The sequence below is a fragment of the Spea bombifrons genome, chromosome 7 (assembly GCF_027358695.1).
Source record: "Spea bombifrons isolate aSpeBom1 chromosome 7, aSpeBom1.2.pri, whole genome shotgun sequence".
Taxonomy (NCBI): Eukaryota; Metazoa; Chordata; class Amphibia; order Anura; family Pelobatidae; genus Spea; species Spea bombifrons.
Genome location: NC_071093.1, coordinates 4,102,363 through 4,390,720, shown reverse-complemented (window position 1 = coordinate 4,390,720; position 288,358 = coordinate 4,102,363). Strand labels below are relative to the sequence as shown.

General features: G+C 42.6%; 11 protein-coding genes and 1 long non-coding RNA gene across 18 annotated transcripts; 6 read left to right on the top strand and 6 right to left on the bottom strand.

The window, feature by feature from the left end:
* The first annotated feature begins 21,485 nt into the window (after positions 1-21,485).
* CXCR4 (C-X-C motif chemokine receptor 4) lies at positions 21,486-25,189 on the top strand. The gene is made up of 2 exons (XM_053470834.1): positions 21,486-21,589; positions 23,885-25,189. Exons 1-2 carry the CDS (start codon positions 21,581-21,583, stop codon positions 24,953-24,955), a joined length of 1,080 nt encoding a protein of 359 aa, XP_053326809.1. The 5' UTR covers positions 21,486-21,580; the 3' UTR covers positions 24,956-25,189.
* Positions 25,190-52,077: 26,888 nt separating this feature from the next.
* On the top strand, positions 52,078-79,004 carry DARS1 (aspartyl-tRNA synthetase 1). Its single transcript, XM_053470830.1, has 18 exons — positions 52,078-52,236; positions 59,595-59,691; positions 60,610-60,639; positions 60,795-60,852; positions 61,674-61,766; positions 62,942-63,044; positions 68,666-68,768; positions 69,291-69,371; positions 69,812-69,871; positions 73,348-73,459; positions 73,642-73,776; positions 74,233-74,380; positions 76,186-76,332; positions 76,715-76,757; positions 76,891-76,971; positions 77,269-77,380; positions 78,229-78,300; positions 78,642-79,004. The coding sequence occupies exons 1-18, from the start codon at positions 52,214-52,216 to the stop codon at positions 78,731-78,733; spliced, it is 1,590 nt and encodes a 529-aa protein (XP_053326805.1). The 5' UTR covers positions 52,078-52,213; the 3' UTR covers positions 78,734-79,004.
* A 1,766-nt stretch (positions 79,005-80,770) lies between these two features.
* Positions 80,771-87,188, top strand: MCM6 (minichromosome maintenance complex component 6). The gene is made up of 17 exons (XM_053470829.1): positions 80,771-80,930; positions 81,451-81,597; positions 81,970-82,080; positions 82,299-82,548; positions 83,037-83,202; positions 83,482-83,627; positions 83,784-83,934; positions 84,052-84,193; positions 84,346-84,487; positions 84,695-84,802; positions 84,896-85,051; positions 85,176-85,304; positions 85,386-85,547; positions 85,803-85,935; positions 86,066-86,230; positions 86,533-86,672; positions 86,767-87,188. The coding sequence occupies exons 1-17, from the start codon at positions 80,833-80,835 to the stop codon at positions 86,884-86,886; spliced, it is 2,466 nt and encodes an 821-aa protein (XP_053326804.1). The 5' UTR covers positions 80,771-80,832; the 3' UTR covers positions 86,887-87,188.
* A 183-nt stretch (positions 87,189-87,371) lies between these two features.
* LCT (lactase) lies at positions 87,372-114,719 on the top strand. The gene is made up of 17 exons (XM_053471199.1): positions 87,372-87,936; positions 104,717-104,787; positions 104,920-104,994; positions 105,655-105,769; positions 105,970-106,048; positions 107,089-107,764; positions 107,917-108,562; positions 108,705-110,255; positions 110,905-111,173; positions 111,325-111,615; positions 111,823-112,021; positions 112,372-112,574; positions 112,838-112,947; positions 113,229-113,363; positions 113,508-113,728; positions 113,917-114,153; positions 114,405-114,719. Exons 1-17 carry the CDS (start codon positions 87,372-87,374, stop codon positions 114,635-114,637), a joined length of 5,676 nt encoding a protein of 1,891 aa, XP_053327174.1. The 3' UTR covers positions 114,638-114,719.
* A 4-nt stretch (positions 114,720-114,723) lies between these two features.
* UBXN4 (UBX domain protein 4) lies at positions 114,724-121,820 on the bottom strand. The gene is made up of 13 exons (XM_053470831.1): positions 121,663-121,820; positions 119,973-120,075; positions 119,769-119,797; positions 119,305-119,423; positions 118,761-118,902; positions 118,550-118,652; positions 118,157-118,211; positions 117,750-117,914; positions 117,452-117,579; positions 117,245-117,347; positions 116,700-116,831; positions 116,047-116,258; positions 114,724-115,672 (listed from the first exon to the last, which is right to left on the bottom strand). Exons 1-13 carry the CDS (start codon positions 121,742-121,744, stop codon positions 115,537-115,539), a joined length of 1,509 nt encoding a protein of 502 aa, XP_053326806.1. The 5' UTR covers positions 121,745-121,820; the 3' UTR covers positions 114,724-115,536.
* A 2,843-nt stretch (positions 121,821-124,663) lies between these two features.
* R3HDM1 (R3H domain containing 1) lies at positions 124,664-162,244 on the bottom strand. 6 transcript variants are annotated; one of them, XM_053470824.1, is made up of 27 exons: positions 161,970-162,240; positions 146,147-146,355; positions 144,147-144,333; positions 142,202-142,243; positions 141,431-141,517; positions 139,015-139,129; positions 138,553-138,631; positions 137,059-137,118; positions 136,808-136,948; positions 136,031-136,139; positions 135,854-135,949; positions 135,049-135,086; positions 134,887-134,937; positions 134,584-134,810; positions 133,974-134,228; positions 133,326-133,474; positions 132,491-132,592; positions 130,212-130,487; positions 129,841-129,973; positions 128,760-128,908; positions 128,060-128,211; positions 127,870-127,973; positions 127,528-127,700; positions 127,133-127,277; positions 126,728-126,810; positions 125,990-126,074; positions 124,664-125,347 (listed from the first exon to the last, which is right to left on the bottom strand). In XM_053470824.1, exons 3-27 carry the CDS (start codon positions 144,294-144,296, stop codon positions 124,986-124,988), a joined length of 3,363 nt encoding a protein of 1,120 aa, XP_053326799.1. In that variant the 5' UTR covers positions 144,297-144,333; positions 146,147-146,355; positions 161,970-162,240; the 3' UTR covers positions 124,664-124,985. The 6 variants fall into 6 exon arrangements, 5 of the variants coding, with proteins under 5 accessions (XP_053326799.1, XP_053326800.1, XP_053326801.1 ...); XM_053470825.1 differs by lacking the exon at positions 161,970-162,240 and adding an exon at positions 147,950-148,088; XM_053470826.1 differs by lacking the exon at positions 161,970-162,240 and adding an exon at positions 147,961-148,074.
* A 6,167-nt stretch (positions 162,245-168,411) lies between these two features.
* ZRANB3 (zinc finger RANBP2-type containing 3) lies at positions 168,412-210,530 on the top strand. The gene is made up of 20 exons (XM_053471425.1): positions 168,412-168,552; positions 173,495-173,513; positions 180,241-180,419; positions 180,871-181,102; positions 181,464-181,549; positions 182,421-182,592; positions 183,578-183,712; positions 187,055-187,174; positions 187,427-187,546; positions 188,140-188,319; positions 189,430-189,582; positions 196,199-196,679; positions 199,238-199,444; positions 199,948-200,024; positions 201,283-201,384; positions 205,287-205,429; positions 206,320-206,463; positions 208,136-208,520; positions 209,319-209,450; positions 210,251-210,530. Exons 1-20 carry the CDS (start codon positions 168,413-168,415, stop codon positions 210,347-210,349), a joined length of 3,306 nt encoding a protein of 1,101 aa, XP_053327400.1. The 5' UTR covers position 168,412; the 3' UTR covers positions 210,350-210,530.
* Positions 210,531-215,650: 5,120 nt separating this feature from the next.
* RAB3GAP1 (RAB3 GTPase activating protein catalytic subunit 1) lies at positions 215,651-233,647 on the bottom strand. The gene is made up of 24 exons (XM_053471508.1): positions 233,613-233,647; positions 233,455-233,510; positions 232,494-232,569; positions 232,146-232,278; positions 231,801-231,879; positions 231,028-231,144; positions 229,153-229,318; positions 228,360-228,459; positions 228,199-228,280; positions 227,993-228,061; positions 227,717-227,790; positions 227,232-227,324; positions 226,881-227,050; positions 225,671-225,766; positions 224,917-225,089; positions 224,471-224,525; positions 223,525-223,878; positions 218,853-218,990; positions 218,464-218,691; positions 218,033-218,129; positions 217,848-217,951; positions 217,641-217,756; positions 217,169-217,271; positions 215,651-216,101 (listed from the first exon to the last, which is right to left on the bottom strand). Exons 1-24 carry the CDS (start codon positions 233,628-233,630, stop codon positions 215,868-215,870), a joined length of 2,931 nt encoding a protein of 976 aa, XP_053327483.1. The 5' UTR covers positions 233,631-233,647; the 3' UTR covers positions 215,651-215,867.
* A 3,462-nt stretch (positions 233,648-237,109) lies between these two features.
* MAP3K19 (mitogen-activated protein kinase kinase kinase 19) lies at positions 237,110-253,783 on the top strand. Its single transcript, XM_053471198.1, has 15 exons — positions 237,110-237,261; positions 238,615-238,793; positions 239,228-239,419; positions 240,498-240,646; positions 241,518-241,633; positions 241,796-241,917; positions 243,875-243,959; positions 244,252-244,327; positions 245,004-245,257; positions 245,954-245,988; positions 246,167-246,175; positions 246,372-248,387; positions 250,284-250,427; positions 251,055-251,752; positions 253,600-253,783. The coding sequence occupies exons 2-15, from the start codon at positions 238,623-238,625 to the stop codon at positions 253,664-253,666; spliced, it is 4,134 nt and encodes a 1,377-aa protein (XP_053327173.1). The 5' UTR covers positions 237,110-237,261; positions 238,615-238,622; the 3' UTR covers positions 253,667-253,783.
* Positions 253,784-258,787: 5,004 nt separating this feature from the next.
* CCNT2 (cyclin T2) lies at positions 258,788-267,722 on the bottom strand. 2 transcript variants are annotated; one of them, XM_053470709.1, is made up of 10 exons: positions 267,528-267,722; positions 266,441-266,522; positions 265,020-265,148; positions 264,774-264,834; positions 264,574-264,636; positions 264,211-264,256; positions 262,900-263,063; positions 262,413-262,483; positions 260,708-261,854; positions 258,788-260,609 (listed from the first exon to the last, which is right to left on the bottom strand). In XM_053470709.1, exons 1-10 carry the CDS (start codon positions 267,683-267,685, stop codon positions 260,542-260,544), a joined length of 1,989 nt encoding a protein of 662 aa, XP_053326684.1. In that variant the 5' UTR covers positions 267,686-267,722; the 3' UTR covers positions 258,788-260,541. The 2 variants fall into 2 exon arrangements, with proteins under 2 accessions (XP_053326684.1, XP_053326683.1); XM_053470708.1 differs by having other exon boundaries at positions 258,788-261,854.
* Positions 267,723-269,866: 2,144 nt separating this feature from the next.
* Positions 269,867-280,530, bottom strand: ACMSD (aminocarboxymuconate semialdehyde decarboxylase). Its single transcript, XM_053471705.1, has 10 exons — positions 280,374-280,530; positions 278,697-278,741; positions 276,791-276,887; positions 276,399-276,448; positions 275,891-276,127; positions 274,374-274,467; positions 273,352-273,447; positions 271,593-271,765; positions 270,331-270,429; positions 269,867-270,031 (listed from the first exon to the last, which is right to left on the bottom strand). Exons 1-10 carry the CDS (start codon positions 280,428-280,430, stop codon positions 269,969-269,971), a joined length of 1,011 nt encoding a protein of 336 aa, XP_053327680.1. The 5' UTR covers positions 280,431-280,530; the 3' UTR covers positions 269,867-269,968.
* Positions 277,942-278,268, bottom strand: LOC128502017 (uncharacterized). The gene is made up of 2 exons (XR_008355079.1): positions 278,094-278,268; positions 277,942-278,057 (listed from the first exon to the last, which is right to left on the bottom strand). It is a non-coding gene; the product is annotated as an uncharacterized LOC128502017 (long non-coding RNA).
* Positions 280,531-288,358: the final 7,828 nt, after the last annotated feature.

Sequence of the window (288,358 nt, the reverse complement as noted above, 5' to 3'; positions counted from 1 at the left end):
GAACACAGGAGTGATGGGAGTGATAAAGGGCCTCTGTACACCTATGAAGAGATTCCATTAAAAATCAGCCGTTTCCAGCTACAACAATTATTTACAACATTAACCCCGTCCTGTGCTGGAATTCTGATCCATTTTATGTTATTTTAATGGACAAAATTGTTTTTGTTTCAAAATCTAGGATGTTTCTAAGTGACCCCAAACTTTTGAACGGCAGTGTATGTTGTATATTTATTTATTAAATACAATGGCATGTATAAAAGGAGGGAGTACATTTCTGGACATCGCTGAGTTCTGGTATTCGGATCATTCTAGGCTTCTACGCGCTGAACTGTAACAGCAGGGATGCCAAATGTTAAACGCCTTCGCCAAGTTCCCACTGCAGACAAACAGGCAATTAGGCGAAGGCCAAATTATGAGGCAATATAGTTGACAAAGGAGTTGACTGGTTGAAGATTAATTACATCCCGAAATTCAGGAGGAAGTAACAGAGGAAATAGGACATGGTTTGTAATAGATCTCCAAGACAGGGGGGGGGGGGCTGCAATAAAAGGCTTCCCAAAAGTCATTATCAGATGAGGCCGAAAAGGGTTCTGTCCACCTTTTGTGTCTAATATCCCATTATCTACAGTCTGAAACAGAGTCCTGGTACATTGCGCTCCATACCTGTAAGGTATAACATGCCTCCCAACTGCCCCACTTTGCGTGGGACAGTCCCGATTTTGCCACACTATCCCGCTGTCCCATTGAGCTCTACCTCTGCCCCGCTTTTCGGAACAGAGGTAGAGCTCAGCGAGACAGCGAGATTCGGGGGCCGCAGTCCTGAGATCCCAGTTTCATACGCATTGTCAGGGACCCAGGATAACGCTTACTGCACATGCCCAGAATTGTGCACACGCGCAACAGCACTGCCAGTTTGAGTGACGCTTAACCTACCAAGCTCCGCCCCCGATGTCCTGATTCGTCGAAGTAGAAGGTGGGAGGTATGATATAATGTTAAACGATTTGTCGGTTTATCATCAGCCGGAAGCTGGGTCCTTAAAGCCACTCAACCCCTATGTATTACATCATAGGTGACACTAAGATGTAAAGATTTTATGAAGAAGTCAGTTATTTATTACCCTTATCAACTAACGGGTCTAAAACGTTCTTATCTGCCCTCAAATTCTTTGTATAAAGATAGAGGTTAAAGATATATGGTGAGGTTATACATTAAAACTTTAGGGTGCTGTTCCACTTAGACAAGCATTAATTGCATTCTATAGCACTGTAAGCAACTAGCACCGTAAGCAAGATCCTTGGCAAATCTGTCATTTTATTTGCAGCTCTGAAAGTTTCATCTCATAAAAATATCACAGAACTTTTTTTAAAGATACATTTTTTTTTTTGTTTTATTGAAGCACCCAATCAGTGCCTGCTTTTAATCTGGACAAATAGCTATCCCAGAGAGAGTTCAAACAAAGTCCGTCGTGACTTCAAACATTTGATTGTGATGTCATATACTTTCCATGAAGTCATAGCTAAGTGTCAATCATATTTTATTCTACATGTACACAAGCACTCTAAACTTAAATATACACGTGGTATTTTAGTTACACTGGTCTCCATATGCTGGATCGGAATATACATTTGTTGGCACCTTTTGGTTTATTCACCAAATCTCCACTTAGAATGTGCAGGATCAAAAGAAAACTGTTTCAGGTTTGCAGCCGCTTCAACCTTTGTGACCTCATCATATGGCGCCCCCAAAAAAATTCTAAAAAAGATGCCTAATTGGTGTGGATATGGTATCGCACGTTATACAAACGTAACATTCTACTTTAGAATGTTCGTATAATTTTACATACAGATAATCATCAATGATTGGGTTGAGGGTGGATACTCAGATACTGACCACGTCAAGTTTTTTTTTATTACTTTTAGGCCTTTTGGGTGATTTCGGACTGGTCTTCTCTATGCACAAAAGGACTGTTTTTTTTTTTTGGCTCACCAATAGGCAACTTTTATTGACTCTACAACTGGGGCAATTAAATCTCACTCTTCAAGTTCCATTCAATCAGTAGAATACCTAACAGACGCCGCAGCTGTTGGAATTGTCACCATCCACAGCCTTCTCCAGTGTCACACCAGTCTAGGACTTCTAAATATTTCTGTAATATACCCTTATGGAATGCCGGAGCTGCCAAAGCTGATCTATGGCGCTCGCCAAAAGGTTATGACATTTATATTATAATGAGGACATTGCTTTGAAGCAACCATCCCATGTGTTGAAAGATCCCATCGTCATCTGTGCTTATTAATTATGGTTTAGCCGCTCCAGAGATATTTATTTACGATCGTTAGATATTTCACCATGGGCTTTAATGAGGAGAATTAAAGGGACAATAACCCACCCAAAAATATTGGCGCTTTACATAGTTTTACCATAAATATTCATCAACTTTCCAGGAACCGGTCAGCATTTGGATTCACAAACATCAAAAGCCCTCTGTAGGCAACACTTCATCCACTCTACAATCTACTCAAATAATAGAAAATCGAACTTCTCTCTACAAAGCATCTTTGACTATTGTTCCACGTTCCAGAATTCTGTGTCCTTTTGTGTGTCTTTGAGACACTTAGACTTGTTCATCTTCCTTAAAAGAGCTTTTCTTATTGCAGCAAATCTTTTGTGTCCTGATTCCAAGCGCGACCGACACTCTGTTGATGGATGAAGGACTACATCTGCCAGTTCGACTGTTGTCCAGCTCTTAATTCTTCAACGGTTGGTTGAGAAAAGAAAAAAACAAAGTTCCCTGATTTACAGTTTGTTTTTTGGACTTTTTTTGAGTCTCATTTTGATACACTTTGAAATGAAGGTGACTTTTTTTTTCCGGGTTTTAGGAAAGGTCTTTTGATTTCTGGTGATCATAGTTTATATTCCTGAAGCCTTGTAACATCTGATGGGGTTCTGTCGTTAAGAAGTTCTGGTCCAGAAGAAGAAGGCTTTGATCTTGTGAGCTTACAATCTATTCTCAACTTTAACTCTTGTTTTCTGGTTAGAATATAATAAAATAGCCCCCTGCCACTGAAATGTAAGGTCCATGAAGGCTGAAACGTACTGTAGGTCCGGGGCCTCGGATTTCGGTTCTGGTCTGTTCTTGTGGCAGATCAGACTGGTGCCTCCATGGAGTTCTTTCCTCTTGGTCCGAGAGCCAAAACTTGGGATGCTCCTGAGGAGGAACGCACCGTAGGACTGGCTATTAAGTGTCTCTCTGTCCTCACTGAGTTCACGTCAATTCTAGTTTCGTCATGAATGTAAGAATGTATATTATACAAGATAATAATAATAATAATAACAATAATAATGATAATAATAATAATAATAATAATAACTGGCATTATTTTTTTTTTTAAACGCTGTTTTTAAAACCGTTTAATCAGCATATAAATATTTTTAAACATTTTAATAATGAATGAAGAGAGTTTTTTATGGGTAATTATTTGAAAAAGTTGAATATTGCTATAAAAGGTGCTTGGGTTACTTGGGAATCCCCACAAATCACAATTACATGCGTTACAAAGGAAATTAAGCCTTTTTCTAAACAGTGATGGTTTGCCCCGCGGAATACAATCGATCGATTCATAGAATGAAAGGTTATTGTATCGGGTAAACTGGCAGAACGAACTCGGGGACTCCGGTTACCGGCTGCAAAGGTTTCATGAAATGGAAAGTTGTTTCTTTGTATTAAGGAAGTCCCGCACCTCGCCAATCCATTAACTAACTTTGTAGCCTACAGGGATAGACATTCTAATAGACAATTTACCCCCCGCGGAGCAAGCCGGTCTTAACCCTTTCAAGGAGAGGCAACAAAGCAATGGCTTTCCTTTTGTGCCCAATGCTAGCACAAGGCTGGTGGTAGCTATTGCTTTCACAAAAGGATGTGTGGGAGATTATGGTATATATATATATATATATATATATATATATATATATATATACAGTATAAATAGAAGACATATGGAAAACCAAAGTATTGTAGGTGTTATTATATATATATATATATATATATATATATATATATATATATATATATATATAAATATAATACACCTATATATGTAATACACATATATATCTAGCACACACATATACTCTATATATATATTTATATATATATATATATATATATATATATATATACATATATATAATATGCATATATATCTAGTACACACAGACACACATATACTATACATATATATATATATATATATAATACAAATATATATCTAGCACACACATATACACACACATATACTGTATATATATATATATATATATATATATATACGCTTATATACTATATATATATATATACACATATTGCGTACTTTTGTACATTTTACTGGCTCTCGTTAATATATCATCACTGCAATAAAGGCATATATTAAACTTTTATCCGCAATAGTTATGGACGTTTCACTTGTTAAAGCTGCATTGTATTACGGCTGCCAAAATGTGAAGTACCAGAACAAGAATTTCTTCATAACGCATTTCTCTGGCCACTGAAGCTTCTAATACAAAATATATTTGGTGGTTTATTAGCCAGAAAGATTTCCCTGTTGGGCTTCGCTATCAATAAAAAAAAAAAAAAAAAGAAGAAGACAATGTAATATTTAAAGGTTTCACTTGGATTTCATTGCTTGTTGCTAGGCAACACATTCAGATGGAATCTCTTTACATCTCCGACTGCGCCCCTCGGCTCCGCTTATTAAATAGAGATAGAAAGAACCCAATCCAGTATTTCAGACTTGCCAACAATCTCTTCATACAATAAGTCACTTTTAAATATACCCTAAAATTATTTTCATTATTTTAAGTGTGGCATTGCACGGAACTTTCACTTTTATTTCTTTTGGCCCGAGATAGAAGAATCTAACCTTTTGTTTGGGGATTTAAAGACAAAATATCAATATTCATTCTTACTTTCATATCGAAGTAGGAATTTAAGAATTATTGGGTGACATTTCTGTCACGTTCTCATCTTTCAACATCTATAAAATATATTTTTTTTAAATTTCCGCTACAAAAATAAGCGATTCTTTACTTAAAATTAACATTTATTACACTAGACGGGAAGGGTTCGGTTTGGAAAGACAAATGTTTGGTTTATTCTAAGAATATGGAAATAGGTGTTTTGTTCATGAAATTAAACAGAACTATGTGACTGCCAGAAAGAAGTATAGAGACCACCCAAAAAAAAAATGTTCTTTTCCCAAGAAATTGAATAACAAATGAAGACGTTAATGTACAGGCGTGAATTAAACGTATGATTAAATTACCATTTGCGTATAGAAGGAGATGAGACCTTGGAGTGAAGGTCAACTTTCTCCTCCAACCGTTATTCCCATTTTTGTCTCCTAAACAAAGATCCTCCAGCGTTTTCTGGACGGTAATGGAAGTCATTGTGGGTCCATTAAGGGTTGAATTAGTATGCCGTCCACCTACTTGTTAAGAATACTTTAGCACACCGGATTCCAGACTCTTTTTTGACTTTCCCATCACCAAGGAGACCCGCGGACAAAAGATCTTCTGTTCCTTATAAAGTTTACATCATCAGGGCCATTATTCCAAGGACTGCCTCGGTCGTATTGTGAAACACTTGAAAGGACAGCTCAAACCCAGCTTGCCTTCTTAACAGCCAACAATACAACGTTCTTTCTCCTCATTCTAAACGAGAATCCGAGTAAAGGTCCGGCGAGACTTCTCGGTGTTGGCTTTACTAATATGTTTTATTTGTATCTTTAACCAACTAAGATGATCCTCGCTGTTCTGAGTGTTCACTCAGAGCTTTGAAGTTGTATCTTTGAAGCATGAATAGAATATCCCCTTAACTCTTCTAACTGTAAGGTTCCACCAGCAGAACCTTTGACTTTTTCTAATTCCGAGTCTTCGATGCAAGTGCCAATTGCGGCCGTGTGACTGGTTTATACATAATTCAATTTTATTTCAATTTGCACCAATATCCTCGTTTCTACCATTGACATATTAGGAAGGGGTGGGAAAACACCTTTGTTGTAAAAATGATTTTTTTGGGGGTGGAAGTTGGGAAAATGGATTTCATTCTAATTATCTGTTAAAAAAAAAACAAACAAACAAAAAAACATAATAACTAGAACCGAAGAGTCTCCATTGTCTAAAATTGATGAGTTTCCATTCTCTCTCCATTCTCAGTCCTTTTGTTGGCTCTTGAGAATGCCCTCTTTGGGTGCCGTTAACGAGGCAGGCATGTGATGTGAAGGGTGCTAAAACCAGAGTTCTGGTGATAACCTCATTATATGTATCAAGAAATACAGAATGGAAAACACACCGCCTAGCAAACATGTAAATACAGATTTTGTGGTGTTGCTGAAATGACCAAATAAAGCTGGAAATCACCGAATGCCCAGCCGATACAGGCACAATTTTACCTCTTGTCATTTTTTGGGTTCGGGTGCGGAACCTTCTCGTTAATACAGTTAACTTCAAATCTATGATGCCGTATCCATTCCTGATGGAAATATTTTCTTCCTGGTCTAAGGATCCATCAATCTTTTGGTATGAGTATGTGTATGGGTGTGTGCATGGGTGTGTGCATGGGTGTGTGTATGGGGGTGTGTATGGGGGGTGTATGGGGGTGTGTATGGGTGTATGTATGGGTGTGTATGGGTGTGTGTATGGGGGGGGTGTATGGGTGTGTGCATGGGTGTGTGCATGGGTGTGTGTATGGGGGGGGTGTATGGGTGTGTGCATGGGTGTGTGCATGGGTGTGTGTATGGGGGTGTGTATGGGGGGGTGCATGGGGGTGTGTATGGGGGGTGTATGGGGTGTGTATGGGTGTATGTATGGGGGTGTGCATGGGGGGTGTATGGGGGGTGTATGGGGGTGTGTATGGATGTATGTATGGGTGTGTTTATGGGTATACATGTTTGCACATCTAATTATTACACCTGTTTTGTGATTTTCTTCCTGAGATTTAGATTTAATGTTCTAAAGAATATCTAGATTTATTCTAAAATTATTTTGCAGATTCAGTTGAGTAGCAGAAATATGACCTATGCCTATATCATATTACACCCCCCCCAGAGTTTAACCTTATTTACTAGGAACAGATTATTATTATTATTATTATTATTATTATTATTATTATCTTTTATTTATATAGCACCAACAATTTACAATAACTGTTCTTTCTTTTGTTATTGGATTATAACACCTATCACCCTCAGTCAGCTTAAATCCAACCTCACAAATGGTTCATTTATCCATGTGTCCATTTCTGACTAAATTAGGACTAATTACATAATACAAGCTCACACAATAAAAAAGCAACTTTTTAGAAAAGGCAGCGAAAGGGTTAAAATCTTGCATAAAAATAGTCATATTTATTTTAAAACATTACCTTATGCTGATCATTATTATAACAGTTTATTTTCTGTGGTTGCCAAATTGCATAAAATTCAGCGCCTATGACTTTTTTCTGGAAACCATTCTGTTTACGCTTTCCCCGCCGCTGCCAAAAATTGTTCAGCTTCGTGAAATTTAAATTGGACCATCGCGAAAAAAAAACAACAAAAAAAAAAAACATTTTATTAATCAACCGAGAAAAACATTTCTATTTCTGATTAAGGTTTGAGTTTTTACAGCAGGAGAACCGGGCAGTCCAGATGGGGCCGGATGGGGCCGATCGGCCGGCAGGTTTTATGGTTCTAAGTCAATAAAAACATGTTTGGTTTGTAAGTTGTGTTACGTATGATGACGATGATGATGAAATAGTCTCTTTCACCATCACACCTGATTGCTCAGTCTACCCTAAAGTGTGATGGCATATTCTGCATTTGCATATTGATAGCTGCATGGTGCCCTTGTAAATGCATGGGGGGGAGTTCTGTAGAATCCCCCCATATACATTTGCCCCCCACCCCCAGCTATTTTCCGCACAGTAGACATGTTCTGCTGAACACATCTCCCGGCACATGATATACTCGCGACCAATCAGCTGCAGCTCTGGTTTGACAAAGCAGCCAATCAGTGGTGTGCAAAGTCAGTACACGGAGAGGGCAGGAAGCTGCAGCTTCAGCTGAGTACGTTTTTTCCTTCTTTTAAACAAAGCATATGAAAGTTGATTATTCAGTAAGTGGGGTCCGCACGGAGATTGTGGCGGCAGAATCTCACAGAAATATAGAAATCAAGAAGACTTTATTGGACGTGAATTGACCAGCTCTGTGAATAAGAGCCGAGCCTTCTCTCGCTCTCTAACGGCTAATCTCTTCTATAAAATCACCAAATCACAGTAAACGAACCCATAAAATGTTTCGCTGATACTGTGGTTGGGATTTGACACCAAAACAAAAAATTCAACTAGTTTTTTTTTTTTCTCCTCTCCAGCTGTACAAAAGTGAAATACACAGCTCCTTCCCCAATGACTTCACGTAACTGTTTCATTTTGCTTTTATTTGCATCAAAAAATATTTCCCCATATCTTCTAAAAAAAAAACCACAAAGAAAAATCCGTTAAAATGTAACCACAGGTGGACGTGTTTTCAACTTGAACTCACGAAGGAAAACAGCTTCTGTTCCGTAGCTTTTAACTTCACGAAAGTTGCTTAATCGCTGTGTGGTTAGACGATGGAGCCGCGTTGCAACTGGGACCAGGCGTGTCTCGGACGGCAAAACTCAATTGCCTGGATTAAAAGACCGCCAATGCACCAATTCAGCCACCAGAATCTGTCCGCCGGGAGGAGAACCCTCGTCTGGGCCCGCGTGTCTGTTTCGTGATTAACCGATACTGTTACATTAATTGTTGCAAATTCTGATGTCGAAACAAACGACTCAGGGCTGTATTGAAGAAATCACCATTATTATAACCGTTATTATACAACAGATACTATCAAGAGCCAAACTGATGTTGTAACTACGGACATAGAAAGGGTAGAAAATCCATGGTCTACAAATCGAGGTTCTCTATGTTGGTGGCATGCACCAGGATTCCAATTCTTCAATCTTGTGGAACGGCCACCACCAGATCCTGTAATGCACGTCCCCAAATGTACCCCTTGCTACAGGGGTAAAGCCCTCAATCCTTACTTCAAAATATGCTTTGCCCATTTTGGGGGCAAGCGATGGTCACCCAGGGGTGGTGTTGTCAGGAGACCCAAGAATCTGGTTTTAAAGTTTGAAAAGCCAGGCTCTGGCTTCATGGTTCCCTGTAAAACCTCTGAGGATCCATCACTTTTCCAAAATCCTATATTTTTCACTCTACGTTAACCCATGTAGTTGTGTTAACAGAATAAAATAAGCATTCTCATTGGGAAGGGTATCTTTCCTTTCTGTTCTCAGGATCTGTATGGTTATTCCTTCCCATGAAGTTATCTCTCCCCTATTATTAATTACGTTTCTGATTGATATTGATTGGTTCAGGCAGACCTTCACTAGATGGTGGATGAGAAGAGGAGAGGACTTCAGGACTGATATCCTGATAAAATCTCTACATTTTTCCCAATGGTTTCCAATCAAATCAATGATGATTTTTTTTTTATCTCTAATCCCCTAATACTTCACACTTTTCATGCACACTAAACCTGGATGAAGCTTTTAACATTAGAGGAGTGCAGCTTTCGCCTTGCCACTCATTGGGGCCCTCAGGCCATCGCTGGAGTAAAGAGAAACCACTTAGCTATGTAACGCTCTTCTGTTCCGTGACTGAAAGCCTAGTAAAGAGATATGCAATAATGATAAGGGTGCTGGCTAATTGGTAGGGCTGGAATAAAGTCATTTACCTTTGGGTGTGAGGGGCCTATTGTGACCTCTCCCACCCCCAACTTAACGTGTACGATCATTCTCATCGCTCTATAAACCATAGCAGCATAACCTCAATTTGCTATTTTATTTCAATGGATATAAGGCACAAGATGGGGGGGAATGGCAGCCAGAAAGCCATAAGGCTCAAGAAATGAGATGGAGATAATATAATATTGAGTAATTAACCTTGCTAGATGATTAAGTAGACACCTTTGGTGTGGAAGACCCAAAGAGATCAGCATTATGAGCAAAGAATACTTGAGTACCTGGAAAGGGGATCACAAAGGAGGTATAATGCAAGGCAACAGAGATGGGTCAAGATGGGTCAGCATGGGAAGAAGGTGGCTCCGAGAGATGGAATGGGAAGAATTACGCGGGTCAAAATCTTTTTCCTCTCCTATTCTAATTCCCCATACACTTCATTCCTGGGGCAGATTAAGAGTGTTATCCAGGATCGGTCATATAACCTTCATAGCTCCTTCAAGTGATCCACCGTCCTCTACAAGGTGACCACAGACTCTCAAAGATCAATGAGTGAGCCACTTGTCTCTGCGCCTTTATCTGAAGGCTCCTTCCTGATCATCTCGCCCTGTCTACGTGTACGAGTCTCCGGCAGTAAAGGGAGAGGAGACATCTCTTGAGAGAACGATATTAAAATCAAAGCCTGGGATATCTTAAGGTGCGAGAGCATGAGATGGGGATCTGGCGAAACAGAGACTTTTCAGCCCTAGAGGGATAGTGGCAGCACTTAAAACGTAGACGGGCCATAAACACTTAATTACAGGTTCATCCAGCCAGTGAAAGCAGACAGCCTTCTTCAAACGGAGAGATTAGAAGCCCTCCTGGCAAAGTCTTCATTTTTATCACTTTTGTAGGTCATACCTTTCATGTAAAAGTAACTTCGGATCAAGATTAAAGAACCCTGTAAAGCAAATGTATACTCATGTGACAAGCTGCACAGTCTCCTACGTAAATGTATATATTTGGGATAACAAAAGTCACTTTTGGGGTTTTTTATTATTAAAAAAGTAGCATAACTTTAGGTTACATCAGTCTGGGCTGTCAGATAGTTTGTGTGGGTTCCTTTTCTGTTTTATTTTTGTCTTATGTAATAAGGTGTGCCCAAATATGGTGCCCATGAATAGACAATGATGTCCTTCACAGCTCCCTCTACAAACCTGGGGGTTATACTACTGTATACAGCGCTGGGGGTTATATTACTGTATACAGCGCTGGGGGTTATTACTGTATACAGCGCTGGGGGTTATTACTGTATACAGCGCTGGGGGGTTATATTACTGTATACAGTGCTGGGGGGTTATATTACTGTATACAGCGCTGGGGGTTATATTACTGTATATAGCGCTGGGGGTTATTACTGTATACAGCGCTGGGGGTTATATTACTGTACACAGCACTGGGGGTTGTTACTGTATACCGCACTGGGGGGGTTGTTACTGTATACAGCTCTGGGGGGGTTATATTACTGTATACAGCGCTGGGGGTTATATTACTGTATACAGCGCTGGGGGTTATATTACTGTATACAGCACGGGGGTTATATTACTGTATACAGCGCTGGGGGGATTATATTACTGTATACAGCGCTGGGGGGTTATATTACTGTATACAGCGCTGGGGGGTTATATTACTGTATACAGCGCTGGGGGTTATATTACTGTATACAGCTCTGGGGGGGTTATATTACTGTATACAGCGCTGGGGGTTATTACTGTATACAGCGCTGGGGGTTGTTACTGTATACAGCGCTGGGTGTATATTACTGTATACAGCGCTGGGGGGTTATATTACTGTATACAGTGCGGGGGGTTATATTACTGTATACAGCGCTGGGGGTTATATTACTGTATACAGCGCTGGGGGTTATATTACTGTATACAGCGCTGGGGGTTATATTACTGTATACAGTGCTGGGGGTTATATTACTGTATACAGCACTGTGGGGTTTTTATTACTGTATACAGCGCTGGGGGTTATATTACTGTATACAGCGCTGGGGGGTTATATTACTGTATACAGCGCTGGGGGTTATATTACTGTATACAGCGCTGGGGGTTATATTACTGTATACAGCGCTGGGGGTTATATTACTGTATACAGCGCTGGGGGGTTATATTACTGTATAGAGCGCTGGGGGTTATATTACTGTATACAGCGCTGGGGGTTATATTACTGTATACAGCGCTGGGGGTTATATTACTGTATACAGCGCTGGGGCGTTATATTACAGTATACAGCGCTGGGGGTTATATTACTGTATACAGCGCTGGGGGGGGTTATCACTGTACACAGCTCAAATAAAAATAGTTGTTTTTCCACAGGACTTCCCCTTTAAGCTTTTAACTCTTATTATGCTCGGCCTGTTCTAGAAACCACCTGCCTATCCCATCCCTTGGGGGGCCAACAAACATCAGCTTTCACGCTTTATTAAATGTAATTTAGAAATCCCTGGGCTGATTCCATGTACTCAACTCACTAATTTACTACGTTAGAATCCTGCCAAGTCTGCCAGATGATGCTGAAAATGTTTATGTGGAGGGGAAACACAAAAAAAGGATTTTTGCAACGAAAAGATTAGTTTTATCTATGGATAACATGCGCATGCAAAGACACCCGTCCATGGCAATGTATGGGGAAAGCCGTGGGGGGTGCGGCCAATAATTCGGAGAAGAACCCACCATGTAGCTTCCATATGTATCAAAATTACATTATGGAACGTATTGATTTCTGAGACAAACAAAATGACTATGCTAATAATGTCATGAGCGGGGTACACAATGTGCAACCAATGCCATCTCTGACGTAGAAAATTCAATTGTTTGGATTTATTTTTCTAAATATTTTGTATTCAATTTTTTGTCAAATTTGAAAAACTAAAAGGAAAAAAAAGTGGACAGGTATTTTCTAAAATAAAAAAAAAAATATTGGCATCTAATTTGGTCCATTAAATAAATGTTGTTGTTTTTTTAAAAAAAGAGATGAAAAATTGGATGTAAAACCAAATATTTATATTTCAAATAATTATTTCTTCTTCACTGAACCTGACATAAAAGGGAAGAATTTTAAATGTATATCAAAAAAACACGAGTGTATAAATATTAGCAATATGATAATAAATATTTCACATGGATTATGTCCGGATAAAAATGGTAATTTAATTTACACTGGCATAATTCAGCCAAAATCCTTACATTTTCAAGTAATTTAGAAATTCCAAATCAGACAGCCAATCCATGAACGGATTTATCAAAACTAAAAAAAATACCTATTAATTAATTAATATGGCGCATTGTTAATTCCGCTCTAAAACACATACAAGCAAGATTTAACCCCTGGATTTCTTTGCACAATTTTCAAATTCAATCTCTGTCTCATTCCCTCTCAACCTCCCAATAGATTGTAAGCTCTCAGGGCCAGGGACCTCTTCTCCTTCTGTACTATTACGTCACGTGTCCTCGTGGTTTCGGCAATTTGGTAAACTGTTAATTTTAACGTTGTTGTTCGTTTCGTGTTCTCCCTCATTATTAAAGTCTACGGAATCGGCTATCGCTCTATAAATAACGAATTATTGTTGATCCTCCATAAGAGTCGCCGAAGCTTATTCCGTATTTATGAACAAAGAGAAGAAAGGGCCTTTTATTTGTGACAAGGGTGGGCTAATGAGATGGGATGGGGGCAGCCAGCAGAGATTGCTAGACGTATCTGGATTAAAACCACCGCCGTACACCTGATCCCAAGCAAGGGACGCTTACTGCTATCTATCCCGCAGCAGACCATCTGCCCGCGGACGTCATATCAATTCCATCAGCTCGTGTTTAGTCTTGTGCTGGATCTCCCTGTTGCTCGTCCCGTCAGATACCGGCAGCACGTATGAGATCCTTCGCGTTGTAACAAAAGAGGGCGAAGCGTCTAAAATTTTCTGAACGTAGAATGATCAGAATTACTCCTGAATGTCTGAAAAATCTGCATCTATTATACATGACGCATAAATTACTTTTTCCAACACCTTTATAAACCACCCTCCAGTGGCATAAAAATTGTACATAAATATATTTTTTCCAATAAAAGTTATTATTTATTTGATTAAAAAAATAAAAAAGGTTTTCTTTGGCCAAACACTATATTTTTTAACATAAGGATTATTATTTAAAATTATATCATTTTGCAATAATCTTTAGATTTTATTTTGGTTTTTTTGGGGGGTTCTTTGGCGCATAAATTAGTTTTTCCAACACTTTTATATATAAACTACTCCCTATGGTATAAAAACTGTATGTATATATTTTTTTTAAAAAAAAAAAAGCATTTTTTTATTTGATTTAAAATAATAAAAGGTATTTTTTTTCCAAACACCATATTTTTTTATTTTTTTTTTACGACTATTATTTTAAATGATATCATTTTGCTTTAATCTTTCGATTTTATTTTGTTTTTTGGGAGGGATTTTTTTTTGAGGGGGAGGGTTTCTTTGTGCAGTCCGGCTGTAAAATTTAAAAGCAAAGCGAAAATAAAAATTTGAAAAATTAAAAAAAATAATATAACTTCTCTTGACTCAAAATAACCCTGGTTTGCGCTTTTTTATTATTCGGTTAACGGAAGTGCTAGTTTTTGGGGGAATTTTTTGGTTTTATTATTATTTACTAAATTTTCTTCTGTTTTGTTGAATTATTTTACACGTATCGCAGTAAACATGGCTGCGCCAGCGTCTCTACAGCAGCAAAGCATCGCTGTGATGTTGTAATCTTATTAAAGAGACAAAAGCATATTAGCATAAGTGGCCACGTGTGTAAACTTCATGGAGCTTATCCAGGAAAGATACACTTTAGGTGTTGTGTTTAACGCACAATTTACCAATAAAGCATAAATTATTTATAGAAAGTCAGACTTTTTATTTATTTATTTATTTATTTATTATATTGATTGGTTAAAAACAGCATTCTAAAAAGAACTCAACGTATTCCGCGGCCATTAGTGTTCCAAGCCTTGTAATGTTTACATCAGATGACCTCCTATGACCTCACTACAAAACAATGTTCCAGGATATACCCCTAGAGGGGCAACCATTGCTGCCTTCGTCGCCCCCCCCAGCCAGTAAATGCTGTCGTCTCCATCTTTTCTTCATACCTATGTTTTTCCATTGGTTCCTGATTAATTGTCCATATTTTAACTCCTTAATGACAAAGACTGTGCATGTACGGGCTCCAAATGCATTGTTTTCAATGGGTTTAAGGGCCTCCTCCCATTGTCTGATAGAGGACCAATCAATGTCTTCATGAAAAGAGGTTGTGATAAATACTCTGCCTGGTGGCGGGTACCGGTCTAAGATCGTTAGTTGGGTTGGGTATTGATAAATATTTTTTTTAACACCACCCGTTACCCAACATCTGACCTGCCCCATTAACCCGGATTACTACATAAATCTCACCTCCCCCCCCCCATCCCTCTACAGGCGCACCATGATACAATGAACGGACCCAAATGAGGGTCTTCTCAGCTACCCCCTTTGAGTAAATCCCAACGAACCCACGGGGATGCTTTTTCATGAAAGTAGAACAATGCCTGTTTTCTTCACTTTGTTTGAGAGGCTTTGGTTTCCCAATTTCCCAATTATTTCACTCAAACAGATGGAAGGTCGCCCTTTCGGTTGGAATTATCATTGTGATTCTGTAACGAACGGAACGGTACGAAAAGCCATTTGGATCAGATGAGTGCTTTGTAAGCGGCATAAGCTACTCGCATGTTTGATAAATATAAAGCCAGTCTGTATTTAAAGGAGCCCTATCCTCTTTAAATAACAGATTTACATTTTAAAGGAGCATAGGGATAGGGATTTGCCCCTTTTCTTCAACAACCCCCCTCCCCATGGAGGACGTATATTTAGCTGTGGGGTACGTCGTCGATTAGATTTAAAAATATTCACTATGAGCCCTGTCAGTGATCACAGGAGATGCCCAGGAGTTTGTGAAGTCAGCTATGATGTCATAGCTGCAAAAACATAAACAAACCAGTATTAAATGGAAATAATAAGAGCGTTAGTGATGGTTATCAGCGCAGAATTGATGTATGTAAACGCAATAAACGCGTATAATCGATGGTAACGCATATAATGGTAATATTTGTTTGTTTTTCGGGTTCTTTTTGTATATCCAGCCGCTAGAAGGAGACCCGGAGTCTGGAAATAGGGTATTGCACTCAATGAATGCTAATTTGCAAGTGTCCAGATGTACTTTCCTATCTGTCTGTGATGAGAAAGCCTTAATCAGCCCATCACTCACCTTAATGACTTCTACAAACAGCTTCACCCCTTAGAAACGCTGCACTTAAAAGCAGCTTTTCCTTTAAGTGTTTTGCCTTTTTTTTTTGCTCCATTATTAAAGCCGGCCATCAATCAGAACCCCCCCCCCAAATGTTATTGGCAGAATATGGAGGCCATAGGTATGAGGGGTAATGGTGATTACTGTTTAACTCTTTGAGTGCCATGCAGCCTTGTCTTGTACGATTATAATGTTAAAGAGAGATTTCCGCCATTGCATGATATACTTATCACCAGTCAGCTCCAGTTCTGTGTTGGGGGTCTCTTGAGACCCCCAGGCACAGAACGCACTCCCATTGATGTCAATTGGACCACTTTCCTGCCACTGATTGGCTGCTTCAAGCCAAGTACATTTTAATTATTGAGCAATGCATATAAAAGTAGTTACAGAGTAAGTGATTGTTTAGGGGGCTCCCTGGGACCCTGGGTCCCTTTAAGCGCACCGGGAAGGTTCTGGCCCTCGGAGGCTGATTTGGACACCCCAGATATAGACGCTGTTTACCACTGGTATCAATCATCCCCGTTATCTAATAGCTGGGTGATCAGTCCACACTCCACACCTTCGCAAGGGGCATCGACAACAGATGTTTCCTGCGGGACGCTGATTATTTTGAAGTATAATCGCCCCAATTAAGTTCCTGATAGGGTCCCCGTAAACACGTGACAAATAAAACTGATTCTAACGTGCCTGATCGGAATAATTAAAGGGGGGCTTTCGCGGGGGGTAGGGGGGGCTTCACACTTCACATATTTTCCATAATGTTATCAGGGATTTTTTTTTTCTGTTCTTGTCTGGTATCAGTGAACCGCAAACAATAAAATCTCATTTGCATCCGTCCAGAAGGGCCGCAGCCCGGCATTCACTTTATGCAATGAGTTTCACTGCTTTGCGCTATGCAGCTGAGAGGTTCCCCGCGGTTATTCTGTATTCTCCCAGCTCATTACAAGTGACATGTTTTTTTTGTTAAAAGGGTCAGTGAAGGCTATATGTACTGCTGCCAATAAACTGGATTCCTAACATGGTATAGATATTTTTACTTTACTGAGAGGGTGGTAGATGAGTGGAATGGCCTCCCAGGAGATGTGGTAGAGGCCGATACAGTGAGGGAATGTAAACATGCATGGGATAGACATACGGCTCCTGAATATAACGTGAGACCGACGACTGATTAAGGTTTGAGTCTTTACAGCAGGAAAACCGGGCGACTAGACGGGCCGATGGGGCCGATCTGCCAGCAAATTCTGTGTCTACATAAAAAAAAAAATCACCAGAAGACATGAAGTTAGCCAAATATACGTCCTAACGTGTGATCTAGTTTTCCAGAGTAGGGCACACAAATTTTGGTACAGCGCTACAGTATCTGCTGGCGCTATATAAATAAATGTAATGTAATCTACGCTGTATGGAATAAAGTAGTTAAAGGTTTGAGCATAAAACATCTTACTGTTGGAAAAAGAGGTGAATTACATTATATCACAGATGTATTAAAGCACACCCATGTATCAATATAAAGTTTCTTTATTTCTAAAGTAATAATAAGAATAACCAGTAATAGTACTCATTTAGTGATACTGTCCCTTTAAGATGAGTTGGGGGGTTTTTGTGTGAATGAAAGCACACTCATGTACCAACATTGCATGTAATTAAAGTTTTTTTTGTTATGAGTGAAACCATTCCCTTAAATGAGTTGTTATTTTTGTTAAAGCATGCCTGTGTGTCAACATTAGCTTTAATATGAAGTCTCTTTGTTATGGGTGATACTTTCCCTTTAAGATAAGCTGCACTTTTTTAATGAAAGCACGCTTACAATATAAGGTTTATTTGTTGTGACTGATACTGTAGAAGCTGTGTCTTCTGTGAATTAAAGCACCCCTATGTATCCACTTTGCTTATAATATAATATTTATTTGTTATGAGTGATACTGTCCCTTTAAGATGAGCGGTGATGTCTTTGTTGATGAAAGCGCATCTATGTATCAATACTACCCATAATATAATAAGTGATGCTGTCCCTTTAAGAGATGCTGCTCTGCATTACAAAGAATTCTAGTAGAGTTTATCTTAGCTAACTTGTTAAAAATACGTAAATATAACAAAATATATATATATTCTATTTAATATAATGATTCAGATCTTACCTGCAAATTACATGCGACATTTAAGGGGAAATTAAAATAATAATAATAATTATATAATATAATAATAATAATTATAGATATTAAAAATTAGTATTAATATATTAGTATTAATAGAAAAATGCATATTTTCTTTCCTTGACCGTTCCGTAATTTTAAGGTATATTATCAAAACTTCACTAAAATGAATGAAAACTTAAATAGTTATTCCCAAATAATGTACGGGCTAACCATTAGCTATGCGGAGAATAAACTTCGTTAGATACGTTATCTGCTGCCTATTAGAGGAAATTAACTTCAGGAGGCATGAGTTCAGTAAACCAGTGACTCCAGAAAGACCCCCGGAGGGGTAATATCCCTCCAGAAAACGGAGTTAATGGCTGGTGACCTGATTAGCGGAGCAGTAAGCTCCATTCAGCATACAATAGGCGGTGTTAGCACGACTTATGGCGTCTTACCTCTTTATAGCTATGAGAAGGAATAAACTGATCATCAATTATACGATCCTAACGAATCCAGAGCTAAAATTCTTAACATTATTACATTCTTCGATAACTTCTTATTCGGTTTTTACAATAAATTTGGGAAATTCAATTAGATCCCAAGACCTCTGTAGTTATAGAATTCAAAAGTTTGTTTGTTTATGTCCTTTTTGTTTGTTTGTTTTTCTTTGTAGCCATAAAAGAAAAACTAAACATGCGAAGAAACATTGTATCAAAGCTTTCAAACGTCGTTATTTGAGGAGCATTTTCACAGCTGACATTTTTTTTAGGTTTCACCCAGAAGTTTCAGGTTTGTAGACCCGTTGGCCATAGGTTGGCCAACGCAATTGACTTCTGTTGCATACGGGGTTGGGGGGGTGAGGCAGAGCTGGATTACCAACCCATAGGGTCCAATCTGGGACCCCCTAAAACCTTTACATATGGGGCAGATTGTCCATGCACAACGGGGTCCCTCAAGAACGTCGGGTCAAAGGGGTGAGGTAGAGCTGGATTGCCACCCCATAGAGTCTAGGGCAAGGTACCAATCTGGGGCCCCCTAAAACCTTTACATATGGGGCAGATTGGTCCTTGTAGATGATCTGGCTCTGGGTTGAGGGACAGCCTACAACTCAATTGTTTGGTCCCCAAACGATCTCATTCTAGGAACTATGGCCAGGATTTGAGTAAAACCGGTATAGTTATTGAGTAGAACCGGTAGAAGGAACCGGTTACCGTCGGGGCCACAGCCCAGCAGAGCGGATTCGTGGATTCGCCGTAAATGCCCCGATCAATGAGTGTGGTTGCTTTTCGTATGTTAATGTTCCTTAAAGTAGATTTTTGGGGGAAAGGACGCTGCTTTCTCTGACAGCTTGAGGCAGCACGCATTAATTAGTCAGTCTGGGGAGTCACAGAAAGTAGTCCACAATCTCAACAAATTAGTCAAATGATAAGGATTTCAAAGCCTAGGTTTTTGGACGAATCAGCGCTTTCTACAAAACACACCTAGCCAGCTTCGGTAAATAAAAAAACAATAAAATTAAAGAGGAAACACAGGCTGGAAAAACTGATTTTATTCCAAAACCCGACTGATCCCAGAGTCCTTAAATCATTTTTTAGGGTTTTTTCCCCCATATATTTGTTTTAAATTGGTACAGGAATAAAGGTCTGTTAAATAAAATAAATAACTCTGGCATACACAATTTTAAAAAACAATTACATTTTAACAAATGTCCCAGGGAACTCTGGACCCCTATTAATGGTTTGACTTAAACGCCCTCTCCTGTTCCTTTTTTGGGTGCATTCGGGGGGCTTTGTAAGCTGGTCGGGGGTCCATCTTGGCTCATGTGCCTCTAAGGTAGCTCCGCAGGCACCAAAGTATCAAATTCCATAGCCCATCGTAAATGCTGACCACTGACCATTACACCTGTTTAATGAACGGGAGCCGACGCTCGATGCCAAGCCATTTACGATGGAAATGTAAACTTGGCTATACTTATGCCACTGGCTGCCATGGCGATTGCACCAAAGGTAGCAAGTTGCTTCAGTCTTACCTTTATAAATATGGCCCCGTGTATTACCTTTTATTAAATACGGATCCAAATGACGCGTCCAGCCTGAGCAGGAGACCCAACGTCAGCAGCCGCGCTCCCATCCTCACAACTCTCTATACAGAGAGACGATTCCAGAGACTGTTCTATGGAAGGAAACGGCTCCCAGTCCCTGTTATGTCTGCGGAGACACAATATATGTCTATATATATATATAACAACAGTGAAACGCGCAAAGATAGATAGATAGATAGATAGATAGATAGATAGATAGATAGATAGATAGATAGATAGATAGATAGATAGATAGATAGATAGATAGATAATGGATGGATGGATAGATAGATAGATAGATAGATAGATAGATAGATAGATAGATAGATAGATAGATAGATAATGGATGGATGGATAGATAGATAGATAGATAGATAGATAGATAGATAGATAGATAGATAATGGATGGATGGATAGATAGATAGATAGATAGATAAATATAATAGATAGATGATAGCTAGATAGATAGATAGATAGATAGATAGATAGATAGATAGATAGATAGATAGATAGATATAGTAGATAGATAGATAGATAGATAGATAGATAGATAGATAGATAGATAGATAGATAGATAGATAGATAGATAGAAAGAGATAGATAGATAGATAGATAGATAGATAGATAGATAGATAGATAGATAGATGATAGATAGATAGATAATGGATGGATGGATAGATAGATAGATATAATAGATAGATGATAGATAGATAGATAGATAGATAGATAGATAGATAGATAGATAGATAGATAGATAGATATAATAGATAGATATAGTCTATCTCTGCTGGCTGTTCTGTACAGTTTTATATAAACCGGCCAAGATCCTCTGCAATCCCGTGTCAGTATTTGTGATAAAATAAAAGCCCCTCCAGATGCCCCCAGCAGGGGTATTTAAAGGCACAGGCTGGGGTGCCCCTGTAAATGATGTTTTTTACAGATGCTTATCTTAAAGAAAGAGCCCAGAGCCAGCTGCAGAGGAACAACAGGAGGTGGGAGGCAGTGAAATTAGCGGCTATTGTATGCAGGATGGGACTGGTGAGTGGGGGGCGGACTGGGCGGGTGACTGGGTATACTGGGCGGGTGCCGGTGTGTATACTGGGCAGCCTCCTCTATATATACTGGGCTGCCTCCTGCCTGCACAGATCGCAACTCACACTAAGCGCTCCCAGCATCAGCCCCGCTCTGGATTCGGAGATCTGCCGCAATGGACGTGGTAAGGAACCCGAGACAAGAGACCAGACTTGCCTATACCCTTTAACCCTTTAGTGCAGGGAAGGTGTTACTGGGATATAGTGAGGGTTACGGGATGTTCCCAGTTTGGGGGGTTGTTGGGATTTGATCTCTGTGGTAGCGCTTTGTCCTGATACACCGAGACAGTCCGGGGTGTAGCTTGTGTATAGGTGAGTGAATGAGTCTAGCCTGGGGATAAGTGAGTGACACTGATTAAGCCTGGGTACAAGTGAGTGGCACTGACTGCTGGCAGAGTGTAGCTTGTGTATAGGTGAGTAAATGTGTGTATGCTCGGTAAAGGTGAGTGAATGGGTGTAGCTTGTGTATAGGTGAGTGGGTGTAGGCTGGGTATAGGTAAATGGCACTGACTACACTGCAGGTTGTATATAAACTGGGAGCAGATACTGGTACTCGCTGGATCAAGTCACAGTGTACTGGGCTTAGCTGGTGAGAATGGAGTTATGTACTAAGGGTGATCGGTGCTGTGCCCGGCAGTGTGCAGGATCTGCTGGGTAACCGGGCACCGTACCCACTGGGTGTATTTGGGTGAGAAGCTGAAAAGTCCCTCTCTGGCTTGTGGTTATGGTTCTGATATCAGATAGTAATGCTGGCAAAGACCTCTCTACCTGGGCAGCCTGGGTGATACCAGCCAAAAGCTCTGTTTAAATTGTCATCATTAATGAATATTAATTTCATTATTTTTGTTAATAATAATAATCCTTTATTTTATTTATTTTTTGAGCTCCATGTTACTGATATTGGGTCCATTTCACCTTATTCTATTAAAAAAAGAGTTATTTGTATGAAAGTTCTCTGGAATAGACCTGGCATGTATCAGCTGCATGACACATTGTATCAAAGCCTTTAATTGGGGTCTTTTAAGTAGATGTGGGGTCTCACAGTCTCATCTCATGTGGACTTGTGATTTTTTTTTAATGGTGGGCTTGCTACTCTTTATTAATTAAACAGTTAATATAGTTAAGACACACAGCAAGAATATTTCTGGAAATATCTGTATCTGTAAAAAAAATCCATTCCTGTTTATTGGAGGTGTTAATACAAAAACAAAACAAAACACAAATAATATATATATATATATAATGCAAAGTAACAAAACTGAAACTATGAGCAGATTATTCCTTGCATTGCACACCATACCCCTGGAAGATTTTGGAAATTCTGAGAATTGAAAAAAGCGCCTTTTTTTCCCCTTTTTTTGTTTTGAAATCCCCTCTAACCCTAAACCACTGGCAGTTGATCTGTTCACTTCCTTTTTATACAAGAACATTATAAGAAATGTCCCGTCAAACCCCAGCAACAAAAAAAAACAGAAAAACTTCAGTGGAGGAAACCGGATTACAACATAATGCAGCAATCCCAGCATATGGGTCTCTATATGTGACAGACAGCAGATCCGTCAGTCTCATTAACGCATCATCATTATGTCATTGTTGATTTGCTTGCACCCCAGCTGTTGGCACAGCTCCCCATTAAACCATGGCCCTTTTTTAATATTCACTCCCATCGGTCTAAGACATCCATATTTTTTTCTCATACTGATTGGAGTTACAGTCCTGCCGCTCGACCACCTCTAAATACCTTCTCTGCTGGCAGTAATACTAAATATTTTAGAAAAGGTTCCCTTTGTTGTTATATAACATTAAAGTATATAATAATAATAATAATAATATATTTATTTATTGTATGTGTGATACTATGTAGTATTAATTAATTTTAATTACACTGTTGTAATACACTGAATTCTCTTTAAATTCAATGCATATCTTCACTCATTCTTTAAATGTTTGCCCTTGGATCAAATTTACTTTCGATCCACAAACAGAAATGTCACTTGAGTCTGTAACTTAATGCCTATCACTCTGCCCCTCCATTTTTTTTCAAATTCAAGGAAAAGTGGAAAAGGGTTGTTTTTTTTGTTTTTTGGTTTTCTTAACGGCTTCTACTTCTGGGGGATTAAAGAGGGAATCCATAACATGGACCATGCGTAACATCTTGAAGTTAAAATTCCAAAGAATGTTACGGAACGCACGCCATCTCCCCCCAGTACGTAACAGCCCAGTTTGTGAAAGGTTGTGTAGATACAGTCACCCCCTTGTCTCTAGGGTTCTGTGGAATTCAGGGATTGAACCCTCTTCCCGAATACATAACCAGGAATCTCATATTGGTCTCTTTTACCACCATGTGGTTTTAGTAAATGATTGCACATCATGGTAACTTTGAACTGAAACTTATAGCTCTTTCTCATTGTTCATTACAGTTTTCCGGTGGCATCGATATAAGCTTTACAGAAGATAACAGCACTGAGATAAATGGTTCGGAAGATTTCGATGATTTCCGAAGCCCATGTTTCTCACAGGAGAACAACGACTTCAACCGAATTTTTCTGCCGACCATTTATTCTTTCATATTCCTGCTGGGAATCATCGGGAACGGACTGGTCGTATTGGTTATGGGCTACCAAAAGAAATCGAGAACCATGACCGATAAGTACCGGCTACACCTGTCGGTCGCCGACCTTCTCTTTGTCTTCACGCTACCGTTTTGGTCAGTAGATGCCGCCATTGGATGGTATTTTAAAGAATTTCTATGCAAGGCCGTCCATGTCATTTACACCGTTAACCTATACAGCAGTGTCTTGATCTTGGCGTTTATAAGTCTTGATCGCTACCTGGCGATCGTCCATGCCACCAACAGCCAAGGATCGCGGAAGCTTTTGGCTGAGAAAGTGGTGTATGCCGGTGTGTGGCTGCCGGCTTTGCTCTTGACCGTCCCTGACTTGGTGTTTGCCAGCGTGAGCGACGAAGATGGCTACTACGTGTGTGACCGCATCTACCCGCTCGACCAACGGGACAATTGGACCATTGGCTTCCGGTTTCTGCATATCACAGTTGGACTCGTCTTGCCTGGACTTATAATTCTGACCTGCTATTGTGTCATTATCTCCAAACTTTCACACTCCAAGGGTCATCAGAAACGCAAAGCCCTGAAGACCACCGTCATCCTCATCCTTGCCTTCTTTGCCTGTTGGCTTCCCTACTACATATGCCTGACCACCGACACGTTCATGCTGCTCGGAATAATCGAGCACGATTGCGTCCTGGAAGCAGTAATACACAAGTGGATATCCATAACTGAAGCTTTAGCTTTCTTCCACTGTTGCCTCAACCCTATATTATACGCCTTCCTTGGGGCCAAGTTCAAGACGTCGGCTCAAAACGCCTTTACGTCAGTCAGTAGAGGTTCAAGCCTCAAAATATTATCCAAAAAACGCGCTGGACTTTCATCGGTTTCAACAGAATCCGAGTCCTCGAGTTTCCACTCCAGCTAACAGTACTTAATTTACAAGGACTCCTTTAGAGGCAAAAGACTGATCACCTATCAGTGTGTAAATATATAAATTTATATAAATCTATAATTTGCTATATGAATTCCTATTGGTTGTTTAACGACGATGATGTATCATTGCCTAATTTATATGAAATATTTTATGTTTTATGTACTTTTCTTTTGTAGGCAGGCCCTGTGGACTATGGACTGGTTCACAATAAATTTATTATGTTAATGCCCTGGTTTCTGATTTTTAATTTGGAATTTATCTTTTTTTAGTGTTTTATCTTCTAGGACAAGCAGAGCGGACCATGCACCCAATCTATGTTCCACACAAATTCCTACCTATGCCTTTCTTTCATATTTTTTTTTTTCAATTTATGACTTATGTTCCGTGGTCAAAAAAGAAACAATTTTAAAAAATGACTACTGTAAATATTTTGGGATTTTACAGCTCAATCTGGTTCTATTACAAAATCTGATTGATGGATAGGTTAGCAAGAGTCCTTTAACATTTGACTTCTAGAATCTAGAATCCCAGACGTGTTCGATGAGTGACATTCATGTATTGTTGAAAGCGTGTTTTAATAGTGGTTGGGGGCTAGGGACAGAAAGCTGAGGTTTCTGGGAAATGTAGTCCACCTAAAGCGTAACCACCAGCATTGACGTATGTGAAAATTACACAATTCATGATTCTCGAAGACTTGCTTGTGCGAATGTAGAGCATAATGATTGAAGATAAGCTCAGATACTTTACGTTTAATAGCAGAAGGAGGTCTCTTGGACATCCCTCTTGACTCTTGACCACACTGCTGGTGGTAACATGAAAGACGTTATGGCTTCCCATAGAGGGGTAACAGTGTAATTGTTAGCCAAGCATTTGCATTAATAATGATAGGATAACCTACAGGGACACTGGGTTTAGATAGTTCAACATTAGAATACTAGAAGCCTTAGGTCGGCTATCACACCACTTTCATTAACTCATGGCCTTATGATCACCTCCTACCCTCCAACCTCATACCAGTACCATGTATGCTCATGTTCTTCCACTGGTTATCACTGTGACTTCCATTTTGGAAAAACAAAAGACATAAGGGCTAGTGAACCAGCTTCCAAATAGATCTCATGCAGAGTCCAAGCTTTGTCCAGTTGGTGGACCTCAAGAGGATCTCCTAGACCATGAGTGGTCATCATTTTGGATGACCCATAGACTTGCAGTAAAACCTTAAACCGTACCTCCTTATATATTTCATATAACTCCATTTAGAACTCTCCGGAACACGTTTTACTAATCAATACATTTGCTCCCTATTAAATAATATTTGGGATTATGGGTTTATTACGGAAATAAACATGGTATGACATCAGATTCAGCCTGAAACCACCACCCTTGTTTTAGTTAAATCCACTGGTATAAAACCCCACGTTATAAAGATATGTTGGAATCTTCTACTGACAATGATCATTTTTTTAGGGATAATGTCACACTATGTATAAATAAATGCACTTATTTCCCAATAATCTTCTATATTGAACACTTCTGCCAGGATTGCAATCATTGCGGCCCTCCTACTCTTTGTACTGAACGTTGTACAAATTTCTTTTTTGTAAATAAAACCGTATAGAATTAAAAAAAAATGCTGCACTGGTGTTTTTATTATTATTATTATTAATTAAATTAATAAAATGTGCCACCATGATGACAGTACACAGGGTCTGGGAACACACTGGAAACAGTGATTCGAAACTACATCTCCCATCATTTTATTACAGCCGATGATGTCATACGTTACCCCACAGAAAAAAAGCTTCTTTAATTGGGTGGGAATTTGTACCCATTCATACAGTGAGGTCAGGGGCTGATGTTGGATGTGAAGGCCCGGCTCCCAATCTCAGTTCCCAGTTCATCCCAAAGGTTTGATGGGGTTGAGGTGAGGGCTCTGTGCGGCCGGTCAAGTTCTTCCACCCCAAACTCATCCAACCGTGTCTTTACGGAGCTTGCTCTCTGCACTGGGGCACGGTCATGCTAGAATAGAAAAGGTTCTTTCCCAAACAGGGGCCAAAAGGTTGGAAGCAGAGCGTTGTCCAAAAACGTCTTTGTACGCTGAAGCATTAAGATTTCTCTTCACTGGAACTACGGAGCCAAACGTTGAGTAACAGCCCAGTCCGTTATTCCTCCTCCGCCAAACCTGGCATCCACCCAACCCAGATTCGTCCATCAGTGCAATTTCACAATCGTTTCAGTTAAAGAAAATCTAATTTTATCTCTGGGAGTAACTGAGCTCCGGTCAAAAATAACATTTTATTTACTTATCTTAAAGAAATGATCCAAATCTGTTGTATTCTTTCCTCTAAAGAGTTAATCATACAAACAGCACAGACACCTTTTTTCCCATGTCTATGAATATTAAGTATTCCCTAAAAAAAATTCTGAAAGAGGAAAAAAAATATTTATTTTATTAAAAAAATATTTTTTAAAATTTTTGTAAATTATATATTTAGTAAAAAAATGTGTTAAATTCAACAGAGGAGGCGTAATAAGATAAATGTATATAGAAATCATAGGGGCAGTTTAAATACATGTAAGAATACAGGCGAGAATAAAGCTGATCGCTATATCTGGACAGAGGAAGATCCTATAAGCTTTAAACAGCTTCTGTTTGCTGGGATTTCTGTAAGAACAAAAGCAAAGAAACTGCGGGAAAAGATTTGTATCTGGATATTCCGCATAAATTGCATTTTGCCTCCCGGATCCTCATTGTTCGGTTACCATGGAGTAATCTCCCCGTTATCGCAATGAATACACTGTAGCGCGTAATAAAGGATTATGGGATCTGATGGAGCCCGCGGGGTGGCATCTTCTGTTATCTTGGCAGGTCGCCACCAGGACTTCAAATTAATTCCTAAATTCCCCTAAAACACTTATTTTTATTATTATTATATATCAGACGGCCACAGGATTTCATAGCTTAGGGCCACAAGCGTGCAAGGTCTCAGAATACCCATAAGTCATTTATAACAAAGGCTTCGGAATCCATCATCTTCATGGACGAGTTATGCTTTCAGGGACAGAGAATTAACGATTTGTTTGCTGGTAACAGAAGTCCAAGGCCAGCGCTCTTCGGCAGCCCAGAGTTCTTTTGGAGATGAATAAGATGAATATTCTCTCTGGGGCTGAACTCGTGGCTTCAAAGCAAATGCCAAAAAGAGAAAATCTTTAAGAATATTTTCCATCTTATTGATTCATTTCATAGATCCACCGTTGGAACTCCCTGCCCCCCTAATGTTGGATGTAAATGATATGCGCAGCCAGGAGCAATGTCTTTACAATTTACTGCGCATGTAACATAAGATATGATGACCACAACGTCTTTAATAAAACAATTTGTGAAACGGGACATGGTAGGGGCACTGCTTAAATGGTGCCAGGAGAGCTGTATATATATATATATACTAAGCTAACCCCCTATATCTGTAAGGTACATTGACCTATCTGCATGCCAGGATACCCCGCTTATGGGGTAAAACCCCTCCAGACAAACACTTTCTTGTTTATAGTCTACATGCCATCTTCTGTGTCTTTCTGGTGTCTTTAAGACACCAGGGTGCCTACAGTAACAGAAAATAATAGGTAGCATTTAGAACATAACCTGATCCTTTCTGTGCTTCATTTATGAGTTATGGACACGTTGCACAGGAATCGGTGGTGCCATTGCTCACTTGTGTTATCTGCTTAAGGTTTGGTTTGTGTTGCTCCCCCACCAACTCCAAATTCTCAGCCCCCCCCCTTGCCTATGTTTATGTGCAGAATGCAGGTTAGGGCACTCATTCATGCGCAGCGCTTCAATTATCTCCCATCCTTACAATATTCCAGGAAATCTGGACATATCCAGGGTTGTGAGATTGTTTTAAACTGCAGTAGTATTGACCAGTCTGGGGCAATTATGGGCAGTCTGTCTCTGGACTGGGGGATGACACTCGTATCTTTAGGCAGTGTTTGCTCTCTAACTGGTTCCGTCTTCTTTTCCTCCTTTAGCCTTTCTGCAAACACTGTCCGGTTAGGGGTTTTGTAGGCTGCACGGGTCTGAAAAGCAAACTACGCATTAAGCTTTTTGGCCAAATGTGTTAGGTGGAACGCCATACTTTAGATCCATTTGCTTGGCTTGTCCTCCAGGCTAAAGGTTGCCACCTTGCACCATGTGGGTGCTTCAGATCCTGGAAGCATCTGCTGTAAAAACAAAAGTATGCCGTGTGACTTCATAAACATGAATAAAGCCAGCAGAATAAAATATAAAAAGAAAGGAAGAAAAACAAAAAGAAGAAAAGGTCCCTTCAACCATCTTCTAAAACGGATTAATGTCTAATCCAGTATTTTTCAATTCCCCATCCCCCATAACCAAACCCTCCAGCTTAATAGGTTCCTTTGTCTCACCTCTCCTGAGAATCTATTCCATCCGTCTACTACGCTCCCTATTACATCGCCTCTACCGTTTCTGTATCCGTTAACAAAAGATCATACTTTCATCGCATCACTTCTCCCAGGCTTACAGCCTCCAAAAAATGATATAGACCCCAAGAGGGGCAACAGTCTAAGGCTAAAACCAGGGCAAGGTGTTTATGGAGGAGGTCCATAGACAAAAAACTACCGTGCCAGGAAAAAAAAAGGATTTTAAAAATGAATCTTCTGTGCCTTCGTGAACCTCCATGAAAAGTGTGATGGAAGGTCCATGCAGGCTTGTGCTGTTGGAAGGTCCATGCAGGCTTGTGATGTTTGCTGGACACAATGTTGCAAGCGTGTTCTACTGGTGGAACCCATGAGCTGTCATGATCTGTCTTTCCTTATCTGCCTAACTTGTTGTTCCCCAGTGGATACCATTGATTAAATTAAGATGACCCGTACAAATGGTCAGTGTGGGCATCCATTTGCTTGAGGGAACAGCTTGAAAGGTTTCTTTGTCCTGAGTTGGCCTTCATTAAATTCAAAGAAAAGTAAACATCATAAACGCAGCAAACCTGATAAAGCTGTTATTTTTTCCCATTCCAAAAGTCCTCAGTTTAACTCCTGCCTCTGCGTTGCGTTAATTTCATTTCTATCAATGAATGCTGTTATTTCTATCACAACTCAAGTGCGTGAAGTGTAAAAAATCATCTTCTTCTCCTCCCTCCTCCGGCAATGAAAGGGAAAGGGAATTTTTGCACCACGTGGTTCCTTTAAATTCTGGCGGTGCCTCCTTTGAAAACGCATGGGGGGATTTTGCTTCTGCGTTTGCCCCTTTACCCGTCCCAAGCTAACATCTTGACGTTTGTGATATACGAAGCGCTAGTTACCTTCCTAATGCCGTGGACAGGTGTCTATTTAGACCGCCGTGTGCATGCACGGAAAGTCCTCCCATTGATTTCGATAGGAGCGCTTACCTGACTTGCTGCTTCAAACGACCAATCAGCGGCAAGAATTAACAAACCAAGTAGGAGTGCGGAAGCTGCAGCTTTTTGTTTGCAGATTACTGTCCCTGACACTACTACTATATAAGAAGAGTACGTTAGGATGCATTCTTCAGATGAAAAACATCAATTTAAGCTAATTTTATATTTTAAGATGATGGACATGCAGTCAAAATAGCGTCATACAGCCTGAGGACGCCACTCAACAGGAGCATTTCCATCACTGACAGATACTAACGTATAGTGGTCAGGGGGTGATTTATTAAGTAGTTCGTGCCCTAGGCACCAGGTCTGGCCAAAGAGTACCAGGCACCCTAGGCAAACTCTAATTTTAGTAATTTACCCCCTGCCCAACAAACCGTCCTCTAGCAGGATGGCCCCTTCGTGTAAGCGAATTTCTAACCACTTTACACTCGGCACCCCTCCACCCCTGACTGCTTGCTCAATTCATTCAATTGCTGGGGGGCAAATATCTGGTACAGCACCCCCTAGGCCATACCTCCCAACAACAGCGTATCATAAGTGTTAGGGAGGATGAAGCTACTCAGGACACAATCGGTCCCTTTGATGCCAACACTAATGAAACAAGCTGCTAATTACTTAATTAATTATCCATTACAAGGCGTACGGGGGGGGTTCATTTTGTTCAAAATTGGTGTCTGCTTTCCCCCCATAATAAGTAATGATTTCCCGGATTATAACGATACTCTGACACGCAGCCATTTAGACCCAAAGCCCGGAACATATACAAAGAAAAGTAGTGACAGTGCCTCTTTTTGCCCCAAAATCCTCTGTCTGTCTTCTCTCCCCTGATGCCCCTCTTTTCTCTCCTGATACCCCACTTTAATCCCCTGATGCTCCTCTCTCCTCCTCTGATGCCCCCTTTTCCTCCCCGGATGCCCCTCTTTTCTAGGAGGTCAGAATGTTTGCTGGGTATGAGGGTATTGTAGGGTTCTACAGCCCTCAAAGCCCCAATAATGTACAATCAGAAATGTCTTAAAACATCTACTCATGATAATAGATATTAATACCACCAAAGCGGTGAAGATGACCACCTTTCTTCAAGGTAAGTGCTGGTAAGGTGGCACAAACATGCCGCGTGCTTGAAGAATGGGTCCATACCTGGTTATATTACTACTGCTCAGGCCCAGACTGGCTATCTGGCAGACTAGGCAAATGCCCGGTGGGCAACTGGGCGACATCACCACACCCCCGATCTGCCCCTGGAGCGTGCAACCCTTGGTTGAAAACATAAAAAACATTCTTAAAGTATTGGAAATGTTAACAGCACGCCGTATATTTTCTTAACAATAACGCCCTGTAACGAGCATTGTTTCAATCCGTAGAATATGGGAAACCATTCTAAAAGATAATGTTTATTCTGCTCCTTCAAGTGGTTTAAAGTCAGGATAGCGGGCGTTTGAACTCCTTCATTGATATAAATGGCCGTCCTTTGTCTGCTGCTCACTGACTCCCAAGGGCCATTTTATAAGGCATCTCAAATGTTTTCCTGCTTCCGAACTCCTTTGCGTCCTATTAGGGACGGGTTTTTATTCAATTCCGTGGTGGTCGGACCGTGAAAATGTAAAGCAAAGTTGAGCCTTTATCAAAGGCTAATGGGCCACTTCATTACGTTGTCACATTATGCAGCACAAACATTCATGCACACAAAAAAAAAGTGATAAATGGAGGCAAATGGCCGAAACCATGCAGCGAACCCGACAGTGAATCCTTTGTATTACGCGCAGACCCCATATAATGAGCGAGAAGCGATAGATGCCGGTGGAAGGGATTGTATTGGAATGTTCAGAAGTCATTCTAATAGCAGAGAGATAAAAATAATCCACTAGGAGCAATCCACCGCAAACCAACTCATGGACCATTTTTGTGGACGGGAGGAACTGGTGACGCGTACATTTCCACGGTTGGGTATTTAGTGTATGTTGCTGCCAGAAATGGCTTTAAATTGATTTTCAATACGATTTGAGAGATCGCTATGTTGAATGACATCATGCTTCCAAAATATATAAAGCATCGGAGCTGATGTCATAGACATAGTGCGCATCAGGTGACCCAGTTAAATAAATCATTAGTGTTTGAAATAATGGAATGAACAATAGAATATAATGGTCTACCTCTCCGATCTGATCTCATTTATACTTTAATGCACCTGACCACTTCTGCCAGAAAGGGAAAATAAAAGAATGAAAGGGAGAAAGGAATGGAGGAAGATAGGAATGAAGAATGGAAGGAAGGGAGGAATGAAAAAAGGAAAGCAGGAAGAGTAGGAGAGAGGAATGAGGGAAGGGAGGATGGAAGGAAGGAAAAGAGGAAAGGGAAGGTAAATGAGGGAAGGAGGGAAGATAGGAATGAAGAATGGAAGGAAGGGAGGAATGAAAAAAGGAAAGCAGGAAGAGTAGGAGAGAGGAATGAGGGAAGGGAGGATGGAAGGAAAAGAGGAAAGGGAAGGTAAATGAAGGAAGAGAGGAATGAGGGAAGGAGGGAAGATAGGAATGAAGGGTGGAAGGAAGGGAAGAATGAAGCATGAAAAGAAGGGAGGAAAAAAGAATGTAAGGAAGAGAGAAATGAAGGATAGGTAAGAGAAAGAGAGGGAATGAAGGAAGGAACGGAGATAAGATGCTGATCATATCCAATACAGTGAGACAAAGGAGCATCAATCACAGGTCAAACCTTTGGTCTACACAATGACCTTTATCATGTATATACAGAGCTTCTGTTTCCAAATATATTAAAACCCACCCCTGTTGTTTTTGGGGGTTGGCGGGTGATAATATCTATAGCTTCTTTGTGACACAATGTCATTTCATTCTTAACATGAGGACAGAACCTATTGATTAAAAGGCTCACAATGGTTAGCGCACGGATAAGGCTGGATCGTTTTCCTGGAAGAGATGGTTACTGTTCATACGGCATCCCTGCTGGTATTTTAATGAATAAACGCCATATGCCTGCCTTGCCTTTTGGCTACTGTACAACAGCCCTGTGACCGAGAGCCAAAAGCCTGGTAAGAGAGACAAAGGTAGGAGGCAAACGCGCCAGAAACAGTCTGCAGAAAGGAACAATACTGTATCTGGAACAGCTGCCATCATTCATCCACACCGGCCAGCAAATGTATCATGTAGCTTCGTGAGTCTCTAACATTCCGAGACCCCAAAACACAGACGTCAAAAAGCACCAAAGCTTGAAAAGGACCGTATTGCGTATGGATATTTCCGGTAACCCTTTCACTGCTGGATGTGCTTTTGGGCAGCAGATCTCTATTGTTCTCTGGCTGGTGATTCCCAGGGGTTCAGAATGGATTGACTGGGATAAGGTCGCAGTGACCTTCAGCCCAAATCAATGGAGGTTATTTTTTTCAGAGGCTTGGATTAGTGAATGTAGGGACTGGGTATAAGATGGCAAGGCAGGAAGGTATATTGCCCTGGGTTGCTCCAATTTTGCAAATGGGAACCTACACAGGACCACAAGGGGTGTCAGTGTTTCCACATGGCCGGATTCTTTCTGTGCTTTATCTATGGGCTTTGAAACCACTTGTGCCAAGTGCTTGTGCAGGCAGGGTAACCTCCTTGAACATGTCAGGAGCTTATTGTTTGTTAAAAGTGTTCTTGGCCGATTTTACTGAACTCAATGGCCGGGTTTACTCTTAGACTAAATGTTCCCATTGTGCGCTGGATAGGAACGTTTCCGGCAAAAGACATCGGATGGGAAGGCAGGAGTGAATGAGAGCGACAAAGGAAACAAAGGGTTAAAATGACGTTTCTGACGGCTGGGAAAAGTCGGAACGATATACCCATCCCTCTTAATTTGCCACATTGAATAGATCATCATATCCCATACATTATAGTTTTTTTTATTTATGTAGCGCCAACAGATTCAGTAGCGCTGTTACTATAGGGGACCGCCCAAATAATTAACAAGCGATTCTTGCCACTGATTGGCTACATGATGCAACCAATCAGTGGCTCTTGGCACATGCGCAAGGGGGTATGCTGAAAATAGGGAAAATGCATCTGGGGGGATTTTAAAGACCCCATGAAAATTTAAAGGGACCACGCAGTTATCATACGCATTAAGGTGCAGGTGATGTCTGGAGTGTCTGGAATAAAAAGCTTTACAAAAAGAAAATATTAATTGCTGGGAGGACAAAAGACTTCGTGGGTTGGCTCAATCACCACTAGAATATCAAAAAAACAGGAGATATCACATTTCTTGCTGCATGAAACTAAACAAAATCGAACGGCACTAACAAACAAAAGCCATTTTTTTTTACAATACTCCAATTTACAGAGGATTTTCTCCTTTCTGGTAATAGGATAGTCTTAGTGGAGGACTATTTGATGTCTCTTGGGGGATCCCACCTTCTCCGTCTCCATGGAGACTGATAAAAAAAACAAGAAAAGACTATAATTAATAGTTACTGAAGAATTTAACCCTCTCCTGCCCGGCCGGAGCTCACAGTCGATGTTTAAAAAGCTATTTAGTGGTTTATTGCGGAACTGCATGTTTTTAGTTACCCCGATGAAATATTAAATTCTTATTAAAGGCCAGTTGTTCTTAAACCCCACAAAGTAAGTATCGGGAACTGGATCTAGTTGAAGAAGGTAAAATAAATAAAAATGTTTAAAAATAATAACCTAAATTTGCATAAAATTAAACATTTGAAAACAGTAATTTTGTTGCTACCAGTAAAGCTTAATTATTACTCATTTTTCTTGATATCTATAGCGCCATCATTTGCCGCAGAGCTGCACAACAGACAAGCAGGACATAACAAGTAGGTTACTATCAGGGCTGGCCCAGGGGGCTACTTGGTTTTTATTTGCCCCCCCCCGAACAAAAATTGCTAGTTCACCGCTGCTTATAATCTAGAATTAACTATTTTTGTTCTAAACACAGTCAGTGACGTCCGATTGGCTGTTGCCAAGGGATACTTTCAGAACCTACAATCGGAAATTTTGGGGGGAAAAACAAGCTTAAAGTGGAAATCTGATGTTCACCAGCAACGCGTTTTTGTCTAGTCTGGCTAGGCCTGGGGTGGCGGCTCCAGCGGAGGTGGTGGTCCGCCGCAAAACCACAGGACCTCCCTAGGCTGGTTTAGTCATGGAGAGCCGTGATATGACTTTATATCCTGGCGCTCTGCAATAAGGATAGATCGATAGATAGATAGATAGATAGATAGATAGATAGATAGATAGATAGATAGATAGATAGATAGATAATAGATAGATATATAGATAGATAGATGATAGATAGATGGATAGAAAGAGAGATAGATAGATAGATATAGATTTATAGATAGATAGATAGATAGATAGATAGATAGATAGATAGATAGATAGATAGATAGATAGATAGATATAGTAGATAGATAGATAGATAGATAGATAGATAGATGATAGATAGATAGATAGATAGATAGATAGATAGATAGATAGATAGATAGATAGATAGATAGATAGATAGATAGATAGATAGATAGATATAGATAGATAGATAGATAGATAGATAGATAGATAGATAGATAGATAGATCGATAGATAGATAGATAGATAGATAGATAGATAGATAGATAGATAGATAATAGATAGATATAGTAGATAGATAGATAGATAGATAGATAAATAGATAGATAGATAGATAGATCGATAGATAGATAGATAGATAGATAGATAGATAGATAGATAGATAGATAATAGATATAGTAGATAGATAGATAGATAGATAGATAGATAGATAGATAGATAGATAGATACATAGATAGATAGATAGATAGATAGATAGATAGATAGATAGATAGATATAGTAGATAGATAGATAGATGATAGATAGATAGATAGATAGATAGATAGATATAGTAGATAGATAGATAGATAGATAGATAGATAGATAGATAGATAGATATAGATAGATAGATAGATAGATAGATAGATAGATAGATAGATAGATAGATAGATAGATAGATAGAAAGGCCACAGCTGCAAATCATTATCACACTTCAGCGTCATTTCTATTTTTCAGCCAAAACCAACTCAGCACTGGGCCTGCTTTCTGATCTACAAATGGTCCCCGCCGCCTGCCGCGAGTTGATAAATGGGATCCCAAATAAAAGCGTGTTTGTATTCAAGAAAATCTTTGATACTCTCTGGTTTGATCTTTATTTCCAAACTATGCATAAAACCTCTTAAAAGGCTCCTTTCACAGTGTAGCCCGAGGGAGCGGCTGCGAGAACAATGTTCAACAGAGTCCGGGCAGGTTTCCTCCGCGCCGCCGGCTGCCCGAGACTCGTCTTCCTCGCTGGTTTCGTAGCTTAGAGGGAAGCTGAAAGGAAAAAAAATAACAAAATAAAAGGAGTATTTTTAACCTCCATCAAAGGTGGCTTTATTTACCCATCTTCCTCAGAATGTTTTGATGGATCATTACGATGATTTACCCCTTTTCATGGTAAAACCTGATTGTTCTCGTTTTCGGCGATTTAGACAAATAAACATTCTGAAGATGCTGCTTTTTACAGAATTACTCTGAGCTGCATCCATTTATACCCCACAATATTTTAGGGTGAGAAGTAGCGATAATGGGTATTCTTGGGTACCCAATTACATAATCCATGGTCCATTTGATGATACGAAATTACCAGTTTACATCTACAATTCTCTCTTATGGCACTTTTGTCTCGCCAGTAATTCCAGATTGCTGCCGTGTGCGTCCTGACATGTCTGGACTTCCATTTACATAAACAACAAAGAAACAGAACGCGACGGACGATCAGTCCCATTCGGCCCCCATTTAGTCTGCCCGTTTCTCCTGCTGTAAAGACTCAATCAGTCGTTGGTCTTGTTTTAGATTCAGGAGCCGTATGCCCATCCCATGCATGTTTAAATCCCCTCACTGTATTACCCTCTACCACTTCCGCTGGGAGGCTGTTCCCCTTATCTACCACCCTTCCAGTAAAGTAAAGCTTCCCTACATTCCATAGAAGCCCCTAGCCATCTAGTTTTAGATTATGACCTCTTATTCTAACATAATAAACGTCCAACTTGTACAGTTAAAGTATTTAAAGGTTTCTATCTCGTCTCTTCTCTTTTTTCTTTTTTCTCCATATCCTTTATCCTCCCTCTGCTTTCGTATCACTCCATGTGTCGCTCACCCACCTGGCACTTTTATGGTTAATAATACGGTTACGTTGTTAAGTTGGGACAAGCATCTCTCATGGTCCCTGTTCCTTTCATGTCTAAATCCCCCCATCGTCCTTTCGGGTCCCTCCTTAAATTGTGTTTGATTACGCACTCGTCCTATAAACGTCTTATTGTCGTAAGAGGCTCTGACAGCTGCACCAACAATGCGTCCAGGTGCTCTCCCACAATGGCCAGGTAGGTGTGTGGGCATCACCAGCCCCATTGTTACCTCTCAACAGAAAAGCAGGGGCGGCTATAACGATAAAAACGCGCCAGATCCTCAATAACTTCAAAGAGTTTCTTTTCAATCACCGTTCTGGTAAAGTCCCCCGGTTGTGTTTAATGGAGGCTGTGAAAGTTATAAAAACCCACGAAATGCCGCCTTCAAGAACCTCGGATTCTTTTTTGTCTATTAAAGGCCGAGGCTTTATTAAGATTCCGTCGAGGCTCAAGCGAGGTAACAAACTGAATTAAAAAGTATGAAGAACCGGGGGGGTCTGCGCCCCCAAAGATGCGAATAATGGAGAGATGGGATTTAAACCCACCCCTGGCAATCCTTCTCTATCTGTCTAATGCAAATTAGCTTAATTGGCAGGGCCAAATAGATTTCAATGCTGCCAAGACGTGCAGGGAAGGGTCTATTAATGAGCCATGGGGGGATCTCAGACCCTTGGGGAATTTAATAAAGCGTCTCTAAAACTGTGGCATGCGATGATGTCATCGGCAGACAATTCTGCTTCTGCCTTTTTATTTTCCCCTGGGAGGGTCGTCGGCTTTTGTTGTTCCTGCAGACGGTCAGATTGGTGGATTGGTACTGGAAATGAGGGCTACTTGCCAGAGCTGGGCTGAGATGCCCTCGGGCCCTTGGCAGAGCATCTAATTGGGACACCCTGTGTGTCTGATGCTTTCTGCGGCTTCTAAAAGGTCGCCCCCACCACATACTTTATCTGCTGATTGCCATGGGCTTCCGTCGGAGGGGGCACTTGCCACCCCCTGGGAAAATCCCACACAGGGAACGCAGAGAAAGATTATATTAATATAACCCACAGACCGGCTTCCAGCATTCACTGTTGAGAACATATAAGCATATAAAATTCCTGTCGTCCTGGTGAAGATCCGATAGTAAGGGGTGGAAACATAGGCTGGGTCCTAACAATATATTTAGTTATTTTGTCCTTTTTTTTTTTTTTTGCACCCGATATCCAGAGAGAGAAAGAGAGAGAGAGAGAGAGCGAAAGGGAGAAAGAGAGAGAAAGCGAGAGCGAGAAAGAGAGAGAAAGGGAGAAAGAGAAAGAAAGAAATAAAAAGACAGAGCGAGAGAGAAAAGAAAGAGAGAGAGAGAGAGAGAGAAAGGGAGAATAGGAGAAAGGGAGAAAGAGAGAGAAGGTGAGAGAGAGAGAGAGAGAGAGAGAGAGAGAGAGAAAGAAAAAGAAAGAAAGAAAGAAAGAAAGAAAGAAAGAAAGAAAGAAAGAAAGAAAGAAAGAAAGAAAGAAAAGAGAGAGAAAGAGAGAGAAAAGGAGAGAGGAAGAGAGAGAAAGAAAAAGACATAGCGAGAGAGAAAGAAAGAGAGAAAGAGAGAGAGAAAGGGAGAAACGAAGGAAGGGAGAAAGAGAAAGAGAGAGAGAAAGGGCGAAAGAGAGAAAAAAGGAGAGAAAAAGAGAGAAAAAGACAGAGCGAGAGACAGAAAGAGAGATAAAAGGAGAGAGAAAGAGAAAGAAAAAGACAGCGCGAGAGGGAGAAAGAGAGAGAGGAGAGAGAAAGATGAAATGTAAAGGAGTTATTGGCGAGAGTCCTTCTGATAGTGTGATAGTGATAGTGTGAGTGTGTATATGTATGTGATAATTAATGTATATAAGTTCATATTCACATAGTGAAAGAGCTGAAAAAAATGCTAGAAAAACAACAGGTGAGACTTAGTGCTCCATGTAACGCGACCCAGCTAATAAATGGCGCTCTAACGCATAGAGCTGCATGATCGTGTTAAGCGTGAAAGTCTCTGAGGACTCGGATTGAAAGCCTCAGATGTGATCCCCACTGCACGTGCAACTCTAAAGACGTGGCCTGACCCGCCACACGGGGTTAAAGCCATTGATTTTACCCATCCATAGAGACCGCAGTGCCTAACGATCACTGACAGCTCACCCCCGACATCAGCACTAACGTTTCAAAATAAAACAGACGGAAAACCGAGACATTGTAACAAAATATCTGCAGTGTATATATCAGGACATTGTCGAATATAGATAATTACACAAAATCAGAATGATGTGTAATAATCCATGTCCGAGCCATGTTTATCCCGTGAAGTGGCCCATGCAGAATACCTGCGCTAAATGAGCAGCAATTTCACAAAAGGTTTTAAAATGTATTTATTAAGAAATTAAAAAAAGAAAAAGAAATAAAAGAAATTGGAAAGGAGGTTGAAAAAAATCTCAAGGATAGTGTTGGGGTCCATTAACGTCCTTTGCACCTTGTTTTATATAGCTATATATATATATATAAGCAGAACCTCAATATATTCTAAAACTCCCTTGAAACAGGACAGTTGGGAGGTATTGCAGACATCCAGAAAAATTGAGTTGAACAAAAGGATAATGATTTATTATTTTTGATTTGTAGACCATTGAAAAAAGTTTAATTTCCATTTATTTTAATGGAAATTAAGAAAGAATTACGAAGTTTATAAACTGTTATCGGTTATTTTACAGTTTATACTTTCTATTTTTTGTGCGTTCTTTTAAGATTTATCTTGAAAAGTTTTGTGGGTGGCCCAAAAAATGTAATGTGCCGGAAGTAAAAAAGTGGATTTCATGCTGCAGTGTTTTCGAGGCTTTAATTCATATTATTTCTGTGATATATAGACAATAACAAGATAAAAAAGCAAGATATTTGTATTTTGTATTTAAAAATGACACCAGCTCATAGCAAGGCTCAATTTGTGTACATTAAAAATGGTGGAAAAAAAGCTAAAAAAGAAAAAAATATATATATTTTTTGCAAACACAAAAAATAAAACAAATATATTGTTTATAAAATATAACTATTACATTATACAAATACAGTTAAAGCGATTGTAACTGTAACGTATGTTTTAATAATTTCTTAATATCTTTTTAATATCCATTTAAATTATGGTAACATTTTCTCAATGTTTTACAAAAAAAAAAAAAAAAAAAAATCAATATTATTTTGTTCAATTCAATCCAACGGTGTGAAAAAAGAGACCCGGATTAGGTCATCGCTCATATGAGACCACTTCCAATTCTCCAGGGCCCCAGCGAATCTCCTTAATGCAGTGACATCAGTCATTTTTACCACCATATGTGTCAACATATTGAATCATCATTTAATTAGATTCATTCTGAAGATGAGGTCATATGTTTACAGTAGATGCTTCCTCAGTCCTGCACTCACCTGCGTTCACTCCTATATTAGACTGTGATAAATGTAACTCGAACCACTAATATCGCCTTTAAATTTAACGAGCAGTTTATGATGAGTGTGGTAGCTACGTGGAGCAGCCTCTGAACAGAAGTGGTAGAGGGTAATACAGTAAGAGAATTTAAACATGCATGGGATAGGCATACGGCTCCTGAATCTAAGACAAGACCAACGACTGATTAAGGTTTGAGTCTTTACAGCAGAAAAAATGGGCGACTAGACGGGGGCTGAATGGAGAAATATAGAACGGGAAGCACACCATAAAAAGCATTTGTATTCATGTTCCAGGGTGTTGCTAAAATCACCGATATATGCACTAAACAAAACAACAAATCCGCGCAAAACCCATTAAATATTAAAAACACCTATATGAAGGATAAATATTAAGGATTTTGTGTGATGGAATTCCCAATATTTATGCTTCTGATGTTTTTAATATCTGATTTCCCTTATTAGAAGCATTTTGATTGTCCCCACTAGTGATGGCCTATTAAAGGGTTAAAATTCGACAAGTCTCAGACCTATATTGGACCTTGATAAATGAGCGGATTCCGATATTTCTCAAATAAATGTTTTGCAAATTAAAGTTTTGCTGTCATGAAACATTTAGTAGTTGATTGACATTGAACATGAAGACGCAAAGCGTTACGGGACTCGGACCGAGGCTGAGACCACCAATGGATCCTAGTGAAGTCCTTCCAGTGAATGTACTCCAGAAGAAGGAGAAGTCCCATCGGCCAGAGCCTCTACAGCCTCTACAATTTTAAACGTCTTTAAAAAGCTCACATTGGAGGCGTTACAACTTATTCTGAACAGGAACGTACAAGAAAACATGGAATTTATATTTGGGGGGAAGGGGTCCGGGAGACCAGACTCCCAGGCAAGAACATAAGGGTCATAGATACCCTGCTCTTAGCCTAGCACCTTCTGACCCCAACCCACCCTCCAGCATCAATGGACCACATGTAGCACAAAATGTATCACAAAAAACGTACAAGCCAAGAGGTCAGCGCTCCCCAGGCAAATCCACGGCCCCGCACGCTGACTTGTGGGCCATTTCTCCAAGAACCCTTGTTTTACCCAAAATATTTAGATTCTAAAACAAAATGTTCCAGAAATAATTAGAATTCACCAAACTTAGTTTTATTCCCCAAATATAGTCAAAATTACGAGTGCCGGCCATAATCTCTGTCTATTTTCTGGGCATTTCCCCCCAAACATTTAATGTATCGAGAGCTTTTTAAGTCAATAAATATTAATTTCAATTCCTTAATATATTTTTTTCTTCTTCTTTAATGTTTGCAAATATGCAGCCAGATAAGCGTTGCCATATTTCCACCTGGCAATTGTATTCAAAGCATCCACAAGGGGCCTCAGGTCCCAAAACTTGTTCTAGAAACATGGCGGCCCGTTAAAACGTATCACAAAATATTAAAGACTCCACAGTAGCCAATCGGTTCCTCCTAAGACACCGGCTTGGAAAATTAGTATTTTCTTTTAAAAAAATCTAGCTAATCCTACTAACGCTTCGCTAAATGCTGTCTGAGCATGTTGAGAGTTGTAGACCACAGAGCGCGCGGCGACAGCTGTTTCTTCTACTGCCTACGCTTCCACTGGACAGCGCCGGGCATCAGGACCATCTTTTGATCTCCTGATTTGGTATTCTGGCTCAGTAGGATGCATTTGAAAGATGGTCATTTATGGGATTAGAGATCTTTTTCTCGTTCACAAAGAGATATTTATGCCAGGCTGGTTCGATTTTATTGATGAGTCGGTCAAACCCTGAGTTCTTTGTGTTTATTTTAACAAAAATGAGTAGTGTTATTATATAAGCTTTGGGAAATTGTCATCTGCTGGTTATTTACGCGGCGGCTTGGCAGCGTCCCCTCTTTATTATGACAATCTTCGCTCTGTCACCGCTTGTCAGCTGCTGCTGGGGTAATTAATCCTTAGAAACGCAGGACATGGAGATAAGAAATTGTCAAATCCATACCCAGGCATGGAACAACGGGGGAAAAGCCAGGAGGGCCGCTGTTTAATCACACACCCGATCCTCGCCCGATGGGCTGCTCCCGCAGCAGATGTGGAGCTGTTGTACGTGGCCAGTGGCTTAAAATGCCCGGTCGCCACTACGTGAGAATAAAAATGTAGCATGCGGACATACAGCTGTCAGCCTTACCTACGTCATCAGGCCTTAAAGTCATACCTGGGAACTCTCCGGGTTTCGCCCTGAGATTCCTGTTATTTATAAGTTATTTATGGACTTTCTGTACCTAATATTACTCTTAAAATCCTCCATCCCAGGTTCTATACTGTTTCAATGATCCTCATTCTGACAAATTTGCAACATTCTATGTAACAACCCTTTTGTTTAAATGGTTAAACTCTATCGTTTAACTGGTATATGGCAGCTCATTGGGTGGAGTGATGCTGACTCTGCCACAGGCTGCCACCAACCATGGCTTCCAGGAGATGAAGTGGGAAAGTAAATAACCAAAGCTGTAACATTGATTCATTCAATTAATTTATTTATGGCAATAGTTGTGACAACAAATACAAGTTTTGGTCTCGTCTTAAATTCAAAAGCCGTATGCCTATCCCATGTATGTTTAATCCTCTCACTGTGTTACCCTCTACCACTTCCGCTGGGAGGCAGTTACCGCCGGCACACAAAGTAAATAATGATACATTTTCATCCACTTGAAGGGACTTGGGACATATTAACTAGACGGTTAATATATCAGTAAATTGAAGAGCCCTGTGCCGCAGATATAACATGCTTCCTAGCCCGTGACATATTCTCCGTATGGTAAAGGCTGCTTAATGATTCGCGACTAACTACCGAATGAATGCGATTTACCAAGTTCCCGTAAGAGCACCAGTTAGGAACGCATGCACCCGCTTACTCATTCATCATATGAAATCATCATCTATTTTCTGGTTTGAAATGTCTTTTTTACTGAATCCTGAAATCTTCAATTCATACGACAGGAAAACTCTACTTTTTAAAAAAAATAAATATATATAAATGTTTATTTTAAGGAACAAACGAATCATTTTCATCATACACCTTCCCGAGGAAGAGTCCCACAAGTCCTAATCAATTAGTGTCTGGTTTTTGTTGGGCTTTTTTTGGTTGGTAATTTATTCCACCAAATTATATTTAGCCTATAGGAACGAAAGAGGAACAACGGCCTTTTAACATTTCTGGGAATATTTAAGCAGGCGGTGTGGCTTATTCTGGAGGTGTGTGAGCTCATAATACACGCGCAATGAGCTCATTATAAGCGTGTCGGCCCGGCACGCGCTGGGATACATTATATCGCTGGCTTCGGGGGACCCAGGAACCCCATAGAACATCATGTTATGACAGCCAGGAGACACTAGTCCTAAAAATGATGGCTATAAGTGTAATGGGGAAGGTGGCAGGAAGGTTGATACTTTTGATAGATTGTCCTAAAAAAGGGATTAACCCGAAAAATGTTTTAGCTCATAATTCAATATTTTTTTTTTCACTTATGCCACTTAATTTACACACCTTTCCCCACCGACATCTCTTTTGGGTCTACGATGCTGTGTCTCAGAACACGTATGTTCTCGCTTACTGTATGTGCCGTTATATCATGGAGCAAATAACACAACGTGGCAAAAATAAACCGTTGATACAACAGCAAACACCTCGCCTTGGAATAAATAATTACGGAAGTCAGTATTAGCAGCAGGCGTTTAGTTCAAATGTCCCTGGAAAACCTGGAGACCTTCTAAGGCCTAGGAGGTCCATTGCATGGCCCCTGGATATGTTCAATGATCACATATGAAAAACGTTCCCAAAAATAAACATAAATCGACTCAATGAGCCATATTTCTAAGAAATAGAAATTGTGCTGCAGGAGCGTGTGGAGCAATTATTAGGGAATCAAACAGAATGCCCCTGACAACTACCCCATAAATGTGCTTTATGAATCAGGAATATTGTTTCGGTAATAATTTCATCATCTTTATTATTTTTTTGTATTTTAGTACTATTTTGAAAGAAGAAATGTGCCAAATCTCTAATTTTTGCAATGTTAATGTTAAAGGCATTTTAATATATTTGCTACTTCCTGTAACCTTTTAGAAGGGACTTGGGGTTTGTTGATTGGCAGGTCCATAAATTAGGAGGTTGTGAAACATATTACACACATATTAGCCCCAAAATAACCTTTTTTAGTGAAGGGACAGAATATCCTGCGCCAAGAGCATAAATGGAATTTTAGGTCCTCCCAGAACTCCCAAAACGACCTCTACTTGATGGAATGATATGTTCCTGTCAAATATATCGGCCATATGCCTATAGCGTGTCTGATTGCTGGGCTTGGATGATCCGTGAGTCACTGAATACTGAAAAATGATCCAATATAATCTATATGAGCCAAATTTCATGGTTCTTGACATGTTATGGAATATTTCATTGACTGCTGGTTTGGATGTCAAGATCAATAAAAGCTCATAAGACGTAATGTGTGGAAGATATGTAAATAAATCAGCCCTCTGATCTTTACTGTAAGACGTGACGAGGATTTAAAAAGAGATGAAAAGTAGATTTTGACTTTCATTTTTAGCAAATTAATATTTATATATGAACTCAAGAGTGACCATTTAACAAAAAAAAAAAATTTTTTTTTACCATTTGAATAAAACCAAATTAGAATTAGTGTGACCCTTTAATAACAAAATATTTTTTTTTCAATTTTCCATTAAAATATATGAAAATTCAGAGCTGGAATGACGATTTAACAATCACAGAATTTTTTTCTGATTTTTTATTAAAAAAATTCTAAATTAGGAACTAGAGCGACCCTTCAACAATAAAGTAAATTCTTGTTCCGATTTGTATTTTGAGAAAAAAAAATCTAAATTAGAGTGACCCTTTAACAATAAAATATTTTTTTTTCCAATTTGTAGTTTAAAAAAAAATGTTAATTATGAACTAGATTTAACAATAAAATAGTTTTTTTTCTGATTTGTATTTTTTTAATTTAAATTAGAAACTAGAGTGAACCTTTATCCATAAAATAGTTATTTTTCTTATTTTTTTTTTATTTAATTGTTGACCCTTTAATAACATTTTTTTTAATTGTGGAAACAGAACATATAGTTCTTCTTTTCCTTGTTTTCCTGAAAAATCTACAAAAGACCGTTAACATTAATAGCTTTACCCCCAACTCCCCATCAGGATGATAAAATTGTCACTGCCACCTTCACAGCCTCCTGGAACTTTCATCATCTGGACTTTGAACTCCTGGGACTCTCTTTCATTGAAGTCCATGAAATGTATATCACTTCCTGGCGGGGAGCAGCTGCCTCCGCAGATGTGGGTTTTGCTGTTGGATAAAGTGATCTTGCAACATATGGCGGAATGTCACAACATATCAGAGCCCAGGCACCCAATGCTAGGTCTGCGCTGACGTGCGGCATCACAACATTGTGTAAGCCAGCGGTCAACAACACAGGTCAGATAGAAAGGCTATCTTATCAATACACAACGTAAAGCATTTCCTAGGAAAAAGCCACATTTAGGATACCATGTGGTCAGTTACCATCAAAGAAAGTAACGTTTCCCCAGAGCACACCCATTGGGGGCTAACAAAAAAAAAAGCTGACTGAAGGCTCTTGGGATTAAGAAATAAGAAGATTATTTGATATATTCATAAGTGTCTTCATTAAACCAAGAATATGGCGAACCAGTGTGGGAATCATAAGTCGACGTGGACAACTCACTAACTCAATCAGATTTCTTTTAAAATTAATATTGATTCTTTGAAATGAAAGAAGAAATGTGTTACGGACACCTTTTCAATAGACAAATTCTTTATCCATATGTATCCGAGAAGCGGCATTGAAAATGTAGACAGCGTAGTCGTTTTGATCCCCGGTAATTCCCACCGACCATATTAGACGCCTATTTCTGATGATTTAAAATTCAGTTATGCTTCATCAATATGTTTTTCAATATGAAAATAGCTGCTTTAGTTTTTAACATTCTAGCGTTTTAGCCAAAGAACCATGGAGTACAGCATCGAGAAGACTATGAAACGTAGATGCAGGCCATGGCTATGTTGTCTTAGTCAATAAGCTGGGTCTCGAAGTAGAACAACCTGCTCCTCCGGTGAGGGATGTTTGTTTTCCCACCGGGTTGGAACAGAAGATCAAGTGACTATTGGTGACCAGTTTGTTTTGGCAAGTGGACAGAGCCAACTGCCCATAGAAAGCAGCTTGTGCCTCCAAAAGTGCAACATGCTTTACCCAAATTCCTAAGGAATTGTTTATTTCAAGGAGCCAAAAAATCTTTTTTGAGGACTAGAAGAACTTTAAGACCTGAAGACCTGTGGCTTATTGTATAATATATATATATATATATATATATATATATATATATATATATATATATATATATACAAACCAGCCTGTGGCTACATACAATCAAACATACGGTATTTTCAGAGGCATAAGCATTTCTTATAGAACTCTGCGGGTTTTGCTTGTAGTATCCAATAGATCTAATCATCTGGCCTTCCAGTTTATATCATGGCCACTTGTTCTAACATTTCTCCTCTGAAACAAATGTATTTCAGAAGGGTTTTCAACCCCTTGAGCTGTTTTCTAAAGCACATAATGGATAATACATGCATTCCATTTGTTTTGGAACATTTGGAGAGCCGTGTCCTTCTGCATTTAAAACGCATGGTCAGCAGGAGGTAGACCAACTCTTCTGTCCCGTATCAAACAAACTTCCAGGAAAGAGCCATTAAAATGCCTCCCAAGAGTCTCCCCCCAACATAACACTATCAGTTTTCTAAAATATCCTTTTGGGGAAAACGAACTGATCAGCCAACTGATCAAACAAACAAAAAAGATTTTACAGCCTTGGCTTCATGTACAAAATATCTAAACTTTTAATTTTAATAACTTTTATTAAGAATAAACACTCCTGTTTTTCATTTATTATTCATACTTTGATCATTTATTGGTATAAATATTATTAAAACATCAAAATATTAATAAAATATTAAATCAACGTATATATATATACACACATTAAGTAATCACATTTTTTTTGTTGCAAATATTTTTTTCCATTATTAAGGCTTTATACATAAATCAGATAATTGGAAACTTAAAGGTTTTTTTTTATGAAATGTTTTTCTTTTTTTGATTTGGCTTGTATTTCACTGTTTGAGGGACAGTGCATAGGTCAATGGGTTCATGCTTATACTAGAAGGGTCCGTTCTCCTTGTTTGTAGATATTTTTATTGCCTCAATCCGAGTTAGTGAGCTGTGAAGGAGGAAGCCAAAAGCGGACTGGATAATAGCACTTAAAAAACTCATCACCTTTGATGTTATTGTTCTTTTGAAGATCCACCAAAGTTTGTGTTTTTGGGGATGGGAGTAAAGAAAAAACGGTCACTAGAAAACAAGCTCATTTCAAGGATGAGCAACCATTTGACGCGGTTTAAACAATCAACACAGAAGCATGAAGAGCCCTAGCTCTAACCTATGAAACTATGTAAACATTTAGTTCCGACTATATAAACCTGCTACATAGAAACAGAATCTGCCGGCAGATCGGCCCCATTCGGCCCCCGTGTAGTCTGCCGGTTTCTCCTGCTGGAAAGACTCAAACCTTAATCAGTCGTTGGTCTCGTCTTAGATTCAGGAGCCGTATGTCTATCCCATACATGGCTAAATTCCCTCACTGTATTAACCTCTACCGCTTCTGCTGGGAGGCTGTTCCACTCGTCTACCACCCTCTCAGTAACATGAAGGGGTACAACAATGGGATGACCAAGACAGAATAGCATTATGGAAATTATTTTTTTGATTATTCAAATTAATACTTCGAGATGAAGAATGTTTAAAGAGGTATATTTTTATCTTAAAGATATTTAGAAATTGATTCACAAACAATATATAGAATGACATGTAATAATAAAATATATGATATATAATATACACAAGAAACAATATATGTGAATGCAATTTATAAAAGCAAATGCAGAGGCACTTGAGCAGCTGTAACGTTATATATCTATAATTTAATTAATTATGCCCAGGAGAAAATATTGGAGAAGAAAAGGAAAAGATTGAGAGAAAGGAACAAAATAAGAGAATTGTAGGGTGGGGGAGGAGGAACAGATGTTCAAATAAAGATAGGGATGATGCATTAGCTCATACCCATAGGTGACCTGTCACTTATAATTAACCATATAATCATTAAAACAAAGAAAACGGTGTAAATGCTGTGTTAACATTGTCATGGCTGGGTAATTTTAACATTGTGAAAACCACATTTACGCATTTGCACTCATATATCTCATTTGCTTAGAACATGCTTGATACACCTGGCACCCTCCTCCTAATTCATTTCTCAATTTTTATGTTAACATGTTTTATAACCGGTTGTGTGGAAAAAGTACCCAAATCTCCAAAATTTGTATCTCCAATTTTTAAATGTAAAAGTAAAAATGAAAAAGAGAAAAGTGATTTTTAGTTTCTGGCACAGACTATGCATTAAAAATGTAAATGCGAGCCATGTTTTTGCACTAGAATTCACTGAAACCAGGATAATTTGTAACATGTACCAAAAAGTTAAATTGTAATAATAATAATCTATAAGAATAAAAAGTTCCAATTGTGTCTCTCTTTTTATTTTGCCCCAATATATAAAAGGAACGGTAAGACATAAGGGAATTTATTGGCTTTATACTGTACAGACAATAAGTTATGGAATCCATTTTAAATGGAAATAATTGTGATAAATGATCTATTTATTATTTCCATGATATACCCTGCAGGTTTTTTTTACTGACATCACAGGTTGAATCTATAAATTATTGGCAATATAAAATAATGACTTTCATGAGCATGGAAATGCACAGCCTGTTTTTCTTTTTCATTATCCCAGGCCTCCCGTGAGACCAAATCTATGCTGATAATAGTCATTAATCTTCATTCTTACTACCTTAAAATTTCCCAATTATAAAAAAAATCATTAGCTAAAAAAAACAATTTACAAAGGTGACAAGGTGCACATATATAGGCATAAGGGGTTAATGTAAAAAAAAGTGTAGATCACAGAATAACAGCAGAAAATTATTTTCTTTGCTGTTGTGATCTACTTACACCTTAAAGATCAAGAAATCGCTTTAAGGACCAATTTTATATATGGTAATGACCAATATCAACCAATAAAAGATGGCTTCCAAGACCATCCCCAAGGGTCCAAATTAAACCACTTAGAAAAGTCACTTTTTAAGATTTGTTTTTATTGTACGCTTTCTTCTAGATGTCCACTTTCCTTTTCCACAGTAAGGATTCTGTTTGGGCTCTTGATTTGAAGATTTTACAAAGCGTTAATAGGTTTTCCAAAATCCTAAATGATAAAAAACATAACAAGTGTAATATTAAAGTGTTTTAGAAAAGAGGTAAAGACAAGGAGAAGAAAAGATGAGCCAAGGTAGGGAGGACTTAGAAAGGTCCAAGGCATCTCCAGAAACAACCAACGAGAAGTTCATACACATCATTGGATTTTATGTCACGTATTTCATTCTTTTTCTGGCTCCCTCCTAAAATTCCGCGCTGATGGACCGTGTAAATATTGAAACAGTCATGATAACAACTGCCTCGCAAGGACAAAGAAGTGTGTACCTGGATAAATGTAAAATCAACACTAGATAGGTTGGATAAAGGTTGTTGATGTACGCTCAGGAACAAGCAAAGATCGGCGTGTAAGCAAACATGGGGTGAAGGCTTCTTGTCTGATCGCAGCTTGAGGCCTTCTGGGTGCCATGGAGAAGGAATCATTTTGTTCTTCACTTAGTCCCATGTTTATTGTAACACTTTTTTTTTACCAACTTCTGGAGCTGGTGGCCACTCCGCTTCATCTGCACCTTCTTCTCAGGCTTTCACATCTGCCAGAGGAATTTTAATGGTTTCTTCGGATGGCGCAGGCTCTGGTGTTACATTGTAACCAGTAAATCTGTCGAGCAAATTGGTTGGAATTCGTGACGCTCTCGAGTGGCCTCACAAACGATTGCGTGAAATAATATAGAACCATCTCTCTCCTCTTTCCCTTTTTTGATCTCTCTCTCCTTTCTCACCATCATTTTTTTTCTTTTTTTAATCCAGTCACCCTCTCTTTTGTTATTTCCTTAGGAATAGATGTCGGTTTGTTCTACCTCGGCTATGTGGACCTTAATAGCGTATTCCAACACCCAGGGATGCTAAAGCCTGGATGGACATGACAGCAGACGACCACCGGACACCAGCAATCATCACACAGGGATTATACAGCAGCGATTTGCTGAGGGAAATGATTCCAATAATGGTCCTTATAAGAAGCATGACTCGTTGGGGCAGAAAGATATTCTGAATGTGGTCACCTGTATTCAACCAGGGATTTCAGCTGTGATATAGCAGTGAGCACCATGTGGGATGCTCAAATATGATTAAAGTAGAATATAAAGGAGCTAGTGCCTGACTGTATTGACCCCAAAAATGTACATTCACCCCAGGATTGGGACCCATGCCAAACCCTGACACAGGCCCCAATAATATGTTATTTAGAGCACCACTCAGGCCAATAGAATATATTAGTTAAAGTATGATGCTATGGGATCAAAAGCAGTAATAGTATTTTTATAGTAACCCTAACAAGAGTAATTCTTGTGCAATGTTGGGTTTTTTTAAATGTGCTCTTATCATCAAGTATAGGCATCCAATGGAATGCATCGAGTTAATTGGTTGCTATGGTAATGACACCACGCCACTTTTCAAACTTTGCTTCAGAATTTCTCTTTTTATAACGCTGATTTCTATACAGTGTGAATGGTATGGCTAATAAATCTAAATGTAAATTCCATTATATCGCCCAGCGGTATTATATCACGACAATCCCGCCTCTCTCACCTCAGCCATGTGGAGTATAGAAGGAAGTAGATGCGGAACTCAGGAAAGCGTTCCGCGTTCCTGACCGGAGCCTTATTGCCGCGCACCGCTCGTCTGTTCAGTGCGTGTTGCGCCGAATAGCTTCCCCTTCTTCCTCTTCTTTTGCACGTTGCTGACTGCGTGCAGCCGAGGTTGTGCTGCCGACACGGTGACATCTGTCCGTGCTAGAGGTGACCCGTCCATCTCGTTCCGCCATGACAAAGGAGGAGAACAAAGGGTAGGCGAGGAGGGACCGGGGTTAACCCCTTACTGTCTGCACCGCCATGCCTGTCAGGTGCTGCTGGCAGGCAAGGGTTAAATAGGGTAAAGCCCTTAACCTGCCCCTCTGTGGCCATGGTAACTATAATAAACAACCCCCACAGTGATCTGGGTGCACCCTGCCCCCACAAAGAATTAATAAAAACTTCTGGAAACCCAATGTCCAGCTGTTTCTTAAAGGGACAGCACACTCTAATATTATACCTACAGAGTCCATCTTTTAGGGATGTTCGTGCACTTTTGACATTTTAATGCAAACATATTTACAGTTCATTTCAATAATTTGACCTGTGGATTGCCCATGCGCTTTCAGAATTTTCCTTTTACCCCTGATTTATTTCATCCAATCTATGTAGAAAGTCTGCATTAAATCAGACAGGCCTGGAGTGCCCCTCTGAAGCGTCCTTCTGCCATTGAACATGATATTTTAAAAAAGTGCGTTGAGGGCGGTGGTTTTAAATTACACGCTAATGGCTGGTTCCTTAGCATGTTCGCTGTGTCTGCACTATCCCATCTGGGCAGACGTGGGTGATTGCATCATGCCTCACTATGCTAGCCCTGCTGTCATACTACATACTTAGCATGGGTGTGTAAATTAACAGCAAGAAATGTACATGTGCCACTGTAGACATGAACACGGGATGCGTGTTCACTACTTTGCGTGTATTGCATGGGTTTTGTACAGATACAGGTTGAAATCAGAATATGTTGCTCCTTTGTCCTGTTGCTTATATGTTTATTTATTTCCTTGTAACAATGTTGCAGAATATAGTGACATTTTTAAACAGGCAAAATGATACAACCTTTCAAATCAGTGCGTTGCCTGCCATGGGGCATGCCATTTACGAAGATCTTTTCTAAGGGGCAAAGTTCTAAAGGTGCAACAGTCGCCATGGAAACTGGTGAAGTATCCCTGCTGATCGCTCTGCTGCTCCCACCTAACAACAGAACTGCCCTTTCACAGAAAATTAGTTTTTGGTACATTTGTATCTAGTCATAGGGATGTTGTGTATGTGCATGCGCAGATGTCTGACGCAGGGAAACACTGGGTACGTTATTGAACCGCATTACTAATTGAAGCAATACTCGTTTGTCAGGGAGACGGGGTCAGTGAAACAAACATAGCTTTATTTATTAAAACCATTTATTGTATGGCCCGAATAGCTTGACAGCTCTTCTATGAAGCCCCATTAGTTGGGATAGAGCCGCGTGTGTTTGATGAATGGCTGCCTCTCAGACGGTGCTGCATATGGCCTTCGGAGTTGGTGACTTGATTGTGGTCGCATTGAATTGCAGCTGGCCTTTGGTATCGCTCAGAGGCCAGCGCTCTTACCGCAAGGCCACTTCTCGGCAAGTCTTTGTTGTCTTCGAAGATCTGACAGATTATGCGGATTTGACATTGGTCCCCCTCCGCCCTGTACATTCCAGAGCTCGCCCCATGAAGGACAATAAACATTGGGCCAGTCCAATTACTGTTCAAGAGAAGGGCACAGTCTGCCTTTGTGACCCTTGAAAAGAGCAAACTTGTCTGTCTGGGCTATTAACTAAAAAGAGAATAGTGGCTTTGGTGTAGTCACCATCCTGGTCGGATTTCACCAGTCCTGCCAAACCGGCCCGACTTCTGTTGCGGTTAAACTTTGGATCCAATCTCCATTCGATACAGATAGTCTTATTGTGCAAATTAGCATCGGGCCCTTTGCTTTCAGCTTGATAGACGGTGGGGATTCGAATTTAGAATGAAAAGGGCAGTTTAAGTTAAAATTATCAATGAAAACATCCGTACATCACCCAGTTGAATGTGGATCCCAAATTACCTGGCGCTCTGTGCCTAATCTGGATCTATAGATTTTTAATCCCTTCCTTGGTAATAGATATGTACTGTATATATGTATATATAAACAATATATATGTATTTAAACCCGCCTTATGTGTATGCATATGATTATTCCTTATAATCATCTGTGTGGTTGTTTTGGCACAATTTATCAATTATGTTTTTCAGATTTAGTGATTAACATAAAAATCTTTAACAACCAACATACTGGTTTGTTTTAAGTGAATCTAAATTAAAATAGTAAATAATCTTCCCGTTGGCTTGTATAACAATTAACGCAAGATAAAGGTAAATGGACCCGAACCATATGTCCTTTGTCATCCATGCTTTTAATTTGTAGACTGTGCCCAAAATGATTTAATTTATATAGATTTCTTAATATCTAAATAAATGTTTATTAGCAACAAAAGATCATTTGATTTGAATTGAATCCACTCTGAGACAGAAAGATAAAACATTACTTTTATTCAATGAATAAAAGGTGCTTAGACCGGCCAATAGTTAGCATTGTCATTTTATTCTTTCTTCGTAAGGTTTTGATCACAATGAAAGTTTTTAGGAGTCTTCTCGGCTTCTGCGGCAACGGCCTTTGTGCTTCTGTGTCTCGAGGCAATTAAGTATCCTCTGAAAAATGAATGAGACAGAGTTTTACACGATTCCGGGAAGGGTTTGGGCTTTCTAATGCCGCATTTGCTTATAAAGGTATCGGTGGAACTGCCCCTTTAAGATTGCCGCTCCTGCTGGCATACAGATAAGATGGCTTTCTTATGGGGCTTTGCTTATGTTAATCTGTGCTTGTGTTACAGGATACCATGGAAACCTGGTATAATTTGGGGCATTCCTATTGAATTACTGGTATTTTAGCTAATTTGCATAAATACATTTCTCATCGTTGGTAATTTTATGGCTGTATAATCGGTAGGGGAACTATCACCGGTTTAATGCTGTAAACCAGAAAAAAAGCAATGGCAGAGCTAATGAGCTTCTTCTGTGGAATTAATTCAGTCTGCCAGAGAATTGCGATTTGAAGTCCCCAACTTCACTATGCATTATGGGGGGGGCTGATTTGGCAGATCTGAGGTCTGAATAAAAGACGACCTTTTAATCGAGCAAATACAGTATAAAGATGACACATTGTAGCAGTAACGCAGTAATAATGTTTCACCCAGACAGCGATCGCAGCAGTGATTTAGCCGCGTCCAACTTCTTCCACATGCTTTATGTTGTTGACCTTAGGTAGTCCATGTTTTTACAGTTGTCCTCATGCTCTTGGACTTGTCTGCTTTAAGCCTTCTTTGCTGGTAAAGGTCATAAATTGGAGGAGATTATATAGTTTTATATGCCTATAGTGTGCCGGCATTCTACAGGGAATAGAGCGAGCTGTACAGAAGAGCTTACAGTCTGAAAGAAGAATCTTCAGGGATCTCAGCGGCCAAGTTTGCATCTGTCGCTGTCAGTTACAACCTTAGCACTTGGTACACACAACAAAACGTCAGCTGATGTTCTTCTAGAAATAATCTTAACCCCTTTAAAGGGACAGTTAACCCCTAAAAGGACACGGATTGTCCTAATTTGTCATCAGCAGCTCCGGAAAACTGCATTCTCGCGTTATAAATAGGACATTTCATTACTTGTTTTGATGGAATTAATTAAAAATGTACTATTAAATAGACGTGATCAGTTAAAAGCCCCTATACATTATCCACAGACGTGTATATTGCGTGTATAATGTCTCTCGCATTGTTCTCCTGGGAGTTTGGACGATCAGAAGTCAAGTACAGATGGGAACGTTCCCGCTGTACAGATGGCGTTTGGTGACAGCCGAATATTTGACTTGATTCAATTAAGCTGTTTCCTTTATGATCGGGGAACTCAGAAATGGAAGGTTATCCAAGATAAAGCATGGAGACCTTGAAGCCTTTGAATAATAAATGGTCGCTGAGTGACGGGGAAGATGCGGCTCCATTCCACACGCTGGGAAAAGCCAAGTTCCACGCATTTCTGCTGGTCCATTCTCGCCCGCTTCCAGATGTGGCCCTAAATTATATTTTTAATCTCCTAATGGACACTTTCAATCTCCCTGGAGCCAGGAAGACACGGCTATTGTTGGCTCGGCTACCTGAAGGTCATGCATTGGAGAGAAAAGTTTCTGATGATTTAAGGGGCAGCATGTGGCGCAGATCACATCCAAAGCGCTCACCCACGGAACATCATTCCCTTTTGTCCCGAATGCATGTTCCCAGACAGCTTCGATTGACGGAAAGGAATAATGGCCGCCCAGCTTCATTCTTATGCAAATGGCTGACGTCTCGCTGCTGACATTCTGTCAGGGATGTTTTTAGGGCCCCGATTGTTCCCCTCTCGTCTGTTTGCTATTTATGTTAATCTTTCATTTTCTCTGTCATATTCATGAAAAGTTGAGACCTTCTTTTGAATTACCGAAGGATTCCGCGCCGCTGCATCGTCCCCGAATGATTGTATGACCTGGTGGGATACGATTGTCTTGATTTTGACCGTAAAATAGATTGTAAGCTCCCAAGAGCAAGGGCGTCTTCTCTTTCTGTACCCGTTGTTATTAATTTTCAGCCCCCCCCAATTGTCATAGCACTACAGAACCCACTGTCGCTCAGTAAATTAATGGTATGTAATGTGTATAAAGGCACCAGGTCCACAGAATCTGACAGCAGATCGGCCCAATTCGGCCCCCTCTGGTCTGCCCGTTTTGCCTGCTGTTTAAACTTAAATTAGGTTGAGATGCAGATTATAAAGCTGGCAAAATAAAGACGTTACGACTTCATTCTATTTTGAGACAAAACTGATTGTACAATATTTAAGACAAAAAAAATGGCCTTTTAACCCTTTCATTGTAGAACCAGCCTTGAAGTGATCAAGCCAGGGCTGGTGAGCAACTCTTTTATGGGGTGGGGATAAAGATTTAATTTCATGTGCTGCTAGATCCGATCTCATTAAAACAAAGCATAATAAAGCCTATCAAGGTTCCCAGTATTCAGGGGCTATAGAAATGGCACCATCCGGCCTGTAATTGGGCCGCCCTGCCCTTAAACAATAGAATGCCAGAGCGTATTTAGAAACATTCCTATAGCGATACATTGTCCTCGCCGGTCTTCGGGTCGCCGCGAAGGCATTGCATTGAACACCAGACCCCACCAGACACAAAGGTTCCCGTCTTTCCCTTTTTGGCTTTAAAAAGTGTTTTAAACTACCCAAGATTAATAAACCTGTCGAGCTCCAGGGAGATGGATCGCCCCGTGGCATTGTGTGGTCCATTCGTTTATTCATGCGGCATACAGGAGCTGTGAAGGTTGTTTACTGTAGGTACAGATAACGTGATGTCAAATATTCGCTGCATCTGATCTGCCCATTCTGCCTTATTGGCATACCCCGGGCCAAACCCCGAGACTCCAGGTCCGGGTCACCGCGGGGAAACTCCAGGTCCCCAGAGCGGCGTTGCCAAAAATGGCGTGTGTCCCGTGACGTCGGCAGGACCACATGTGACTTCAGCGGGGCTTTGATAACCTTTTAGAAGATCTGTTCTACCATTCAAAAGTTTGGGGTCACTTAGAACTTTCCTTGTTTTGGGGGGGGGAGCAAATGTCCATTAAAATAACGTGAACTGGATCAGAAATCCAGAGCAGACGGGGTTAATGTTGTAACTGACTATTGTAGCTGGTAACGGTTGATTTTTTAATGGAATCTCTTCATAGGTGCACAGAGGCCCTTTATCACTCCCATCACTCCTGTGTTCCAATGGCCCTTTATCACTCCCATCGCCCCTTTGTTCCAATGGCCCTTTATCACTCCCATCACTCCTGTGTTCCAATGGCCCTTTATCACTCCCATCACTCCTGTGTTCCAATGGCCCTTTATCACTCCCATCACTTCTGTGTTCCAATGGCACGTTGGGTTCGCTGATCCAAGTTTAAGTTTAAAAGGCTAATTGATCTTCAGAAAACCCTTTTTGTAATTATGTTACAGTGACCCCAAACTTCTGAACGTTAGCGTAAACATCTGTGCATATATTTAAACTCTACGCGGATGGACCCAATGCCGGAGTTAACAATGTTTATGCCGAGCCAATCGTCCCAAACTCCCAGCATGTTATTGTTCGCTGAAATTTCCTCCATGACGAGCGCGTTTCTTTGTTGTTGTTTTTCTGTTTAATCCTAAAAATACAGCGTGTTTGCCGTCAGCCCCGCGTGCCTGAGGATGAATAAATGGCATTATTTAGTGTGATTCACAGCGTTGCCCGGTCCTCCTGCTCACCAAACTTCAGGCAGGTGCCTGCGTGAGTCAGTCCTTTCATGTTTTGCGAATGACACCTGCTACTGTAATTGTTCTTTTTTTTTTTTTTTTTTTCCCTGAATTATGGGATTTTGTCTCCGCTGCTGTTCTCAGGAGCGTTTCCTCTATAAAGTGCTTTTGTCTGCGTCGTCCTGATCTCGGTGTTCCTGTGTTTGTATCGTCCTGCGGTCCGATTCTTCACTTTTGGGGGGGGGGAGCCTCTCCTCTGGCGTGGGGTATTAGCATGGAGATTTTGGGTGCTGGGGCCACCATAATTAATATTATTTATTATTAATTTATTGATTTATATAGCGCCATCATATTCCTCAGCGCTGTAGTAAACAGAACACAACAAGTAGTACATCACGTATCAATTTGGACTCAGAGAACTAGAAGTTAAGGAGGGCTCTGCGCAAAGGAGCTTACAATCTAGAAATCTTCCTTTCTGCTTTGTAACTGTACATGAATGTGTGCGCTCCTGGGCGTTAAGACCCATAACATGAGCTTTCTCTGTGGATCCGGGATGTTTGCCGTGGTTTTTGAGATGTGCAATTATACGATTCACATTGGGCACCAACGTACGATGACGCGCATGCCTTGCCATGAATGCCTGATTATTGGGATAGATCCTGTATAGCCGTCTCTATAATGGTGCCCTGGAAAACCTTCCATCATGGTGGTGATCATTAAATCATCCACCGTTCGCCTGTGTAAAGCGAAGCGGACATGTTCATGTTCCCATTGCAGGTCATCAAGTGCTTCCCAGGACAATGCTAGGGTCACTAATACCTCTGTCCGGTTCACATTAGCCATTTATTGTCCTCATTGAAAAAAGGATACGTTTCATTTGGTGTTTGATATACGCGTTAAAAGATACATCCCAAACTTGTTATTTCCAACCTCGTTTCCCCAGAAATTTCCTGTTTTTATTTTCTGGACATCGGGGGGGGGGTCTATTCATCGAGTGTTTTGTTGCTTTTAAAAGAGAGCTTATTTTGTAAGACAAAGGGAATAAGCGCACCCCTGATGCTATGAATGGGACCTGCGTTTCCCATTAACTAAAAACTTCCTGTAGGAAGTTTAATAAATAGAAGTGGAAGTGACAAGGTCAACTCTTAAAATCATATTTACTGACGGGGTCTGACTATTCATTCTGGTTTGTTTGTTTTTTGTTCTTCCAGTACGGCCGAGGACCAGGCCCAGTCAAAGAAAGCTCTCAAGAAACAACAGAAGGAAGCCGAGAAAGCCGCTAAGAAGGCAGAGAAGCAGGCCAAGTTGGTCAGTGCTGCGCTCGGCCGTGTTGTTTTAGCCACTGGCATTAGGTTAAAAAAATGGCGCTCAACAAAAAAAACCGCACTTAGGAACCCCAAGCATTGTTTCAAGCTTCACAATGTAACTGATAAGCCCCCTTAAATCAGCGGTAGTGGTGTGTTTTCATTGAGAAGCTCCAGACAATGCATTAGCGGGTTATTCTTTTGGCCCTGTATAAATGGAAGGTGTCCGCTGTACATTATTCATCAACAAACACGTTTCACGCTGCACTATTATTGCAGGGACTCGATAACGGCCGCTGTGTCCCTGCTACAATTAAGTAAACAGACCCAGGGTCACCTGCATCCGAGATCCCTCTCTGTGCAGCCGATCTGATAACGCACTACTTGTCGTTCAACATGTATTGGGACAACGTATAGAGCGTTATGTTTAATGGGAGAGCAGAATGCTCATTGGATGTTAGATGGGACCACAAGACATAAGAACATTATACTTCCAGCTATCACTATGCATTACAAAAGGTCAGTCTTGGTGAGCTTGTCCTGCAAGAAGGGCCCTGTATAATGTATAGTTAAGTTGGTGTGATGGCTTTCAAGGAACCTTTCGTTGGTCATGGACCTTTATAATACGTAGCGGAGTCACCTCTCAGCTTGGTAAATACACATCTTTGTTGGCATCGGTGTAAGTACTGTGCTGAATTCTTTCAGGAACGTGTAACCCGGAAGTTATCCGATGAGTAGATACCTGATGATGATCACCGCTGAATCATTGCAATGGGTCAGGGCAAGATTAGTCTATAATTAAAAAAATATTAAAAAAAAAGGTTCCTTTTGGTAATAATATTTAACTATTTGGGCAATGAAATATGTTGCACTTTTCTACGCGTTATAGGATAACCTTTGTTTTTTTTTGTTTATCTTTTAGGCTGCGGAACAGCAAGGAGAAGAAGAAGAGGCGAGTATCCGCACGTCTTCGTGATTATGATCCTTTGTGCTTTTTAAAATTCCCTAGTACTGTCGTACTAAAATTCAGCTCTAGACTTTTTGGTCTAGCTTGTAGCGTTTAAATGCCGTGTTTAATTGATCATTTGTTTTTGTTTTTTTAACCAGGACTTTGCCAAAGATAGATATGGTGTCTCCACCATGATCCAGTCACAAGATAAACCAGGTAAGATTGGTGTGAGAGTGGGGTACTGATAGTTCTGATTGTATTGTATATTGTATATCACTCGATGCGTGATATCCCCAACTAGCGGCACATAGCTCCATCATCTCCCAGAACTAAAGGTTTGTGCAGTGCTGGACCATGCTGGACCCTAACCTTCAGCCAGGCTGGCTCCCCGGCTATTATATTATTATTTATTTTTAACGCTCCAGCCTTTGTCTCCAAGTCTCAAACAGCGAGAGGGCAGAAACCTCCTCCATTGCGGTGTCTTCTTATAACCTTTTTCCCCATGGAGGCAAAGGCTGTATCTCTGCGTTGGGTATAAGACATGAACGGTATTTCTGCCCCGTTCCAACTGCGTCTACTTCGAAGCTTCTTCATCAGGAGAGGTTCTCTTGACTTTCCGTTTCGTAGTCCTTTAAGTGAAAGTTTCCGTGATCTGTTTGTCGCCCCCAAAGTCCTGTTCTGCAGAAAAACGTGTGGGAAGTTAAAAGTGTGCTAAATAACAGAGAAACCGTTCGACCTAAAACCATGTGACGGGCGCCCTTAAGTGCTGGTGGAGTTTATCACTTCTGCAAACCTCACCTTGCCACCTCCTCACTGTTTTTTATTTTCTTATGTCTATTTTCCATTAAATAAACTAAATAATAAAACAAAGTTCAGCCGCTGCATCTGTAGTAATAACACTGTAAGGGGTTTATTTATTTATTTATTTTTTTAAATGTTAGCCGGTAGTCAGTTTTGTTTCTGCAAGCTATGAAGTGCGTATTCCTTTGTGTTAATTAAATGTTCCTAAAGTGTATTCTTCTCTTCACGCCTTACAGATCGGGTCTTGGTGAAAGTGAAGGACCTGACTGTACAGAAGGCTGATGAGGTTGTGTGGGTCCGAGCCAGGGTTCACACCAGCCGAGCCAAGGGTAAGTCACATGACTGCAGAAATCACAAACAAATAAGGCAATTGGGTACTTGTCGGAAAATACACGGCGGGCTCTATAGCAGTTCTCGACGAACCCGGTGGCCATCGGGACAGGAATACTGTGTGTATACTGTAGTGTCAGAGTCAATGTGTGTAGTGCTACAGTCTGTCTGCTGTGTGTGTATAGTGAGTGTGTATCTTACATGTGTGTTGTGTTGTGGCGAGTATGGCATTGGCATTGGTGTGTATGTGAGCATATAGAATTAGTGCCAGTCTTGGGGCGTGGGGCTAGTTTTCAAAATGTCACGTTATTTTCGGCTTTCAAAATAAACATTGTCTCAGGACAACCCAGGAAACCATTGTCTTACAAATCTGTCTGCCGGAGTCTAAACGCAAGCAACAAACATCTCTGCAGATCTTGCCACTATTAATGGAAAAATGTAATATATATATATATATATATATATATATATATATATATATATATGGGGCAAAACCTCTATTGTTTGGGATATGGGGAAATAATAGGGGAAAGTGTTTACAAGAAGGTATGCACATTGTATGAATGACCCCTCTGGCACTGAAAAGGTTAACAATGGCGTTCCACCTAAAGCCTTTTTAACAAATATCCTGTAGCTTTATTGACCCAAACCTGGCCCAGTAATAATCACCAGAACTCACTTCGGAGTCCACCAGGAGTCGCGCGGCACTAGAAGAGGTTCGTTCTTTCCACATCGGATGCTTTTATTGATTATCATAACGTTTACGACCCTGATTTAAATATGAACGATGTGCACGTTCTAAAAAACCCCCCCCCCCATCAAAATGTTCTAACGGCCTCTCCAGGTGTCGGGGACGGTTCTAAAACGTAACGCTTATTGGGTTATTGCTTCTGATTTGTATAAATCGCTTGGCTGATCCACCAGCCTCATAAAGGTTAACCACACGACGTTGACCTTAATGTGAATGTAATGGAGTATATCGCCCATTGTGTTCCCGGTTTAATGCTCTGCGGCCGAGCGCACACAGCCGCTCCGTCAGTGCCGGTTAAACCCGCGTTATTTACGGCTCTTGTTTTTGTTTGTTAGTACAAGCAGCCATAAAATAATCAGCGACGCAGCACGCCAGGCTGAACAAGTGTATAATGCACCTGCACTTTGTTTCCTCCCCATTCAGGAAAGCAGTGTTTTCTAGTCCTGCGTCAGCAGCAGTTTAACGTCCAGGCGCTCGTGGCTGTGGGAGACCGCGCAAGCAAACAGATGGTTAAGTTCGCTGCCAAGTAAGTAAGCAATTATATCCTGTTGTCAGAGTAAACAATGGTGGGAACCCAGTCTGCAGGGGCTGGGGCTGCTTTCACACATTCTCCTCAATGCTCCGTTTATTTAAGAAGAAGGAGGAAAGAAAAAAAAAAACACGCTTGTTTAAAAATGTCACTTTGCAATCGCCCTGAACGCATTGGGGTTCACAAAAGATTAAAAAAACGGAGGCCAGGCCTGGAAATTCATTGGGACGCGTTGAAGCGACGGGCTCTCCGGCAACCGGTCGCACTGCTTTCAACTGCAGGACAAAAGGCCTGGGGTCCCTGGCAGATTTGGGGGGCTCAAGGGCTTTGTGCGTATGGAAATCTGCCATGTTTTATCCATTCCCTGCAACCTCTAAATATTTTGTAAGGATAGCGTGCGCGGAACGGGTCGGGGGGCTTCCCGATGGGCACCAGAGAAACCGTAAAGCCTGAGGAGCTGCACCAGAGGAGGGAAAACCAGCCGGGTTAAAGGGACACTCCAGGCGTCAAATGATAGAAGTCCCTTTAAGTCTTTGTGCTATCCATTTTGCAAATTATGAATCCCCCATATGCATTTGCCCCTTTCACCACCCCTAGGCGTGCGGGAGATGTGTTCTGCTCCGTCCCATTGGTGGCAAGGCGAATGATGCAGGAGGGGGTCCGTTCAGAAAGCGCTCCCATTGATATTAATAGGAGTGCTTTCTTGCCACTGATTGGCGGCTTATATATTTAGTATACATTCTTCTATGGTGGGGGTGTCCCTTTAATGTTTTTTTTATGACTGGTAATAAGGCACAATACCGTTACCCCTTTGCATCATGTTTTGGGGTGAACAGCACCCCTTGATCCCTTCTGTGCTATTAACACAAAAGCCTGCCAGCCAAGCCAAACAAAAATTGCAGTATTCACTCCATATCCACCATTTCTCTTTGATGCAAATTATCATTTGGACAGAGACTCTTGTTTCAAAGCAGCTTAGCCGTCGATTTCTTAGTAAATATGTGTTTCTGCTATGAAACAATACATTTTATAAACACGCATGTCAGCTTGGACAGAAGATAAGTTTAAGTTGTCACCATAGCTACATTTATTCTACATTCTGCAATATACCTGGGGTGTTACACAATAAGCGATATTGTTGTTGTTATTATTCTCTCCATCCGTAACAATGATTCTATATGTTACATTTCCTGATAGTTTTCCTTTCCTTTATCCCCAAGAGCCTCCGTAGGCTGTTATTCTAAAGCTAGGAGATGAGATGAGGAAGAGACACTAATAGATGTAATAGATGTTTAGTCTCTTGAAGCTCAGGGACGTTCTATCTTTAGAATGACTCGAAATGAGAGATTTAGGATGAGTCACTTCTTATATATTTTTAGTAAGTGAGGCTTCCCTAAAACATCCCTTAGTACCCGGGTGCCCAGCGCGCCCAGCTGTTGAGCAGCATCATGGGAATTGTAGTCCGGCAGCCCTTTGGGACGCTGCAGCTTCATGGAGAGAGGTTAAATTCTGTAGAAATCCAGTGGCTGCGTTCAGTTTTGGTGCAGGAAAGGCAGATATATAACTTTCTGTGGTCTGTCAAGCCCTGGACTACGGTGATCTTCAATATATCCCGAAGAACGTTGATAGCTATGTCACAATCATCAAACAAGTCCCATTCAAGTGGTCATGAATTATAATTAGAAGCCCTGCTTGATGGTCCAAAATGTTTTCAAAAGATCAGTTTAAATGACTCGTTTAGGGCCACAACATCTTAATGACGAAGGACTTGTCTATTTGTAGATTGAATGAAATCCTATTGATTCTATTATTTCATTTATATATTATTTAATTCCACAGCGCTGTACAAAGGGTAGCCAGGACATAAAAATTAGTATGTAACATAAGATGACATACAGAAACAACAGGTGAGGTGGACCCTGCTCAAAGAGCTTACAATCTATTATTATTTAATTATTAAATGTTTGATTTATTTACGATTATGCTCGGTACTGTCAGCGTGCAACAAGTTAAAGTCTAGCTGGGTCCAAATAGAAGGTTTTCAAACTTTTTTTTTTGTTTGGAAACGCTGCCGAGATCTCCTTTTGAGTCATATAGGTCAAGATGTTTCCTCTAATTTAAGACAAAGCTCCCCCCACCACCACACTTAGACTCGTGACGTGTTTGTTTTTCCTTGTCTGTTTTTGGGGTTTTTTTTCTGTTTTTGTCTAAAATCAATGTAGTCAAACGGTTATGTAGAATAATGCTCTCGTTTAAAACACCTTAATGTCATTGTTTTAATTGGAATTCAAATCGGCTTCTTGTCAGTTTGCAGCAATTTCCCAGAAGCCTGAATTTCAGGGGCATTTTTTGGGCTGATTCTATCACAGAATGAGTCACGGGGGGGGGGGATTTCTTCCTTGCCACGTTGCTTTCAACCAGCAATGCCCCACATTTAGCGTTTTTAATTAATAGCTTTGCGCAGATTTCACTTCTTATCCTCTGCGATGACGAGTAAAAAGTTGAAAGTGAAATGGACGCCGTGATCGGTGATGGCAACAGCGGCGGGTTTGTGAAGACAAGCGAGAACAACAATTATCATAATGTCACAAGAGTTCCTTAAACCTCAAAACAGCCGAATGGTAACCGCGGAAAGTTTTCACCCCGGTTACTCATACAGCGTAAAACACATACGTTTAAAAGTACCTAACTTTCCGAGTGTGATACGTTCATATAATGCCACAAGCGGCCTTTAAAGGGAGGCCGTCTCACCAACGGAGAATGCCCATTAAAGTGCTTTTGGTCAGTGCTAGTTTTGTCAGACCCTTTGAATGGAGGGACTGGAAGAAGCGCCGAGGGAATTCTTAAATAAAAGAAAATAACAGCTCAGCAAGATTTCAAAAGATGAATCGGGAGACCGATATAATATTATGGCCTGTGTTCCGCCAAAACCTTATTCCATGCAATCATTTGTTTGACCACGTGATCAGTAAATGAAAAAGTAACAAACTTTTAAGTTTATTTTTTTTTACATTTTTACAAGGATTTTTTTTCTTTTACGTTTGTTATGAATGCGAAGTTGGGTCCCTTTGAGTATCCAAAGGGTTAACGAGGTGCATCTTGCCAAACCCAGTGTAAATGTAAATGATTGTACTGCGATACAGTAAATACTTCTGTGTAGTAATATAAAGTTTTAGGTTACCCTGCCCGTCGCTGCCTATTTCCTGCAGCAGAAACGGCAATTAGTAACTTTTACTTTTATAAACTTTCGTTATTCCGGTGGTCCCAGATCAGAACCCACCCCGTAGGTCTGCGGGGCCCGACCTCCCGCGTCTTCTCAGATACACATCTTCGGTGTTTGTTTTCATTGCTCGTTGGCTCCGAGGCTATTTTGCTGCTCCCGTTCATGGGTTTGGCCAGGGAGATGGAGAGATCTGGAATGTAAAATATATAGTGTTTTAAATACTTGCACACTAGCAAAAAAAAATGTATTTTTTTTTATTTTATTTATTTCTCTCAAATAATTTAATTAAAAAAAAATTTGCAAAACCATCACATTTTAGAACGCAGAACATGCAGCAATGTCTCGTAGCGTTAGTGGAACGGGAGGCTTTACTCGAGCTGCAGCCTTTTAAACCTACTTGGAATTCTGGGTAAGAATAAAGAATCTTTGCAGAATATTTTGCTGCTTTAAGGAGCTTAAGGAACTCTATAAACCCACTATAATAATCAATGGGGCTTGAAAAGTGTTATATATGTTACAGGAAACAAACCATTCTGTCGGTTGCTATGGCGATAAGTCTGCTTTTTAAATTGTATTAGAATCACTTAACTCACAATTGAACACACGCCACAAAAATCACATTAATGAAAGAAAGACACAATGTAGACATTTTTCATGCTTTATGGATTAAAATAAAAATCTGGAGTGAGATCGGAGGAGGCTGGTCAATGAAAATGATAAATGAGGGAGGTGGGATAGAAACATTCATAAAGGGATTTAAAAAAGGGAGGTTTGTTTCAAAGAAGGAGAAATGTTAGAACAAGAGGCCGTAATCTAAAACTAGAGAGGCTTAGATGGAATGTAGGGAAGTTTTACTTGAGAGGGTGGTAGATGGGTAGAACAGCCGCCCAGCGGAGTTGGTGAGGGAAATTAAACATGCATTGGATAGGCATATTGCTCCTGGGCTGAATGCTTCTTATGTTCTTATATTTTATTTCAGTTGTCTCTGTACGATTCTCGCGTTTTGTTACGCTGAGTGTAAATGTTACTTGCCGTCTCGTTGCGCAGAAGCTTCCGCTCTGGTGTTAAGTGAGTTATGATGGTATAGGAAGGTTTGGAGGGAAAGCAGTTGGGGTTCCCTTTAAGTCCTTTATCTGTCCGTTCACTTTCTCACGGATCCGAGCCCACCGCAGTCCTGTCTGTCACGTCTGATTAGACGGGTGTTGTGTCAAACGGCATGAAGAAATCGTCATTGAACAACAAAGGCAGCGCGTACTTCTCGTTTTGCTTGTGAAATATCCTTATCGCTTTCACCTTTATGTCATTATCTGACACTATTGTTTGTGCTGAAGGATCGGGTTAACCCTTTCTATACATCATAAGGGCTGTGGGCACCATGTAGGTTACTGCACCCCTGCCTTGGCAAGCTACCTTTTTGTAAAGGGATTCCCCAGATCTCCTAATGATGCTTAAAATGAGATAGTCTGATAGTCTGGTGAGCCGTCTGTAGCGGCCTGTAGCCGGCCAACATATTGAAGATGTGAGATAATCAGGCGTTAGGAACCTCAGTAGTCAGACGTTCCTTCTTCAGACGGGATCGCCGGGATCTTTTACAACGGAACATCACTGTACATACCTGGGAGGTAGCTCTGGATCTGCCCCGGAGGCTCCTCGCTTGAAAGCTGGTTTCGGGGCAGACGTTTGATCTCACATGGGGCAGTAGGGGTATTAAACCAACATAACGTCTCCTCCACCCATCCCTGGCTCCGGCATGGAAACCGAGCCCTGTGGCCAGCATCTCCGGGAAGTTGCCAGGCATCCCAGCCTGTCTTTGCTTTGTGCCTTAGATCATAATCTGTTATGTTATAAACATATATTACAGCACGTTATGGGAATAGAATTAGGGTGGGCTGCGGGGGTACAGAAATACCATGTTCCTTGCCTCTCCCAAGAGAGGTGACTTCTGCTTCTTGTGTTTATGTCTCCAAACAGGGACCTTTAAATCCTCGGTTTGGGGGCATTTAAGGTACTCCAGCGACTGCAAACAGATTTTTAGAACAAGAGGTCATGTCCGGGAGACTAAAGGGAAATGCGAGGGAGAACCGCATTCCATAAACAGTGATTTTCAGATAGCGCCCCAACGGATAACCCATCAGAACACTGTTTCTCATCCATTATTACTAATTTGTATAGCGCCATCATATTCCATAGTGCTGTACAATGGGTAAACGGGTCATAAGCAGTGGATCACATAACAATGTGGACTTACAAAAGTATTTTTTTAGGATTATGGTCGCTGCTTTTTAGCCTCTAGACCTTGACACCGTCCTGTATGTGGAACGCGAAGCAGATGTATTCCTTTTAATAAATGTTCAATTGTTAATGTTCCTTTTTTTTTTTTTCTCTCTTCTGAAAGCATCACCAAGGAAAGCATTGTCGATGTGGAAGGCATTGTACGCAAGGTGGATCAGAAGATCGAGAGCTGTACCCAGCAAGACGTGGAGCTGCACATTGAGAGGGTGAGAGCGCCCTGCGGACCTTGGCACACAACGCGGCTTATCGGGCTGAGTGTGAACTCACTGTAGCCTCTCGTGAGATTGTAGTCAATATGGAAGGGAAAACGAGAGAGCCCAGTACAGCCGACTTAGCCCTACGTTCAAAAGTTCTGTAGTGGTAGAGAACTCTAATGGGAGACACAAGAGGATTGTCAGTAGAAGCCGCCGTAATGGTTGACTTGTGTATGCCCAACACCAAAGGATTCCCCATCGAGTCCCTCTGGAGCCAGGAGAGCTGGAGGTCTTCTTTAATTGCCCTCCAAGAAGTCTTGCCAATTTTTATTTCATGTTTTTCTAAATACAAAATCTAAAGAAGCTAATTCTGTATCTTAGTTTGTGAAAACATAGCGATTTAAAGGCACTGGTCCTCTATGTCTCGCAGCGCTGTTCTCTCTGACGCGTTTTCAGTTAGTTGCCTCCGCAGACACCTGTTGACGACGACAGTCTGTTTCCGACACATCTATTCCTGTCCCGTCTTTCTTTCAGATCTATGTGATCAGTGCGGCTGAGCCTCGTCTCCCGCTGCAGCTGGAGGACGCCATGCGGCCCGAAACCGAAGGAGAAGAGGTGTGAATATTGTTAACCTAAACGGTTCCCATCCGCCCTGATTACAGAAATGCGCTTTAAATTGTCTGCTAAATGCATTACTTTGGGGTGCCACGCTGGGACTGTCCCTACTAAAGAGGGACACTTCGGAGATATGTGCTGATGGCTTTGAAAAGGGGGTTTGATAAACTCTACACAGGTTGTCCCATATACCTGGATAAATTAAAGGGGCTGTCCCTATATACTTCCTATGGCTTGGGCTGAAACAGTGTATAGACCAAATATTTTGCGCTATACAATGTACCCACGTTGTCTTTGGATGACAGGTGCATTTCACTTGAAGAGTTAATGTCAGACCTCAAACGTTAACATTCAGTTAAAACCATGTCCATGATGTTTATTTGGTGGTTTTGTGGGGTCCTTTGTGATTGTGTATTGTGTTTTTTTTTTTACATTATCAGGATGGAAGGGCAACTGTTAACCAGGATACACGGCTGGACAATAGAGTCATTGATTTACGGGTAAGAATCTCGCCCCGTGCAAAATCCAAGCTTCCTGTGTTGTTTTTGACGGCCGGCAGACAGGAACGTCCAGGTGCATTTTTTTAAAAGTCGAGGAATGGCAGCCGGCTTCGGAACGCTTTCTTGTCCGCTGCAAGATTTTATTTCAGGTTAGCAGGGAATCAGCGTTGCACCTGTACAGAGGAAGCATTATTCTTTTAAATACCCATCAGTAGGGCAAACTATCTAATGGTTCCACAGACTAAATTCTAATTTTACCCTTTAAGTCACTTTCATCTTCTTTATGGACATACTTGGGAACTGTCTGCCCCGGAGGCTCCTTTGTAGCAGATGATTGCAATGCCTCCGGGGGCAGGTAGATGGGTGAGGTTGATGTTTGGCCCCACCTACTCATCTTAGCCCCACCCACTTCCCGCTATGGCTGTGTGCTTCTCCTGCCAGCCTGAAGCAGGCCACGCCCCAGGCATGGTTGACCCTGCTCCGCCCCCTCCCAGCTCCAGTTTACTAATGTGTATACCCCTTAGAGAGGAAAGGGGATGGAGAATCAACCAACTTTATTGGCAAAGCATGTGAGATCAAGTGTTAAAGAAACCAAAACTTATCATCCTCATCTGTAAAGAGTTAAAACCAAGGGAAAGGAAATCATATTGTTCTTTCACCTTAATGCTTGTATTTAGATAAATTATAAAAAAAAAATGGAAACAATAGTAGATTTTTGCACGTCTTTGAAGAATGGACAATGATTTGATCCCACAACTGTGAGAACACTTGCAGGTATCTAAGTAAACAGGAAGAAAGGCCCGCTATTATTTGCACGTGCTAAAAAATAAATGTATATTTTTCCTGAACGCAAGTTCCTTTGAAGCATTGTTATGCTCCGGTGCATTCAACATCTGCCAAGAGGCTCGCTTCCCCAGCGTACGTTTTCACAGCTCCTAACATCGGTGTGAACCAGGGAAGCTCAAGTGTATGAATGTCTCTGGGTCTCGTCTTTAGCTGGTATTTAGAATATGCAAGAAGCATCTCGAGTGCTCCGCGTGCAAATAGAGAGCGTCCCCTCGGTTATTTCCGCCGTTCACGTGGGTCAGGTAACAAACAAGCGCGGACCCCGCTTCCTCTTATTGTACACGGAGGTCAAACGGAGATCCCAAAGTGCTTTGTGTATCCAAGACAGACGTTGGCTTATACACTCGCAAAGGGATGACAGGCGAGCACTAGAACCCTGAAAATGTTTTATTTTGTATGTACAAATCTATTTTAACGAAGAGAAAAACACAATATTGGCTTAATAATAATTTTCTACTGAGATAAGATAATGAGGGGGAATAATCATGCAGATCCTGAGAACAGGACATTGGTACATTTGGTATACACATAAAATCGCTTTTAATATATATACATATGTGTGTGTATATATATATATATATATATATATATTATTTTAACAGTTACATTTATTAATGTATAGAGCTGTAACATAAAGATTGTAAGCTCCCCAGCCAAGGCCCCCTTTCCAAAATGTCTTAGTCCGTCAGTTCCAGTTTTGTCAGCCTCCCTTTGGGATGTCTGGACTGTAAGAAGTGCGTTATATAAATAAGATATTAAAAATGAAATGTACTAGGACAGTGATAAATGTAGTATATGATGAAGCTCTGCTTAAATTTACCCCGTGTCGGTGGTTTTCTTTTTTAATGACCCTCTTGATGGTCGGGTTTATGGAAAGTGGCTTCAGCTGGTGAACCACAACTAACCGCTCTGACCATACGACGAGTTCTTCTTACCGCGCTCTGATTTGCTAGTTTTACACTTTGTGTATTTTTATGACTACAATGTATTTTCTCTGCCCGTATCTGTTCGCTGTCGTTATCTGAGCGTTCTAGAACATCTAAAAATATCTGTTTTTGTTTTGGCTCATTTTTTTTTTTGCCAGTCTAACGCGTTCTGTACTTCTCTGAGATCGGCCGCTTACATCAGTTGTTTTGATGAGATAAAAGTTGATTAATTTGTGGTTAGAAACCCCAGTCACCATTAAAACACCAGATGGGGGGGGGGGGAAGGAGGAAGTTAGTATGTTCTCTGACGCATTTTAAGCCAGGAGGTGAGACCGCCTGCATGACTGTCTGATCACATAGTAAACAAATGTCTCCTACAGATTGCTTAAAGAATAATGCTGTTTAAAGACACAGTGCCACCGACAAACCCATAGTTGTTTCTCTTTGAGTTTATTTCAGATTCTTGCCTTTTACTATTAGACGGCGACCAAAAACGATCCGTGCCAATCGTCCATTTGCATTCGGAAAATAAATTTCCTTTCCTGCCCTTTCGGTTCGGATGTAATTGGGGGGCTTCTTCTATTCTCAAACTCTCTAATGCTCTGTATTTTCATTTTTTTTCGCCGAGGGTTCCTCCTCGTTTTCAGACATTCGTACGAATTAACAAAGTTGGCAAATTTTGTTGTTATAAAAAGTTTACTAACTGTAATCGTTCAATAAAGTTTACGTAGCTGTTAACGCCCCGCGCAGAGAGATTAATACATGGAATGAAATCCAAGGACTATGCTGCAGGTGGAGAGTAACTTCCTAGTTTAATTAACGTATTAGCCAGTTAGCCACAAATATTAGGGATCCCACTGTTTGATCTTTTGGGGGGTTTTGTAGTTTTAGTTTGAAGTCACACCGGTGTTAGAGAATAACATTTGAATAGGAAGAGCTTTCAATACTCAAACCACGTTTCTCGAACATGCCTGGTTTATAGAAACCGAGAATATTTATTTATGTGACATTAATGCCGGTGATATCGGCGGAAGTAAAGTGTTTGAGTTTCATTAGGAGCATCGTATGGCGTTTGCTTCACTCGCCGTTGCGTACGTCATTGGTATGCCAGGTGTGCGCTGGGTTTAGTTTCTTAACCCGGCAATCGGGGTCCATCGAGAACCTATAGTGAAGCAGCTACTGCCATTGACATGCTTGACAGTTCAAAAGTTTGGGGTCACTCAGCTGTTTTCATGGAAAATTCGGGCTGTAACTATAATTGCAAAAGGGTTTCTAATGATCGATTAGCCTTTTAAACTTAAACTTGGATCACCGAACACAACGTGCCATTGGAACACAGGAGGGATGGGAGTGATAAAGGGCCATTGGAACACAGGAGTGATGGGAGTGATAAAGGACCGTTGGAACACAGGAGTGATGGGAGTGATAAAGGGCCATTGGAACACAGGAGTGATGGGAGTGATAAAGGGCCATTGGAACACAGGAGTGATGGGAGTGATAAAGGGCCCTTGGAACACAGGAGTGATGGGAGTGACAAAGGGCCATTGGAACACAGGAGTGATGGGAGTGATAAAGGGCCCTTGGAACACAGGAGTGATGGGAGTGACAAAGGGCCATTGGAACACAGGAGCAACTTTATGACGGGGAGAGATTACTTCCCTCTTTGAGTTTCAGACGTTTAATCCCCTTGTTTTACCTCCGCAGACGTCTACCAGCCAAGCCGTGTTCGGCCTCCAGTCGGGAATCTGTCAGCTTTTCCGAGAAACTCTTGCAAAAAAAGGTTTCGTGGAGATTCAGACCCCCAAAATAATTTCAGGTAGGGGTCCTGTCCCGTTACGCAGGCCCTGGCTGGCCGTAATCTCATTTAAATCAGTGATAAATTCTGCTGGCTTCCGTATCTTTTCTCTACTTGAGGCTCCTGCGTCAAAGATGAGCCCGAGCGGTCGCAGAGCTTCTAGAACACTTGACTATAAATGATTGATGTATGTCTTTCCGCAGCCGCCAGCGAAGGAGGCGCCAACGTGTTCACCGTTTCGTACTTTAAAAGCAGCGCGTATCTGGCGCAGTCCCCGCAGCTGTATAAGCAGATGTGCATCTGTGCCGACTTCGAGAAGGTTTTCTGCATCGGGCCAGGTAAGGAATACGTGTTTATCGGTAACTCCGTATCATGAGCGGGACGGCCAACATCACAATGGCGAAGTCTTTGTAGAGCGATATACTGTATTCACTCGATTATAAGAGGACCACCAAACCGTTGGATCTCATTAAAAGAAAAAAGAAAATGCCGGAATATAAGACGACCCTATGGGGACAAATCAATACCTTTTTGATAATTAGAATTATGGCCCAAAAAAATAGAAAATAGCATTTTGCGTGCACACAAAGTGAAGCAAAACGTTAACTTGATCAGATAAAGGTACGCCATGTAGACATAAGTACTAATTTATTCATTGACAGTTGCAGGCTACAGTATATATACCCCGGTCAGCAATATTTGGGGTAATAATGTGTTCCGGTATCGGAAGGTGGGGCGAGTGTTGCTCCTGTAGATGGCCGTGAGATCTTTAGCACCTTGTTTCTTTTTATTAGTGTTCCGAGCTGAAGACTCCAACACCCACCGGCATCTGACCGAGTTCGTCGGCCTGGATATTGAGATGGCGTTCAATTACCACTACCACGAGGTGGTGGATGAGATCGCAGACACCATGGTTCAGATATTCAAAGGCCTTCAGGAGAGGTAAGGACGGGGTTTTTGCACTGGCTGGGGCAGTCGCTAATGTATTGGCACATAACATAATTCGTTAAAACCATACGGTTACTGGAGTTCCCGTATCTCGCCTCTCTCTCTCTCAAATAGTTTTGTTGCTCTTGGGACCGTCTGTAAATGCAGATAAAATAACGTTATCACCTTTTTAGAAAACTGAATTCCAATTATCGCTGGTGTGACAACATATTAACTGCATGCTCTTGGGATCAGAGTGAAAGATGCTCTGTATTCAGTGTTAATTGTTCTATTCCTTCGGTTCTCTCGTATATAATATGGACATTTTTAATAAAGGTAGATTGTAGTTAATTTGTTTTTATTTATTTATTTATTTTAGATATTTCTGACTCGAAAAATACCAGTTGCCATAAACATCACAAAGACCATTATAAGGCAGTGGAAAATGATTGCATTTTGCACAGTTCTGTCCCTTTCATGAACCCAAACTTCTGAGAGGTTTGAACGTTTTTAAAATCTCCGTTGCCATCTCCAGCCATTTTTAATCTAATACAGCAGCGCCCTCTACTGATCACACTCATGCATTGCTGGCTAAGTTTTAGCTTATCCACAAAAAATCTAAATTTCAGTAAATATAATAACTCTCGTTAAATGAAAGAAACATAATGCAAACTGTTAAAAAACAAAAAAAAATAAAATCTAATATATGGTCAGCTTATCTCGCCTCCTCTCCTCTTGTTATTCTGTCTTCTTTCTGCATCCAATTCTCCCCTCTATCCGCTCCGTCATCCAGGTGCTTCAGCAAAAGGGCGGAGCCTCTGCCCATTCCCTGTCCCCGATTGGATGAATCGGGGAGAGGCTGTTCCCGTGTAGTGTGCCGCTTAGAAGTACTCCAAGAGGACAAAGTACTGCCGCACGGATTCACGGAGAAAGAGACGTCCAGAAACACTTGTTTCTCCACAAATCCGTCTGCAATATTCTGGCCTCTTGGAGTACTTCCGCAAAAGGGCGGAGCCTCGACACACACCACGGGACAGCCCCTTTTCTTTAATTGGGGGAGAGGGTATGCACAGAGTCCCCGCCCTTTGGTGGAAGTACCGGGATACCGGAGCTGATAACGAGGAAAAAGAGGACAGAAGGACAAAAAGAAGGAAAAGAAGAAGAAGCGGGGCTGCGAAAATGGAGACAAAGACACAGAAGCAGTCGGTGGAGAAGCCACAGTGGTGTTGATTTTTTTTTCTAATAGGGTCATCTTATATTCAGGCTTTTTCTTTTTTTTTTCTTTCATTAAGATCTAAAGTTTGGGGGGTTCATCTCGTAACCGAGCAAATACAATAATTGGGGACAATACACTGGGGTAGAGAAGTCTTTAGAACTTGGTCCGGTTTGGGCTGATCGGGAAGATTCCAAAAAGTAATTAAGTTTAGAGCGGCCTCGTCATGATCCAGCCACGTTTCTTCATCAGAACCTGGCTTCTCGTTGTTACACCCGTGACGTTCCGTTGATTTAATACGTGGATTTATATTTTGTAATAAAGTACCGCGTGGTCCTTGTGAAGTGTCAGGATCCCCACATCTTTCTGTTTGATGTTTTCTGATAAGATAATGTCCGGTTTTGCCAGCAGGTATATTGAGCACGGGGCTAAGACGCCGGTTAGATACATTGCCAAATAATTTACTGATATGGTTCTTCCGCTACAAAGTCAGCTCGGTAGTTTTGCGAGTCAGCATCTTTACTCAGATTTGACGTATCAGCAGTTTTACCGAAAAGTAAAATGTTGACTCTCTTTTTTTTCTTTTCTCTTTTTTTCTTCGCTCCAGGTTCCAGACGGAAATTCAGACGGTGGGCAAGCAGTTCCCCAGCGAACCGTTCAAATTCCTGGAGCCCACGCTGCGGCTGGAGTACACGGAAGGAGTGGCGATGCTACGGGAAGCTGGCGTGGAGATGGGCGATGAAGAAGACCTTAGGTTCTTCACCCTCGTTAATCATTATATCTCTCTGCCACATTGGGGTTTAATATGGCTCTGGTGTATATAGCAGCTCTTTTCACCCCGGGCCAGTCTAGATCAGTAGATGTCTCAGTCCATCTAGACAGCTTTTAGAAAGATAACCTAAAGGCGAGGTGATTGCAGGCCGTGCTAAGTCACCAATGGTCACCACTAGGGATGGATAAACTTTATACGATGGAGTAATGGACATCAGATGTTACATGAACCAGTATAGTCTGCGTAGGAACCAAGATTACTGCACTTTACTGTAGATCACCCAGGGTCAGATCTGCTCTTCTTGCAGGGAAACCTTTTAAATGTTTTTAAGTTGACTTCTCCTGCCCTTTGCATTTTTTTCCAGCACTCCTAATGAGAAACTTCTGGGGCGTCTGGTCAAAGAGAAGGTAAATTTCTAAGTGCATGAATGAAGGAGCATAAAGCCGCGCGGCAGCGAAGAAGGAACCATTCATTACATTAATCTGAGATGTATTTATTTTTATACTGAATGTGACACGTTGTTTTCTGCTGTCTTCTCAGTACGATACAGATTTCTACATCCTGGATAAGTACCCTCTGGCCGTGAGACCCTTCTATACAATGCCGGATCCTCAGAACCCGGTGAGTACGGTATATTGTATAAAACACAGAATTCGCCAGCAGAATTGGACCCACCTAGTCGCCCCTTTTCCCTGCTGTAAAGACTCAAATTATAACCAGTCGTTGGCCTCGTCTTATAAACGCCTATATGCCTATCCCATGCATGTTTAAATCCCTTTACTGTGTTAAATCCTACCACTTCTGCTGGGACTCTACCACCAAGTATCTACCACCTTCTTTTAGTTATCCTTTGTTTAATGGAACAGCCATGCTCACTTTTATAAGCGTCGGAATCTAAAATGCGGCGTTTCCGTTTAGAAATACTCCAACTCCTATGACATGTTTATGAGAGGGGAGGAAATCTTGTCCGGGGCTCAGAGAGTTCACGATGCGCAGCTGCTTACGGAAAGAGCGCAGCACCATGGAATCGGTAAGCAAAACAAGCACGTTACTGTACGCCTCGCACGCAAGTAACTTCAAATGGGGGCATCTTAGAGATTAGGGCGATAGAGGGGCTTCGCAGCTCACACGATTCAGCTTTCTGTCTTTCTAACTGGTAATAGCATTGTAAAAATTGTTATTAATGTCTCTTCCTGAAGTTCCTTTTTCCTCCCGCCATCCTTATAAAGGCTGCTGAACCAATCAACAACAATCAGAAACTTAACAACAGGCAAGATACAGCAATGGGGAGGAATAGTTGGGCAGCTCCCACAAAATTCAGTAGCTGCTCCCATAATATACACATAGGGTGGATTTTTAAAATACACTGTGCAGTTCAAAAGTTTGGGGTCACTGAGCTGTTTTCATGGAAAATAAGGGCATTTTGGGCTGTAACATAATTACAAAAGGGTTTTCTAACGATCAATTAGCCTTTTAAACTTGGATGAGCGAACCCAACGTGTCATTGGAACACAGGATTGATGGGAGTGATAAGGGCCATTGGAACACAGGAGTGATGGGAGTGATTAAGGGCCTCTGTACGCCTATGAAGAGATTCCATAAAAAATCAGCCGTTTCCAGCGACAACAGTTATTTACAACATTAACCCCGTCTGCGCTGGATTTCTGATCCATTTCATGTTATTTTAACGGATAAAATGTGCTTTTCTTTCAATAACATGGGCGTTTCTAAGTGACCCCAAACTTTTGAACTCTATGTGCATCTATAAGTATCAGTATATAGAGCTTGTAGCATGTAGGGTTTGGGATAAGTGACAGAATCCGCTTGATTATGACCCAAGAGTGTTGTGCTTTTTAAAATTCCATCATTTTTCCCCAGACCTGGAAAAAATCAAGGCTTACATAGACTCTTTCCGTTTCGGAGCTCCTCCTCATGCTGGCGGCGGGATCGGTGAGTATCTGGCTTCTATCGCCGCTCCTCGGATAGGTGGCCGGGCAGATTATTGAAGATACCATTTTTTTACGCGCATGGAACCGTTGGCCTTGTTTTCATTTACTGTTCGCTTATTCTGAAGGCTTTTGTCACGCGGGGTTATTGGCAGATTGGTAAATACGTTTCTGTATAGGGATTTATTCACAAAGGCTGGTCAGGGCCGATCCCATCAGACCCTGCACATAGAAGTCTGTAAGGTGAAACTGCAGCCCTGCTGCAAACCCTAGCCACAGTGAATAAACCCCTATGGCCAGAGTGGCCCCATTGACCAGTTCCCCATGTTCTTGTCTCTGTTACAGGTCTGGAGCGCGTCACCATGCTGTACCTGGGTCTGCACAATATCCGTCAGACTTCCATGTTCCCGAGAGACCCCAAGAGACTGACCCCGTAACCGACCCTCTCGCTGTGATCTGAAATCACCCGCTAGCGGCCAGTCACCCCAGAATCTGCTGTAATGTTTTGTACGGAAATAACCTCACCCTGTGCAATAGTTTTTAACAGAACGTTAATGTTTGGTAAAGAAGCTTGGAGCGTAACATTGTAACCGTAAATCCTGCCATAAATCGCAATAATAACACGGTAACTACACGAGCCGTAGATAGCGGCGGTGACGGCCGACAGCTTGTCTTAAAAACATTGAATAAAACCTAGTGTTACATTATGTCGTGAGTCATTATTTGGGTACAAGAGACCAGCGCTGCTCGCTTACGGTGACGTCTTATGATCGAGCTGATAGGCGTCCTCACGTAGAAATCACCGGAAGAGCTTTTACGCCTTTAACCCTTTCTTTGCCTGCGACTTTTGTTGGTTGTTTTGGGGTTTCTCGTGGGTGGGGGTGTTTTCGTTTGGATTTCTGAATAAAGAGCCCCCGTGTGCTCGCTCCGGACTGACTGCAAAACCCTGAACATCAGCGAATTATAAGATAATTAACACAGCCTCCCGCGGAGCCAAAAAATGGTTTGTTAACGCGCTGGAAGTCAATTTCCAAAAGAGAGATGCTTGGAAGAAGCTGCCGTCTTTCCAAATAATATGTTTTATAGTTTAGTGAATGAAATCGATCCGTGTGATGTGCTTACAGATTAAAATATGCATCGTGTACGGTGTTTACAGCCATTTTTACTTCCGGTTCCCAGGATCTGCGTGATTATTCCTCTTCGTTAACGATCTCACACTAATAACAAAGTAGCTGTTGGTTAATTGGTTCTTACAGGAGCAGCAATCCTTTGATGACTGCTCCTTTTATTTGTTTTATGTTACCGCCCCCTGGTGGTGGAAGCTAATTGGTTATCGCTGCCTTTTGTAAGGTTTGGGGGGGGGGTGAAGTTGTTATGCTAGTTTGGCTCTTGGCCACCTCACCCTGTGTCTCCATGCATCGTCCCCATGCTGGCTGTTTTATGGCAATGCAGTAAAAGTCTCCTTGTTGACGCCATTCTGCAGAGACCTTGATTAGGCCGGGCAGTGTTTCTTTATTATTATTATTTTGATGGGTTGGGTGCTCGGCGGGGTCGTTCTGGTTTATAGATATCCATCCAAATGCCACCAAAAAAACTGCTGAAAGTCTAAACTCTTATCTCCCAGCACAAGGTGATCGTCCGGGACGTGAAGTGCCATCCATCAGCGAGGCAGCTCTCGGAACGCGCTCATATTTCTGAGCTCCGTAAATAACGCCGCTTTGATATCACGCTGTACCTGCAACCAAAATGTCAAAATCCTTTTACTTAAGAGAGAATCCGTTATTCCCTTTTAACGCGTGCGGGAAGCAGATAGCGCTGATTTATTACAATGTTTCTTTCAGACTCTGGGAAAGTTAAAGGGACGTACAAGTCACTTCACAGGCAGCAATGAGTACGAATTGCACACGCGTGTGACACGTAAAGCTCATACCTGGGAACATCCAAAACTATAACATTATTAATTAGAGAAACAGAATCTGCGGGCAGATCGGCCCCATCCGGCCCCTGCCTAGTCGCCCGTTTCTCCTGCTGTAAAGACTCAAACCTTAATCAGTCGTTGGTCAGGAGCTGTATGTCTATCCCATGTTTTGATTCCCTCACTGTATTACCCTCTACCACTTCTGCTGGGAGGATGTTCCACTTGAAATCGTATTTTTTTCTTAAAAAACATATCATTATTAAAGTTATTATGATAATAAAATAATTCTACATATGTGTATAATGTATCGGAGGCTGCTCCAATCACAGATATAAGTTCCCCCATACAGCGGTGCACAGAGCGCACACGCGTCAATACATTTCAATATCCACCAGATGGCGCTCCTCATACGTAACCGCAGCAAAGCTTTCCGCCAGAGAGTTAAGTAAACCCAAGGCCGGGTCCCGCCCACTGCTGTCACTCAGAACTTTCCATTGGTCGAACAAAAGTTTTCTGAGTTGCCTTGGAGTGGCGCGAAATTGGGCACGTGATCCAAGCGTTTGGCGCGAAAGTGCAGCATTGACGGTGTAGCGGCCTCCATTGTCTGTGCGCCGAAACATGGATGTGACAGAACCCGCAGCGGCCGCGGCTGCCCAGCAGGTCAAGGATGAGGTGGCGGAGAAGTGCCAGAAGCTGTTCCAGGATTTCTTGGAGGAGTGAGTGCCGGGCAGGGGGGAAAAGACAAGCAGTTAGCTGTCGTGTGTCTGGGCCCTTAAGTATGGCGGGGACGTGTATCGTGTGCCACACAGTCCGCTGTTACTGTAAGGTTTTACATGAGTATAGGGCACTGTTGTTACGCCAAGGGTTAATATGTGGCGCTTGGCTACTACTGCGCTCACCTACCCTGTGCCCCAGAGGGTTAATGTGTGTACTCAGATATTATTGCTGCCGCAAGGGTTAACTTGCTTATTCCTGATTGGTACTTAATAAGGATAACTTGTTACCCAGTGTTAGTATGCCCCAAAGGGTTAATATGCCTGGGCTCACTTTTCCCTGGCACCCCAAAGGGTTAATATGGCTGGGCTCACTTTCCCTGGCATCCATGCGCAGCTAAAGATTAATTCTGCTGTTTTTTTTATTGACGTGCAGCATTAAAGTCCTAAAAATACTGTTGTGCGGATTAACCGTTACAATGCCAGGCGATGCTGACGTGCCGCTTTTATATTAAACCCTCAGGTTTCGAGGCGGCGACGGGGAAGTGAAGTACCAGAGCGACGCGGAGGAGTTGGTTCGCCCGGAAAGAAACACCCTGCTGGTCAGCTTTCTGGATCTGGAACAGTTTAATCAGCAGCTGGCGACCACCATCCAGGAGGAGTTCTACAGGTGAAGAACACGTCTCGCGTGACGGCTCACGCACCTCCGTGTCACGCGGGACACGTGTCCCTGTATTAAAGATACAAAGGAACAAAGAATAAATAACGCATCCTTTCCCCAACTACAATGCGTACTCTGGAGTGTATCGGTGTTTCCCAACCTCGATTGCTTGTTGGTCATTAAAGGACTCAGATCCCCACTTTTATAACTTATAAATAAGTCAATTGACTAAAATAAAGGTTTTCTGGTTGGCGGCCCCCCTGATTAGTGTTTCATGATCGGAAACTGTTTATGCAGACGATGCACATCGGTTTATTAGATATAAAATAAATCCCAGCCGGGAATGCGTTGGCGTTAACACACTTTTCTCCCCGTTTTTAGAGTGTATCCCTACTTGTGCAGAGCAGTGAGGGCGTTCGCCAAAGAACACGGAAATGTGCCGCAAAACAAGGAGTTTTATGTTGCTATTCAAGATCTTCCCACCAGACACAAGTAAGGATGGATTGTGTTATCGTGACGCGGCTGCCAATTTATAGCTTTGTTTAAGGAAATCAGAAGAATGGCCCAGAGTGTGGCAGCTGCAGTTTAACGTTGATAACTGTAAAATAATGCACTTGGGACATAAGAATCCCAAGGCAGAATATAGCATTGGGGAGTAATTATTTCTGAGGACTTGTGGAGCCCCTGCTTGACCTGCGTTCCTTTCTCAGGATCAGGGAGCTGACCACCCCGCGCATCGGATCCCTGCTCCGTATCAGCGGTCAGGTCGTGCGGACCCACCCCGTGCACCCGGAGCTCGTCAGCGGCACCTTCATGTGTCTGGACTGCCAGACGCTGGTCAGGGATGTGGAGCAGCAGTTCAAGTACACCCAGCCGAGTATCTGCAGGAACCCGGTGTGCGCCAACAGGAGGCGGTTCATGTTGGACACCAACAAGTCCAGATTTGTTGATTTCCAGAAGGTAATCGCAGAAAGCGCGATCGGGAACAAAGAGCAAAATATCTTTGATAAGATAACGGAACCCTAATCTCTCCGGAGCGTTCTTATGTCGTAATTCTTGAGATAGTTCCCCGTGAGCCGTGCTTTGGATTTGAAAGATCTCAGGCTAGAAATGGATTCCTATTTTGCCATTTTTGGTAAATATCGGGTATTGAGGAGATTTTTCCCCTATTAACACCAGCCCGACTTGTTCAGAGGTTTGTTTCCATTCGCAGAAGAGGTGAAAGTAGATTGGCTTCCTGAGTTCTGATGAAAGGTTTGGAGAGTTAGTGCCCCGAACTAGAACATCATTTAGTAGATAGATCATAAATTGTGATTTTATTAAATCTTAGCTATAAATACACTTTTTGGTTAGTGGTTCCTTCGTAGCCTGGCAGTTATTTTAAAATTCCTGTTTCTGCTCAGTTTTGAGAAGATTTTAAAAAAATTGTTTTCCTCTCTCCCCTACAGGTACGCATCCAAGAGACGCAGGCAGAGCTGCCGCGGGGGAGTATTCCACGCAGCCTTGAGGTTGTCCTGCGAGCGGAGGCCGTGGAATCGTGTCAGGCCGGTGATCGCTGTGACTTCACCGGATCGCTAATAGTTGTGCCTGATATAACACAGCTCGCAACCCCAGGTACAGATAATGGTGGGATTTCCACGCTGCAGAACATGCCGCTCATAGTTTGTGGTAGTTAACGGAACGCTAACTCGTTAAACGGCTTTCTAAACCAGCACTGGTTAGTTAACTTGGCCACTTTAGCTTAGCCGGTACTTTCCTTTCTGCTGTCCTGGTTGTGTTATCTGCATCGAGCCAGACACTACGATAACAGCTCGGTCTCGGACGTTCTGTTTGTCATTGTTACAAAGTATCATTATAAATGTGTAACTCTGAGCCATCACGTCGCCCTTGCAGGTGTTCGCGCGGAAACCAGTTCCCGTGTGGCCGGCGGAGAAGGATACGAAGCGGAGGGAGTGCGCGGCCTGCGTGCCCTCGGAGTCAGGGATCTGACCTACAAGCTGGTCTTCCTTGCGTGTTACGTCTCCCCGACAAATCCAAGGGTATGACATGTGCTGTGACGTCCGTGTTTAGCCCCCAAAGTTCCTGGGCCCCAGCGTAGTTTTTCACCTAGCCTTTATAAGGGCTATAACTCGAACCCTAAATTAAACCGCGTCCGTCGTACGTCCGCAGTCTCTAGATCTGAGTTTTTGTTTCAGTTTGGTGGGAAGGATCTCCACGATGAGGATTTGACCGCAGAGAGCCTGAAGAACCAGATGTCCGTAAAGGAATGGGAGAAGGTGTTTGAGATGAGCCAAGACAAAAATTTGTACCACCACTTGTGCACCAGCCTCTTCCCGACTGTTCATGGTGAGCCGACGGCGTTGAGATCTGTCACGCTCGCTACTCCCGGTCCTGGTTCCCTTTAAGGCTTGGGATACGGGCTCCCCGCAATGTACTGAGCTAACCCAGCGCTCTGCTTGTCAGGTAACGACGAAATAAAGAGAGGTATCTTACTCATGCTGTTTGGGGGTGTCCCGAAGACAACCATGGAAGGCACGTCACTGCGTGGAGACATCAATGTCTGTATCGTCGGGGATCCCAGTACCGCTAAGAGTCAGTTTCTTAAGTAAGTAGAGCCTGATAGTTGAAAAGTCACTTGCCGGATAATTTTTTCCACCTTTAGCGTCGCCATGACCAGGTTCTTCCTTGATGTCTCCAGTTGTGCCGCCCCTGATACAGTAAGTTGTGCTGGTGTGAACGTTGTCTTGTTTTCTTTAGGCACGTGGAGGAGTTCAGCCCTCGCGCGGTGTACACGAGCGGCAAAGCCTCCTCCGCAGCCGGTCTGACCGCTGCGGTTGTGAAGGATGAAGAATCCCACGAGTTTGTGATCGAGGCCGGAGCTCTGATGCTGGCCGATAATGTGAGTATCCCAGCCTCCTCTCTGCTGCCACCTGCTGTCTGGAGGTTAACACCGCAGAGCGTCCAAAGAATTGTCTGAATGCGCCTTGGGATTATCATTTGTATTTATATTAGAACCTTCGGAAACTTCTAGAACACTTTGTGTAAAATTCTTTGTCTTGTTCTCGCCTTCCAGTACTTAGCAGTTAAGTTTCGTTTCACTTTTCAGGGTGTTTGTTGCATCGATGAGTTTGATAAGATGGATCTTAAAGATCAGGTGGCCATCCACGAAGCCATGGAGCAGCAGACCATTTCAATCACCAAAGCGGGCGTCAAGGTAAAGATATTCCCACTTCTCAACGATTTGGGCTTTGAATGCTGTTCCTTTGGCGCTTTTTTTTCCTGATGAGCTGTTTTTTGTACTCTGCAGGCCACGCTTAATGCCCGGACATCCATTCTGGCGGCTGCAAATCCCGTCGGCGGACGTTACGACAGATCGAAGTCTCTGAAACAGAACGTCAACATGTCTGCTCCGATCATGTCCAGATTTGACCTGTTCTTCATTCTGGTGGACGAGTGCAATGAGGTAGGCTTCCTCTTTTTATTTATGTATCTGCCATCTCTATATGTTTGTGGTTTGAAACGGGCTTCGTAGAGAACCGTACGCAATGTTAGCCACGGTTGATGATGTCATCGATACCTTCTTCCAGGTGACGGATTACGCCATCGCTCGGCGTATCGTGGACCTGCATTCCAGAATCGAAGAATCGATAGACAGAATTTATTCCCTGGATGAAGTCCGACGATATCTGCTCTTTGCCAGGCAGTTCAAGCCAAAGGTGCGCCCGCGAGAAGCCCCCGGTAGTCCCGTCTTCCTCCGCCGTCGGGTTCTTTTTGTTTACGGCGTCTTTCTGTTACAGATCTCTAAAGAGTCCGAGGACTTTATAGTGGAGCAGTACAAGCGGCTGCGTCAGCGAGACGGCTCTGGGGTGGCAAAATCCGCCTGGAGGATTACCGTGCGGCAGCTGGAGAGCATGATTCGCTTGTCGGAGTCCATGGCGAGGATGCATTGCAGCGATGAGGTCAGAGGTTAATTCGCTGCGGTACCTGGCGGGGGGGTCTTCAGGCAGACTTTAAAGAATGGGGAACCTTCGAAGCTATTTTAATTGCTCTTAAAGGTACTAAATGTCAAGAGACAAGAAGGGCAGACCCGGCCCTGTACAATGTATTAAGTTCTCATACCATGCATTATGCAGGGGGAAGTCCACTTGGTCCCGGCCCTTCATAATGCATATAGTCGGTGGGATTTGTTTAACCCTTTTAGTCGTGTTCCGTAGGTGCAGCCAAAACACGTAAAGGAAGCCTTCCGGTTATTGAACAAATCAATCATCCGGGTTGAGACGCCTGATGTCAACTTGTACCAAGACGATGAAAACGAAGCGGCAGAGGATGCTCAGACCGGGGTCAACGGTAAGAGAGCGGATATCAAACTCCCCCATTAACTTTATTGGACCCAGAGACGATCTTTCCTTGTGAGATTTAGGATTTTTGTTAATACATAGTAGCCAGTGACGGCTTCTTGTTCTTCTTCTTGTTGTAGGAGATGCCGGAATTCCCAATGGCGTAAACGGTCACGTGGATGGCATTGACGGAAAAGCAGGCGACGAAGCAAAGGATGCCGCCGCCAAGCCCACCCTGCGCCTCAGCTTTGCCGACTACAAGCGCATTTCTAACTTGTTGGTTCTGGAGTTGCGGAAGCTGGAAGGTCAGTGGCCGATAACAACCCCTTCTCTTCTGTACTAATCGTATGGGTCAAAACAGTCCTTACAGCTAATGCTTCTCTGATATTTGGTGCGGATATATTTTGATCTCTTATGAAGGGTATGATCAGTGGGTAATTGTTAGGTCAATTGGTTTTACCACCGGGTGTTGCTGAACTTGAATTCCCAAATGTATAAAAAGTATATAATTCATGAAACCGAAGCCCCAGCTGGTCTTATCGCTGTTTGTGTCGTGGATGCGAAATCTTAAGACTTTGTAGCAAGAAATTGTCCTCTTTTATTCCAGAGGACGACGATTCCTCCCAGAAGAAAAGCGATCTCATCAATTGGTATTTAAAGGAGATTGAAGCTGAGATTGACTCTGAAGAGGAGCTGGTTAAACGGAAGCAGATCATAGAAAAAGTGATACACAGGCTTGTACATTATGTAAGTAAACCTTGAAAAGGGGAATTATACCTTAAATTTAACGTGGAAATAAAAGGACAAACTTATGATTTCGTCATTCGTTTTTTCCCACCAGGACCAAATCTTAATCGAACTTTCGGACACCGGATTGAGAAGTCAGGCTGGCGATGAAGACGTTGCTAAAGATGAAGACCCGTTTTTAGTTGTGAACCCCAACTATATATTGGAAGATTAGAGCGTGCGCGGTCCGCGTGCTTTCAGTGTAAAATGAGACTTTTATTTGCAAGCTTTGCTCGCGGTTTCTCGGGCTCGGTCCAACGCGCGCTGCGGGACCCCAAACCTTCACGGGATACGACCGCTTCATGTTCTTAGAAGCGATGCGTCTCTGGACTTGTTTTATTCAGACTATCTTTCAAGGTCGAGATCCGTGACAAAGCCTGGCAAGCTGGACTTTTATATGTTTGTATTTTTGTACCAAGTATACATGCTGTAGATTTGTTTAAAAATATTAAAATCTTAATGGAATAATTCACATAAGCCCTTCTTTTTAAGTTGTATGAATTGTTTTCCTGTCTTGGTGTCTGTTTATCACCGAATACATTGTATCTCAGCAGTATTCTTATCAGAGCCGTACACAGAGCAGGTCAGATGCTCCTCTTTTATGGCTTTAGTTATAGTATAAATGCCTTCTTCACTGTCCTGGGATACATTGTGTCTACCATGGGGCCGGGGCAGACAGGGATCCTTCTAGTTCTTCTCCCTTATCTGTGCCAAGGATTTAACTTGAAATCGGTTGAAAACCTCCTTGCGGTCGCCGGGCCGTTACCGAGCGATAGCGGGGATGTTTCTAACGAGGTGACGCCGATCGTTGGATGTCATGAAGGCGTCTTGCGTGAATTTGAAGACCAGCTGGCCTTTCTGCAGAGGTTCGGTGTCACCCACTATAAAGTCAATCTAGAACCGAGCGTTCTCCTGAAGGGCGGCCATCGCGAGGCCGACGAGCCGCAGGTCCTTTGCTATCGGAAGCTTCTCCAGCGTCTCGCCGACGCGACCATTAAACCGGTGGGGATCTTACAGGGAGGTCTGTGGCGCGACTGGAGCAGCTCGTCTGATGCTTTCGTAGAATACGCCGATTTCGCCTTTAAGGTTTTCGGGGATTTGGTTCACACTTGGATTACTTTTAATATTTGGTCGGATGACGGAACAAATCCCGAAACCCTGCAGGCTGTGATCGCAGCGCACGAGAGAACGCGCCACCTGTATCGCAGCAAATACGCCACACAAGGTGAGGGCTTCAGGTTTATTGTTGGGCGGCGGGTTGATTTATTTTATGGATTTCATTACATGTGAATCTAGGCAATTGCATGGAATATGTCATTGATGCATCCAGACATGAATGACATAAAAATCTATTAATTTTTGTTCCTGGAAGCTCCTCTTTTGAAAACAAACATCCGCAGAATCTTTTCATGGCGTACGGCGCATGCGCTAATCAAGATTAAACAGATAATGGCGTTCCTGACCCTGCGTTTATTCTTTTAGTGTTTAAACCATTATGGTATTCGTTCATCTCTATATATGTCATTTTCTGGACACTAATACTGAAGGGGTTAAATCCTGGTCCGACTCAAAGGGGCTTGTGGGCTCTATATTCCAGCAGGGGCCGAGTTTAACGGGGAATCCGTGGGCCGCTGCCATGACGAGATGAGCTTAACGAGCCCAACTAAAACCTGGACAAGCGTTACTATAGCCAAGTTCTCGGTGTGGAATAATCTCCAAAATCCCACGCTGTTTAGTGCTTTCCCCCAAAATATATTCTTAAAATTCTTCTTTCTAATAAGTAACGACACATAGACTTCATATATCGTGACATTTTATAAGAAGGGACAGAGTGTCGTTTTAATGAAAGGAGCACGAATACGGTAATTTACGCAATCTGTTACTTCATCGATCCTGATAAAGATTTTGTGGTTGTTACAAAGTGACAGAAGAATGCACCTTGAACTCTGACCGTAGATAAGTTACGTCTGATAAAAGTATCAATAACAGATGGTGATACCTTATGAGTCTGATAAGAAATATATTACCGATGAGCGCGATATCTGGGATCCTTAATTGCTTCGATAAGCCCTTCGCCGGGAATGTTTTCTGACGTGGATCAGGATGGAAGTCAACATGTTTTGGTTGCCGCTTTGGGCTACGACCCCTGAGTTTGTTTGTAGGTTTGTTTTCCTCCTGCCTTCCCTGTCGGCTCGTCCCGGGTCCTTTACATCTTCTTTATGTGGGGCATCCTCAGCGTGACCGGAGTCACACGTGAAGAACACGGATACCAGAAACATGAGAAGCAAAAAAGGAACTCTGGTAGCCCAAGATTCTATCCCCAAAGAGCTTGGGTAGGAGAAAGGTCCAGAGAGAACACCCCGGAAAATATAGGAGATCCTGCTCTCCTAGTTATATGAAGATCCCACACAATAAATATTACAGTCTTGGCACAACAGAGACACACAATCTGCCGGCAGATCGGCCCCATCCGGCCCCCGTCTAGTCACCTGCTTCACCTGCTGTAAACCCAAACCTTAATCAGTCGTTGGTCTCGTCTTAGAATCAGTAACCATTTGTCTATCCCATGCATGTTTAATACCCTCACTGTATTACCCTCTACCACTTCTACTGGGAGGCTCTTCCACTCTTCTACCACCCACTCAGCGTGTTTTGTGCACCATATTATCGTCTATTCATGTAACCGTCAAATATTTGCTTGCCTTTCAGGTAGAAAAGTGTCCTTGGCTCTGGATCCGGCCACGTTGGGCGCCTGCCTGGCCCTTAGGCCCTCATTCCTGGTAAAATAAATGGGTTTTTTTATGAGCTCAGTGCCAGGGGTGGGTGTGCAAAGCATTTTTCTCACTGGTGCTTAAACAGTTAAACATTGTGGGAAATATTAGCCAGTATTTTCGTACTTACTATTATATTAAATTAAAGGAGAATTTTAAAATTGCGGTACAACCACCTACAGCTTGTATTCGTTAATTTATTTTTATTAATTACTGATTACTAGCCAATTTATAATAAAGATAATATGAGAGATATGATCAATATCTCTTGGTTATATATATATATATATATATACATAAGATTTTGCTCTACACACATAAAAAAATTATATTTATATAATTTATATTATTTTATATGAATTATAAATAAATATTTTTATTTAATACAAGAAGATACGATTTTATCCAATAGTTATATCTTAGTTTTTAAAAAATGAAAATTAAAAACACAAACCACCAAAAAAAATATAAAAGAAGTTAATAAACTTTCCTAGAAACAGTCCAGTAAATAACATGTTAATTTTAACTGAAAAGAAGCTTTATGAACACCAAAAAAAACATAATAAGTATGCATTTTGTTTTCTCAATTGTCATGATGTCAGAAAGAGGATATTATATTGTAAGATGATCCTTTCTAAAATAAAACACGGTGTCAATGCATAAAGGGCCAAATTAAAAACCCATGTTTATCGTTTCAGGGGTTGGTTGATTTTGTTGCTTTAAATGTAAATTACGATTGTCGAGATGGCGAGCTGCTACAGGGCTTCAACGAGCAACTGGTAAGACCAACGTCCCCTTAAAGGGCCACATCTCCAAAACCCTATTTGATTCGTCATATAGTCTGGATGGAAAGTCTCCAAGATACAATGTGATGTTGCTCTGCTCTGTGCTCCTCTAGCTGCCCTGTCCCATGCTCCTCCTATTGCTCTGCTCTGTGCTCCTCTAGCTGCCCTGTCCCATGCTCCTCCTATTGCTCTGCTCTGTGCTCCTCCAGCTGCCCTGTCCCTTGCTCCTCCTGTTGCTCTGCTCTGTGCTCCTCTAGCTGCCCTATCCCACACTCCTCCTGTTGTCCTAACTCATGCTCACAAGGCCCCAATTCCTAAAACGATGCTGCAAGTTTCCTGTCCTGTATATTGAGCCACGAGGGCCCACTCCGGTCTAGTCCGGTCCGGTCTCAAAGGCCTTAATGCCATCATCTCGTAGAGGCTTTATTTTCATCAGCCGGACCCTTGTTGCCCCGATTAGATTAGCACCCATAGGCGTGTTTCTGATTCTTAGAACTTCTTTTACTTGGTAGAATCCAGAACGATGCAACACAGAACGTATTTATTGACAAAAAAGTAAATCCCAACAAAAAAAAAGAGATAGACACTGATCGGTAACGTTGCTCTATTCTGCAGAACATTTTGGAGGATCGGGACGTCATGGTTTTCACTTTACGGCTGAGCGACTGTAATACCGGAAACGCAGAAGGAAGATACATCCCGGCTTTTAAGGTTGTTGAAGGTAAGTTGTTTTTTTTCTGTGGAATAAACTCCAGACCATTCTAACAAACGCTGAATCTATATAGGATGAGAACTAACGCGTGTCTTTATTGTTTGCAGCTGTGGTTAAATCTGGGGCAATTTTCAAAGGATATGACGTCAGCGGGTTTTTAGATACTCCACCAGTCAGTCAGGAAAGGTGAGCTATTAACGTCGCACAACGCAGCCCACCCTCCGCATTCTGTGTTTGAAGGACCCCCCCTCAGTTAACATCCCCTCATATTTTACAAGAAAACACGTGATTGGCTGCCGCCTCAATGACTTTACCAGAGTCAGTAGAGGCAGCTGTGGGAGGAGCTAAATGACAATGAAGAATGATAATAAAGCTTAATGAATGTTTGCTACATTGTTATTTTCCTTTGTTTTTTTTTGTAGAGCGGAAAACCCACAAGGGAAGCCATTAGCCGCTCGCTCGTCGTATAATACGGTTTGGGATAAATTCTCCAATCAGACATCAACGGACAGAGACGCCTTTCTGCACGACACCTTTCCCAGTGGCTTTAGGTGGGGGGCATCTACGGCGGCCTTCAAAGTGGAAGGAGGTTGGGCAGAAGAAGGGAAGGGCCAAACTATATGGGACACGTTTGGGCAGCATGGCCACGCCGACAAAAACGCAACCGCCAACGTGGCTAGTGACAGCTACCACAAGATCGACTACGACGTGTACCTTCTGAACGGGCTCCAGACCAAAATGTATCAGTTCTCCATATCTTGGTCTAGGATTTTTCCAGCAGGGATTAAAGAGAAAGAGAATACCAAAGGGGTTAAATACTACAATAAATTAATTGACCGCCTACGGGACTCCGGCATTGAGCCCATGGTCGCTTTGTATCACTGGGATCTGCCCCAGTCTTTGCAGGACCTCGGGGGCTGGCAGAATGACAGTATTGTTGACGCCTTTGCGGATTATGCCGATTACTGCTTTAGAAGCTTTGGCGATCGAGTGAAGTTTTGGATCACTTTCCATGAACCTTGGGTTGTAAGCTATGCTGGCTATGGCACTGGAGAACATGCCCCTGGGATTAAGGATCCGGGGAATGCTTCCTACAAGGTAAAGAGTAATTAAAGAGTTTAAACGTTAAACATAAACCCCCCCCATAGCTAAACATTGACGCCATGATGCAGTCTAAGCAGCCTATTACACATCGGGGTTTGGAATGGGAAGTTATCATATAGGACCATTGTATTATACTCTGATATATTGTATACAAAGCCATACGCCATGCTTCTCCGTGTATCTATACAGATCCTACGATGGATTGACTGTGTTGAGGGCTGGAGACTCCATAGTTGGACGTCTCATCTAGAATTTACAGTCAATTCTTCCCAATGGCCCTTGATGCCTTTTTTTACATTGGCCAGTGAATTGGTCAACATATTGACTTCTGATTGAACTTATGGGTTGCTTTATCGCGTTCTAAATTGTTGACAAAATATTTGTTTCCCTGTTAGGTGTCTCATAACATCTTGAAAGCCCACGCTAAAGCCTGGCATGTCTACAATGATAAATACCGCTCCCAACAGAATGGCCAAGTGGGGGTCTCTCTGAACTCAGACTGGGCAGAACCAGCGTCGCCCAATGACCCTGAGGATGTGAAGGCCGCTGAGCGCTACCTTCAGTTCATGCTTGGCTGGTTTGCCCATCCAATTTTAATCAACGGTGACTACCCCGAGGTTCTTAAAACCCAAATACAACAGAAGCACCAACAATGCCCCAACACAGTTTCCCCGTTGCCCGTATTCACAGAGGAAGAAAGAAGCCAAATCCGTGGCACGGCCGACTTCCTTGGCATCTCCCATTACACCTCCAGGCTGGTCAACGCCTCTCAGAGCGCCAGCTGTGATCCCGAATACCATAATATTGGGGGCTTCACAGCCCACGTGGATCCCTCGTGGCCTGAAACTGCCTCTCCGTGGATCCGGGTGGCCCCCTGGGGCTTCAGGAGGCTGCTGAACTTTGTGAAGGAAGAATATGCAAAAAACAACGTTCCAATATACATAACTGGGAACGGAATGCCGACAACATACGACGGAGAGGTGTTTAATGACGCGGCCAGAATGGACTACTTAACCGCCTACATCAACGAGGTTTTAAAAGGTAAAGCAACCCTTTATGTAACATGATCACTTATTAAAAGTATAAAAGTATTGCAAACACAGTAAAGGAATTAAATAAAGCTTTGGATTATCTTCACGTTGTCTTAAATAATTAATAAGTAAAAATGTAATAAAAAAAAAGATAACATTAGAGGAGCTACTCTTCGGCCGCCGCTATCAATGATTCTACATATGTTACAAGAATTAAGAGGATATGAATTATTCCCCATTTTATATATAATAATCCAAGCTGTATCTCTATACTCCCTCTTATTAACCATATAATGGTGGAATAAATATATAAATGAAGGTTCACCCACAGAACAGAAGTATCTAAACATGTATATAGATATATGACTAAATGTATTAAAAATATAGGTGATTAATTACGATAAGTAAATTAGTATACAGAGGCAGATACAGTATTTATGTTATCTTCTGATATATATATATATAGTTCTTATTTCTTTACAGCTGTCAACGTCGATGGTGTGTCAGTAAATTCATACATCGTCAGGTCCCTCCTGGATGGCTTTGAAGGCTCTGATGGCTACAGCCAGAGGTTTGGGTTACATTACGTGGATTTTGAAAATGCAAACAGGCAAAGAACCCCCAAAGAATCTGCGTATTTGTTCTCCAACATTATTGAGAGTAATGGTTTCCCGCAGACGAAGAAGAAGAAGGCACTGACTCCTGGGGCAGAGTGGCCACATGGAGAGAAGGCAGCACCTCTTCCCGCGTCAGAAGTTCCCTCAAAGGCTAAAGTTGTATGGGAGAAATTTTCAGGTCAGAGTGATTTTGAAAGAGATATGTATTTCCACGCCACGCTGCCGGATGATTTCAAATGGGGAGTTTCCACCTCGGCTTATCAGGTCGAAGGTGGGTGGAATGCCGATGGAAGAGGACCTAGTGTTTGGGACACGTTTTCTCACGTTCCTGGGAATATTGCGGACAATGGTAATGGGGACATTGCCTGTGACAGTTACCACCAACTGGATGCTGATCTATACATGCTGAGGTCCTTAGGGGTAACTAGCTACAGGTTTTCCTTGTCTTGGTCTCGTATCTTTCCAACTGGCCAAGGTACCCCTAATGACGTAGGGGTTGAGTATTACAATAGACTCATTGACGGCCTGTTGGCAAACAACATATCTCCTATGGTAACCCTTTACCACTTCGACCTGCCTCAAGCACTTCAAGACTTGGGCGGTTGGGAGAATGACCTGGTGGCTGATGCATTTCATAGCTACGCCGAATTTTGTTTTAATACCTTTGGCGATCGGGTCAAATTCTGGATGACCTTTAATCAGCCGCAAAGCGTTGTCACAGCTGGATACGGTTTGGGTATTTTCCCGCCCGGAATGAGCGACAACCCAGGTACCGCACCTTACAATGTAGCTCACCGCCTGCTAAAAGCCCACGCCAAGGTGTACCACACCTACGACCAGAAATATCGGCAAAGCCAAGGAGGCGTCATTTCTCTCAGCCTCAACACAGAATGGGTCGAACCCAAAAACTACAAAGACCCGAGAGACATAGAAGCAGCCGACCGCTACCTGCAATTTACATTGGGATGGTTTGCTCACCCGATCTTTAAAAACGGCGACTACCCGGATGTCATGAAGTGGCAAGTGGCAAATAAAAGTGACCTACAGGGACTTCATTCTTCCAGATTACCTGTTTTTACAGAAGAAGAGAAAGCAGAGATCCGAGGAACGGCTGATGTTTTCTGTATAAACATTTATACCACGAAGACAATTACTCACAAAACCGCTAGGCTCAATCCAGCGTCTTTCCAAGATGACATGGATATAGCCGAAGAAATAAACGCTAATTGGCCATCAACGGCAATTAACGGCCACAGAGCGGTGGCCTGGGGACTCCGGAGACTGCTCAACTGGGTAAAAGAAGAATATGGAGATATCTCAGTTTATATCACTGAGAATGGGGTGGCTACAGATAATAACCTTGACCTGGATGACTTCAGTCGGATATTTTACTACAAGACTTACATTGACGAGGCTTTAAAAGGTAAATGATTTTAAGGAAGGGGTGTTGATACGGATGAGATCTGTGCAGGGAAAGAATTTTGAATACATGAGTTAGACCGCCAAGGTGAAAGACGACTGTTCCACAAGGAAGAGACCTCAGTTGAATATATCGTTGGTTGGTGCGTTCCATGGAGGTGTTTGTTGAAGATGGTGAGACAGGTGGAAGAATGGAAAACATGTCAAAGGGGCATTTTTAATGTTTAGGAGAGGGAATATGCATTGGTGGAGTAGGTTATAGAGAAGGGAAATGCAGCACCTAGGACAATTAAGTAGATAAAGCATCAGGGGTGGAGAGGATGCCAATAAGTCAATTTGGCCAACGTTATCCATACTCTTATCTAACCTTCCTATCTGAAACTTCTATCTGCTCAGCTCACAGCATGGACGGGGTGAATCTAAAAGGATACGCAGCCTGGTCCCTCATGGACACCTTTGAGTGGACTCTGGGGTACACCGTGCGGTTTGGATTGTACCACGTAGATTTCCAGGACCCCAACCGCCCCAGGACCCCAAAACGCTCTGCCATTTACTATGCGGAAGTTGTACGAAACAAAGGCATCCCATTGGACGAAGAAGACGAGTTTATCTACGGGGAATTCCGTCCAGACTTCGCTTGGAGCGTTGCGTCTGCAGCTTACCAGGTACGGACTTTGTAGAATGAAACAAGAAGTACGGATAAGAAGGGTGTAGGCGCATTGTAGAAAATCCACTCACTGGGGGAAATTCAGGTAAATGAGGAGCGCTATGGAAACCAATGGAATGTTTTTGGTGCTGGAAAGCACCAAAACTGCTTTCCAGGAATATGACCCAAAATGCATTTTACATAACATTTTAAGAGTCTGATGGTCCCTCTGGATAATTAAGGCTTATGTATCCTATTGTTTATAGCACACCCATACGATAACGACTACCTTGGTCTATTCAGCTGAAAAGGTTTGCATACCCTCGCCTGTAACTCGCAATAAAAGTCTCAGGCATTCGCATGTCCTCACAAACAACTCACAGATTAGTGAATGTGCGAATAGTTTTGCAAGGTCAACGTTAGTGTGGATTTATGAAGCAGATTATTAAGAAAACATGCTTTGTAAGTGTTGTGTCCCTCAGACTCTAAACAATTATCCTTTCCATATGTAAATCACTAGATCGAAGGCTCCTGGAGGGCCGATGGTAAGGGATTGAGCATCTGGGACCAGTTTGCCCATTCTCCGTTCAGAATTGGGAACGATGAAAACGGAGACGTGGCGTGCGATAGCTACAACAGAGTTGAGGACGACGTAGCTTTGCTGAAACATCTCAAGGTCACACACTACCGATTTTCAATCTCTTGGCCGCGAGTTCTCCCAGATGGGACAACAAAGTTTGTGAACGAAAAAGGGCTAAGTTACTACATTAGACTTATCGATGCTCTTCTGGATGCCGGAATCACACCCCAGGTAATTATTCAATTAACGTCCCTCTAAAAATGCACAGATACCACCTTGGACATTTAGAAACAAAACTAAGAGACCCACTACGCCAATATGAGAAGACGTTCATAGAAGCCAAGACAATGGAGATCTCTTAAACCCAGATTTCCAGTTCACAATCCCAGTTTCCAAGATAGAAATCAGATTTTTATTTTCAGGTAACCATTTATCACTGGGATCTCCCCCAAGCGTTACAAGATGTCGGAGGCTGGGAGAACGAAACCATCGTGCAGAGATTTAAGGAGTATTCGGAGCTGCTCTTCCAGAGACTGGGAGACAAAGTGAAGTTCTGGATAACTCTCAACGAACCGTATATCATCGCCAACCTCGGCTATGGGTACGGTTCAGCGGCACCAGGTATGGGCAACCTAGAATCATAGCACCCGATAGCATATAAATTATATGTGATTATGTTTAAAATTAACAAGACTATTTCAATATTGCATATATCAATCAGTTAATTAGTAGCACTGAGGACCTATTAGGCACCATCATCATAAATACAAAATGGCGGAAAAAGGTGGAAAGTTGGACAACCAATGCAATATTGGTTATCTGGGATATTTAAACCTAGATGGTGTTCTACATACTTTTAATCAGAGCACCCCAGATAATTACCACTCCACATATTAAACTTCTGCCAACCCAAACTGGCCAAGTGAATGTGAGACCACCCATGACATCATTGGTAAAGTATGTCTATAGCTAATTAAAAGCCTTTAAATTAACAGCCCAATGGATCACTATCAATGTGATTGCCTGCTGGGCCAAATAACAAGTCTTCATCAATTTATTTTAGCTGATTTTCTATTAATCAAGGCCACACATATTAATTGGACGTTTTAGCTCGTTGTATTGAGGGTATGAGTAACCGGAAAGCAGGGTGTTTCAGTTCTCCATTGGAAATCTCCATAATCCATTGGAATTTACCTTCATTAAAGTATGTGAAGTTACTTGGTGGAGATTTTTACCATTTCTCATTATTTTAAGGAATTTTTTCAAGACCTGGGCGGGCACCCTACGTAGCTGGGCATAACCTAATAAAAGCTCATGCAGAGGCCTGGCATCTGTATAACGATACCTACCGGGCCAAACAAGGGGGCATCATATCCATCACCATCAACTCCGACTGGGCAGAACCTCTGAATCCTTATAAACAGGAAGATATAGATGCAGCTAGGAGGTACATGATGGTACGTCGCCAACATGGGGACAGGCAGTAGATAAAATATGCCTGTGAATAGATGTTAAAAAATTAAACACTTGATTCTCCATTTTATGCCCTAGTTTTATGGAGGTTGGTTTGCGAACCCAATTTTCAAAAACGGTGATTATAATGAAATCATGAAATCCAGAATCAGGGAAAGAAGCCTCGCTCAAGGACTGGCAACATCACGGTACGATGTTCTCAGTAATCTCTCCTGCTCCTCACTGTAACTGAAATACTGACCCTAGAGGTTCTATCTGCAGACCCCAGCGCTGGAGAAACATATCAAGAAGAATGGAACTCCAAAATCCAACATGCGCAGAGCTCTATTCCTTCTTAAAGCTCTTCTCTGATTGTTGACATTGTCCCTCTTTCCAATCACTCATGGCGGTCTTCCTTCCTTACAACATTCTCTAGATCTCCTGATCCAAGCTTCAGTTTTCGCCTTCAATCGCCATTTTTAATGCTAATCTAGTATACATTTATTAAGGAGACATAAGGTCTTTCCAATGGTTTCCAACCACGATCACCGCCACCTCACCTTAACCCGACAGTCCGCCCGTCACTGGATTTGTATCTGTAGCTCTAGATGATGAGATCTTGGCCATTAAAACAAATTTAATTTCATAACAAATGAAAATACGCTATTAATATTTTTACATTTTATTGCACGCTAGGCTCCCGGAATTCACTGAAAGCGAGAAGAAGAGGATTAAAGGAACCTACGATTATTTTGGATTTAATCATTACACCACCATCCTGGCCTCCCCTATTAATTTCCCCCAATCTGTGCAATCATATGATGCAGACAGGTAAGATATGGGACATGGCAATACCCAATCCCCATTGATATCAGTGATGTACTACGGAATTCTGGGGGGAAATGTCCAAATTCTGCAGCAAATTGATCTCAAAGTCAACCACGATCGCATCATTACGCTTTCTAACACTGGCTGTGGTATGAAGGGCATGTTGGTTGCCATTTAATGAGGTTTCTAAAGCAAGTTAATTCAGGGGGTATCTCAAAAATTACCCAACAACCCATAAGGTAAACCACAAACCGGTGCTTGAGGAGCATGAAAACCTAGACGCCGGTCGCAATACGGAAACTAAACTGAATTTATATCTGATACGTCACAGAGGAGTCAACCCCATGACAGACCGAAGCTGGCTCGGCTCAGGGTCCATCTGGCTGAAGGTGACCCCATTTGGCTTTAGAAGGATATTAAACTGGATAAAGGACGAATACAACAACCCCCCCATTTATGTAACGGAAAATGGCATTTCCGAACGTGGAACCAACCTGAACGACAAGTGGAGGGAGCATTACTACAAGAATTACGTGAACGAAGCCCTGAAAGGTAACGGGCGACAGATTACAATTCACGGCCTCCGTAACTAGTATTCCTCGGTAAATGGAAGGATTGCTACTTGGGGATATTTTTAGCTTGCTTAGTTTTGTGCAATTTAATGCATATAAAAGTCTTTCGCAGAGCACTTCAATATCTATTCCTCTTTACGAAAGCTTTTAGAAACAAAAATCAACATTCTTGCTAACCAAGCAGACCACCAGAAAGCAGTATAAGCTGCTGTACACGTATCCCACCATATCCAGTGAGCAACGTGGTCACTATAGCCCAGGGGCATCCAACCTGCGGCCCTCCAGCTGCTACAGGACCACATCTCCCACAATGCTCTTTCAGCTTAGGGGCTGGCTGAGGAGGATGGGAGATGTAGTCCTGCAGCAGCTGGAGGGCCGCAGGTTGGACGCCCCTGCTAAAGCCCATTTGTAAATTCCATATAGCCTGGCATTAAATTATTATTAGGAGCGATGGGACGCTCGATCTCCTCGCAGCTAAAGGTACAGAGTAGACCACAGTTTCTCACGTGGGTTCTGGTGGCGTTGACTCGGTAACAGCGAGTGAAGATGGAGATTTCTCCCGCAGGTTATTTAAGTCATTTTTGGGATATTGTTTTGCATTTGTTTTTGTTCATTTTGATTTTTGGCTCAGGGGTAGAATGTTACAATTACTATGTAACAGTTTAAAAAAACTCATGACTTCATTGTAGCCGCGAAATACGACGGCGTGGACCTGCGGGGCTACACGGCCTGGTGTCTGATGGATAACTTTGAATGGGCGGCAGGGTACTCCGAGCGGTTCGGCTTGTATTACACAAACTATTCGGACCCCTCTCTGCCGCGCATCCCCAAAGAGTCTACAAAGTATTACAGAACCCTGATCCAGTGCAACGGATTCCCGGATCCCGCGGAGGGGCCGCATTCCTGCCTCCAGCCGCAGCCGGACGGTACGTGAAACAGGGGGGTCCGGCTCCAACTCTTCCCGGAGCCGGGCGATGCGCTCCAGTATTTACACCCCACACGTTATTTTATCAGCGTGCAGTCTTTACATTGTTACTTTCTATCATTTAAGATGGACAAAGAGGGGCCCTTGTTTTAGGGGGTGTGGTTGGAGGTGTGGCTAAGGGGGGGCAGGGCTTTACCAAGACTTTAGACGCGATTGCGACCTATCGAGTATTTCAACCATTTTTATTCTTCCAGGGACGTCTGCAGTTCCAACCGGAACCACTAGGGGCCACACAGATCCCATCACGGGGCCCGCAGAAGACGACGGGACCGGAACCGTGGACTTCCTTGGATTAGCGATTTCTACTACGGACGCCATGATCGCTTTATACGTGGAATTCTCTCTTCTAATTACCGCCGTTTCAGGCGTTGTCTTGCTTTCCGTTCTGTACAGCAAGTTAAAAAAGAAATTTAAGAAATCACAGTTATTTTAGACCGTCTTGTTTCCATGACTACATCTAAAATTACAAATAAAGAGTCTCACAATAAATATTAAGCGGTCAATCAGAATCTATATGTTCCTTTTTTTTGTCATTTCGATGCCTGTTGTGTCCGTGGCATTTGTGAACCGATAATCAGGTTTTTCCCTGAATCTCAAAGGTTTTAGCCCAACTTCAGAGCGAATGGGCAGATCTTCAGATCCTCAGAGTCTGGAGTTTGTATTTAATGATATCTGAGAAACCCAATTTATATTCTCGCGGCTGAAACTCCTGCTTGAATACAGGTGACAAGTCAGAATATCTTTACGTTCAAACGGGTCAATGTGGTTTTCATATGGAACGTTCATAGAAGGGTCGCTAGGATGGTGGGTTCCTGGCTTCACCCATCTGAACAATCTAACAATGGGTCTCCCGTGGTGAAAACTATTAACTATTAAGATGTATTTATTGCAAGGATCTTAAGAAGAAGGGGAATTGTCCTTTTTGTCTGGAATATTAGCAAATTTCATTTTTAGGGTCATTTTTTAAATAATAATGGGAATTGGTGATTGGGACGGGGGTTGAATCCCTGACGTAGAATAACTAACAATAAGAGAAGGGGTCCTGATTGTCTGAAGAGCTGACGGCTCCAGGCTTCACTCGATGCTGGGCAGGTACATGTGAAGAGAACGACCTTCTCACCGGAGGATTAGATAATATGTGCTTATTCATTTCCCTTATCAGCGAGAAACCAAATCATTTTATTGCACTGACATAATACACCCGATATAGAATATAAAAGATATTTTTAGGCACAGTTATCGGCATTCAGGGCTCGAGTTCTGCCACAGAAATAACGAACGTGATCCAACGCGTTAGAGAGAACTTCTCGGTTTATTTTCAGACAGATGATTAAAGAAATGAGTGCAGAGCAGCATGGTTATCACTGCAAGATTCACCGAATGCACCAAACAAAAAGATGAGCTTATATAATTGCCAGGGATTTCGGTCTAGGCCGATGGTGGCCCCCATCCATCACAGCCATGTCATATCCCTGAGCTCTGTGCCTCCAAACCACCCAGAAGGCTACAAAATGCTCTTTATGTAAATTTTTATTTAAGGTTTTTATCTGAGAAGAGCTTGGTTCATAGTTTCTTTCTCAAAGCTGAAGGTTTTCAATGTTCTGCCAACGTTTCCATTCAAGTTACTTCCGTGTCCGATCTGATCAAACAAGGAGCTTCTAGCTGGATACAAAGTATCTGTGACACCTTCTATAGCACTTATCACCAAAAAAGTGTTGTCAGTGTACTCAGTTACTGGTGGGGCCCTTGGATTCACCTCACAAGCCTCATCGTTCCTGATCGTTCCATGCATTCAGAATTTAGAAGCCTGCCTAGAACCTGTTTCTTGAGGAGCTTTGCTCTCAGGCCAAGTTCTCCTAAATTCCTCCTGAGAAGTTGTGTTCCCCCCCCCCACAAAACATTAAGGATACTTTATATCTCAATGATATCATTTGGTGATGAAAATCGCTTGCAAATGATTACTATAGTAAAAGTCAAGCAATCACAATGGCACTGACGGGCCTTCTGTGTTTGGTCTCCACATCTTAAAACCACAAAAATATATTTTTTCCCCACAGCTCCAGCTTGTGCGCTCCAGGTGTTTGTCATTTAAGATAAACCGGTGCCCCAATCGCACAAGTTATACGCTTTTATTATAAATTGAAATACTCTTCTTCTGCCTTCTGCGTTTCTCCTCCGGACGTTCCTGTTTATCACCGAATACATTGTATCTCAGCAGTATTCTTATCTGAGCCGTACACAGAGCAGGTCAGATGCTCCTCTTTTATGGCTTTAGTTATAGTATAAATGCCTTCTTCACTGTCCTGGGATACATTGTGTCTACCATGGGGCCGGGACGGACAGGGATCCTTCTAGTTCTTCTCCCTTATCTGTGCCAAGGATTTAACTTGAAATCGGTTGAAAACCTCCTTGCGGTCGCCGGACCGTTACCGAGCGATAGCGGGGATGTTTCTAACGAGGTGACGCCGATCGTTGGATGTCATGAAGGCGTCTTGCGGGAATTTGAAGACCAGCTTGCCTTTCTGCAGAGGTTCGGTGTCACCCACTATAAAGTCAATCTAGAACCGAGCGTTCTCCTGAAGGGCGGCCATCGCGAGGCCGACGAGCCGCAGGTCCTCTGCTATCGGAAGCTTCTCCAGCGTCTCGCCGACGCCAACGTTAAACCGGTGGGGATCTTACAGGGAGGTCCGTGGCGCGACCGGAGCGGCTCGCCTGATGCTTTCGTAGAATACGCCGATTTCGCCTTTAAAGTTTTCGGGGATTTGGTTCACACTTGGATTACTTTTAATATTTGGTCGGATGACGGAACAAATCCCGAAAGCCTGCAGGCTGTGATCGCAGCGCACGAGAGAACTCGCCACCTGTATCGCAGCAAATACGCCACACAAGGTGAGGAACTTGGGGTCTGCTTTGGGGTTCGATGCCTTCCGGCCGTTTGCAGAAACAGTTCTCTGTATTATCATCAAAACTGATCAGGTTTGCCAATAGCATCAAAACTTTTGCAGATTTGTCATTTTATTCCTTTTATAAACACAACACAAAAACTGCTGTTTGCGTCACATGACAATTAAGCATTCCCGGGTAAATTATGAACAAAGCAAAGTTTTATACAGATAAAAAGAAGATTTTTGGGAAAGTGTTTGGCCATTCTGCGGTTTTAGGAATTCGGTTTCTAATGTTCCATTTAGTTTTCCAAGTTTGGAATCTATGGGAGAATTAAATGACTTAGAATCTATCCAAATTCAGCCCACTTTGCACAAATTCCGATTTAAACTAATAAAAATTAACTCCCCCCTCCCCCGACACCACAGTGAAAAGATGACGCTCCAGAGATTTAAACTAATCGAGATTAATAAACACGTGTCTCCCCCACAAACTATTATATAATCTCGTAATAACCAATAAACACAATTTGCCTCTGAACTTTGAGCACAGATAACAGGAATTATATACCGGCATCGATGATAATAGATCATTTATTACGTTTAAAAATGCATTACTTATCAACGTAACGTATGTCCTTACACGGCGACCTTCGGCAGAATACATAACGTGTACGATACGTAACTCAGTAATTTAGGTTATAAAACTACTTAAGGGCTTCAGGTTCATTCCTTCTACATTCCTTCTGTTTTTGATCCAAAAGAAGGTTAAAAGAATACTTAATTAAGCTTTTATTATTTTTTTTATTATTATTATTTTAGTGTTAAAAGTAACAGTATAACTGAGAAATAATACTTGGGCAGAAAGTTTTGAAAGTCGCTTTCATAACTGGGAACTCCCAGGCTGCAGCTTCCCTCTTCAGGCTGGTGGCTTGAGATCCTCCCATGAGAGGACAGGCTATGAAGCGGCTGTCTGTTTTTGGTCAGCATCTCAGTCTTGTTTTGTGATATTTCACCCTTCGGGGATGTCTTGGGACCCCCACCACGTGTCTAGACGTGGACCTCCTCCCCAGTGGGAGCCCAACCTGACTCCGTGGATGAGGCCAAGACATGTGTCTGGGGCTGTTGGGTCCCATCTTCAGGGGGGCATTTGTCTCACGTTTCGACTCTGGACCTCTGGACTTGTTCTGGGATCAGACTGATGTGTAGATGGAGATTCCCCCCCCTGTTGTGGCACAAGAGAGCTAAAGCTTTAGATACTCCTAAGCCAAGCCGCACCGTAGGACAGGCCATGAGCATCTCAAACCTGTTTTGTAAGGTTCTTCGCGTGGAGTTGTTTCCACATGAGGGATGAGGAATTGCTCCAAAAACATTAAAACTGTACAGGGCGGGAGGAAAATGCCTACATGCCGGTCCCTCGCCCCAGAGGACTACCGCCTTCACCCAGAGAACCAAAGAGACAGGGCTTCACCTGGAGTCTTCGCGCAAGACCCAGAGAGTTCCCAGGTATGACCATTATTTAGGAGGGGAACAGAAAGCACCGCTGCGTTCCAGAACCTTTCTTCATCGTGTCAACACAATCACCAAACATCAGGTGGTAAAATATTCTCTCGATTTTCAGGTGGAAAACTGTCTTTGGCTCTGGATCCGTCCGCGCTGAGCGCCTGCCTCGCCTCTGGCCTCACGCTCCTGGTAAATATAATAAGTTCTTTGTAATAAGATAATTAACGGAGATTCCTTTCGCTCTCTCTATTTCCGTTTGCATTTTTATTGCCCTTAAAACCATTGTCCACCTCTCAATTTTCATATTTTCTTAAATTTCAGGAAACTGTTGATTTTGTTGCTTTGAACATAAATTACAACTGCCATGACAACGCCCCGCTGATCGCGGAGGAACAGGTGAGGATTCAATCCTAAAGGGGGGGGGGCGATAATAATTCACAGGCCTGAATCGGTGGGCTTGAGTCGGTGGGCTTGAGTCTTCGCTTGGTGGTGAACAGGCTTGGAGAATAGAGCTTTCGGCTATAAGACATACTTCCCACCCACGAGGGTCTACGAGGGTGAGTGGGAGCCATTACTGATCCTTTGTCAAAGGGTTTAGGTAAATTTGCCCCGTGGAGGCAAAAGTATCAATTCAGCAGAGGAGTACCAGAAAATATAATGGGATAAATGTTCCAAAAAATTATATAATATAAACATTGAAGATCATGTAGGATTATCCACCGGCCCTTTGGCTTGTGGCCCCTAGGCATGTCACTTTTTGTAATGTAAATTTCACCTTATTTTGTTTTTTTTAAAATATTTTTTTAATAAAAATTCTAAAATCAATTCGCAGACTCCATATATGGAATATATTTGTTAGAGTAGAATGTTTGTGTATCAAACATAAGGGGAGTGGCTTTATCATTGCCCCACCCAGTCACACACACGCTATGTGGTCTGAGTGTTCGTCGCAGTTGTCCATGAACCTCCCACCAATTCTTGTTTGCGTTACCCTGAGGGTGCACTTACCTTTTGTATACGGGGCTCACGCTCATTCTAGTTCTTTCCTCTTTGCAGGTTTTGCAGAAAGTTGGGGAGCGTCGGGACGTCTTGGTTTTCAGTTTACGGCTGAGTGGCTGTAATTCCGTCACCGCGGAAAGAAAATATAAATCAGCTTTCAAAGTATTGGAAGGTAAATGGAATGGAACAGCGGGAGGGCATCACCGGAAACCGGGAGAATATCTGATATTTAAACCTTTCTAGCTGATCACAAACATTCTACTGTAAAGGCTCCCCAACGATACATTTGTTAGAATAATGCCCTTATTAAAACCAGTTCATCTGTGTTCAAACACTTCGGACAGGTTTTATTAACATGTTTGATTCTTGCAGCGGTGATGAATTCTGGCGCAGTGCCCATGGGGTATGACATCAGCGCGTTTCAAGGCGAGTCGCCTGACAGCAAGCAGAGGTACGGGAGCTCCTGGTATTTGAGTGAAAGTATATTTACGTCACATTACATGTTATACATCTTTACACAGTAACTAAGCCCGTTCAAGTGTGATTACAGATTAAAAGTCGCAAGAAATCTGTATTTAAACGCGCGCCATGGGGCGAAGCATCTTAACTTCCTGTCCTCAAGACCTGCATGAATATTCCCACCATGGCTGCCATCAGGGGGGTTCAACTATTGCAGTTGTAAGGGGCCCGACTGTCCTGGGGGGCCCGGCTGTCCAGGGGGGCTTGTTTGGGGAGACAAAGTCTCGTGATCCCGGTACTACAGGATCACCAATTAGAGGGGGCCGGTGGGAGCGAGTCTCCGGTCATGTCTCAATGACATCTGCCCGGTGGGACTGGATGACATGTTGAGACTTGATCCAAGAGCGGCGGGAAGGTGGTTGAAAAATGCTGCAAACAAGGTGAGGTATGGTGCGTTCTGGGAACAAAAAATAACAATTACAATTTGTAATGAGACCCCATGGCCATCTTAGCCCTCAAATAGCTTGTCGGTGCCATCTTTGTCGCCAGACAGCTTGTCAGTTCACCAAATAGATTGTCTGTGCCATCTTTGGCATGAAAGAATTGGAAAATCCTGGTTGTGGTGGGGCTCCGGAGCGCCCAGACCCTTTGTTCTGTAAGGGGCTCCAAAATTTCTGATGGCGGCCCTTATTCCCCCCATTAAGTTATCTCCTGCTTTTTGTGAACCTGCTGGCTGTTGTTAATGGGTTCCGGCAGCATTTAAAGTGGATGGGTGGGAAAGAAATTTCAGTACAGGAGATTGCATAGATAATGCTGGTCGTGCCACAAGCTGCCACTGATAGACGCTTCCATTAGGCGAACTTTGAAATTAAATATCTTCCAAACAACACACACGGTATAGGTCGTTTTACTAAAATAATTCACTTATACTAAAAGCTATGACTAGTTGGCTTTCAAAATAAATCATAAGATATGTACCTAGTAAAAAACCCACTTCTCCTGAAATAAATTGTTTCCTTGTGTTTTATGTAGAGCGGAAAACTCACAAGGGAAGCCATCAGCCGCTCGCTCGTCGTATAATACGGTTTGGGATAAATTCTCCAATCAGACGTCACCGGACAGAGACGCCTTTCTGCACGACACCTTTCCCAGTGGCTTCAGGTGGGGGGCATCTACGGCGGCCTTCAAAGTGGAAGGAGGTTGGGCAGAAGAAGGGAAGGGTCAGACTATATGGGACACGCTTGGGCAGCATGGCCACACCGACAAAAACGCAACCGCCAACGTGGCCAGTGACAGCTACCACAAGATCGACTACGACGTGTACCTTCTGAACGGGCTCCAGACCAAAATGTATCAGTTCTCCATATCTTGGTCTAGGATTTTTCCAACAGGGAGTAAAGAGAAAGAGAATACCAAAGGGGTTAAATACTACAATAAATTAATTGACCGCCTACGGGACTCCGGCATTGAGCCCATGGTCGCTTTGTATCACTGGGATCTGCCCCAGTCTTTGCAGGACCTCGGGGGCTGGCAGAATGACAGTATTGTTGACGCCTTTGCGGATTATGCCGATTACTGCTTTCGAAGTTTTGGCGATCGAGTGAAGTTTTGGATCACTTTCCATGAACCTTGGGTTGTAAGCTATGCTGGCTATGGCACTGGAGAACATGCCCCTGGGATTAAGGAACCGGGGAATGCCTCCTACAAGGTATAAATCATCAAAGAATACCGAAGTTTGGGTTTTTCTATATATTGTAATTGTAAATGTCGAAAGCGGTGATTTTTATGGAAGCTGCTGCTGGTGGTTGCTTTATCATAAGGTCACCTCATTGTTTTTATGTGTTTTTGTTTCCCTGTTAGGTGTCTCATAACATCTTGAAAGCCCACGCTAAAGCCTGGCATGTCTACAATGATAAATACCGCTCCCAACAGAATGGCCAAGTGGGGGTCTCTCTGAACTCAGACTGGGCAGAACCAGCGTCGCCCACTGACCCTGAGGATGTGACGGCCGCTGAGCGCTACCTTCAGTTCATGCTTGGCTGGTTTGCCCATCCAATTTTAATCAACGGTGACTACCCCGAGGTTCTTAAAACCCAAATACAACAGAAACACCAACAATGCCCCAACACAGTTTCCCCGTTGCCCGTATTCACAGAGGAGGAAAGAAGCCAAATCCGTGGCACGGCCGACTTCCTTGGCATCTCCCATTACACCTCCAGGCTGGTCAACACCTCCCAGAGCGCCAGCTGTGATCCCGAATACCATAACATTGGGGACTTCACAGCCCACGTGGATCCATCGTGGCCTGAAACTGCCTCTCCGTGGATCCGGGTGGCCCCCTGGGGCTTCAGGAGGCTGCTGAACTTTGTGAAGGAAGAATATGCAAAAGACAACGTTCCAATATACATAACTGGGAACGGAATGCCGACAACATACGACGGAGAGGCGTTTTATGACATGGCCAGAATGGACTACTTAACCGCCTACATCAACGAGGTTTTAAAAGGTAATGTTGGAAAGAACTATTAACTAAAAATACTATTATTATTTATTGGTTCATTTAGCACTATCATATTACTCATAACTGTTATCTCATCTTCTGGAAACATCTTATTATTTCTGATGTTTATCCCCCATTTTGTTTATAGCGGTGAACGTCGATGGTGTGTCAGTAAATTCATACATCGTCAGGTCCCTCCTGGATGGCTTTGAAGGCTCTGATGGCTACAGCCAGAGGTTTGGGTTACATTACGTGGATTTTGAAAATGCAAACAGGCAAAGAACCCCCAAAGAATCTGCGTATTTGTTCTCTAACATTATTGAGAGTAATGGTTTCCCGCAGACCAAGAAGAAGGCACTGACTCCTGGGGCAGAGTGGCCACGTGGAGACAAGGCAGCACCTCTTCCCGCGTCAGAAGTTCCCTCAAAGGCTAAAGTCGTATGGGAGAAATTTTCAGGTCAGAGTGCTTTTGAAAGAGATATGTATTTCCACGCCACGCTGCCGGATGATTTCAAATGGGGAGTTTCCACCTCGGCTTATCAGGTCGAAGGTGGGTGGAATGCCGATGGAAGAGGACCTAGTGTTTGGGACACGTTTTCTCACGTTCCTGGGAATATTGCGGACAATGGTAATGGGGACATTGCCTGTGACAGTTACCACCAACTGGATGCTGATCTATACATGCTGAGGTCCTTAGGGGTAACTAGCTACAGGTTTTCCTTGTCTTGGTCTCGTATCTTTCCAACTGGCCAAGGTACCCCTAATGACGTAGGGGTTGAGTATTACAATAGACTCATTGACGGCCTGTTGGCAAACAACATATCTCCTATGGTAACCCTTTACCACTTCGACCTGCCTCAAGCACTTCAAGACTTGGGCGGTTGGGAGAACGACCTGTTGGCTGATGCATTTCATAGCTACGCTGAATTTTGTTTTAATACCTTTGGCGATCGGGTCAAATTCTGGATAACCATTCATGAGCCCCACAGCGTTGTCACAGCGGGATACGGGTTGGGTATTTTCCCACCTCAAGCCAATGACCCAGGCTATGCACCTTACAGAGTGGCTCGTCGTCTCCTGAAAGCCCACGCCAAGGTGTACCACACCTACGACCAGAAATATCGGCAAAGCCAAGGAGGCGTCATTTCTCTCAGCCTCAACACAGAATGGGTCGAACCCAAAAACTACAAAGACCCGAGAGACATAGAAGCAGCCGACCGCTACCTGCAATTTACATTGGGATGGTTTGCTCACCCGATCTTTAAAAACGGCGACTACCCGGATGTCATGAAGTGGCAAGTGGCAAATAAAAGTGAATTACAGGGACTTCATTCTTCCAGATTACCTGTTTTTACAGAAGAAGAGAAAGCAGAGATCCGAGGAACGGCTGATGTTTTCTGTATAAACATCTATTCCACGAAGACAATTACTCACAAAACTTCTCGTTTTAACCCGGCCTCGGTGAAGGAAGATATGGACGTCCTGGAAGAAGTTGCTCAGGATTGGCCAACAACACACGTTAACGAGCACAGAGCGGTGGCGTGGGGACTCAGAAGGCTTCTTAACTGGATAAGAGAAGAATATGGCGACACCGCAATTTATATCACTGAGAATGGGGTCTCCACAAATAGCGAGCCGGACTTTGACGACACCAGCCGTATATTTTACTTTAAAACGTACATAGATGAAGCTTTAAAAGGTAAATAGTTGTTTGATAATTTATTATATGTCTCATAACAAAATAAGTAATAAAATAGGAGAACTTCCTGGGATTCACTTGTAGTCACTGCTTCCCTGGCTTCCCCCCAGAGCACCACCCACTCCCTGCCCACTCCTGCCAAGTCTCCGCCCATCTCCAGACCGTTTAAAGTCTAACAGGAGCTAGCCACTCCTCCACATGCATCTAGACCCACCCCTATTTTGCAGCTACACCCCCCAGGAGAAAGGGGGAGCTCTGGGCAGCCAACCACGGATTGATTGGCATATGCAGTTTATACAAATATTTATTTATTTGCATATTTAATATGATATTTGGTTACATTTATCTAAAATGAATGAATTGGTGAACACCCAGAAAATAATTGCTCAAATAATCATTTATCTATCAATTAAGGTAGGCACCATATTCTGACCATTGCCAACCAGTCCTAGGGCAGGAGTCCCTTTGCCCCAAAGCTTGGGGGGTATTGCCTCTTAAAATATCAGACCCCCCGGTGCGCCATTGCCAAGGACGCACAGCCTCATTAAGGGGGTAGCTGGGGTGCCGCCTTGGGTCTGGTCTTCAGGTGATGATGTTGGGTCGTGTACTCGTTTGTAACCTTTTTCCATCCAACCTTCTCTCCGTTCAGCTCACAGCATGGACGGGGTGAACCTAAAAGGATACACAGCCTGGTCGCTCATGGACACCTTTGGATGGACCTTCGGTTACACCGCGCGCTTTGGGTTGCACCACGTGGATTTCCAGCACCCCAGCCGCCCCAGGACCCCCAAACGCTCTGCCATTTACTACGCGGACGTTGTTCGCAATAAAGGGATCCCCCTAGACAAAGAAGACAAATTTCTCTACGGGGAATTCCGCTCGGACTTTGCATGGGGCGTAGCATCCTCATCTTACCAGGTCAGACGCTCTACAGAGAAACGCTGGAAGATGTTCCCATTTCATGACATATTAAATAATTCTACTCAATGTCATAAAAGAAATGGCCAAAGGCTGAGGACCCTCGGGCATGAATCCGTAATTAATGCGATCTTTTTTTCACGATCTCTAGATTGAAGGCTCCTGGAGGGCCGATGGTAAAGGGCTGAGCATCTGGGACCAGTTTACACACTCGCCCAACACCATTGATAACGACGATACCGGAGATATCGCCTGCAACAGCTACAACAGGGTGGAGGAGGACATCGAATTAATTAAGAACCTGAAGGTGACACACTACCGGTTTTCTATCTCTTGGCCACGAGTCCTACCAGACGGGACGACAAACTTTGTGAACGAAGCCGGGCTAAGTTATTACGTGAGACTTATCGATGGTCTTTTGGCCGCTAATATCAAGCCACAGGTAAGTGCCGCATTCAGTCCATTCTCGCCATATTTACTACAAACGCAACGGAATTCTATTGAGGCTGTGTGGGGAAATTTGTCGATTTGGGATAGCGAAGGGCAAATGCCGGATAAATGGGGATAAATCCACCAAGTGTGAAGAAGGGTCCCCGATGGCCACATCCCCTCCGCTTACCATTACCATTACCATTGCTTTGTTTTTTAGGTAACCATTTATCACTGGGATCTCCCCCAAGCGTTACAAGACGTCGGAGGCTGGGAGAACGAAACCATCGTGCAGAGATTTAAGGAGTATTCGGAGCTGCTCTTCCAGAGATTGGGAGACAAAGTGAAGTTCTGGATAACCCACAACGAACCGTATATCGTCGCCAATCTTGGATACGGATACGGTTCATTTGCCCCAGGTACAACCGCTGTTTTATACCAGTTACGGGGTTGGGTTTAAAGGGGGAGATTGCGTTGCTGACTTCAGCACTGGACTGTATAGCCAGGGATACGCATGCATGCGCAGATATAATTAGCATGCGTTAAAACATACTAGTACAGAAGGAGAAGTGGGTCCTGCTCTTGTGAGCTTACAATCTACCCTGGAGAGAGAGATTAACGCTTAAAGCGAAACTGCCAGGAATAGTGTCAGCCGGTGTAGAGGGGCAGGTAGCGAGGTAATAAAAACATGTGTTTGAGGGTATTAGTTATGGAAACATAAAGCCTGTCATTATAAAATGCTACAGTGTATGTCTTTTATTTTATTAAGGGATTTCATCAAGACCTGGTGTCGGCCCTTACGTGGCTGGGCACAATCTCATCAAATCCCACGCCGAGGTCTGGCATCTGTACAACGATACCTACCGAGCCAAACAAGGTGGCGTCATATCCATCACCATCAACACCGACTGGGCCGATCCCATAAATCCATATAAACAGGAGGACGTAGAGGCAACAAAGAGATACTTGGCGGTATGTCATCAACGTACCCGAAAGAGGACGTCAGAAAATCTATTGTTTCAATGTTATTATACTAATGCTTAAACGATATTGTTGCAATTTATATATACAGTATATACGCGTGCGTTCAGTCATTGGTTTGCGAGTATCTTCTAAGTCAAGGGTGGTAAGAGGTAGAATTTATTGGACCATAATTGCCAATTTTTACCATTTAAGGGAGATAACATCCAGTAAGTATATATAACTTTTAATTTTTTTTTTATTTCTGTATGTAGTTTTTTGGAGGGTGGTTCGCAAATCCTATTTTCAACAATGGCGACTACCATGAAATCATGAAAACCGCTATACGAGAAAGAAGTCTCCTTCAAGGATTCCCAACATCCCGGTAGGAACGCGCGCCATACGCTCTCTGCGCGTTACTTTGTATCCCTGCTGTAGTTTAAGTCAAATTATTTATACGATTCTCATTCATAAGATAGAGGGCTCGCTAAACGTCACACCGCAAAGGTGCTACTCGATATTGGATTTTCGATGTAGATAATATAATCTACGCAAATCTACGCAAGATCCTTTCGTGAATAATAAGGGATAATAATCCGGGATGCTGAAATTGTATAGAGAACAGAAGCGGTAGAATTAAATCGAGTAAATTGTGTCGCCCGCCAGACTCCCAGAATTCACAGAAAGCGAGAAGAAGAGGATTAAAGGAACCTACGACTTCTTTGGCTTCAATCATTACACCAGCGTTCTGGTGGGCTCCACCAACTACCCCTTAAACGAGGTTTCCTTTGATGCAGACAGGTAAGACGCGGTCAGCACTTGGAGAAAGTGTTTGAAATTAAGAACATTACTATTTGGGGAGGATAATTGAATGCCTGGTCAACGCGCGAATTCATGGACAGATCAAAGAGGTCCTAACGTTTATTTATTTACCTGGCATCACAGAGGAGTGTACCTGCTGTCCGACCGTACCTGGCTGGGTTCCGGCTCTTCTTGGCTGAAAGTGACCCCATTTGGCTTCAGAAAAATATTGAACTGGATAAAGGAAGAATGCAACAACCCCCCGATCTACGTAACGGAAAACGGAATTTCCGAACGCGGAACCAACCTGAACGACAAGTGGAGAGAACATTACTATAAGAGTTACGTGAACGAAGCCCTGAAAGGTGGGTCCGTTAATTATAAAGAAATTATAAATCCTCACTGAAAAGGATAAATCACTAATTATTAGTATATATATATATATATATATATTTTGCTTCTTTGACTGATGTCAAGGATTCTAGAGTAGGTTTAATCAGAGAAGTAAGAAACAATATAAGATTTATAACGGTTTAATCGATCGGTTTTCTAGCTGTGAAATACGACGGCGTGGACCTGCGGGGCTACACGGCCTGGTGTCTGATGGATAACTTTGAATGGGCGGCAGGGTACTCCGAGCGGTTCGGCTTGTATTACACAAACTATTCGGACCCCTCTCTGCCGCGTATCCCAAAAGAGTCTACAAAGTATTACAGAACCCTGATCCAGTGCAACGGATTCCCGGATCCCGCAGAGGGGCCGCATTCCTGCCTCCAGCCGCAGCCGGACGGTACGTGAAACAGGGGGGTCCGGCTCCAACTCTTCCCGGAGCCGGGCGATGCGCTCCAGTATTTACACCCCACACATTAGTAAGACTCTTGGCATGCAGTCTTTATATTGTTACTTTCTATCATTTAAGATGGACAAGGAGGGGCCCTTGTTTTAAGGGGTGTGGTTGGAGGTGTGGCTAAGGGAGGGGGGCAGGGCTTTACCAAGACTTTAGACGCCATTGAGTATATCACCCGTTTTTTATTCTTCCAGGGACGTCTGCAGTTCCAACCGGAACCACTAGGGGCCACACAGATCCCATCACGGGGCCCGCAGAAGACGACAGGACCGGAACCGTGGACTTCCTTGGATTAGCGATTTCTACTACGGACGCCATGATCGCTTTATACGTGGAATTTTCGCTTCTAATTACCGCCGTTTTAGGTGTTGTCTTGCTTTCCGTTCTGTACTCAAAGCTCAAAAAGAAACTGAAGCGCTCGCAATAATTTTAGATTCTACAGACATATGCCGCGTGTTCCGTTATCTCGGGCCGATCTGTACGAATGAATAAATTTGCAGCTAGAAACATATCGAAATTTTATATCTTTATTGTTCGATACTCAATACTTTTCTCCATTAACCCTCTGGCCAGGTAATGAAACCAAACAAACTTCCCATCATTACATGCTGTACGATCCTCAAAATGCCACCAAATTGTTTTCTTAAAGAGAAATAGTTCAAATTATCATTTAAATGTAAAAATGGAAATCAGTCTCAATCAGAATCAACTTTTTGCACCCATAAAATTGGTTCATAAATGTGCCTAAATCATAAATCGGGATAAAAGCCTACGTTTGCATTGTGCCAATCTGTTTCAAGATAAAGAGAAATATTCCTGCAAATTAAGTTTGTTTGTGTTTTTGTTTAAAAAAAAAAAAAAAAAATAAGATTTTATTGGCAACGTCTAAAAAGATGAAAAACTACAAGAAATGGCTGGAAAGAAAAGAAGTCATTATAAATAAGTTTATTTAAGTTTATAATTCTCATAATTCTTAAAAAGACGGCGTTATATTACGGTAAAATCTTTTGTCGGCTTCAAACCAGAGTAAGAGGTTCCAATATTATCATACATAATAATAATAATAAAATCCAAAAGAAAAATCAAAATATTAGAATGGTGGTTTTCGTTTAATAGGATTCTAGTACAGTGCGTTAGAACCATACATTTATCTGCTGTATAAAGAAAGAAAACGTTCATACCTCGGTTAGAACTTATTTTCATGCATCACACAAATAATAAAACGCCTGTATGAATGCGCCTTCAATAACGGAACCCAACTCGTCCCGCAAAAACACGGCTGAAATCAAACAATAAAGGTCATTTACATCGGGCGTCCCGGTCCTCCTACATCTGCTGAGTCGAGTTTCCATTCCAGGTGTTGTTGTCGTCGTCGTCGTCCTGAGTTCTCAGTCTGTAGACCTTGCCTTCTCTTTTGAACTCCTCTGTTCTCTTTTCAAGAACCCTTTTTCGAACAGTTTCTCTAAAAAAGGCAAAACGGGATTTTTAAGATGAATTGTAACGTAACTGGAAGGATTACTAAATAACGCGAGGAGCCAGGAGCCAGGAGCCGTGTGGCTTCTTTTTAAAGAAAAAATACACATTAGTGGAATAGTAAAACTATCTAATGAACAGGAATACATGTATTTTAAGATTTTTGGTGCGGAGAGGAGGGCCTATATTCGGGCAAATATGGTATATATATACACACACACACACACATATATATATATATTAGTTAAAGCAGAAAGGTTCTTGTGTTTGGGTAATGTCACAAATAAAGAAGCATTTTTTTTTATTTTTGCAGCATTATGTGGACGTTTGACATCATTTGCAGTTTTTTTTCTGCACATTCACCTCTTTGGCTCTGCATTGCCGGCCGTCGACGGGTCCGTCCTGTCCTGTTGGGGATGTGCTGATCTGTCGCTGCTTTGTGAAGGAGGAGGGCTGCTGAACAGAAAGCTGCTGAGAAATCTCCACACTGCCAGAAGGGGGTAGAGGATTGTGCCCAACACACCCCAAACGGCACCTTCCGAGGACGGCACCACGGCTCGGGCAGGCTTCCTCGCCTATGGGCAAACACAAAAAAGATGTAGGTAGAAGATCGGCAGCTAGTAACCCACAATGACACCTGGATGAACGCAAACAATCCTTGGCATATTCTAGAACGTTGGCTGTACGCTCAGCAAGCGTTATGCATTCCGGACGCAATGTATGTCTTTAGGCGTCTCACTGCGGGAATCTAATGTTAACTTTTCTGCAGATAATGTAACCGGGAATTTACTTCGGATCCAACGACATAATGGATCCCTAATACTCGACTAAATTGTCTCCAAAGGAGGAATGTCGCATTAAGGCATATAACTGTGACCTTAACCCACTGAAACCCATCCATGGCTTGTAGCACTCTTCTTAAATTGTTTCGTCAATCCTCTGATGATGTCTTGCTTCCGGCTCACTCTGCGAAGCTTGCCAAAGGAACACAAAGTCATTCCCAGTATATAACTTACTGGTAGAAGCACTATGGAGGCACTTGGGGCGAGTTCCAAAGACTGCAGGGATTTCTCGTAGTCTTCCTTGGTAAACTCCCTCCGGGGAAACATAGTCGCTAAGGAGAAATCGCCATAGGCGCTTCCGACCGTCTGTTAGCAGGAGAGAAAAATATTAGGTATTCGCAAAAAAAAAATATTTAGTTTTAATATAAACAAGTAATTGAAACAAAGCAACACCATCAGCACCGGTTAAAGTGTAACTGGTGGATGTTCTGTAGCGCCATCTACAGATGGGAAACGTGTATTGCATAAACAGCAGCCGAGCTGAGCAAACGGCGCGCATTATTATTAGTTATTGTTTTATTTAGCGCCATCAAATTCCGTAGCGCTGTACAATTGGTGGACAGGACTTTACAATATAAAGAGATTCTAAAGATGACATCACGCACAAAAATGTAAACAGACTCAGGACTTGCTCGCGCGTTGCGCATACTCTGTCACAAACGTACGGTCCTAGCTGAAAATACCAGAAGAAAAACACACGGATCTCGGCATCGGCTCACCTGCGCGGCAAAGCGTCTGGCCTCTTCCAGAGACGACTCCGACGGGAACTGGTTCGTGAACGAGGATCCGTCCGGAAGCCTAAACTGGATTCTTGCGACGTGGCTGTGCACAGCGATGAATTGCGTTACACAAAAAATCAAAACAACGTTAGTGCAGATAAACACTCTGCAAGTTACAAAAAGCGAGGGGGACAAAGGCAAGATTACCTCCTCTCCTTCTGCGCCGCTTCCTTCCGCGCTTCCAGCGCCGCCTGCCGGGCCTGCAGCTCCGCTTGCTTCTGGGCTTCCAATTCTTCCTTGGATTTGGCGAAACGGGCAGCTCGATCGGCCCGATCCTGCGGCAGGAAAATATAATTCCCATGTGACGCGAACAATAAAATAGTTCAACTACTGGAAACTACCAGTCTAAGTGGAACGGCAGCTTTAAACGTCATATCATTCATCCGCCCACCAGCACAGGACCCGCAGTCAGAGATGTTCCAGAGTAACGGACTCATTCTCATACCTGCGCGATCTGCTGCTTAACGCGCTCTCTGGCGGCTTTCTCCTCCGCCTTGTCTCGGTTTCTCTCCTCCAAAGCTTTCTTGGCCACTTCGTCTTCGTGTTTCCTTTTAAATTCGATCAATTCTTTACCGGTTTTTCTCCTCTCAATTTCCTTTCTGATCTGACTCTGCGCGAAGAACGTTGGATTATTGCATTTAATACGACGAGCACAAGGTTATAATATACACAGGGGCCGGTCACCCTCCAGCTCCGTTTAGAATGTCCAGCCCTAATGTGAAATCCACTATAGCCGACGGTCCGTGAAACATAAGAAGATGTTAGAGGCGTATCTGAAGAGGTATTAATAGACAGCGAGTTCAGACACGTCGCCGGTCCCTCTGGGGACACAAAGCTGCAGTTTTAACGTACCTGCTCTTCCTCTTTCTTCTTCAGCTCCCGCCGCTCCTCAAGCTTCTGCGTCAGCCTAAAAAACAAATGAAGCTCCGTGAATGCATTACTTTAATAATACATGGAAAAGGTGATGTCCCCCTCTTTATCTTTGTATGCATAAACCCTGAAAGAAATAGGCTAAGATTATAATAATAATAATAATAAAAACATCTGAAAAAGCGAAAAAATAATTTACAAAAATGAAATCAAATCTTGAAACCACTTTTTTTTTTTTTTTTTTTTTTTTTTTTTTTTTTAATATATCGCTCGGCAACTTATGAAGAGGTCACCCAAGAAACGAGGCAGGGAGTCATACAGCCTCTGATCATCGACATAGGATTTAAATACTCGGGTATTGAAAGGCATTCCCACCTTTGGACTTTCTCTTCTTGGCTATCTCCGGACTGCAGGTCCGCGGCTGCCTCGGACTCGCCGCTCTCTTTTGGGGAGTCTGTCGGGGACTCGGTGCTCACGGCTGGAGAATGGAGGTAAAAAAAAAAAAAAAAAAGGATTAGTAAAAGCAAGCGAGGTGTCATTTCCGACACGGATCTTTCGTGACGATCGCTGCCGGCCGCATCCTTACTTGGCGAAGACGCTGGAGATTCTGGTTGGGATTGCGCAGGCTGCACATCATCCGGTGAGCTGTCGGGTTGAGGAGCCGGGGCAAAAGAAGCCGTCGGCATGTTGGCGTTTGGCAACAACCCATCGTTTCTCACTTTGTGCATCTAGCAGATTAGACAGAAGAGACGTTTAGAGGGACGAATCTTTCCTGGTTTCTGTGCGGTGAACACCTAGACTTTTAGAAACTTGGATGATGGAGACGATCAGGTGCAATCTATGTGCGCGGAATTCTCAATATCTGCCGGCTCAGCGCTTTGGGTGGAATTATCGGCGAATGCAAAGCGTGAAGACATTTTTATGACATTATACGGGGTTTGTATAATTCTATAACTCAGCCTCTGACACCAAAGAACAGCAGCCGGTCCGTCACCCGCTATACGCCGGCACCTCACAGGGGAGTCACAGGGGAGTCACAGGGGAGTCACAGGGGAGTCACAGGGGAGTCACAGGGGAGTCACAGGGGAGTCACAGGGGAGTCACAGGGTGCAATGGCCGTAACTCCATACCTCTTTCACTTTGGAGATCCTGGCTTTCAGTTCCTCGGGAGGAAGACTCCCAGCAATGACTTCCAGCGGAATCCCGCTCTCCCCGATGAAGAAGCTGGACGGGACGCACACTACGGGATCTGAGAAACCGCGTGTAAAGGAGAAATTCACACACTTTCTTAACACATCTGCTTATGGACCACAGAGGAGCTCAAGGGCATCCATCCCCCTCCATCCCCGTCCGTTCATAGACAACACAACGATTTGGGATCAATCCGATTCACTCAAGCCTTTCCAAAGTCTAGTTGTTTTTAAATGTATTTTCTCCTACCACACATGATGTCATAGGCAAGGAACGCCTCCATCTTGATGCTATACCTGCGATGTTGTGTTATAGCCCCTCTGTATAATATGCTAATATTACCAACGGGTTTTAAAATATTCCTCCCCATCCCGGAGCACAAATTCTACAGCAAGAAGGATACAGATTTGGGAAAACTGCATACAAGTTTCACTGAAAGAAAAAGAATATTAATTATTAGAAACTGTTACGGAGCCACCACGGCAAATATGTAAACCGTCTCACGGGGGCCGATCTCTGCTTCACCCGAAGTTAATCTCGGGAATAGAGAATATAGAATATATAATATAGAATAGGAAGTCTCCTTTAACGAAGAATAAGCACCAACCTCTTGCTGTCAATTCTGATGGCGACGATACCGTCCGCGGCCACCTGAACCACCTCCTCCTTGCCCCAGCTCTCTGCCATTTGCGTGGACGGCTCGTCATCTCCTGCGAAACATCAAAGGGGTCCGAGAATAAAAAATACAAAATGTACAAAAAATCATTAAAAGATATTCCGGACTGACTTGCCAAGACTGCTGTCCCGGAAGGAACGTTATTCTCGTTTAAGGAGATGATGTCATGTTTGAGCTATATATATTGAGATTATATATTTTTATATCAATTATATCAAATTAAAATAATAAAAAAAAAAAAAATCAATGTTTTGCCTAAACAGAATGTGCTTTTAAATAGAAAAGTCACTAGAGGCTGGCATTAGACGGGTAGAGCGCAGAGGCCGGCATGAGACGGGGTAAATAGCGTGGCCAACATCTTTTAAACCCTGAGGATTTCCTCTGCATGACGCGGCCCCGGACGGCATCTGCTAAAAATATATCATTAAAGCTGACAGATTAGGACAGGAGTTTTATGTCAACAAATGACATCAACGCGTCTTCCCAGGGACCAGCAACCAGTACCAGCGAACGCGATGCAGCGCTCCCCCCAGTGATTACCCCCCCTACCCATATAATGCCAGTGATTACCCCCCTACCCATATAATGCCAGTGATTACCCCCTACCCATATAATGCCAGTGATTACCCCCCTACCCATATAATGCCAGTGATTACCCCCCTACCCATATAATGCCAGTGATTACCCCCTACCCATATAATGCCAGTGATTACCCCCTACCCATATAATGCCAGTGATTACCCCCCTACCCATATAATGCCAGTGATTATTACCCCCTACCCATGTAATGCCAGTGATTATTACCCCCTACCCATGTAATGCCAGTGATTACCCCCTACCCATGTAATGCCAGTGATTATTACCCCCTACCCATATAATGCCAGTGATTACCCCCCTACCCATATAATGCCAGTGATTACCCCCTACCCATATAATGCCAGTGATTATTACCCCCTACCCATGTAATGCCAGTGATTATTACCCCCTACCCATATAATGCCAGTGATTATTACCCCCTACCCATGTAATGCCAGTGATTATTACCCCCTACCCATGTAATGCCAGTGATTATTACCCCCTACCCATGTAATGCCAGTGATTACCCCCTACCCATGTAATGCCAGTGATTATTACCCCCTACCCATATAATGCCAGTGATTACCCCCTACCCATATAATGCCAGTGATTACCCCCCTACCCATATAATGCCAGTGATTATTACCCCCTACCCATATAATGCCAGTGATTACCCCCCTACCCATATAATGCCAGTGATTACCCCCCTACCCATATAATGCCAGTGATTATTACCCCCTACCCATGTAATGCCAGTGATTATTACCCCCTACCCATATAATGCCAGTGATTATTACCCCCTACCCATGTAATGCCAGTGATTATTACCCCCTACCCATGTAATGCCAGTGATTATTACCCCCTACCCATGTAATGCCAGTGATAACTTTTTGTCCCTGCTACGCCATCATTTACCCTCCCCCATGCAATGCCAGGGTTTACCCTTTGCCCCAGCTGTGTCAGTGTTTACTTTCTTCCGCATACACCGACAGGCTTCGCCCTGCCCCCTGGGAATAACCCAGCGGGTGTACGCCCGCTTCCTTACCCGCCACGAACACCACGAAGACGGCGCCGCGCTGCTTGGCCAGGCCGATGGCCTCCGGGATAGAGCCCTGAAACCACAGCATGATCCCGGCTCCTGTCACCGGACATACAGCGATGACGGAGCGCTACACTGCCCCGCGACGCAGCAACGTCATCACGCAGCGCAGTCCGGGCACGCCACGCCCACAGAAGGGAGGGGGGAGCGAATGCAGCACGTGGGTTACAGTCATGTGCAGGGACCGCAAAACAGTGTGATGTCATCACAACAACAGTAACTAATACAGAGCTGCTAATATTAGAGGAATACGTCATCAGAGATCATCTGCTCCCAAAATATATATATTTCTCGTCACTGTCAGAAAAAACATTAAACTGCCTGCGTCCATGTTTACGTCTTCCTGGAAGTATTTTGGTGCCCTCTTGCTCAGTGGGCACTGTGGAGGTCCATGCCCAGCCTGCAAGGCCTCTGTTGCTTCCACAGACTTGGAATGACTGGCACTTTAAGGCCAACAGACGTTAAATGAAGTATGTGCGGTAACACGTTCTGTATTATGCTCATGCAGCATGAAGCCGCGCGGTGGGACCCCAACTCTGGAGGGCTGTCTCCTCCAAAGCATGTTTATAACCGCTGTGCGCATGCTTATGACATTGAGCAGAACCTGTAACCATACTCGATGCGTTTCACACTCACTGCCCAGTTTCCCTGTAAATACAGTTAGCGAGACACCTTGAGCCGTAAAGAGGCCGTGCTAAAGCCATGATTTTCCATGAATTGCAGCCTTTTTGTGGCCCTGGAGGGCCGGAGTGGTTCAGGCGTGTTATAAATGTAACCTCTGAACCGATGCCCTAGGCCTTCTGTTTAGATTTTGTTAATAGAACCGCTGGGTCACGTCATCATTAAACCTGGAAACGCTTTGCCGAAGCCTCGAAGAAGCTTGGGGTAGGTCAGGTTCAACAATTGCTTTGGGAGGGAAGGGCTGCCATCAGAGCTGTATGGGGTCCGGCCGCTGATGTACCCCTCAATCTACCCTGGATGCTGAAACATGGGGCTTTTGGGGAATCTCTGCTGCTTTAATGTGGGAACCCTGGGGAAGGAATGGGTTAAAGTAAGATGAGCGACCCTTGGGAAAGTGGTGCTTTTTCTAGATAGAAAAAAGGGGGCAGCTGGGGATATAAACAAGGTGGGCTATGACAGGTTGGGACCCCAAGTCAATCCTGAGCCCAAAACAGACGGCAGCACAGAGTTACAGTCCGACCCTACTACCTGCAATTATCCCCCTAAACCCGTTATTACAACCCTATCTTCCTTCTCTCCCGCCAGTATCCGCAACCTAAGAGGTCTGGCTTCCTCGTAATTGTATTTTAGTTGGATGCTGCCCGGGGCGCCACGCCAAATAATATTGGAGTCAATCAGACAAAATGTAGCAAAGAAACCAGAATGTATCGATGTTCCATCCTTGCGGATTTATTTATTTTTTACAAGCAGGTGTGCTGCGTTCCTAAATCACGTCCGTGATGACCCTATATCATCAGGTTTAGAGCCCCCCAAAATGGAGTCTGGTATTCACATTTAGCGGGGTGCCAGCTTAACAGCTTAAAATTAATCAGAAACTGTCCTTCCTTTCACAATATCGGGCAATCAATTATTTCTACATCTGCCAACTGATGGCGTGAAACTGGAAGACAATTGTTAAAAGCCCTTTAGAAGGGAAACGAGTAGCGGCGGCAGACGTGCCGGGGAAGCGGTATAAATAACGGCGCTATATCCTAGTCGAAGCAAAACCTCTTAAGTTTCTATCTATGGTTATCAGACCACGACTTCCAGAGTCATTAAGACAGGCGTTCTATTGTTAACCACAAGGCGGTATGATAAGGACTTAAGATCGTAATATATATATATATATAAAGAAAATTAGGTTTTTGGTTTCAAAACAGTAAATGCAATAAAATGAAAAAAAAAAATGACTAAAGAAATGAGGACGTTTCTCCTTCCTTCAAACAAAATGAAACCATGAAAGCAAAACACAAGAAAAATAAGTTACAATCAAAGACTTGTATCTGTAAACATTTATTTTTCTTTTTTTAAACCCAAAAAAAGGCTTACACCAGCACACAATGTACAGCCTCGTAAGTTACACAGGTATTGGAGGAAGGAGGCGGTAGGACACACAAAACGGAAATAAAATGGGGGAAAAAAATGAAAAGAACAGAACGGTCTGTCCCATAAGTGCAATGAATATTTATATCCAGTGATTTCTATAAAAAAAAAAATATGTAAATAAAATGAACAAATAAGTTTGCCCCTTTGGTTTAACCCTCCCACTGCCAGGGAAGTGGACATCTGGTTGTGTAAATATTAAAAATCATTTTTTTTTATTTCTTCTAGGGTTGATCATTTTCAATAATGGCTTTTTTTATTTTACGCTTTGTGAACTAAAATAAGTTATAAATGATAGATACGCTCTTTTAAGCAAAACATTATTTCCTCCCCCCCAAATCATTTATCCTGTTTCAGCAGCACCTGATAAAAACATTAAAATTAACAAAAAAAAAACCAAATATTCATGAGAAAGATAATTTATTTGCAAATTTACTTTCACAAATCCTTAATGTATCTAAGTTACGAAGGACACCGTTAAGGGAATCTTTAGTTCTTTATTGTCAAAGGGCTCATGAAACACATGAAGACTGTATGCTCGGAGCAACCCCTAGGACACGTGGTAAAAAGGAGCGAAGATGATGAGGTCATCGGACTGGATTCAGTGCAAACAGACCATGTACATTGAATGGAGAGAGAAAAAAAATATTGGGCTCGATTCACTAAATGATACAATGTATCACCGTTTTATTTTTTATTTTTCCAGTTTATGGGAGGATTGCTATTCAAATGATAATTATTAAACCGGTATTTCCCCAATCCTTTTGTAGTAAAATGGTAAAGTGCCAAGCGAGGAGGGGGGGGGGGAAGTAGAAAAGAAAAAAAAAAAAATAATAATTTTGCATTTTCTTTTTTTTTCTATCATGGGCATTCATTATGAACAACTTTTTTTTTTCCCTGTACAAGAGAACTTTGGGTCCAGTACAGAAATATAAAACAGACTATAAAAGGTGGGGTGGAAAAAAAATTAAGAAACCTGGTGTTTCTAGGGTTTTTTTTTGCAAATGCAACCATTTAGTTAACCCCTGCCCCACTGGCATGTTCTCTAATGAAATGAAGGCGATAGGAGGGTTTTCAGTGGCGTCTGCAGGTATCGGACAATCAATTAGAATACAAAACAATAATGGAAGTCGAGAAAGGGTCTGCGTCCAACACGACCACGTCTTCTATTGAGAGCTGGCCCTTTCCAGGATATGAAAATCGTAGTGCTTTCTGCTCGTTCTTAGTCTAAACTTGTTCATTAAGTTATTGTTTTGTTTCTTCAAAGCACTTTGAGCAGCAGATACTGTAGGAAAGGTGGCTACTATTGTGTAGGTAGAAGCCAAGTCTTGGGATGGGTTGGAGTGTTCGGAGCCCGCGTGGTTGCCACTGGTGCCACAATAATGTTGATGGGGAATTTGTTGGGAACGGGGGTCCCGGAGCCATCGGATCCTGGCGCCAACTTTAAACAGTTCTCCAAAAAGCGTTTCGGCGTCTTTGCGGCTTATGCCGTCCGGCAGTTCTGTGATTTCCAGGACTTTTCCAATGGCTGAAAGATTAATGAAAAAAAGCCAAATGCTACCAAATTCTAAATACTTAACATACCCCATATCACAAGACATAAGTTTTATTCACCGTCGGCACCCGAATACATGCGTATTATCAGCTCAGTCTAATCGGGTTCATACCTTCATAATCCTTATGGTTTGGGATTTAAGCATTAGGAGTCTTTTACGATATATACTTCGCTTACGATTACTTGTGTGCACCTGGTTAGGCCTTAAAAAAGCCAAAATAGCCGTTTCTTCTACCCCTGATTTAAATACTTAAGTTATACACAGAATGATACCAATCCGACGGGTAGCAGGGTCCTTTCCCAAGCGCCTTAATTGAATAATTGATTTGTTGTTCCGGCTCGGTGCACGCAGAAGTATTAAGTATTAAGCGAAGTTTGGCAATTTTCCTGCGTATTTGTACATTTTGGGATTAATTTATATAGCACACCAGCGAGCGGATTTAAACATGCTTGGGGTAGGCATAATGCTAATCGGAACATAAGACAGGGGCCATGTGAGGGTCGAGGGGTTTTAAAGCAGAATAAAAGAGACTACAAGGGGCATCAAATTCAATGTTCAGTAATGAGTCCATTATTTGGAATCCTTATGTGCTTTTATTAGGCAAATCCACGTACCTGGCTCACCCGCGGAAAGATCTGTCGAGGCTGCTTTTCTCGCCGTCTTTTTACCTCTATTTCCATGTCTGTGACCAGGCTGGCCCTGGAAGCGCAAACAAAAGGCGTTAATTATTATAAGGAGAGAGGAAATTAAGCATTCTGTGACTTGTGTAACATTTTCTTTTATAAGAAGGATCTTTAAGCTGGGATCGTGTAAAGCTGAACTCCTCTGTATCCCGATACAAAGAGCAGACGCAAGTCAATCACCGCGACGCAACGCGCTTCACACCCAGCCGAGCCGAACTTCTACGGGGCTTTAATACGACATCCAGGGGTTTTGTATCCCAGTAACCGGAAGGTTTTATTTAAAACACAGCTAAACTATAACTTAGAGAAGTCTCGTATTAATAGAATAAAAGAATTAGGGCACGCGGTCCTACAAAGTATAGGAAGAATTGCACGGCATTCGGAAAGTAGGTCTGAGAGATACATTTGATTTAGAATTTACTTTGTATCAATGAAAAGGATCTTTTTTGTGTGGCTATTTTTGCAAAAGGGAAGTCGCTGCGATACAAGACCTCTGAATTTATTTCTGGTATCTAATTGTCGCTGTTAACACGCAGATTATATAGAATATCGCGTAAAAATCCTTTAAAATGCCGGCAAGCCGATGATTGCGCGCCCAGTGCTTTAAACCCAAATCCTGCGCTCGCTCCTATACATGAAGGGCAGACTTTAGAATACGCAATTTGAAACCTGTTGACTTGTTATGTGTCCGTGTATAACATGAGGAGGATTGTATTGTAATGGATGACCAAGTAACGGGTATCTTGTATCACCTGCCAGAAACGACAAAAAGAAAAAAAAAAATGAGTCTTGTATCTAAATATTACATGTAAAATAAAAACAACAATCTATATATTATGCATAACATTGTAGCAAGTGAAACTAAATTACCCCCCCCACCCCCCGAATAAATTACTGCGCTATTACAGGTGTTAACAGTAAGTAGAAGGTTTAGGGGGTCTTGAATGTATGTATTGTATCAAGCGCTGCGTAAATTGTTGGCGCTATATAAATAAAAGATAATAATAATATGTAAAGAAATCATTAAGGAGGTGCAATAAATAAATAAAAGGGTTTCGGGGAGAATTCTCTTACCTTGTCCAGGCGGAAATGGTCTGGAAATTTGCGGAATGAGAGGGAGAGGCGCTAGACCCGGGCGGATGTTCTTCATGTTGGTTAGTTGCACGGGGACGGGCGACTGATTGGGAGAAGTGACGGGACTACTCACGTGGGAACTATGCTGGAAAAAAGAGGAATCTATCATCCAGAAGCAACGCACACGCCGGGGGCCGAAACACCACCGTTTTATGACATACTAGTGAAGAACTATACGAGAAAGAGCGAGGAACACACGCTTAGGTGGTTTCCCAGTTACTGGATAAATAAGAAATACTGACAGCCACAGTCCCTAAAAGTACTATTTTCTTGCCTCGTGCCTTTACCTGGGGGGAATAATGATAAGTCACCTGGGGGTCACTTAAAGGACCTACCTGGGTAGAAGGGTCCAGAATGTTGTAGTCCCCGGATTTCTGGATCCTCTGATGATCACAATAATATTTATTTGGCTTCCAATGAGGTGGTGAATGCGTCTGAGGTGGGGGGTTGCTGGGTACATTGAGCTGCATCATTACCATCCCGCCACCAGGGGGAGGCACTGCAACACCTGGCAAATAATCAAAAAGGTTGGTTTAACCCGGATGTATATATATATTCATCAGATATGTTCATGGTTAAGAAGGGACTTTATTTCTCCATGTTAAGGAATGCAGGTCAGTACGGCCACGAGATCTAAGCCAGGGCTGAGGAATACCTGGGCAATACCTGACAGTTACCTGGGCCGTGAGAGCCGAGAAGTGGCTGAGAATTACACGGTGAGGTCGTTCTGGGAAACTGCATTTGGTCGGATCCAGGGGGCTGAATGTAACCCACCGAGGAGCTGCGAATACAACAACGAGCGTTAAACCTGTTAAACAGCGCAGTATGATAGTATGATCATTTTGAGACAATAGAAGATGGCTTTACTTCAAGTTGTTTTGCTGTCCTGGTGAAACGACGCTGTAATACACCGGCATCCCCGCAGCGGGTAATGGCCCCTGACCGGACTGGCCGGATATCAGCACCTGTTGGTGGTATGGCTGTTGAGACACAGGCTGCGACGCCTGCCGAGCAGGGACCTGGAGAAACATTGCAGAGAGATCAAATATGGATTTTGTTAAGCTCTTCTAGAAAGTCAAACATAGGGTAATGCCCAGGATGGGAAGAGAGGTGTTATCCGGGGCCAAGCGGGCCCCCAGGTGACACAGGTAATAGACGGGGCCGCTGTTTGAAACTTAACCCTTCTTATACACACACATCACAGGAACGAGGACTCTCTGGATGCACCAGGAGTTCTACATTCTATGAACCCTTAAGACAAGGGAATGCTGAGATCAAAGCAAACAAAGCTAGCGGAAGGCAAATAAAAGCTTCGCAACGACAGATGGGCCCTCAAAATTACATCAAACTCAAAAAGTAACCTTTTCCAGTAGACATTTTAAATTTTCGCTTCACATTCAGCGCAGCCAAAGATGCCGCCTGACCTTCATACCAGTAACAAGCCGACAGAGGAAAGTCAACCTGGTACGAGTTCCCCCAGCTTCAGAGATCCCCTCTGACATCAAACTCCAGAACACACGCGCCATCACAGATTAATAACCCCTCCAAGGCCCAAAAGGCCCCTAACCTGATAGGAAGGTACGGAGGAGTACTGCACCATGACCCCCTGGATGGGGTTGGCAATGTTCCCGTGTTGCCCTGTTTGATTTGGAGGTTGCTGAACACCGACGATGCCCTGGTAGTTTGCTTGCTGGTTGGGCATCACAGCGGGGTAACCTGTAATATAACGAGAGCACAATCATCATCAACAAGGCAACCATTAAAAGCTCACATATAGAGACGATGGAAAGAACGGGGACAGGAGATCACACGCTGGGTCCCCACCGAGCACCAGCATGGCGAGACAGACATGGAGGACATAAATAACTTATAATAAAAGCATTTTAGCAAAGTTATTTAATGCGCGATGACACAAGTCACTGTGTGATGGCAGATGTTACAAAAAGTGTAGACATCCCAACAGATGAACACGTCATTGGGATACAGATGCAAAAAAAATGTACATTAACCATTCTTTAAGAGAAATGCTAATAACTAATAAAATTAGTGTGGGGGGAGACTCCCAAAACATTTCGCAAATGAAAAACTCATAAATTAAACAATAAAAAAATCTGGGTGAGAATTCAGGTTTGAAGAATGAAGTCTGATGGTGAAATACCAAAGATAAGGGAAATCCAAGAAGAGCAACAAGTAGCTGAAAAAGAGACCGGTTCACTGTGAGAAACATAAACCCTCTCAGACAGCGCCCCGGGCCCGAGTCCAGCTACTCAATAAATCCAGAAAAAAAAAATGGGGTCCGGGAGCCAAGGAGTCAGCTCTGGGAGCCAAGGAGTCAGCTCTGGGAGCCAAGGAGTCAGCTCTGGGAGCAAGGAGTCAGCTCTGGGAGCCAAGGAGTCAGCTCTGGGAGCCAAGGAGTCAGCTCTAGGAGCCAAGGGGGGGGGGAATACAGCTGCAAAGCAAAATATTCTATCGTTCTTTAGGTTGGATGAAACATTTTGTCAATAAAGCCCAAACTAGATGTAAAATCTGCAAGCCCACATCCAAGAGGTGCCATTTGCATGACCTTGATGTAAGGAGGGTTTGTTATTTTACATCTAAGATGAGCTGAAAGCACCAGGTTTTCCCATCAACGTCAGTTAAACACAAACCTGTTGGGTGGGCAGCTTGTGGCAGTGTTTGGTTTGGCTGGGAGTTATACTGGATGGAGGTCACTGGTCGATATTGTTGGTTAGAGTGAGTAGAGTGAGTGTACTGGCTGGGAGCACAATAGCAAGTCGGAACCTGTAAGAGAAATATAATATATAATATAATATATATAATATATAATATTATATATATTATAAGACATGGTCACACTGGCTGCTGCAGCCAGACCCGACACTAGATATTAGAGTCAAGTTCTTCGCTAAACGGCTTGTTACATCTGTATCTCTGGGACTGCTTCCTACTGGCCGCTGAACTATTCAGACAGGCCTCAATGAATTATCCTCCAAATAAATCCACAGGACGGGGCCGGTACCTGCGGAAGAGACTGCTGCATGTATCCCTGCGGCTGCAGCAGCGGCTGGCTTACAGTCTGATTGGAAGCGACGTAGCTGGGAGGGGGGACCGGCTGTCCGAGCGGCGCTGCTGGTGGCGGCGGCGGAGGTGGCGGCGCAGCCATAATGTAGCCGGATTGCGGAGATGGATGAAGCACCACGGTTGACTGGAACATCGTCGAGTGGGCATCGGACGCATCCGCAGAAGACTGCCTGGCGAGGCTCATATGGCTGAACTGGGATCCCAGGTTATCTTGCTACATAAAAGAAAAGATAGTGAATATAAGGCAGAGATCTACAGAGTAGAGGCTCATAGACCAGCATCGTGTGAATAAGCTCTAAATTCTATTATTTTTTTTTTATAAACCTATAACAATTATTGGTTTTCTCTATAAGGAAGTATTATAGCAATAGTGCCAAGAGACATCCCGCGGTAATACGTATAGAAAATGTATAGAGCAGGGCTCCAAAACAAAAATTAATTACTGCTGACCCTCATGTTTCACTTTTCATGAGCATCAGGAGTTAAAATAAGGTGAGGCTGATCTGGGTTAAAAAGGTATTCCTTGCATCAACAACTCAATATCATAAAAGAAGCAACCAATAAATTACTATTTTTTATTTTACTTTTTAAAGAATTTTAGAAAACTTTTTTTTTTATTATTAATTTAAACGTAAAGAGATAAGCGACCACATAAAAAAATGTATTGAAATTAACTTAAATGTGCTATAGTTGTAAAAAATAAAAATTGAAAGTAAAATTTTAAAGGCAGTTATTTGGAATATCCTTTTAGAGGAGGCCAGATGGAGATTTTAAAATTAATTACAGACAAAATCATTGTAATGATTAACGTTATAATCATACAAAGTTGCTTTAGCATCGTTTTTATTATTGATCCCCATTGTACTCGCGTACGCACAAAAAAAAAAGCTTAGCAAGCATGTTTCGTATGGAGAAACAAAGACGTGCGTTTGCCCTTAGCTGGGGAATAATTACGGAAATACATAACATTGTCAAAAACAGTTTGGACGGCGTTAGCAAAAGCTGGCCAACCTCCGCCAGCGACAAAACCCCCCGAAAATCCTTTCATTATTGGCAGCCCTGGGGTATAATTACGGCCTTTTAGGTAATTGCCGTAATTGTAACGAGGGGAAATAAACTTGATTATATAAATCACACCCGGTTCTGCGAATCCTTACGTAATCCCCTTTGCATTTTTTTTTTTATTATTTCGCTGATATTACAGGGGATATTTTGGGACAGCATAATTACCAAGTTACCTGACATTACCAAGAAGGCGCCAGCGAAAATGATTAATTCTGCAACGGTTTGCTTTGCCGCAATTAAATGGAATTATTCATTTGAGAAGATGATGCGGACCTCCTACCAGCTTTTTCCCCAAAACAAGCAAGTCTTTAAATGGCTTTTACTTTAATCTCTTTTAATTAACATGGCTTTAACAAAAAAAAAATAAAAAAAAATAATGTAAATAAAAAAAAAAAAAACGGCACAAAAGGTGCACTTCGGGGCAAAATCTACAAATATTGGAGAATATTCAGAGATGATCTTCACAAATTGATTACAGATATGAAGTCTGAGCGCTCAGAGTCAATAGATTCCCCTGCAAACCTAAAGGGCATTTAACCTATAAATATAAAAAAAAAGAAAAATAGAGAAAACCAAAGTTGGTCTTCGGTTTATTTGAGCCTAGATTATTTGATTTTCTTTCTTTATTCACACTTTGATGTTTTTTTTTAACCCTTGTTTAATATGTTCTAGAAAACTGGATAGTTCAATTGATCTAAGGACAATTTATATGACCATTCGAGATCACTCGCCATGTATTTTCCTATTCGGGTTACTTTACCTTTGCTAATATCCTTTATCTTATTATTTTTCTTTTAGCAAGTCTGAGAGTTTATAAAATGCATTAAAAAATAGAACAAAACAGACAGCTAGATTAACACGAATATGGTAAATAAACCATAGCGCTGATTCCTAAATTTGTTCTATAGGTGATACAACGGGAGAACAAAAATGTCTATACATTTAATGTACGTAGCCTTTAGGCACAGGGCAATGTCATAATGGGGGCGTTCACATTGTTGGCCAAGAATCCCATATATATGGACACCCTGCAAACCCCCCCCCAAAAAAAAACATAAGTGATATATGTTGCATGGCATACTGAAACTCAAAGGCTTAAAGTTTTCAGAAATGTTTTTAAGCAGACAGAAGAAACAGAGAGGAATACAGTACCACGGCGTACTGCTGGGTGGGAGAGACGGGCAGGAGCGCGGGCGGATAAGAGACCGCGGAGTACTGAACAGGCTGCGAAGAAGACGGCAGAGATCGAATAGGCTGAAGGAGCAACAGGTGGACAAATCTGGTTAATAACAGGAAGGAAATGGACTTGAAAACACACAAGAGAAATCCGTTCTACACAAGGTTAAACACGCACACACGCACACGCAGACAGACACGTCTAAGGATTTATTTAAAGTATCCTGCAAAATATCCACCATCGTTCAAAGGTTTAGGGTCACAGGAGTGATGGGAGTGATAAAGGGCCATTGGAACGCAGGAGTGATGGGAGTGATAAAGGGCCATTGGAACGCAGGAGTGATGGGAGTGATAAAGGGCCATTGGAACACAGGAGTGATGGGAGTGATAAAGGGCCATTGGAACACAGGAGTGATGGGAGTGATAAAGGGCCATTGGAACACAGGAGTGATGGGAGTGATAAAGGGCCATTGGAACACAGGAGTGATGGGAGTGATAAAGGGCCATTGGAACACAGGAGTGATGGGAGTGATAAAGGGCCTCTGTGCACCTATGAAGAGATTCCAGCTACAATAGTCATTCACAACATTAACCCCGTTTGCGCTGGATTTCTGATCCATTTCATGTTATTTTAATGGATAAAACTTGCTTTCTTTCAACAACAAGGACATTTCTAAGTGGCCCCAAACTTTTGGACGGTAGCGCACGTAACGGTTTATAGGGAGCCTTTAGCCACCGGCTCGGGATAGTAGTCGGTGGCCTGGGCTGTAATGCGAGCTGCCCAGGCGACGATCGCGGCTGCCGTACCTACCTGCGATATGATATGGTTGGCGGCCTGCTGCGGAGGCGCTGGGGGTGGAGGGGGTGCGGCGGGCGCAGGCACTTGGGTCCTAACCGGTTGCTGAGTAACGGGGGGGTTATACACAACTGGAGTGCCATCAGGGTTTATAAAGGGTTGACCTGGGGAAACGGATCATCAGCCGTCAGAAACAGATAAATACATTTAGAAAAAGAAAAAATGCAGACACCTGTTGCGTGTGTTAGTAAATAACCCCCTAGAAGGGGCAGGAGCAGCCCGGCAATGCTTAGCGATATGTTTAATTTGTATTATTTAGGAAGGGTAAAGACATGCCCCGGAACAGAGAGAATAGATTAGGGTTCATGGAATCTGGTGGGTCAGTGCAGTTAAAAAGAGAAGGCATAATTTCAACTAAAGAATCAAAGTCTGTGACCTCAAATACATCTATGTCGTAGGTAGGTGTGCGTGTGTGTGCGTGTGCGTGTGCGTGTGTAGGTGTAGGTACATTTCTCCTTCTTTGAAATAAACCAAAACACAACAGTTTCTTAATGAAATAAATCTGTCTCATTCGATAAACAGTAACAAATTGCAAAACAAAACCAAACACACAATAAACAGAACGTTAAACACACTTTATAGCATTCTCCACGGGGTACAAACCTGTTTGCGGGTTGATGAGAATACTGCCAGGCGGAATGCCTGTGGCTTCCAGGGGTAGTAAAAAGAAGCTAGTACTAGAAGGAGCCACTTGTCCGCTTATTCCCCCATCATAGGTAACAGAATTACTAGTACTGATCGCTGGAAGGACAGCCGGCGTGCCGTGGGAAGGCTGACTTATAGCGGTTACTGGAAGCGGCTGCTGGGTGTGAGAGAGGGAACCAGTGGATGACCCTACGCTACTAGAAGACTCGGAACCTACGGAAAGGAGCAACGGAAAGAAATGTGTTCTTACCTACAGGTCACCAAAAAATAGAAGATACAAAAACATGCACATTTATATAGGAAAGCTCCTCAGCCATCAGCATCTCAGATAAGAGAGGCGGTATAGCCATGAAGCCTTCTGGAAAAAAGCGAATGCAGAGCTTTCAAAGGGGGTTGAAACCGGGCAGAGACTTTTTTTTGGATGCCTTGGCTTGAAGACCACCACAGTCAACCACATGAGCCGCATCTTCTGAGGACCACAGCATGCAGTTGGTCTTTGAGACAGAATATTAGCAGAAAGCGACCCACAGGCACAGGTTCTGGAGGTTCTCGGACGCAGAGGCGATACCTGTTTTGGAAAGCCTGCCCGTGCTTTTGCTGCTCCCGGAGCTATCGCCTCTCGTCAGCACGGATATCCCGCTGAAGCTGCTGGCCTTGGTGACGGCGGGCTTCAGATTGCGGATGGAGCTGTCGGAGTCCGTGCTGCTCCACGGCCGGGGCTCGTTGTATTTCAGGTCGTTTTCCGTACTGCTGTAGAGGCTGTTGGCCGATCTCCCCGACGCATCCTTATTAATCCTGTCAACGACACCGGTCCGTAAAGACGCGGAAAAACTCAAACAAGACGGCAAAAGGTAGAGGAGCGCCTAAATACCTAAATATTTGACGTCTTTGTTGGGTCATGTTGGCTTCTTCTTCTTGAATTCTGTTGGATTAAAGAAAGAAACAAAGAAAGAAAGAAAGAAAACAAAAACACCTTAATATATAAAATCCATTATAATCTTATGAATGATGGCTGGTGCGAAATGTCGCTCACCTTTTATCCATAAGGTAATTCTCCTGAGAACACAAGGACTGGCGAGAAAAAAGAAAGAACATTTAAAAAGTGTTATCATTTGTTACATTGTTACAGAATAAGGTGATTCTTGAGCATTTGATCGTTCCCGCAATATTTCCAGAGCGAAAGGGAAAACTCTTAAGATTGCTACATTCCCAGAATTCCTAAATAAAGGACACTTGGGAGATTTATTGTAACGAGAGGATGAACGAAGTGTCGCGGTTTACAAACACGTATGGATAACCCATTAAAAGCCTGCTATGTTTCCACGAAAAGATTCTTAAAAATTGATCTTGGTACGATATTAAGTGGCTGGGTATAAATGACAAACACTGACAGCCATTCAAGCAACAGCGCACAAAATTGTGTTAATTTGGGTAATTTCGAATGATGTGAAAGTGTTACAATTATGGCCATTTTTTAGCCTCCGCTGAGAGAAGAAAAAAATTAGCTTTTTACATAAATAGCAAAAAAACGCTTCTTGAAATTGTCCCTCGTGGAAGAAAAGAAGAAAAAAAAAAACAAGCAGACGATATTAAGAGTATCTAAAAGTGAATGACACAATGAAAGGATGATTACACGTTACACTAAACTGAATAATCAACAAGCGCTGCGAATGGAAGGAGCTGCATGAAATTGAAGGGTATCTCGTCGTTGCTAAGAGTCCATGTCTAAGAAGATATGTTTTATCCTCAATCCTACGGGGAAGGACACGCACTTCAAACCTCGAGCCAGAAATTCAGCAGCAGATATAGAAAAAGGAGAATTCCTTTCAAATCCTCACCTCTTGGGCAAATATTCTCTCCCGCGCTCTCTGATATTCCTCTTCTCTTTCTTCAATCGATTTACTCCTTCGGTCATCTTTTAATCTCATCCTCATCTGCGGCAGAGACAATGTTTGGTGATACGGCCGTTGACCACTCTTGGTCCGACTCCCGGTAGCGAAACACAAGAGGCTTACCTGGTTATCATCTTTGTCGAGGCTTGAGTTGTCTCTCTTGAGGATGTATCGTTTCTGGAAGTCTACATTCTTCTCATCTTTAATGTGTTCTTCAAACCTCTGATCGGGTCTAGATGGCATGATGGTGGAAGAACAAGAACATTTCTGATTTAAGAAAACCCAGGTTCTTTTGTGCTATATACACTGTGGTTCAAAGGTTTGGGGTCAAGCAAATTTTGCCCATTAAAATAACATGAAATGGATCAGAAATCCAGCGCAGACAGGGTTTATGTTGTAAATGACTATTGTAGCTGGAAACAGTTGATTTTTAACTGTACAGAGGCCCTTTATCACTCCCATCACTCCTGTGTTCCAATGGCCCTTTATCACTCCCATCACTCCTGGGTTCCAATTGCCCTTTATCACTCCCATCACTCCTGTGTTCCAATGGCTCTTTATCACTCCCATCACTCCTGTGTTCCAATGGCCCTTTATCACTCCCATCACTCCTATGCTTCAATGACACGTTGTGTTCGCTGACCCAAGTTTAAGTTTAAAAGGCTAATTGATAGTTAGATCGTTGTAATTATGTTACAGCCAGAAATGTCCTTGTTTCCATGAAAACAGCTGAGTGACCCCAAATCCTTGAACGGTAGATTATATACATATATATATATATATATATATATATTATTTTGTTTATTATTTTTTTTGGGGGGGGGCATAATAAAACGGGAACAAAACCTTATACTGTAAAAAAAAAAAAAAAAAAAAAAATCCGTAAAGGGAACTACTTACATTCGGGTAGTGCTTGTTTTGTTCACAATGACCGATTTACCACTTTGGTCCACGTTGTGATCCAGTCCAAAATACGCAGCGACCCGGTGTAACAGCATTCTATGGTAGGAGGTCATCGGAGGAAACTTTTTACGTTGCATTCTATGGAAAGAAAAAAAAATAAAAAAAATAAAAAAATATATATATATATAAATTTGTCTTTAAATATATGTTAAATAAAAAGGAGAATAATAGAATACAAACACACATACTCATTGGTGCCAATAAAATCTAATATATCTTGTTCCAATTTCAGCAGCATCATTCGGTCTCTGTGGGAGAAAAGAAAAAATGGTCTTAATAATCAAAGAATATAATAAAACCCTAAAACTATGCAAATCCTTGCATATTTAACGGCAATAGAAGGTCCCAAAAACAACACGACGCCAATTTCACCCTTAAATTATTAATCTAGTAAAAGTGAGTTTGTATCTGGGAATCATAGCGTATAATATCACTTTACTGTAGATCGATATCTCTGAATGGATCTCTAAGGATTAGAAAAGACAGCGTATCTGCCAGATAATACAGATAACGAGCATTCGATAACACGGATAAAGGGACGTAACATTAATAGGTGGTTTGTGCCTTAAGCGCGATGTTCGCAGCAACGCACCCAAACTGCACGTTCGACACCGGTACACGATATAAAAATAAGTGGATTTTATAACAAATCAGATACTTTATAGTTCAGCGAACTTAATAAACCTAAGTAATGGTGTTTACATTGATGGAGAATTGATAAAATATGCATGAAGATGGGATGAACTACCTGGAAGCCTTACAAATCTCCAACATAAAACCGTACGCTTATAGCAATTTGTTCTGTGGCAATAATTATACGTTTCCGATAAAAGCATCCCTTTCAGCCGTTATTCATTTCTCCTTTCACGTTAGATCTATCTCTCTGACGTTCTCCCCTCCCTTGGTCATTTTTGCCCCGTGTTGCTCCCCAGGTCAGTCTTCCCTTTACAAAGGAGAAGAGAAAACAGGAGCGCAAGAAATGATAATCCATAAAAAAAGAAATAAAAGTAATAATGATGTCTCCCTTTCTCCTCGATTTGCCGCAATGGCTTATACGTCATATCTTGGTAAGAGTACAAGAAAGATGTTGGGGGTCTAGCTGTTCTGCAGCCGGTTCTCAGTATGGGGGGTCCTGTAGGAAGGGTCTGACGCACTCTCGTACCCAGATGTACCGTAGGCTTCGGATTCTAGAAGAAATAGTTCTCCGAACGCTGCCAAAAAGCTGCTAGAAGACCGCGGATAAGCTCGTCGCCCGTAAAGCAGGGTACGAACGTGATGGGCAGCGACTGAACGATGCTTTAAAAGGACAGTTTAATGTCCTTGACAGCCCCGCTAGAGAAGAACACATATGAGAGTACTGCAAGTGACCCTCCATCAGTACTTTAATGGGTATTCTTCCAAAATATCCTCCTATTGTTCAAAAATTAAATTAGCCAATCAGGAAAGCACTCGGCATTGTGTCGCTCGGACAGCTACAGAAAGTTTCTTGTTTCTTGGTAGTGCATGAAAAATAACTTTGGCTTCTGTCATAGAAAGGTTTTCTGCTGCTTTAATGACTTAATTGCCCTGAGTTGCCAACAATGCGTTCGTATACGGTGCATTATTCCACCCCTAAAGGCAAGTCAGATTAAAGTGAAATAGAAGCGTTTAGCAAACGTTCCCACAGAATCGTTATATCCTACCTGGGGTTACTCTTCAGAGTGTTGACTAAAAATTCATGCAGATCAATGCCTGTCGAGTCCGTGTACTCCTGGCTGGAATCTGGAGGAAAGGGAAACAAACAATTCCGTTTTTTTTAAGGATATCAGCTTGCTAAAATATCAGAGAGATCAAAAGACATTTCGGAGGAAATTCGCCCGCCTTGGGCACTGGCATCATGACCACGCAACAAAACCGGGTACACAAGAAATGATTAAAGATATTAAAGGTTACAACCCTGAGGTCGTGAATCAAAGAAAAAAAAACTAAAAAAAACTCTCTCTCATATTTTATATATCATATATATATATATATATATATATATATATATATATATATAAAACATATAATTGAATTATATGTATTATAATATATATAAATAATAGATTATAACATATATATAATATAATATTATATATACACACACATATATGTGAATGACAAACCTCTGGAGAGCATCTTGCGAGAAGACTTTTCGCTTCCCTTTTCTTTTTCCGTTTCATCTTTCGAAGGCTTTTCTTCTTTCCCAAACGAAGGCGTAAGCTGGACTTGTACATTTTCCTAAGGATTTGAAACGAACAATGAGACCGGCGGCAGTGTTTGTGTCGCGCACAAACGTACGAGCGGACAATAATAAGAGCTGCGAAACTACTGACTGATGGAGAGTATTTGGGTTTTAATTCTTTATCAATAAACCAAAAACATGCATACTGTATACGGACGCACAATTTCCTTAACTTAAAAAGGTGCTGCGGACCAACAATTCCGCAAACGTGATTTATCGACCTTTAAAAGTTGCTATGCGGTACTTCAAGGTTAAATCGTTAGAAGGAGCGACATCACACACGCAGTCTAGAAGGAAATTCTGACATAATGCGCCAACATATGTATCCGTCCAACGAGGCCGCGCTGCTTTATAATTAAATCAGACGCCTACTGTGCAGCTGATATCAGGAAAGACGCGCTGAGACAACGCGAATAGCGAGAGCCCTTTGTGACGAACGCTGCATTCCTCTACAGCTCGGAGGAGACAAAGACGGCGTTACGAGGAGCTTTCGTGTCATTTCTCAGTAACTTATTCCACATCCTAACCATCGGAATATTCGGCTTTGTTGGTCAAAAAAAAACAAACAAACAAACAAAAAAAAACGTTTATTTACACATTTTACCCCAAAAATGGAAATAAAAAATAAATAAATTGTAAAACCTAGGAATTGTTAGGTTGATTTATAGGTAAAAAATAAACGTTTTTAATACAGGGTAGAGATAGTAGGGCGGCTGATGCAAACCCTACTTTAAAGCGGAACCCAAATCACACGTTCTACAGATCTATACAGTATACGGAATGGTGTTTATGGGTTAATTATATATAATTTTAAACCCCCCTATAAATATACCCAAACGTCTTTTTCGCTGGATCTGCGTTATATTTCTCCGCATTAAAATGATCTCCCCCCCTGTTGTTAAATTGCTGATTGTTGTTAACTGGTTCAGGCAGCCTTTGTAAGGGTTGGGGGAGGGGAGAAATATATCAGATAATGCTGACCCTGCCATAGGCTGCCATCTATCTCAGTTTTCATTAAATGTTCACCGATCTCCGAGATAATAAACCCCGATTGACAAACGACAAAGCCCAAGCTGTCATTAATTTACCCATTATAAAAAGGTTGTCATGGCAACAGTTCCACGTTCACGTTAAGCGTCTTACTTTCAGAGCCATCCACAGCAGATGAGAACCAACGGAAGAAAAAAATAGCGCAAGATGAGCCGAATCGAGTCCCGGTTCACCTTGGAACCGTGGGTTGGACGCGGATGTCCCGCGAGCGCCACGCTCTGATGCGCAATAAGGAACACTCATGGATCTCTACCAACTCCCCCTGTGACCCAGCTCATGTCCTTCATCTGCAACCCGTGCCAGATTGGCCCAGATGGAACCAGGTTGCAATCTTGGCACGTTCCTTTCAGAAGATCTGTGCAGCGCATGTTGCATATAACACAATTTTATTTTTTTTTTTATCATGAAATGGACATGGTCTGCACTGCATAAATTACACTTTTTTACCCCAAAATGGTTAAATTTTTTTTTTTTTTTGTACATGATTCAAATGTAACACTTTGTATGCTTGTGAACAGCGCTTCCAACCCATCGTCAACTAAAAAGGGCCGGGACTTTTGCTTTCAAGTCAATGTTTCGTTGTCCATCTCCAACCAGACAATTTAATCTTTGGAGGAGCCGTGAATACACATTTCCCCAAGATGCGGAGGCTGCCGTTGTTAAATAATGAGTTTAATAACGCTGTGAGAGTGCGGCACCATTAACAACATTAATACCAATTCCTTCACCATTGATGCCCAGCGCCACGGGTACATATTTTAATATATTTTTTTTTTTTTTTAAATATATGTTTGTTATCCAATCACATTCCATTAAACATAACCCTTGAACAAATACGTTTCATTTATTCCAACGCAACTCATGCTTAACCAGACCTGGAATCCCACCCTGCCTTCCTGATTGGAGGGCTGTGACCCGGTGGGCTCCTTTGGCGACCAATCATGACGTGCGCGCCCCTACAACCAAACAACAACCGATCCAATAAACGGCACCTGAAAGCGTGGGGGTAATTCATTCGCATGCACCTGGCGGCACGATGATCACCACCGGCGTACGGATACAATAACTGATAGACAGAGAATGCATTGATTTCTCCGGAGGGCGATTTACAGTCATTTGATCAGATTTACGGAACCCACCGATTCTGAGATAATACAATAAGCTAGTTTTATTAACAATAATGCACAGGTCAGCAGAAATAAGCGTGGAAGCAGAAAAGCAGAGGCTTATCATTCATAGTCTATTACCTGTATGTCCGAGGGAATATCGGCTGTGGAAGGAGGAGACTCTTCGCACACAGCAAGGCTCCGAACGAGCTTTAACTTTGAATTTGACTAAAGAGAATGATTTACAATAGAACTATACGTCAAAACAGTACAGAGCTGCAGCACAATGCAAAGAACTTTAAATCAGGGATGCACCACATTTTCAAGGCTGCCCAAGAACAGGAGATTAAAAAAAAAAAAAAAATCTGTTGATTTGTTTCTTTTTTTATTTTTTTTTTTTTTACGTGACATTAAATGGTAATTGTATCATAAATACCGACTGCATCTGCCGCCATTTTTTTTTTAACCATTTTCTTAATTTAAAGAAGTTTCACACCTAGTAGCAGTTTATTTTTGCGTAAAAAAAAAAAAAATTAAGAAAATGCCTAAATAAAAGCCTCTTAACAAAAAAATATTTTAATGGTATTATTATGGCTAGAAAAAAAAGGAAAATTAATAATCCTGAATCCAGTGCATCTCTATTTAAATAAATGATATTTTCTCTTTCATTGAAGCATGTAAAGAATTTAAAAAAAATTTTTACGCAGAACGGCACACGGATTAAACAACAAAAACTCCATTAAAAAAAACAAAAAACGCAACAAAATATATTGCAGGTATAGAAAAAATTATAGATGCAATGGGGGGGGATGAAAAGTATTGCGTTTTACACTAAAACAGCACACCGAAAACAAAAATCCAAGCACAAAGAGATCACTACAAGCATGCCAACAAGCCAGTCCGTTACCGTACCTTTGACCTCTTTCCACTTTGACCCAAAGGTTGAACTTGCCGCTAAAGAGTGGGCACAATAAAAGGTTCTCGTTAAACGTATGGACGAGACGTACGAAAACGCTTCGAGCCAATTCGTTCTCAGTCCAGAAAATATGCGACATTGCAGATGAAAGATTTTAACAGAAACCCACAAAATTGTAAAAAAAAAAAACGAATACGCAAACCACATTAACTCCGGCTTGTTAAGTCGTTTACACAATTGAAAAGCTCTTTAAATTATTTCAATAAATTAATAATAGCATTAATCCAGTAATTATGTAGGAAACCCATGGTTGACTGGTCTATCATTTGCGTGAGAAATGATATAGAATATGTATGGAACAAGAGGAAAATAATATAAAAACGGTGTAAGATTCTTGGATTTGATATATAATAATAATAATGATGATGATAAAGTAAAAATTTAAGTAACGTTCATAGTTCACATCCAATTGGGGAATAGAAAACAGGCAAGAAGAGCGATTACAATAGTTTGCGTGTCCTCCCAGCTTGCTTGCTTCAAGCAGTGGATCAATGGACGCCAATAAAACGGCCCCTGACATCACAATCCTATATACTATATACGTCATGCACCAGCAGTGTCTAAACCCCCCAAAATGGGAAAACTGGAGGGGTTTCAAAGGCTTTGATGTCATGTCGTAAGTAAAGATCGGAAGAGGGAACAAGAGGCGGTCTGAATGGCGGTGGTCGGGAGCCACGTAGGAGGCTATTTTAACTAGAAAACAGCGTCCATTCCCTGCCACGAGTTGTCTTTGTTGATTGATGGGCAGCTTGAAGATTCAATTGATCTTCGTTTACATTACAGAACCACTAGTGTATTGTTACTTTATTGAGAGAGTAGTAGATAAGTGGAACAGCCTTCCAGCAGAAGTTTTAGAAGCTTAAACGTGCATAGGACGGGCACATGGCTCCTGAATCTAAGATGATGCCAAGAACTGATTGAGGCTCGGATGCTTACAAGACGAGACAAGTCGGGGCCAAACGGCTCTTATCTGCTGTCAAACTCTGTGTTTCTAATCCGGAAGAATCGCTTCATGAATAAGAAAAGATCTGCAGCGCCGAAGGGCCCTTCCAGCCCCCTGATATACAGAGCAGAATATCCGGGTCATTCCAAGCGACCGGTGCATTTATGTGCCCCTAAGCGTGAACTTTCTCAAATAACGGTGACCTGGCGCTGCCCCCTCCTCCCGCCATGCCCCCTATATTATGGGGGGGGGCAGATCCGGGCTCCATACTCACCTGCGCAGAACCGACACACACAGGTGTCATCGGTGCGTAAAAATAAAAACCCAACAACCGACTAGTCACCGACTAAAACATTCTGAACACAGTATTCCACGTCACTCTGGAGCCAGCACACGTGACAAAACACACATTTTTATTTAAGTTATCGGCAGGTGATCTGGTAAGCGTGTGGATCAGCGTTCGTTTCACGCAGTCACATTTGTAGTGCATTAAAAACTCCGGGAGAAGAGCAGAAAACAGCTCGTTGCACCTCGATATATTGAAAATTAATAAAATATTGATGCAGCTCATTTAACCTCTCGCTGTCTGCGTGGTATTAAAAAGGGTTTAGAATAATGTATCTACCAACCTACAAATAACTAATGAGGTAGTAATATATAATCTCACACTCACACGTAAGAGTTGTGGTGTATGCAAAGGGTGCTCTTATTTAACCATTGTGGCAATAAAAAGGTATATGTTTTACTATTAACAGGAATTTCCTGTTATATATCCCTGTTACATCTATAAAACTACATATTTCATTTAAAATAGATTTTTTTTAATAAAAATATATATATATTTTTTTTTCATAAAAAAAAAAAATGTTAATTATTTTTTCTAGAGACATTTGGGTACTATTTGAAGTTTTTGCGTTATTTTCGGGGGAATGGCTCACCGCGGCATCCTGCTTGTTATCGAGGCAGGCGTCCTCCTTCTCGTGTCCCTCAGACTTCGTGAGGTTTTCTAACGAGGTGGAGCGTCTCACGTCCGTCTCCGAACCCTTCATGGCTTCCGCGTCGTCTTTTACAGCACCGGACATCCTCATTGGAAAAGGTCACTTTAAAACTTTAAATATGTAGAACCTTTAAATACATAAAAAAAAAAAACAGAGCGATTATGAGCAAAAAAAACACTACAGAATCGATATATAATTCCCACGGCAACGGCTACAGACCCAAACCATCTAGGATTTGGATTAAACGTCTAACCCGTCCTCTTACTCGCTGCTTTTAGAACCTCGGCTATCTGACGCCTGGAGATATTTACAACCACAAGCAAGGTTTGTAGTGTTTAATAAGTCTCGAATCGCGTTGAGTAGGTGTTAAGTGGTTAATCAAAAAGCAGACCTAGCAAAGGTTGAGAATTCTTATTGATTTCTATAGCGCCGTCCTATTCCGCAGCGCTGTACAGAAACAAAAAAAGGCGAGGAGGGCCATACTCAGAGGAGCTTACAATCTAGAGGAAGAATTGTAATTTGCTCACAGAGCAAGAGAAATATTTCTTTAATAATGTCTAAGGCAGCGCCTTATTACGGGACGGAAATAACAACAATAATAATAAAAAAAATAAAAATTAAAAAAAAAAAAGCTGCAGCTCTTATTTTTATACTAAGAAAATACCCCAAACTAATTGGAATTCCTTTGGATACTCGAGTCAGGAAACTATATAATTAATGATATCGGCGAGAGCTGCGATTCACCAACTTTGCATATTTCTGACAGTCCAGTTGAAAAGGCGTTGAATGGAAACGATTTTATATGTTTTATTGAATTTTCTTTAAAACAAGAAAGTTCGGCGCGACGTGTCAGCGCGTTTGCTGCTAATGCAGTAATGTCCTCATTTGCATGTTTAATGGCAACGATTGTGTCTGTACGGCACCAACACCAAATTAAATGCAAATTTGATTTTTTTTTCTATTTTTTTTTTTATTTTAATTTTTATTTGCCGTGTTTGAGGGGCTATAATTCGGGAAAATAGAATGGCGATGGTTTTAATCGTTTCGCACGAAGTGTCAGCCAGGATTCTAAACATAGACTGAACAATGGAATGATGCCTGTTACCATGGGAACCGGAGAGAAGAACCATTTGCTGCAGCTTTAAAAAAAAAAAAAAAAAAAAAAAAAAAAAGTGCTGAACAGGTAACAGGAACAAAAGGCAGGTTCCCGGCGTATGCAGAAATATACGATCGCTGGAATTTACTCTCAGACAGACAATGGCATGGACATCGTTCGCAGCGTTCTCAGACCGATGAAACGCAAGCTTTTTACCAAAATAATGACCAAAGTGTTCATCAGAGACCTCGAATCTTGATTTAATCAATACGCGTCTTATTTGTCACGTTTCCCAACATTCCGGCATCGGAGACATTGTGACACATGCTATAGGTAGATGTTCAGCCTTCACAGACAAGGACTTATCCTTTGAAAAAGCCTCCACGGGCTCAAAAGTCAATATTTTTCACCAAACTTGCTGGGGGGGGTCAAGGATCAGCAAGCACGTGCATTGGGAACGACGGACTATATAATGTGTTTGATTAAATCTATATGTATATTAAAATAGAGACCACATGTGAGGAACACAATATTATATATATATATATATATATATATATATATATATATATATATATATATATATATATATATATATATATATATATATATATATATATATATTATATATATCCCCCTTCTTGTTACTGGGTCATAAACCCCAAAAAGATAAATTTACAAAGAAAAATAAAGAGTAAACTCAATTGGAAAGCAGCAAATGAAAGGCAGAATATGCGCCGCTCTCCGCTCTGCGGCAAACCAGACACCCTGCCGCGTTCCTCCGCTAATTAAAGCCCCAAAACCTCATCTTCTGGTTACTGTATGACGGCGGAGTGACATTTACCTGACGTCTCCTACCGTTGCGAGGCTCTGGCACCCCACGGCTAGAGAGAGAAAGAGTCTCTGGTCCCTTCCCACCGAGGTTAAGCTGGATGTCAGTCGTAAAGAACCATCTGGAAGGCAGGAGGAATCGTCCCATGTCCTTGTCACCACCGCAATGTCCTGGAAGGAACGGCACCGCTCAGGGTCAAGTGCAGCATTCCTCGTACCAACCTGAAGAAGGAAAAAGGGGTGAAAACATAAGAATCCGGCGTAAACAAGAATGGATAGATTTATACCACTTTAAGGGTCTCGATTTGGGGAACGCTGTAGGACAATACTTAGATGATGAAACTACCCCCCTCTATAAAGCCCCCAACATGGCATATATGACTGTCGGGAGAGTCTGCCAAAGGATCCAGGAACAGAAGAGAAAAACAAGTGCGGGATTCGGCAATAAACACCAAGACTTGGACATCGCAAAGAAAACGGATTACGAATTTCGTCGCATTAAGGAAGAGCACAGGAATAAAGGAGGAAATAAACATTTTGGGGAGGAATAACGTGAATCCGGGTAAATCAGGACCAGGTCGTTATCTGGGGGGAATTCACACCTAATGTACAAGGACACCTGAAACGTAAGCCATGGTAGACCTCTCAAGGTGTTTTTACCCTTAAATTATGGCTGCCGACAACTTGAGAAATTATTAATATTATTATTACTAATAATAATAATGTATTGATGATGATATTTGACATGTTAAAAGGAGGCAAGTAATCCATATGCATGACATTTTTATACTAATAAAGACTGTACACCAAGCAGACCATTTTTAATATATTATTATAAATATAAAAAAAGGGTTTCAATGAACATTACCAGCCTGATTTGTGTGTCAAGAAAAAAAATTAATAGCAAAATTCCTATTTACGACAAGATAATTAGGGACTCGTCCACAATGACCGAGAAAGCCTGTAATTAAAAGGCACCTTGGGGTGGAGAAGGTCCTGAAAATGAAAGAGTCTAGAACGAATATCCGTGCGGACAGGAAAGCAGAACTTTCAGAACGCCGATGATTAGCAAATTATTATTATTTTTATAAAAAGGACGGAACGCGAGAAGCGATAAACCTTCGGTAAATTCCGGCACAAAAGCGTTAATACGCTGCCATGTGAACTACCTATAAAAACTCTCATCCCTAAACTGTGCCAAAAATTCCTGAAATAAACAAAACCAAGAACAGGTCATACATAAAAAAAATCAAAAGGCGAACAACATGCTTTTAACAGAGACCGTATGACCGTTCCAAGAGAAATACACGCAAAGAGACCCAAACGCTGTGTACCTGCGCAGGTACCGCTTCGGCATGTCGCACGGGTAAGCATGTTTAAAATCCACAGAACCTCCAATATGTTAAACATTCTGCCCAAGAATGTGCAATTTCGGTGCAATCGCACCCACTGTTCTCTGCATAGAGATACCAACAGCTAGAGAGAAGCGACCCTTTCCAAAACACAACTAAATCACACGCCAAAAATACCAAATACTAAACATCTCGTACAAGCAAAACCATAACAGAGCTATACGAGGCAGGCAGTGTTATTTTTCATGGTTAACCCTACGTGCCATATTAATACTAGAAAGAAAAAAAAAATCCTGGATGATTGTCCTAAAAATAAAAAAATTAAATATTTTTTCACTTAATATTCCAAACATATCTAAAATAAAATATAATATATATAAAAATAAATTAAAAATCTCTATAAATAATAAAATAAAAAAAAAATAAAAAAAACTACAATAAAAATTCAGTTCATTATCACATACCCGTACCATACCGGCATCTAGCTTCATTGCACCAAATTACAGAAGATGTGCTTTCCATGGCATCGACACAAAGACGCCAAATTGCTCCTTGGGAGAGAGAGATTATTACAAGCCTGCACTTCAGCAACGTCTGAGGCACCTGGCAAGCAGTCTGCTTACTGTACTTGTGAGCAGGGAAGCAAACAGCTGTGCACAGTGATGTCAGCGCGAGAGCAGCCAGTAACGGAGCAGCGCTGCCGGCATACGTCTCGTGCTAAATTCAGCTCCTCATTAGCAATTCAGCAGCAGATGAAGAAAAAAAAAAAAAAAAAAAGTGTGAACGCACCAAGGAAAAAAAAATAAAATAAAAAAAATTTACCAGGCAAATTGCTATTTTTTTTTTGGGGGGGGATATAAACCATCATTTTCCCTTATAAATATCATACACTGATAATTAACTTATAAAACGAATATAAATGTAGTCAGATGGTATTTTAGGAACTTTTCGTTTTATAATAGATTATAGAAGAGCTTTAGGGGGAAATTATGCCATTTAAAGAGCTTCATTTGCGGAGGTCACTTTAAAATTATCCGACTTCTGCCGTTCCCAAAAACATATATGTTTGCATGTCAAAGGTCCCTTCTCAACTCCTCTTACTCTAGGAATATCGGATCACCAAAAGGTCCCGTATAGAAAGTATAGAGGATCTGATGGCCGATCAGGAGCCCATCTGGTCTGCCTGTTATTTAAAGGCTCAGATCCTCATCGGTCTCGGGTCTCACGTTAGATTTGGGATTGCTTTATGCCCATTCAACGCATCCCTGATGGCGAGGGGCGTCTTGATCGACAGGGGGAAAATATTTTTTAAAAATTAATAAAATTAGCTAATTAATAGGATTAAAATTAATGGAGATAAATTTTTTAAAGGTCCAAAAGGCATGGGATTCACATAAGTGGCTTCCAAGGAACGGGTCTAAACTTCCAATTGGAGATAACGAGCCCGCTGTACGGGTCACCTGGCTCTTATCCCATTGCTGATGTCTCTATAGGTTATTAGGGAACAGCCTGCGCTCTCGCAGCCTCGCTCGTTATAGACAGACATACTCAGCGCAGACTTCTACTTAATTTCATGATCCTCCACATAAGTAGGAGTTTAGCTGAGCAATAAGATGTGATGGCCAGGCACCGGCACTCCGTGACTCGCTGTATTCCCCGAGGTGCCGCTCTCTTCCGCTGAACTTCTTTTATTAACATTCCTTTGCTGGTTCTGTACATCGTAGCACTTGCTTTGCAACCTCCTAAATTAGCTTTAAGCCCAAGAGAGATCCGCAGAGCCCTAGGTCTGAGGTCACACGCTGACAGCGAAAGGTGACAACAAGCCCGGGTTTCCGAGAGAATACTGTCAGCGTTGGTGTTTGTGTATTTTTTTTTTTTGTAATGACATTTTTAATACTAGCCCTGTCCAAGGCTTGCAGAAAAACACGGCACGTCCCTCTAAGTCCCGTTTTAGCCCCACAATAAATTCCCCGCAGCACCCACCGATGTCGGCCGCTTGGAACGGAAGGAGATCTCTCGAGAGGCCATCTGTTCTCATTCACGAGCAGCCAAGAGATCATGTTTTCAAAAACAACCTGTTCAAGGAAATTAAACGATGCTGTAGGATCTTGGAACTGGAAATGTTGATGACCCAAGTGGCTGACATGTATTTTTATTTAATTATTTTTTTTTACCGAGGGCCCTCTTGTTAACAGCCAAGATGGCGTATTGCGTTCGGTGGGTCAAGAGCAAGAAGCCGCCTTCTGGTTGTACATTTTACTAGGCTCACAAATGCATATTAAACTATTCTGTCACCAACCCTCTGCAAGTTCATTAATATGCATTTTTCAGCAAAAAAAAAAAAAAAAAGTGGCCGGAAAGTGCTCCCATTGAGATTAGTAGGAACGCTTTCCACACGCGGGCACAATGTTTGAACCGCTTCCCGTCCGCAGCCCTGGAGCTGACTGGAGGGAGCAGATCACATGAATGGGGGTGCAGATGCATTTTGGGGGATTCTGCAGAACCCCCCTCTGCATTTGTAAACATTATGAAGATATAAAGGGGCCACAGAGCTATCCTACGCGTTAAAAAGGGCTGATGACGGCTGGCACGTCCTTTTAATTGCTCGGGTGATTCATATTACCCGACCCCTTCGATTAAACTACCTTCCATCCTTTTTTGGATCCGTGAGCGTTAGGGTTAACAGAATCTCCCCTTTTGCGCAGGAGAAACTAGATTGTAAGCTCTTTTGATCAGGGCCCCCCTCACCTGCTCTGTACGGCAACTTGTTATGTTATATACTACTTGTTATGGCCGGTCTACCCTTTGTACAGCGCTACGGAATTCGATGGCGCTGTATAAACCAATAATAATAATAACGATACAGACAGTATTGAGAAAGGTAGACGGTATATCACAGCACAAGAATCTGGTTAACGTCACGGATAAGGAATACAAGATGTCTATTAAATTCCATTTCCCTTCACTTTATGTATAAATTGCAGTAACCCCGCTAGAGATCTCTCGGCGCGGCGTGAACGAGGAGCTTCAGCCTCCGATCGCCGCGCGGAAACATAATGGAGTTAACCTTTTCTGTTCCCCGAGCCGCGTCTCGCTCGTTCCGCCGTAACGGCCAAGCCATCATCGCGAGGTTTTAATTGAACTAATGACAGCATTATCCTTTTCTAGCTGCATTAGGCGGTATTGATTTACATGAATCACAACAAGATTCCCATTATTTCACACAACCTGCCAGGGAAACGAGGGCCAGAAAAACAGCCAGAACTCGAAGGTGAATATAGAAATCCGCAATTAGCGATGAAAAGGAGGGGGAAAGCATCACTTCACCAACCCAGATGACGAGACGGCGCTCATCTTCCAAAACCATCCCAGCACACGGGGGCCGAGGCTATATTACACATAACTTTTTTATTATTATTATTTTTTTTTATATTGAGCGGTTTTCATTTTTTTAAGACAATTCTAGTTTTTGCCCCATAATTTTTTCAGCCATTTGTATGAGGTTCTCGCTCTGTTATCTGAGCCCTGATCTACTAAACACCCCGACTCCTTATCATACTGCCTGCGGGAAACAATAGAATGGCTCAGTCTTAATCACCCAGCCAGACACTCTGACTAATTAAAGTCAATGGCGGAAGGGACTTTATTAGCATTGCCATAAAGCATCAGCTCAGTGTGGTGTTTAAGCCGGGAAAGTCATCTGAAATATCACAGGACTGACAGCGATGGTGCCTCCCAATAAAGGGAGATTATTGGAACAAAATAAGATAATGCCAGGTTTTCTTTCTTTTTAAAATGCCGACCTACATTACCGCGTGCAGGTTTTATGCGAAGGAGATTTTTTTTTCTTTCTCTTTCTTTCTTACATGGGGCTTCTCGTTTAAGTAGAAACTATGGGTATTTGCATTGGCCTAACGACTAGTAGCCGTCACACTTCAAACATGTCCCGAGGGCTAGTCAACTACAATCAGAGAAACAGCCCGGAGAGGTAACCTGGGAAAAGGATGCCGATCATTAAATCATTCCTAAGCTGCAAGTGAATTCCTGAAGACCCGTTCAGAACGTGCCGCAAGATACCCTTTAAAGATGCAGTGCCACCTAGTCTACCAAATGCCACACTTTTACAACGAGATGCACCATTAGAAACCCTGCTTTTAATACAGTCGACACAAAAGCAGACACTGATCTTTTGTTGCCAGAGCAACATCTATTTTTTTTAACATTAAATCCGATCCATACAATGTTACCGATAGCAAACTTATATCTCAAGAGATATTTTTACACCCTGTTTTTATTACATCCCTGCACTGCTGACACAGACTACAGAGCCGCCAAGTGATCGCGCAAACACAAAATCCCCCGTGGACGTTTGCGTCTACCCCAAAGAAACTGAAGCCACGCGGCTATATCCCAGGTAATTAGGTTTCGCAAGACCGTTCTTAGTGCAATCCCCATTGTGTTTTAAAGAAATCCCCCTCGGAGTACAGGTAAGTCAGCGATTCGCACAATCGCTCTGATTGAGCTGGTTTTATGGGACTAAACCCTTTAAATCCGGCGTGATTGCAAGATTTCCAGAAATGGCTTTGGACAAAACAACAAAACCGGTAATTACCTGGATATCAATCGTTAAAAGGGTCAGGCTAGCAACCTCAAAAGAAGAAGAAAAAACAGACTGCTTGGTGGAGCCAGTCCTGGCCATTATAAGCCAGCCCTGACCATTATAAGCCAGGACCATGCCTTCAGATCAAAGTCGACACGCAAGTCTCCAAAGTCACCCACATTCAAAATACAGTCCCAAACAGCTCCAAAAGTGTCCATACATATCAGCCTGAAAAGGGTTTCACTGTTACTCTACTAGGGTCCTTTAAACCATCATCAGAACCATGAGGAACCAATGGAGGAGGACTGCAGGTCTCGGGGTCCCTCTAGTTTACCAAAACACCTGGGTGCTCCTCAAGATTTCCCGTTCTACATTCCATCATAGACTGGTTTTCTACGTTCTACATTTAGAACCACATGCCAATGGTCTAGCATACCGGACCTGGGTACCTTGCCATCATAAAAAAAAAGGTACCATGAATCCTACAGGAGAATGTCAGGCGAATCTATCCATAAGGCAATGACCCAAAATACACAAGCCAACCCACATTAGGATGGTTAAAATTATGAATGAAAAAAGTCAAAGTTCAGCCCATTATATTGTGGCAAGAGCCGAATCGCAGATCGTGTTCGAAAAACCATCCAAATATATGCAGTTTTCCATGGACTGAAATTCCTCTGCCGAGCAGCGAGACCGATAAGTAACTGCAGAATGCGTTTGCAGCTTGAAGGGGGCAATTCTTTTTTTTTACATGGGGTATTAGGCGCTGCATAAACGTCCATCAAATTAAGTATGAAAACAGCGTTCCTCCACGCAGGTTCAATATGTCATATCAGGCTTTGGTTAAAGATCCAATAAAATATGCGATGACGCAGAAAGTCATAAAGGGGCAGATATTTTATAGTTATGTGTAAAAGTAATTTTTAGACACATTCAGAAGGCATTTTGCTTGCTTTAGAAGCAGGGAATCGGTGCTGAATGATATTAGACAGGTGGGCTGTGGCGGGATACATTGTATCATTAAGCAGTGTTGTCTGCTGAGTGTTTCACGGTTCCTATAAATAATTTTAAGTGTCGAACGCGCTAAAGCTACCCGTCGGAAGCGTGAAACTCGCGCCACACGCGGAGAGGTGATGGTGCACGTGATTCTGGAGGTGAGCTTAAACCCGAGCCAGGAAACCGGCAACGTTTGGACTGGAAGTCACTCCTGATCTCTGCCAAGTATACTTTGCTCTGACAGCGCAAGAAAAACAGCATGTTTTTTGGGGGGTACAATCCCGGTTTAGAAGCGGGACCCCCTTGAAAGCAATTTTAGGAATAAATAGAAAAAAGTAATGGTTTAGACAGATTTTTAGATTAGCTCTCAAAATAAATAAATAACCAGAGTTTCTTTCATTTCCATAAAATAATCATTATAAGATCCATTACCCCTCCACTCAACTAAATGATTGGGGTCAATCTGGATAATTTGAACAAAATCTCACCTATGTCCCTGCATGGTAATCTCTATATATAAAAAGCGTTGGTAATATGGGATTTATTGCCAATATTGAGGGGGCTTAAAGCGAAATGTGCTATTATTGGACCTCTGCTGCATGCCAAGCATGCCAGACATTAAGCCAAGGATAGGGCAGGGTGCGGTAGGTAGAAAGGGGCTGCCAGATAGTGTTGTGTGCATGTGTATATTATGAGGTATATTATAATATATATATGTATATTATGAGGTCTCCTAAAATAATAGCAAAGAAAGGAGTTCAAGAGAATGGGTGAGAAGAAAGACAATGCACAAAGAGAAGAGAGCGAGAGATATAGGTCCAAGAACGGCTTTCCATACATTGATGTCCACCTTCCAGGCCATATTTTCCCCAGGGACTGAGCTGGTTGTGTGTAGCACAGAAGCAAATTAGCATTAAAAGCCCTCTTCACTCCGTATTCCACAGGGCCAAGCATTAAAAGTTTCATCTCACCTTAAATTACCTGCACAATAAGCCCAAAGGGAGGCGAGGAAGCCGTAGCCAACGTATCGCGAGCACTCAGATTTTTATTTTTACTTGCTCAGCTGAAGCAAGAATCTTAAAGTGAAGTTGAGAGCTTGCATCGGGCCGACACAGAAAAACATGTAAACTCACAGAGCTTCTTCAGATAAAACCAAATAAATGAACAGGAGATAAGAACTATTCAGCCCATTCACCTGCTGTAAAGACTCAGACCTTAATCAGTCGTTGGTCTCGTCTTAGATTCAGGAGCCGTATCTCTATCCCATGCATGTTTAATCCCCTCACTGTATTACCCTCTACCGCTTCTGCTGGGAGGACGTCCCACTTATCTACGACCCTCACAGTAAAGTAAAACTTCCTTACATTACATCTAAGCCTCTGACCTACTTGCCCCAACATCTTCCTCCTTTTTAAATAAGCTTCTCTCCAGTACTTTGTTAAATCTCTTTATGTATTTAAAATGTTTCTCTCACATCTCCTCCCGCTCTTCTTTCTTCTAAGCCGTCCATATCCAACGGATCATCCATGTAATGGGGGGGCCGTAAAATAATTCACAGGTATTTAACCTCAAGGTTACACAATTAGTATGCGGTATCTCTGGAGGCACACATTTCTTTCTAGCTAACTATGCTTTTTTTAAATTATATACTTTATTGTTATTTTTATTTATTTTACACAGGTTTAACGCAATAATGCGTTTCCATCTCCCATGGGATTAGATGCCCCCATGCAGGACCACCCCAACCCTTTGTAACACTTACGCAACAACACAATTCCACTTTTTTAGAAGCGAAAAAAAAAAACAATTTTCAGCGAGTGGATCTTCACGCATCCGGTAAATGCTGCAAATGAACAGCATAAACCACATTTTCACTCGCTGCTTCCAATAACGTCTAATACAGAAGCTAACCCGGTCTACACGACGAAAACCATTCCCACGTAGCTGGGAAATAAAACGTTTCCGTTCCTAACAGCTTGACCTTGAATTTGACCGGCTGGCGAGCGTGAGATGCGCCAAACTCATTCAGCGCAGGCAACCTTTCGTACATATCTCTGCTCTGCTCAGCCTGTTCTCCGTACCAGGAAATCTCGGAGCTGTTCATGGAACTGGTTCTCAAAGATCTCCCCGGGGGCCGGAGAGAGCGAGACAAGGTTTCTGAGGCAACAACGGAACATTCTGTTAATATCCAAGTTCTTAGCAATAATGGTTTCTCAACCACACTGGGTTATCCTCACCGGTATCATCAGGGGCTGTAAGGAGACGTTGGGGTCACGCGTGTCCCGTCTGTCTTAACGATTTTATTTCTGAGAATCGAAAACATCCAATATTCTGCTTGGTCCCATTAAAATTGTTACGCAGCATATCCGCAGCTCGCCAAACAGCGTAGCAACACATGGCGAGCGAAAGCTCTGGGGACGACGCAGCGTATCGGCAGCGACTGATACAGAAGCCATTGAAAAGATCACAGGCTTTAAATCCTTGTTCTAAAACCATTTCAGGTTTTTATTCCAGAGCTTACATGAAGTGTTCTAGTAATGATAGCCGAGGAACCGCAGCTGAGCCGCCTGAGAAAAGGCGATACGTTCGTCAAATGATCTACGGATAGCAGAGGAACGGACTGGGGTTTAACGTGGCTAAATGTAAAGTAACGCATTAGGGAGGCAAAAATCTAAAGGCAGAGGAAGGGTTAAATGCTGGGAGAAAGGGGCTTGGGAGTTATAAGACTGGACAGCAGCGTGGCGAGGCAGGGTTAATTAACAAGATGCTAGGTTATATGGCAAGTGATAATAGTAGGAGGAAAAAATTTATTAATGGCGCTCACCTGGATCACAGGTGAGACCTTATTTAGAATATTATGTCCGGTTCTGGAGATGATGGCTTGGGAAAGAAAGAAAACGGGAAGAAGGGCCACTAAAATATGGTCTTATTACTACCAAAGAATACGAGGCAACACTCGGAAAGCTAAATATGTAGACTCTAGAATGGAGACCGTAACATAGTAAATTAGGTCGAAAAAGACCCAGGTCTACTAAGGTCGTTTCTTCCACCTATCCGTCCTCCTTTGGATCCAAAAAAATGCAAAAAAAAACCCAATTAAGCTAATTTTTTTAGAAGCTATTTTTCTTGACTTCAGAAGGCAATTCGATTTATCCTTGGATTAATAGGCTGGATAATCATTCAAATAGAGGAATAAAATAAAAAGTTTAATTAAAAAAATAATTTTAAATAATGAAATTTTAAAGGAAAATTCTGATGGATCTTTGACGATAATTTGAATGTAAAACCCGGTCTTGGAAATATCCAAAAAAAAAAAAAAAAGATGTCCTAAATTGTGCAGGAGGCGCACTTTGTAGCAGCTGCTTCCATGCTTTACCTTGGAAACAGAGGAGGGAAGATTAATGGAAGGCGGCGAGCCCATCCGTTCTGCGGTGAGTAATTGTCACCGGTGATACATGAACCCGATCGCCTTACGAAGTCGCAGCGAAAACAAGCCGTGTCCTTATAGTCAAGAAAGAGATACGAGTTTATCCGGGGGCCGCGTCAGGAGGCTTGGGTGACAAGCAAATCGTGGTTACATTTCGGTGAAAGGGGGCAGAAAGGAGGGGGGGGGACAACAAAAAAAAACCCACAAGACCATCCCCTTTTTGAGTAATTAGAAAAAGTGTTTCATTCCGATACATACAGATTAACCCTTTCATGTCATACATTGAACCGACCCCATTCGGCCTCCCCGTTCTTCCTGTTGTAAGTCCTCAAAACGTAATCAGTCGTTGGTCTCGTCTAAGACTCAGGAGCCGTACGTCTATCTCATGCATGTTTAATACCCTCACTGTATTAGCCTACCACTTCTGCTGGGAGGCTGTTTCATTATCTGCCACCCTCTTAGTAAAACGTCCTTACATTCCATTGAATGCAAGGTTATGACCTCTCGTTTTAACATTTCTCCTCTGAAATAAACGTCCCTCCTCTACGTTGATAAATCCCTTTAAATGTTTTTATCACATATCCCTTTTCTCCTCCAAGCCATACTTATTCAGATCCTTGGTATTGGTTGGGGTGACAACTAGAGACTTACCCCAGAACGAGGGTCCGCGACTGGATGAGGCAGAAACGGTATATAAAGTATTTCTATGAAGGGTACTGGGAATGATAAAAGGCCCCTGGCCATAACGACGAGGGCCCTGCTCATATGAGCTTACAATCTATTGTAAAAATATCAGCTGGAGGACAATCTTACTTGCCTCAAGAACCCCCCCCCAAAAAAAGCTATATTGGATGCATAATTTAATCGACTATTTCCGCTGCTATGGCAACAACGCCCTTCAGTCAGTGCCTCACACCAGTTAATGTAAAATGGAACTAGAAACATAATTGGACATTCTATGTTTACAAAATTATTAACAAAGGACTATATCAGAAAGAAGAGGTATGTCCCGTATATATATATTATATAATTTCCTATATTATGAAAGAGACACGGTGGCAGCCCAAATAAATAATTTTTTTTATTTTTAATTGAAGCCGTTGAGTATTTTTATTGTTAAAAACACTTGACAAGCTTGTCCATTTATTTTTTTTCTGGACGCACCAAATAAAAACATTGGGTTTTTTTTTTTTGACAAAAGCTATTTAGGTGGCATGGCCCCTTTTTAGGGTTTAAAACCAACCTTTCTTTACAGTTTGCTAGAGACGGGGGCATCAGGCAGACCAAGTTCTTGTGCATGGATTTGCGGCACAAGCATCGTACATTGTTACACGGCAGCAGCATTTTTAAATAAAAAAACACAGATATATCCGCGGGACATTTACCTTCCGAACAATTCCTTCCGCTATCAATCATAAAGTCTCCGGACCTGTCAGAAGAGACAGAAATTGTGCAACAATACGGATTACAGATGAGACCTCTGCAGAATAATGCAATATTCTGGGTCAAACATCAACTTTTTTTATTAGATCACACAAACTCCTAACTACTTTAGTGATGCGGGGACCTGCCTGGCAAACACGACGAGGGAGAATCGGCCGCGGTAGCGGAGAGAAGGAAGAGTAGAAGAGGTTACGGCCAGAAGACAGCGGGGGGGGGGGTAAAAGGTATTAAAGTCTTCCACAGAAGGGGATTTGGGAAGGATCTTCGGATATATCATTTATAGAACACGTTCCCACTCAAAAATCTAAATATCCGTCTATTTAATATCTAGATTTAAATTAAAAAAAATATAAAAAAATATATTTTATATACAGAAGTAGTCTGTCTGGCCCTACGCTGCTAGCAGAGCTGGGGTTAGATCCATGCGCAGAAAACGCTCCCCTTGATATTAAAGGAACTGCCACTCACAGAGCACAGTAATGTGTATTCGTCCTGAGTGGGGCTGTCCGGGACGACAAACTACTTTAACTACTTGACAGACCGGCATGATAGCCCCTCCCCTTACGCTGAAGCTGATTGGTTAATAAGGAGAAGAAAGTAATTATGTCAATTTTGCTTCATACTTAAAGCTGTTTTTATACACAAAAAATTTAAGGAAAAAAAGGGCTTTATTGTTACGTTATATATATATATATATTATTTTTTGGCCTACAAACCTGTGAAACGGGTTCAATGAGGAGAAAATCCTTAAGAAAATAAAAGCCGCGAGACACAATCTGGTGCCAGGATGACCTGGAAATACTTGGGGACGGCGCTGAGCGGTGCTCAGGTGGCAGCGAGCTGCTGGCTTGTTATGGAGGGACAAGTCATTTGTTAATAGTGGCCCCCGGGGTTATTTGTGGACTTGCACACAATAGGCAAAGCATTTCACTTAACCAGTCTCCCCACCACAACATGCGCGACACAGAACCTACAGCCCAGCTAATGAGGCTCGCCGCTCCACCGCGCTATTTAAACAATGAAAAAAAACAATGGTTTATACAAAGTAACAACGCAAGCCTGGCACCAATAATCATTTTTATACGGATATTATGAAGCCAAAGTGTCATCCGTATGGGCTGTCATAAAAGTATCAACTTTTTACCTTTTTTTAAATCTCATCCTTTTCAAAAGTTCCATTTCGCTATGCAACTAAAAAAAATACATATACATTTTTTTTTTTTTAAATCCCTAATTCTTGGTAGTTTTAACACTTCCCATGTGGCCCATTGAGAATTCTGTTGGGGATACTTAACAGTCATGTGACAAACGCAAGACCTTTTGGATTGTTGTCATTGAATCTCAAAAGTGTCGTAAGAGCTCTGTGCCGTCCGCAGGTTCCAAGAGTCAGCACGCCTGACAACGCGATGTGGCCCCGCACCTTTAATGACATCCCACGGGCCCTCTTTTTTTTTTTGCTATGGCTCCTAACATTTTGCCCCATTTTATGTTGATCTCCGTGAGTGTACCGGATTCTGTACACTAATAAATGATTCTGTCTCACAAAAAGATATATATATAGTTATTTTTTTGGAGACAATCATATTTCTTTTATATAATATATATATATATAGATATATATAGATAGATATAAATAATAAAATAAAATATATATGATTCTGTCTCCAAAAAAATAATAATAATAATATACGGAATATATGAATAATAATAAAAAAATATATATACAGTATATGTGTATGTGTATACATCACAAGTGGGTCCCTAACCTGTATACAAGCTTTTTAGCCCCCTCAAATTACGCTATTTTGTTAATATACAATATTGAATTATTCAAACCCTAAGCAGCACAATTTAAGCTTCCAGCCTTGCGTAACCCGGCGTTCGATGCGAGTGGTGGGTGCCGGAGTACTTTTACCGCATACCCGTTCATAAATACCCCCTAACATTCCCATAAAGGTGGGGTCTGCCCCGCATACTTTGGCCCCCCATTTTCCGCAGTAACCCAACGCACCCTGGCTGGAAGAACATGAAGTAAATATTGAATGAATGTAACCTCCAGCACACTGCGGACTACAACTCCCATGATGCCCAGCGGACAGGGTGCTGGGAATATAAAGGGAACATTTACTTCTGTAACAGCTGGAAAAGTTATAGCGCCGACGTCCTTGCCTTAACTCGGTAAATACTGCGCCTCCTGTGGCCCTTCCTGCATTAAAAGGGCTCGCTGCCAGCGCCAAGTCTTTAGATCGTAAGCTGTGCGGTGCGGGGTTGTCTTTTTTCAAACAATCATAACTACACGATAAAAATCTAAATATACATTTTATGTGGAGATCTAAGAATTTGCTCGCTCCAGGATCACAGAGTCCACGATTGAGATGATGAGGATTTATTTAAAACACAGAGAAACACATGGGGAGGAAAAAGACCCGGTTGTTTTTAGCTTCCATTTTTAAAATAAACTATGAATGACTAGAAACCGGTTCAGCTGCACAGCTCACCGCAGCAACTTACAGCCCAGTCCTAGTTACCCCTGCAATACACAGACTATAACTCCCATCATCCTTACACCCTTATAACTCCCATCATCCTTACACCCTGCCTTCATGTAGATAGGAAAAATATATATTGTTTTGGAATTTTTTAATCCTGCTAGATCCAGCAGATCGGCCCCCATTTGGCCCCCGTCTAGTCGCCAGTTTCTCCTGCTGTAAAGACTCAAACCTTAAACAGTCGTTGGTCTCATCGGCAGCCATATGCCTAACCCACGCATGTTTAAAATCCCCCACTGCATTGACCTCTACCACTTCTGCGGGGAGGCTGTTTCACTTATCTACCACCCTATTACTAAAGTAAAACATCTTTACATTACATCTAAACCTCAGATGTTCCTCTCTCATCCACCCCCCGGGTCGGAGAGAGACCCCTTAGCCGACACTTGCGAGATAAGGAGTTACGATGTATTCCGGGGCAGCGTTCATCACGATCCCCTGCATTGGTTTACGCCTAGAGAGAGAGAGCGCTAATCTACAGAGAAGACATTAGAAGGTGATATCACTCCACAGCGCTCACTTGGTCCAGGGAAGCGTTGGCTGCGCACGCAATAGCTGTCACACACACACACAACATACGCAACATATACACACAACATACGCAACATATACACATGCAACATATACACACACACACAACATACGCAACATATACACACACACAACATACGCTACATATACACACGCAACATACGCAACATATACACACACACACACAACATACGCAACATATACACACACACACAACATACGCAACATATACACACACAAACGCAAAATATACACACACAAACATATACACACACAACATACGCAACATATACACACACGCAACACACGCAACACACGCAACACACACACACACACACCTAGGCATTAGGGTTCGGTAGAGCCGCTGCTCACGATTTCAAGACTTTGAGCCGTAAGGACCAAGAAGACAAAGGGGCCACCCCGGGCCCCCAACACCACCGAGCACACGCTACACCTGACCTCCTCCGAGAGGGGTAAAGACAAGTGACGGACTCATTCAAGGCTACGCACGCCAAATCCACAGCAAAAGGGGCATTACTACATCCCCATCACACCTCAATATGCCCCCCCCCAAATAGAAGGGTGGTACTGCCCAGGGGACCCCCATCCAGCAACCATCTGCCCCTCACCCACCACCAATATAAATGAGCCCCTAATGACATCCAAACACAAGAGTCCCCAAAAGTCAGCACCACACCCCGTACACCAACCTCCACTGCAGGCTGCCATCTTTAAAAGACACCCCTGTCCCCTGGCAGCCCTGCACCGGGCACACACCAGGGCCTCCTGCAGCAGCAATGCGTGAGGGACAGGGCAGATAAAGCCAATGGGAGCATGACAGCCCAGGGGCCCTCACTGCCCAGGTACCCCCCTAACCCCTCCCCACCTACATGAACAGCAATACATTGAAATAAATACCCCCACCCCCCTCCTCTTACCGGCTCACAGGCTGTCACATATGTGGGAGCCCACAGGAGGCAGGATTTATTTCCCTGCGTGGGGAGAGGCCGTGGACAGAGAGAGAAGGGGAAGACAGGGGAGAGAAGCAGCTAACGCCTCATTAAAAATAGGTAATTACAAATAAATAAATAAAAATAGATGTACAGTGGGAGAGAGGCTAGGACAGAAATGGAGGGGGGAGGAGAGTGTGCAGGGGCGCGCAGCGCAGTCCCGGAGGGGAGAGAGGCGGGGGCGCGCGCTGGTGAAAACCAGGACAAGTGCGCGCGCACGTTCTAGTCCCGCACCTCCGCGAGCGTTTGCTTAGTGACGGAGAAAAGGACCAATAACGATAAGAGTGGGTGGAAACAAGAGGCAGCGTTGGCCAATAGGAAAAGAAAAAATACCATGGGCCGTAGCTGAGGGCGGATATGGACCGAGTGGTGCGAAATAAACGACCAATAAGAGGTACAGAAGCGATGAGCCAATCAGAGACGAACAAAGCTGGCCAGTCATAGCAATGGAAAGCCGAGTGCTAGCGAATGGCAGCAGGCGGAAGGTAGAAGCCAACCAATCATGTAATAGATGGGCAGGGCGTGTTGCTTGTTACCCTGATACCGGGAAGGAGGTGTTGAGATTTATTTATAGTCAGGGATGAAAGGTATTAATGACATTTGCAATAAAAGAAATAACAGGGAGCTAGCTGAGGCTTTAGAGGATAAGGAGAAAAAAAGTGACTTTTATTCCTCTTAAGTGCCCCTTTTTCCTCCCCAATGCCCCTCTTTTCTAAGGGCGCAGAACGTTTGCTGGGTATGAGGGTATCGCAGGGTTCTACAGCCCTAAAAGCCCCGATAATGTGTATAGAAACAGCAGGAAATGTCTTTATAAATTAAACGTGTAAATAAAACTCATCACTTCTAAACACTGCACTATCTAGAGGTCACATGGTCATATAAGAAGTACTGGTTAAGCCACACCCACTAAACGCAGGCGTCCCGTCTCTGGCATTTGGACTGTTGGGAGGTATGATGTGGTCGCGATGACCTCATCATTACACGCCGAAGGGTTTAAAACGTTTTCACCTGCATACGCTGTGACCTTTTATGCGTTTGCTTACGTCTAAAGTATTAAAGCCGCGATCCGAGCGAAGCCAAAGTCAACGTCGGTTTAGGAATAATCCTACTAGAGCACAGGTGTAAGCCGTCGGCCCGAGGCTTTTTTTATTATGCCAGTTGTTCCGGATAGTAATGGCATTGCAGCGCCGGCCTTCGAAGAATGCTCTTTGGGAGCCCTGTCTCGTTCCAAGTGGCAGGAGACCAGCGAGCACACTGTCAGAGTATACTGCGTTTCTACATAGTCCTGTGATAAGTCACTTGCATTATTGCATCATCTCCGGTTCAAAAAGACAAAATGCTGGCAGATCATCTAATGTTTTTTCTAAGTAACATAATAAGAAGATCGGGCCCCATTCGGCCCCCGTCTAGTCGCCCGTTTCTCCGGCTGTAAAGACTCAAACCTTATTCAGTCGTTGGTCTCGTCTTAGATTCAGGAGCCGTATGCCTATCCCATGAATGTTTAATACCCTCACTATTACCCTCTACCACTTCTGCTGGGAGGCTGTTCCACTTATCCACCACCCTCTCAGTAAATACCCTCACTGTATTAAGGATCCATTAATAGGGACCGAAAAAAGCACCAAGCAGGGTATTTTAAAGCATCATTTTTTTACACAGTTAAAGCAGTACCATCCGTAAACGCTAATAAAAGTCACCTGAATGTTCAACTCACTTCTTATAGAAATAACAATTTTTCCACATTAGGATAAAACAAACATAAACATTTTTTTACAATGTACCTAATAACCTGTTCAGGTGGGAGCAGCGTATAAATGGTGGCTTCTGCCGCAGTAAACCCCCCTTGGAGCCCTTAGTAATTTTTAGGTGACGAGTTTCCCAAACGCCAGCAGGCCGGTGACGATGGGATCAGTGATGTCATAAATTATACTTCACGTTCTGTAAAATGACAAAAGAGTCATGGAAGGGATAGGGCTTTATTCATTAAACGATGCAAATGCAGGTGAGTGCGAACACTTAAGCATTATGAGCGTCCGGCCCCGGAATCTCACGCACAGCGCCGAGTACGATGCACGCTAGAATTTATTATTCGGATATGGACTGCGTACCCCCGGCTCAGTGCTTCTAAGAGGAGGAAGTCCCGGGTTATCCCCGAGGGTCGATGACGTGACCTCCTGCAAACTCGTGGTTTAGTGAATAAGGCTGAGGTTAGTTTTAAAGTGTAAAAGCCATAAAAGGACTCATTTTAAGTCACGTCCGGATCCCCAGAATCCCTTGAAGTTATTAAGGGTCCTTTTACCAGGGGGCGAAAGCAGGGTTGCGTTTTGGGTCCAAAGGCATGAGAGGCAGGCAAGGGTGTGGGCACCAAGGGGTTAAAGCTGGGCAAGGGTGTGGGCATCAAAGGGTGAGAGGGAGGTAGGGACGGGGCATGAGGGGGTGAGAGGCAGGTAGGGGTTTGGACACCAAGGGGTTAAAGCAGGGCAGGGGTGGCCATCTGGGATGAGAGTGGGCAGAACCATTACCATTCTCCTGGGGCAGGCACAGCGTGGCACCCGGGTAATTACAATGGCGAGTGCATTACAAACTGCCCCCAAACGGCAGGACACTCACTTGCCATACTGGATGCGGCCTCCTGCAACTGACGTCGTTTCCGCTCACCCGACTCGACCTTTGCCTGAGTGACATCACCGTGTCGAGGTTCTGACGTAGACTGGAGGAAACGGGAAGTTGGCGCCAAATTGGAACAAGGATAGAAAACTGTGAGTGAGGAGACTGAGCGATAACGTGTCCGTGGGAGGCCGAGGCGAGCGGGAGAGACCCCCGGGTGATGGGAGCGAGGGCGGTCAGGGGGTGAAGGCAGCAGGGTTATTTAGCGCTATTACAGGGGGCGGCGAAAATTCACATGTAAAAGAACATTAACGCGCGTTCAGACCTGTGGAGAAGGGGGAGAGGGCTGAAGGCTCTGCTTTTGCGAGCTTACAGTCTATCGGTTGGAGGGCACTGACAGCTGGGGAAAAGTGACTGAAAGTCAATCTGAACAGAGAGCTGGAGATTTTGTGTGAAAAAAACAGAAAATTAACACTAAAATTTACACTATATAAAAAAAAAAATCCCGATAAGAAATAAACATGGGACCCACCAGGGTTAAGACAGCTGCCAGTGTACTGGTAGCGCTGCCATCTTGGTTGTGGCGACATTGGTGGCTTCATTTAAGTCGTTACCGCTGCCACCATCTTAAGGCTGGTACAAACACAACATACCCTTGCAAAAGGGGTATATTTAAAAAAAATAAATATATATATTCCAGATTCAGCTTTGACCGTCAGGACTGGTAATTGTTAATATCAAATTCTAATTATGCATCAGCCAAAAATGACAATTTCAAAAAAATATTTTTGAAGCAACCCTTCATTTTTTAATCTCGCTATAAATTTCCATTATTATTTATACGACGCCAACAATGCCGTGGCGCATTTTACGGTCCATACATTCCAAGCGTCTGACAAAACTAGACGACGGGTTAAGACAATCTGATACGTTCATTGAGGAGGGCTCGGCTTGTGAGCTGACGATCTTAAGATTCAAAACATTTGTATTTCCGACTGATAATTTCTGGGTGGACTAGGTGTTTTCGAAGCATTTGGGTTAAAATCTAGAATTAGATTTGGGAGATTCGGGTGTCTCCTCGCACCTCCCGGAGAGTTCCTGGGTCTTATACGCTGGTCCCTTGGTGGATGGTATGGAAACTCCCCAGAGCGTACACGATTATGTTCCCCATTGTCTTATCTCTGAACTCTTGTTAAGCTGATGGCTGTTGTTAAGAAGTTTGGGGATACTCTTCCTATCCACAAAAGCCAACCGTAAACATGGCAGCCGTCGGCTTACGCATCGCAAGCTAAAGAAAAGACGTTAATGCGTTTTTATTAGATATGGATAAAACGACGTGCTGGCGGACCGGTCGGACTTCATACCTGACCGCAGCTCTGTTGATCGGCGTAAACCTGTTTTCTTGGGGGGGGGGTAATGCAGTTAATGCACCTTTATAGGGTTAATGCGCGGAGTCATGTATGAAGCAGAAAGCTTTGGGATCTATTAACACGATTACGCAGCTAAAAGCCGAAACCTATTTGCCGCACTCTGCCGGGATGTCGCCGGGCCCCTGGTACTTGCTCCAGCTGACTCTTGCAGCCGCGGAAAGGTTAATGGAATTGCTAACTTAAATGTCATTTTAAATCTGCCATCATCTCTCAGTAACACGCGCGTGGAGTACGTTCACCCCGATTCCATCGCCAAGTCCCGTCGAGTATTTTTAGGTCCCTATTAAACTCCACCGGGGGTTCGGAGCTATTAAATGCGTCTTTCTACCTATGATAATGAGCCGCTTTTGATTATAATGTCCATTATAAAATTCATCTTTTTATTCCTTGCTGAATTTCGTTTGGGGAAAAGAATATGGAAAAAAGATAGATTCATCTTTCAAATACGAATCCTCAAGAGGCCAATTTATTTTCCTAAAGCGGAAATATATTCACTCCTGACGTTTGGGCTAAAAAAACCAAAAAAGCAGCGGGAATTCCACTTTCTGGAAGGGCTGTTTGGAAATGACATTTACGCCTTTGGTTGTTTTCGGTGTAACTGTGGTCACTAATCTCTTTGGGGTTAAAATGACGCAGCTTTTTGTCATTTAACTAAACGGCGTTCATCAAAAGCGGAGCTTAATAGAGCGTCTGTGAGTGTTTGGCTCGCAAAGCCTTTTTTCACAACATAGGATTTAAATTATTTATGTAGAACAAGCCGTGTGCTGTATGTTTTACAGAAGTCGTACCCTTACAAATTCCCTCGACGCGGCAGGTTATAAAACCCGCATAAATTAACTCGCAGGGATAGGAATAGAAAGCATCCCCCATCGCGAACATAGAATGGGGGGTCGTTACCGTGCGTTCTCCCTATAAACCGCGCGGCACGTTCTGTAGCGCTATTAGAGTAATAATTATCAATGGCAGCGGTACAAACTTAACAAGAACATTCACACACGCTAAGTTTGGGGTCACTCAGCTGTTTTCATGGAAAACAAGGACGTTTCTGGCTGTAACATAATTACAAAAAGGGTTTCTAACAATCAATTACCCTTTTAAACGTAAACTTGGATCAGCGAACACAAAGTGCCATTGGAACACAGGAGTGATGGGAGTGATAAAGGGCCATTGGAACACAGGAGTGATGGGAGTGATAAAGGGCCATTGGAACACAGGAGTGATGGGAGTGATAAAGGGCCACTGGAACACAGGAGTGATGGGAGTGATAAAGGGCCGTTGGAACACAGGAGTGATGGGAGTGATAAAGGGCCATTGGAACACAGGAGTGATGGGAGTGATAAAGGGCCATTGGAACACAGGAGTGATGGGAGTGATAAAGGGCCATTGGAACACAGGAGTGATGGGAGTGATAAAGGGCCTCTGTGCGCCTATAAAGAGATTCCAGCTACAATAGTCATTTACAGCATTAACCCTGTCTGCGCTGGATTTCTGATCCATTTCATGTTATTGAAATGGACAAAATGTACACACTATCAGCTTGTCCATAAATCAAGAAATTCAGAGTGTAAGCTCTTTGGAGTAAAAACAGCGCACCTACTGTTGGGTTGTGCCATTTACCCTTGTTGTTCGTGTTTTGTCTGGCACAGAGTGGACTCTAAATGCCCCCACTGTTTGTAATTTACCTTCTCGTGCCTGGGAGGGTCAAATCGTGTTCCTCTATATTTGCGAAGTGACTGAGGGGGGTTTAAAGTGTGCTTCAGGCAGATAGGATTATGAATGTAATAGACCTGGCTTTTTGTGTCGCCTGCGCCGAAGTGTACATTTGGGAGCTTTGGGGATTAATTGTCTCAAAAAAATAAGTGTCTTGGTACAGTTTCCTAGTAACGAGGTCTGCTTCCAAAAGCTAAGGTGTGCGAGACAAACACGAAGAAACGAGCGCAGCTCTAAGGAAAGGAATGGACGTGGTGTGAGTGTAGGAATGAGAGAGACTGCACCTCTTACTGGATCCCTGAGCCCCTCTTTGTGGTGTTAATAAGGGGTAACAGGGGGTAGATCTCGCTTCTGTGCAGAATATAAAACCAGTTATTGGCTGGGGTGACTGGAAAATGGGTGCCGGGGGAAATGAGAACGTCAAGCATGTTTCATGGCGGCTGCCAAACACAAACCCCGTGTGTGAAGGAGATAACTAGCAAATTGCCAAAATTCAGTGGCGTATGTGCCCCTGGGGGGCAATTCTAACTGGAGCTTCATATACTGTTTCACTGTATAGCCTTTGTGTTTGGTTATACATGTTACATGGTGTCATTTATATCTCTTTTCTCCTTTAGGAGGAGAATGGCAAGAATGGGGAATAAAGGGAAGGACGGCAGTTCGGTGTCCGACGACCATTTATTGCACCTTCCCGAAAGACTGAGAGACCGGCTGCTGCCTTTCCAAAGAGAGGGTGTTAAGTTTGCGCTGCAGAGAGAAGGAAGGTAAAGCCGTAGAGCACTCATCCATTTGTGTGTTAACATAGAATCTGCCAGCCGATCGGCCCCATCCGGCCCCCGTCAAACCTTAATCAGTCGTTGGTCTCGTCTTAGATTCAGGAGCCATATACCTATCACGTGCATGTTTAAATCCCCTCGTTGTATTAGCCTCTACCGCTTCTGCTGGGAGGCTGTTCCACTTGTTTACCACTCTCTGAATAGCGTTGTGTAGAAAACTATAAACACAATTTAATGACTTCAAGAATAAAAAAAGAAACTCTCTCTCCCTTGCTTCATAGTCGTTAAGTGAGTTAAGTAGAAGGTCTCTTAATGCATTTTTTTTATTTTTACCTTTTTCGATCCACTTATTATATCTCTTGTTTTATTTGACATGTTCCCGGAGAAGCGCGGTATTATCGTAGTAAATAGGCAGCGTTTTCTAAGCTTGTTATCCGCATGGTAATCAGCGTGTTTATTTTCTTTGTGTGCCTCCCCCGCCCCCCCCCCCAGTCCATTTGTCTAAAACTAATTTTCATTTTTATGGTTTTTAATATTCTGTCTTTGTGACTAGCTTTGCGTTTCCGCTCGCCCCCTTCCTGTCCCCGAGCTTTATTATGCTAATGTTTGTAATATTGTTATTTTTTTTCTTCTCATAGAATTTATCTTCACAACTTTTTGATCATTAATTAGAGATGCGGGTTCTCGTTAAATTTCCCATTATAATTAATAACATGCAAGGAGAGAGTGAACAATTATGGAATGATTATTTTACGATAGCTTTAAGGTATTGTGATGATTAACCTTATCTGTAACAACGACAAAAAAAAGAAAAAAAACGACAGATTTTTATTAAAGGGACACTCTGGACATAATAGAAACTTTAATGCGTGTGATAACTTGGTGCTATCGGACATTTAAATGCCTGGAGATTCTGCAGAATAATCTCCATGCATTTAGCCCCCCGACACTCCATGCTTAGGATGCTCAATGCCAGTCAGCTCCAGCAATGGCTCATATGCGAGAGTTCCAGGAGGTCTAAAGAGACCCCTCACATGCATGTACAGAAAGTACTTCTCTGCCACTGATTTGCTGAGTACAATGGAAGGGAGAGGGGGCATTTACCCAAGTAATTTGCCCCCCCCCACACCCGCTCACCAAAGTGCTGTGCAGGTGATCTTGGGCTGAACACATCTCCGCTGCGGGTGAGGGACCGTTTCGGCCCCCGTGCGTCTCCCCTGTTTAAAGCAAATACATTCCTTTTGCCGTTTCCGTTTAAAGCTGCTGTTCTACTTACTCTGCTAAATTCAACACTCTCAGGACCTAACGCAGCATCAACACCATCATTCTCATGTAAAAGTTTGCACCTTTCATTGTAACACTTCATTGTCATGTTTCACAAAAGCAGAAACCCTCAGAGGAAAGAATGCAATGACAGACGTGCTCAGGTTTATTTGTGTAACATAGCAGAGAGCGCAAATAACGGTACGTCTACTGAACAGCTGACCGCTAGATATCCTGACTTATTATTAGCTTGTGACGAGCCTCGGCCACAGAAACCTGTGTAGCCGGCTTCATATTATCCTGTCGCTCCCCTCAGCTGCTGTCCGGTTCCGATCATCAGTTCTGTGCACCAAACCTTGATTTCTTGTCCTGCTTACATGTCTTAGCGATGCACCAACCGTGGCACCGCAGCACGCTGACAATCAAAATGCGACGTGTATTACATACATGTCCAGAATACTTGGGAACTCCTCAGGTTTGACCAGGAGTCTCTGGCTGCTTCTTTGGGTCTCCTGGTCACTCTCTTCTTTCTCTGGCACTGTTTAGCCAGGTCCATTCCTGGACCATTTAATGCTACCTGCCCTTTTCTATAGCTAGCTCCACCCATCGCATGGCTAACCACACCCATTGTATTACTGACTCCAACCCGGAGTATGGCTAGCCTCGCTAGGGTGACAACGTCGGCCATGTTTTCCAGGGCACACATCATTTTTACATATTCCTGACCAGCCCAGATAAAGTGCTGCCCCTCAGTATGTGGGATGTATAGGGAACCAATTAGTCAGTTATACATACTGCGGGGCTGCGTTTTACCTGGGCTGGCCAGCAATAAGTATCACCCTCTCCGGACACCACACCAGAAGAGCGAGCGCTCCGGGTAGCCTGCCCTGAGAAGTTCCCGGGTACGCACGTTAACGTTAACTAATTAATTTATAGAAGAAGAAAAAAAAAACTTTCTCAACTTCTTGTTAGTGGTTACTTAAAAAAAAGAATGCCACGTTCTGCCACCCAGCATTGATCACTTTTGTCCCCTTGTGTGACCACAAAACAAATCCTGCCTCAGCATTTTCCTTCCCGAGAGGTAGAAGATAATCGTGATTTAAATCTGTTTGTACAGTGAGAAGTATTTTTCTCTCTCTCTCGCTGGCTTTAGGCGGCTAACGATTTATATTCCTCCTTTCTGAGAAGTAGAAATGCAGATAAGGCGCTCTAACGGGCTACGAGAACCTTCGCCATTGTTCCAGCTGCCCGTAGATTCCGAACGGAAAGCAATATCGCCGGCGACACAATTACTTCTCAAAAGAAAAAAGGGACAGACCGAAAAAAAGCTTGACGAGGTCCGCAAATCAGCCGGAGCACGAGCATAAAAAGATGATTAATGTACAAAACCAAATTGCTGTAATGAAGCCAAGCCGCTCCGGAATCTGTAGCCAAAATGGCTACATCGCGCTCCAATAATTAACAGTCGCCGTGACACGGAGTCCATTAATCATCGCTTGTCACGCGGGGATACCGGCCATTTGGAATTATAAACCTCAACTCTACAAAAAAAAAAAAAAAGTCCTGTAGAATGTTGGAATCGTACAAAACGTTTCATCGCTTATTTTTTTTTTATTGCTTTTATATTTAGGAGGACATATCTTCTTACCGCAGGAATTAAAGCTTTTTACGTTTAATTGTCCGCTTTTTTTTTTTCTTTTTCGCGTCGCTTCAGTTTTATATTGCGTTGTCATTCGTTAAACGCGGAATAACTTGACTATTCCGTCCAAAATACAGCCCACTGTCATCTCTCAAAGTATCAGAGAGGTTTGAAGTATTACCTCCTTCATTGTTCTCTGCCTGCGCGTAATTAATTCCTCGAGGAATTGGCCTTTAGCGTATTGTCACGGAGTCATCAAAGCGAGGGGTGTAAGTGACTGCTTGCTTCGGAGGACAGACGTGGTGGGGGGGGGTAGAAGAAGCAGGCAAGTTGAAATAAGAATAAATGTTTGAACAAATGGCTTTACAACCAATAACCTGATTCGTGGCCCTAAGATAGGTGGGTTAAAGAAACGGTCATGTATTTATATCAGTTCCTTCCAGCGGCTCGTGTCCTGCGGAGTGTTTCTTCATTTATCAATGTGCGTAACGTACGGCAAGGCATCCAACCCCTACACCTTCACTTATATGGTCCATTGGCTCGTGGTACGTCAGTGCGACTGCACCTTTAAAAGTAATATAATATCCCATACAATGGGCCTGAGTGACGCATGTACCCCGCCGGTTAACCCCTTAACTCTTGTCGTGTCTACAGCTCATATTCTAACGTTTTCTGTACATTGTCCCCTAATTCTTAATTTTAATTCCAATCTTAGACTGAAACCTACGGTACTTTTCCCCCAAAACGTTCTGCTGTTGCTATTCAATCAGAAAAAAACTTGTAAAAAAAAAACATGGGCCCCATTTATTTCACGATCCACTGAACAGAGGTTTTGTTTAATTTTGAGGAAAAAAAATTAATCTTTAGTGATTTGGTTCATTTGGTTTTTCCTCCTTTGCATTCTCCCACCCTCCACAAAAAAATCAAACGTCGCTTGATCCGTTATTTATTCTTTTATACGTTGCCCAATATTTGCTCCCCAAAAGCTAAACGTTCCCCAGAAAAGGTGCTTTCTTGTTCTTTACTTCTAGCGCTTCAGCTACAAAGTTTATTTAGTTCTTTTATCTACCAAATGCGAGGGGTGAGGGAAAAAAAGCATTGCTGTGATGCCTCTGAATCTGTTGACAGTTTTGACACACAAAAAGTTAGCTTGAAATTTTTTAACTTTAACTTTTTTTTAAATCTTTCTTGTTACCACTTTGTCAAAGGGAACCTGAAATGATTTCACAATCAGTGAACGTTCTGTTGTATGAAACGTTTTGAATATTTGGATTAAAGACCGATTACTGTCCCTGACAGCGCCACTAAAGAAGAATGCATAATAAAGCACGCTGTGAGCGACCCTAACCCTCTGTGAATACGTTAACCTTCATTAAACTATAGTATATACAGGTATATCCGCAAGATTACCTTTAGGACGTACCTGTACGTCAAGTGTCTTTCACAGCCACAGGGACATCTCTCTATAACTCTATGGGAGATCTGGCTGTCTATTCAAGGCTATGGAGCCCTGCTTGCTGATCACAGTGTGATCAGCGAAGGGGAGAGACCAAGAAAAAGTGTTTTTGTAATGAAATATAAATAAAAAATAAAAAAAGATACAGTGAGCTGAGTGATGTCATTACAGAGTTCACGTTCCTTTCTTAATCAGTGGAATTGTTATAAGACATATCATTAAAAAAAAAAAGGGCTTTTGTGCTTCTGCAAAGCTAAGTTCACTGACGAAAAACCCAAAACAATAATGTCCACAAAAACACAAATTCTACTGATTTACATGAAAAGAAGGCGACCTAGTGACCGGGGGTCCTACACATCGATTAATGGTAATTATTTCTCATATGCTGTATAGATGAGCTACGCAGCTTTTGTTAATATGTTGATTGGTTTAGGCTTCCGTTGCTAATATGTAATATTTCCAAGAAAAAAAACGTAATTTTTTTGTACTGAGGACCAATGTTTGTGGGGGTTTTGTTTAAGTGTTTTTCTATATTTAATACTAACTGTATTCTTGTGTCTTTTCTCCCCTAGGTGTATGATAGCTGATGAGGCAAGTAATCCAACTTTTTTTTTGTTTTCCCTTTTCGTCTGACGCTGAAATGTCAATCTTTTCTTCGCGGTTAACAGAAATCTGCTTTTGACTGAATACCCGTTTCTATTAAAAAATAGAGCTGCATTAAGCGTAGCAGATGTGTTGATTTCGTATATGTGTCCAAACGCCATCTTCAGTATCTTATTTTAGAAACCATATGGGAAAACGACATCTCAATATGGGGAGAATTAAAGCGACTGACGTGACATTTAAAGAGACAGTACAGCATTTCCGTGAACCTTTTCTTTGAGGCAACGTCGGTTTATCTATATAATACTATATAATACATATATATATAATCTATATAATACCAGATAGATACATACTTTTAATGTATAGTGTCCCTTTTCCATCTGGACCGTTCACGCCGTCTGGTATTTTACTAAATAGAAACATATGGAATTTTGGCCAAAGGTATATATTTTTTTAATTGGTACTATTGCCATGAAAATATATTGCCTCCTCTGTAGCTAAATGTATCTGCTAACAGCCCATCAAGGATTTTAATCTTCCCAGTAGCCACACCAGCTAGTAAACGTTAAGACCCTCTTTAGGTTATAGACCCCCGGCTGCTTCCTTATTATTATTAGTTACTTTATAACGCCATCGTATTCCGCAGCGCTGTACAATGGCTGGTTAATCAGGGCTAAATTAAGGGTGAAAAAAAACATCGAAGGGATCTATCAATGGCTGGATTCTATCACAATCCAACAGAAGCTCGTTAGGTTGGATGAAACCATCAAACATAATTAAATCCCAACATTCCATGTGCTGACTTTTACGGCATTCAGAACCTCTTAATTCATAAAGTAGAATTTTCACGACTTAGCCTTTTTATGGGCTCCTCAAAAAAAAACATTATTTACTTATCCACTATTATTGGATGCTATTTGGTAAATAAACCTACTGAGATTTTATCTTGCTGCATATTGTGAAGAAATACTGCCCTGACCCTAAATAAATCACCAGGCCGGGGGGGGGGGTTATCAATGACATATTGACACCATATACAACATGGTGATAGCTAAAACTCGGCAATATGCAGTTGCCATGGGCTGTGAGTGATGGGGGTCTGGAAACTTTATATTCATATTTTTTATTCAGTATGAGAAATCAGATTCTGGTTAAAACAAACGTAAGATGTGTAAACCTGTTCATTTACTGTCCTGTAGAGACATTAAATCCAGGTGTTTTCATTTAAATTGAAAAAGTTTCATACAGCGCCCTACTTCATATAAACAGCGGGTCGTACAGAATCTAGCGGGTAGTCTGCGAATCCGCCTTAACGCCTGCGCGTTAACGTGTAGCCTCGGCGTTATGTTTTATATACCTGCGGTTTGATTTACGATAAACATTATTTTAGGGATTCCGCAAATACTCGTAACCTGCGGTTTCCGTTACGGCGACGGTGGAGAATTCATAACCAAAATGGGCCAGGCGTGCCGAGCAGACCTTCTTCTTCTTCTGTAACAAAAAAATAAGATGAGAGGACCTCTTGCTGCGATAAAGCATCTTTTCTCCTCGCCTGCACGTGCTGCGCTCTTTTGTACCGCGTATCAGCACATTTCCATCCTTCTCTTGTGTACGATGGTGATGCTTCGGCTCATCCGCAGTGACCCATTTAAACCCCCTTGGGGACTCTCGCAAGATGTAACGTGAGCACAAACTACCACTTTGGAAAGCTCTCTTATACTGTGTCAGCTCCGGTGAAACATAAAGCCCACCAGCCTTTGTTTGCGTCTAAAGACGGTGATTAAATACAATGAAAGAAAAAGGCTATTTATAATGAGTTGCATATTATAACAATTTACGGTAAAAAAAAAAATCACAGTATTTAAGCATGATGCCGACTGAAACATTACTTCCCGTTACTGAACGGTTCATTCTGTATCGTTATTCTCCATGTTACGTCTGTAATAAACACAGATACCCCTGCGGCAAACCGGGAGCCCAGCTTGGCTCTTAAACACGTTCTATCCTCTAGCTAGTTTGAGTTAAAGGGGAAGTCCCTATGAAACTAATATTTATAAATGATGTTGTCGAAAACCTAATTTTATCTAATTTTGCGCCAAAAATGTGTCTGCAGACCTGGTGACTTTCCCGGCCCGCACACTACACTGAGCTGATGCTTTATGGCAATGCTAATGAAGTCCGTTCCTCTATAAACTTCCATCAGTCAGCGTGTCTAACTGGGTAATTAAGACTGAGCCATTCTATTATCTTGGAAGATAACATTTAGTCATTTGTAGAATATCCTTGGAGGGGACAAACAGTCTAGTCCAATGGGTGGAACTGTGTCACTATATAAACTTTAAATGATGGCTATGGAAATCTAATCCTCATCATCTTCACCCAATAATCCCCAAATAAATCCTACAAACGTCAAAAATAAATCTTTTATGTTTCATGCCTGTAGTAATATTCCCTGATTTTCCAAGTATCTCTTCTATTAGTTAAAAATCCTGAAGAAGTCCCCCTGTATTTTGGAGATTACTGAAGAGGGGCTTCCCTGACACTAAAGGGTTAAGTACCCTCCAAGACCGTATTAAATTAGTCCCGTACGATTGTTGTTTGGTTCTTTAGGGGATCCATCGAGATTCCGCGTGCGTTTTCTTTAAGAACCTTTGCGAGGCACTGTCTGCAGCGGGTCGTTCCATTGATCGTCCTCCCAAGGGCGCTTCGGCGATTGAAAGCCGCGCCGCTCTTCAAACTAAAGCTTTGTCGTTGCTAAGAAAAACAAATTGATTGATAAATGGAAAATTGCTTTATTTCCTATTAAATTGCAGTAACCTTTTGACTTCAGCCCCGGCACCTCCCTCGGATTAATCGATAAATATTACCTGCCATCGCTTTCTTGTTTCCTACATACGGCTCCTCGCTTGACCCGAGTGCGGCTGGAGACTGCTGTTCATCTTGATGCGGAATTATTAATTTTTAATTTTTTTTAAAAAAAATATGAAATTTTGTCTTTTAATTTCTTTTCACCGACACAAGAAAATTGGGTTCAAAGAAATAAAAAAAAAAAACTTGCAATTTTTATTTTTATTTTTTTGCTGGTCTTATTGGGCTAGAAGGGGTTTAACAAACTAATTGGCTTTTTCGTGTTTTTTTTTTTTTTTGCACAAGATACTCGGCTTGTAAGTTATGTGGTTGCCGGGGTCTGCCGCACAGTTGGTGCCCTTTTCACAGAGTTGATGTAAGGTCGGAAAATAACAGCTGGAAATAAATAGATTTATAGTTGGAATCCGACATAAAGCATAGCACTAATTGCCCCATTAAGCGCTGACTTTAGCGACGACAGCCCACATTTATGCTTTGTTAGAAATAGAAAAAAAAAGGAGAAAAGAAAAAAAAAAAAAAAAAACGCAAATGCCAAATGCAAACGTAAATTGACATTTTATTTGTGCCAGAGCCGCTGCAGAAAAGTTAATGTATCATCTTCTGGCGTCTAATGGAAAGAGTTGAACTTCACGCCCCTTTCTAGATTTTAATATTTCGTTCCGTGAGCAGCGTATTCCCAAGTCCCCCCTTCGTTATAAAGGCCACCATGTGTCGCGGAAATGTAAATCCTCGGCAGGCTTGTCTGTTTCTCGCGCTTTGAAAGCCTGGAATGGCGGCTGCGTAATCCCCGGCACGCTTGGCGACGGCGTCGATTCCGGCGTTCCTTTTTTCTGCTCGCTCGTTTTGGAGGAAGAGTTTGGCTGGCCCTGTATAATGCATAGTTAAATCAGTGCGATCTCTTTAGCATCTCCTAAGCCATTGAGTTATGCATTATACAGGGCTCGGGCCCTTCTTGCTGGAGAAATGTGATCGTTCATAATGAATAGTTAAAACATCGAATCGCCTGCCGACTCTCCCTTTAGTGAATAAGCCCCACGGCCGTGGAACTCGTGTTGCAGCGACACAGCTACTGGCTGTAGATGCTGATGTTAACCATTTGAAACGCCCTCGTAGGTTAAAGATCTGCCACATTCCGTCGCTATTTGCCATTGGAATGGATTCATTCATCACCTCTTCTATTCGGAGATGTGCGAGTTAAGAAGGATAGAAAAGAATAACACCAGCGATTGGGACATTGCCAACATGGCCGGGCTCATATATATCAGATATATCTTTGGTGGTGGGTATAAGAGCCGAGGCTGACCTTAACGAGTATGGAAGGCACCCAAACAGGCACTGGGCATTCTCATGGGGGCTACCTGGTCGTCCACCCCTTCCACCACAGAGCTTTAAAAAGTTAAATAATGAAACGTTTGCAAAATTCCACGCTCCTTCAACAGAGGTAATATATAAATTCCCATTTTCCTATTTTTCCCCCCAGTCCATTATTCTATGTTTCGGAATTTAAGGTTCTCATAGTAATTAGAAAATAAGCCTCGTGCCGACCTCCTCTGTGGTTTGGGAGACATCACGTTAGTCTGCTGAAGTTACTTCAACTCGGCAGCATTTCTATTTATCGGGAGAATAATTCATTTTATTTTTTTATTTAAGTTTTTGTGTTGCTTTTTTTGTTGTTTTTTTTAACAAAGTTTAGCAGAGACACAAGCGCTTCTCCCATTGTTTTTTTTTTCTTTAAGACTCCGCTCCGCGCTGATTGCTCCGTTAAGAGGAGAGGTGACTATTCAGCCCTGGGAAATGAATACGAAATCACCCGAGCGGCGTCGCCGATTGGTCGCCGGGGCGGAATATTTTGTTCGCCGTTTGCTATATTTGGATTCATCCTGTCACTTCAGATGGGAAGATAATTATTGGCATTCAGTTGTTGCTGACAAAATTTCCTCCAGGTTTAGGTGCTAAATGTAGGTATTTGAGTGACAGAAGGAGGTTTTCAGCACACTTCTGGGGAAGAGAAAAATGTGTATGTAGATTGCAGGAGTATAATTTACCTGAATTATGCCAAATAGCGGAATATATTTAAAGCGTTCTCCCAATTCATACATTCTGATTTTCCCTCTGCGGCGGAATGTACAGCGATACTAATGAATTAAGAAATCTATCGACGTTTTGAACGTTCTGTCACGTAGCCTCCGGGTTTGCGGTGTGCTCTTTGTGACGGACCCTTAAGAATGTGTGATAATTGGTCCCCATAGCAACAATTTGGGGGGGGGGGTTCAGGAAATTATGGGTTCTGGTCGTAACTATGACCCCTCTTTTTTGTTAAAAAAATAAATAAAAATATTTGGGATTTAGCCTAAATGATTTACCCGGGTAACGTGCTGTTATACATTATTTACCCTCTGTGTTCCAACGTCTAACTACATCCATGGATTATAGTTGCTTAGTTGATCTGCCCCTATTCTTCCTCTTCGACTGAACTACTAAACAAGCCTTGGCAGGACCGTGGGAGCCTTTTTAATGGAGGGACATTTCAAGAAAAACTGCGGCCTCATCCATGAAATACTCATTTAACAGCCAAATGATTGTTCTATAAACCATAGAAGATAAAAATATTGCATTTATTAGTTACTTAAAACAGTGTAAACTCTTTTCTGTGCTTCCGCTTCTTGCATCGTATGGAGTCGGAGGTCCTGAGCTAATTCACGCCAGGGAATACTCTATAGACGCAACGTCAATGCAGTCCTGACACTTTTATATTAGGCATCTGCACGGCCACCGATCGGAAATAGATGCATACAATGGGGTTTACCTGCTGAATCTAGCAGCAGGTACCAACACAACAGGTAAGTATTAAAGAGGGCAGAATAAGCGATCCGTTGTAGCGACCGACCATTCACGCTGATGTATAATGTATTACATAGTGTACTGTGTAAATTATTAATATGTTTCCTTATCTGTTATTTCTTTCTATGTTCTCTAATAGGAATGATATTGTTCCTGGAGGACCTATACCCATAAATTATTGAACATGTACTTTATATATCTGTATATGTCTTCATCATAATATATTCATCATTATTGCTTGTTAAAGGGAAAGCCCCTCTGTAGCTCCGTAGAAGGAACCGTCTGATAGAGGGAAACTCCTATCATTTTTTTTATTACTAGTATCAGATTTTTAAAAACAATCCTCAATAATATAATGTTTTCAGGCAGCCGTTTGTATGATTCTCACTCTGTTATCTGAGCCCCGATCTACTAAACAAACACCCCGACTCCTTATGACGGGACTTCATCAGCATTGCCATAAAGCACCAGCTCAGTGTGGTGTGTGAGCAGGGAAAGTCATCCAAAATATCACATGACTGACAGCAATGGCCGCCTCCGGGTCTGCCGATTCATTTTTTGGTGCAAAATAATGAAATGAATGAACTGTTCAGTAACGGGAAGTAATGTTTTTAATCCTTATCATAAGGCTTGCTGGAAACCATAGAATGGCTCAGTGTTAATCACCCAGCCGGACGCTCTGACTAATGAAAGTCTGTGCGGCGTCCAGGAGCATCATGGGATTTTAAGTGGCGTATTCATGGAACTGTCTGTCCCTGCTTTCGCTCGTTAGGTACAAGCGTTAGCATCAATTAAGCTCAGAAATTCTCTAAGGATCCTATAATGAGTGGATAAAGTATTGCCGTTCTATGCATTGTTTAAAAAAACAAAAAGCCAGATGGATAAATTGTTTTCACTTATCTCTTCAAGAATAATTATAGTTTCGTTGTCGGCTGTGTTTTTCCCTCTTTTCATGCACTCTAATTGTTTGTAATTGAAGTTTCCCTTTTATTTTTTTGTTTAGATGGGGCTGGGAAAGACGATCCAAGCTATTGCGATAGCGTACTATTACCGAGATGAGTGGCCCTTGTTGGTCGTGGTCCCGTCCTCTCTGAAATACCCGTGGATCGAGGAGATGGAGAAATGGATTCCAGAGCTGTGCCCCGAGGATATCACCGTCATCGAGAGCAAGACGGATGTGGGGTGAGTGCCAAGTACATTTTGGAGACCACCTGACCAACCAGCGATATTTACACCGTCAACTTTCCCGGAAATATAGACTTTGATCCTTAAACATCCTTAGCTGGATTGCATAGATCTCTACTCATCAAAATGTGGCCAATATACACTAGTGTTCAAAAGTTTGGGGTCACTTAACAATGTCCTTGTTTTTGAATAAAATAATGCATTTTGTCCATTAAAATAACATGAAATGTGAAAGACGTTTGTCAACTCCTTTTATGTTTTTTCACTCCTACTTACAGCAGAGTTTCAATCGTCAGCTCTTTGTCACATTGTTGCAGTTTAACACAACCAAGTTTAATGAACCTATTTGAGCTTCTCGTTATATTCCGTGTCGGCCGTCGTTGGGCGATTTTGCGATGCTGCTGCCGAGAAATCATTGCGTTCGAAGATTTTCTTTCCTCTTTTTCAGGAGGATAGCGACTTGTAAGGTGACGGTCTTGGGGTACGGCTTACTAACGGCCGATGCCAGGTTGCTGATTGATGCCTTGAACAAACAGCACTTCAGAGTGGTTTTGGTGGATGAATCTCACTACATGAAGTCGAGAAATGCTTCTCGTAGCAAACTACTCTCGCCGATCGTTCAGAAAGCGACAAGGGCTCTTCTACTCACCGGGACGCCGGCTCTTGGAAGACCTGAAGAGGTAGCTGGTCCTAGAAAGCCAACTTATTCTTATGACTTTTGTCCCCTTAGAAAACACTGAGATTTGTTCTCTCCTTAAAGGGAGACTAAACATTGTAATAAATTACCCCTAAACCTTAAATACGAGTGGTTAATGTAGCCAGGGGGGCAAGTCCGAAGCAGCCAATCGGTGGCATAGAATATAATAGCTGGAGTGTCTCTTTAGGGATATACTTGTGCCAAAGCTGCTTGTAACAGGATTTTTTGTGTTTTCCGTCCCTTTAAGCAGACGTAGAGCGCCGTAAGTTAATTATTGCCAAAAAGCGTCAAATAAACTAATGCTTACTACCTAAACTGTGTTTTTTCTTTCTTTTCTCATCTAGCTTTACATGCAAATTGATGCTTTGTTTCCCAAGAAATTTGGAACCTGGACAGAATATGCAAAGAAATACTGTAACGCGCATGTCCGGTATGCATTGTCATTAGCTCTCCATTTTTGGTTTTAATGAAGTGAAAGGATAATTACTTCTGTGCTAATCAATATATATATATATATATATATATATATATATATATATATATATATATATATATATATATATATATAGAGATATAGATAGATAGATAGATAGATAGATATAGATAGATAGATATAGATATGTATATATACATATATTGTTAAAATGACCTTATATGATTAACTGTGTAATTAATACTCATTAATGCTCTTACACTTACTGTGAATATTTATGTATATAAAGTGTGTGTATGTGTATATATATGTGTGTGTGTGTGTGTATATATATATATATATATATATATATATATATATGTATTTATATACTCTGTGTGTGTGTAAATATATATATATATATATATATATAATACACACCTTGTATTTGCAGTTGTGAGAAAGAATGGTAGAAGCGCCTGAGGACATGAGCCTGTAGCTCCTACTAATGTATGTAACTGGGGCTCTGCATTAAGTAGACGCTAATGCCTTGTGTTGAATATCCGAGTCACCGGTTCTCACCAGACCCTGACTTAACTATCAAGCTATAAAACTGTAATTGAATTCCACCGGTATGCAGATGATACCCCGTCTTTCTGAGCTTTGCAAAAGGAGATCAAAGGGCCCTTTTTGAACTTATGCGTATGTTCGACATGGATATGGAACGGTGCTTATGAAATGTATCGTGAAAGCGGGCAAACAATAGGAATTCCCCCGGTGTCAGTGGGACTTGGCGTGTTGCTCTTTTGTGCAACGAGAGACCCCACAGAGTGTTTAATGCAGCCTTTGAGAGAGTATTTTCAAGCTTTTTTTTGTATTTCCCCCCAAGGTACTTTGGCAATAGGACTCAATGGGATTACAGAGGAGCATCCAATTTAGATGAATTACACCAGCGTTTAAGCGGCATCATGATCAGGAGATTAAAAGACGAAGTTCTAACTCAGCTCCCACCTAAAATCAGACAGAGGATTTCATTTGATCTTCCAAAAGATGTGGCCAAGGTAGGCTGCCCAATACAGATGATCCGCGTCCTTCAGATGACTTTCAGGTGGATGCGTCCTGCGTTTCGGGGGTGTTTGCTCTCCTAGATCCCGCTTAATAAGAGGCATTCCCCCCACATCCCTAAAGTAACAATACAGTGAATTGCAACATTTATGTCCCTAACACACCAGGATCAGCCTCGCGTACATCTTACATCATAGGCTATGGCTGGTGATATCGCACGGTTGTGATGGCGGAACCTGTGTCTTGTTTGACTTTAGTTCCTCCTTATAATGCATTTAAAAGTATTGCAAATGGCTTCATTGGGAAAGGGCAGTAATGCCCAGTTTATTTTCCAGACGCTTTACAAGCGTTTACCGAGCAGAACAGGGGGAGTCAACATGGCAGCTCTCTTTAAAAGCTCCTATTTCCAACTAAACATATTCAGATTTATCTTTCTCTTTAACGTGAGTCTGATCTTTTTAATTTCTGAAAATGATACCCGTATGTTGTGCGTTTTGATTAAGGGTCTATCAGTGATACATAATCGTCTTTTCTTTACCGGCCTCTTTGCCCCGCGGGTATAAAACAAGTTACCCAAAGAACATACCCAGTGTCCCTATTCCCGTTAAACTAAAATCCACACAAAATCTGCTGCAGATATTTTAAAAATGAGTTTATTTTTCCATGTTCTGTGTAATCCCTTTAAATTACACATTTTCTTTTACCGAGACTCTGTTTCTCCCTATTCATTTACTATGTTGGACCCCCCCATTCCCACCTGTGTTCAGACATCGTTACTTGGTTGGATCGTGTGTCTGATCCACCTCTGCGTTTTGAACCCTTTCCACGTTACGTGCAGTTGATAAATATTTGTATTATTATTATTATTTTTGTCTTTGTGCTTTGTATGCGTGTTTGGTTTTCCTCTGTTGCTGGTAGCGGTTGGCAGTTGCGTTGATCGTCATCTCTGTGCCCTAAACGTCGCTCTTTCTCTCCACGCAGGAAATGAACACCAGCTTCGAGGAATGGGAGAAACTGATGAGGTTCCCAGATTCGGCAGCCTCCGACTCCGGCAGCCCGTTTATTCAGGTCATGGGCCTGATAACGCGCATGTTTAAGCAAACTGCACTCGCTAAGGTATGCGTGTTTCATGGCAGCGTCAAAATTACGGCTGTGGGGGCAATTAGTGGGAACATTTCATTGGCTGCTATGTCTACTGCACCACTTTTAGAATGTTGGCCCAGATTTGCCCTTGTTAAGTAAGCCACGTTAAGGGTTAACAAGTCTCTGTGCAGCATATGGCTGCCCCTAACTTTACAATTTTAAACTGAATATCCCCAAAACAGTGTGTGAAGCACAAAATACACAAATTACATTAAAAATAATGTCACAAACTCCTCGTGGGCGGGGCTTATGTTAAACACTGAGGTTTCACATATTACTTTTACGTTTGATTATAAATGAAAATTTTGACTCTGATTAAATTTTTCATGGCCAGAATAACCTCTCACCGTAATAACCTCGACCACTTCTACTGGGCGGCTGTTCCTTATATCTACCACCCTCTCATTCAAGTAAAACTTTCTTCCATTATATGGCAGAAGAGTGCCAGAAGAAAACTCGTTTTTAAAGCCTTTAAATGGTTAAAATACTTTATTAAAGCTTTATTTTTCATCAGAGGGTGGAATACTTTGTATGTTACATATGTTTTACTCCGTGTCTCTCTTTTTTTTTGGTTTTCTTCTCAAAACAAGTTTTTTTTTCAGCCAAGCCAGATGCTGTTTCTCGAGGCAAATAGTCCCAAACACCCACCACTGGTTTATGACTCAAGGTTGCCATAGAAACAGGGCTCCTTCTAATAACGGCATGTTTTAGATTAGTAGACAACAATGTATCTATATGAGATGTCAGCGCGCAGGCACCGCGGGGAGTAACTTCTTCCCCTTTACCTGGAGACAAATCATTCATAACCATCGCATTTACTATTAATATACTCGGCGCTGCAGAACGCGAACATAAATTGATTATATCGCTCTTTGGATCTGGATGCCATCGCCAAGCTAATTTCTTTTTTTCTCTATAAAACCGTACAGATAAAAAGACACGGAACTATAGAGATTCCTGTGGAAAAAGGGAAAAAAACCACCTTTTTTTTTTCTTTTCTTTAATTTCTGTTAAGCTATTGTTTCCTGAATTGCCTTCTCCCACCTTTGCTGGAAGACTATTCCGCAAAGCTAGTACTATTTCAGGAAACCCTAAGATTCAGAGAATCCCCACCATAATCATTTATGTTAACCAGTTAATGATATTTGATGAAATGTGTCATTTGTATATTATACACGACCTTTCAAAAGTTTGGGGTCACTGAGCCGTTTTTGGGGAAAACAAGGACATTTCTGGATGTAACGTAATTGCAAAAAGGGTTTCTAACGATCAATTAGCCTTTTAAACGTAAACTTGGATCAACGAACGTAACGTGCCATTGGAACACAGGAGTGATGGGAGTGATAAAGGGCCATTGGAGCACATGAGTGATGGGAGTGATAAAGGGCCATTGGAACACAGGAGTGATGGGAGTGATAAAGGGCCATTGGAACACAGGAGTGATGGGAGTGATAAAGGGCCATTGGAACACAGGAGTGATGGGAGTGATAAAGGGCCATTGGAGCACAGGAGTGATGGGAGTGATAAAGGGCCATTGGAACATGGGAGTGATGGGAGTGATAAAGGGCATATATATGCGTATGAAGAGATTCCATTAAAAATGAGCTGTGTCCAGCTACAATAATCATTTACAGCATTAACCCCGTCTCGCTGATCTATTTCATGTTATTTTAATGGCCAAAATTTGTTTTTCTTTCAAAAACAATGAACTTTCTAAGTGATTTCAAACTTTTGGACGGTAGGGTATTTATTTAGAACGCAGACACTTCCATGAACCATTTTATTCATCCTACTATTACGGCGCGCAGCTCGCGCTTCATAACCTGTTTTACGGAGCCCATATATTACTGTTGTCTGTAAAACAGAGACCTAAGTGTGGCTCGAATCCTTTGTAGAATAAAGACCTCCCCGGGGTATAATAACCCAGACATATTTAATAATACAGAAACTAATAATCAGAGCCGCTAGTAAACATGAATCCCACAGAGCGACCGTTACGCACCAAACAGGGAGTTTAATTTAGCCGTCATTAAATCAGAGATATGGAGGAGGACTCAGGTGAACGCGATGCCGGCCAACCGGGAGCCGCATCTGGAGATGGGAAAAATATGTGAGAACAAAAGGCCGGAATCCAAATCAAGCAGGTCAGAGGCTTGGACGGAATGTAAGGAAATGTAACTTTACCGAGAGGGTGGTAGATAAATTGAACAGCTTCCCAGCAGAAGTGGTAGAGGGTAATACAGTGGGGGGATTAAACATGCATGGGATAGACATACGGCTCCTGAATCTAAGACGAGGCCAACGACTGACTAAGGCTTGAGTCTTTACAGCAGGAGAAACGGGCAACTAGACGGGGGCCGAATGGGGCCGATCTGCCGGCAGATTCTATGTTTCTTTGTCGCAAAAATTATATTTAAAATGTACGTCCAATATTGATGAATTGATGTGTATTTAGTGATTAAAGAGCGCATGGGATTCATGTCCCGTTACAGAAATGTCACCAATACCCAGACGGAAATCGCCAACCGATTACCGAGGTAATGATTCTGGCGAACGAACGGATTTATATAAACGTATCTTTCAAATCCAAAAACCGGCGCGATCCTCAGACTTCTTCCACCGCCCGCCGGAGTCGGTTATGCGACTGCTTCAGACGCTTGCTTTATATATTTAATCATCTGAATTCTTAATGAAATCCCAAATTTTACCTATTTGTATTATTTATAAGTGACGCGTTGTTGTTGTTGGTAACATTATCGTTACAGTAAGAGACGCTCATAAATAGTAAAGGGACAGCCGTCTGAGCATGCGATATTTCAGGCGCGTTCTTTAATGAGAGCGTAAAGATAAATATTTTATTAATACGTTTGTTCTTTTCGTCTAATATCCTTTCCGCAGGGGGCGGGCTTAACCCTGCGGGTGCCGGGGATATTTTTTCTTATAGTATAGTTCAGCGGTGGCGCATGTTGCCGAAGATTAACCTCTGTTTGAAACTTAACCCCTTCAGTGGTCTTCGGAGACGCCTCTTTGCCGAATTGCTTACGGGCTGAATAGATCAGAAGTAAATGAATAAAATCCATAGCGCTGGTTGGGGTCACGCAGCGAAGAAGGGTGTTCGTGGTGTATCGAGTTATTTATTCCGCGGCTCATTGGATCAAATACGTGATATATTGGCACGTAATGCGATGATTCGGGTCACCACAATCGCCTGCAACTCACCATTTAGTGACCGACCCCCTCATGCCAAATGCTTTTGATATTCTGCCCTCTTTGTGATTGAGGTCGGGGGAATCGCTAACGTCCCGTTTATTTTAGGCGGGCGCGGTGAAGGATTATATTAAGATGATGCTGGAGAACGAGAAGCTGAAGTTCCTGGTGTTCGCTCATCACCTCTCCATGCTGCAGGCCGGCACCGAGGCCGTCATAGAAAGCAAGGTATTTAAATCCAACGGGGTTAAAGAGCAACAGAAGGGCAAATAATGGCGAGGATTTATCTCTCTCTCTATTACTCACTCTCTCTCTCTGTTACTCACTCACTCTCTCTATTACTCTCTCTCTCCCCCCATTACTCATTCTCTCTCCCCCATTACTCACTCTCTTTCTCTCTCTCCCCATTACTCACTCTCCCCATTACTCACTCTCTATATATCACTATATTATTTAATATAATTATTACTCTGTCCGTAGGTCCGGTATATCCGCATAGATGGGAGCGTCCCCTCGGCAGAAAGAATCCACCTCGTCCATCAGTTCCAGAATGACCCGGATGTGCGCGTTGCGATTCTCAGTATCCAGGCGGCTGGACAGGTACGTGAGGGATCAGAGGAGCTCATGTAAAAACATATCTGTCACGTTTCCATAATTTTACAGCAAAAGCGATATTTATCTGTTAGAAACGCCCCTAATGCGTATACCATGGCAGCTTCCATCTTATCTTCCTGATCTGCATGATTATTCCTCCTCAATAAGTCATCCTCCTTCACCAACGATTAAGTTGCTGATTGGCGTTGATCGGCTCAGGTAGATAATGCAGGACACAGGTGTGTAGCCAACCTCAAACTAAACAACTACGGGACGATCACACAAAAACACAAACTAACAATTACATTTAATTATGTTAAAAACAGGAACAGCCATAGTTCCTGCTAATGAAATCACCGCGTCCTCGTGAAGATCATCATCATTATTTATGTTGTAGATCTCCAGTCCCATCTTGAAATAGAACCTTCCTAGACCATTTCTAGCCTCATCACGATAGTGACTTCTCGTTCCAGCAAAGCATAATAATAATAATAATAATAATGTTTTGTAGCTGGTTGTCACATTGTAACCATGCCATCGCTAACCACACGCTCTGCTGAACACGTTTGCTAACAATACATCATTTGTGCCCTGAGTAGGGATTAACGTTCACAGCAGCGACTCACGTCGTCTTCGCTGAGCTCTACTGGGATCCGGGCCACATAAAGCAAGCGGAGGATCGAGCCCATCGCATCGGACAGAACAGCTCGGTGCACATCCACTACCTCATCGCCAAAGGAACCCTGGACACGCTCATGTGGGGGATGTTGAATCGAAAGGTGACTTATTGCATCACACCGCATCGTAACCTATTACATGAAACAATGTATCCTCCCTCTGTATGCCTCGTTCTTCCACGATCTGTCCAAGCTGGTACAATTTGCTTTAAGTAATCCTCACCGTTCTGCTTTGTCCCATTAAATAGACCAATCTGTTCAAAGGAAATCACAACTTGGTTTTAATGAAGACGTACTCGCCCCGTGGGTCACCTTTTCCTTGTTACCCACCTTTCTTAGCAGCTGCCCACCCGCTCCTCGCGCTTGAATTAATTTACTGATTGTCATTCGCTATGATAAAGTCGAGATTGCAGGGACGTTCGCAAGGAGGGCAGGATACATCATAGTAACAAAATCCCGACTGTCTTCAAATAAAGTATAACAAATGCCAAGCGTGATCGTGTCTTCTGTGGGGATATAGAATCCTTTCCAAGGAGAAATGGAACGTCCGCAGTTTGCTCGGTGAAAGAATCTTTCATTTATACACCAAATCTGTAGCATTTTTTTTTTTTAAGTTTGTTAGACTATAAAGAATTACAAACTTTTTCTCTGAAACTTTCACAGAGAGAGTGGCCTTTTTTGTGCCATTTATTGGTACCACTTTACAGTTTTAATACTGCTTATTTGAGGAAAATGAAACTTTTTTTTATTGTTGATTCTATGATTGCCTTTTTTTTATCTCATTTTGCTAAATAAAACTTCCAAAAATATAGAATTCCTTGGTTTTGAGCCCCAGAGAGCCTCCCAAACTGCTATAAAAATTTCATGGCAGATCAGACCCGTTTGGCCCCGTCCAGTCTGTGAGTTTTTCAGCCGTTGGTCTTGTTTTATGTAAAGTGAAACTTCTTTACATCCCATCTAAACTTCTGACCCTCTAATTGTAAATCATGGCTTCTTGCTGTAACATTTCTCCTTCTTTGAAAATATCTTCCCTCCAGTACTTTGTTAAATCCCTTTTAAGTATTTAAATGTTTCTATCATATCCCCTCTGTCTCTATCTTTCTCTGTCGCTCTCTCTCTCGATTTTTCTCTTGCTCTTTTTCTGTCTCTCACGCGCTCTCTCTTTTTGTCTCTCACGTTCTCAACGTTCTTTACATGGTTTTGTGCTTTCAGGCCAAAGTTACCGGAAGCACCTTGAATGGCAAGAAGGAGAAGATCCAGGCCGAAGAAGACGACAAAGAAAAGTGGGACTTCTTGAGCTTTGCTAAATCTTGGACTCCAAATGAAGGGCTGGAGGAATTGAAAGAGGATCTCCTTTTCACTCATGTGAGTTGCCTTTTCTTATTCACTTTACTCTTTTATCGTTTCTTATTGTTTTCCAACGTCAAAGTTCAACAAAGGGCTGGTCTCCCTATCTATTTACTGGAGATGCACATTTCCGGTCCGCAAGCGCCGGCGAAAGGCTTCCCCGACAGCCTTTTTATAAATATCCATTTGTCATTCTCAACCACAATGCTTAAAGGCAGCGTATAATGTATAATGTGTCGATAATATGATACAGATTGCATATGCGTTCATTTTAACCCAATTCCCGGAATGTTGCTATGGCAACTGCATCCGCTATGACCACAGCAACTGGATAAAGTCGCAGGAGAGAGGAATTTGCTGAGGCTAAAAATATACATAACAGAAGTGTGATATCCAGGCTTATATTTTATTTTGAGAGGTTGTGTCCCCCTCCAAACGCTTGTGGGAATTGCTTACGGGGGGATGTATGGATATCAGGACTAACCGGAGCCTCCACCCGGGGGATTCTGCTGCAGTGCGGCAGTTATTACGGTAATAGCCCTAACAAATGTATCAGACTGGGTCATTTAAACGGTAATGGCAAATTATCACAAAAACACAAGTAAGGAATAATTATTTCCTCAATACGGAAGAATCGACGTGTCGCTCCCCTGAGAACGCTGTGCGGCGGAATATCACTCGCCGACCTTAAAGAATCTTTCACAATTATCGCTCTTTTACCAAATAATTGGATGTTTTAAGACAAATTATGAATTTAATAGTTTTTAAGGCGAATTTGCTAAAAACAAAAAATTACAGTTTTTAAATTCGATGCACCCCCCTCCTTCCCTTTGTGACATCATGTTGCGGCCCGGTATGCAAATTAATAACTTAATTCGCTCGTTGGGGTTTATAGAATGTTAGGTTTCGTAATGTTGCCTCGTGATACGTATTTATGGATTTAGGAAGGACGGACCCTTCTGCTTCTCTTTCCTCCCCTGAACCCCTTCTTTTTTAAGAGCTCAGAATGTTTGCTGGGTATGAGGGTATCTACAGCCCCAATAATGTGTATAAAATATAAAAATATAATAAATATAAAAATAAATATAGGGTATCATTATTTATTATTATTATTATTATTTATGTGGCACCAACAATTTGCTTTTTACATTCTATACATTCAAAGAGTAGAACTGACGGACTAAGACGAACCGACACATTAGGTAAAGATAGCTTGTGAGCTTACAATCTAGAGTATATCCTTGTTACCGTCTCTGTGATACTTTTAACTCAAGAGGAAGCCTCGGCAGTTCCTGGTCGCAGACTTTATAGCCACAGGGTCTGGAAGTGATCCTCCCTTCCGTTATCCAGGTCACAGGACCCGTGCCATGAATACAGGTAATCTGAACAGATTAGTATAAGGCAACGCTACACAAACCACTGAGAAACAGGCAGAATCGGGATCATTCCGAGAGAAGAGAAAAAAAAAAAGACATTTATTTTAGGGATTCACAGATAATTTAAGTTTTAATGACCCATCCAATGTATAAGATAGATGTCACCCAGGAGTGATAGAAGTAATAACCCAAGTAATTAACTCAATAGAGCGGCTGCCAGCACGGTGCAAGAATGAAGCAAACAGTAACCATGACAACGTGTCCGAGCAGCGTGGTGTAAAGCGTATCTATATATGTCCCATGTCTACAGAGAGCTTGTATAAAAATTGTCTAGTGCACGATCGCTTAATTGTTTTACAATGCAGTATTTCAACCGAGGCTTGTTTATCACGCTATTTATCATTGCTTAACAATGCCGGGTTTAGTAAGGACAAGTCCCTCTTTGATACCCAAATCCTTTTTTTTTCCTCCCCAGGCGATCCTCTTTTCTAGTGTATCGCAGTAGTGTACAGCAATAACGTGAACAGAAATATAATTTTAGATTAAATGATGTAAGGAAAATTCATTATTCTTCTACAAGTGCCTTGTAGTTTCATAAATAGCTCTAAAAGTCCTTAAAAAGTCTTGGGAACGTCCCACCCACAGCCACGCCCCTAACCACGCCCCCTAAGCAAAAAACAACCCCCCTCTTTGGCCAAAAAATCCGTTTGGGACGTAACAAATAAATGCATTTGTTATGAAAGTTAATGATGATGTCAATAGGTTTATGTCAACTCTTATACAACAAGACAAACATCGATATAAATCAATAGTATGTAAAAAAAAAATAGATAAAATGAATAAATTACTTTAAAACAAAAAAAAAATTAATATTATACTGCACTGCGGCAGTAACTTTTTTTTTATTTTGTTACTTCCAGGTGATATGATAATAAAATAGTTTACTGTAATACATTGTATTTAATAAACAATAAAGCAAGCAGTAATAAATAAATACCTTTTAAACAGAGAAGGCTGGTTTAAGAAGATATTCACAGATATCAGCCTAGAAAGCATGACCGCTCTGTGAGCCGAACGCCATCTGCCCACCTTGCACCCTCTGCACGGGGGTCTCGTCATGGGATGTGGCCTCTTGTGACCTCATACTTAATAAAACTTAATATATCAATGACCAGAAAGTGAACTGCGGCTAAAATATTACCCTGTTTGAACCAAAATGATGGCCCTGATTTAGCAGGAAAAAAATATATATTAAAAAGTCATGTTTCCGGCAAACAGAGCTAATTTGGGATTTTTTTTTCTAATATGTGAATTAAAACAAGAAAAGTGGCATGAAAGAGACACCACGGCACTGCTTCACACACGAGAAGCAAATAAAATAACAGCTGAAACACCCCAGAATACGGCTCGCCGTCGTATCGAGCCGTTTAACGGTTTTCTCTTCCCTGGGTATTCTCTATCCAGACGTTTTAAAGACACAAATTTGATTGTCCCCAAACTCCCTCGCTTCCAGGAGACGCTGGGGCAGGGATCCGAGTTCTTTTTTTTTTTTTTTTTTTTTAGCCGATGAGCTGAGATATAAAAATAACAAAGTTTGTTGTGAAGCTTGGAATCTTTGCTGCTTATTGAATCCTATTATAATGGGTGGGAAAAAACATATATTTTTTCCAGCATGTAGTGTGGTTATTTTAATGTGTAGTGACCACAGCCTTGGGACGGTGTGGATTTGCTCTGGGTGTAGTGGGGACTATTTTAGGGATACATTAAAGTACTCCTGTGAGTAAGCCTTAACCACCTGTGAGTACTTTAATATCCATTCTTCTGAAAAAGAAAACAAGTAAAGTAGAAGCTGCAGCGCTTCAGCTGCTCTCCTCCTCTGCGGTGCTTGCCACCGATTGGCTAGCATGATCGCGGGGTCTGAGACCCCCGCAGTGCTCACTGAGCCGGTGCTGGAGGTCCGTATATGTATATATATATAACATATCTCCTGCACGGAAGATAGCTGGACGGTGGGGAAAGGGGCAAATGCACAATGGGGGGGGGATTCTGCAGAATCCTCCATGCATTTCCTAAGAGGGCGAACGAGGGGCCGCGCAGCATGCATATGATGACTGGAGTGTCCCTTTTAATTCTCCTGGAGGAACCAGTTGGCTCCACTCTGTTTATAATCATATTTTCCCGGGGAACGGCTTCATTTGGTTAACTTGATACATTTTCTTCTATCCTCACCGTTTGTAAAACCCCCGATTCCTTTGCAATTAACGACATATTATAAAAATCAGAAATAGCTGTTCTCCGGCAGCGGACGGTTCCGGGGCCGTAGAAATAGGCCGTACGTCTTCACGCATCCTTCTTTGTTTGAAAGGCCGCACGGCGTCAAACGGCAAAGAATGTCTGACGCGGATATTTGAAGGTCGTTTTTTATTCCGTTGATTTATTCAGTCGTCGTCTCTCTCTCTCTCCTGTAATCGCGGGTTTGAAGGTTTTCTGATGCCCGCTTTGGTATGCTACACACCCGTTTGCGGGCCTTATTTGGAATGAATTTATTTTGATCCGACGGCTCGGAGTTACAGGAGTGATAACAGGCCGCTAGCAGAGAGATCAGTTTTGACACAGAAAGATGCATCTTGGGCGGAATTCTTCACGGTTCTGATATCTCTCTGCTTTGTGTTTTTCTTTGCTTAATCCTAATTTGACATCCCTACAGCTCGAGAATCGGCAATTTGATGCCAAATATTCACATTCAAGATACATATGACTTTCACAGTTCACTCATAGCTGAAAAATGATTAAAGGGACAGCGAAAGTCCCGCTAACGCCGGCGGAACTCTTTTAATTAAAAGTCTCTAATGTGTTAACAGGGATGTATGCATTTTACAAATCCTACAGTTCTTCGCAGATAAAAGTGAGTGTTATACAGTATAGGTATTATGTGTATGCCATGGTAGCGGCCATCTTCCTGCTCTCAGGATTTCCACGATCGTGGCTCCTCGTTATTATTTCTCCCCAGTTGTTTGGTGGGAGATGATGTTCTACCCGGCTACAGCCTATTAATTGTCGTGCTATTATTGTCACAAATCTCAGCTTATCAAGGTAGAAATCAGGGGAGGGCTGCACCTTCTGGCCCAAGAAGCAAGTAAAGCCAAGTGGCCTCTTGTCCCCCCCATTCGCGCTGGGACACATATCTACACACTTACACACTCACGCTGACATACACATACTTACACTAACGTACACTTACTCATACTCACTAGCACACCCTCATGCTAACAAACACTCCCTGTCACACCACTTACACATACACACTCATGCCAACACACAAACACTTACACATACACCCTCATAATCACATACATATACACACTCATGCTCACATACTTACACATACACCCTCATAATCACATACACACACACACTCATGCTCACATACACTTACACATACACCCTCATGCTCACATACACAAACACACTCATGCTCACATACTTACACATACACCCTCATGCTCACATACACACACTTATGCTCACATACACATACACACATACACATGCTCACATGTTAACACTTATGCATCCATTCTTTCTCGCTAAAAGATGCAAGGGTGACAGCGCCCCTCTATTTTTTCCATTGACTTTTGATGAAGACTTTATAAGAATACTACTAGAGACGGTATTAATACTCACCTCTCCTACTTCCCACCCCTATGCCTAATTTTCACTTTTGTGTCTTAATTTACTGCTAGTAGTGAAAAGTGGAGCCTGTAAACATTGCTTGTTACCGTTTTAGACCATTTCTTTTCTTTTTCAGCTGTTATTCCTCTGCTGAATACGTCATGTATTTGTGAATAGGCCAGAACACAGCTCCCTGTCGTATGACCCGCGTGATAGCATGGTGGGGCTTTATCAGCAGCCAAGAGTGGGAGAGACTAATTGCCCCGCGCCGTGCTGTGTGTAAAACACTGTTCTCCGGAGCTGCCCCAATTAAATCTCCTGTCTGCCTCTGGTACGCGGCCGTCAAGAGCAACAGACCTCGGCGTGGGAAGCCCACCGGCCTTAGAATACCGTCCCACCTAAAAAGCGTTCCGTGCGAGTGACTTCTAGAACCGAAGGGTCGCTGCTGTTTGTCCCCGGCCTCCCCTGCGATAAAATGATTACGTCTCCCGCAGTAACTCAAATCATTTGCAGACGCCCTGACGGTCCTGCTGGTGATCTGCGATTTGCTGTCCAAGGTCCTGTAGCCAAGATATACGCAGCGGCAGCGTTCATCGTAACAAAAAGCTAAGCCAGCAGCTCCTTTTACCACTGCCTGCCTGTTGAGCGCTTTAATAGCCGGCTCGCTAGCAATTAGGAAAAAATCTATGCTACATATTTTAAGCGGGGTGGTGTTAATTGACTAAAACAACTAGCGCAGCGGCTATGCACGTGCCAAGTCTTATGGTAATAAAGCGAACGCTTCGGCTGCACGCCGGGACTCGCATCCCTATCCGAACGGTGCCTGCGCAGTAAGGTCTCAGCATTGACCGGTGTTTGGGTACCTGGCGCTTGTAAATAAACATGTATCGCTGTCCAACAAGCCATCTGCCAAACACTTTGAGCCAGATGTGGATAATTAATAAATAAGGTAATTGTTCTGTAATGCTTTTTTGGGGGGTTAATTAGTTTAATTATTTATGATAAATTTGCAGTTGTCTGCTAAGAAATGTGTGCATTTTATACTATAGATTTCCAACCAGGGCCCTGTTGCTTTACTAGGAAAAGTGTAGACGTCTTTTACGCATGTGTCAGAATTCCATGTGGTCAGCAGCTTTAAATAATGCTCATAGAATCAACGGGGTTCTACCGAAAATAAGCGTATTTCCAAGTGTTCTGCAACATATACGTTTTTGGTAAAACATATGGAATTCTGGCCAGATGGACCAGGTAAGGACTAAAAGCAGAGCAGTAAGTAGGGATCTTGGCGAGGTCAGAAGTCGCACCACGTGCTGATGTTTCATCCGCTTCCAGAAGCAATGGGAAGCACAAGGAGACGCTGGGACTTTGCCCTTCTTGCCCCATGGTAGTTATGGCCCAGGCTGATCAGAAGGCTGTATGGGGTAAGGAGTTGGACCTCACTACCTGTTGGCCAGAATAAGAGTATTAAATATATCCAGAACTAGTAGCACCTCTTAAACCGGTTGCCTTTAATGATAGCTTTTCGTGTACATATCAGCCCAGCTCTGTTCTTTATCTAAGACGTTTGTTTCTTTTTCCTCCCTCAGTTTGAAAAAGAAAAACAGCATGATATCCGTTCCTTCTTTTCACCCAAACCCGACGGAGAGAAGAAACGCAAAAGAGTTGAGAACCATGAAGAGACAACATGTGTCGAGGAAGAAGAGCAGACGGAAGGAGCAGCCCAAGAAGTGGTCACGTTGGACAAGGATGGCTCTGCGGGGGACAACGAGGTCATAGACGTCGACGCGCTTTTCACAGATGACAACTTTGAGCAACAAACCAAGCGCTTCCGTCCCACAGCGGCGCAGACCCCCAAAAACGTCAACTCGCGTAAGAGGAAGTCTTGGAGCGGAAAACCGTCTGCCTTGTTCTCCACGCCAAAGGCTCGCGGTCTTTCTGAAGGTACTTCGCTCACTCCCCAAAGACCTCCCCGGGTGGAAAAGCAATGGGACTGCGCGTCGTGCACGTACACCAACAATTCCCTGCTTCCTTACTGCGAGATCTGCGAGAGCCCCAGAGACAACACATGTAAGTAGAGCGGGATTTCTTAAAGGTAAAATGATCTTTAAAATAGTTATTGAATAATGCATGGTGGAGGGTGGGTCTGCTTTGGTTACATTGTATGTTACATTTCTGCTTTGGTTACATTGTATGTTACGTTTCTACTTTGGTTACATTGTATGTTACATTTCTGCTTTGCTTACATTGTGTATTATGTTTCTTTAGTGGTTACAATCCTGGAAACATGATTGTATGTGACTAAAGACTTCTATCCCTTACTAGATTGGAAATTGTTCCAGCCTTTTAAACCCGGGTCGCAAATAAAGATAAGACGAGATAAAATAGAAGTAGAACACCACACACTGATCCTAAAACTCTACTTCTTTCTCTACGCTGTGTTCCTAACGGACCTGTTCTTTTATACAGCGATATAGTTGGACCATGCGTTACGGCGCACGTTCCCCAATCGATGTAATATTATCTCATGAGATTAAACTAATGTGCTGTTCTAAACGCCCCCTTCGAGGGATCTGCAGGGTTATTGCTCCCCTTTGTAGGCAATTTTGTAATTGCAGCCGATTCAGACATCATTTGCAAAGAGCTGGAGAGCGATCAGGAAAGCAAAGTATTAAGCTAGTTCTGCCACCTTTTGCCACTCAGCTGGGGTTAAAATAGATTATTTTAATTTAAATATCAAAATAATGACTTATGGTGAACAAAATGTATAGGTTTCATTAATTTAAGAGATACGTTGACGCCCCCTTTGTATTCTTTTAAAGATCTCACGCAATAATTAAGGAGAAAAAGCAAGACCTGGGGCAATTCTCAAAGCTTTGAATTTTAATGCGACCTGATTTACCCTTGGCTCCTACCGGCTTTACGTCCCCTATATGTGAATTGAGTTATAGGGGAAATACATTGTCCGCCCCAACGCCGTTGTGGGTTATAGGAAAACCTTGATAAAATGCGATTGCATTCCATGCGCATCCGCAGATGTTTTTTTTTTTTTCTACAGTACATTATGCAGAACAAAATACCCCTGCTTTCCTATATCTGCACTAATGATACCCTGAGCTTTAGCAAACCATAATTCTAGGGGTTTATTGTTGCTAATTATATAGCTTCAGGGAGCTGATACAATTACATCTGTACAGCGATCAGATTCTGGTACATTTCATTCAATAAAAATATTTCATAATATCTTTAACAGTGAATGCATTTAAAAAAAAAAAACAACAAAAAAAAATAAAACCGAAATGAAGGAACGCGAATGAGGTTATGCATATTTAAAATGCCTACACGGGGCGACAGAAACACCACCTGATCGTGAGTCTGTGAATGTGTCTCCTGCGAAAGTGAAAGGTGCCAATTTCTGTCAAAAACGTATGTTCCAAGCTCATATGGCATGGCATTAAGCTGGCACAAATGGACATTTCTGATTAATGTCAGCAGGATCCGAATTCGTTGGGCAGAAACGCATGTCCTGTTTCCATGGCAGCAAATAAGCCTAACGCTCATAGCCCCGCTGGTTTCTTTCCCGTTCTGGAGATTTCTGATCAAAAGGGCAATGAAATTATAGATTTTTAGTTCTTTCACAGGCTAATGATGCTGCGTGTGCATTACATGCTCGCTACCTGCCAGGTATCACGGATCATGAGCTGAAGTTTTTGCTGAATATCACGAAAGTTTAAATGTCTCCTAAAGTTGAGATATTTTCTCGGCGGAAGTTACATTTAAAAAAAAAAAAAAGAAAACTCATAATTTTGTTACCGGTGGGCGAGAAGCCGTAAGTTGGATGAGATGTGGTTTGAGGTTTTAGATACGGCTAAATGGGCCATGCGATATGTTGGGTCGCTTTCTCTGCTCAAGCCCCGCACCGAGTTCACACTTTATGGCAGAGCTGATTAAGTCCTTTCCCCCATAGACTTTCATTAGTCACGGAGTCCCTTTTGGTCATTAAGACCGAGGCATTCTGCTGTTCACCTCAGGGCAGTACAACATGGCGTCCACTTGGTTAATAATGAGTTTGGGTATTTTACTAGCACATCCGTTACCCCACTGCCCATACTGTGACAGAGGATTCTGGGAGTTGTACTTAACCCCTCTAGGACCATGATTGGACGGCACTAATAAGGTGTCTGAATAATTTGTACGGTAAGTAATAATAGAGTGTAAGCTCCCAGGAGCAAGACTCTCTTCTCCTTCTGTAAATTGATATATGAGCAAATATAATGCAATACTTTATATATAGGAGATGCCAAAAACACATAATTTGTATATTTTCATTTTAATTTCGCTCCCTAGTAATAGCGCTACGGAGTCTGCGGGCGCTCCATTAATAAACGTTGTGTAATAATGCTTCTTCCGGACAGTTTAATGACTCCGGGTTTTAAGCCCCCCGTATCTCTTTATAGTCGCTGTTCCTTTTTGAATATTCTGGTGGGGGTTAGAATTGTAATATTTACATGCAAATAGGTTTTCTCCCAACAAAACGCTGCTTACTGTGTTTTCTTGACATGGCTTAAAATTTCCCATTTCCCTTTTTGCTGACGGTTTTCTTCACCCCCTGCTTTCTGCGCGGACAGGCTCCGAGAACAGGAACGCTGGAGACGCCATTCAGGATGAGAAAGAAAATCAAAAGAAGAATGATGTGGATAATGAGCTCGTTGAGAGCCCTCAGCGGGGGGCCGCCACGTCTCCTGCTTGCAGTTTACGGGGGGACCATTCAGTAAATGCTGAAAACAAAAGCGTAGAAGCCCACCCAACGCAGAGCTCAGGTGCTGATGGACCAGGTAATGGGCGACGCTCGCGTCCTTTCTGACCGCCGTGAATAACCTTTCCATTGGTCAATCGCTGACTCTTTATCTCGATTGGCTAGAGATTTGCTTTACAATATTCAGCTTAATTAACCTTTTTATTACTTTTTTCTCACAACACGATGCCTTTTTTTTTTTCGAATTGGCAACTTCTGCTTTGATTATTATTTATTCTTTTTCCAGAAATTCCTTCCCTTCCATCCCTCCGCAAGAATTCTCTGTAAAAAGGGGCTAAGCTGGCCCTGTATAATGGATAGTTAAATTCACATCACCATCTTACCTGTGCATTATTTGCCCATTTTGCAGGGAAAGTTAATGGTTAATTAATGGCCCTGCACAGTGCATAATTAAAACAGCAAGAGTAGATGTTTACACTTGTATGCAAAGACTCCGTCCCGCCATCGTATCTCCTCTCCGTTTTAATCCCTCTCCCCCATAGCAGAGTTTTATACTCCGTGTCCTCGTTCCTGTGTTTGCAGATCATTGTTCCCCGGCGTGTGATGGATTGCTGTTCTGTGCCAGCAGACATACCGATAGAATCTATTTATATGGCAAGGTATGTGCAAAATGAGTATACTGTCACATATTAAGGACCGGAAGAAAACCTGCAGAATACGAACGCTTATTCTATCCCTTATACTATTTATGTGCCATAAAAAAAAATAAAAGGCTGAAATTTAAAAAGTGCCTGTAATTAAGGCTAAAATTGCCACGACAGCTTCTTTTATCCCGGGTGTATCTTAAAAAGAAACCATTTTTTTTTTGTAATTGCTGAAATTTGGAGATTTTGTCTCGTTTTCCGCATCCTAGATGGGTTTTTTTTTTTTTTACAATCCATTTTCTGCCAGCGTATAGTTCGAGAAATGAACCTAGCGGCCCCCCGTAGTGCCTTTGGCACAGAAAACCGCTACGCAGGTGCATGTCGGGGCAGAGGAGAGGCAGAGTGCCGGCTTGTAGAAACCCTCCGTAAGGCACCGTAACGCTTTCGGGTTTTATTCCATAAATAAAATCATGGAAGCCGTTTAGGCAGCCGTTGCTTTTAATCTGCTGAAGCGCGTACGAAGCGTGGGGTTCGTTGGCGGAAGCATGCGTTGTGCCCACGATACTGTTACGCTGGGGAGGCAGCGGTTGCCCCTTAATAGGACTTTGTTATCTGTACTGTTTTGGTCGTAGAATCTCAAAGGGACAGTTTAATGTCTCCGGCAGCCTCACCATAGCAGAATGTGTATTGAGGTACTCTGTGAGTAGTTTAATGCATATTCTTTAAAATGTTTTTTAAAAAGTCATAACAAACGTAATAAAATAACGTATAGGAAAAGCTGCTGCGGAACGCCAACATCGATTGGCTGCTTGGAAAACGGGCAAATGCGTATAGAGGGATTCTGCAGAACACCCCCCCCCCATTGGGCATGCTGGGAAAAGTTAAAGGGACCACTTAGCTATCTCAGTACACGGAGGCTGGAGTGTCTCTTTAAAGAGACGGTGGTCCGACGTGTCTGATGTAAAGCTGACTGGTTTTACGGTCTCTAGGGTTCTCTCTCCGGGTGGCATCAAGATTATAGCAACAGCCCAGTTTATAACACGGGCAAAGCGCAGGACAATTAACCGTCCGGCTGTCGTTCAATAATCTTAAAAGGACCTTGTATTTTTTCAGTGGTACTTAAGCGCGAATGGATGATCTGGTGCGTAGATCAAGACAATGTATTTATTTATTTAAATAATAATATTAAATTAAATCGGCACAGAAGAGGTCTTCGTACTCCTGAACCGATTATAATCCGCGTCGCGTTCTGAACTCGGCTTTTTCCTTCTAGGACGGGGAGCCGCTGAACCGTAATTTCATTCCTTTGGATATCGTATTGGGAAACTGGGATGATTTACCCGAAGCGATGCAGCAGAAACCAAACAGGTTATTGGTAAGAAAACTCATTTCTGGAGGAGCTCGATGAGCAGCGCCGTGCGTTTTATCTGCTTCCGTGTAAATTGGAAATGCCTTCTGACACCTGCAGCCGAATTACGGGGGGTTTTAATTGACTTGCAAACCTATTACTTCCCTCGTGTTAAAATCGTTCTAAACATCGATGTGTTTTAAGGGATTGGGTTGCACCAAATATTTCAGTAAATCCCAGCAGCCCGGGTGTTACGGGGCCCATAGGTCTTTTTTTGTCACAAGTCAGATATTCATTCGTTTTCTGCAACTCCGCTTCTTCTCTCGCCTCATCTTGTTCTTCTTACTTCATCCGCTCCTCGGGGGTATCGGCTCCGTTAACCACGCCTCCCGGAGCACTTCTGCAAAAAGGGCGGAGCCTCCACGCGCACCCTGTCCCCTGATAGGCGGAACGGGGAGAGGATGTTCCGGGGGGGGCACGCAGTGGCTCCGACCTTTTGATGAATTACTCTGAGAGCCCAGAATTATGCAGACGGATTTGGGGAGAAAAAGAGGGGCTGGACCTGGTCACCCGGGCCTAGGTAACAGAGGTCAGGACGGTTTAAGAAGGTCACCTTGGGCTGAATTCTTCCATTCGGATAAATCTTTATTAGAATCTGATCACAGAAGCGACTCTTTATAATACCCCCAAGTTCCACGGGTTGCTGCCCCCTCCTCCGTTTTTTTGTAAAACGTTTCCATTTTTTCTATTACCATCAAAACACTTTTTACCTCCTAAAATTTAAACAACATTTTTGATGGAATTGCAGAAAATGATAATTTCTTTCTCTGTTGCTTTTAAAATAAATGTCAGCGTTCCGTTAATAGCCGTTCTCGGTGTCCTTTAGCCGGTTTTCTGGGAAATATAAGGTTTTTCTCGCTTAGTACATGAGGCGTCCTCCCGTGTATCATCATATCACATCAGAGGCTATTGCAGTGGCCCGGCTTCATGTAAAGCGAGTGAATGAGATTGACGTGATCCGTCCTTCATAAATCCGCCTCGGCCCCCGGTAATAATAATAATGTCGCCCCGAGCGTATCCCAGGATGTTATTCCTTAATAGCCCGTCCAGTAACTTCCCCGCTGCATATGTCAGCCTTCCCGGGCTATAATTATACTTCGCTATCTGCAATCCCTGCTGTGTCTTACTGCGGAGATACGGAAAGCAACTCCTTGGAGCTTATGAAACGGCCGCCTATCACCGAATGCTACGGAGATACTTCTACTATCTCTATATAGAACTATATATATAGCGCATGTTCCGTTTATTTTCTGATCTGTAAGCGAGTGCTATGATGTCCTGCTTTGTTTCTATGCAGTTAGAGGCAAGTACAGTCAGGGAATTTACCGAGAGGGTGGTAATCAGTGGAACAGCCTCCCAGCAGAAGTGGTAGAGATTAACACAGTGAGGGAATGTAAACATGCGATAGATGGGGCAGAACGGGTCCAATTTGTAAGGGGGACAGTCTGCTTCACGTAGCTTGTGTACTGCGTAGAATGTATTTTGGGGGTAATTAATGGGGTCACCCTACCAATACCCCCCCAGATGATTAGACCTTAGAATTGCAGCCGTGGGCTGGAGCAGAGACGGAATATATAACCACGCGCGCCAATCACCCTATATATAGACGAAGTGTTGGATATATATATTTTTACGCGGCGTGCGATTGCAGCGAATTCAGACAAGTGCTGCTAACGTCTGCTTCGCCCAAAATAACCGTGATATTCTGACACCTTCACGTTCCTGTGGAAGCGAACGCCGCCCGGCGCCTTATTACTTCTCTTCCTCATTTACAGGATTACCGACTGTGATAATTCATTAATATGCCTTTCAGCTTAACCCTTCGCCAGCCGGCTCGGTGCATATCAGCGGCGGCCGCAGAAAACGAATACGTTGCGAAATCTATTAACCCCTTTCATGCCAGAAAGTCAACGGTCCGGGCTTTTTGTCTTCTACCACATCTCTAATTCGTGGCAGATTTTTAAACACCCCCCCATGGCATTTTAAGGGTTAAAGCAGGATTGTGATGGCGTCCTTGCACCTCTCAGTGTTGTGTATGTTTTATATCTATATATATATATTTAGGTTTATATGTTTTATGTAGTTTTTTTCTGTTGAATGTTATAGGTGAACAGGTTATACCTGAGCTGGGAAGTTAAACCAGTTCCAGTAATGAGGGCGTCAGCTCTTCGGACAAATCACCGCCCCGCGTAACAGCGATTATGGTCGTTTAAACAAATCCTACAAATGGCTCAGATGTGTTTTTATAAAATGAATAAATTAACGCAAACTAGAGTCGCCAGCGTGGATCCTGGATGTACCCCTCGTAATGTATAGGGTTATTAACATCAGATATCCGGCCCCCGAAACGCTTCACCCCCATCCCGCAGTTATTGACCGGCTAATACCCCTACCCCTGGTTTGCCAGTGGATATCACTTGGGGTTGGCACAACCTTTTGGGGTTAAAGTTTATGTAAATTTACACCTTTTTTCCATGTTGGTCCAATAAAAAAGCACCAACGTCATCCAAAGATTTAGCTTTCCGTGGGGCTGATACCGGTATATCCATTTATATAATAATAATATAATTATTATAATAATATTATATACATGGATATTATATATAATTAATAATGGACATTATATACCAATAATAATATTATATACATGGATATTATATATAATTAATAATGGACATTATATAACAATAATATTATATACATAGTTATTGTTATATATTTTTAATAATATTAATAATAATATAATAATATTGTTATATAATAATTAATATTATAGACATTTGGTGCGTTGTTCGGATTGTATGTAGCAGGCGTGTGTGATTAGCCGTGTAACATGATAACAGAGCACATATAAGCGAGTACCGCGTGGAATGGGGTAATAGCAGCGGGGCGCCGGGTATTAAAAAAAGGAATAAAAGCAAAGAGAGAGAAATGTGTTAAAATGCAAAACCGACACATAGAAAACTCATATTCTTAGCCCGTGTTAATTGGCCGCACGTCGAGGCGTCTGAAAGGAATGGGTCTCCGATATATATCCCCGAAATTAACGACTTAAACGCAGGTTTATCTCATCTGGTATCGTTTCTTGTCCCCGCTGAATGCCAGGAGATTCTATTTTAGATTTCCGTGTTCATGGTAACGAGGCGGTCTTCAGGCTGCAGCTTCCATTCCGATTTCTTCAGCCCTCCCTGCCGTCCTCGGGGTTATTTGAACATTTAAAGACACAGATCACGTGCCTATGATAGATTGCCGATTATATTAATGTTTAATGAAGGAGGCAGAATTTTATGTGGACGTCACCAATGTTTGATACAGTAACGGGGTCGGCCGGCAGACAGGCGGAGATATTCCGTTTGGCTCTCCCTGCCGAAGCACCGCACTGAGCCGACGCTTTATGGCTATGCTTATGAGCTCGTGCATCTATAATAAAGTCCTTTCTTCCTTAGACATTCATGAGTCACAGGGTCCCTCTGAGTGATTAAGACTGAGTCATTCTATGTCTTTAGTGTGTCTACTAGAATGGGTTTAGGCAACGGCTAAAACACGTACGAGACCAGCGTGCAGCCCTGTAACAATATATAAAAACCACAATATTCTTTAAAAGGTATTTGGGATGAGCCACAATTTTTCCTTTTAATTGAAGTTTGTTTTGTTACCCAAAGTCCTGAACTTCTTCCTTAAAAGCTAAAAAGGCATTTGGAGAAAGTGTTCTTATTTCCAGTAGTTTGTTAAAATGCATTTCTTTTGATATGGATTAGATTGTCCCTAAAGGGGGCATCTAAAACCCATCAGTCTGTATGGGGGGGAGTGGGGGGTGCCTGTTTTTTTCCGGCGGGGGTATTCTAACCCTTTTCGCTCTTTTCCGCTAGATTTTACGGTTTGTGAGAGAGTGGAACAGCCTGACGGCCATGAAGCAGAGGATTATCCGGAAAAGCGGTCTAATATTCAGAAGCCCCGTCCTGGCCCTGGAAAACCTCTCAAAGCAGCAACCGGCGCACAGCAGCACTAAGAGGTCCGATTATATCCCCCCCCCCGTCTCACCTGGGAAAGCAGAACATGCGCTGCGAGCCGCTGTAATCAGCACCCCACGCGCTTCCACGCGCAGACAAAATGAACCTTATTGTGCGGCCCGGATTAAGCCAACTGCCGAAGAACAAATTGCCTGCCTCGCGGGAGCATGTTCTTTATATACATATATTTTATTATTATTATTATTCTTTTTTAAATACCCGCGAGTTCCAGTTCTGCTGGATGTTTTATTCCTTTTATCCGTACGGATCTAGCGTTTGGATCGGTGCCCCCTCTTCTGGCACATGGCGTGGAACCCCGCTATATATATATATATCCTATATATTCCATAGTAGGGATCAGCCCGGGCCTGGGCAACCCTGAGAATTGTGCCAAGACTCCGAGGCTCAGGGCAAACCCTTGGGGGGGATCCTGGTCAATTTTCATTCCTGATTTATCTATATTTATTCGTCTATAGAATGGTCCAGGTAAAGGTCCGAACTCGGGTCCAAAGTTCTGGATCTCACAATAAGTGTCACTGGGACCTAATTGCCTGCGCCACGCATGGTTTACACGCCAAACGGTCCGCAATGTCTCTATATGCCCCTCGGCCCCCCTATTATCAAAGGCAGGGTATGTTATTGAACGTGTTTTCTATAACAGTTTGGATTACTTGGCTTAGTCTGAGCTCTCTGGTTTTGCCCTCGTCGGCCCCCCACACGGCCCTCAACCCTCCCTTCAGGCGATAACCTAAAAAGATTCTCCAATAACAGGTAAATAGAGTTAAATAGAGCGGCTCCTCCGAGCGGTGATGGAGCGGATATCGGAGCGCGGCTCACTTTAATGACTTGCGTGATATATACATATAATTGTTTGATCGAATTGGCTTCCCAGGTACCTGACCAAAGAAGATGTGGCGGTCGCTTCATTAAGCAAAGTTCAGAGCGGCGGGGGAAGCGTGCGGATAATCAGCAGGGAATCCACGTCGTCCGTCAAGGAAAAGGTGTCGTTAAGTAGAGTGTCGGGAACCCCTGCCATGTAAGTGCCGCGGACCGTCACGATTGCAGTGATTTACCGCCACGGCGACGCTTTTCATCCTTTTCCGTGTAAAAAATGTATTTACGAGAAATAGGAACACTCAAGCCTTTTTTGGAAAAAATATTTATTTATTTATTTTAAATACACAAACGGCATCGACGTTACGCTGGATGTTTATTACAAATTTTTTAAAGTTTATATATATATATAGAATATATTCTAATATCCGGGCCATGAAATGATTACACAGGTTGTGTCGGCTCAACATGTGGCTCCTGTTTAAAGGGACAGTAACACGTCATAAAAACCACACACACGCCTTATTAATGTGGAATTAATGCCGCCTCGGGTATAGCAGGCAAAAGGAGGTTCACAGAAACCATTATTCGCAGAAGTTTCAAACTAAATCGCAGCCACCGCCTCTCTCTGTTAACCACCCCCTTTCTAAGCATGAAGCCCCCCGCGTTACAGGGCTGTGAAGGGTACGCCGGGCGCCGTTCTGTTTGGCCGAGCGGGAGGGATGACTTCACCTCCTTTAAATAAATAATATTGCTCCCCCCGGGGCTGTTAGCTGCAGCGTTATTAGTGACCAGCAAATGTCAGCGGGAATTCAGCGTCCCCAAACATCATCTCTCCGCTGCCGCCGCAGACTAGAAGCAGAAGACGCGCGTTTAAAGGGACCGGACGGGCAAATCTGTGTCATTATATCCCCAAATATTATACCCGGCGGCTGGCGGGTTGCACGGCGTTTCTCAGAGGAGCCAACTTTACAAACATTGTTGTGAAAATAGTCGTAATTACATGTCCCCCCGCTGTCGTGTATCCGTGTATGTCGTGTATCACGTATATGTGGCTATAACGTTGTATATTGGGGGAAACTGAGCGGGTTTCGGCGTCACAGACATCCTTTAACAATATGGCAAAGGTTCGTCCTTCTCGGAGTTTAATCCCTGATTGCCGAGCGATTTAAAAGCCGGGAGCCGCAGGGCGAGCATCTTACGCCTATTCTTCTCCCAGCTTTAGACGTCTCTCTGGGAGGTCCGGCTGCCCCTAGGTTAGGGTTAGAGTGTGTAATAGGAGCTTGCGCTCCTTCCGCAGAGACCCCCGCGGCGCGTAAACCATTTGCCGCCTGTCACATTTTCCGTTTAGCCCTGGTGGTGGAATCTAAAGCCTCACGCTGGTTTCATCGCCGCCTGAAAGAAGCCGATATATTCCGAGGTTACGGCTTTTATAGATCGGCCGTCACCCCTGCGAAGAAGCTGCTCTCTTCTATCATTGTTGCCTAGCAACAGTCTCCCGGCTCCACCCATATCCATCTCGCTACCCGGGGATGACTATATTATAAATATAAATACATCGCTAGCCGCCCGGTCACTCCATGAGCGAAGGCTCCTTAATAAAAAAAATAAAAATGTTCATATTCAACGGGGCAAAACATAAAAGACGCAGGTCTTCTAAACTGGTTACCTCCCTGGCTTCAGTTCTGTATGTAAAATCAAGGGGTTAAAGATGCTTGCGTAATGTCTTATAGATGTCCGTGTAACCCCTTGTCTGCCAGATCCTTCACAAGGTTCCCCAAGACCCAAAACGTACACGATTTGGTAACGGATTGAATAAAGTAACGTTGTTTGCCTCTGTCCTTTCTAAGATGACTTTTTGTCTTTCCGTTTAGTCCTGAAGAAGGAGGCGATCCGCAGCCGGCGGGCCTCTCGGCGACTGGGCTCGACGGCTCCGCGTTGAAAGGTTACCTGCAGGCGGTAGACGGCGCCGGGAACCCTCTCTGCCTTCACTGCCAGCAGTCGTGCAGCCACCGCGCCGCCACGGCCCTCACCGCAGACTGGGATACCAGGTTTTGTTCGCAAAAATGCCAGGACGAGTTCTTAATTCGCTCGAGCCAAAGCTACATGAGGGCGAAGGTCTTCGAGACGGAGCACGGGGTCTGCCAGCAATGCTGTCTCAACGCTCACGAGCTTTACTTGAGTGTGAGAGATGCCCCCGCGGCCAGGAGGAAAACTCTTTTGGAGAGCACCTGGCTGGCGCAGCTTCCGGTGGACCAGGTAGGCGACTGCTAACTGCCAACCGTTTGCGTATCGTGCCCTAATTTACATTTACGAGTCGGCTGTCTCATGCCTTCAGTGCCACTGAAGGGCGATACCGGCGGGGTACGAGGGGGCAGGGAATAAACCGAACGAGCGAAAACTGGGTCACTCCGAGCGATACCTGACGTTCACGAGGCTAATAAATCCCAGAGCGATCCCAGGGGGGGTAGATCGTTTCGGTGGGGGCTTCGCACAATATACATTAAATACGTAAACTTCAGCAGAAGCTGCAGGAAAAGCCGCATCGCAGCCCCCGAGAGACCGCATTACTGGTAATAATGCAGCGAATACACAATACATTTAAATTGGGCGCAGGAGGGAGACGTTTTTGGGGCTGCAGCTGTACGTTAGGAACGTGTTATTTATCATCTCACAGTTTTTGGGATTTCCACTGATACTGGGATCAATCTGTTATTTTTGAGATTACGTAGGAATTGTAAAAACGACACTTTTATTATTATTATATAGATAGCTGGCCTGGTGCGTTATACGGTGCAGATGTAACCAACCCCTTCGCTATAAGACTTAACAAAGTGAATCATTTAAGGGTTTTTTTAGCGTGCGTTTGGGTGCCAGCAGTAACATTCGAGAAGCCGTGAATACGCTAGTCCTGTCTCAGCGTTACGGCTCTCGGTGGCTTTATTTCCATTCTATATGACGTTTGGAGACATAAAGCACGGGACCGGCGTGTTATAGAGCTGCCTTATAACTGATAATCTGGACGCCCCGGCACATTTTGTGGCTTCTTTCTCCTAGTTGAACGAGCTGATAAAGAACCCCACGGAGGGCCAGTTCTGGCAGGTGGATCATATCAGACCCGTGTACGGCGGGGGAGGGCAGTGCTCGCTGGACAACCTGCAGACTCTGTGCACCGTCTGTCATAAAGAGGTAGGAATGATGTCATTTGTCATTTTTTTGGGATCACATTATTTAGAGAAAAAATAATTAGAATACAACACAACCTCTAATTGCATTATCTGATATCAAACCACATTGCTACTTTTCACGTTTCTATGTCGTTGTCACACGCGTTATTTTTAACGTCTGGACGGTTTTGTGGGTGAATTCCGTGTTGGGAACATCTGGCAGAGGGCGACCCATAAGTTTCCGGCAGCACGTAGACGCCTCGTAGCCGGGCCCGTGTCACAGCCGTGCCTCAGCTAATGTTAAAAGGACCTGAAGCGTTTGATACACGATTCCGACGCTGGCGTTGGGAAGGCTGATGACGTTTTTAATAGTCCGTTGTGATTGATATCGGACCCCCGATAATACAGCTTCTCGTCTCCGGAGCGGTCACCGTAGACTCTGACTTTGTACAAGCAGAGCAGCGGCGTCTATTTCTGATCCCATGACTGAATAGACGAGCGCCTTCCTGCTGATTGCTCTACCTTTACCGCTTTGCGCCTCGCTTACACTCTCGGTAACCCCATAGAGATGAGTTCAGAGCATCGCCAGGTTCCTTGTTGAACCCAGCAGAGAGAGGAGAACTAAACAAGCGAATATGCAAGATGGCACATTAACCCTACACGCTACAGCTTCACGCGTGTATCAAGAGGAGGCACTCGGATCCACCCCACGCGGGTATCACTCAGAATAGACGGCACAGTAGTCACCTCCGGGTCTTTGTGCTGTTCTTTTGCTCCCTGCACAGCTTGACCCTTCAACCTGCCTTTATTTCTGCTTTCCAGAGGACAGCCAAACAAGCTAAAGAAAGAAATCGAACAAAGAAGCTTTCCATGGCCTCGAAGTACGGCTCGGACATCACGAAATTCTTTTCCAAAGCCTAGAAGATCCCGGTTCCGGATTGAGTTCGCTGCCTGGGGACTGTTACCCTTGTAAATTCCAAATCAAATAATATTTTAGGCGATGCCCGCTATCCCCGCTGTTTTGCACTCAGGGCTGATTAGATTTTTGGATGTTTTTTGTATACAGTAACAATGTCACAAATAAAATACATTTCTTGTTGAATGATTGGAAAACGCGCCGCCTTAACCGGACCCCGCTTTATTTAAGCAAAGCTCTAAAGTAATTGGTATAATGCATTAACCCCTCGCTCACTATATTTTGGGTTTAACTGACCCTCCATTGCCGTACTCCTGGTGAACACGGGACCAGCAGGATTTAAACTCTCCCCACGGGAATTAATCGTTCTCGGAGACCCAGACTGTACCCTGATTGTGGCCGTTTCCAGGCTGCAATGAGAAGAAAACGAGCAAATTGCAATTTCTTTACTTCATTTTATTTCAGTAAAAGCCCCCGGCCCGCTTCCCCTGGCATTATATGTACTGCGGACACAGAAGGTACATTTTAAGAATAAATAGCCATAATGGTACCTCGTTTTGTTCTGTGTCCAACGCCTATACAGGCAGCTCGAGGCCTACTGGACAGGGGTTTCGTAGGCATTTAGTTAGCTGAATGATTAAACAATTATACCAAACACGTTCTAATGATCATCAATTTAATACGTAGCTGGAAATAAAATCTGGGTAAAATAAAACTGGGTGAGAACAGCCAAGCTCCCTAACGGTGAGGTTACTGAAGACAGTTTAATGTAAAAAGTCATTCACTGCAGCAAGACCGAGCACGGCAACAACACACAAGGTAGTTACACCGCGTCAGTGACGCCTCTCCCAGGCAGAAGTTTCAGGGTGAGAGCGCTGGGCTCGACCTTAAGAGGAAAACTTTGTCGCAAACATCTGGTTTATGCCTCTAAGACCTGGAAGATTGAGGGCCCACAGATAATCGTTTGGAATATAAGGTAGCCTATCTTTTGCTCGGTGTCTTTGGAATAAATTCCTAAATTATTACCAAGACCTGCAAGCGCCCCTTTTTCTTTTTATTATTTCTTTAGTAAAACGCGTAGAATATATTAAAGAACTGGTAGAAAAAAAATGTCTTTGGGGATCTTAGGACAAACACAGCAATTTATACCGTTTTTATTGAATAAACAGATTGATGACACAAAAAAGCTTTGTTAATAAATCCCATCAGTAGCAGAGGAAGCCGTCTTAGGCTTCTGACATCAAACGCGGACTGACCATTCGAACAGGCGGATTCCTTCTGAGACGCCCCGACGTTTCCAGCGCGAGGAGTGATTAATTCCACGAAGCGGCCCGGGGTTCTGAGCCGAGATACAGCCGACCTTCCCAATTAAAGCTGACACTCTGTATAAATCGCATGCAACGGTTCACACCCCTGCTCGGCAATCACCTGTTTCTGGCATCGTTTTCCACGTCTCCGTCTCTGATATACAAGGTGTTGAGTTTTGTGAACTGGAACGTGATGTGACGCTGCTTTATCAACTCGATACATTTAACACTTTTTTCTTATTCTGCTATGCGCTGCAGTTATTTTTTTTAACACCCTCCCTGCTGTAGTGAGCATATTTACAGACAGGGCTGTTTTTTTACCATGGGGCAAAAGATGCAACTACCTAGGAATCGCTTCCCTCCCACCATCTCCAGGGTCTGCGAGAACCTCAAGACTACAATACCTTTCCCTTTTAAACTGTACATAGGTGAGTTTTTCCTTTACTTTACAGAGAGGGTGGTGGATAAGTGGAACTGTCTCCCAGCAGAAGTGGTAGAGGCTAATACAGTGAGGGTATTAAACATGCATGGGATAGACATACGGCTCCTGAATCTAAGACGAGACCAACGACTGATTAAGGTTTGAGTCTTTACAGCAGGAGAAACGGGCAGACTTGACGGGATCTGTCGGGAGATTATTTGTGTCTATGTTAAAATGGGTTGGGCTTGAGCAAAAAGGAGATGGGCTTGCCTGAAAATGGGTAGGGCTATTATTAAGCCCCTCCTACTTCACCTAGAATGGAATCCTTATAACACCAACATTCTAGCCAACAAAAAATCAGATTGTTTATTGCAGATCTGAGTAACGTAGTTTGCCATCTGATTCATTGGGTTTTACTATATCATAAATTAAATTTCACGCTGTTAACCCTGCATGACCCAGGGGCGATTCAGCCGTTAAATAGTTGACCTGAAAGCTTCCATCTCGACTTGCCTACAACATACTTGTTAATGAATGACCCAAATGGTCTCTAAATAGCTATAATTCACGTTTCTGCTCTAAAATCTTGCAATTTCTGTAAATCACCACAATCTTCTTCTCTTACAAACAATTTAGATCCTAACTTTATCCCAAAGAGCTTACAATCCGCCAACCCTTAATAGCCCCATTTACCCTTTGTAACAAAGTCTTTATAGAATAATTAGAGCTATTTTAAAGCACACTGTATGCGCCGCTCTTCCTGGCAGTAAAGGTGTTAAAGATAAAAATTATGATTTTAAACACCATTCCAGGCTTTAAAGTCTATATTTCCGAGCTGTTTCCATGGCAGCAAACACGGTAAGGTTATATCTGTCACCAGCACTGAAATAACATCACTGAAGTTCACCGGGGAGGAGGGTCGAGTTATTAGTCCATCTAATATCGTACATCAATAACCACGTGCATCGTTACTCGTCCGTCCATTGGGGAGACGTACGGACATATCCGCGGCGGATAGGATGATATTTCTAGCTCATGCTGCCATCAGCTGAATCGCGGATACGGGCAGATTGTGTACAACGTAGTCACTTGGGAGATGATATACCCTCATTTCTACTCTATCTGGGGGCTGTAAGTAGGTCTCTGGTCCAAAAACCCACAATTAAAGCCCGAATATGAAGTCAATTGACCTGAGGCTTCCCTCCAAGAAGTGACCTTGATGGTGGAGAGATGGCTCTGGGTGATTAAGGAAGAGACCCCAACCAGGCCAACTGCTCAAAGGGCAATAAAAATGACAATTATAAAATACTAAAAGCCCATTAAACTCTAATTATATATATATATATCTGGAACGTGGACCCGGTGACCTGCTAAACAGCGGTGGATCCCCAAAGCCCCGGGGCAAACCCAGTGAGCTTCAGGTAAATATATCTTATTTCTCACAAAATTGGTTAATAAAAAGGTTTTAACCAAAAGGTGTACACATCAAACAGCCAGGCATTCTTACTGTGCCACGTATAGCGAGAATTAAGGTGTAAGCGTGACGAGCTGTAAGAAGTTGGTACCCAACCCTTTAAAAGGTGGGATTTTAAAGGGAGTTCAGCCTATTAAATGCTCTCTTCTCCTCTTTCCTCTCCTTTCTTTCCTCGGTTTTCTCTCTTTCCTCTTTTTTTTTTTCCTTGCACCATTGGGAAAGCTTCTCCATGCGCATATATCCAGTACCAAAACCTACCTGTCTGCAAGCAGCCGGTGCCACTGGTTGGGGTTATTTGAAGCAGCTTGTAGAAGGACTTTTCCTTTTCTAATTTAAGAGGAATAGTCAATGAATACAATGAAAAATAAGTTGCTTTACTCCAAATAAAAACCTTACTTTATTGAGCATGGTTTTTTTTTTCCACATTTTATTTTAGCGTTGTTCTGTCCCATAAGCATTTTAAGCTCTTATTCTGAAACTTGTACAATTACAAAGATACCTTTTTACTCCACTTTATACTTAATATACGTCAAGAAAAAAGAGCTTTTATGATACACTTTTAATAAACCACAAAAATACTCCATAAAATGCCAGCTTCCCCATCTAAGTAAAGTGCGTTGTAAATAGTTTGGGTAACATTTAATTCTTGCATATATGTATAAGGAAGGAAAAGAATACATACCCGGCCAGAACATATAGCGGTCTCTAGAAACAAGAATTCAGTGGAACAATATAAGAATATTTAAGAAAAAACAACTAATTCGAAGCAGCCGGTTTAGCCTTTAGCCATGGCTTGAAAGCGACAGATATTTGCAATTACACTTTAACCGTTTCCAACATATTTTCTGTGTTTTGTTATTCATTGGGATTGGAAAACCCGTCCCAGAAAACGAAAAAGTAAAAACCGTCCCCACGAGCAATTAATGCACAGAACCTGAGTTTTTGGGGGGTTTTTTTTAAATGCAGTTTTGACAACCATATGCAATCCATACGCAATCCGCGCATGCGGTACAAAAATGCCTTCAGATTGTAAATTGCCACTAACGAGCAGAGATGAATATTGATATTTTTTCTGTTCCCATTGATATTCTCGGATAACCCCAGAGGGGTCACTGTTAATGCTGGAGCTTTCCAGGGCCTGAGATGATATACGATGCCTACTCCACGCTGGATTTACATGCGTGTGTGTGAATGTGTGCATATGTGTATGAATGTGTGTATGTGTGTGTGTATTACACACACACACACACACACACACACACACACACACACACACACACACACACATATAGAGCACAAAACGGTATAACCATCTGCAAGCGCTTTAATAAAAACATTGAGATTTTTTGTGGCATTAAAATAATTACACGAAGTATTCTGTGCTGGACTGAAAATTGATTTAAATGTAGCATTATCTGGATTAAGCCGATAAGAAGCTAGATTTGGTCTAAACATGCAAAGTATTGATAAAGGAAAAATAGTCATATTTCTATTATGATTAGAGTCAATATATTTGTTCAGTGAAGTGTTGTTGCTGTAGGGTCCACAGCGATGATGAATTCCGCTGTTTCTTGCAGCCCCGCAGCAGTTTTATACCGAAGCATCAGAATTATCACCCCTGTTACACCTCAATGTCGCAGAATCTTTTCAAGGACTGACTGGTTTTACCCCTTTGTTACTAAAAAGGTTCTGATGGGCTGTAAGTCTGTTCCCTTAACAAGCTTGCATTGTTGGTTTAAGGATTAATATATTGCAACGGGAATCCAATTATTATTTTTTTATTTCTTCTTTCGGTACCAGATCGTTCGAAGTGGGACAGCCCCTTTAAAATACCTTTAACAGAAGGTCTGTTGAGTATTTTCTCTGAAGCTTTTGGGCAGTTTCCAGGCCACTTTCCTCGCATATCAAGAAACATTAAATACCGTGACAAATAAATAATAATAATTTAAGGTACATCACGATAAACCCTTAAACCAACCCTGATCCCTGCAGAAGCTCCGAGTAGCCTGCCAGGGGCTAGCGGTTAAATCATAAGCGGGTCACGGGGCATCACGCATGCTATCATTTTACAGGCATGTGAAATAACACGGGGTTTACAGGGATGTAAAGAAACACGCATTTACATTTATTCGCTTAAAACTTTCTTACTTTACAAACGGTTTCCGATATCGGTTATTCAGCTCCCCGGTTTGAGGCTAGGAACTGCCGTTTGAGTGTCGGCTATCGAGCTATAATTTAACGGTTGCCGGGGGCACATGGATGGCGATCCGTTGAAAGCTGAGGGTGATACTCCTAAGTCGATGACACTTTGGAGTGCGGCGTTAGAAGAAGGACGTGTCAGAGGAAAAAGCGCCGGCGAGCCGGAAATCGTCCTTGGTCAGGACGCTGTACATTCTCTGGGGCAGGACTTTGGAGTACGGCGCCGGCCTGGGGACGCTGGTACACAGGATGACTTCACGGCCTGCGGGGGCAGGAAAGTCCGACCCAGAAAGTCTACGATCGTCAGAGGAGCCGGGCCTCTTGGGTTCCTCCTCCACAGGCGCCATTGTTGCAGCCTTAAATAAAAAAATATCGGTTAGCACAAAATGAAGAAGCTTGGCGTTATGAAAAATCTACAATTTTATTGCTGCCAGAGTTATACCCAAAGGACTTCCGATGGTGAAACTATTTGGCGTAACAACACAATCAAACACAGAAGAGTAATACGGTTAACCCCTTAAGGACAATGGGTTGTCCTTAAACCCATTAAAAACAATGCATTGTCACGAAGGGGTTAAAGATATAACAAATCCCGACATTGGGGTGAACCCGAGCACTGCATTAGACATTTACTCGCTGGGGCATTATGAATAAAAGGGTATCTAATCAATGATGGGGTGTAAATGCTCTTCTGATTCACCGTCAAGGAGAATGAAAATGGTTTCAGGAAGTCCGACGACGTACTCTTACTCGATTCTTAGCCGTTCGCGTCTCATGAATAAATTAGTGGGTGGTAAATGTTAGCAAAACGAAAAAAAGAATTTAAAAAAATTGTGTTTTCAGGGTTAGTAGAAATGCTCGTGCATGTAAGTATTTGGGCAAACTTCAGCAGATCAGCGTCAAGGTTACTGAATGAGAGGGAATGAGGTGGAAATTCTAGTCGTTACCTCATCAGTAGATTCAGTCAGCTTGAGAAAAGGTGAGAAAAGGAAACGGAGATAAAGACAGAAACAAAATCAAGTCTAGGATGGGCAGGAAAGGGTTAGACAGGTTTTAGTACGTGCAACATGCCGTGGACTCACTAAGAATGACAGAATTACCCCATAAATGAGCTCTCAGTGTGGTTAGCTAGGCATAGGCTCCCGCGTGGAGCTTGGGGTCTTCGTCGGTGGTCAGTGGAGACCCTCCATGAGGATAAAATATCTTCTCGCAGACACAATGTCCACTAACCTTAGGAGTACAACCTCCACCGGCACCGAACCAGCTATGGATGCGCGGCTTTTGCCGATCCATACGGAAATATATCGGCGGTAGGTTTACCAATGGATGAAAATATGGAAAATATGGGTTTCTACTCGCTTTACTGGGATTTGTAGCCCCGACCGCATCGGAATTCCAGCCGCATTCTTCTGCCAGATCTTACCCTCTGCGCATTTACAAACATCTTGTGAATGATGGTTCCGGCGTGTCCTCTCCCTGCCCCGATGATCGGCACCTCCGGCTGCTCCAGCAGACAGCTCACAAACCTGTCAGAGGGGAGAAATCAAGAGATTCCTGACAAGAAGAGACGTTCTGAGCAGCGCAGCCAGATATCGATCCGGAGAGAGAGAAAAATGTATGGAAACGGATAATCTGGCACCTGGGAAGCTGTTTGGAGCGGCAGACGGAGAGCGCGAGACGACGAGCCCTACATATTTACAACGCGCTGATGTGGCGACGGAAACGGATCTTCTTGGGGTTCATCGGACCTCCAAGTTTGCAGGAGGAGGATAAGGGTTGCTAATGTGACTTAATGAGAGAACCGGGTGAAACCTCTAGCGCGCATGTACAGCTACACTAATATTTATTAAGAGGCAGAATAAGCGTCGCCGCACGCAGCATGTATGTCGCCGTACTTTTCAAGATCCTCCTTTTCTTCTGGATTGTCACATCGGTCGGTTCCAAACTTGGCCTTTAGCGATCGGGCTCTCGCGATGTTGGCTTCCGCGTTCAGGATCTGGCCGATGATATCCTAAAGACGACAAACGTTTTACACCAAGCCGCCGGCCGGCGATCCCGAAACCCCCCCCCCCATGACACACGGCAAGCGGCGAGATACTCACTTCCAGCTTCTTGTCGTCCGGCCCGGGAAAGCGCAGGACTTTACTGGCATGCGAGATGATTTGCTTTATCGTCCTTTTAACGGACGGAATCTCCTCGTCGGATTCTGCAGACGGCACGGGAGAGACGCGTGAGAAGACGCAGCTTTATTACAGTTTTATTACTATACCGCGGGAAAGCCGCTCACCTTCTTCTTTTAACTTGAGGAGAGCAGCATGAATGACGCTCGGCAGAAGGTGTCTGGTCAGATCTGCCGGCTTCTGGACTGCAAGATAGTGCAGGACCTACAACGAAGAACCCGTCAAGCATCGCCTCCTCCGGTCATATCACAATCACACAACTTAAAGGTCGTAGGACTTCGTGACCCCCACGGAAGAATTCAGAGCAGGACCCCCTTCTGTCCCAGTACATCGTCACATGTGCTGTTATTAACTTTATATATAACTTTATATATCGACAAACGGAATCTTATTGTTACTTTGTATTCTTCTCTACCGAGTCATTAATATAATGTAACAAAGTACAAGAACTGGCCAATCAGGAAGCTGCGTGATATAATCCACGGGTTTTGGTTACTTATTGATACAGAAATACCGATATATATATCATCCTCCGCACCTTTTCTGCCTCTTTGGTGTCGTCGAATAAGCGCCGCTGCCTGCGCGCCGGGGTGGCTCTGGCCGTCTCCCACGCTTCCACCCACATGTTATTTGGGATTTTCATTCGGGCGCTAAGTTCTCCTTTCATCGCCGCGTTGCCTTTCTCGTCGACTACTTCCTCCTCGACGTAATCGCGCGGGGAATACCACCGGACAAAGTCCTCCAAACCACAGCCAGGGTTAGCGGCCTGTTTAAAAATAAAAAATACATTTTTAAAAAGGGAGAAAAGGGCAAAAAAATTTAAAATGAACGATTCCGGTATTTTATACTTTTTTTTAAACTGCTATGTTTAGGACAAAAAAAATAGAAGATAATTATTGCTTTTCCACTTAAACGCAGATTTCTTACCTTAAAAGACTCCATGTCAGACAGCAGGCAGGCGCTCTGCATGCGCGCCCGGAGGTGAGCACCTTCAGCAGAGGTCCCCAATTTAGCCAGAACTTCCGACTGCTCCTCCAGCAAATCCTCGGTCATGGGGGCCGGCTCCTGGAAAAGAAGTCGAGCCGTGTGAGCGGGATCCCAAAACGTATCCCCGGAGGACGTCGTTAGCGCTTCGTTAAGCTACAAACTTTAACCCTTTCAAGCTCTATACTGTTTGGAACAACAAGGGCAGCTCCGCTCTCCCAATCTGCGACGAGATTTACTTTTTAATTTAAGTTAAAAACAAGAATTCCAGGTCTGATAAGCGGAGATTATTTTTTTATTCCTTTTATTTGACTCGTTACGGAGCGCTCGTCGCGCTGGTTCTGTTTTTAGAGCCGTTTTACCCCGACGCAAATCTGCTCATTTTGTGGGGTCGCGTTTGACACGGAGACAGTTTGACACTCAGGGGGGGGGTTGTAGCCAAAGCAGGCAGCGGTGACAGCGATTTTACTCTGAATACTGAAAGTCTGGGTTACCGAGCCGCGTGAGCTTTCAATTAGTTGAACGTCGCACACAAGGCTTCAAGCCGTATTCCGGGTCGCTGCAGCCAGGGTGAGGACCTCCAGATAGAAACGGTGGCCTTGGCGCTACCTGTGGGTCGGTTGGGGGGACCGCGTGAAAATTTAAAGGGACGTCTCAGCTGAGATAATGGCGGGAGCGTCCCTTTAACACGCTATGTGAATGGTTTTAACCCTTTCCGTTACGGGAACTAGTGAAAAGCTCTCTTTCGGGGGGGGGCAGAATCTGCTTTAAAAGCTCAGAAAGGCATAAAAGCAAAATTATCTGAACCTTCTGAGTGACAAAGAGCGAGGAAAGCCTTCTGAAGCCACAAGTCCCCGACCCCAGATACAAAACAAAAAAACTGAATTCTTTTTGATGTTAAACGAGCCAAAAGAAAAATAAAGTAAAAAAAGCAGCATGAAAAATAATCTGACGGCTGATCCATAATTGTATTTAAAGCCTCCCGGGGTAAAGGTCAAGCCGAGCATGAAACGAAACATACCCCCCTTACGCCATTTCAACCAGCAGGGGGCGAAGCTGCACAAAGGTGCTTTTTTCCTGAAACCGCAGGCCCGCTGATGCTAAACGTGGGGGGAGGGGAGGGATCCATACGCTCTGCTTACTATGGAAAAGAATAATGCGCCGGTAAAAGTCAATGGCCTTACGTCATCATAATAATAAAAAATATATATAATAACCACAGAGGCCGGAGCGGATATCGGCTGCAGAGACCCCCCGGGGACATTCGCGGGTACAAGAGAGCCTCGGCACGCTAAGCAGCTAGAAGACCCCCACGCGGTTCATTTAAAAAAAGAAGATTTATATATATATTGGGAATTTAATTACATTTATTTTACAGAATAGCCACAGTATGGCCAATACTTGGGTTTGCTGCACTCAGAACTCTGATACCGAGAGCTCTGAATTTAAACCCCCGATACAACTGGAACTATTACGGTTTATTATAAAAATAAAAGGTTTCACTCCGGAAATAGGGCGACAGCTTTGGCTACACGACTAGGAAGAGGATATTAACCCTCAAAACCACAGAGGACCCCGACAACCGCCTGGCAACCAAAGGGTTTTGGGAAGCGCGAGGTCAGGGCTTTAAATAGGACGATTGATCTAGGTTGTTAGAAGAACAAATGGGGCGGAGGAGCTATTGCTCCAGATTAATAGGATAAAAGACAAACAATACGGGGGCTTTCAGGGGACAGCTCCGGTGGGAGTCATTAGCGCCAGGAAATACATGACATTTCAGGCTTAGAAGCTGCCAGAGGCAGGGCGCAGCGGGGCAGTCGGCGCGTATGCCACTCTGGGGTACAGTGAGACGTGCGGGTCCTGTCTGCAGACGGAGTTTTATTAGATTGCATCAAGCCGGGGAACGGAAGGCCTGGAGACAGCGGCTGAGTTACTTTTATATACAGAGACCATGGACTATTTCACAGACGTGTTATCAGCACACGTTTAATTCGGGAACAGTCTCTGCTGCAGTTATGGCTTCCCTGGGTCTCCTGGTTACTTTCTATGGACAGCGGACCACCTACTCCCCACCCATTTCCTTTCACACGTCTGGCGCTAGCTCCACCCCTACGACCACCCAGCAGTACCTCCACGGATCGTTATCCCCGCCCCTCACGAAGATCCCAGGTACATGTATGAGTTACTCAGATGCAACACTGCAGGGTAACATACATAGGCGGAGCTTTCTGTCTATAGAGGTAGGGCCAGCCGTGGATACCTTTCAACCAGCATGGGGTGGGAGGGGAACAGGGCGTGGAGCGGGCGTGGCTAAATACTACTCCCATAACCCAGAGACCCGGAGAACAGGAGAAGCAGTAGAACATAAAATATTTTATCCTCCTTTTTTATACGTCTATAAATAAATACCAATAGGCCACAACATCACATAAAACCTTGGTGAAGCCCCGCCCCCTCGCCAGGAACCTATCACTCCCCCAGAAACAGCAGCGTCCCTCCATGGCCTGTAAAGAATACAGTCCCGTAAAAGAGACAATACAGGGACTCTCCATCGCCACCTCCTGGCCAGACACGGATCTGCATTCAGCCACAATCATCTCGGGCAGAACGTCACCGACGATATACGAGGACAATGAACGGAGGACAAAAGTTGGTGACTTTTCTTGTCCTTTACGATTGGATGGAGTCCCAGTTTAGCTGATTTTTAACCCCTATGGGCTTCAGCTCAAGCGCAGGTACATTTATAAACGGCAAGCGCGTCTAATGAAAGGTTTACTCGCAAATTGGTTTTCCTATAGCGTCTAAGGTTTGTGTCGGCTAATTATCCGCATTGTTTCTCTCTCTCCGGAGGAAGGTAATTTATAACTGTCACAACACCCCCTGACAATGTCACTTACAGAGGGGGCTGCCTTATGAATTACATATAATTGGGTTGTTGACGGCTTTGTGAATTAAATAAAGCAGAAAATTTCACATAACGGCGTAATCCTCCTGCAGCTTCATCCGAAAATGTGATGCAATCTCGAAAAACACAAGTAAACCCCCCAAAACCGCTACACATCTTTAATTATAGTTTAGCGAATTAGGGGTTATGGAAATGCCGGTGATCATCGAGAAACCATTTCACCCAAATTAATAGCCATTGACCAAAACTGGGATCCCCTCTGTTGTCCTTATAATTGCCACAAGCGGCACAAATGCCCCCCATTCCAAGAAACAAAAAGTTTGGGGTCAATTTATCACTCCCATCACTCCTGTGTTGCAATGGCCCGTGGTGTTCGCCGATCCAAGTTTAAGGCTTATTGATCGTTGGAAACCCTTTTGCAATTACGTTACAGACAGACATTTCCTGGTTTTCCATGAAAAGGACTCAGTGATCCCAAACTTTTGAATGGTAGTGTACATATACTTCAAAATGGGGGTTTTACAGAAAAACACCAAGAAAAGCCATCCCGATCTTAGATGTACCTAACACGGCTTTACCGACGGCTGAGAGGACAGTCGGGTAACGTTTACTTGTTACGAGGTCACCCCCAGGCTTGTTATGTCAGAACAGCAATATAGCTCATTACACACAAAGCGCTTCAAACAAGTTCTATAGCGTGTAATCCTCCCAAAAAGCGGAAATCGGGCGGTTCTGTGGTTCCATCACAAACGTCCCAAATTTATGTTAAAATCGGAGTAAGCTTCATATCTCCATATATCTACACATGTACAGATATGATCATATTAACGTAACCAGCAAAGCTGAATCTAATGAGTGCTGAACGCAGGCGGCGGAGGCTGCAGTAATGGCAGAACGAAAGGGTTCGCGAGGCTCAATGAGTTTTAAATACGGACTATCGATTATATCTTGTAACGACCGCCTGCGATGATCAGAGAACCCGGAATAGACACGTTCTACCTATGCGACTGCTCAGCCACCAGGGAATGTCAGAATATTTCATTTAAAATGAGGAAAATTGTCATAAATTGTGGTTCTAGACTCCCCTTGTGGACAGGATTAGTTTGAAATGCTGATGGGTATTTCATGGGTCGGGGGATTTAATTGCTGTCTCTTTCATAGGGTGGGATCTCTTGGGGTTTTTTTTCCCCAACAGTAAAGGTGAGTCTCGAGGTGGACCTCCTCGTTTACTATACCAAAAAGGACTGCGGCCCAGGAGGGCCAAATCATTTGCCTCTTTTTCGTGGTTGGGAGCAGTCTGATATGATGGAGATTCTTCCTCTGTAATGCCAAGTCAGCTGAAATGTGCTGGGATTTGCAGCAGGCTCGGTGATTTAAGTGCCGTCCGCTCTTAGCTGAACCAGGTTCACCCTTTTGTGAATGTGATAAATATATATTGCCCCAAATATTTCAAAGTGACTTCTAAAGATGGGACTGCTGAGATCTTAAAAGCGTGGGCATCTACACCTTATTCTAATAATGTTGGCACATTTAAAATGATCACAAACTTCTTTATGATGGATTCAAAAATAACACTTTTTTCGGTAAGCTGTGGGGCATATTGGTCATAATAAATGAGAAAGGGAAAAAATTAACTACTAGCATAAAAATGACAAAAGTACCGGGCCACTGCATTTGTTTTGCGTTTACAACAAGTAAAGGAGGCACTACCTGTGTTACCGGGACATAGAGCGGTTCCCCTGTGCTTAACAACTTCAGGTTCCCAGACTGATACAAACGCCCTTCTGGTTTCAGCATCGCAGTCTCCTTTGAGTCGTCTTTGGCTGATGTCTTCCTCACGACCTCCTGTCCACTCTCTCTTAGTTCCTCTGTGTCGCTGTGACACTCAAAGAACTCATCCTCACTGTCACTCCAGGAATCCCAGGACTTTCCCACTTCGTACTTGGTTTTCTCTGTTTCCCCTGGATCCCTTGCGCTGGATGAAGGGTCGCTGGAGCTGTCTGCACCTATCCCCTTTTTACCATAATCACGTGCCTTCTTTCTTTCAATGCAGCAGTTCAACATCTGGGGAACAAAAAGAGAATCAGATGGAGGTTTGGTGGAGAGGCTGCTGGATCGTGTTATGTGCAGGGTGGAGAGGCTGCTGGATAGTGTTATGTGCAGGGTGGAGAGGCTGCTGGATAGTGTTATGTGCTGGGTGGAGAGGCTGCTGGATAGTGTTATGTGCAGGGTGGGGAGGCTGCTGTATAGTGTTTTGTGCTGGGTGGAGAGGCTGCTGGATAACGTTATGTGCAGGGTGGGGAGGCTGCTGGATAGTGTTATGTGCCTGGTGGGGAGGCTGCTGGATAGTGTTATGTGCAGGGTGGGGAGGCTGCTGGATAGTGTTATGTGCAGGGTGGGGAGGCTGCTGGATAGGGTTATGTGCCTGGTGGGGAGGCTGCTGGATAGTGTTATGTGCCGGGTGGGGAGGCTGCTGTATAGTGTTATGTGCAGGGTGGGGAGGCTGCTGTATAGTGTTATGTGCAGGGGAGGGGGAAACTGCTGGATAGTGTTATGTGCAGGGTGGGGAGGCTGCTGGATAGTGTTAAGTGCAGGGTGGGGAGGCTCTGCTGGATAATAATATGATACAAGTATGCACAGCAAATGAATAACTTACCTGGAGCTTCTGATGCAGCAAACAACACTTGAGATCTGGGGGTCCGCCTGCTAGCCTAGACGATACATTCAATTTAATAAATTCAGTAAATGCTATGACTAAAATGCTGAAGATTTTTGCATCAAGACAAGCACTAAATTGAGCTCAAACTGTTAGACAAGCAATCAATTGTTGTTTAGACAAAGACAGAATCAATAAGCTCCGATGTAACCCCCCAGGTGAACACACAATCAGCTCAGGGAAATTCACCCAACTGACAAAAATGGCAGCCTTGAGGCTGCAGATATAAGAAATGTATTCGGACGTTAACCTGCACAGATTTATACGGCACTGGATTTAAGGCTCCAAGAAAAATATTGCTCGATGGGACTTCCCCTTCGAATAAATGGACGTGAAACGCGTGATTATGATTCTAGAATTAAAGGACGTGTTTGAAAGATGCTCACCCTGGGACCAGAACGTTGTTCTCCCACCTATACCGCATCTCCAGCACAAACTCCTGCCACAGATGGGCAACCCCTCTCATCCCTCCGTGGTAGAAGTTGACCATACAGAGACACAGGGCCAGCTTGTACGTCAGGCTGTCCGGAGGGGCCGACTTCAGCTGGCTGTAAAGGTTCTGTGAGCACAAAGCAACAATCAGAATGCGCATCTATAATCTCGACATATTAATGGGCTAAAAATATGTCAGGATGAACTGAAGCATTGGAATTAGTAAGTCAAATAGCCAAAAACAGATGGCGTATATTAAACAAGATCTGAACGGAACGTCTGGGGAATAAAACAATTGTCATTTAAATGAGATGATTGTATTACATTATTCATTTATAGTATATATGTATAATATATTTATAATATATTGAACTAAATTCAATTTTTTTTTTGGTCTAAGTCACAGACATCTAAACGCTGATCTTCGGCGGCTTATTAAGCGCCGTTCAACCAGGTCCAAAAACCATGGCATTTGAACTTAACCCTTTAAGGAATTAACCATATGAAGGGACAACAGAAGGACAGCTAACTAGAAATAACCGCAGAGCTGTTAGATTAAACCCCATGGAGGAAAAAGCTGGCAGGAGTCTCGCATCAGCTAACCGGAGTTTTATCCGCCGATAAAGCAATAACTATAGACCCAGAGTGCAAGAAATAACAATGGCATCTCTTTAATGTCTTTCACCCCCTTTATCGGTAAAAACGTACATAGTCTTCACTCTCGGGCTGAGATGAGATGTTTCCAGCGAAGGTGCTCTGCTTCGCTTCTGATCCATCAAGCAATTTAGCATCGGGGAAGAGGAACTGGTTGTGAAAGAAAAAAGTACATTGTGAGGTCCACCGACAACATAAACCACTATTAAATCTAAGGAAATTGTCTCAAAATGCATACAATTATAACACAAAAGGCATTTGAAATAAAAACGGCACAGAACTGTGCGGATTTTGCAAAACTAAATTGCAAATAATTCCTTTAATGTTTTTTTTAATGTAACCACAAGGAAAATTAACAAGGAAATGGATCTTTTTGTAGGAATTTAGCATTGTGCGAAAACCAATTAGTCCGATCAACAAAACACTTCTTAAAAAGGGTGTTTATGCTACGATAATGTTACTGGTTCTGACGTTTCTACCTTTTTTTATGCCAGGATCATTTGTCGGACATACTCTCTCTCTCTACATGCACTCTGTAGAGATCCCAAAGTATGGCGACGCGCTATCTGTGCCATTGTCTCCATGTCTCACGGACTATTGTTATGGAGGGCACGGTCCCAAGATGAGGTTATGAGGACTGGACCCTAAATTCCCATCTAACTGAGATATTTTGCTATTTTGAGGGTTGCTGCAAAATATTACGATTCCCCCCAACAGAAACTTCAAATTATCTGTCAGAGATGAAGATGAGAAAGATGACATAGGGGTCTATTCACTAAAGAGAAGCTTCACGGAGCAGAAGACTTCAATGCCCCAATATCACTATGCATTATCAAAGGGCAACCCCCAGCATGATTCTCCTGCAAGAAGGAATAAGCAGGCCCTGTATAATGCATAGTTAAATTGTCATTAAGAATTATATGTATGATTATTTAAGTATCACACAAGGCGCCAGCTCGTCTCCTGTTGCAGGAAAAGCTCTCTGGTATTTACCCTTCATAACGCAGATTGATATCCGGGAGTTAAAAACTCCCTTTTTAGTGAACAGGCCCCGAAAAGGTTGTCAGATTTCACTCATCCATTAGATAGGCTGTTAACAAGGTAAACAACAGATATGATTAATTCGCACTCAGGCGACGCTACGACACCTGCTAATTAACACATGAATTACTTGCTAAGCTGCATTTCTTAAAATAAGGGTCACAATAAAAATACACAGAAAATGGAAAAGAGAGAAAAAAAAAAGTTCTGTTTGGGAACCTACAAATAAGATGGCGTTCAGGACGTCATTACTGAGAGGCGACTCGTCTGCTCCGCGGTGCTTACGGATTTTTTTCTTAGCGCTGTGGACCATGCTGGTAACCGACAGCTTGTGAATGGGGACCGGAGCTGGCTCGGTCAGTTTGGATAGCGCTTGGCTTATATCAGCCGTCTCTGTGTGAAGAAAACGTTAACATTTATTTTACAGGAACAGATTTTAATTCAGTTTACAGAACAATGTCTATAATATACATTTCACCATTTTGCTGGGCGTAGTTGTGCCCATCAGGCATTCTAGGCGCACCTTTAACTCTTACGAGCTGCTATCAACGTACTTCGACACAAACTCTGTTACCTTTTCCATTGTCGTCAAAGGCAGATCTTCCGAGGAGCTCATCCGTGGACTCTTTCCGCCGACAAAGTTTAAAGAACTCAGAAACAAAATCACCTGTCAGATCAAAATGTACTTATTTAGTTAGTAAGTCACTTTCCGGCTCTTTAAACTCCAAACTCATTAATCTAAAACACGGTGGGGACCACAAGAAGGCGTTTCATACAACACCATCTGATGTGTGCCCACAGAAATGTTTCAGACGGGTGCAAAGATTAAAAACATCCTGGAATCGCATTGTTGGCGTCCGTAGGAACATGTAATACAGGGGCGTCCAACCTGCGGCCCTCCAGCTGTTACAGGACTACATCTCCCATCCTCCCCAGCTACTTAACTGAAAGAGCATTATGGGAAATGTAGTCAAGGAGCAGCTGGAGGGCCGCAGGTTGGACGCCCCTGATGTAATATATATATTTTCTATTAAGAAGTTCAAAAACATGGTCACTTACCCAGCAAACACTGAGGATTATCGGCTTTCCTAACTCGGACAGACCATTGGGGAGCCTGGAGTGGATCAAGGTCTCTATGAAAATGATAAATGGTTAATTACAAGCAAACAAAAGTTGAAAATACATGTTTTTGACAGCATGGACAGGATAACCCTTGGTCAAGAGGAGACATTTCCATTTTTAGCTGCGCCAGCGATCAGACGGGGCAGACCTGACTGTCTGTACCTCATCATATTGAAGGTGTTATCAGAGTTCTACAAATGCTCTACAACTTACGAGTACACATCGTTGTCCACAATGATCCCTTCCGTCAGACAAGGCCAGGTTGTTGCTAAATGAAGTTCACTAAGAAAAAAAAAAACCCAAACATATGGCGTTATCAGTAAAACAAGCCGCAGAACCATGATATTATTTTAAGTTTCAGAACAGGATTTACTTCCAATGCTATAGGTGACTTTATATACGTTTTATGAGGTCCTCACCTTATTGGGTCTTCGCAGGCACCAAAGGGAAGCTTCCCAAACTCCAGCCCTCCGACCTCTCCTCCAACTAACGCATCTATATCTAAAAAAATAATAAATAATACATTTAATAAAATGCCAGACGCGACGAGCATCAAGTGATGTAGTCCAAAATACCCCACCTGGAGGCTGCTGGGGCCAGAAATACTGCTGCCAGTCTTGTAAGATGTAAGTGAATCGGATGGAGATATTCACAGGGGGGAGCGAGGTCAGAGGACATCCCTGCGGATCGGAAAATGACATGAATGAAACGGAAAGCCTGGAGTAACGCATCATGATACACATAATGATATTATCCACCCATTGTACAGCGCTACGGAATTTGATGGCGCTATATATAAAAACAATAAATAATAATAATAATATACATGTCAGACATTTAAAGTGACACTTTTTATAAGGTTTGCAAAAAAATGTCCTTTCTTTACACCAGGTAATAGAGTAGAGAAATTTGTTACATTATTCCAGGTCCAAAAGTGACCCCCCCATCCAGGTAAGTAAAGCGAGTCTTGCTTCGCCTAGAAATAAAGCTTCTTTATGCCTACACCATATGCCTCCTGTCTTCAAGCACCGCTGCGGCGCATGTGCATGTGCACATACATTCTTCCTGAACAGCTGCACGCGTCAGATCCTGGAAGGGGGTTATTGAGTGATTCTGCAGTGTTTCTATATGACCTCAAATAGCAAGAACGTCCCTTAAAAATACCACGACTATTTAATGAGTACAGGCGCAGGGAGAAAGACTGTGGGGGCAGAACTGCTAAACACCACTTACAAGCCTTATAACTCGAAGGCAGCAAAAAAGGCTTATTTCTGCTTGGCTTTGCCTTCGTCTGCTCTCTGTACACATTTTTCATCTTCTCCTACTCGAGGATTTTTTTTTTTAGGAAAAACAAGCTCGTTATAGTTACGTACAATTTTGGCTTTGAAGATGTCGAGGAGTCCTGATAAATGCGTGTACTGATTGGGAACTTTCCGCAGGTGAACCATCTCAAAGTCCGTGCGAACCCCGGGTCCTTGGCATTCTCCCACATACAGCTTCCTCCATTTCTGATGAATTTGCACAAAAAGTGGAACCTGGCTGAAAAACAACAAGCAACAAATACATTCTTACAATGACGTAAACACACTTAATTCAGCGCCCGGACTTTTAAACCGAGCGAATTAATGATTTGTTGGTTTTTTAAGTATTTTTATTTCTTGGAATACATGGGCAGTGTCACAAATCACAGCGTTCTACCTCAAAGCAGAAAAAGAAAATGTTAAAAAATGTCATTTTGAAAACACATTACGTATAAATCACAACCAGTCTAACGATATCAGTTACTCTTCCTTAATTAAAAAGAAAATGAATCTACTAGTTCAGCAGTTTTAAAAATCAGAATCTAAAGGTCAAATAGAATAAGGCAATCGCAAGGCACGTGTTCGCACTCGTGGAAACATAGGGGGACTTTTAATTAAACCCTTTCAGTGCCAGAAGCAAATGTGTATACCTACTATTCCTGCAGACCCCCGTTATACTGAGCAAATAGATATCACAGAAATGTTTTTTTCCCTTTTAAATTATTAACTCATCAAGACCTTATAATTAATTGATCCAGTATTAATAAGCAAAGCAATGACACCCCCATGGGACACAGAGGGTTAAGCGCCCTCTGTGAAGAACTCACGTTTTTAGCATATTTTAGGTTACTATCCCAGCACTTTTTATAAATTAAATTATGTGCATATTTAACTAGGAGAGGAGAGCAGCCCTGAAGCAAAAGCCATCCACGTTATTCCCTTGGGTTCTGATGTGGCAGCTGTAATAAAATATAATGCATCCTTGTTATTTATAGATCCTGTGACAAAAATATGATTCATTAAGCGAGAGAAATAATAGCCAGGGGTCTCGGGAAGAGAGGTAAGAGATACTCGGCAATCAAGACTAAAAACTCCAGAGGATAACCCGGCGTATTTACCCCTGAGCCAGCTGATGAAAAGCCCTGGGGGGGTTTCAAACATCTCATGGGCTAAAAGTTTGCAGAAAAAATTGCGATTCAAACCTATGGATTCTCTCTATTTCTGCCTTAAATAATATATAAAACTAACTTTTAATTGCAAAAACTTTATGGCCGGGATATAATAGTATAAAGACCATCAATTGGCTCTTCAACTGTTTTGGAACTCCTACTCCCATGATGCCCAGTAAACATTCACATTTAAAAGGAGGGAGTCTATGGCTAGCTAAGCATCATAGAGCTGCAGCTCCTTTCAGGCTGCCCCCCGATTTAATCCAACAGCTGAAACAAACGTGTTTTTTCAGGTGCCAGATAGCAGCATTTCGATTCAGCCCATCTTATCCATAAGGCTTAACGTAAATGTTCTGATTTCCAGTAGCATTTGGTATTCGAGAGAAGGTTTTGCAAGGGAAGGAAGAACCTGTTGGACGCCATCAGAGGGAAGCAAACGATGAGCCAGCCGGGCAGTAACATTGTCTTCCCAATAGAAAGTTATGCCTGATGATGTACTTTGAGATCCCTGCAATTCCATCAGTATGGCAGTACACCCTGTCCTACAGTAGAGGGCGCCATTGCGCAGTTAAAGAATTCCTGCCCTTCGATATAGATGGTAGAACTGCTTGACCACAGGTTTGTCAACCTGTGCAAGCCTTTTACTTGTAACCATGTAGTCAAGTAAAGGCATCTTGGAAGGACCCCGGCCTTGAGAGGTAGCATTGTGAGTCAGTGTAAGCTGTGGGGCAGAAAGCCGAGGATGATAGACATGGATGCGTTACTGTACACAACTCACCATCCTGTGTTTCCTAAAGCAATGGAAATCGAACTCAGCAGAAGGTTGCACTTGGATTCACTGATGATGGCATCGTTAGCAGCCGGAGTGATCACCACAAACTCACGCAGCCCGTACCTGTTGGTCAAAAATGAATGTGTCCTCACATCAGAAACATAGAATCTGCCGGCGGATCGGCCCTATTCAGATTCAGGAGCCATATGCCTATCCCATGCTTGTTTAAATCCTCTCAGTGTATTAGCTTCTACCACTTCTGCTGGGAGGCTGAAGGACCCTTGCAACTCTAGCCCCCTGATATGCCACTGCATCCCCAGACTTGCCCCCATGCTCCATACTCCCTGGTGTCTAGCGGGGGCAGCTGGTGAACATCTGCATGATGCGCGTAGATAACCTCTGTTGCTGCCCGGCACTTCTGCTGGGGCTTCTATGATGGTGTGCTGGAAGGTCATGTCATGCTGGGGCTCAGTCATAGAAGCCCCAGCACCTAATGGAGTTTGCAAGAGAGGAGGATTCAGGTCCCCTGCAGCGCTGCGGTGGATCTGGATCTTAGTCTTATAGTCAGACCTCTATTTGAGGTCGGCCTTGAATAGAAGACCGTTTTTTTTCCCCAGGGTATTTGCTCTTATATTCGAGGAAATACAGTATAATGTTTTTATGTTTGGTCTTCATGGCTCCTTTCAAAGGGGATTCTAATAAAGGACTCGTCACGCTCTGCAGCGAGCATTTCATTGCAAGAAAGACTGGTCCATCCGGGATAGAATGTATATACGTACCATCGGACCAGGCAGTGAGCGACTGGCGGAAAGTCGTTGTTTGTGGAGAGCAGATCTTGCATGCAGACAGGGAGGGATTCTGGAAAACATAATGTATCTGTGTCTTTATAGAGGTCTAGAAAGTTACCCGATTCTCACCAAATACCACCATCAGAACAATAGAACATCATTAAAAAAGTGAAGAAACGCACTTTTAAGGAGTTAACACCGCAGCGCCATAACACAGCAGATAACAAATGCTTATAAAAGTACGACGCGACCCCAGAACCCCAGAAATTCTTCTCATCTGCAAGTTTCCTTTTATTTGGCTCTTTTTCTGAGATATTTTTTTTTTATAATACTCACCTTCCCCCGAGTCTTCCAGCTCTTCCTTCTCGCACGTTTCCTGAACCAGATAATGATGTCGGACGCTGAACTTAAAGTCTGCAAATGAAACTTCATCTCCTTTCTCTTCCCAAACGCCGGTGGTATATTCACCCTGAAACGATTACCTTGTAGTTACTGCGATGCAGAACATGGAGATTAAAACACGATTCCGTATGGGGCCGGCGGTGAAACATTACAATACCCCATTGATATATATATATATATATATATGTATATATATATATATATGTATATATATAGTAAATGGGGTCATGTGACTTGAGAGGCGACCGTTAAATCTCTAATAAAACGAGTAGTGAGACGCACCTTCTCTGGTGGCTTCCTTGACGTTTGCCCAATTAATTTCCAGTCATTCAGAACCTCTTCGACTTTGGAAACAAACCTGCAAACAGAAAATCGAGATAACGTTTCCAGGAGCCCCGGAGAGACTTCTCCGAGAGGGGCCGCGCTGGCCCTCGGCTAACACGGCAATTAAACGCTGACCAGTAACTTGGTCTATTCCTTCCGCAATTCAAATCCCACAATGCTGTGGCAGATACGGCGCGCCACGTCTCAGTATCCGAAGAACAGGAAGAGACGGGAAATATTATAAGAAACATTATTATCCACCAGATATTTCTCACTGACTGTTTATGTGTATTTTTTCTGAATTCTCCATTCCCTCAAACGGCCAGGCTGGTAATGGGGGGTATTATTGATTAGGCTGGTGATGGGGGGGTATTAATGATTAGGCTGGTGATGGGGGTATTAAAGATTAGGTTGGTGGTGGGGGTATTAATGATTAGGCTGGTGACGGGGGTATTAACGATTAGGCTGGTGATGGGGGGGTATTAATGATTAGGCTGGTGATGGGGGGTATTAATGATTAGGTTGGTGATAGGGGTATTAATTATTAGGTTGGTGATGGGGGTATTAATGATTAAGATGGTGATGGGGGTATTAATGATTTGGTTGGTGGTGGGGGTATTAATGATTAGGCTGGTGATGGGGGTATTAATGATTAGGTTGGTGATGGGGGGTATTAATGATTAGGTTGGTATTGGGGGTATTAATGATTAGGTTGGTGTTGGGGGTATTAATGATTAGGTTGGTGTTGGGGGTATTAATGATTAGGCTGGTGATGGGGGGTATTAATGATTAGGCTGGTGATGGGGGTATTAATGATTAGGCTGGTGACGGGGGTATTAATGATTAGGTTGGTATTGGGGTACTGATGCCCCAGCTGGTGATGCCCCCGGGTGTGCTGCCAGGGCAGGGTCTCACCTACCTCTCCCATTCGGAGGCTGTGGTAAAGTCTGTGATCTCAAACACCTCGGACTCGGGCTGTCGGGGCAGAACACAAACAAACAGGGGTTAGTGGCAATAACGGCGGGCACAGGGCGGGCAAGAGGGCTGCTGACGTGCCAGTCACAGCTGGAAACTCACATCACTGTCAGCCGCCATCTTGGGAGAATGGTGACGTCAGCGCGGGGCATGTCGGGAAACCGGAACTAGAAGAAAACATTGCGGATTGAGCAGGGAAAACGCAGCACGGAGATACCCGACAGGGGCAACAACAGCACTGGGGCTGTGGACAGGGGCAACAACAGCACTGGGGCTGTGGACAGGGGCAACAACAGCACTGGGGCTGTGGACAGGGGCAACAACAGCACTGGGGCGGTGGACAGGGGCAACAACAGCACTGGGGTGGTGGACAGGGGCAACAACAGCACTGGGGCGGTGGACAGGGGCAACAACAGCACTGGGGCGGTGGACAGGGGCAACAACAGCACTGGGGTGGTGGACAGGGGCAACAACAGCACTGGGGTGGTGGACAGGGGCAACAACAGCACTGGGGCGGTGGACAGGGGCAACATCAGCACTGGGGCTGTGGACAGGGGCAATAACAAGCATGATGAGATTGTATAGTGGCAATAACATGACGATGGGCAGAGTCAGTAATATGAAGTGGAACAGTAGGAATAATTACATGGTGTAAGGGGAGAACCCATCAAGTACTCCAATTAAGGTGCACCGTCTCTTTTTCCTCCCCTGATGCCCCCTAAAAGCCCCGATAATGTGTATAGAAACAGCAAGAAACGGCTTTATAAATGAAACGTGTAAATCAAACCTGTTTTTCTAGATTTTCATGATTGCTGTTTATTTTTGTTTATTTTATATTAAAAACAATCTACATAATTTGATCCCTTATTACAGGTTTAAGAGGTGCTATTAACCCTCTCGCTCCCAGGCTGGCAGCTCCCGTCTGTAACTAAATAAATGCAGAAAATGTATTTTATATTAAAGAATATTTCCTCTAAAGTGTTTCACCTGAGACCTAAGATGTATTCCTGCCCCGGGGTTCCTTATCACGCGGTCGGTGCAGGGAAAGTTCGCTCCTCGGCTCGGTGGATGAGAGAGATGGGAGTGATGTCATAGCGATTAATGGGATCTTTGGCGCTGTAGAAGATCTTACGGCATTTGCTTCGTGGCACAAAATAACCAAACCTTCCGTACGGCTGGAGAATGTCCAATCCAGTGCCTCTACCCTACGCCAAGGCCAGAGAGCCAGGGATTATGGGTAATGGGTGACCAAATTAAAGAAATTCAACAAGCAGGAACCCCGGCGCTGTATACAGTAATAACCCCCCCAGCACTGTATACAGTAATATAACCCAGCACTGTATACAGTAATATACCCCCCAGCACTGTATACAGTAATAATACCCCAGCGCTGTATACAGTAATATAACCCCCCAGCGCTGTATACAGTAATATAACCCCCAGCGCTGTATACAGTAATATAACCCCCAGTGCTGTATACAGTAATATAACCCCCAGTGCTGTATACAGTAATATAACCCCCCAGCGCTGTATACAGTAATATAACCCCCAGCGCTGTATACAGTAATATAACCCCCCAGCGCTGTATACAGTAATATACCCCCCCAGCGCTGTATACAGTAATATAACCCCCAGCACTGTATACAGTAATATAACCCCCAGCGCTGTATACAGTAATATAACCCCCAGCACTGTATACAGTAATATAACCCCCCAGCGCTGTATACAGTAATATAACCCCCCAGCGCTGTATACAGTAATATACCCCCCCAGCGCTGTATACAGTAATATAAGCCCCCAGCGCTGTATACAGTAAAATACCCCCCAGCGCTGTATACAGTAATAACCCCCAGCGCTGTATACAATAATATAAGCCCCCAGCGCTGTATACAGTAATATAAGCCCCCAGCGCTGTATACAGTAATGTCCAGTATCCATTGACGCCTCAGTATAGTATAACTAGCCGTTCTTCTCCGCTTCTGTGTGTTTCTTTCCTTTGTTTGTGGGGCAGAAGCTCGATCTACCTGTTTGGGCTGCTTTTACACCAAAAAAGTCCAGCAGAAGCAGAGCGAGGACATGCGGAAACCACAGACTGCTCCAGCCATTATATATCTATATCTATACATGCGTTTATATTTATTATGTGCTCCGTGTTTCGTTGATACGCTGTATTTAGTGACCGTTGTTTTCAGATGTTTGTTTCTGATCCAAGGCGTGAAATAATAAACATGAGCGTCTGGGATCAGATCATCACGATGTTTCCAGAGATGTAGGAGAGAAAGGTTAGTGTGAATGCGTGTGAGAGCGTGTGATTGCGTGTGTGAGTGCGTGCGTGTCCATACGTTACTGCCACAGCCTGGAAATCCCAAGCAGGATCTGAGTACACATATATATATATATTTATTGTGTGCGAATGAGGAAGGGGTTATCCCCTCTTACGCTGTTTATCTTCCTGGAACGTGCGCGTCTTGGAAACCGCTTTGTCACTTTTGCTATTGAGACAAAAGGTGATAAAAATACGAGAACCTGTCAACATTGGTAACGAGAAAACACCAAAATCTATACAAATATAGAATTATAGAATAACCATTTCACTGCTTACACTATATGAACATACCCCCCAACAGTCCTGCTTTCCAGGTACAGTCCTGCTTTCCAGGTATAGCTCTGCTTTCCAGGCACACTCCCGCTGTCCCATGTAGCTAAGCATGACCTCACTTTTGAGGTCATAGGGGATCATGGGTCAGTCGGGTGGGATCCTCTGATCTCAAGAGGCTGTAAAATGAATAGAAGACTTGTCGCGGCCCCCGCATGGCCCCCTCGTCGCTCTGTGGAGCCGAGAGCCACGTATAACATGTGTGGTATAAATGGTAAGTGCTCCATTTAACCAGTGAGTCTGACCCTAAAATCTCGTGCTTTTGGGCAGCTTGGGGATAGCACTTATTGGCCGGGGAGCGATCACATGATTATTTATTGATTTATATAGCGCCATCATATTCCGCAGCGCTGTACAATTGGGATCCTCAGAACGTTACTCCAGAATTCTGCCGGCTGAACGATCCTCCGAAACGGGGGTTCAGGGGCCGCTCTTGTGTCCTGAAGGCGCCCGTTAAACATTTGGAGTGGCTTCTCTAACAAGTAAAGGTTTAAATACTATATACAACTAAAGGGTTAACAAGATTTCTCCCCCTCCTTTCCTGCCCTTGATACATCCAAGAATATGACTTTTCGCCCGTTTCTGCGTTTAGATAATCAGCTCTTTTTGCTCCGAGGCTTTAGCTCGCCGAGCGGATCCAGTCTTTTGATATAAAGAATGGCGAGCGTTCCCATCTCCCCTTTATGCTAATGAAGGGGTTATTGGTTGCACGTTTATTACGTGACATGGATTTGGGGATCCCCCACCCACGAGTCCAGCTTTGTAAATAAGGGTCAGCGGCGTACTTCCAGTCTCTGCAATCTGTGTATACGAGTTACTAATACTAAGTGTCTGGGCGAGTCCTGCCCTCCCCGGAGTGCTTTCAGACACTCAGCTGACTGCCTGTTGCCTTAACAACCCTCCGTAAACTAAAAGAATCCTGCGTTTGCCCTGGAGGCCGGTGGAGACGCTCGGCGTGGTGCAGTCTACGGCTCTCCGGACTCAGACCGATCGAGACGCTTCACTTGGGCTGACATGGTCACCGACAGCTCATCAGCTTTAGGACCTCCTGACCTCTTCTGACCTCCCGACGGCTGACCGGCTTGTAGGGTCCAGGTGAGGTCTATTCTATCTGGGGGTTTTCTTGTTCCTCCTTGAATTTTTATCGGAAAGCGATGGTTTTTTGTTTTAGATTTAACTCATTTGGCAAAATTAACTGCAATAAGTCTAGAGTCTAGTTACATGGATCATTCATCAAGGTCCATCGGGGACTCGGCTCGGTGTCGTCTGTCCAAGCAGATCTTTATTTCACCGACAAACTAACGGATCTGAAGAAGAATCTTTGATTCCCCGCTTTGTAAATAAACGTTGGTCGTATGTCATGGAAGACGCTTACGCTGCCGGTCGGAGGAAGCTCCTCTCGGGTCACCGGACTATGATTCGGAGAAGCATCCAGGGGTTTGCGATTATATTAGCGATGACCAAACTCATTTGCTGGGTTTGTGGAATCTGTTAAATGGGATCTTAAACTTTTTTTTTTACTGGTATCGGGTTAATAATATATTTTCAAAAATATTGGGCTGTTTCCTTTTTTTAAACCAGTTGTAGTTTTTGCCCCGTAATATAATGTTCTCGCTCTGTTATCTGATCCCCAATCTACTAACCCCCCCGACTCCTTATCATACTGCCTGTGGGAGGGAATAGAATGGCTCAGTCTTAATCACCCAGCCAGACACTCTGACTAATAAAAGTCTATGGAGGAACGGACTTCATTAGCATTGCCATAAATAGGGGGTATATTACTGTATACAGTGCTGGGGGGTTATATTACTGTATACAGCGCTGGGGGTTATATTACTGTATACAGCGCTGGGGGGTTATATTACTGTATACAGCGCTGGGGGTTATATTACTGTATACAGTGCTGGGGGTTATATTACTGTATACAGCGCTGGGGGTTATTACTGTATACAGCGCTGGGGTTATATTACTTTATACAGCGCTGGAGGGATATTACTGTATACAGCGCTGGAGGGATATTACTGTATACAGCGCTGGAGGGATATTACTGTATACAGCGCTGGGGGGTTATATTACTGTATACAGTGCTGGGGGTTATATTACTGTATACAGCGCTGGGGGGTTATATTACTGTATACAGCACTGGGGGGTTATATTACTGTATACAGCGCCGGGGGGGATATTACTGTATACAGCACTGGGGGGTTATATTACTGTATACAGCGCTGGGGGGATATTACTGTATACAGCGCTGGGGGGTTATATTACTGTATACAGCACTAGGGGGATATTAGTGTATACAGCGCTGGATTTTATGCTCAAAGAGAAACATATTTTTCCCGTATATTTGTTGTATTTTGTAGAGCTTTATTTTTTAAACCATGAATCTGACATCTCTTCTAAATGACCCATAATCTATATTTACTTTCCTTGCTCCCTGGCTGGCAGTGGTGGGAATGGATGAGGAAGCCCCCGCCATGTTTTTGGAGGCCGCTGCCGGCGGCGACTTGGACCAGATCATGAGCATCATCTCTGCATCCGAGGCAAACCTGGGACTCGTAAACGTTCATCATCCGCAGACTGGGAACACGGCCCTGATACTGGCCACGGAAGGACGCTTTCCACAGGTACTCCCCGAACGTTATATACCCCAGGAACCCACGGGGCAAATTACTGGCCCTATATAAATAGATAATAATAATAACTCCCATCACTCAGGCAAATCCCTATAAGGTCTCCTTTAGGTGTCTATCGTTCATGTTGATGGAGAACGCGTTGGCTGGCCAGGCATGGCAGGAGCTGCAGCTTCTACTGGACTTTGTCTTCTTTTCTTGGCTCCTCGTAATTTATTTTTGGTGTAAAAACAGCCCAAACAGGTAGATCGAGCTGCTGCCCCGCGAACAAAAGAAAGAAACGGACGGAAAGGGTCCACGAGGGAGCGGAGAGGAACGGCTGGTTTTACGCGGACGCTGGGCACTGCCCCTGAAAGTGACGGACCCCCATGTCCGGTGCGGACCAGAACCCCTCAGCGATTATTTCTTTCTTTCTCGTTTCCACGCAGGTCGTCGACTTCTTGCTGGAGCGCGGAGCAGACGTCACGTTGCGCAACTTCAGCCACCGGACAGCCGTGCACGTGGCCACCGAGCCCGTCCGCGGGCAGCTTCTCTCTGCCCTCAGAAGAGCCTCCTTTCCCCGGCTGGGTCTGGCACAGGCTGCATGGCAAGGAGACCTGGAAGCCGTGCGGCACCTGTTGGTCAGTGGAATGATCCGTCTCCTCCGTGACTGCTCTGCTTGCTAGAGGTCTCAATCTGGCCGTAATTTTAGGGAACAGTCAATAAATCAATTAATGGAATAGAGGGATGTAACATTGTGCCTAACAGCCCACCTAAGCCACTGGTCACTTGGTTCCCAGTTGGGCCCGTGTGCCATGATGGCGGATGGATGCCGGCATAAATCAATCCTTGACCCCACCGCTAGGGTAGAATGAAGCGCCGACGTACACGCACTGTTTACTGCCCCTTTAAATGATTGTTTTTCCTATTATTATATATATATTATTATATATTATTCTATCCGGACCCTCTAGTGGAAGCTATTATTTCTATAATAAGATAGACTTGGGTAACTCAGGGAGTAGCGTTTTATGTCATCGCATTGTTTTCAAATGGAAGAGCTCAGGAACGGCTTTTTAAGGCTAAATTAACGAGAAGCCGCCTAAGTACCCCCAAAGTAAAATACTCTGTTAAATATAATTGATCAATAACCAGCGTCGCGCCCCCTAGAGGCAGTTTTTTCTGGCATTTTGCCCTTACCTGCCCGTTTTACTGGCAGTATACCGCGATTAACCCTTTTAGGCTAAGAAAGGCGTGTGGATGGAAGTGTATACCGTGCATTGTTGCAAACGTCAGGTAATGATACAGAACCGGTGGTCCGGTAGTATTGATATCGTGTCGATTTAACCCCTCGCTGACTTTCCTTTCATTTTGAAACAAAAGCTATTTTTTTAGTATGTTTTTTGCAATAAAGCAAAAGTCAGGGTCAGACTTGCAGTCAGGTTGGAATATATCTGCCCCGACCCGTTATTTACTCCAAGAGACAATCGTAGGTCTGCGGCTGAAGAGGCGTTCAAGGTGAACATTCTTCAAACTCTCGCTCAGGGTCGCTCGGCCCCCTCGAGTTAAACACTTTCTAGCCCAAAATGTTATTTACAAAGAGATTTTTTATCACCGTGTCCTCGGGCTTTACTATCTAATAACTTCATCAGAAGGGCCGAGAAGAAGCGAGTTCAGTGATGATGTCATCAACCATCACGTAACTTTGTTCGTTCTCAGTCCGCAGAGCCGGCGCCGGACGTAAACCTCCCAAACGAGCAGGGCTTCACCCCGCTGATGTTAGCCATGCGCGACACAGAGCTGTTTGATCAATTGCTCGTTGACTACAGACCCCTGGATGTTGTGCAGGAACTTCTAAAACATAACGCGTGAGTAACGGAACTATTATTAACCCCTGTAGGAAAATGTGATGCCGAATAAAGCAAACTCCCACCGGGGCCGGGAGATCCTAACACGTCACCGATCTGCGAACCGGCCTTTTACAAATTACCATTTAATAACATTGAAAAGAATAAAAAAATAAAAATAAAAAAAAAATATATATATATATATCTACAAAAATATAAAATAAATAATAATAATAATAATGAAAATATGTGATTTGACCAAAGGGGCCTCAACATTTGTGCAAAACTGTAAAATAGTCAAAATAATTTCCATATTTATATGTACACTACAGTTTAAGACAATTTTGTCCATTAAAATGTTTCCTTTTTTTATTGATTTTTGAATGGAATCTCTTCATAGGTGCACAGAGGCCCTTTATCACTCCCATCACTCCTGTGTTCCAATGGCCCTTTATCACTCCCATCACTCCTGTGTCCCAATGGCCCTTTATCACTCCCATCACTCCTGTGTCCCAATGGCCCTTTATCACTCCCATCACTCCTGTGTTCCAATGGCCCTTTATCACTCCCATCACTCCTGTGTTCCAATGGCCCTTTATCACTCCCATCACTCCTGTGTTCCAATGGCCCTTTATCACTCCCATCACTCCTGGGTTCCAATGGCCCTTTATCACTCCCATCACTCCTGTGTCCCAATGGCCCTTTATCACTCCCATCACTCCTGGGTTCCAATGGCCCTTTATCACTCCCATCACTCCTGGGTTCCAATGGCCCTTTATCACTCCCATCACTCCTGGGTTCCAATGGCGCGTTCTGTTTTAGTAACTTGGAGAAATTGTGTTGAAAGCACCTGTTTTGGGGTTTTTTTGTTTTAATGTGATTTATATTCCAGGAATCCCCGGCTTTGTGATTCGAGTGGGAAGTCAGTAAGTTTCTATGCGTCAGAGGTTACCGGCTCCATGAGACAACAGCTGATAGACGTCCTGAACGAGTCCTTATCTAGTCCAGGTACATAAACCTTATTGTAGACCCTAGGGAGGTGGGGAAGCAGATGGGGGATATTCCGTGTCCTGCGGATGACACCTGGGGCAGTTTTCTTACCCCATAATAATGCGCTGAATGCTGTCTGCTTATGAAGTATTCATACAGTGACGCGGTTTCGCTTTGCAGGGATCGACACTCAGAATGAAGCCGGTGCCTTTTGTCCTGAAACAAAGCCTCCTTTATTAAACTCGCCTACAAGTACAGACGAGACCGGCTCAGCAGCCCAGATCTGCAGCCCGGGACCCCAGGTAAGACCCTCCGCTACAACATAACATTAACCGGCATCCCTGCGCATGACCGATCCGTCTGACTGCGCGTATGACAGGTGATCTCATATAAAAATATCCACTAATATTCAAAGGTTTGGGGTCAATCAGCGGTTTTCATGGAAAACAAGGACATTACTGGCTGTAACATAATTGCACAGGAGTGATGGGAGTGATAAAGGGCCATGGGAACACAGGAGTGATGGGAGTGATAAAGGGCCATTGGAACACAGGAGTGATGGGAGTGATAAAGGGCCATTGGAACACAAGAGTGATGGGAGCGATGGGAGTGATAAAGGAGTGATTCAGGAGCCGTATGTCTATCCCATGCATGTTTAAATCCCCTCACTGTATTACCCTCAACCACCTCTGCTGGAAGGCTGTTCCACTTGTCTACCACCCTCTCTGCGAAGTAGACACTGCTTTCGAAGTAATTTTGCGGCAGCTGAACACACACGTTCCTGAAATAATGCAGATTTTAATGAATGATCTCTATATATAGTGGGGCCGTCAGTGAAGGTTGATATCCGTCGTTCTTGGCCCTTGTGACGCTGTTTTTAAACATATTCCTTATATTTCGGAGTATTTGGATTATCGGTGATTCAGGGTCGGCGTCTCCTCTTGGAACCGAATGTTATTGTTAGCAGCTGCCACCGAAACTTGGCTAATAATTACTCATGCATATCTTATAACGGCAGATGGTTGGCACGACGTCGCTTTACAATAGAAAGTCAGTGACTAACGGCCGAACGAGACGTATTAAATGGAACTGTCATCACGGAGGAGACAGTAATCCCGCAGCGCGTTCTGGCTGCACAATAAAACGTAGATATATCCTGAGCAGGGGCAGAACAATCACGGTCAGCTGACACTGTAGGGGTCCCGGGCCACCCCTGCGACCGCTCCTTTAAAAGCCCCTCGGTGTGGGTAACACCTGCAGTTAGTGGCACGGAGAGTGTAGAGATCGGATGATGTCACACTCCCTGCACGCTGCCTGATGTGACATCACGTCCATTTCCTTCATGCTGCATCAGCATAGGGGGGTACTTTCTGGGCGCCACCTTGTGGGATGCGGGTAGGAGGTCCAGCTGGCGTCCTGGTGATGTTGGGGGGAGGGCCGGCTGAGTTTCACCGCAGTGACCCGGAGACCTGGAGGAGCGGCACTTCACCCAGGGTCTCCAAGTGAAACCCGGAGAGTTCCCAGGTATGTGGATCGGTCCATATGGAGGAAGAGAGACATAGTAAAGCTGTTTGGGGGCTAAGATGGCACAGAAAAGCTGTTTGGGGGCTAAGACGGCACAGGCAAGCTGTTTGGGGGCTAAGACGGCACAGGCAAGCTGTGAGACATGTTGCTTGGTGAAGTCGAGGGGGTTGGGGCAATGTTTGCACCGGGGCCCTGTGCTTTCTAGTTACGTCCCTGATCCTCAGCCCCCTGTTCCACCAGGGAATTGCCCTGTGCAGAAATGCAACAGATAAGGGGGCTTCAACGTCATTAATTAAAGGAAGACCGAGGATCGAGCGGCAAAACCTTCCTGCAGACAAGATACTGCGCATGGGAACGGGATCAGGTGACAATGAAAGGGACAGTGACGGGAACGGATCTATTCTTTATTTAATAACCTGCCAAACGGCTGCATATACAATATATATAGAACGCTATACAATGTATGTAGAGTGTAAGCGTGCGTTCAGGACCCTCTTTAACCAATATATCTGCATGTCTTAGTTTGTTTGATCAGTCCCTTTCAATGCATGGTCTGTAAGCAGCGCTGCAGCAATTGTTGGCGCTACATAAAAATAATAATTTTTGGGTAAAACTGACGCCGTGCGTCGCTCGTTCCGTAATATATCGCGAACGCCGGTTTCACACTTTAAAGTCTATGATATGTCGAATTCTTGCGCATGCTGGAATGATCCTGGGTCTTCTGTCCCTTTATAGGTTTGCAGCGAGAGAATTTCCACTGAAAGCATCAAACGGAAAGAAAATTGTGATCGGGAAACCGAGACGGAGAACCCTGAAGCAGGTAAATATCCCATGACTTCCCCCGACTCGTCTGAATGTATATATATATATACTGTATATTATGTATGCATATAGAATGTAATCATATATATTCTTATCAGACTGATATTATCCAGAACTGACATCTTTAAGAATATTAAAGCAAATATTAAAGCGTGCATACATCTCGTATACATATAAGTATCTGACATTAATAAAGAGAGAGGGTTTCCCTAACACTGCATATTTATCCACGATCTATACGTAATGCTAAATTAAATATATTATTCCAACCCTCGTGCGCCGTATTCCAGTCCCCAGGATCATGAGCGGACTTCAAAGGAGAACTTTCCTTCTACAAGATATAGACGGGATCAAGAGAAATGGGATGTGAGTATTATTATTACTATTATTATTATTATTATTATTGTCACACACACAGGAAGATACACACACTACCGTTCAAAGGTTTGGGGTCACAGGGGTGATGGGAGTGATAAAGGGCCGTTGGAACACAGGAGTGATGGGAGTGATAAAGGGCCATTGGAACACAGGAGTGATGGGAGTGATAAAGGGCCATTGGAACACAGGAGTGATGGGAGTGATAAAGGGCCGTTGGAACACAGGAGTGATGGGAGTGATAAAGGGCCATTGCAACACAGGAGTGATGGGAGTGATAAAGGGCCATTGGAACACAGGAGTGATGGGAGTGATAAAGGGCCGTTGGAACACAGGAGTGATGGGAGTGATAAAGGGCCATTGGAACACAGGAGTGATGGGAGTGATAAAGGGCCATTGGAACACAGGAGTGATGGGAGTGATAAAGGGCCATTGGAACACAGGAGTGATGGGAGTGATAAAGGGCCATTGGAACACAGGAGTGATGGGAGTGATAAAGGGCCGTTGGAACACAGGAGTGATGGGAGTGATAAAGGGCCTCTGTATGCCTATGGAGAGATTCCATTAAAAAAAAGTGAATTGGGGGGGGGTGGCAAGACTATGGACACAACATTTGCAGAATAATGTGTATAGAATTGCATTTTAAATGAGAATTTCTGTATTTTAGGCAGAAGACCTCATTACCCAGACTATGGCACACCGAACCTTTACCGCGTGAGCTCACAAGCTCAAAGCTCACCAATGATCACTTCCCGCCGATGCGTCCTTCCCACCGCAAGAAAGACGAGGGTCCTGAACAGAGGAAGAGTTTGGGGCTCGCTTACCTGCTGTATGGATCGAGATCCGAACCCAACATAACAGAGACCCTCAGAGCAAACCCGCTCACCGATATAGCAGACATCAAGCAACACATTTCACAAAGTAATTATTTTCTTTGATTTTATAGAGAAGGTGGTAGATGAGTGGACCTACCTTCCAGCAGGAGCGGTAGAGGCTAATACAGTAAGGGAATTTATAGGACAGATAGATAGATTGATCTTATTTGTAGTTTATAGTTTTGAACAGAAAAAAAGAAAGACGGACAAACTACTTTCATGAAAATGTAAATTTATTTTTTGGTGTTCTAGAATTTTTAATCATCTGATGGCTTAATCACGTAAAAACAACACAGAAGGTTTTTGTGTCTACAACAGCCTTTGTCTGATTTTTGTGTCACATGACAATTAAGCATTCCCTGAAATATTAAGAATAAGGCAACATTGTGCAAAATTAAATGATTATTTCTGGGAGGGGCTGGAGCTTTCAGCAGTAATAATGAGAATAATGTAGCATTTAGTTGTTAAAGTGTTAAATTTAGCAGGTAGCACAACGCCATGCCACCTTTTTGGACTTTGTGTCCCACATGGGGGCGGGGCTCACCCCAAGAGTTCCTCGTGGGAGGGAATGTAGGTAGGGACCAGTGGAAGGTGGGCGGGGACTACACAGAACATGGGCAGGGAAGCATACGGATACATTTGTGTTTTGTTCCACAGTGTATGAGGGGTGCATCATTTAATCTGTAACTACGGGAGTTCTTAATTATCAAAGTTATATTAAAGCTCTTTTTTTTCCTTCAAGGACTCGGCCCGACCGGATCCACCAGGAGCAACGAGGTAAGCCGACGTTATACTTTATACCGATGCTTAAGCTGGCATAGAACGCCATCAAACGTTACAAATAATTATATGATGCGCTTTACTTTCCGCTGTAGATAGACGCAGGCGCTGTCAGCATGCGCAGAGAGGACGCAGCGAGCAATTTTCTCTCATTGCTATTGCCGCTTGTTTTCAGATGAAACTGGTAAAGGTGGTCTAGTTAAAGGACGCCCATGCAAAGTCCTTCTGCTCTACTGCGTTAAATAAATGCCCACCCCCTTTAACCCACCTGTATTATTTTAGGCTAGCCTAGACTCTGGGACCCCGTGATGAAGAAAAAAGTACATTGAGCTGGATGTCCACCAACTGCTTACATTAACCGGCGCGTCTTTGTGTTTTAGCACGTCCCTGCGTCGTGTCATTCTCCGAGGTCAGTCCGACTACCGCCACTGATAAGAAACCGGTCCAGGACAAAAGATGAAATCGACCTCTCTGCCGTCGTTCTGTCTCTGGTTAAACCCGCAGACGAAATGCCCGAATCACCGACCCCGGCTCAGCGCAGCCCCGAGGGCTTTCCACAAGAAAGAAGTTCTTTCCAACTGCGCCACTGGGATTTCAGTACAGGCCGTGTTACCGTTTCCGCCGAAAATCTGGAACCATCTCACCTAGAGGAAGCCAAGCTTTTTCAAGACGTGGACCAGGAAGAAGTAAATGAAACTGATAGACGTATCCAAAATGTATCGGAAAGCGCCAGTCAGACGGGGAGAGAGCTTGAGGTCCAAGACGTTGTTTTGGTAAATGAATCAACGTCTAATATCAATGTCAATGAATCAAAAACCGACAAACATCTTATGGACGGCAGTGAATTAAAAGACGCCGAAGGTCTTCATCCTTTCAGAACCTCAACGCCAGAACCCGTGTCTTTTGTACTTATTACTTTCTCTGAGCAAAAACCTCAATGTTCTTCTAACGTCAGACCCACAAGACGAAAGGGCAACATCTGCGGTGTGCCTCATAATGTCAACCACAGCTTTAATATTAACGCTCAAAAGGAGAACGAGAAGCCCAAGAAGAATAAAAGACTTAGAAATAAATCAGCTCCGGAGTCTTCTTTAAAGAACCACCCAAGACCTCTTTCTAACAGCAAGAAAATAAACATAAAAAGCGTTCCGGTCCCTACTTTGGGATTACTGGTTCCTCGGACTATTCCAAAAACGTCCAAGAAGGTCCAACGCTTAGAAGAAAGCAGTTTCGATAAATCAAGCCAAAAATCTCACGCGCGGTTACCGCACTTCAAGAAAAAAAGTAACCCGCTAACGAAATCACCAAGCCCTTTAAGCGGTAGATCAAGGACAGCGATAGGAATGTTGACCTACGATGACATGTACAAGGAGATGACGCCACAAAAGGGAGGTCCGGGTATGTTTGAAATGTTCCCTACGGATTTATACGGCGTTGGGACTTGTAAAGAGGGTGACGAGCCTGGCAGAACATCCATTTCATCAAATAAGCGTTTTGCTTCAGCAAGTGCCAAGTCGCTGAGTGCCAACGATACCAAAGGAAGGACGCAGAAAAGACCCAATTCTAAAACTAGAAAGAGCTCGTCTGCGTTAAGCCAAAAGCACAGAAGCTCATTGAAAACAGAGAAAGCTACCAAAGACGATCAAACTAATACACGAGATAACGTGGTCATCATTTCCGGAATGGACTGGCAGATCAAAGCAATAAAACAAGAGGACTTCAACAAAAATAAGAAAGCGCTCGGAGTGTCGGAAGCCATAGGTGCGGGTCAGCAAAATGGTCATTATTCCGAATTATCCATAATTAAAGAGGCTACGTTAGAAAAGTCACTTAGTATGAGTGGGCGCTTCAGAGGGACCTTCCACCAGATGATCTTGGAAATGGGACAAAGTCCAGGTAAAGAGATTGATCAACGTGGAATATCAGAACAGTCTAAAGAAGAGTTGTCAGAAGATGATGATGATGATGACGATGGTCAACGAGGAATCAACCATGAAGAGGACGTTCAGAATGTTCCAACACCAGAAACGAGAGATTTATTGGAAAGAGGTGCTCATGAGAAACAATTGGCTGAGGGTTCCTTTGGAAATTCTAAAAGCACCGGCGGTAATTTCTATTTTGAAAACCACGGGAAGAAAAGCTGTAGTGAAGACGAAGGAGATGCAGAAAGCGCCTGTACGATTGCTAAACTTTTCGAGGATATTTGTACCGACCCAGACAGCGAATCGACCGATGAGCTGATTCGGCATCTGATGCAACAAATTTCATCCATCGACGAAAAGGAAAGCAGTCTTTCCAAGACGCTGCCGAGTACGAAGACGGAGTCTGAAACGCAAAAATCCCAGGAGCAACACGAGAACCTAGAAAAAGGAGGGAAAACGCCCGATAGCAAAGAGGTAACAAACATTACAGAAATGATAAGACGCTGTGTTAGTATATCTACCATAGAGACTGTAAAGATTATGGGAATATATATATATATATATATTTTTTTTTTAAACAGTCTACACTCAGAATGTCTGAGAGGTAGGACCATCTTTTCTAATGGGGCAGCTTTCTCATGGCCCCATTCAGAGCTGACCCTTTCCCCACTGACCCCTGCTTGTCAGGGGCAGAAAAGCAGCAATACATGCTAAGTAAAACTTAGAGGAATAGGGTCCCTCAAATGGTTTGTTCCATGGGCACTTCCTGTCTAGAATGTAGGCAGGGAGTGCTTCCTGCTCAGTCTCATGCCCCTCCCCGTGTGTTCAGATGCAGGTAAGTGATTGATGGTTCATACATTAATAGGTTGTGATCTCAGAGATAACGGCTGTTGCGTTGACACAAATGTACAGGTATTCATTTATACTAAAAACTCAATTTTCTCTCGGGCCGATATGGCTTTATCCGTGATAAAAATTTCTTGTTTGAGGAGGCATAAAAACACAACTTTCATTTAACCTCCAAGAATCTATCAGTATAGGTTTTTCGCTGGAGAATGGGTCAGAAAATGTTCGTTTTGGTATAAAAAACACAGTTTATGGTTTCATAGCAAGCGTAAGCCGCTCCCCATATCACTTTGAATCAGATGGGTTTGCCATCTTAACTACAACTCCCATGAGCGCCCAAGGCACAGAGCAAGAACGCTATCAGAAGTGGCATTCTCCATCATGGGGTCCGTATATAATTATTCCTAGATCTTCCGATAAAAGGTCTAATTGGTGAGGAAAAAAAGAAAAAAAAAAAAGAAAAGTAAAATAAAAAGACAAAACATTCATCCCCCTTTATTATTAGGAAGATTCATTTGCAAAGTGCAGAGTATGTGGAAAGCACAGGATTCATCAGAACATTATTATACATAATGCTATGATTTTAAATACATGAAATCCTATCATTGGGGAGGAAAAAATAAATCTATTAATCAGTTACCAGCTGATAAAATCAGGGATTGCAAACATCTCCATACAGAAGTTGGTCCATCGCTACGATAAAAGAAAGTCCCCGGGGAGGGCGGCAGCGTTAGAAACGGGAAATACTTAGATTTCCTAGGAAAACCAGACCTTTGGTACCTCTTTTTTTTTTATTGCCGTTAAAAGGAAATTAGACCTCAAAATTAAATCGGGTTTCTGTACCGTTATAGAACGTGCAGTTTGGGGCTGCCCTGTGTGCAATGACAGCATTAAAGACCGAAAAACAAAATAGGGTTTTGGGGGGGCAATTATCTTGCCCCCCCTATTCCCCATAACGGGTTAATGAACGCTTCCGCCAACAGCGTAAGAAGTCGGATAGGGAAGCAAAATGAACGTAGCCTAGTTTCGCCTTCAACAATCCGAAAAGCAGGAGGAAACGCAAGCGGTTTTAAAGGGACCTTCTTTAGCCGGCTCTATTTTTCCATTTAAAGGCAGTAACACATACGACAAAAAATCCTCTCTTTTTTTCTTACATAAAGCACTTGTGCAGAATTCAAAAATCCAAAGAAATACATAAAAATAAATAGCTAAATATAATTTGTTTGTTTTTTTTTTAGACTATTTGGTCAGTTTATAAAATGCAAATTAAAAATCCAAAGTGATGGTCGAATTAATCAAAAAGAGACATCGACTTCACAGCCAATTCTTCCGTCCTGAAAATCCCCTTTTCTTTGTAAGAAATAAATTCTCCGTTTTTTCCATCGTACAGATCATGACCCAGTGATCCCTTCTCCTTCGGACTCGCCGGAACTGGAGAAAAAAAAAAAAAAAGAAATTTAAACAAATTCCAGGTTGTTTGTAATTATGCTGTAAAGATAACATTGTATCTCTTTCTTTAAACAGCGTAACAAAAGTGAGAGTCTTAACACCGATAATAATTCGAACAATCTGAACCTCGATGAAGGCATCTGTGAATTCAACCACAAAACCGACGGTGCCATCTCATGGATCAAGGGCGAAATGTTAGGAAGAGGAGCCTACGGAACGGTAATTAAAACTCAACATCAGATTAATTCTTTATTATAAATTATATTTCATTCTTTCAAAGCAGGGAGTTTTAGTTCCAACTCTGCTTCACGGTTTGCCCCATAATGGGACTAAACGTACGAAAGCAACATGGAGCTCTGAATCAACACAAGTGGTACAAACTTGAATATTTGGCAGAAGGTTCCTTGGTTTTAGCCAAATTCTTAGCCACCCGACATATCTTTTTCTGCATTGGACAAAGGTCCAGTCTCTATTACATCCAACGTTCCACAACAGTTTCTATCCCTACGTTACTGCCTCAGGGGGCACCTTGGCCAGCGTAACTGGTTGCTCTCAGTCAATGTCGAGGGCCACCAAGCAGGAGATGAGGACTCTGACAGTCAAGCGACTGATATTATGGTCCTTCACACATGGCCACCAGGTGCAACTTTGAAGCGAACCTCAAAGTTGGCCCTCCATTCCAACCAGTACTACTGAACAGTGATCTTCAGGTACAGGGCAAATGTCCTCAATAGGACAGTAAGTTTTATTAAAAGGACAAGTAGTAAATTTTTACTTTTAACGGGCTAAATAATGCATATTACTAGGAGTCCGCAATGACCAGTTTCTCTATTAAATCCCTTACAGGTGTACTGCGGTCTTACTAGTCAGGGCGAGCTGATAGCTGCTAAACAGGTTGCTTTGGACGCCTCTGACCCAGCGACGGCCAAGAAGGAATATAATAAACTCCAAGAAGAAGTGGATCTTCTGAAAACACTGAAGCACGAAAATATAGTTGGCTATCTGGGAACAAGTCTACAAGACAACGTGGTGACCATCTTCATGGAATTTGTCCCGGGAGGATCGATCTCCAGTATCTTGAAACAGTTTGGGCCTCTACATGAAATTGTTATCAGTAGGTACACAAAGCATATCCTGCGAGGCATTGCGTATCTTCACAACAACAGAGTCATCCATAGGGACGTCAAGGGAAATAACGTCATGCTCATGCCAAACGGGATTCTAAAACTGATAGACTTTGGATGTGCCAAACGACTGACGAGGTTAAGTATGAGCGGGACGCACAACGAGGTGCTGAAGTCCATGCACGGGACGCCTTATTGGATGGCACCAGAAGTCATTACGGAGTCCGGACACGGAGCCAAATCGGATATTTGGAGTATCGGATGCACTGTGTTTGAAATGGCAACGGGAAAGCCGCCTCTGGCCTACATGAACAAGATGGCTGCCATGTATTACATAGCCACCGGGAAGGGATTCATGCCAACACTTCCTGACCATTTCTCCATTAAAGCAAGAAACTTTGTGAATTTGTGTTTGACTAGGTAGGTGTGTGGTTTTTGTTTAATCAAATATGCAGAATATACACTGAAAATATTGCAGAACCTGTCAAGCTATGATGTATCAGACCCACCGTCTAGTCAAAGGCTAAATAGGTAACGTGTAAGTGGGAGCACTACCTACGGGCTACACCTTGGAGGGCCCTGCTTGCAAAAACAAAACGGAAGTTATAATTATAGAATTTTCCCCAGGCCAAGACAGAAAACACCATTTGGTACAGAGCTCCATGCGGCCCCTATGCAACCTCCCGAGTTTTGGAACAGGCAAAGGAGATTACAGTGGAGGTTCTGGGGCCGGGTGAAGGGCATGCCCTCCATTAATTACATACAGATACATCATTTTACAGGCACTGAGACACTGATGACAGACAGAGCCATTGTTTGACCAAGGGAGGCTGGGATTCAGCTCATGGGAAAAGCCAAGTTGATCAGTAACAAGTGGCACACAAATGATACAGTCAGGGTACAAATGCTGACAGTTTACATTAGACACCCGAGTTTGTTACACTACATAAAAAACTTCAGGCAATGGCCCAGATCAGTGTAGCTCGGGGGGGGGGCTGGGGGGCAATAGCTTGTTGCCTCCTCTGCTTTGATTGGGTTCCGTGGCACGCGAACGACAGACCGACGGCATGCTGTCTAGCCAAATTAAAAGCGTATTACAAGAGTAGGAGCCTCTGTCATAATGCTAGCACACTTTATTTAAAAGGATTCATACTTACAGGTAGTTACGGAGATGGAATTATAACTTGTGGCTGACTTTCAGACAATTCCAGGCACTCTAAAAAAAGAAGAGATAGGAGTATATTTTTTTATTTAAGCAAAACAGCGTTCCATGCACAGGAATAAGTAAAGCGAGGTAATAATAGTGAACAGACCGTCTCACTTTTTAAAAAGGGAAAAGGCAAAGGGGTGCAGGAAAAGGGATACCAGGTGGACCGGTGATACCAAATTATAAAAAAAAAAAACTATTTAGCTTCCAAGTGCCACTTAAAAAGGTATCTAAATGAAGAAATCCTATTTCAATTTTAAGATTCAAAGCCGCCAGTTGAGTTCGGTAGCCACGACGTGGCATTTGCTCAGAGCTCTCCTGATCCACTAGCCGAGCGTACATTTGATTCAGCAAGTTCTCAGATGAATTTAGAACTCCCCGTAGCGACCCAAAAACATGTCAATGAAACTCGGCAACATCCTAATTTATTAGACAATAAGCAGCCCAGGAGCCGATGTATGAATTTGCAGTCAGGTCCTTTACAGAACGGAAACATTTTTGTCTACGTAGTTTGAGAACATTCTAAAAAGCAGCATACTAAACACAATAAACCAACCATTGAGAAGCTCTGTGGAGCCGCATAATCTTAAAGAGCCCCGTAGTTTTATTTGAAGACAACAGGGACCCCCAGCATCAAACGCTGCGATAGCAAATGCCAACAAAGTTCGTCTGAACCGAGCAGGCCTTACTCCAAATCTAGAGAACGAAAGGTCTATCCTGGATCTATTTGAACGGACTATAGTGCCATCATTAGCTAATGGGAGTTAGAAAATAAGACTTCTGTGTCATTTAACTCCTCCCTCCACTGCTGCTACTGAAAACAGGAAGCATTCGTCAGTACACTTCCTGCACATGCTCAGTAGCACTCAAAGAAGGCATGGCGCGATTTGTGTACAGTGAAATGAAAATGGACTCCTTTCTGGACATATGGGGGGGGACGCCCCCTGAATTTGTATTTTAGCGATAAATCATATAAAGTAGCTTATAACTTTGTAGCAACAATAAGCATTTCAAATGTCTGCAAGTTAATCATTAACACTAAACTTCTTCTAACACACAGGGATCAAAATGACCGCCCTTCAGCGGAACAACTGTTACAACATCCATTCGTCAAAAGAAAATTATGAAAACTGGAAAATTAAAGGGGAAAAAAGACACAATGTGCCAATAGGGACTGATTTACATAACCAACCTGGGACTAAAGTTTGTATTTGTAAATGTTGCAATAAAAGTGAGACACTTGCTTCTTTTGTCATGTGGATTCCACAGTCCAAGGCTGGCTGAGCAGTATGTGAGTTGCAGTGCAAGGACATTATTCAGACTAAAGTAAAGGCTAATAAATTTGGGAGCAAAGTGTATTTTTGTTGTATATAATAATCACGATACAGATTTTTGTGCAAAATAACCTATAAAAACACCAGAAAATTCACAACGGCTGACATTTTAGTACCTGGTTTACTCGCACACTGCTGCGAACGGCTTTTGCATGATGTCATGGGAGATGCCAACGCGTGGGAACTCTCTTGATTTGCCCCGGATACCCGGGTGATTACCTGATCTCCCATGATCTCCAGTAAAGGCGACGAGAGGTAGAAGCACGGTTTTAAAACCCAAAGCGTTAAAGCCTCTAGATCATGATTTCCATAAATCAGTGATTGCTCAAGCCAGAACATCCCCAAAAAAACCCTGGCCTGTCTGTAGCCTTTGCTTAGTACACAATACTTGATTTCAAATTTCGGCAACCTCTACGGAACCAATAAAATACCTCTACCGACTAATAAAACGTCCCAGCTGATTTCAGTTTGCGTTTACGCACATAACTCCCCATTTGTGCTTGAATCAGCTCCTGACTTGACGGCCTCTGTGTAAACGCCTGCGCAAGCAAAGTCAGAAAAGTCATAAGGTCCAAGCTGCAGTTTTTAGCAAAGACCCCGAGATGTGGGTTTTTACACAGATACAAAACGTTATACGTACACACAATAGATATGCAAAAAATATACACAAACAAGTATTATTGCAACACAAACTCTACATGATGGTATAAAACATAAAAGACGTACATAACAGACACACTCCTGGTGAGCTAATTATACCCATTTCTGGCATAGAATATAAAAATAAACTGAATTGGATTGTTGGCCTCAACTTTAGAGACTGGGTGAGTTTGAATGTAATATACCCAGGAGCAACACCCAGAATTCACTGTTTGCTGAGAATAGCCATAAGTATAGACGGGGGAATTGGCATTGACCGGAACCCAACAGCTGATTAGCCCAGCTTGCCTAGAAGTGTTTCAGCTGGACCGAATCCAAGACCCAACATTAGTTTCGTTTTTTGGTCCACATAGGTGGTCAGAGGACTTCTCATGCAGCGGTGAATTCCTGCACAGACTGCATTTTAATTTCTTTTGGACCAGAGCCCAGTAGCCGATCCAGCTCTGTTGTCTCGTTTCGTCTCCACCGGCCAGCTGGGCCACCCGTTACAGTGTCTTCTGCAGCAGAGCACAATGGAGGGTCACCTTCGATGCGGAAACAAGCAATTCTCCAAGTGCCAAGGAAACTCAAGTAGTAAAGTAAGTCCTTTGCTCCTGAATCAGGGAATATTAAGGAGCCTGAACTTCTGCAATAGTTTTTTCCTTATAGACGTAGTTTGGTTATTAAGGTTGTTAAAAGTAGGTGTTATGTCTGCATGCAGACAGCGATCCGGTCGGCGAGGGTCACTTGCTGCTACTGCAAAAAAACACTTATTTGGAATGAAGACAAGTGTTATCCTTCTCAATTGCGTTTAGACGCAAATGCTTATGTTTACAGTATGTCGTTCCAACCGGGAGGCAATAAGGGAAATAAAAAGGCTTAATGGATATTGAGAAAAAAAAAAACAGTCTCAGGTTCAGCAGCTCTTGAAGAATCCCAGCCTTGTGACCAGAGTCCAGAAGATACTATAACCAGACAAGGGAATAAGAATAAGGTGGGGATTAGGCACCTTGTTTTTTTTCAAAGAATATAATCAAGGTAGATTTGGTGCGTGATTAATGTTCAGTTCTACTGGATCATTTTTGAGCTTCGAAGCGAGGCCACCATAGCGCCGTGAAAAAGTAATGGTAGGGAGTGTAAATGACAACCCATCGATTAAAGAGTAAACAGAACGTTTATTTTATATACTTAGAAATAGATGACAGATAACCATTCCAACAAAACGTTCCATTAAATCACAAGATCTTTAAAGAACTCTCCACACTATGCATGTTACGGGGTCAGCCCTTCTGGCAGGAGATCTCAGCGGGGTTGGACCTTCACGATGCCGCGTTAAGTCGGCAGCTTTCAACGTTCAACTCACCTGCGGTTTACAAACCAACTTTGGGTTAAATATCCTTAAGTTACCGTCACTAGCTTAAAGAAAGTCAGTTACGCTCACAGTGAAAGTAAATATCCTCAAAGTGACCTCAATCCCAATACCCCAACTCATTTCAAGCCATGTTAATATTTAAAAATTAAATTATATACATTTTTTAAGATCCAAACAATGCAAAAAAATAACCCACAATAGGTTAACATCAAATAGAAGTTATGTACGGCTTCAGAAAAATAAATACCAAAATTTAAAAAAGCATTTTTGGCAAAATATATTCGTGGCCGACCTTCAAAACAACCGGCGCCTCCGTTCATCCCGCTCTATACGGGTGCCAAGGTCACCTTTACCAATTGCTTTTATAAACATAATTTGACATAATTTTGAAAAATATACTTTTATTGAAAACAAAAACAAACAAAAAACTATTCTTAAGACAGGTTTTTGAAGCACATCTCCCAAATACATAGAAAACTTGGTTCATACGACACAAAACCAACGCAGGAACACAAGCCAAGCTATGACGCACACACAAACACGCAATCGCATTTCTAAAACGTTAACACGCATTACAGTGATTTGGTTACATAAAACCTTAGTGTTTAAAGGGAATTATGGCTGCAAAGGGAATTTTCAAAGGAGGACATAAAAAAAATAAATAAAAAAAAGAAGAAATAAGCCGGTAGTTACAGTCTTCCAATATCAGAAAATAGTATCCGATGGTAAATTTAGATGGATGCCTAGAAATGGAATGTTTGAGCAAAAATATGAAAAAAAGGGAACAAATAAAGGTTCAAACCGCAATTACAAGAAAATGGATAAAGCAATGATTAAAAAATAAAAATTTATAGAGAGAGAGCTCACTTTGAAGTTAACAGACATGCAACAGATACAGAACATGTATTTCGTGACTGGTGAGAAGTTCCCAAATTGTTATGGGTTACATTGCTGATAAAATAATTTTTCTACCCAAGATACAAGGCTGCGATCATAAGACACGGGTAATGTAAAAAGATTTATCTCTCAAATGCCCCCTAAAGCAGGTTTCCAGGATCTCCTAAGATCCGGTAGATCCATTTCTGTTTTTTTAAAGCCATGGTTAATATAGAGCCGCTGAGAAAACTCTAATGTAGATCATATTAAACAAAAAAAAAACAGTATTTGCGTTAAACAGTACTATAAAAAATAGAATTTTTTAATTGGAGCTACTAAAAAACGCCAGAATTTTAGGACACGGCGACATGCATAAAGATGACCGTAAGAAAAAAAAACAAAAAAAAAAAACTTGAATTATTCAAGCAAGCACTCAAAGGGTTAAACACCGGCTGCTTTGTAGCCCTTGTGAGAAAAAAAAGCAATGCAAATTTAGTACGTTAAAAACCCCCATGCCCCCCGACTTCGACATAGCACTACTACGCACGCTTACCTCTCCGTGTGCTCCAAGCAGAAGAACAAAAAGAACACATTTTAAAGTATCGCAAATTACATTCATTTCACACGATGTACAGCAATATTTATGACAGGCTGGCTCAGTGAAAAAACCTCAGCTATTATTATTCTATAACTGAGCGATCCCGCAGGTGAGATGCGTTTCACTCCATACTTCAGATCATAGTTACTGGTGAGAAGTCTGGTGTCAGACTTGCACGGCCAAAAACAAAACCAACACAGCGCAGACCCCCAAAGGGGAGATTATCTGCTACGTGAACATTGAGACTTAAGGCATCACTAAGTTGATCATGGATTTAGAAAAAAAAAATGAAAAAAAAAACCAAAACTAATTATACATTCACTAAAAAATAAAAAAAATAAAAAAAGATTCTTGTAAAGAGGTTTTGCCCCCGTCTTAATTTTCATGAGCCCTTTTTTGACGAACTGCAAGCAACTTATCTATTTCAATAAATCTGTATTCAGCTTTCAGGGGTGCCGGACGTTGTAACTCAGCTCAAGAACCAAACGTGTCGAGCTTCCCCCGTGAGAAAACAAGCTGGCTCTGCCCAACGCGGTTAAATCAGACACAAAACTCAAGTTAAGAAGCCTCTCCAATCTAACGATGCGTTATGCAGAGTCAGCTCAACCCTCCTTGATGGACCTTCACGATTCAGCAAACTCTCCAAATTTAGCAGTCTTCCTCCCACAAGTTCCTGTTTTAGAGAATACACCCCCCCTGGGATCACTAAATTACCAGTCGGGGGAAAGGCTTCTGGTAAGCAGGGCAGTTATTGGTCCGCACAGCGGCAGATATATTACAAATAATGGTTTGGTCTATTGAAGCATCCAGTGGCATTCTGGTAACCGTCTCAAGTAGACACTAAACATGCGCCCCCAGAACTACCTGGGTTCCAGAAAGAGAATTTAACCAATTAGGGCATCTATATACTCCCGGTGAAATGCTTTATGCTGCGTTTTGAAACGTAAGACCTATACGGTAGTGAAGGTTTAGAAACGGGTTAAGTAAACCAAGCCCCACAGCTGCTGCGCTGAAGCCCTCGTCTCGATATCGACTTTATTCACCAGACCAGGGTTTGCATGACTTCAAACAATTTAACTCGCCGACCGTTATTAATGGCCAGCCAGCTTCTTGTGAAATAAAGTCCTAGCTGACCCTACACATAGCCTAGAGGTGAGATGCTAGAGATCAGATTTGCTATGCACTGCGCAGGGTCAGCTGAGCACTTTCACACGGTAAAGGTTTCTAATTACAGCAAACTCCTGGCTGAGTGAATAAACCCCCAATATCATACAAAACACCCTTGTCCTTTTCGCACAAGCTTTTAACAAGCAAAGAGTATCAAACCGGCCAACACGGTCATTAATAAAGCAGAAGCCAACCCTTACGGTCCAGTTTTCGATACAAGGCTTTAAAACGCAGCGTACAGCACTTGCACGTACAACGTAAATGAATAAAAATAAACCTTTTTATTTTACTGTCTAATGTCAGCATAGATTACATTTACAGTAAGTACGATAAGACATTACCGGTTACCGTGACGACGGGTGAGAAGTTCCAGGATGCAATAGATTTTAATAGAAAATGCTAGAGTCGTGTAAAACAGAAGACTGCACGTACTATGTACAAGCGACATTATGACACCAGCAGACAACGTTAAAAACCTACGGGAGTGGCTAAAACCGGACTTTTTCAGATATTTGAGGAAATGTAATCTTGATTTTAAAAACCTATAATCAGACGTACGATGCACATCAGCGATGTCTTATTGTTTGGAATAAAGCTGGAAAGCTTCCTTTTTTAACTCAATGCTAAGGCTGTATTTACATAGGGCTGGGGGGGGGCTATATGGCCAAATAAGACGAGAACTCAATTCCAGAGACGTGCTGAAGCACAAATAGAAACAGTGATCCCCATAAGCTATTAAAAATAACTTCTGGTGTATATAGTTATATAGATTTATATAAAATAAAGGGAAAAAGACCAACTTACTAAAAGTTCACTATGCGATTTTTTTTTCCTACAATTTTTTTCTCTTTTTCTTTAAATTACATTACTCTACATAACCATTATTAAGTAGCAACTGTGTGTCTGTATTTACTGTATCAAGCCAATAAACATTTAAATGCACTTCACAGCAAAAAAAGATTATGTAAACTTTATTTTTTGTTTATTCCTTTTTTTTGTTTTCCTTCACATCCCTAAGGATTGACCAGGAGCCAGTTTCGAGTCATCGTGGCATTCGAGGCACTGACTCCACTAACGTCTTCTGGGTGATGGAAAATTGGCGTCGCGATATTAAGTGTCCTCTGTAGTGGTTTTCTGTTCCGCGGATCCCATTAAGGCCTACTTTTTTTTTTTTTTTTTTTTTAACCATTCCGCTAGAAAGGCCCGTGAAAAATCTTTTGCTCGCCATTGTAGCTCTGAAAGTTTGGGACAAGACAAAGCCATCCCCCTTTATGTCTATCATGATGGACTTTGACGAGATACAATGACAGTTAATCTGTATTTATCCTTTTATCCTTACAAGCAGCTCCAAACCTGAGTATTGTATGGTTATATCTAAACATACAAAAATGTATGTACATTTTTTTTCTCCACTTTTTTTTTGTAAACAGTTTGCATACTGTTTTCATCCCTTTATCTATAAAACATGCATGTCATACACACAACTTTAAATATATATTTAAAATAATAAAAAAAAAAATTTACACTCGCCCCGGAAAGCTAAGCAACAAAGATGCGATGGCTGAATTACTTCAAATTATAAATAAGCAATTACTGAAGCGTTCTACTGGGTTAGAAACAGCCACCCGTTCTTATGCTCTTAAATCTGAATACTGAGTTTTTTTGCACCATCCATGCTGTTAGAGAATGTATAATACTATCATACGTGGAGACTATAACTTCTTCTTTTCAAAGTAAGGGGGGGGGGAAGCAGCACTTAGAATAAAAAGTATTGAAACTGCGGCAATTTGATGTTGCCAGTGTTAAATAAGTTCTCCTGTTTTTTTTTTTTTTAGTTTTTAAATTAAAAACAAAAAAGTAGAATTTATATACAAAAAAAAATTAAAATAAAAAAGGACTAAGGAGGGGGGTTTCAATTACATGTTCATTCCTTGGGCACTTAAAAGTGAATCCAGCATGTCGAATGTATCTTTGTAGTCCATGTGCTGGCTGTTTGCACCATACTCGTGACTGGAATCAGGGCCGTTGCTCTCCACGGGCTTCTTGTCCAGTTTCACGAGGGTGCTGAGATGCCCGTAGCCCACCTGGTATGTGACAGGGGGAGGAGGGGGTAAGGGATGGTTAAGAACAGTGTTGTGAGACGATATATACTGCTTAAGAGAGGAAGAACTGGTAGAACTACCTGAACTTTTGGAACTTTTGCTCATTTTCGAGTGGTGGTTGTAAGAGGCATCGCTGGGATGCGGCCTCTTTCTCGAAGAGCTGGAGCTCGAGGTACCACCATCGTTAGTCAGGCCAATGGGACTCCTCAAGACAGTTGTTGGCATGCCATCGGTGGAAAGTTTATTGCTATTATTGTTGCTCCCGCTGCTGTAAGTATGTGAATGGGAATGCTTGTGGCTGCTACTGTGGTGCCTGTTGGAAGAATGCTCTTTGTGCTTGTCCTTGTGTTCTTTGCTCATATGAGGGCTAGACGTCTTGCTTTTGCCACTGCCCTCGTCGGACGAGCTGTGTCTGTCTGTGGAAGATACTTTTATTTTCAATTTAAAGTCCTCTTTGCTGGCGGGCCGCTCTGTGGGTGGGATAGGGATCCGCAGCTTAAGCGACCCGCCCTTATCTTTTTTGTCGGACGAGTGTTTTTCCGTCTTTTCCGTGTTCGCGATTGGAATTTTCATTTTGATGGGAGACGTCACAGAGCTGCCACCAGGCACATGGCTGTGCTTTTTGTGATGTTGCTGCTCTGCGTGTGCTGGTAAGTACGGATCCCTTACGTCGACTTCGACTGTTTCAAGTTTACGCTTCTCCCTGTACTTGTCCAATGACATTTTATGGGAAATGGCCGCAGCAGGTGCATACATTTGACCGTGATGTTTACTGCTCCCAGACTTATGAGCGTGTTCTGACTTCACGGCATGCTCAGAACCTTTGTCGCTCCGATGGTGTAAGCCCACATGGAGTGGTGCAGCAGTGCTTGGTTGATAGTTCAGATTGTATTGTGCAACAGGCATGGAATTTTCTTGTTTCTGGTTATAAGCTTGTTCAGTCCTTGGTTGATCTTGATGCTGAGGCCACTCGTGGTGGGATGCCATGTATGAGGTACTAGGCATAGCCGTGGTCATTAATGCCAATTCGTCTGGAGTTGTCTGGATGCTACCTGAGTTCAAAGGTACCGGTGCAGGAAAAGCGGAAGATGTCGTCTTGGGAAAACTTGCATTTGAGGCGATACCAGCAACGGGATCAACCAAAATGGAACTTTGGACCAGAGATGAACCAAGGAGGGAATTGTCGAGCTGGCCTTCGGATTTGGGCTTCTTTGCAGCCTGGATAGCCTGTTGGATACAGAGATAAGGTAGACAAGTTAACAAAATGAGGATTGCATGAGTAATATTTAGAAATCCATTATTACACAAAGACAGAGATTCAGCGTGACAACGTAGATCATGTTAACATGCAATTTTGTAATCTGGGAATGCTGTAAGATAAGGAGAGGGTCTGCTTTGGGATTTTTTATGCACACGTCCCTTTCATTTCCCACGATCTCGTGGCGAGGAGTCCTGGAATCTGACAGCCCAATTGGGACGTAGCGACTGTTACAAATCAGACTGCATGAGTTTAGCGCTAAAAGACCGTTTACAGCTGTGCTTTTCCTCTATAAAGCTATTACCACATAGATCTTCAAGCAAGAAAGATTTAAAATGCAAGGTGTGGTACACAGATTTAAACAAAACTGAGATCACTTTAATAAATATATTCTACAGCTGCGCAAATAAGGATTTTGGGCAACTCTGGTACATTGCAGTTGCTCTTTAATAAAAGCGCAGCAAATGCAAGAACGTTAAATGAAAAGTAGCTTATCAGTAACAGATTCGCGAGTCAAGTCTCATTACCCTCCAGTTTCGAATTCTCTTTAATCTACTTGGGGTTTTCTCGAGTATTTGCAGAAATTCATGTGTTAGTTCTGGAAGAAAAAATAAAAAAAAAATCAGATTAAGTTATTATCCAAGTCTTCCATTTTTTTTTTTTGTAACAAAGTTTAGAGAAATAACAGGCCCTCTACCGAGCCAGACAGCGGCAGACAAAACCTCTCCCAGCCATGGTTTATCATATCTACATCATGTAAGCTTGTTTGAGCAGGGCCCTCCTCGCCTGTTTCTGTAAGTCAAACTGTTTTTAATATACTACTTGTCCCGTCTACCCATTGTACCGCGCTACAGAATTTGATGGTGCTATATAAACAATAATAACGTTAAAGTTTACCCCAGATTAGAGTTTGGAATTAAATCTGCATAAATGCATTTAGTGGCTCTCAAAACCTGACAGCGTATATGATATTTCAGAGGCTTTTACTTCGATGTAATCATTGCTAATTCCTACCATCAAGTAGCTCCAGAGTAACCGTCTGGTCCACATATTCCCACCAGTGTTTGCCATCTGTTGATACAGGGATCTCCCAGTTGGACCATTTGCAGGCCAGATGAATGCATACGCATGCTATTACCGTGGGTTTGTACTGAAGGCAGAACGTAGTAAGGTGCAGGCTGCAAAACAGGCAAACGAAACACAATTTAGAACTTAACGTCTACTAAATCAAGAAAACGTTGTAGAGAAAATTAGATCAGATAATCCTATCTGCAAAACTAAAAATAATGAAAAACACCCTAAATGCATAAATACCAAGAACCAATAAAAGGTTTTTTTTGGAATAAGAAATCCACCGTGACAACAGCCTACAGTACACCGTGACGCGCGCCTGGTGGCTCTGGAATTGAAAAATGATTACAATGGAATCCAATGACAAATACCCAACGTGCACAACAAAAAATAATCAGTACTGGATCAAACATCCCATCGCTGTGTCAAATGGAAGCAATTATGTTATCAGTACGCCGAGGATCTCCGCACATCACCAGAATATATGTCTACACAATAGGTAAGTAATGTTTGCCGTTACACAACAAATCAAGAGCATTACACATTTACACAATTTCAAACCAACTAAACCAAACGCGGGTCAACATATTTCCAACGTGCCAAACGCACATTATAAACGATACAAAGACAGATCGTCACTAGAATAAAGCGAGGGACAAACTCTACAACGAGGTGACAATACATCAGGCATTAGTATTCCTGGTCACAAAAACAGATGTCATACACCAAGGAGACGACGCACACGAAATCTACTCGGAATCTGGATTCTGAAGCCCCTTGGCTTAACGTTTTTGGAAGTGAAATATGTACAAGATGAACTCTCATCTCTCGTGTATAGTTGGTTTGAAAGTAATTCAATGCATCTTGTGAAATTATTATTTTTTTTTTTTTGCAAGAGTATGTGGAGAAGGAACTAGAAGATAATACTTAGTATCATTATACTTACCAAGATGCTCTGGGTAAGTTTAGTTCTTTAGATGCTATTCGGGGCTACCAGTTTAGTTCTATGCACTCAGAATCAAGTAACTGATCAGAAAGCAACACTACATTTCTTAGTATGCAATCCACCCCTTTGTGTCAAAGGCCCCTCTACAATATACAAGATTACACACAGGAACGAGGCCAGGCCACGCTACCGGAGAGAGCCAAGACCCCCAACTATGCAACAAGGGTAGTAAGACACAGGCAGGGGGCCGTGCAGCAAAGAAAAACATAGTGTGCTGTGACAGTGCAACAAAGGATCAGGATAACCACCTGTTGGTAGCCATGAAATAGGAGGTCTGAGCCAAGTCCTTGCTTGCTGCAAAAGAAAAGAGAAAAAAAACCGTCAGGGGCCAGTAATATACAAGACCTTAAAATGCAACCCTCTGGCACTCTAATGGTTAATGAGAAACACTGCAGAAAGAGCAGCTACTGTATGTAACTCTGTGCATATACTCACATGAGGAACTAATACAGGAGCAAGAAGTCCTGGATAACCCCTACTCCCTTTAAGCCGCAGCAAAAAGACTGCTACTTATATACTTTTGCCCAAAGGGACTACCGCGGAAGACATCGGTCCGCCTGAAGCACGTAATCAACAGACTGATATATATGGGGATATAAACCGAGACTGACCTCTCACTAACTGGGTACATTTCACGACATCGGTGTGCGGGTGTTCAATAGTGATCTCAAAGCCTGGGGAAAAACGCAGATATGAAATCCCTCAAAAATGTAAAATAACCAGCAACTCGATTATATGAACGGGGTAAATCCCCGGCCCAAACGGGAACAGGCTCTGGAAAGGAACCGGGAACAGGCTCTGCGAGACTCACCTAATGTCTGTAGCAGTACAGTTTCAAGTATAACCAGCTCTTGCGCTTGTTGCAAGTATGCCTAAAATGAAAGGAATTCCACATATCAATCCAACATTGATCTGTATTTAATTGATATTATTAATCCTCGGCATTAAGTGAATCCAAAACGCTAGCGATTTTAGAAGTATATTAGAAAAGCTAAACATCAGGGTTCAGTTTCTAATCTGTCGGCAGAACGGTTACGAAATGGAAGAATTCACTCACGTCGCTTTTCACGTCCAACAATGGATCTAGTGGATTAAGACACGCATGAGACACTTTGATGACATGTTCAAGTTTTCTAGGCTGTTCCTCTACTTTGGCGGCCAGGAACAAAGCAGTAGGAGACATTACCTGGACAGAACAGAGCACGAGATCAGCGAAAGGCGGCTACACAACACCCACAAATATACTAGGAGCCATCACCCCTTACACAAATTGGGATTATATATAAACACACACATATACTCTTCTTCAAATGTTTGGGGTCACAGCTTTATTTATAAAAAAACCCCCAAAAAACAAGGAAATTTCTGGTTGTAACATAATTGCAGAAGGATTTTCTAACGATCAATTAGCCTTTTAACCTTGAATCAGCGAACACAACATGCCACTGGAACACAGGAGTGATGGGAGTGATAAAGGGCCACTGGAACCCAGGAGTGATGGGAGTGATAAAGGGCCACTGGAACCCAGGAGTGATGGGAGTGATAAAGGGCCATTGGAACACAGGAGTGATGAGAGTGATAAAGGGCCATTGGAACACAGGAGTGATGAGAGTGATAAAGGGCCATTGGAACACAGGAGTGATGGGCATGTTAAAGGGCCATTGGAACACAGGCGTGATGGGAGTGATAAAGGGCCTCTGTACGCCTATGAAGAGATTCCATTAAAAATCATCCATTTCCAGCTACAATAGTCAGTTACAGCATTAACTCCGTCCGCCCTGGATTTCTGATCCATTTCATGTTGTTTTAATGGACAAAAATTGGCTTAACAAGGGCATGTCTAAGTGACCCCAAATTTTCGAACGGTCACGTACAGATTACAAAAGTCCTGGCTGGGGGACTGAAACGATTACATGCCGGATTAACGTTCTTCCAGAGCTTTCTATCGATACTTTCGTACCTCCCAGGAAATAAAGCATGAATTGGGCAATGCAGCGGGCGCACGAGGGCCTGGGTCTTGTTTCATGACATGTTGGATGTATACATGTGCCCGGGTTGCAGACGATCATTTGCAACCCCTGTCAGAAGCAAACTGTTTTGTGTATAACTATATATTATTTACCCCCCCCCCGTATACACATAAGTGCTGCGAAAAACTAGGTATGAAGCATCACCTACAGTAAGAACACAAAAAGAAGAGCCATCCAACTTTACATGGCTTTGTATGAAATACCCCAATGCCCCGTTCCATCATTAAACGTGATCAGTAATATTCCCTTCAACCGTTGGTAAAACGTGAATTTACAAACGTATTAATTCTGCAGCATCACACTCAGCCGTGGATTTCACCCCATTAACTTAATGAACACATTTAAAGGGTTAATGGAAAGACAAGAAGAATAGAACGCCATCAAAATATACGGTCAGCAGCATTTTATTCAGCAGCGTCGGGGGGGGTTGTGAAGGGAGAATACTTACGTTTCTGTGATATTTGGTAAAAGAATGATGCATATAAAATCTGTGCATGTAAACAATGGCAGTGTTTATGGTCAGCTGGGATCTGGATTTTGCGGTTAAGGAAAACATGACGATTTTGGACAGTGAAAAAAAAAACACCACAATCACAAGACAACAAACAGAGACACAGCGCATTTTTAAACAGTTAGAAGTATATTTAGGATTTTAAAATTGGTTCAAATCTGGAAAACTGAAAATGGAACCAAACACAGCAACAACCCGACAAAGAGCGCCTCGCAGATCTCTTTGTGTCCGGTGAACCTTAATCAGTCGTTGGTCTCGTCTTAGATTCAGGAGCCGCATGTCTATCCCATGCATGTTTAATATCCTCACTCTACCACTTCTGCTGGGGAGCTGTTCCACTTATCTACCACCCTCTCAGTAAAGGAAAACTTAATTACACTTAAGCCTAAAACTTGGTATCTTATTCTTTCAAATCATCTTCTAGCCAGAGATACATTAGTAATAGACATAATGTATTAAAATTAGCAGCAGAGATTCAGGTCACAGCCAACCCAATAAAGCCTCTATTGCCCTCATAGCAACTGCTGCCCAAAAGCAAGATGGTGCTGAAATCCCTGATCAGGACCGGCGAAGAACCTGGCCTACGTAGGTACCTGAGCAATGCTAACAACCGGCACGAGCAGCGACCTGGTCCAACGACCGGCACGGTGTAACAGCGGGGATGTAGCTGGTCACTGTCACCCTCTACGTGCTCCTAGGCCTCGGCTAGGGGAAAAAAAACCCGTCGGAGTCCCTTCACCCCAGAGCTGGCCAGGATACCAGGCCCTGAGGAAAGAGGAGGCCGAGGAGACAGTTTACCTCACAGGCCGCATGTCTGCCGGCTCCAAGGAGTCTCCACCCGCTGGGACAAAGAGGCCCTTTTGAAGGCCGCAGACGCAGCATACCTCGCCTGGTTCTGGTCACCGGCATTCCAGGCACCCTACAACCCCATTCTCCCAAGCACTAGCAACCTCCTGCAAGCGTAACAGCAAGGCCGTAAGAACTCCAGGGCGCTAGGCCGCGCAGCACAGTCGGGAAAGGATACACATTGAGCCGCTGTCCCATGTCCTGGATGAGGTTGGCTGCTTGCTGGCGGTACGAGAGCTCCTTGTCCGCCTCCACGCCGCAGCGCCGGGACGGGCTGTTCTCCAGCTGTTCCCGGGTAAAGAACCAGCGAGAAGGGGTCGCTCGGCCGTCCGCCATGACCCAAGACTGAGCCGAGCGTCAGCCGCCGAACCCAGTGCGTCACAATCACCGGAAATGGCGTCACAGAGCGAGACGGAACTCTGAACCCCTCACGTGACTCGTCCGGCAGCACTTCACCGTGGAGCTGTCTGAGCTGCGCCGCTCGCCGCGCCCCACTACATAGCAACGCATAGCAACAGAGCTGGCCACGCCTGTTGGGCGGAGCAATGGGTGCTCGTTCACAAGCGGAAGTTGCAAAGGGAGCAGAACCTCGCTAGCTTTATTTAGATCAGTTTTAGTGCACTGTTTTTCAAATGTATTTTTTTTATAAATATAAAAACATGTTATTGCCAAATAGTTGATTTTTTTCTTCATAATTTTTTTTCTTCATAATTCTATTTTTTTTCTCCACTTTTGTTGTTTTATTTTTACTTTTTATTATTATTTATTGCTCTATTGTGTCTTTTGTTACCTTGTTTTTGTTATTTTTTTTAAAATATTTTAATTGGTTATTGGCCTATTTTGGAAAGATACATTGCATTTTTATCGTTGTTTCACTAATCTATTAAGCCACTAAAATGGAGACAAAAAACAGTTTTAATGTTAAAGGCGCTGGGTATAATAATTGAGGGCGAAAAAAATAAATACAGTACGAAATAACGTTTTCCTCCAAGGGATCATCTGCTTAACCCCTTAGATGTTTAGTTACCCTTACTTTTTATTTTTGCTTGCGGCTTGCTTGGTTAAACGGTTGGCTACGGCGCATTTCCAACGTTTATTTGCGTGATATAACGGTGTTTCCACGTATAGGCTGGCTTTCATCTTTAGCCTAACCACTAAACGGTGCTACGGGAACATATTCCCCGTACGCTTCTACTAGCGTTTAAAGCAGGAGGCATCAAAACCCCCCCTTTTTTTTAATATTCCAATTAGACGTTTTAAAGGTAAATAAGACATTATAATGTATTTGTCAATATTAAAACCGGTTTGTATTTTCTAATTTTGACACATATATATATTTAATAATGTTTAATGTATTACAAATGATCGTGTTATACAGTTTTATACATCTGCCGCTAAGGAGGTTTTACTTTACTGAGAGAGTGGTAGCTAAGTGGAGCAGCCTAACAGCAGTGGTGGTAGAGGCTAATACAGTGAGGGAATTTGAACGTGCGCGGCTGAGGCCAAGGACCGATTAAAGTATTAGTCTTTACGTCAGGAAAAACGGGCGACTAGACGGGGGCCGAATGGGGCTGATCAGAAGTTCTGGGTTTCTTAAACATCTGTATGCAGCCAACACCTGAGGCTTTAATTATGTGCATTTTAATTGGTTAACACCTTTTGAGATCACAAAGGATGATGTCATTTGATCCATTGTTCAGGTTGTGGAATGTAGAGGGGGTCTCATGCCTTCTGCAGACATCCTTTAGGAATGTAAAGGGGGCATTTAAATGATTAATTTAAAAGGCACCCAAAACAGAAAGTGTCGATTGTAAAAAAAACAATACAAAACAACAAAAATCAGCGATCTGTAAACAGCGGCGTGAGTTTCTTTACCTACAAATCATTCATGTGCATTTGAATGGGGGTACGCGGGGGTCCCGGCGCTGTTGGCTGCCCCATATGTTGCATTTAGAAAAGTAAACTTGTGAGTGTGTGGCCCCCGTGGAGTAGCCGGCGTGAGCCCCGCTGGTGCCATGTGCCAAAACAAAAATGTCCGCTTTCCTTATTGCTTCATTTAAATGCCGGAAGAATATATATTGTCATACCCCCCCCCAGAAATAGTAGGCCCTATGTGGCTTAGCTGGTACCCCCCGAAAGGGTAACCGGTGGCCCGACTCCCACCCCCTCCTCTGCCGGTATAATTACCATAAACAGCCCCGGGTTCACAAAGCAGCTCTCCAGCTGTTATGGAAGCCCAGCTCCCAGGGGGACGGCCACCCATGGACAGCACATTTAGTTATCTACGAGAGGCACACTTGCATGCTCACTGTATTGGCCTCTACCACTTCTGCTGGGAGGCTGTTCCGCTTATCTACCACCCACTTATAGATAACTACAATAGTGCAGCTTTTGTTTTAACATAAACAACAAGTCTTGGACAAGCAGAGAGGACTAGGAGGACCTTATTGCCCCCCCCGACTTTCACTTTCACCTTTGAACCCGTGTGACCCCACAACACAGAGAAATGATACAAAAGCAACTTAATGACTTTATTCACAAAAATATACATTTAACTCTTCCGACCCCGGTAATGATAAATATGCAAACGCTCTCCCCCAAAACATTCTTCTGCTTTTGTTATTCAAACTGTTCCCTTTTCAGTCCTAGAAACTTTAAGGCATTTTCGGCCAAAAGCCTGTCCTGTAAGTAAAGAAAAAGAAGAGATAACAGGAGCTTTAATGATGTCATTTAATGATGTCATGAGTGACACGCAGGGCCGGACTGGCAATGATGGGAAACAAACGTATAATTCATTATTTTATTACTTATTAATTTTATAAGTAGGACCCGTGTGATCTTCTGTCGTGTTGGACGCACAGCCGGTCATTGTGTTCATATCGTTCGGACTGAGAGTTGTCACCGCTTGTGTCGATAGACAGAAGGACCCACACATATCACACCGAAACGTACAATAACAATAGAATAAACATGAATCATACTTTTAATGTATCATCAAAGTCGTCCATGGTTTCGATCAGTCGCCCTGGGTTATGTTCTCCTAGCGGGAAAGGATAGTCAGTTCCCAAAATCACTTTATCCTAAAATAAACAAAAACGGAATCGGAAAGATGGACAATAAGCTGAAATACGCACACAAAAGGGCGCAAATCTCATTGTAGTGGTATTTTAATAATTTAGTTGTGATACCTAGCACTTGAGTTGTGCTACCTAGAACACCAGTTGTGATACCTAGAACACCAGTTGTGATACCTAGCATATAAATTGCGTTACCTAGAATATAAATTGCGTTACCTAGCATATCAGTTGTGTTACCCAGCATGCCAGTTGTGTTACCTACCATGCCAGTTGTGTTACCTAGCACACTAGTTTTGATTTGTTAATTATCAGTTTTTGTCCAGTAAACGGATGCTCCCAGGTAAGGCCATGACGTGGTAGGGGCCTGGGCAGTATATTGATACCAGGCCAGAAAAAATTTAATTACCCCTGCCCTGGGGTAATAATCAGGTGCTATAGAGGGTATAGCTAGAGCCCCCCCCCCAGAGCCTGGTCTCTCCAGGTCACAAAAAATTACAGCAATCGAGTCTTTAAATCATTTGACATGTCCATTTTGCTGTACGACACCCCAGCAAGTATAGATTACAACTCCCATCATGCTTAGCTTGCCAACAGTCAAAATACAAAGAACCAAGGTTGCCTAACAATACTTCAGAGGCACCGGATTCCACATCATCTTCCCGAAGTGCCGGTGAATGAATGCCACTAAAAGTGAAATAAACCAGGAGTCCACTAGAGGTCGCCCTACGCCAGGTATTTTAAAGAGGCAATTAGCGTGCGGGATGCCCCCAAGTGTCCTGGAGGTGTCTAAACCATTAGCATTTTCTCAGAGTCTCACAGAATAAAGAAGAAGGGGGCAAAGATTCTGGGCCAGTTAATTGGAAATGTATTGATTTATTAAGAAACGCGGAATTCAGTGTATTCCACGGGGGCTTCTTCCAGGTGGTCATTTCATGCATGTGTGCCGACAATAACCCCTAAATATAAATAAATCTGTATATTTCTGAATATATATATATATAAATAAAATATTGGTTTTATATGATATATATATTATTTTTATATATTATATTATATATATATATATATTCAGAAATATACAGATTTATTTAGTTTCATTCACTGGAAAATGTAGTATTTTGGAGCATTTTAAGCAGCATTACATTAAGGGAATATTAGAAACATACTTTTCCTATGACATCGACAAGCAGTTTTAAAGCCTTGTGGTCGTGGACGAGAGAATCCGTGTAAAACGAGCCCAGGTATTTCTCCGGCGGGTCGTCGTTATCCACGGCGCACAGATCCGGCCGAACGTTAAAGCCGTGGTTAATGCGGCCGATCGTATACGGAAGGGCTCCCCCTGGAAAACACAAAAGTCATCGGCCATTTACTAACATTACTTAGTGACCCACGGAACGACCTTAATGTCCCTAATAGGTGAAATCAGTCAAGCATGTACTGTATATAATCGATGGGCAATTTGGGGACACATGCTATGTTTTTAACGTGTTAATGTTATCGTTAATCTTGTATATTGTTAATAATAATGTTACCGTTTTCACTTTGTCTATTGTAATAGCGCTACAGAGTCCGCTGGCGCTCTATTAATAACATGTAATAGAAGAATTAAACATCTGCACTAGAATCAGACCCATTTGTCTATTGTGTTTGCCCGGACCACTTCCACCGAAAGTCTGTTCCAGGCGTCTACTACCCTTTCTGTAAAGTAGAATTTCCTCGGCTTACCGTACTTTTCTTTATTAAAACGAATTCCCTTTCTGCTGTGCGCAGAATGATCGCTTTAATATCAGCTCTGGTCTTTAAAAACTGCCACTTCCCGGAAGCGATGATTGGTTGGTAACTAATAGAATTATAGCAGGTTTACAGCTCGATAATTCCGTTATCCGCCTTTATCTGTATCGGCTTAAGCGCTAAACTGAAATGACTGAACGGATAGACGGGAGGGGAAGCTTCAGCCGCCTCCGAACGCCAGGGACCCGAGGATGCGTCGGTTCTCACGCCTCAAATCCAGTATAGAAAAACGGCCCAACAGGACAGCGTACCCTCTTAATAATTCCCGCATAAAACGCTAACTCTCTTTCCAATACATTGGTTGTGCTATAATGAGCCTTAAGACATAGAAACCTGGAATTTGACAATAAGACCCGTTTGACCCATCTAGTCAGTCCTTGGTCTCGTTTTAGGAGCCGTATGCCTATCCCATGCATGTTTAAATCCGCTCACTCTAGTAGCCTCTACCACTTCTGCTGGGAGGCTGTTCCACTTATCCACCCCCCCCTCAGTTAAGTAAAAGCCAATCCAAGTGGGATCGGATCATTATTGCCGTTTAACTATCCCAATTCTTCATAGACCTGAAACCCATGCATTGAATTGCTAATTTACAGATGCCGCTTGCTAATTGGACATGGATCGTGTCTGGTCGGGTTTAATGATCCCTGTTACATTTTTAATAGGCGCCGGGGGTTAAAAGCCCATCGTTTATGTGTTCAGTGGCTGCCCAAGGCAGTGATCAGTGTCATGTGATCACCTAGCCCTTATTCCTCAATAAATAGAATAATAATCCGCTGTCCACCCTAATGAACTTTAACCCTTTGATTTCATGGGGTGAGTGGTATATAAGGAGCGGTGGCCCCGATAATGGCTTGTCATAAGGATCTTGGTCGAAACCAGCTATCGGGAGTGTCCTGAACAAATCAGGGCAGTTGGTAAGTATGGCTGCAATGAATTTCAGCTTGCGTTATGCTCAGCTAGCCGTGATGGGATAAAATAAACAATCTCTTTATTTTTATTCCACACGGATTATTTATATTTTCCCATTAATAATCTATTTTTATTATTATTGGTAAAACATAAATATTATATTTGATGTAGAATTGAATTATATTGTATAGAATCTCGATCGTTCTCGTTTGCCGAGCATCGTACCTCCGTGTGCGAAGCAAACCTTAAGTTTTGGGAACCTTTGGAATATTCCTCCTAGAATCATGCAGCATATGGCGGTGGTGGTTTCAGCCGGCATGCCTGGTGGGTAAACGTGACAGCATTAAGAGGAATAATTTGGACGCAAACATCAGCCTAAAACATATTTCACAAGATCACCGTGAGGATGACTTCGCTGCTAGTTTGATTGAGAAAATGTATAGATACTATAGATATGCATATGGTTAATGGTATGTACTGCCCTCTGCTGCCTATCGCTGGTACTGCACCTATAGAAACATCTCATTTGCCATCAGATCAATTTGACCCATTTAATCTGCCTGTTTTGCCTGCACCTTAATCAGTCGTTGGTCTCGTCTTCGATTCATGAGCCATATGCCTTTCCAATTTTAAATGTTTAAATTCCCTCTACCACTTCCGCTTGGAGGCTGTTCCACTTATCTACCACCCTCTCAGTAAATTAAAAAAACTTCCTTACATTCCATCTAAGCCTCTGACCCTCTAGTTTCAGATTACGACCTTTTGTTCTAACGCAATACTAGGTTACAAATAATTTAGGGCTACGGTTCCTATCCAGGGTGTTTGCATTGATGCTCTTTGAGGAGAGGTTTTAGAATTTCTCCAATAAATCAGTTTTTTTTTTTTAACTATCATTATTTTTTTTTACTTTAATTCCTATCAACAGTAGATGAGACAATTAACTTGTCGTTTCTCAAACAAAATGAAAACTGCTAATCGGTTTGCCTCTTATTGTCAGGAATACGATTGAATGATTTGAAAATGTTCTCCTTTGCTTGAAACGTTCAATTAATTGCGTTCCGGTTCCATTCATTTTTTCCGCGGTTAGCTGTCTAATTATTGCAAGGAGAGCGACGCTGACAGATGGACCTCGGTGGTCCCAGGTGCAGCTTCAAAAGGAACGTCTTATGAGAGCCAATGTTGGTACGAAGAGATACTGTATCACGGTCTTAGAAGGTCCAAGAGAGCGCGCCATGCGATGTACTAACCTACCAGCCATGGCAGCCAGTACTTGGACATCCGCTCGTCCATCTGCATGTCCCAGGGATGCACGAATATGGAACAATTTAACTCTTCTGCAGCCTGAAACACAGATACGTAAAGAGTTTAGGCTCTGGTGTCTTATCCTGGAATAAATCCCTTGTAGGACAATGATATCTGTTGGACAACAACCCACCTTCTAGGACGGGAGGACTCTGCATGATACCGCGGGGAGTAGGAATGCGGTAAATATATCTCGAAGAAGGTTCTTGTCTGGGTTTCTGAACACAAAGGTCTCCTAGTCTAGAACCTCAGCCTCAAAAATGGGAATGATCAGAGGTGAACAGGCCACGGCTGGAACTACTGTTTCAGCTTTTTCCCTAAAAAGAAATTCTGACCCTGGAAGTAGTTATTACCCGTTTTTGCCCAAAGGTTTGGGGTCAGTTAGAAATTTCTTGGAAATGGATGATTTTTTTATGGAATCTCAGCATAGGCATACAGAGGCCCTTTATCACTCCCATCGCTCCTGTGTTCCAATGGCCCTTTATCACTCCCATCACTCCTGTGTTCCAATGGCCCTTTATCACTCCCATCACTCCTGTGTTCCAATGGCCCTTTATCACTCCCATCACTCCTGTGTTCCAATGGCACGTTATGTTCGCTGATCCAAGTTTATGTTTAAAAGGCTAATGGATGGTTAGAAAACCCTTTTGTAATTATGTTACAGCCAGAAATTTCATTGTTTTCCATGAAAACAGCTCAGTGACCCCAAACTTTTGAGTGTTAGTGTGGATACATACACACAGAAGATAATATTATTATTAATATTTAGATATATGGGGCCTGGGGTTGTCCTCTTCATGAGATAAAGCTAAAGCGCGGGTGACGTTCAGTGACGGCAGATCAATGAGTTGACGAGATCCTTTCCTGATGATAATTATTATCTAGCTTTACGTTGAGTCCCTCTGGCTGACATTTCTAGAAAAAGCAATATAACCGTCAACATTTCAAGTGATCGGTTAAAGGAACAAATTACTCCTTCAGGCCAAACATACATCACGGACACCCTCAATTTTATATATTACTTGTTTAAGTTGTCCAGGGTTTAAGTTTTCTCCAATATGTCAGAGAAATGATAGGTTCCAGACATCCCTGGAAATGTAACTTTATCCTCATACTATGTACCATTATTCACAAAACATGGCATAAAAAAGGGATCAGGTGGCCAAACATGGGCTCTTAAGAAGTGATGTATCCGGGACAAGGGGGGGCGGCAAAGAGCCAAGAGCCCCCTCTGCACAATGGGCCGGTTACAGGGGAGTAACTGGACTGCCTGCACTACAGACTGATTTAAAAGGCGCTGTGCACCTTTAAGACATGACACACCAGGATATGATGTCATATTCCAGCACCCGAGGTGCCTTTTAATGCATTGAAGATGCCGGGAGTGGAGGGGCGGTGGGGAGCCCAGCGTAGATTCATGTTCAGAATTTACATTTAAAATGTGTAATCTGGAGATACCTACCGCATATATTGGGTGTAGTTCAGGTGAATTTAGGTCCCACTGATTAACGTGCGATCCAATCTGTACCCCGGGGAATTTGAGCTCCTTCACACAGCGATGCATCTCCTGCACAGCCAGTTCCGGACACTGCATGGGTAACGTTCCAAGCCCTATGAATCTTTTCGGATGCTTTCGGACCACTGCTGCCAAATCATCGTTTAAAAACCGCGACATGTCCAGAGTGTCCCGGGGCTTTGCCTGTTTAAAAATGGTGAATGATTTTTTTGTTAACCAAAAAAATTTACTTGTTTTGGGTATCCGTCAAAATGCATAACCTTACATTTATTAATGTTACAAGTCTCAAGTTAATTATTGATATTATTTCCGGGCAATAATTGGCTCTTCTGGTTAATGCTGTTGTTTGATACATGTTAAATCGAGTAATTAACGATACATATTAGCTACATTGTAGCTTTAGTGTTATATAATTATATATTTATGTGTTTCTCAGTAGATACCCAGTACTCACCCAGTAGCTGAACATTACCGGCACTGTAGATAAGACTTGTGCTGTCACTCCTGCATTAAGAAGTTATTCTGTTATTGTTTCTAAATAAGATTCAGGTGATTATATGATGTCATGTATAAGTGTATAAAATATATGTATTTATTGAAATATATATATATATATTTATATATTTATATATATAGATATAGAGAAAATATATATATATAGTGTATTCATTTAAATTTAACAACACATAAGTTCGTTTAGCTCCTATGCAACTTTTGTGATTATTAACTCTTTCATTAATCAGTGAAGATAGAACCAAGATGATTTGCAGCACGGGAATCTAATATATCCAGAATAACATGTCCCCCAGTACATTTACCTGTCCGCAGAATGAAATATACATGTACCTGACTGATCCATCTCTTTTAACCTGACTTCAGGATCCCAGCAATTAGACTGAACAACCCGGAAAATGTTTCCATCTTTCATCATAGTTGCTTCTCCCTAAAAAAAAAAAAAAAAAAAAAGATAATGGAAACCAGAGGATGATATGTGGGTGGCTATAGGATTTTAGGGTTATCCCGGGGCGCAAATCATTTTTATTTGATGCTGCAGCCTGCAGGGGGCAGCACTTTACATGCGCCTTGCCTTAGATCAGGGGCGTCCAACGTGCGGCCCTCCAGCTGCTGCAGGACTACATCTCCCATAATGCTCTTACAGCTAAGGGGCTGGCTGAAGAGTATGGGAGATGTAGTCCTGCAGCAGCTGGAGGGCCGCACGTTGGACGCCCCTGCCTTAGATATTACCCTATAGGGTAGTTTTTTAAAATACTCCTGAATTAAGGTGTTTGTGAGTAGTGAACGGGGGAGGGGATTTCTACTTTTACACGTGGTGCTAGTTTTTTTTTTCTAAATTTATTATTTTTTATTATTTGTTTAGTGGTTATCAGTACATGGGCATGCAAATAAGGAGAAAAAGTATATTTTTTGTGTAATTAAAAATGACCGTGCCCATTTGGCAAATGCCCCATTTATTCTAATTATGGAAAAAACCTATAAACACGCGTTCACGGTTAGCACAGTCTATTAGTCTTTAAACAGGAGCGAAGCCTGGCGCGTATTGACTCGCCGAAGTATCCTCTGGAGAGAAATTGTTTATATATAGAAGAAAGGCTGGCCACCGTTGCCATGGAAACCTTCTATCTCAGAGTGGTAGCCTGCTTCACGCGATCGCTTCTTTCATCAAAAAAAAAAAAAAATAGCTTAAAGTGTATCCAACGACCGGCTTCTAATCACTTCTCCTAACAAGAAATATTAATTTCCACCGTCAGGAACTGGAAACTATTTTTTGTAGACCTTGGTGTTTTTCGTACAATGTCCATAAATCACATTTGTTAATAATAATAATAATGCGTTATTTCTCATGCGTGATAATTGGCGCAGAATGTGGAGCGTTAAATAGTAACAACCAGAAATGTAATTAATATTATAATCCAATAAAAATAATGAATTACATGTATTCAGGTGCCCATAATTGGTGTTTTTTTTGTTTTATGGTATATTTGTAGTTTTATTACTAACGTCTGGTGCGTAATATTTGTAATATCCGTCAGGGCTTTTCTTTTAGTTGCTTTGTTACTTTATAAATCTTTCGTCATGTTTTATGAAGGGTCGCCTATTCCGTAGCCCCCAACGTTTCAGGTGGGAACACCTGTGTTTGGGGTGTGGCAAGAGGCGAGGCAGTCCTGAAAGTGGGCGGGGCTGGTCCAGGAAGTGGTAGAAGCAGGAAGTGCGGCCACATGCCTGCCTTGTCCGTATAGCCTCCTTTGGAACGCTAGCATCGCGAGGGTGGCCACCCGACAGCTGCAATGGCGGCCTGTGTCGTTATACACAGATTTTACAGCTTCTCGGGCCGGTCTCCCCAAAAGCGGGACAGCTACCCGGGACAGCAGGACAGGGCCCAAAAATCAAGACTATCCCTGGAAAACCTGGACAGTTGGGAGGTATCCTACCACTGCCGGACCCATGATGGTAGGGTGGTAGAGTTCTGTGGAGGACACTTTCACAACCGATGGACAGAAGGACTTCCCAACAGAGGAGGAAATGTTTGGATATACAGGAACGCAAGCCCCCCCCCGCTGATTTTAATTAATTCAATGAACCCCGTAATTAAGATGTGTAACAATAATGGATCCTGTTATACGTTCCTTTTCTGAACACGTAACACGCTGGTACTTTATGGAGCCGCCGAGAACGAATGCCGTCGTTTGCTCATATAACGCTATTCGTCATATATGAATGAGAGCGAACATACCTGGCAGCCGTGCTGCATCTGGATCCAGCCGCCATAGCCGTATTTCTGCGTAGAAATAAAACAAGTTATACCTTTTATCCAGAGGTCACTTTTTGTGTCAATTCCAAGACTTTTTACTTGCGATGGAACCAAATTCCATCCTTACATTGAGACGCATTTTTTTTTTTAATCAAATGTATGGATCAAATTAGTTTAATCTGGAGCTTTCTGGTTATATGAACATCCTATAATTTCCAGATTAAAGTTATCGCGGGTATTTAAAAGTGAACGCCTCTGTTGAGGATGGCCAACTTGACCCTGGACAGGGCACAGTTTTATTTCTGAGATAATAATTATATTGATATTGATGAGGACGATGCCGGGGCTGGAGTGTTGTTGATAAGTGGGACAGCTTCCCAGCAGAAGTGGTAGAGGCTCATACCGTGAAGGGATTTAAACACGCATGGGATAGGCATATGAATCTAAGACGAGACCAACGACTGATTAAGGTTTGAGTCTTTACGGGCAGACTAGACGGGGGCCGAATGGGGCCAATCTGCAGGTTCTGTGTTTCTCAGTTCCATATGTGATAAATTCACCCACATTTTATCTTTAAGTGCGGTTGTTATTCTGATAAGTAACGAGGTGTGTTTATTGCCCGAGCGATAACGCGGTTACAGAAGGGAATAATCATATTACGTCGCTGGCTGTTCGGTTAAAGCCGTCTTTGGAACTTTCACTTAGTCAATCATTAGCCGGGAAGTCCACCGACTCGGCGCTCTGGAGTTTATGACTCAGCAACAGGCTGAAGGTCACCTTCTTCTCTTCATTAATATTTTAACAACCCCGAAAGAGCTAAAATCCGCAGGCGGGGAGCTGGCGGGTCTCGCTGCTTAATGACTGTCCAGTGGCTCCGTCTATTGATTTCATCACAAGAAAGCCAGGATAACAGTCACATATGTGCTGGTGCAGCAGTGTAACCATGGAGGCCAGCGTCGTGCAGTCGCCATGGCAACCAAGAAAATCTTTCCATCAATTGCTCCAGTCTGACCATTTTGCACCAGAATTGTCCTAGGACGATTGAATTTTTCTATTCGATTTTGAAATCATTTTATTAAATACATTCTCGCAACATTTCCCGCGGCCAAACTGGCTACTAAAATGCTTATTTCTAGAGCGACACGGAGCATTTTCCTTTGCTATATAAACGTGTTGGGAAACCTAATGGTTCGCAGCAGTATTTGGACAGAAATAAAATCCGTCTTTCTGCTGAGGGAGTGATATTGTAGCGACAGCAACATAGTGTTTGATGTCATCCATTAGCACTGCCAGGGAAAACCAGCCGTATTTTAAGTGAAAATTCACAAATTCCAGAAAACAAACAATAAATATATATTTTTTTCAGCTCATAATATCCAAGGTAGATGCGCAAATGGGCCAAAAAAAGGATTCGGATTCCCCGATCCTCCAATCTGGGAAGTGGATGTCACCGAAAGGGCCAAATGAGTACACTATGGTGGCACTTGCGGTGACGTCCTCTCCCCCATCCTCCAATCATATAAATTTGGTCAGATTTACATAGAATAAATATTCTACTAAGAAATCTTTTTTAAAAATAAAGATTTACAATAAATTGTAAACAGCAAAAAAATAAAAAAATAATTAAAAAAATAAATAAATAATGATAATTTTTTTTACCTCGTTTAGATTTGGCCATTCCTTGGGAAGAATGTGACTGTGGATATCTATTTTCATTTTATAAGAATACCTTTTCGGTGTTATTGTTCCAGACCAAAAAATCAAATCCTATCCGTGCCGAGGAAAATTTGCCCTTTCACTTTTGTAGCACGCCGTCACACACGCACGCCCCTTAACAGTAACCAATAGAAAGCCAGGAAAACAAAGCGTGTTAAATAACCCGGGTCAAGATCAAAGTGCAAAATATTGTTGTTTTTTTTTCCAAATGACAAGTGTTTTTTTTCTTTTTCTTTGGACCAACACGGCCGTCTCCAATGATTTATCTAGAGTGCTGCAAACCCCTATAAGCTCTACGGAGGCAAAGCCATAAAGTTAAATCTACGCTTAGTTTCCGACAGCAAGAATCACCTGAATAACAAAGAGGAAAATATAAATAATTATATAATATATATATATATATATAAATAAATATAATATAAAAAAAAACAAAACATATATTTTTCGTGGCTGTCCCTTTAAACCAGGTTTTCTAAAACGAGGTCTTAATTCAGATGATAGAAATCGCTTTTTCTAACTACCTTTCTAATATAAATATATATCTAGATTGTAAGCTCCTTTGAGCAAAGCCCTCCCCACCTGTTGTTTCTGTAAGTCAAATTGTTATGTAATTTAATACTTGTTACGTGTCCTGCCTACCCGTTGTACAGCGCTACGGAATTTGATGGCGCTATATAAAACAATAAATTATATATATATATGTAGGTTAAATGGAGCTGCGGTGTTTTTCTTGCGGCTGGATATGACTTTTCTCTGTGGTTTATTATCGCGTTCTGGATTCTCGCACGCAGAGCTTCTTAATTAGCGGTTGACTTTTACTTTTCGGCCGCGGTTACCGAGCGCGTAAAATAAGACCCCGTGATATTTCACACTTTAAGGAGACTCGACGGGGAGATCATAGAATTCTCTTTGCAAAAAAACATTACGTTTCAGAATAGAAATACATCTTCATGATGAAAAGCGGAGAATGCAGGGTTTCCGGGGGTAAAATTCTCTAGAACTCTTTGTATCGATTGCAAAACCAAGTTAACTTTTAACTTTTTGGCCATGGAGTCTTTAGTCGAGGTTGATACTTTTTGTTGAGCTCACAAAAAGATGTTTTTCGGGATTTTAGTTACTTTTTGTCCCTCTGAGCAAATGGAGCGATGAGAAATGTTTTTTTTAGGGATTTTTTTTTTTTATTGTCGACTTAATATCTTCGGAGCAGCAAAAAAAAAAAAGTTCAATGGTTTCCTTCCCTGCGGGGAGCACACGGTAGGGGTTGGCATGGTTGGGGCAATTTAAGGGTACATTTGGGCCACCTCTACCGGGAGGGGGTTGAATTTCCCCGGTATTTATCAATCTCCTTGGTTACGATAGATCTTATTCCGAGATTTACTGCCAGGTCTTCTTGCTCCAAACAAACCAGTAAACGGCATTAACAGCTTCCAGCAGTTACCATTTAACTATTAAAATACAAATGATCAGCCCATTTAGTTAATAAACCCTATGGCTCCCAGCTCTCGAGCTCTTTTTAGGGTTACAGCGTTCAGCATTACGTGTGAAGCCAGAAGCGAGCTGAGGATCATAGGAGTGGATTCTTCAGCAGAAGCTGGATTGCATCTGACCGGCCACGCCGGGTCCGTCTCGCCGAGTCAGCATTTTGGCTCAGATTTCCGTGTTGTTTTACTTTCTCGTGTTGTTTTTAGTTCAGACTAATATTACCGAAGAGCCTTTGAGAAAGGAGAACACAGCAAATATTGTTTCGGACTTAAAACGTGGGCGACGGTCCAAGAGCTAATGGATTTCGCCCCTTTGTAGTCATTAAATGTTAAGTAGCGTTCTTGCATCATACGAACTTTCTTTCCTATTTGTAAGAAAACTCCGGTACAAAAGCCAAAAAATATTTATAGACCTTTGCCTAAACATTAGCACCTCCTGGGCACTCTATAGTAAGGCATTAAAGGGTCACTAAAGGAAGATAAAACCACACCCATTAATACCCATGCCACACCCACATTTAACAATCCCCCGCCCATTTCGAAGCATATTATTTTTACTTATGTTTCACCAAATTTCTGCTTGTTTGACACAAAAATGTGTTTAGACTGTGTGTGTCTGAGAAAGAGATTGGGTTTTCCCCATTTTTTTTAGTACCCCAAAAATGTGACGTTCAAGCTAAAACTCCCTAAATCGATAAAAAATAAATAAAAAAAAATAACACAATCATGAAAGCATAACTTTATCAAATGAACACAGTGGACACAAAACGGGCCCGATGCCTGCAATTAAACAAATAAAATTAAATGTAAAATGACCCTTTTTTAATGAAACCTCGCTAATGGCTTTTATAATCGTAGTGCAAATAGCAAGAATCACTTTGCGTTTTTAATATGTCATCACTTTTTAATCAAAACCCATAAAGGTCACTTAAATCCTTCATCGAGACTTTTTATCCACAAAAATAATAGTAATAAAAAAAGGACTGTTCGTTTCTAACGTTAAATTCACCCGAAATGAAATTAACCTTTTCAAAGCGTTTAATTAGGCTCAGGATACTCGAGAAGTTCTCCGATTCTAAAGATGATTAATTAACGACCCCCTCACCGGCACCGATCCCAAGACATGCTGGTTGTAATTAAATGAAGGAGAAGCTCAGAATCACAACATCAGTTTTATTTCACCCGAGGAAGTGTCCGTAAATCACGCTTGCTCCGTATTTGCTGATTCCAACCAGAGAATTTTACATTTTTTGCCCCGAAAGTATTATAATTAGCGTTTATTTATAGGAGATTCGGGGCGCCTCTGTAGGCATCGCTTTCTATGCTTCCTTTAATATTGTGCTAAAAATGGCCTACATTCCAAAATGTTTAATATATATTAATGTATAGAATAGGATTTAAGGCGTGGGGGCTATAGGTGGCCGGTATACCTGGGACCTTCCCTGGGGTGGTGCCCTGGGGCTCCCCTTCTCCTGGTCATGTGGCAAGAATCAGGGATACGAGTGGCCCTAGCGGGGCTTTAAAGGGACGTGAGGTGGGCAGAGAGTTTAAGAGACCTGGGCAGGGAGTACTCGTAAAAAAAAAAGTGTACATTATTTACATAAAAGCCCCTAATAAAATACAGGCCGGAAATGTTAGAAGAAGTCAGAGGCTTAGCTGTAATGGAAGGAAGTTTTACTTTACTGAGTGGGTGGTGGATAAGTGGAACAGCCTCCCAGCAGAAGTGGTAGAGGGTAATACAGTGAGGGAACGTAAACACGCATGGGATAGACATATGGCTCCTGAATTATTAAGGTTTGAGTCTTTTCTGCACTCTTAGCAAGACCCCACTTTCACGGCTAAAAACCACGTAACGGGAAAATGATAGGCGACCGAACCCCAGCTGCTAGTCGTGCTGGCTATAGATAATAGATATTTTTCTATCCCGTATACAGAACGGACACAGGGTGGGATTACGGCCGCTGGACGCTCGAGTCGGTCTCAGACAGCCGGCGGGTCTCTTTACACAAAAGGCGCTGAGTGTTGGGATGGCTCCTGAGTAAATATTGACGTTTAATTTGAGATCCTCAAGGTTTTTTTTTTCTTCTTTAGATGTGAAGAATGCCTGTTTCTTGTACGTGCCGAGGAGCAGGAGCTCGCTGGGGTAACTTCCATGTCATGTACAGGTGACAACGCCGCTAGCGCTACCCTATATATTATATAGGTTACACGGAGTATATCAGGGTCCGCGCTATGGAGGCCGCATCCTAGATTATAGTGGAGAAAGCTATGAAATACTCTCATTTATCACAGTAGTCCTTTACCAAACATATAACCAGCGGCGTCTTCAGGCCAACTATGCCACGGGTGGCAGGTCCAGTGGTAGTCTTTGTTTGGTGGTCTCCAATATCACTTGTATCCCAAAAACAGGAGAACTCACACCTTTGATGTCGTCAAAGGGTTAACTCTTCAGAACCCCACTCGGAGCCGAATCGTGTGAATTTCCGCCCCGTGGAGTGCCGAGTGTTTTCTCAGCGTTACGTTTGCGCCGTTGGACCCATATGGCGTGGCGCTCGTTAGCCCCGCGCTCGCTGAAATCTGATACTTATCACCACGTAAGCGCTTTCTTTTATTAGGAAGGTGTCTGAGCGCGGCGGGGTGAGATTATCCGCCTCATTATACATTGCAGCCGCGGAAAAAATAGAGCGCATTTTAATGAATCTCACAACACAGAGAATCAACATATATTTATCAGGAATTCTAACATCAAATAACCAAAAAATATCCTTACCAGGAGTAATCTATCTATCTATCTATCTATCTATCTATCTATCTATCTATCTATCTATCTATCTATCTATCTATCTATCTATCTCTCTATCTGTCTATCTCTCTAGCCAAGAGTGCGTGCAACACATCAATCAATCCCTCAATTAATAGCAGATAAGTCATTTTTCTCATTTAGTCCCTTTTTTTATCAGTTCCTTCATAATTATTTCTAGAATTAGCAGCCGTTGGATATGATGTCACATCGTGGTGCCCTCTGAAGGTGGGCTTTCTGGCCAAGATCTGAGTACAAGCCGTGCTGGGGCAAAACCCAGTCCGCTGGCTCGGCTCATGAAGCTGTATGCGAGCCAAGCTTAATTGGCCTTCAGATTCTGGAAAGTTCTTGCGTACGTTTTATGGACGCTCAACGGGACCAGAATGTTACCTGGAAGGAAGGGTTTGGCCCAGCTCAACTGCGACCATTCATGACCCGGGGCAAATAAGGCTTTAAAATGAAGCCCACCTCATAATATATTCAACACAAGGAAACCTTCCCTCCCGACTGCAGATTCCAGGTGATTGATCCTCCTTCACTGCGGCGCCGCTGGATACATTGTTACCCTATGAGGGGTGGCTGGGGGACTTTTAATTGTCAATAAATTATCTTTTATGTAAATAAGGCATTTATAAAAAGAATAGTGCAAACAGACCTCCGCTACCACACATCCCGATAAAACTCTGGAGCTGCAGCTTCTCCTAAAGGCACTCTTTTATATATAATAGGCAGGTATAATAAAATACACAGTACTTTAACATGCGTCCGTTGCTCAGGAGGCTGCCTGGGACGCTGGAGTGTCCCTCAACACAACCGCTCATTTAATTAGTAATTAGTAATCGCAATTAGACTAAAAAGAGGTAAACAAACTATTTGCCTATAAAAACGGAGCCACACGTTCACGATGGAGACAGCATTCCTCGCCCGCCTCCTAATGGGGATGGCACGTTGTCAGCGTCATCTTTGACCACGTAAGCAGTCAGTTTACAGTAACGAGTCGAGGAATGTGGCCAACAAGTTAAAAATTAGCAGGACGCAGGCAAGAGGGGCAAGTAAAGGCCACGAGGGTACTGTAGGGCACCTCCGGCGCCCCGTAGAATGGCTAAATAAACAGAAATAAATTCCTGACCCCCATGTGGCCAAACGTGGTACTGCATTTAAAAAAATCTCCGCAACAACAGGGGCATGAAATGCGCGGAAGGTATGCATTTGGCTGAGCATTATGGGAGTCATAGTAGATGTGGGTCCAGGGATTGTTGACCCCGCTCCTAAACAGTCTTCTACCCCTTAATATGTCCTCTCTGTAATTTGGCTGTAATATATATATATAAAGGGTGTATCGTATCTGTACAAGGTGTTCATTGATGTTACCAGCGATAACACTCAATGCGCTGCTATAAGTAATTTGGCTTTTAACACTTTGATTGCCCACGGGGTCGCTGATTCCCCCAACCCAGGAAAGACAATTATCGAAAGGAACTAATAAGCCTAATAGAGACCATTCTGCGGGGACTCCGCTCTGCGCATGCATATGCTATACATTCATGCACTCATTTTTCTACTGAAGCAGGCAGCGTACAAGTGCAAGTTGAACTTCCATCGATTTTAATGTAAGCTCAACTCGTATACAAGAGGTAATCTTACCATGGAACTTCTCGGGGCCGGCCACCCGGCGCTCCTTATGGGAGGCAGAAAGGGAACGGGGCCACAGCCAAACGTCTAGGACTCGAATGGGGTTTGGGGGAAGAACCTTGGTGGGGCCAAATCACCTACCTGGACACTGACTTCGTAAATATACCGCCTGGTAACGAGTTAGCATTCTTCCAATTTACAAAAGGGAAAAATTAAGGGAAAAAAGATAACTAAGAACACCTTTTGATAAATAACGGTTCCCTACTGTACTATATATTCTGGTTACCATAGTAACCTTCTACTTTTTCTGTCTTTTTTTACTGGAGACCTAGGCAGGAGGGAGTCCCTGGCGTCCTGCTGGCCGTCTCAAGAAATAGAATTTAACACCAATGTCTCTTTCTCAAACAGCCTTTGGGAGAAGACGGCTGACTCTTTAAACGAAGAAGAAGAATAGGGTTTCAGCCTAAAGATACAAAAGAAATAAAATAATAGATTCTTCTGTACTCCTTTTTAATAGATTGCATTTTATGGTCTGTTGATATGTAATTCAAAGCGTTTGTACGGGAGGATAAATGGGTTTATTGGCATCTCTGTGGCCCAAGTTGGGCATGAATGTCACATGAGGGCAATCAAGGGGGTGATTTCCACCACTTCTTCCACGCTAGCTTACATACGACATTCTTTATTAATGTTATTCATTTTATTAAAAAATAAATAAAAACCCTTACCTGCGTTAGAAGCTGCAGCCCTGCAGCTGCAGATGTCTTCCTTCTTCGTGGACCAATGATTCCGCACATTCACGCGGGCACGTGGGGGTCTGACTGTACGGATGCCCCTGAGTGTTAAAGGGGTGACTGTCTCCTGCGGATCTCGCTTTGATGTTTTTAATAGAGGGAAGCCGGCGGCACAAAACAAGCTGGAAGATGAATTAGTGCTTGAAAGAGGGGTTTGAAGCATTAAAATAAGGCATAAGAGTATCAATATTTTAAAGCCTATAGTTAATAAGTGAAGCAACATGGAAGAACCACGGCAGCTGCCCCCTTCAGAAATAATCAACGCGCTACTTTATCTGAATCAAAAAATCTCTCTTTTGCATTATTTAGCTGAAAATTCAAATAGAACTTTTTATAGAATAATATGGATAAGGAATACTTATTTTTTTATTATATATATATTATATATAATACCTATTTAATATCTATTAAATGACACTTTATTTTTTGTGATCCAAGTAAGTGTATGATTATTCCTCCCCATTAACTTATGTCTTCTGTATTACTAAGTTGCTTTGCAAAGGGGGAGGGAAAGGAGATGGGAGCAGGAAATTGATGAGATAATGCTGATCCTGCCACAGGCTGCCACTTATCTCAGCTTCCATAACTTAACTTTTAAAGTAAATATCTCCAAAACAATTGCACCGATCGACAAACTGATTGGTGAAAAGTATAGGTAGTTACTAATCAATGAATGTTAATTTATGATGTAAGCGCCAAATGCGCCAGTTCTTTTTTATAAAAAGAGAGAGAATAGTTCATCACTTCTATTTTTAGTCCAAATTCTATTCTGAGCCTGCGTTTCGTTCTGTTCCACAGTGAGACAAATTGGGCGAAAAAAGTCAAATTGTATAAGTAATTATTTACAACTACAAGTAGCTTGATATCAGGTATACACAATATATAATATACAGTATAATATATATATATTCTATCTAAAATATGTAATACAGTATAAATACAATGTATCCAATAATTAAGCGATCAGCTATCTATAAGCCAATCAGCAATAAGAACGCATTTGCTTAGAATAAGATAAAACCAGTTTAACTGAAAAAGCTAAAAAACGAAACTTTGCGATTATTGCTTCGGTTATACCGATTATATCTTGATAAATGCAGCATATGAGCCAACGGTCAAATCCGAAGACTTAACTCTATACGCGCCGCACTGCACTGCCAGTCTACTCGGTGTCCCGCTGTGATATACATTTTCCTTCCACAAAGCGATAATTCAACCACT

Coding starts and splice junctions, on each gene's coding strand:
- DARS1 (XM_053470830.1), top strand. CDS start 52,214: ATGACAAAGGAGGAGAACAAAGG. Junction 60,853..61,673: donor CCAGTCACAAGATAAACCAG/GTAAGATTGGTG, acceptor CACGCCTTACAG/ATCGGGTCTTGGTGAAAGTG. Junction 73,460..73,641: donor GACCCCCAAAATAATTTCAG/GTAGGGGTCCTG, acceptor GTCTTTCCGCAG/CCGCCAGCGAAGGAGGCGCC.
- MCM6 (XM_053470829.1), top strand. CDS start 80,833: ATGGATGTGACAGAACCCGCAGCGGCCGCGGCTGCCCAGCAGGTCAAG. Junction 81,598..81,969: donor ATCCAGGAGGAGTTCTACAG/GTGAAGAACACG, acceptor CCCCGTTTTTAG/AGTGTATCCCTACTTGTGCA. Junction 83,203..83,481: donor AACACAGCTCGCAACCCCAG/GTACAGATAATG, acceptor TCGCCCTTGCAG/GTGTTCGCGCGGAAACCAGT.
- LCT (XM_053471199.1), top strand. CDS start 87,372: ATGGGGCCGGGGCAGACAGGGATCCTTCTAGTTCTTCTCCCTTATCTG. Junction 107,765..107,916: donor CGGGGAATGCCTCCTACAAG/GTATAAATCATC, acceptor TTTCCCTGTTAG/GTGTCTCATAACATCTTGAA. Junction 108,563..108,704: donor CATCAACGAGGTTTTAAAAG/GTAATGTTGGAA, acceptor TTTTGTTTATAG/CGGTGAACGTCGATGGTGTG.
- UBXN4 (XM_053470831.1), bottom strand. CDS start 121,744: ATGCTGTGGTTTCAGGGCTCTATCCCGGAGGCCATCGGCCTGGCCAAG. Junction 119,798..119,972: donor ATCAGAATTGACAGCAAGAG/GTTGGTGCTTAT, acceptor TTTTTCTTTCAG/TGAAACTTGTATGCAGTTTT. Junction 115,673..116,046: donor GGCAATGCAGAGCCAAAGAG/GTGAATGTGCAG, acceptor TGCCTTTTTTAG/AGAAACTGTTCGAAAAAGGG.
- R3HDM1 (XM_053470824.1), bottom strand. CDS start 144,296: ATGAGGATGTCCGGTGCTGTAAAAGACGACGCGGAAGCCATGAAGGGT. Junction 134,229..134,583: donor GGGCAGGCTTTCCAAAACAG/GTATCGCCTCTG, acceptor TCCTTTCCGTAG/GTTCCGAGTCTTCTAGTAGC. Junction 125,348..125,989: donor TCTTTCCGCGGGTGAGCCAG/GTACGTGGATTT, acceptor TTAATCTTTCAG/CCATTGGAAAAGTCCTGGAA.
- ZRANB3 (XM_053471425.1), top strand. CDS start 168,413: ATGGCAAGAATGGGGAATAAAGGGAAGGACGGCAGTTCGGTGTCCGAC. Junction 180,420..180,870: donor GAGAGCAAGACGGATGTGGG/GTGAGTGCCAAG, acceptor CCTCTTTTTCAG/GAGGATAGCGACTTGTAAGG. Junction 199,445..199,947: donor CTCAGGTGCTGATGGACCAG/GTAATGGGCGAC, acceptor CTGTGTTTGCAG/ATCATTGTTCCCCGGCGTGT.
- RAB3GAP1 (XM_053471508.1), bottom strand. Junction 227,791..227,992: donor GTGGACAACGATGTGTACTC/GTAAGTTGTAGA, acceptor TCATTTTCATAG/AGACCTTGATCCACTCCAGG. Junction 217,272..217,640: donor GAAAAGGAGGATCTTGAAAA/GTACGGCGACAT, acceptor CCCCTCTGACAG/GTTTGTGAGCTGTCTGCTGG.
- MAP3K19 (XM_053471198.1), top strand. CDS start 238,623: ATGGATGAGGAAGCCCCCGCCATGTTTTTGGAGGCCGCTGCCGGCGGC. Junction 244,328..245,003: donor GGGATCAAGAGAAATGGGAT/GTGAGTATTATT, acceptor TCTGTATTTTAG/GCAGAAGACCTCATTACCCA. Junction 245,258..245,953: donor CAAGCAACACATTTCACAAA/GTAATTATTTTC, acceptor TTTTCCTTCAAG/GACTCGGCCCGACCGGATCC.
- CCNT2 (XM_053470708.1), bottom strand. CDS start 267,685: ATGGCGGACGGCCGAGCGACCCCTTCTCGCTGGTTCTTTACCCGGGAA. Junction 265,149..266,440: donor TTACCAAATATCACAGAAAC/GTAAGTATTCTC, acceptor TGTTCTGTCCAG/GTAATGTCTCCTACTGCTTT. Junction 263,064..264,210: donor TATTTCATGGCTACCAACAG/GTGGTTATCCTG, acceptor CCTGTTTTGCAG/CCTGCACCTTACTACGTTCT.
- ACMSD (XM_053471705.1), bottom strand. CDS start 280,430: ATGAAAATAGATATCCACAGTCACATTCTTCCCAAGGAATGGCCAAAT. Junction 276,128..276,398: donor CGGTAATGTTCAGCTACTGG/GTGAGTACTGGG, acceptor ATTTTTAAACAG/GCAAAGCCCCGGGACACTCT. Junction 271,766..273,351: donor GGTTTGCTTCGCACACGGAG/GTACGATGCTCG, acceptor TGTGTTTTCCAG/GGGGAGCCCTTCCGTATACG.